This window comes from Rhinichthys klamathensis, unplaced genomic scaffold (assembly GCF_029890125.1).
Source record: "Rhinichthys klamathensis goyatoka isolate OS25496 unplaced genomic scaffold, OSU_Roscu_1.1 h1tg000339l_1, whole genome shotgun sequence".
In the NCBI taxonomy this organism is placed as follows: domain Eukaryota; kingdom Metazoa; phylum Chordata; class Actinopteri; order Cypriniformes; family Leuciscidae; genus Rhinichthys; species Rhinichthys klamathensis.
Genome location: NW_026606853.1, coordinates 159,946 through 448,303, shown reverse-complemented (window position 1 = coordinate 448,303; position 288,358 = coordinate 159,946). Strand labels below are relative to the sequence as shown.

At 38.8% G+C, this 288,358-nt stretch overlaps 13 protein-coding genes across 24 annotated transcripts; 4 read left to right on the top strand and 9 right to left on the bottom strand.

The window, feature by feature from the left end:
• The first annotated feature begins 1,070 nt into the window (after positions 1–1,070).
• yod1 (YOD1 deubiquitinase) lies at positions 1,071–3,188 on the top strand. 2 transcript variants are annotated; one of them, XM_056272515.1, is made up of 3 exons: positions 1,071–1,094; positions 1,760–1,984; positions 2,075–3,188. In XM_056272515.1, the coding sequence occupies exons 2-3, from the start codon at positions 1,777–1,779 to the stop codon at positions 2,770–2,772; spliced, it is 906 nt and encodes a 301-aa protein (XP_056128490.1). In that variant the 5' UTR covers positions 1,071–1,094; positions 1,760–1,776; the 3' UTR covers positions 2,773–3,188. The 2 variants fall into 2 exon arrangements, with proteins under 2 accessions (XP_056128490.1, XP_056128489.1); XM_056272514.1 differs by having other exon boundaries at positions 1,077–1,101.
• Positions 3,189–6,174: 2,986 nt separating this feature from the next.
• On the top strand, positions 6,175–9,801 carry zgc:158258 (uncharacterized protein LOC791186 homolog). 2 transcript variants are annotated; one of them, XM_056272502.1, is made up of 5 exons: positions 6,177–6,321; positions 7,743–7,887; positions 8,325–8,526; positions 8,609–9,496; positions 9,542–9,801. In XM_056272502.1, exons 2-5 carry the CDS (start codon positions 7,792–7,794, stop codon positions 9,799–9,801), a joined length of 1,446 nt encoding a protein of 481 aa, XP_056128477.1. In that variant the 5' UTR covers positions 6,177–6,321; positions 7,743–7,791. The 2 variants fall into 2 exon arrangements, with proteins under 2 accessions (XP_056128476.1, XP_056128477.1); XM_056272501.1 differs by having other exon boundaries at positions 6,175–6,321; positions 8,609–9,801.
• A 2,124-nt stretch (positions 9,802–11,925) lies between these two features.
• kif17 (kinesin family member 17) lies at positions 11,926–20,246 on the bottom strand. The gene is made up of 14 exons (XM_056272498.1): positions 19,962–20,246; positions 19,367–19,513; positions 19,038–19,139; positions 18,766–18,955; positions 18,228–18,680; positions 18,043–18,143; positions 16,880–17,036; positions 16,697–16,788; positions 16,292–16,410; positions 15,751–15,979; positions 14,314–14,572; positions 13,802–13,881; positions 12,344–12,470; positions 11,926–12,233 (listed from the first exon to the last, which is right to left on the bottom strand). The coding sequence occupies exons 1-14, from the start codon at positions 20,190–20,192 to the stop codon at positions 12,046–12,048; spliced, it is 2,475 nt and encodes an 824-aa protein (XP_056128473.1). The 5' UTR covers positions 20,193–20,246; the 3' UTR covers positions 11,926–12,045.
• A 3,571-nt stretch (positions 20,247–23,817) lies between these two features.
• sh2d5 (SH2 domain containing 5) lies at positions 23,818–31,069 on the bottom strand. Of its 2 annotated transcripts, none has more exons than XM_056272503.1 (10): positions 30,920–31,069; positions 30,431–30,511; positions 30,196–30,276; positions 28,937–29,011; positions 28,712–28,858; positions 28,261–28,461; positions 27,343–27,523; positions 25,279–25,384; positions 24,235–24,391; positions 23,818–24,139 (listed from the first exon to the last, which is right to left on the bottom strand). In XM_056272503.1, the coding sequence occupies exons 2-10, from the start codon at positions 30,479–30,481 to the stop codon at positions 23,948–23,950; spliced, it is 1,191 nt and encodes a 396-aa protein (XP_056128478.1). In that variant the 5' UTR covers positions 30,482–30,511; positions 30,920–31,069; the 3' UTR covers positions 23,818–23,947. The 2 variants fall into 2 exon arrangements, with proteins under 2 accessions (XP_056128478.1, XP_056128480.1); XM_056272505.1 differs by having other exon boundaries at positions 30,431–30,508.
• Positions 31,070–32,217: 1,148 nt separating this feature from the next.
• On the bottom strand, positions 32,218–39,225 carry hp1bp3 (heterochromatin protein 1, binding protein 3). Its single transcript, XM_056272500.1, has 12 exons — positions 39,098–39,225; positions 38,396–38,474; positions 37,877–38,120; positions 37,608–37,743; positions 36,701–36,847; positions 36,571–36,612; positions 36,277–36,425; positions 35,501–35,591; positions 35,267–35,426; positions 34,947–35,058; positions 33,719–33,883; positions 32,218–33,469 (listed from the first exon to the last, which is right to left on the bottom strand). The coding sequence occupies exons 2-12, from the start codon at positions 38,463–38,465 to the stop codon at positions 33,076–33,078; spliced, it is 1,710 nt and encodes a 569-aa protein (XP_056128475.1). The 5' UTR covers positions 38,466–38,474; positions 39,098–39,225; the 3' UTR covers positions 32,218–33,075.
• Positions 39,226–46,742: 7,517 nt separating this feature from the next.
• bsnb (bassoon (presynaptic cytomatrix protein) b) lies at positions 46,743–141,820 on the top strand. Of its 2 annotated transcripts, none has more exons than XM_056272487.1 (13): positions 46,743–47,173; positions 62,104–62,479; positions 80,204–80,480; positions 80,517–81,091; positions 125,618–125,818; positions 126,604–132,888; positions 133,998–136,038; positions 136,438–137,291; positions 137,475–137,610; positions 137,710–137,835; positions 139,191–139,246; positions 139,486–139,588; positions 141,445–141,820. In XM_056272487.1, exons 1-11 carry the CDS (start codon positions 46,995–46,997, stop codon positions 139,229–139,231), a joined length of 11,091 nt encoding a protein of 3,696 aa, XP_056128462.1. In that variant the 5' UTR covers positions 46,743–46,994; the 3' UTR covers positions 139,232–139,246; positions 139,486–139,588; positions 141,445–141,820. The 2 variants fall into 2 exon arrangements, with proteins under 2 accessions (XP_056128462.1, XP_056128461.1); XM_056272486.1 differs by having other exon boundaries at positions 125,618–126,034.
• Positions 141,821–146,552: 4,732 nt separating this feature from the next.
• On the top strand, positions 146,553–207,258 carry erc2 (ELKS/RAB6-interacting/CAST family member 2). Of its 7 annotated transcripts, none has more exons than XM_056272488.1 (20): positions 146,553–146,763; positions 150,602–151,335; positions 172,566–172,592; positions 176,521–176,958; positions 177,812–177,898; positions 179,704–179,859; positions 181,327–181,494; positions 181,749–181,916; positions 184,611–184,748; positions 186,120–186,260; positions 186,349–186,489; positions 188,630–188,665; positions 190,240–190,442; positions 193,593–193,715; positions 197,165–197,285; positions 197,411–197,571; positions 197,668–197,815; positions 201,007–201,726; positions 202,890–203,080; positions 203,501–207,258. In XM_056272488.1, the coding sequence occupies exons 2-19, from the start codon at positions 150,682–150,684 to the stop codon at positions 202,989–202,991; spliced, it is 3,732 nt and encodes a 1,243-aa protein (XP_056128463.1). In that variant the 5' UTR covers positions 146,553–146,763; positions 150,602–150,681; the 3' UTR covers positions 202,992–203,080; positions 203,501–207,258. The 7 variants fall into 7 exon arrangements, with proteins under 7 accessions (XP_056128463.1, XP_056128465.1, XP_056128467.1 ...); XM_056272490.1 differs by lacking the exon at positions 203,501–207,258 and adding an exon at positions 202,725–202,784 and having other exon boundaries at positions 202,890–202,970; XM_056272492.1 differs by lacking the exon at positions 193,593–193,715 and adding an exon at positions 196,067–196,078 and having other exon boundaries at positions 146,554–146,763; positions 177,824–177,898.
• A 1,123-nt stretch (positions 207,259–208,381) lies between these two features.
• Positions 208,382–214,516, bottom strand: LOC130106406 (protein disulfide isomerase CRELD1). Of its 2 annotated transcripts, none has more exons than XM_056272507.1 (6): positions 214,389–214,516; positions 212,841–213,103; positions 212,676–212,759; positions 212,474–212,569; positions 209,786–209,926; positions 208,382–208,610 (listed from the first exon to the last, which is right to left on the bottom strand). In XM_056272507.1, exons 2-6 carry the CDS (start codon positions 213,007–213,009, stop codon positions 208,390–208,392), a joined length of 711 nt encoding a protein of 236 aa, XP_056128482.1. In that variant the 5' UTR covers positions 213,010–213,103; positions 214,389–214,516; the 3' UTR covers positions 208,382–208,389. The 2 variants fall into 2 exon arrangements, with proteins under 2 accessions (XP_056128482.1, XP_056128483.1); XM_056272508.1 differs by lacking the exon at positions 214,389–214,516 and adding an exon at positions 213,829–213,895.
• Positions 214,517–215,244: 728 nt separating this feature from the next.
• il17rc (interleukin 17 receptor C) lies at positions 215,245–224,283 on the bottom strand. Its single transcript, XM_056272513.1, has 17 exons — positions 224,127–224,283; positions 222,723–223,063; positions 222,157–222,382; positions 222,015–222,070; positions 221,868–221,901; positions 221,612–221,706; positions 221,096–221,201; positions 220,636–220,677; positions 220,416–220,537; positions 220,228–220,284; positions 218,952–219,015; positions 218,153–218,370; positions 217,399–217,455; positions 217,250–217,292; positions 216,985–217,080; positions 216,195–216,230; positions 215,245–216,093 (listed from the first exon to the last, which is right to left on the bottom strand). Exons 2-17 carry the CDS (start codon positions 222,828–222,830, stop codon positions 215,411–215,413), a joined length of 2,043 nt encoding a protein of 680 aa, XP_056128488.1. The 5' UTR covers positions 222,831–223,063; positions 224,127–224,283; the 3' UTR covers positions 215,245–215,410.
• Positions 224,284–231,039: 6,756 nt separating this feature from the next.
• On the bottom strand, positions 231,040–233,029 carry LOC130106405 (galanin receptor type 1). Its single transcript, XM_056272506.1, has one exon. The coding sequence runs from the start codon at positions 232,306–232,308 to the stop codon at positions 231,313–231,315; it is 996 nt and encodes a 331-aa protein (XP_056128481.1). The 5' UTR covers positions 232,309–233,029; the 3' UTR covers positions 231,040–231,312.
• Positions 233,030–234,352: 1,323 nt separating this feature from the next.
• On the bottom strand, positions 234,353–236,086 carry LOC130106394 (uncharacterized). Its single transcript, XM_056272485.1, has 6 exons — positions 236,041–236,086; positions 235,862–235,972; positions 235,571–235,745; positions 235,322–235,470; positions 234,636–234,720; positions 234,353–234,553 (listed from the first exon to the last, which is right to left on the bottom strand). The coding sequence occupies exons 1-6, from the start codon at positions 236,084–236,086 to the stop codon at positions 234,439–234,441; spliced, it is 681 nt and encodes a 226-aa protein (XP_056128460.1). The 3' UTR covers positions 234,353–234,438.
• An 810-nt stretch (positions 236,087–236,896) lies between these two features.
• LOC130106400 (inter-alpha-trypsin inhibitor heavy chain H3-like) lies at positions 236,897–256,379 on the bottom strand. The gene is made up of 14 exons (XM_056272499.1): positions 256,287–256,379; positions 255,291–255,454; positions 240,319–240,423; positions 240,078–240,240; positions 239,889–239,999; positions 239,659–239,787; positions 239,424–239,540; positions 238,992–239,160; positions 238,805–238,915; positions 238,327–238,508; positions 238,052–238,231; positions 237,693–237,820; positions 237,452–237,624; positions 236,897–236,962 (listed from the first exon to the last, which is right to left on the bottom strand). Exons 1-14 carry the CDS (start codon positions 256,365–256,367, stop codon positions 236,910–236,912), a joined length of 1,866 nt encoding a protein of 621 aa, XP_056128474.1. The 5' UTR covers positions 256,368–256,379; the 3' UTR covers positions 236,897–236,909.
• Positions 256,380–257,808: 1,429 nt separating this feature from the next.
• Positions 257,809–270,665, bottom strand: LOC130106393 (inter-alpha-trypsin inhibitor heavy chain H3-like). The gene is made up of 20 exons (XM_056272483.1): positions 270,556–270,665; positions 269,654–269,817; positions 267,351–267,455; positions 267,109–267,271; positions 266,920–267,030; positions 266,690–266,818; positions 266,455–266,571; positions 266,053–266,221; positions 265,866–265,976; positions 265,326–265,507; positions 265,051–265,230; positions 264,694–264,821; positions 264,453–264,625; positions 262,747–262,935; positions 260,059–260,088; positions 259,716–259,817; positions 259,439–259,613; positions 259,193–259,341; positions 258,068–258,152; positions 257,809–257,985 (listed from the first exon to the last, which is right to left on the bottom strand). The coding sequence occupies exons 1-20, from the start codon at positions 270,634–270,636 to the stop codon at positions 257,871–257,873; spliced, it is 2,658 nt and encodes an 885-aa protein (XP_056128458.1). The 5' UTR covers positions 270,637–270,665; the 3' UTR covers positions 257,809–257,870.
• Between the last annotated feature and the right edge of the window lie 17,693 nt (positions 270,666–288,358).

Below are 288,358 nucleotides of genomic sequence, written 5' to 3'. Positions count from 1 at the left end.
AGAGAGAGAGAGACATTTTAAATTTTATGTTACATAGGGAAAGGTCAAATTAAATTTGAACTTACATTCTGTAGATACCTGAAAATGAGGTTCTGATGGTGCCATTAAGGAAACAAACAAATATAAACATAATGACATTATACTGTCATCCAAAAATATTAATCTAATAATTTTAAAAGCATTTTTCATTCATTTGAAACCGATCAACAGGACCAACACAACACTAATGCTAACATCTCATACATTGATCAAATATTCTGCATTCTTAAAGCCAGATACATTTATATAACACTTAATTCAATTTAAAATTATCAATATTATAAAAATCGAAATTTATCAATACAAAGGAAAGAAGCCGATGCAGTTCTGCGGTCTGAAAGGATACAATGGGCTGCACCATAACCTTCTGAACCTTCTGTCCTTGTCCTCTGTACGCCATTCTTCCCAATAATATTCAGATATAATTAGAAAAGGTGATCAATGTACAATTAAACGTAATTTTTTTTGGCGCGGCAACGAAAATCTCACGTTGGTTGATGGTGTTTCAATGGCGGCGCACTTCCGGAAACGGAATGACGCACACAAAATGAGTCGTTGATTATATGTAACGCTGCTTGTGGCCAGGAGAGACATTACAGACCGGTGGTTTCAAATCTATGATGCTTAATACATTGCAATAATAATTATTTAAAACACACACACACACACACACACACACACACACACACACACACACACACACACACACACACACACACACACACACACACAAATATATAAATATATCCGGTTGTGCAATAATACACAATTTCCACCATCTTAAATCCGCTTTTGCTTTAATTGTTTAATTTTAAATGTCGCTACGTTGTGACATATACATTTTAACATTAACTAAAATACAACTATTTCATGTAACATCTTAATATATCAAGACTCTGTTGATACTGCTTGAAATGTAATGTTAACAGTTAAAAAAAAGACATTTTGACGTATGCATTTTGTATCGTTTTCAGGACGTAGTACACAGTGACGTTATACACGTATTTCCGCTCGGTCACTGTGTCAATTGTTGTTGTTTTAAAAGGCGCTCAGTGGTGAGTGGTGAGTTTTGCATCGACCCATATGCAAACACCCGTGACTTTTTCAATATAAGACCATTTTTCTATTTATATTTAGAGTACATATTTATAGAAATAATTATTCTTTATAGTTAAATTAAAGGTGATTTCCTTAAGTTATATCAGCTAAGGTTTTGTAACGGTATCTGTAGCCTGGCTAACAATTAGCCTAGCTTAGATTGTTGTGAACATTGACATTTATATTATTAAAACTCCCTATACTTTTGCTTAGATGAAAAAAAGGTCACAAAGCTTTAAATGAGTAATTATATATATTGTTTTTGTTCAAGTAACTCAGCACAATCCATGATCTCTAGTGATATTGAAATATATTTGTAATGCCTTTAATATATTTTTCGTTCATTCATCTATGTATATATGTATTATGTATGTATTATGTATTCATGAACTGTATACATCATTAAAAAATACCATTGCTTTACAGTTGACACAGATGATTTATCTATATTTCTAGCAGTTGCTCTGTGTGAATATTTTTCAGCAATTAAACTGGAAAATAATTGTGTGCTTTTTTTCTGATAATTGTTGCATTTGGTCAGTATTATTAGGCTTCATATATTATTATTATTATTATTATTAACTTCATATATTTTTGGTTCATGAAACTGTTCTGTGTTCAGAACTGAATAGGTACAGGATGCTACGTCTGCGGTGCAAAGCCAAAAACGGGACCCATCTGATGCAGGGCCTTACACACCAATCTTGCGTTCAGGAGCTTAAAGATAAGATTGAGGAGCTAACAGGGATACCATGTGATGTACAGAAGATCATGGTAGGCTATCCACCGTCCAGTCTGGATCTACGCGATGGGGAAGCCCACCTCAAAGACTACCCTATCAAATCAGGTTTGACTTGTCCTTGTTTATAAATCCAATCATGCACATTTGTTCATGCTGAGTTTCCAATGTTGGTCATTGATATTTTTACTGTTCCAGGAGACACTTTGATTGTAGAGGAGGAGAAGAACAAACCCAAACCCCAAGTGCAAGCCACTGTGACCAAAGGGCCCAGTTTTGACCTGGCTCCTGTTCTAGAGCGCCGCGTCGTCCCTGCCGACAACTCTTGTCTGTTTACCAGTGTGCACTTCGTTATGGAAGGGGGTGTGTACGACCCAGCCTGTGCGCCTGAAATGCGTGGGCTCATCGCACAAATAGTAGCCAGTGACCCCACTGCGTACTCGGAGGCTGTATTGGGCAAGACTAACGACGACTATTGTGCCTGGATCCGTCGAGATGACACGTGGGGAGGCGCCATTGAGGTTTCAATCCTCTCTAAGTTCTTCCAGTGTGAGATTTGCGTCGTCGACACTCAGACTGTGCGCGTCGACCGCTTCGGCGAGGATGTGGGTTACACCAAACGAGTGCTGCTTATTTATGATGGTATTCATTATGACCCGCTCCAAAAGGTGATGCCCAGTTCAGATGTTCCCGCACAGACTGTGTTCTCCACCACCGATGACATCATTTTGGCCCAGGCGCTGGAGCTCGCGGACGAGGCGCGGAGGAAACGCCAGTTCACGGACGTCAACCGCTTCGCTCTGCGCTGCATGGTGTGCCAGACTGGCCTGGTGGGGCAGAAAGAAGCAAGGGAGCATGCGAAGGAGACCGGGCACACCAACTTTGGGGAGGTGTGACGCTCTCTTAGCTCCATCCTTGAAATCACCCCCACTTTTGCCGCGTCACTGCCACGCCACCTGACATGGTACCCGCTCTTTCACTGCTGCCTGTTCCAGCTTGGTTCAGTCCTCTACCTCACATTGTCTAGCGGCTTCAAGAGACTTTTATGTGACGAGTTTTGATCCTGAGAATTCAGTGTTCTTTCAACTTTGGTTTACTCTCGAGGTTGAAGTATTAAATCGTGCTCGTGCTTTTGAGTCTGTTGCCTGATATGATGACAAAGCCGTCTCTTCAAACCAAATTTTACAGGGATTCTCCACTGATTTAAAACCTCCAGTTTGTTACAATGATTATAACACTAGTATTAGTGTGAATCTCGTGAAACACATCCAGGTCATATTTCTTTCTAAAATCAAAGAAGATTTTTTTTATTGTGTATATATATACACACAAATATATCTTATGACACCAATCACCATTAATATTTTTTTTTAAATTGCATTGTGATTTTATTTTTATGACACCTAGGTACATTACCCCACTAAATTCTAATTTGATATTATTTATATTTTAAATTATCTATATATCATAGTATTGATTGTTGTACTGCTTTGCATTTACACTGATTAAATTCATTTTATTACAGTAATTTTTAAATGTAAACTTAAAATTATTGTATACCATTTAATATTACATTAAATTATTTTTTAATGGTCGTAAAATCGTTTTCTTTATGATAAATATAACTAAACGTAACTACTTCTTTTAATTTTGTTGTCAAATATGACCTAGACATGTTTTCGTGAGATTCGCCCATGACCTCATGTTAACACTTTTCTGTTGTCTGCAGCTCAAAGATGTCCTGAAGAGATGTGTGAGTAACAACCGTTTGACAATGCTAGCTAAACTCTAAGTAGTATCTAACAACTAATGAAACTTTTAATGGGTTATTATTGTATAAGGCATAATAATTGTTCTTTTTTTAACTAATGAATCATATATGTTAATATTTCCAGACATAAAGTGCTTCTGGATAGTATTTCAAAACTATGGAACACAGCTAAAGACATGCCTTTCATGATGATTTAAACATGGCATTACTGTATTTATATTATCTGTCTTTTTAAGGTCATACGCACAGCTTCTGAACAATCGATGGCACTACATTAAGTCTTATGTTCACTGGCTCCATTGTACCTGTTACTTGAAATAGTCACAGATCAACTGTGTTCCTGAATCCTCAGTATGGTTTTTACACATTTTGAGTAAGCTAGTTAGCTGGAAAGAGTGGATTTTAAATTGAAGTGGACAATAATGGTGCTGATAGTAGAATCTCACTGAACTACTTTGTGAATCTGTAGATTTTGGGCACTTGTGTAATTTCTGCAAATGACCACACATGATTGTTTTATGCAAATGTGTTTATTCTCTCTCAAGTGACTGACATATTGTTTGGAAGAGTGATTGTAGTGACTTTCGTTTTGCATTTTAAGTGGAGAAATATGTCATATTGAACTTTTTCCTTCTCACAGGGACGATATCAGAGGTTTAGAAACACGTTTAGTGTAGCAAAGCATCTTAGTATTAGAGAGTGTGGATGAACTTTAGAGAGAAGACATCTTGTAAGGCCTGATGACGATGTACCTTCTCAGTATTTTTAAGTCAGGTACTATCCACACTGTTGTTTACTTGTTTGCAGCCTTTTTTTGAAGAAGAAGAAATGGTGCCATTGCAAGGCCAAAGGACTTTTTTTATTTTGCAGTGATTTTTCTAAATGGCCGTGATCAGTGTTTTACCTACTCTAAGGTAACTTTGAGTGAGAAACTGCATGTCCAACACTCATTGCTACAAAATCACTGGTTATACTGGGTTAATGATAAATAAACTTGAATTGATCTATATAAATATTGTGTGGTTGTCAGCTGTATGTTTTTTGTGCCTAAATCTTAACTAATTAGTGGTGTTTACTAAGGAAAGCATCACTAATGGGCTACAATTGCCAACACTGATTTGTACAAACCTAACCGTAATTATTTTATTTTGCCAAGCAATTCATAATTCCTATTGAAACAGGAAACCCAATGTTGACCTCATAAGGTCTTGAATGGCCTCACAACCATAGATATCCATAATAAAGGCTAGATGTCTTACGGCGGAGTCTCTATCGTCATCACCGGCGGCCATCTTGTCACAGGCAAGCTTTCTGGCGGGCTCTGTGGTACCTGATGTAAGATGAGTGATCAGCACGAACACAATTACTCTTTATCTCGTTGAAATCTTGACGGATTTACAAACGGTTTGGTTTCTTACAAACGTTATTAACGTGGCTATAATTCTGGATGATTATTTATTTAACTTTTACACTTATTATTCATACGTATGCAGTGTCATAACTACATCTCTGACGTTTATAACAACCAAACCGTTTGAAAATCGGTAGAAAAATTGAGTAAGTTATGGTTATTTAAAAAGTACATGCACCATTAAAACACAATGTTACGAGTGAGCGAGCTGCCTGTGACAAGATGGCCGCCAGGTGACGTCGACCTCCATTGGCCAGCAGCGCGGACGAGACATCTAGCCTTTATTATGGATATCTATGCTCACAACCACCTAGCAACATGTAAATTAAACAGTCGTTTATCAACCATTGTGGTCAGCCAACCTACTGCATTATGGCGCCAAGTTTTGTGCAGGCACACCACTCGATGTTCTTTAGAAATGTAAAAATCTGGTTTGCATATGCCTTTTAACATTTATTCCTTAAACTAGTATTTTATATAACTAGAAATTATTAGATAGCTCTACAAATTGTTACTAGTAAGAATAGAATTGTAGAGCTCTTTTATTTAATTCTTACTAGTAACAATTACGAGTAACGCTGGGAACATTGTAGGCTAAAACGGCTTGCCATATAACTAACTTATAGGTGATCCTGTATCTCATTCATTAGGTAGTAACTTATTCCTTAGTGAGTAAATGGTGAGTAATTTAATATATTTTAGTCACTACTGGAATAAGTAACGTTAGGCCTATTATTAGTATCTAATAACTAGTCACGATTGGACCAGGAGCATAAAAATGGATAAATAAATAAATGTTAAAACCTCTCAATAGTCTGTATATAGATGGTGTGAAAACATAATGAATCCCAGTCAGTGACACAGGATCAAATCAGTTTCAGTTGACGGGGATTAAACTAATGTTATTTTAAGAAACCCCTAATAACGCGATTAACTAGGATTTGCAGGTGATCCTCTTGACACTTTCAGTCATCATGTGTTTGTCATTACAGACGTGATAGAAGTCGTATATGTAAATAAGTGACGCATCTTTTTTTCCCCCGCCGTCCATAAAGATTTTGATTTTGAGACGAACGTTCGTTTTATTGTCTACACTCACCGGCCTGTTCTCTAATTGGCTGCTGCAGGAGAAAACGAAAATGATTGGTTGAAGATTTCACTATTTACAGTACTGGCGTACAGTACCTCACAGTGAAGTGAAACTGACACTGTAGAAGCACGTGAACCTGCTGAGCTGCCATCTAACTCGTTTCTGCGCTAAAGGTAAGCTTTTATTAAGCCATGTTTCAGGCTTCATATATTTATTTCTGTGTATGAGTGTTCTTAAGATTTGAATTAAAGGGGTTGGAAAATAAGGAATTTTATGCAGAGAAGAATATTAAATTAATTTTGCAACTGTAAAATAATGTACTGAAATGTATCAATTAAAATAGAATTGAATTTATAGCACTTGCTCTTATCTTTTCAAGTTGTTCAGCAATATTGATTATTTATTTAAAGGGATAGTTCACAAAAAATTTTAAATATATGGAAGTTAATTTGGTTACCGACATTCTTCAAAATATCTTCTTTTGTGTTCAGTTGAAGAAAGAAACTCATACAGGTTTGGAGCAGCATAAGGGTGAGTAAAAGATGATAGAATTATTTTTTTTGTATAATGTCTTACCCAAGTGTTTTGTTTTTTTAACCAAGTGTTAAAACTGTGAATTTATTTCTAGTGTAGTCTTTTACAGTGAGAGTTTCACACACCCTTAGAGCAGATAACATTGTGTGCTGTACTGTGTAATACAGGTCATATACCCTGTATGCATAATAAAGTCACAAACTTTATTAGTGTTATGATCATAGATATGAATTCTCTAGAGCTACATAAAAGACATTATGGTGTGTCAAAGTGCATATTGGTGTTACAATTACAAAAAGAACCAAGCATCCGATTAACAACTACATCAGAAAAAGGCTAGTGGGTTTATGTCGGTAAAAATGGACCTTGCTTTTACAGCCATTGAGATATGGTTCACTGATTACAGTTAAATTATTACAGCTCTTAAATATAATGTGAATTTGTGGGATCTGAAAACAAGTATGTCCTACAATACTGGTGATAGCTTTATTCTTCAACTGCAACTGCCCCTTTCTTCTATCCACAAAGAAAACCTGTTTGCTTTTAATTTTGCATGATATCACACAATATATACCATCACTGAAAGAAAAAAATGCTTTATCATCATCCACGTCATATTTACATTTACAACAGTGAGAGTGTTTTACAGTACGTAACAAATAATAAAGCAAAGTGTATTGACATAGTTCTTACTGATCTTTTCTTATAAGCTGGAATAAATTAAACCATTTCTACTAAATGTTAAAGAATTAAACATGATGAGATGAATTTCTTTTTTATTTTTATCTTTAAACAAACCGATGATTCATTGTCTTCCATTCATGCCGGACTTGATCCAACTAAAGAAGCTCAGTGTAACATCTGCTGTAATCTCATTCAACATCATCTGATCATTTAATATACTGTACACAGAAATACAGATAATTGCTGCTGGCTCTTTTAAATTCATGACCTTTTTACTATATTGTTTTTAATTGATTGTTCTACAATTGCTCTACCAAATTTTCCAAAGGATGCATATCAAGACACAAAATTTGCATTTTTTTAATTCTATTTTTAGGTGAAATGCAGTTTCATCAACACTTTTAAAAAACTTTTCATAATTAGCAATGCCTATACGTGACATGTCGCAAGATGGGAATGTCCTTGACACAGTGGGCGAGATTGACAGCTGTGACAGCATGGTCAGCTTCAACTCATGCTTTGTAAGACATACTTTTATTTTATGAATTTGAAGACATACTGTATATATAGTTATAAGATACATTGTTTTGATGCGTATATATCTAGAAGTTGTGGATGAAACATTGCTAAAGTGATAGTTGACCCAAAAATGAAAATTTACTCTCTCTTTTTCTGGGGAACACAAAAGAATATATTTTCTACAAGCTGGGGAGGTTTTTTTCTGTCCATACAATGAAAGTCAAAGGGGTTCAATGTTATTTTGGACACCACTGACTTTCATTGTTTAGACAAAAACAGTCACATCCTTCACAGATGAAATACAGGTTTGGGATGCATGACAGTGAATAAAATGAAAATTTCCATTTTGGGTGAACTATCCTTTTACTCATCACATATTAAACTCATCACAAATATTATGACCCAGTCACAAATTTCATGTGAGCAATTTTTGTTTCAGAGTGATGAAAGTCTGGAGTATCTCTCTGCTGAGGAGAAGGCTTGTCTCATGTACCTAGAGGAGACCATTCAGTCACTGGATACGGAGGATGACAGCGGCCTGTCTAATGACGAGTCTGAGGAGCTGCCAGCTCGAGGAAACGTGGCTAACAAAGCGGCCCACATCTCTGCGTCAATAGGACTCAACAGGGTCCCTAGTCAAGGTGCATTATACAGTAGCTCTTTTAGTATTTCTAACTCCTAACTATTTCTGATAACACACTAAAATACATTTCTTGATTGTAGATGTGCCCAAAAGCCAATTTGAAGGTCCATTGTCATCTAGCAGCTTGGTGCAAAATGAAATTCTGAATTTTATGGTCCCTACTCCATTTGTCCTTGCGAACCGTAACTCGCAAATTCAAACCAGACCTGGATTAGCTGCATCCCAGAAAAAGACGGCACCTAAAGTGGCTTCTGGAAGTGCCCAGCTCCATCAAGAAGCTCCACGAGTTCCCTCAGAGGTCAGTGTGGTTGTGAAACCACCTCTGCATAAAATCAAAGGCAGCAAAGATACAGCGGAAGAACAACAGAATAATGAGCAGCCAGAGAATGTGGCACGTAGAGGACCCCTTTCGTATGAGGCTCTGGTGAAGCTGCGCAAGAGTGCATCGATGCGGAAAACCAATGGAACTGAAGCCAAAACCGAAGGACAGCAGGTTTCTACAAATAACAATCTAGTGGGAGACACCTCTGGATCCCAAACTCTTACCCAGAACTCACAGGCTGTGACAAGTAGTGGCTCCAAGCCCACTCCTCCACCTGTGGCCCCTAAACCTAAAATGAAAACCACACACAATGTCCCAATGAACCAGGAAGATGCCTCCAACACTAAGATTGACTCAACCATGCCTTGCTCTGGGCTATTGACAGTAGATAAATTAATGAACCCAGAGAAAGTAAGAGTGGAGGCTCTTAGCAAGTTAGGTCTCCTCAAGGAGGACACACAGAACCCAGTCTGTCGACAACTAAAGCATTCCCAATCCCCTGCAAACTTGGAGCAAAACCAGACCACAAGCGAACGTCTTACTCCAAGTATGCCTGCAAGATCTGGAGGACGAATAAACCAGCCAATACAAAGTTGCAATCCTCTCCACCAGAAGTCCATGAGCGATCTTGCCACAGCTTCTTCACCTCCTCAACATGCTGATATGACTTCAACCGGGAAATCTGCCACACTGGAACTCCCTGGGATGGGACTGTCAGGTTCTAACATCACAGTCATAAATCAGGTTTCTAAGAATCAAAAGTCATGTTCCTCTGAAGCAGGGACCAAGAACCACCTTAAAGACACTCAAATAGATGCTAATGAATCGACACCCAGAAAAGATGCGTTGCACGTATCATCATCTCATTCCAAAAGCCTAAACGTGCCGGTTCCCAGCATCGGAAGGGATCGGAGAGAGGCATTACGAAAGCTTGGATTGCTGAAAAACTGAGATTTGTAGACTGTATACTCTCCGGTTTTTAAAGACAGCATGAAACGGTCATGAAACAGAAGTTGCGATTGTCTTGTCTTGTCTACTGTGAGTGAAACGGCTTCTCAAACAAGAAAAAAATGTTGGCTGGGACTTGATTTTGTCAATTGGGAATTGATTTGATCATTGTGGTTTGCTATTGCTGCGATCTCATGTTTGACAGGTGCTTTTAAAACATTGATCTGTTTTTTTGAACATCCCGACCAAAATAGCAACATCAGCTCAACCAATGTCGTGAGTTTTGGCGTTTGATGGACAAATGGTCCTTATTTTTGCAATTAATTGAAACAATTAGATTTCGTCTGCGAAATTTCGCAGAGCAATGATAAATGTGATCGCACCTTAACACCCAGATGACTTTGCTTTTTTTCAGCACTGAAGATTAAGATTATACAGTATGTTTACTTTTCCAGGTGAACTTTTAAGTATATTTAATTTCGAACTGGCTGTAAGTAGATTAGCCTTAAATTACTCTTTGGTCTTGCTATTGAAAGCAAGCTTCAAATCTGTCTATATGAATAAGCCTGTTTTACAAATCAGTTTATTTTATTTTGTAATAAAATGCAGTGTCTCCTGCACCAGAGACTCTTGAACACGAGGAACCCTGTCTCCCAAAGATCAGCTATCAGTCAAACTCCTCATTTTACACGCCGGTCAGTGAGATCTGACACAGCACTTCGGTGGATTAGTGCATTAACAGACTGGTGTTCATGTTACCTGGCCTCTCAGATTCATCTGTCATTAAAGTTCTTTATCTCGGAATGTGACCTAGTTCATGACTTACACTGAGAATGGTTCCTTCTGTTTGTATCGACTCAGTTAACAGTTGCCCTTTCACGGTTGCTTGTCTAATCAAAAACACACCATAACGCACACGGAAAGCAGCAATAAATTATGACAATGTTTAACCACTGAACATACATGAATTAAGCAATAATTTCAGCATAAAATGTCTCACTTGGTTTCAGTGTCTGGTTGCTGTGCTCTATGATCAGATAGCAGATATTATGCCTAAACTGTATCCATGTCCAAACAATGTGCTTTGCATAACCAACCATTTTAACCTTTCCAGGTGATATGCTTGGGGTTGATAGCAAAACCATGGTGAAAAATATAACTAGTTCAATACCAATGCAAATAGATCAATAAAAATACATGGAAAAGGAAAATACACTACAGTTGGTTGCACTTTATTTTACAGAACGTGAAAGTACTGGGTAATATAAGGTAACTACTTGGGGTTAGGGTTAGGGTAACCCTAACCCTAACTTGGTACTAGGTTTAGTACCTAGTTATTGTAATTACTATAATAAGTACATGTAGAATATAGATGGGGAACAGGACTGTAAAATAAAGTACAACCCTACTGTTAAATACATTGTTTTGTGCAGTGTGAACTTGAAAACCTATTGGTGTATTAAATGGTCCTCCGCTTGGCTTCAGTCTGATTGATAGTGCTTTTCACTGAGTGGTTTAATTACAGTGAATACTGTCTGCTGGGCACAGGTCACTATCACTATTGTGTTTTTAATCAAGGTTGAATCTACTTAATGTCAGAAAGAATGAGCAATTTACATATATGTAAAGCAATTATGTTAATATTTGTAGGATTTATCATACCTACTTGTTTTCAGTCTGGCTACAAGAGATGAATCACCAAAAGAAAATGAAAAAAGAAGGAATTTAAACAACACAAAGCAACATTTGCAACCCATTTTATATTGCTAATGAGATACATGTTAATATTGGCCTTAAGGCTTAATTTTATCCATTAAAAAGTCACTTCTATATAAGTGGCTTAGAAAAAGTACATGAGAAATACTATCTCAGAAACATCCCTAGTTATAAGACACTTTTGTTTGTGGGATAAATCTTAAAAAGATCAGTTTTTCAGGACAAAAATACTTATTTAATAACACAGACAGCAGCATGGGTTTTCAGTGCAAAATCAAAACACTGCAGCAAAAGGCATTATTTCTACTTCAGGTAGTATTAGTTAAAATTCCTATGTTTTATACAGTGCTTACATTCCATTATGTGACATTTAGAATTAAAAGAAGTTAGGTCACAAAATTACCTGCACTAATACAATAAAAATATGTCTATTTATGTACATATGAAATAAAATCAGATAATAGCAGCTTTAAAAGATATAAAGCTCTGGACTCTCTTAAATATACAAAAGATTTGTAGAGCCGTGTCCTGTCAGTTGCCCTCAGTTGGGATGAGTGACTTGCTCTTCTTGCGTTTTACTTTGCCGTGTGCAGGTGGGACTCCAAGGGACTCCAAACGGAAGGGCCGCGGAGGGAGAGAATCCACGGTTAGAGGAGACAAACTGGACCCACTGGAGGTCTGGTGGGCTGAACCATTACCGACTGAACCCGAATAATTCACTGAGACAAAATGATTAGAATTAGCAACATTTATAAGCATACAGCAGTTACATGAGAGAAACAAATGAACATGAATCTTCTGTAAAGTTAATATTACATCAATTTCTTACTTGTGTTTTTAATAGAGTCGCCGACCAAAAGCTGACTGGTCCGTTTTGGCTTGAAGTAGTTAGTGGCGATATGTTGGCTATCACTGCGTTTCAACATTTCCTTGTAGCGATCCTCCTCCAATTCTTGCTAAAAAGAGAGTCAGTTAGACATGAGTCAAAGCTATGGATGTTTTTCATATTCATAAGTAATGTTCTAGGGATATTAAACACTTTTCACACTAAACTTAACCCAGGGTTAACATCTTTTTTAAACCCAGGCTGCTTTTTATGGAAGCTTGTTTCCGCCACATAATGAAAAATAAAAAAGGTAATTGCGACTTTTTATCTCACAATTCTGACTTTTTTTCTCACAATTGCGAGTTTACATCTCGCAATAGGCTTTATGCACAGCTGCACTACTTCCTGAACTTCAGCCAGCCCTTTGTTTCCTGTCTGTCATTATTGGACAAACTGATTAGTTCAGGTGTGCCTGATTATTGTTACTGAGGCCAGGCACACCTGAATTAATCAGTTTGTCCAATAATGACAGACAGGAAACAAAGGGCTGGCTGAAGTTCAGGAAGTAGTGAAGCTGTGGCATAAAGCCAATTCTGACTTTATTTCTCAGAATTGCGAGATATAAAGTCAGAATTGCGTGATATAAAATCACAATTGCGTGTTATAAAGTCAGAATTGCGAGATATAAAGTCAGAATTTATTGATATAAAGTCGCAATTGCAGGTCATAAAGTCAGAATTGTGAGATATAAACTATTCTGAGGGGGAAAAAGTTAGTCTTTTTTTTCCCTTAGAATTGGACTGATAACTCGCTATTGCGAGTTTATATCTCACAATTCTGAGAAAAGATGTCAGAATTTCGAGACATAAACTCGCAATTATGTGTTATAAAGTCAGAATTGCGAGATGTAAACTGTCTTTTTTTCTCGCAATTGCGACTTCTCATAATTGCGACTTTGTTTCTCGCAATTGCGACTTTATTTCTCAGAATTGCGACTTTGTATCTCGCGACTTTATTTCTCACAATTCTGACTTCATATCTTGCAATTGTGGGATAAAAAGTCGCAATTTTTTTTATATATTTTTTTTATTCAGTGGCGGAAACAAGCTTCCATAGCTTTTAACCCTGGGTTAAGATTAAAAACATTTCAAACATATTTTATCATTTTTTTATGTGGGTTAAGACCACTTTTTAACCCTAGCATACGCTTTAGGGTATTTATGAGGTGCGTGCATATATATATATATATATATATATATAAATATGCAAATAATTAAGGTAACACAGGGTTGCTTTATTCCAGGTTTAAAATTATCAGCTAGCAAGTTCAAGTGTAAAAACACAAATATTGAACGTGGTACATGAATCTAGTATTGGGATATCTGATTCATTTTTAGTGTATCTGTGTGTAAATGTCAGAAGAAGTCATCTTTGAATAGTGTTAATTCACTGTCTGAATACCACAAAAGGGTCGGCAAGGTCTGAGGCTGAATTCCTGCGTGCTGAAAGTCTGCCAGGGGCAATGGCACCTGAAGGAGGCACTGCAGAGCAAGAAGAGAGAGAATAAAAAATAAAAAATAAAAAAAATAAAAAAGAAGAGAGAGAATATACTATATAGATACCTCTAAATCACACAAGCAACTGACTGAAAGTTTACATTTGCTTTTTTTCGTGCACCTGGCTGCACATTTCCTTTTTTGGACATGCACAATTTAAAAGCCTGTTTTCCATGATTCATTATTATCGTTAAAAAAAATAGATTTAGTTTTTAGATTCTGTGTTACTGGTCACTAATGATTTGTTTTGAATCAATGTCGGTGCAGAAAGAGCTCTTTTTTTAATCTTCTACGATCCCATTAGAAACTAACTAGTATATAAAAGTATTGGACTTTAATTTTGAAAATAGATTATACAAAGATCATCAAGATTCTCCGGAATTTCACACTGCAGTCTTTTTCTTTCCAGCACTTCACCTGCAGGTAAAGTGGTTTTCTGCACCACAACCTCTGGCAGTCTCCAGGTCCCTCCCTCTTCATCCCACACCGCTTCCTTCCGCAGCCGGTCCAGGTTGCTGTAGTTACAGTCCCTTCGCACCAGGGGCGCCACACGCTCCAAGATTCCTTGAAGGAGCTGGCCTTCCCGCTCTAGACGCCGGATGGTGGCCAGATAATCATCTCTCTCCATCTCAAACTCTGCCTGAAGATCCCTGATCTCCAACTTAGCAGCTTTCAACTGTTCGTTACATAAACAAATGGTTGGACATTTGAGATTGGTTCTAAAGTTTCTTCTCAATAGCAAAACTAGAAATATAATCTAGAAGTTAAGACAAAAACAATAAGCTTTTTATATGCTTTCTTTAAATTGTAGATCATAGATCCTGTACATTTGCTATTTCAAAACACAATATTTAGTATTGTAAAAAAGAATATATATATATATATATATATATATATATATACACTACCGTTCAAAAGTTTGGGGTCGGTACGATTTTAAATACTTTTAAAAGAATTCTCTTCTGCTAACCATGGCTGCGCTTATTTGATTAAAAATACAACAAAAATCAGTTATAGTATTCAATATTATTCCAGTGTAAATCAGCTGTTTTCTGTGTGAATATATAGTAAAGTGTAATTTATTCCTGTGATCAAAGCTGAATTTTCAGCATCACCAGTGTCAGTGTCTTCAGTGTCAAATGATCCTTCACAAATCAGTATAATATGAGGATTTGATGCTCAAGAAACATTTATTATTATTATCAATGTTGAAACAGTTGTTGGTCTGTCAGTTGTACAGTTTTTTTTTTTTTTTTTTGATTCTTTGATGAATTGGAAGTTCAAAAGAACAGCATTTGTTTAAAATAGAATCTTTTGTAACATTATAAATGTCTTTACTGTCCTTGATAAATAAAAGTATTGATTTCTTTCCTCCAAAAAATAAAAATAAAATTCTCACTGACCCCAAACTTTTGAACGATAGTGTATATATATATACAGTACTCTACTTCTGTGTATATTGTACTGCATAAATACTGTGTGTATATTTGTATATTTATATAGTGTACATTCTGTATTATGTGTATATTTGTATTTTGTGTACTGTATATTTATTTGTATATTTTTGTTTATTTATGTAATGTCATGCCTTGTAAGTGTACTGTTCGGAGCATGTACCAAAGACTTTCACCTATCACTACACTTCTGTGTTTTGGTAGTGTGACAGTAAAGGTGATTTGATTTGATTTGATATATAATATAAATAATACAAATCAATATGCAATTGCTACACCAAGACCAGCAAAATTTGTTTCCACAACTTTCATGTGACATAATTTCTGAACAACGACACGTTAAGTAACAGTGGAATGTTGAGTGAATACTAAATACTATCCGAGTACTAAAAGCTCTAACCTTCTTCTGTGTGTTCTCCAGGTGTCTGCTCTTGGCATGAACTTCCTCCTGGATGGAATCGTATACGTTCAGCAGAACGCTGTCGCTGTCCTCACTGCTCTGGCTCAGAGCTTCGATTAGCTGCTTCTTCCTCTGGTCAGCCAGAGTCTTCCTCTGTCTGAGTCTCTGCTTCAGTTCCTCGTTCCTCACCTGCTCTCCACCCACAAACTCCTGCTCCAGCTGCTGCAGCCTTTAGGCCAACAAAATATAACAGAGGCAGCATTTAAGTTTATTTTGGACCAAGCAAAATGCCACGAGGCGATATGTGCCCCCTCAGTTTCCATTTGTTTCATTTCCCTTAAGAATTCCCTCAAATTCATGTGTTGGCTTTGGTGTGGACACTAATATAGTTATCTTTATCATTCCTTATGTGAACAGGCCTTAACTCTATTTGAGTGTCACTGTATTACATCCAGAAAAAAAAAAAACATGCAACCAAATTACAAATAACCACAGCATTTGCTCCAATTCTTGACCCCAAATGGCTATCTGAGTATCTCACCTTTCTAAAACATGCTTCTGGTCCAGTTGATCTGGTGTTGCAACCATAACTGTAGCTGAAACCAAACTCTCGCCACTGGGAGCTCCTTTAACACTGGCAGCAGCAGAAGACGGACTCTCCTACACAAACAAGACTCATTTAGATTTGTGAGATTCAAAAACTCACTTGGCTGAATTATTGTTACTGTCATAAAATGTAAATTGTATTTTCAAACAGCTCTATACATAAGATTACATTATCTCTAACTTTATCCGCATAAATACACACACTCACAAATAGAGATATAATTTGCGACTAGAGCAAATTGCCTGATTTTTTATTTCGTTGCAAAATTTAACTATTATCGTCCAGCTCTTTATTTAAATTTGACTTGACTTTAACTTGTTTTAGGCAGAATCAAAGCACCTCGGGTACATCGTGGTCAACATTCGCCTGTTCTTGTGTGGCCACAGGTGCAGTGATGGGCTCTTCTTTAGGATGGTCCACACAAGGGCCACCTGTTTAAGGAGAGATACCAAGACAATTCGACCAGATCAAGACTATATAGAACCTAAAGCTGTACCGAAAGAAAACTAGTTTCAACATTACCAGTGGTGTGTGTTCGACTAGCTCTGGACCTCTCCAGAGAAGAGAGTCTGGTCTCGTATGATGTTCTCAAGGCAGCAATGTCCTCCTGGAGTTTGACTTTGGACTCTTGTTCGGCATCATACTCTGCCTGCAGCCTCGCTAGTTTCTTCTCATATTCCTAAATTTACATTTACATGTGCATTTATGAATTTGGCTGACACGTATCCAAAGCAACTTGCTTTCTGTGGGAATTGAACCCATGAACTTTGCAATGCTAGCGCCATGCTATACAGGACAAAAATTGCAAAGAATGGATGAGTTAGTGCTTAAAGGATTAGTTCACTTTAAAAAAAACTTTTGCTGATAATTTACCCACCCCCATGTCATCCAAGATGTCCATGTCTTTCTTTCTTCAGTCGAAAAGAAATTAAGGTTTTTGATGAACACATTCCAGGATTTTTCCCCATATAATGGACTTCAACGGGACCCAAACGGTTCAAGGTCCAAATGACAGTTTCAGTGCAGCTTCAAAGGGCTTTAAACGATACCAGATGATGAATCTTGCGAAACGATCGGTCATTTCAAAAATAAATAAAAAAGTTTAAGTCTTATAAGCACAAATGCTCGCCTTGCTCTGTTCTGTGATGCGCGTTCGTGACGTCACTTAATACACAATTACATTGAAAAGGTCTCACAGAACAGAGTCATCACAGAACAGAGCAAGGCGAGCATTTGTGCTTATAAAACTTTAACTTTTTTATTTATTTTTTAAATGACCGATCGTTTCGCTAGATAAGACCATTATTCATCATCTGGTATCGTTTAAAGCCCTTTGAAGCTGCACTGAAACTGTCATTTGGACCTTCAACCGTTTGGACCCCATTGAAATCCATTATATGGAGAAAAATCCTGGAATGTGTTCATCAAAAACCTTAATTTCTTTTCGACTGAAAAAAGAAAGACATGGACATCTTGGATGACATGGGGGTGAGTAAATTATCAGCAACAGTTTTTTTAAAAGTGAACTAATCCTTTAAGTATTTCTATTGACAATGAGAAAACCAATAAACACATTAAAATAGAAAGTTTCCTCAAAAATTCTTCATCTTTCGAGATGAAGGCCTCATCCTAGTGCAGAAACCACAACTTTAAGACTCTTCCATTGACTTTATATCAGTACACACCTCTTTTATACGGTCTTTTTCAGCTTCGCTCTCTGATGTGTTGCTCTGGGGTCGCGACAGAACAGCTGGAGGATCTCCTAAATTCTGACCTGCCAAAAGTGCTGTTAACAGACAAAAATAAGTCGAAATTGCGCTCTTTCACTATTCAAAGAGATTCAAATTTACACAAATGTTGTGTTTCTTACAACTGAGGTTGGCAGACCCCAGCTCCCCAGAGATTAACGCCCGCAACTTCTTGATTTCCTCCTGATACTCGCGCAGGAGGGCATCTTTTGGGTCCTCGTTGATGACCGGACGGTTTTGGATGCTCTTGGCACGGTTGGCGTAGCGTAGAGTACTGATGCTCTCTTCGTAATTGTTGTCGGCAGGTGAGAGACAGGCTACCATGAGGGTACGAGTGTTTCCGCCCAGAGAGTCTTGAAGCAAACGAGTGAGCTTGGAATCACGATACGGGATGTGCTTGGAACGACCGTCCACCAACGCAGATATAACATTGCCAAGGGCTGAAAGAGACAAGTTGATCTTGGTGGCTTCCTGAAGGCGATCTCCAGTAGCACCGGTTTTCGACTGCCGTTCACTTCCTGCAAGGTCCACGAGATTGAGCTTTCCAGCACGCAGATGTTCTTCACCTGCAGCATCTAAACTCATATGAAGATTACAGAGATGTTGCATATAGATTTATTCATGCAGAACTCAGTAAAAATGTGTGATTGAGACACAAACCTGTGTTGCAGGTCTCCAGGTGAATGGTGAATATGGAGTGTGAGCGAGATGAATCTTTGTTCATGAGTGTGAAGCCCACAGAGCGATTCCTCCAGCCCTGATCCATGATCCGCTCACATTCCCCAACGCTGTGCACCGTGTGCATGGACAGATCCCGTACATACACACCACGCTCAGGATGCTCCTTCAGCTAAAACACACACGGCATTGACACATTCAGTCCATTTTAGCTAATACACAATGGGCTTTGTGTGATCAGTGGAGAGACATACTTCCATCTTCTGTTTGGTGTCTTTTGCCAAAAGATCTCTGATTTCCTCCTTGTAAATTTCCAGGTAAGAGGCCCGTACAAGGAATTTTGTGTTCTCTGCACACTTAATAGAAAAGTTCAGGTTAAATGTCACTTAAAAACTTTATCACAATGAATATATAGTATTTCGGCTCTAAACATTTTACTGACCACAAACTTTTGAATGTTAGTGTTTTTATAATATTTTACTTTGTCAATCATATTGAATATTATATGTCACAGTGAATATTAGGTTTTATACTATGATGGCATCCTATCTATATAAAATCACATGATATGCAAATTGGTTACCTGGATTGTCTCAAAGATGTGCTCAAAAGATCTAGGGATGATTCCCCTCTGGGAAGGAGGATCTAGAACACCTTGCATAGTGAACGACTTGCCACTCCCTGTTTGTCCATAAGCAAAAATTGTCCCATTGTAGCCCTCAGTTACACCCTGTTTATAAAATAACGATATATTTGACACTGATTAGTACATGATGCAAAAACACAGACAGACAGATAGACGATAGATAGATAGACAGACAGACAGACACAGACAGATAGACAGACAGAGATACAGAGATAGAGTTAGACAGACAGATGATAGATAGATAGATAGATAGATAGATAGATAGATAGATAGATAGATAGATAGATAGATAGATAGATAGATAGATAGATTTAGAGTCTAAATCGCCCAACTTACACGTGCATCTAGTAAATAATCAATTATAGGAAGGGTTGTAGTTTACTTCCGTGACTAATTTAAACTCTATGGTGTTCTGTTTCAGATAAGGGACAACAGGTTTCAGATAACCCATATGAACACTGGAAAGTAATTGGCCCTAGAAGATCTAGCTGTCACACTGACCACCAATCACACACACACAAATCAATATTACCTCCACCAGAGGATATGCGATCTCGTTGTAGATCTGCTCAGTGGAATGGTTCATATAATAAGCCCCATCAAACGTGAATTGTTTGGGCGGCTCTTCCGAGGCTCCAGGTTTCTCAATGAAACACTGACAGTGACTGCTGTCAATGGAAACCACCATCTTACAGTTCAGCGCCTTCTCTCTGTCGTTCAGTGGTCGACATCTGACCACCACCTTCACGGATTCAGATGCCATCTGGACGGATGCTTATCTGCTGAACAGAAATGGGCATTTTACTCTAAAGATCATACTACAGGGTGTTAGCCTATGGTCATCTCATGAAGACAAGCAGTTCTTCTGTTATTAGGAAAGACGCTTACGAACACTGTCATCCGGTCCAGGTTCCGTCGGTTAAGACCCGTTTGAGGTCAGGCTGCGGTTCGTGACATTAAATAAAGCAGCGTGTTTCTCTTGCTGAGGCTTTCAGCGTTGCCTAGCAACTCCAAACTTCAAAGCGCCCCCAATGACATGCGTACCGCTGAATATTGTTTTTTTTTTTATTTTCATAAAGGATAACAAATAAAGCCGGCATGTATTAATAAATATGTTCGTGTATTTTGTGATAAAATAAATGTTTTTAAACCAGTAAGACCATTATTTTAATAAATATTTATACTTTAGTAGTATACTTTAACATACCATTCCATCAGAACATTCCACCCACCCCATTAAAACTAAACTAAAACTATTAATAAACTAAAACCATAAACTACAAGATGTCGTTAGATAACTAATATTATCATACAACGTTACAAGTTATTAATAGGCTTCACAGTAATGATCATGTCAATGCAAATAACTAACTTATTTTTACTACACTGAGAGTGTTGTGTGTGTATATATATATATATATATATATAGTGTATGTGTATATATATATAAACACACAAACACACACACACACACACACACACACACACACACACACACACACACACACACACACACACACACATACATACATACATATATATAGTATATGTGTGTGTGTGTGTGTGTGTGTATACATTAAATATATATACACACACACTATCTACTCGTATTTCATTTTGTAACATATCTGGTAAAACAAGCTGTTCACAGTCCATTTCGAGAATGAATGGCGATCGCACTCGCAGCGGGCGGCGGCTCGACCGGAAGTATCGCTGCCCTACTTCCGGTCTCGGTCGTCATTTTGTGAAATAGGCCTATCGCAAAACAACTTTTAAAAACATAAATCAAGCATTCATCCATCCAAACGAATTCGTTTAAAACGTTTATATGAACATGTATACACAACGATCTATAACGTACGATAAAAAGGTTTTCATTTGAAAAGTGGTTACCGTCGTTGTGAATTACAAGCGCGTACTGCTCTATATAAATTGTGGGAACCCACAGCAGCTATGTGTTGTGTGAAAGGACAAGTATGGATAAAGGCACATACAGACACGGGCGTGTTAAGTTAGAGGCATGCCAAGCACTTCGTGGCATGATCACGAAGTGAAAGTCTTTCCTGGCAACTTAACCAACTCCTTTTTTCATTATGTTATCACCACATTTTTATTTTTCCACCACATAGTGCATGACGCAGAACTCAAACTCAAAACCACTCCGTTTTAAAATTGACACATTTATTACACTTTTCGAGAAAGTGTGCTTACGAGAAACGTAAGCATATTCACGGCCTTCGTGTTGTTGACACGAAAAATGAGCCATAATCTGCTGGAAGATTGCTGCAATCTCCTAGACAAAAAAGCCACTACGTTTCACTCACTCGGACATCGTTTTATTTAATTAGTTTATTTATTTTGTTTAGATGTATTAAGTGTGAGCTTAGTCATCAAGTTTAATGGCATTTGAATGAATAGAACTTTTTTTTATTTAGGCAAAATTTATGACCTTTGTCCAATTTCGATCTTTTCACAGCTACCTGAAAAACTAGCAACAAAACGGACAACATCTGCTATTCTTACTTTTGTCAGATATATGAATGACTGAGAGAGAAAACCATATAGAGGGGTGGGGGCTGGTTGTACGTTTGTGGTTGTACATTTTTGTTGTACCCTGCTACATTTTTTTTGTGATTTTAATATGCAAATTACAAATTTCTGAGCGTGACTTAACAAAAATCAGCATAGCCTTATCAAAAGTCTTTTTCTGCCAACCAGGAAGTTTGTTTCTTACACATGCACTGTATCATAAGTCAGGGCAGAGCACTCGGCTAACATAAGCCTAAGGTTACATGGATATTCCACCATTTGGGGAATTAAGCTCATTTTCCACCCCCCCTCGAGTAAAACAATTGTTCTTTTACCGTTTAGGAAACCATTCAGCCGATCTCCAGGTCTGGGAATACCACTTTTACCATAGCTTAACGTAATTCATAGTATGACAACAATACTAGGGGTGGAACGGTAACACAGAAGTCACAGTTCAGTTCAGACATCACGGTTCGGTACGATTTCGGTAAAATATGAAGTGAAAAGCAAAACAGAAATATAGAAGGCATTTTTATGTCTTGTATGTTTTAAATAAGTTTTATTAATAAAGACATAGAAACAGTTTATGTATAGTGCACTGATAATAGTTTTATATAATTAGTTTATTAATTAAACTAATAAAAAGATTAAAAAAAAAAAACCTTTGAGATAACTTTGGTAATTGTACCTGAATTAATTTAAAATTAATTTGCTATTTTTCAGATCAATATATTTGTTTTCCTTAATTTTAATTAACCCTAACTTTATTCTCATCAGAATTATAAATAATTGATTTAGTATAAAATAATAATACTACCAACACATTTGATTCTTTTTTAATCAATGTGTAACTTAAAAATAAACAGATTAGTGCTCTGTTTTGAGGACAAGAAATGAAAACCAATGCGATATGATGAAAGTCCAAAAGATGGCACTCTATAACGGCCACCTACTGTTAAGTAGTGTTCATGACATGTTGATATGCCTTTAAGATGACTTCTTCTATGGCGGACGTATGCGTGCTGTTCTTTTGTGAGCGCGCAAACTCCGTGAGAATGCTCGCGCAAAGAGGAAGATGACCCCTCTATCGCTGGCTGTTGTTTTATTATAATGCGTTTACTTCCACTTTGATTTGTAGCGTTTTACAGAATGTTTTCTTTAACCTGTTAACATCCGCTCGGCGCTCTTTCGACATGTATGTGAAGAGTGTGCGCACACACACACACACACACAGTTCGATCGTAAATGACCCAAATTGACCAAGAAAACGGCGATTGTCGTCGAAAAGCGACAAGTTTGCAGGTATGCGGGTTAGATGGCAGTATTCTACTAGTTTTTGAACATTAAAAGGAGACAAAATGACAGTAAAATCAGTTTATGCAAAGAGGCAAGAAATTTACATTGATGCAAAGCTGATAACAAAAGTGTGCATTTAAGAGGTGAAATGTGCAAGAGGTAAACATTATTAAAGCAGAAAAAAAAAAAAAAGCATTAACTGGGTTGTGGATATTTTCAGGGTTTGAGGTAATCACAAAAATGTTATCTAAAACTAGTGATAATATACAACCATGAGAGTGAAAAAGGCAAGCAATGTACACGCATACAACACATAATTTAAAGACATAATACAGGGTGCATGCATACTAGGTATGCATCTTTGCAAAAGTTGTTTTAAATTTGACATTTACATGAAAAACATGAGTGCTTGTTTCCCTAGAAAATAAATTTAAACCAAAAAACAACAACAAAGTGAGTGCTTTAGAAGGGTTGAGGTTATTGCCAACAGGCAAAAACAATGTGTCCATTCAAAATATATATATATATATATAAAAACAATTGTGCCAATGTCGACTTAAGATCCTGGTAAGGGAGGTTTACTCATGTCAGTAGCTCTAACTGTTAAAATTAAGTAAAATTTGTAGTATACATTTAAAAAAAAAAAAGATTATATATATAAAAAAAATAACTAAAGAGCATGAAAGACAGGATTCAAACCCAACTTTGGTTTTTAAATGTGCCTTTTTTGTTGTCCTGTTGTAAACGTGAACTCTTATTGACCATCTCTTCCCAATCGTAACTGTGGTTGACACGGGCACAGCTCAGAAAACATTCCAGCTCCTCACTGAACTCTGTGTAGTGCTCGATCAAACCAGCAAGGCTTTCAAATTCAATGTGGCACTTCTGTAAATGAAGATGAAACATTTGCTACATTTGACTTCTGACACTAGTTATAGAGTAGAGGAAGGAAAACAAAAACAGGTTTCATCTTTGCTCACCTCAAGGCGGAACTTCCCCTTGGAATTCTTAATAGAATGAGTTACCAGTCCCGATGGAAAGCGGACTGTAAGAGACCCACGGTTGGGCTTTTTGGGATGAGGACAAAGGAGGAAGGAACCCAAGACATCATCTGCCAGGAGTGAGGAACTACAGTTGCTGTAATGGAAACCAAATACTCAACACTAAACAATACATGTACCAGATTAAAACTAAAGCCATGTAAATTATTTTCTTTGGGCCTGGTTTCACAGACAGGGCTTAGATTAAGCCAGGATTAAGCCTTAGTTAAATTGGGGGGGACAATACTGGTGAGAATCTTGAGACAAAATCAATGGCACTGACATATTTTAAGATATGTCAGTGCAAGTTGCTTTCAGTTAAAACAGCTCAAACATGCATTTTAGTCTGGGTCTACGTTTAAGCATTGTCTGTGAAACCGGGCATTGATGTACTACCTTGCTTATTTTTATATGTTGTGAAAATATAAATTCCCCCAAATCAGCTCAAAAAAAAAAAAAAAAAATGCAGTGAAGCCCAGCGGATTCAATTTTAGCCTAAATCACAATCATGCAATTATTCATGTCTGGAGAAAAATGCAAAAATTGATATTAAGAGGTACTGCTTTAAAAAAAAAGAATAAATCATTAACATTTTTGTGATTGTAACTTTTATAGGGATAGTTCACCCAAAAATTTAAATTCTCATTTACTCATCCTCATGTTGTTCAAATCCTGTGTGAAATTCTTTCTTCTGCTGAACATAAAGGAAGATAGTTTGAAGAATATGGGTAATCAAACAGTTGATGGACCCCATTGACTTCCATAGTATGGAAAAACAAAATACTATGGAAGTCAATGGCTACCGTCCACTGTCTGGTTACCAACATTCTTCAAAATATCTTCTTTTGTGTTCAGCAGAAGAAAGAAACTCATACAGGTTTGGAACAACTTAAGGGTGAGTAAATGACAATTTTCATTTTTAGGTGAACTATCCCTTTAAGTTTACCAGAGCAGACAGCAGTGCCATTGTGCACCAATACTGACCTAGACACGCCAGCCCAGCACCACACTGCGTGAGCCAGAGCTTCTTCTGTCTCGGCCAAACTGGGAGCTCGAGACATGCATGCGTTTGCACTGGCCTGTTCCTTTTCTGTTTCACAAAAAGAAAAGATTCTTCAGATTCCCAGAGGAATCAAGTTCTCATTGGTTTCACAAATAATGTCAGTGTTTGTTTTCTTTGGCAAAAGAAAACATTGCAGCGTTCTTAGTATGGACTGACCACAAGTTTAAATATTCTGAGTAGCACACATTTTTTACCGACTTTATCTAAATAAACTTTTATTATTATTATTTTGAAGCTGCAGTACAGATCTTTTGCCTCTCTATGGCCATCTTGGTTTAAAACATAATTGCAAGTTACTAGTGGAGTTTTTTTTTGGGATGTGCTATCTGCGGATTCAAATTGAAAACAAATATTCTCCGATTATGTAAACCATATGAAACCAACGAGAGGTAAAGTCTTTTCTAAGCAACTACATCCTCAGCACACACCATAGAGCAGGGTCTTCCTTCAGTTTACAGACGTGGCGTAACCACGCAAAGACAAATGAACACACTGGCATTTCCCACAATAAATAAATATATACACACACACATACATATACACTCACCTAAAGGATTATTAGGAACACCTGTTCAATTTCTCATTAATGCAATTATCTAATCAACCAATCACATGGCAGTTGCTTCAATGCATTTAGGGGTGTGGTCCTGGTCAAGACAATCTCCTGAACTCCAAACTGAATGTCAGAATGGGAAAGAAAGGTGATTGAAACAATATTGAGCGTGGCATGGTTGTTGGCGCCAGACGGGCCGGTCTGAGTATTTCACAATTACTGTATTTCAGTTACTGGGATTTTCACGCACAACCATTTCTAGGGTTTACAAAGAATGGTGTGAAAAGGGAAAAACATCCAGTATGCGGCAGTCCTGTGGGCGAAAATGCCTTGTTGATGCTAGAGGTCAGAGGAGAATGGGCCGACTGATTCAAGCTGATAGAAGAGCAACTTTGACTGAAATAACCACTCGTTACAACCGAGGTATGCAGCAAAGCATTTGTGAAGCCACAACCTTGAGGCGGATGGGCTCCAACAGCAGAAGACCCCACCGGGTACCACTCATCTCCACTACAAATAGGAAAAAGAGGCTACAATTTGCAAGAGCTCACCAAAATTGGACAGTTGAAGACTGGAAAAATGTTGCCTGGTCTGATGAGTCTCGATTTCTGTTGAGACATTCAGATGGTAGAGTCAGAATTTGGCGTAAACAGAATGAGAACATGGAACCATCATGCCTTGTTACCACTGTGCAGGCTGGTGGTGGTGGTGTAATGGTGTGGTGGGGGATGTTTTCTTGGCACACTTTAGGCCCCTTAGTGCCAATTGGGCATCGTTTAAATGCCACGGCCTACCTGAACATTGTTTCTGACCATGTCCATCCCTTTACGGCCACCATGTACCCATCCTCTGATGGCTACTTCCAGCAGGATAATGCACCATGTCACAAAGCTTGAATCATTTCAAATTGGTTTCTTGAACACGACAAAGAGTTCACTGTACTAAAATGGCCCCCACAGTCACCAGATCTCAACCCAATAGAGCATCTTTGGGATGTGGTGGAACGGGAGCTTCGTGCCCTAGATGTGCATCCCACAAATCTCCATCAACTGCAAGATGCTATCCAATCAATATGGGCCAACATTTCTAAAGAATGCTTTCAGCACCTTGTTGAATCAATGCCACGTAGAATTAAGGCAGTTCTGAAGGCGAAAGGGGGTCAAACACAGTATTAGTATGGTGTTCCTAATAATCCTTTAGGTGAGTGTATATAAAAGAAAAAAAATACACTGATTATTTTGTGGTAACTGGCAGAAACAACAATGTGGAAATCCCCACCACCTTTTTTGACTCACCAACCACCAAAACCAAAGATAAACGATCAGTATAATAACCCATTGTGTTTTAATTAGGCCAGCCACTTTAACCAGATGTGTGCATTACCTAAAGAACTCTCTCACTCTCGAAAGTGTCCTATGAACACTTATCCCACCTTGTGGTGCACTCAGTTTATCCTGCAGGTGGCGCTGTTTGAGGGGAGTACATGTAAAAGAGCGATATGCTCCAGAGCGTAGCTCTTTGGTCCGGATCGCCATTTTGCGAACTATCGTGGGAGAGGAAGTGGGACCCTCTTCAGGACTGCTCACTTGCTCCATGCTCTGTTGTGAGAACACCTGTTCAGGGAAATCGACATGAACACTGCAGAACAGTACAGTATTCCAATTATTGGGAAATTAGGCAGTGTTAAAGGAATATTGAGGGTTATTGACAACTTAAGCTCCATTGACAGCATCATGCTATCAATAATTTTTTTTAAATAAAAAAATAATTAAGTTCAACAAGAGAAGTTTGCACACCTAATATTAGATTTTATTAATTATTCTAATATTATCTAATAATATTAGAACACTTTATTTAGAAGCCAAATGCAAATACAAAACATTTTCAATTCAAATCATCATCAGTGTTGTAACCGATAATAGCACACCTGATTAGATTTATATGAAATTATATACATTTAAAAAATTAGAGGTTATTGTAAATAAAATTAATCAAAGGATTAAAGAAACTTACAGTTCAAGTTTTTTTTAACCTTTTCTCAGTGTGTTAAAAAAAACCACAAGTTGCAAATTTATGATTTGATTAAAAAAAATTAAATTATAATAATAATAATAGGGGGACAATTCAAAATATTATTTCGTGGTAAAAAAACAAAAACAGTAGAGAACAGGCTGACTTTAAGAGGCCCGAAAGGAATCGCTGAATCTCAAAAAAATATTCAGCAATTTCTTTTTGGGCTTCATTCAATAATATTGAACTAGTACCGGTAATCAAATGTTTTCTATGCCACTTGCACACATTTCATTTAAAAGATTATCAAGGTTATACGCAAGATACGGTGAGAACAAACCTTTGCCCCAGGTAGCAGGCCTTGAGTCGGGGCCCTGCGGAAAGACACCAAGGCACTGACACTGAGAGGGAATCCTTGATTTAGCAGCGATGGCGTTCGAGTTGGTTTGTTCCCCGAACACTCATCCTGAGCTTCCTCTGGGTGCTTCTCCAGAAAATACAGTTGAAAACAGCGGCAAAGCAGCAGGTTCAGGAACTGGGCCTTAATTTGGGAAAAACACCCTCATCAAATTCTTGGAGTGGTTGAGCATTTATTCTAATTTCTAACTACTGTGCATTTTTACATTTTTCAACGTTCTTTAGTGTGCAAGGCTTACGTGTCTAAGCACATCATTTGTTTTGGCACTTCTAAAGATCACACTTGAGAAACCTACAACCACATTCTTGATTCTAGAACAGACGGGCAATGTAACAAACAATTAAATATGATACTTTGTCGTGTTGAGGCTTACAGCTCGGGCATGTCTGGCTCTGAAGAGGTGGCAATAGAGCTGGGCATCAGAATTGCCAGGATTATGGGAGACAAAGCCAAACTGGGCATCAGACGGACGGGCGGTGGACAGCGAGACTCGACACATGGCGTGAGCCATGAGGAGCGTCTGATGAGATACACACCAAAGAGTTAAACCATCTGACATACGCAAAGAGAAACGTCAGAGATCCCAAAATGATCTTACCTTTTCATCTTCATCATAAACTTTGACTCCTTTGACAGAGAATTTCAATGAGACTGTTCGCTTGCTCTTGCAGTTCTGCAAATACAGCGGTTCATTAGTAAACTACATAACCAGTCAAAATGCATTACTTTTTTCCACGTTGTACAATAATAGCAAAGTAAACATTTTTGTATTAATTGGGTTTGATCTTAGTAATTCCACTCGACTGAATCACTAAAAGGAACAGATTGAAAACATGACTAGATAACCCTTTAAAAATCGATGTTTCATATTTCAGGAATTGCTTTAATCACTGTATTATGAGTTTCATCAAAATCTCTGTTTTCAACAAAGGTCTGTAGAAAAATATTTACAACATAGTTAGAAATGTCATGGAACAGTTAAGTGCTAAGGCTTTTGTCTTTCAAACATAAAAATATACAAAGTCACATTATTTCATATTTACAGGCAATGCAGGGATTTCCCAACTTTTTCAAAGCTGAACATCTTTGACCTAATACATTTACTTGCAGTACCCCCTGAGATTAAAGTTAGGTCAATAATAAATTTAAGTCTATAATAATAATGATGATGATACTATTAAGTCCACTGTTCTCTGATGTTGGTTAATGGTCACATGACACGCAGGTAAACAAATAAAATGTAGTTTTAGTTTTATTATTATTTTTGTGATTTAATAATAGCTTTTCATTAAACTCACAGACCCTCTGCAGTTCAATCACAAACCCCCAGTCTGGAAAACCCTGACATAAATGTAATATTTAATGCACTTCATGTTGTTGATAAAGAACGAAATATATTTTCTTTCCCTTTGTATTTTTATATCAATATGGTACAAGCTTATCCTGTTCAACAAATCAATGAGATAAACAATGTTAAAAAAGTAAACCAAAAGTAGTCAGATTATATTACCTATTATGTAGTGTAATGGATTACGGTAATTTTGTCATGCAATTTGGAATCAGTAATAGACTACAATTTGTAATCTACCCAGCACTGTATGTAGTCTAGAAATGTTCTTAATATTGTTATGAATAATTTTCCACACTGTACATACAATAAGTCATTAAAATGATTAAATACCCAAATGGATGCATGTGCATAATATGTGTCTACAAAACTAATTATAAGCACATATGCCTAGATCAAAAGGCTTTTAAGACCATTAAAAACAAATTCAGTCAAGTGTCCAAACTTCTATAAAGAAAACACATAAAAAGTTAACATACTCTTGAGATTCACTTCACAGCACAAATTACCTTGAGAGACTTCAGCTGAGTGTGCAGCTGCTGAATCTGATCATCCAAACAACTGTCATCCACAGGAAATGAGCCAATGTACTAGACAAACAGAGCATTTACTCAGTAAAAGCAAAACTATGAGTTCATGATGCAATCATCCCAATGTATGGGAGTAAACTATACAATAAAACCACAGATGCAATTGCAAAACCAGATGTAGCCTACAGCATTAAAATATTTCAATAATTTTCACCTCAGCAGATCTTGTAACAATCCCATGTTCCCTGCCAGCTGTCTCACCCATATCCGAGCCTGTTGTTGTTGGCTTTATCTACTGTTCAAAATAATAAATAATAAAAATGACCAAACAGAGGTCAGCGTTTGCCAGTATAAGTCAGAACGGCATTACAAACTCCTTCAACGTTTCAACTTCACGAATTAAAGCACAGCACAAATAGTGAAAGTAAATCCTCGACATTCCTCAAAGATAAACAGATACATTTGTGCAAAAGGTGTTCAGACCGGTTCAGACTCTAAAAGTGCCAATAACGGTCAAAATAAAAGTATGTTTGGAGACACAGCCAAACAGTTTCCAGAAAGCGAAAGAAATTTCTATATCGGGAACCTCAAGTAGAAATCAAAACAAACGCTTTGATAGTTAACGCTTGAATAATTACATAAGGATCCATGAAGTTGTAAAGAAGCACAAAAAAAGACAGAGGAGACAAATAACGTTACTCACAAATTAGCCCAGACGACTGAACCTGGCAGGGTGGGTCGATTATCCTCCAGGGGTTTTGCAATCCATTCCTGACTCACCTTAATTCTCTAAATCCCGCCTATTCAGAGCCAGACTGGATCCATTGGGAAAGATTTGACAAGATCCGCCTACACCACACATGCATGGATGCACAGGTAATTGGTGACTGATTCATCAAACTGATTCACTTAAAAGACGGGTTTACCGAATCCTGACTCTTTTAAAGGGACAGTTCAACCAAACATTTTGTCATCATTTACTCATCCACATGTTGTTCTAAACCTGCAAGAGTTTCTGTCTTTGAACTCAAAATAAGATATTTTGAAGAATATGTTGGTAATCAAAAAGTTGACGCTGACGGTATAGCCATGACTTCCATTGTAAGAAAAAAATAATATGGAAGTCAATTAATTGGTTCTTCAAAAATATCTTCTTTTGTGTTCAACAGAAGAAAGATATTCACAAAGGTTTGGAACAACAGGATGAGTAAATTATGACAAAATATGTATTTTTGGGTGAACGATCCCTTTAAGTGGCCCAAAAGGAATCGCTGAATCTTTTCCAACGATTCAACATTTCGAAACGTTTGAAATATGCATTTCAGTGCGTTTGAAATATGCAAGAAAATATGCAGCGACGATTCCTTTTTGGGAATTACTCAAGTTACAGAAACGATGAATATAGTGTAGCAGAATTTGTTTGGTCGTCTGAACAGAACGATTTTTTTGGCTAAGCGAATCAAACATGACCAGCTTCTGAAAGTTGTTGTTTCTGTATCTGTGAAAAAATATGTATAATATAACATATAACTCTTGATTTTTAACATTTCTAAATAACACTTTTAATTTTCGAACAAACAACATGGTAAGTGTTAGGCCTATGCTATGTAGTAATGTTAGTTAATGTTTTTAATAAGTCATCATAAAGAGTTATGGAGAAAATATTTTTTTTTATACAGGGGGTACCCCGAGTTTGTTAAAAATTTAAAACCTGTGATATTTGTGAATGTTAAAATACTTTAAAACAAGTCAGGGCATATGTTTTATGTAAACATTTCAATGCTTAGTATACCTTTTCTTCCAAAATACTGTGCATGTCAGAACAAGGAGAAGAATTTGCCACTGTGAATTTCACATTAACCGAGACTCAGCTGTGATAATGACACAAACCATGTGTTTTAGAGCTTGCATCATTTGGTAACCCCTTTTAAACACCTCTAAATTAGTGGTTTAGCATTGAGTATCAAATCAAACCACCCAAACAAAACAATGGTCAAATAATGAAGTACAAATATAGTCACTTTATTAAGGACTACAGAAAAGTATATCAGTTACATGCATGCAGGGTAAGGTAAGCAATGCTCATAAAATTACATCTAACCCCCCCTGATAAACGAACACAGAAGAGTATTATGACCGGGTTAATAGTGTGTATTATGTTTTAAACATCTGCTTGGAAAATATTTTCAACGTATATTCTCCTTCATAGACTATACAGAACAAAAGAACAGTCATGGATATGGATGCCAACGTTTCTTTAATGCATCTTAATAAATCCAATTTTGCATTCAGGTAGACTGTTTAACTGAAAGTTAGGCATCAATAATCATTCTTTTCTTTGACTTACACGAAGGAATCAACATCAACAAAATTCTTTTTTTGATTACAATAGTAGCTAAAGACCTAACTTCACAAAACATGAGCAAAAACAACTGAAATAAAACTTACAAAGAGAGTTTTTTTGAACACTGATGAGAAAGGGGAGACTGAATAACTGAAATGCTTGCCTCTACAGAAAGATTGACTACAAGAACTTTAAATATTTGATTTTTTTTTTTTTGCTGAAGCACAACTGAGATGAAGCAACAGCTTCTCATAATGGTGACCTGAACGAGCGTCTTAAACAACATAAACAGTAGCATTTCTACTCTACATCTTTACCTGTAATTTAAGAATACTGAACATAATATGCCTGGCTGTACTTGAATGGCAGAATAACTTTGAAGAGGTCCTATGTTCATCAGAGGCCCCAAGACAAGGAAAACTCGGAAGATTCTACAAAAATAAGAGGAGAAAATAGCCATCACTGCAGTCTACAGAGCTACAGTTGATCTTTTCAGCTGTCTGCAAGCGTGGGATTTATTTCCGGGATCGGAGCGACTTGCGTGCGGCAGGTTTAGCCTTCACAGCAGATTCAGTTGCCTCCTTCTTAGCTGCCTTGGGCGACGGCCGTTTGGACCCCCTGCTTGTCATCTTTTTGGCTATGGGTGTTTTAGGTTTGCTGGTCGGGGCGGCTTTCTTGACTGGTGTGGCTTTCTTGACTGGTGTGGCTTTCTTGACTGGTGTGGCTTTAACGGGCGCAGGCGCCTTTTTAGATGCTGCTTTGCTCGCAGCGATGGGTTTCTTGGCTGGTGGAGGGGCTTTCTTCGCAGACGCAACCGATCTCTTTGAGGGAGGAGGTTTTCGGCTGACTGGTTTAGCCCTTTTATTTTGACGAGCTTTAGGCGCAGGAGTCCGTTTTGCACGCTGGGTCCTGTGGACAAATAAAAAGCACGTTTAGCCTTGCAAAGACACAGCCCAAGTTAAATGTCTCCATGATATTCTGGTCTATGGTTTGGGATTGTTTTTGCCCATTTTATCATCCGACAAGTGGAAGCCAGACAAAACACCATGGTTTATTACTCAGGGATAATGATTTGTTCAAATCCCTAAAACCAAGTATAAAATACCAAGTGCTTTGGCACTAATAATTGATAATTTGACATTATGTGATGTACTTCACCTCTTTCTTCGGGGAGGCTCATCCTCGTCTGATTCTTCCTCTTCAGAATCTTCCTCCGACTCCTCTTCGGATTCTTCATCAGAATCGTCACTTCTCTTGCGTTTGAGCTTCTGTTCCTCCTTCTGTTTGAGTTTTTCCATCATTTCTGGAAACAGAACCGCTGGGCTGCAAAGGAGGAGTGACAGACAATTTGTCAATTAAAGTAGTTCCATTACATTTAATCTTAATTTTGTACAATGCCTTAAGTCTCACCTTTCTCATATTTTTATGACAACAGACATGATTGCAACTAATCAATTCACCAAGTTTCATCTAAAACAATCGTAAGCGCCAAGAACTAATAGTTGCAGTTAAAGGGTTAGTTTTTCACCCAAAAATGTAAATGGTCCCATAATTTACTCACCCTCAAGCAATCCTAGGTGTATATGACTTTTTTTTTCTTTCAGTCAAACACAATCGGAGTTATAAAAAAAATAAAAAAAATTGTATTGGGAGTGAATGGTACCCTAGATTTTGAAGCCCATAAAAGTGCACCCATCCATCATAAAAGTAATCCATACGGCTCCAGGGAGTTAATAAAGGCCTTCTGAAGCCAAGCGATGTGTTTTTGTAAGAAGAATATCCATATTTATAACTTTATAAACTATAATCACTGGCTTCCAGTAACAGCCATACGCAAGTCGAGTTCTGGCGGAAGAGTGACCTTTATTAACCCCCTGGATGGAAGAGCCAGGATATTTTTTAATATAACTACATTGTGTTTGACTAAAAGAAGAAAGTCATATACTAATAGGATGGCTTGAGGGTGAACTAACTAACCCTTTAAAATGCCCATGCATGAAGGATTTCAAGTGTAAAAAGCCCAAAAGCAAATTTAAGAATATTAAAATGTGCACTATGCTTACAGCAATGTTAAAAGTATTATTTGAATATTATTATAGTATTTATTGATATTTTTAATTGGCTTCTATTTTTATATTTTTAGCATTTTTGTTTATTTCTATTCAGCTTTAATTAATTTTTACATTGGTTTTGGAATTTTTAGTACTTTTCTTTCAGTAAGTTGCCAAGAAGACATTTTAAATTTACGTGCAAGTTTAAAATTGTTCACGAAATATTTATATTTGGTTTTATTTCAATCACCATTTATTTATTTTTTATTTAAAAAAAAAAGAAAGAAGAAGTTTGTTAACAATAATAACAGTGGTTTATGGTGAGCTGAACTTACCTTGGGTAAAATGGATAGCTCAGCTGGTACGACCCACTGAGTCCGTGACCAGAAATCTGCTCCATCCATCCCATCATTTTACACTTCACCAAAGTTCTCTTCAGGTTTGGAACTGGCAATCAGAAAGAATACTTTCATAAAAATCTGAGATATATGAAGGGTGGCTGTAATATAAACTGATCAAGAAAACTATTTCTGTACCAGCGTTCTTGTGAACAACTCCTTTGAGGATAACAGTTAGAAGCATGCCAAAACAAAAGCAAACTAAATTCAGTCCTCAGAGAGCAAAATAAATACACTGAGGAGTGAGTGTACCGTACCAACTAAAGAGACGTTCTTCTGGTCCTGTTTCTCCATGAGGAATTTGCGCAGTATGGTGATGCTGCAGGTCTTGGGCTCATTCATGGCTGTGATGGCGGCCACTACAGCATCTTCCAGCAGTCCGCCACCCATGAGCACCTTATTCCCAGCTTTCTTCAACTGTCAAACACAAATGCAGATTCTCATTAAACCTGCTTGTTGTAGTTGTCAGGCGATTCAGAAGGGTAACTAACCTGGAATGTTCCAGAGGCTCCCTTGCCAGTGATCTGCTCCAAGTAGCCCTTTTCCACAGATCTCTGCAGGCAGTTCTTCAACACGTCAGGCCTTAGAGATTTACAGAAGAACCCTTCATTAATAAATCTTCTGGCAAAATGTATATACACAAATTCAATCTGTAATTAACTCTTAATGGTATGTATACTATGTACAGTTCTGCATGTATGGAAATGGAATAACACTTTTATTCAGAAGTGATGCATAAAGTTACTCAAAAGTGACAGCAAATACATTTATAATGTTACAAAACTTTTCTATTTTAAATAAATGCTGTTTTTATTCATCAAAGAATCCTGATTTTCTTTATCATGGTTTCTACAAAAAGATTAAGCAGCACAACTGTTTTCAACATTGATAATAATAGGGAAATGTTTCTTGTGCAGCAAATCAGCATATTAGAATGATTTCTGAAGGATCATGTGACACTGAAGACTGGATAAATTATGCTGAAAATTCAGCTTTGCATCACAGGAATAAATTACATTTTTAAGTAAATTAAATAGAAAACAGTTGTTTTAAATTGTAATAATATTCCACAACATAACTTTTTTACTGTATTTTAGATCAAATAAATGCTGCATCTCTTCTTGGTGAGCAGAAGAGACTCTCAAAAACATTAAAATTCCTCAAAATTCTGACTGCTATTATTCCATTCCCAATATTCCCAAATGTTAGGTAAATTCGTTCAGGTTTAAACTGTAGTCTAATTATAGGATGTTGAGTCAAAAATGACCTGTTCTCCACATTGAGTTGAGGGAAGTATTGTTCCAGGTACTTCTTGATTAGGATGTAGGAAGCCTCCTTGGGTTCACAGAGGCGGGTGATGATCAGAGGCAGAGACTCTCCCAGCGTCTCCTTCGTCACTGCAGACGCAGCTGACTTCTACACAACAACATGGCATTGACAAAATGATAATTATGACAAACCATCAATAAAATACCCAACATCATGCAACGTTCAACTAATTAACACATTTAAAACAGGCTTACATCAATGCAAAGACAATAAACAAACTGCGTTTGGTTACCTTCCCAATGGCGAAACTTCCAGAGAAGCCTTTGCCCTTCAGCTGCGGGTAAAGAAGACAAGAAAAGGATGGCTTTTGACTTACTGTATATATAAAACAAGAAATATTTGTGTGTTAAATTGCAAATCACCTGTTTGACAGTGCCCTTCTCAACCAATCGCTTCAGGGCCCTCTTGTAGAGGTTTTTGGTCTTTTTGTCCATTTCCACAGACGGATACTTCTTCATGACATATTTCATAATGGTAATGGAAGAGGCACCACTCCGTTCTTTGCAACTCTGTGGGTAGATTGTAAAGATGCACATATGAGATGACCATTTTTTTCATCTTTGTCTTAGATTTCCAAAGAATATAGTGCTGCAGGAATGAGTCCTAAACCCGAGTTAGAAACGATTCAGCATTTTTGAACCATCTTTTGGTTAAAGTCTCCATGAAATCAAAATTGATCTATTTATTTTTTAATGAATGTGCCCTCATAATCTTTAATCAAAATAACTTCCACTTCCTCTTGCAGCGACATCTCTTTTACATGTCTTGACACAGGCTAAATGTGACTAAAGAGGTTGCCGGAAACATTAAACATCATCATGGCGAAGAGGAAATATAATCTCTACTCACTGTCCGCTTTAACAGCCTGTGTTTATGTGTATTGTGCTTTTGCTAAATATTCTAAATGAAAAAAGCCTAAATACCGATTGTATTTAGGCTTCAAAATTCATAAAAGTTGTGTTAGATTATCACGATGAACAAAACGTTTGAGAATCATAAAGTTTTGTTGGTCACAGAGCTTATTTTCTGAAAAAATCCAAAAGCCAATTGAAAAATCGTATTGGCTTTTTTTGTCGAGGGAACCAGGGTGATGCGAACTTACATCACTGGAGCACCGTATACACATTTTAACAACGAAAATATTTGGTACTAGTATCCATTAATTCTAAACAGAAACTGGTAAAACATACTTAAAAGTGCCAAATGACAATCAAACAGAAGGTTTACAAGAAGGTAATTGAACAGTTCCCGTTAAATTCTGAACCAGACCTCAATTGCCTCTAAGATGATTTCTTCGACTTTGGGCTGGGAAAGAGATGATGAAGCCAGTTTGTTGGCAGAAATGGTCGCCCAAGCAGGAATCTTCTTTTTCACCTTTTTCCCTTTGTCATCTCCTTCCTTGTCACTGTAACATATGAACAAACAATGCATAAAATGCTTAATGAGCCAATTTTATTTAAATAATCTAATGCTTAAATTATAAATAGGAATTTAATGATCAGACATTTCTTTTTTTTTTGTACAACAGCCAGACTTACACTTTGGCTACAACATCCTTGACTTTTTTCTTCTTGCTCTTCCCTTGTTCAGCTGCTGCTTCTTCAGTTTTCTCTCCTTCATCAGGCGTCTCTCCTTCATCTTTGGCCTGTTTCTCACCATCAGCAGCCTCATCCTCCCCGTCACCTCCTGCTTTCTTGTCCTCCGTGGTTGCAGGTTCAGTGGTCGCCGAATCCTTCTCTTTCTCCTTCTCAGCTACAGGTGCAGACCCTTCAGCGGGAGCATCTGTGGGATAGAAAACACAATGTTCACTCAAGGATGCTTTATAAAGCCATACCACTTGTGCATTATTTTATAAACTCGTTTGAAGTCATATGCTAACTTTGCATGAAGAGGGGAGGATTTTCAGTGCCTAGTAGCTTGTTTTAGGATTATTTCAGTGTATACGAACAGAAGTTTTTATTCCTGGGTGAATTATTCCTTATGTGGTTCTGTCTATTGTGGACAGTCATTATTTCTTCTCAATATGACTGATGTACCATGCAAGGGGCAGTACGTACCTCCCTCAGGGGCATTTGCTGGGGTGGCATCCTCTTTGGGTGGGGCTGCAGCTGATCGGCGGATGGGCATGATTTAAACCTGAAAATAAATACTTCATTAATATACATGTATGTATACATGTATGTGTATATTTATAAATATATAAATAATGCATCTGAACTGGGAATTCAATAAAAACAAGTAGCATTGTTTAATATGTTGTAATGCATTTCATTGTGTAGATTGCAAAGATTTATTTACAAAATTACAGTAATTGTATGCACTGTTTTGAACACCTTAGACGTGTGTCCATGACCTCTGCTCAGCAAAGGGAAGTTCGTGTAAAGAAAAGCACCCCGACAAACGCACTGGCCATTAAGCACAGCACATTAACAAGAAAGGAGCAACAATCCCATTGTTTATTTGCTCCATTTATAGTCTTTATTGATATGTGTAGCGAATAACGTGCATGAAGTCACACCTGCACACATTTTACCACTGCACAAGAACTGAATTGCATGTAAAACACAATATAATCGAAAATGGCCATTTTGTCCATTTTGCCTAGCTAGTACAGTAATGGCGCTGCGTTGAGCTGAAAATGGTAAATGCACGAGGCTGCAGATTCAAAAGAATAAACAAAACATACGCGCCTCCAGAACGTGTAAACTAGTTTGTAAACGGAGAATGCACAATTTCAGAATGAGCTTTTTAATGCATACCTTGATGTACTGGGTTATCAGTTGAAAGAAACACTCCCTTCCTTTTTGGAATTCACTGTTTACGCGCCCCTCCCCCTCCTGCGTACGCATAGGGACGTACGTGTCGACGCATGCGTGCGCGTGCCAGTATCGGTTCGTCGGTTCGTCCATTGTGATGATTGTGAGCTACAGCAGCGAGGTGACCTTACTTTATTTTTTATTTTATTTTTTGTATTTAAACCTAAACATTATTATGTTACTATTTCATGAAAGATATTACAAAATTACTTGTTTACAATTATATTTACTTTATGGTGACTCATTTTGTGTAACATGGGCAAACATGGGTATTATTTAGGCCTATAGAAGTAATATTTATATTAATATAAAAATGTATGTGTATAAAAACAAACTAATAAATAAAATGTCTGTTTCGTGTAAGGCTTTTTTGTTATTTGCAAATTAAAACATTTATATTTTAACACAAGATGGCAGTATTTTCTGATGCACTGACTGAAGTAGAAGCCTACTTTTTATACAATAAAACAAACATATTGAAACATGAAGAATTAATAAAAAAAAATATGACATTATTTACATGTTTTTGGGAGATAATACAATGGTGTTTTCGAAATGAATAGAACTAGATATTTTAGTCAAGTCAATTCAAGCCACTTTTACTTATAATGCTTTATACAAAACAGATTGTTTCAAAGCATGCAGCTTTACAGTTACGGCAGGAAAGCAATTCAATGATGAAATATAGTTCTGTACAGGTCTAAAAAGAAAACAGTGTCACTGTTCAGTCTTGATTCAGTTCCGTTGTAAAGAGCTATCAAGATAAGGGTCATGATCCTTGTAGGGGCATGTTTGTTTTTGGTGATTTCAAATGTCAACAGCATTTTTCAGAAAGCGCTAAACTGCACCTTTAAGTTTCATGTCATGCTACATTAATATGGTTGACAACTATTTTGAATCAGCTTTTTTATTTTAATAGTTCATTTAGCCTTAACAGTGACAAATACATTTTAAAAATGTTCCAGATCTCTAAGTTATATTTTAGGTCATTTAAATTGCATATAAAAGAATAAAATTATTAATTGAAAATAATTGAAATTTGAGTTTAGCATGTCACACTGCAGGACACTGCTTGAAATGTCACGTCAGCTATTCATATGTCAAAAATGGTATTATCATCAGACACCATCACTGTCATAGTACCACCAAATTCAGTTGTTTATGAGAGAATGCAGAATAAAGACATGTTTTTTCCCCCCTAGTGCACAAAAGGACACTAAAGAGGAGACTGCAGAACACAACCTGTGGGGTTTCACACAGTATTGAACACCCACACACTCTCTGTGTTTTAAAGTCCAGCATGTGGCGTCCCACAATCATCCTGCAATACCTACTGCTGAAAAAGTGCAAGATATGAAGCTTTTCCATGTAAATGACTTTTCTATTGGGTTTCTAAACACATCTGGTCTCTCAGCATGTTATATTAATCTTTTTCTTTCAGCATTTCTGTTTGGTGCCTGGCTCCATAAAATCAGTGAGATTACTATGTGGTTACCATGCCAACCCAAACCTTTATCTTTTTTAGACAGATAGCCCACTGTTGCCTTGGAGACAAAAGTCCGCAGAAATTGCTGTACAATTTCTGTATTAGATCTAATTGCATCAGAGGTAATGCTCTTTTGGCATCATTTATATCTCGATGTGTTCTTCTTGGACGAAGTTGCATCTGTTTCAGTTGCTTTCAAGGAAGCAGGAGGATCTTGAACTAGATATTTCAACAATATTGTTTCTGGAGCAGCAATGTGAGCTTCATTAGGTTTACCACTTTTCTCTTGAAACCCTTTCAAAGTAAACCTTTTTTCTTTTTTTTTTCTTCTTCAAGAATGAACATCATTGGGTCTTGAGGAAGCTCAGATGTGCTGCGTAACAAGAGACTGAACCTCATTGGTTCTCATTCGTCAAGCGAACATGCTTGAGCTTCCGTTTACTACAGCTGATGTGTGTGTTGTTGACCAATGGTAAACAGGAAAGGAAGTTTAATATAATTCATACAAAATATTTAATACTGGTGTTCTTTGGAGAAGAAAATGGACAAGAGAAAGGATCTAAATTTGTTGTTCATGATCGTCATGATATTATAAAAGCTTTTTCATTTATATTTAATCTATGACTTGGGTTACAAGTTTGTTGTTTGAAAGGAGTATAACCTTCAAAACTATTATTTATTCTTAGGTTTTTAATAATATAAGCCATTTTATATTATTTAATTTATAGTTGTAGTTATTTTTTATTTATTTTATATTTAGGTTTGCAATTTTTAAACGTTCAAACAGATAAATAAATAAACAAATAAATAAATAGTAACAACGTTGTTGTAAATTAAGCATATATATATATATATATATATATATATATATATATTTCTATAAAATTCTAATATTAGCCTAAAGAACTTGCTAGCTTTGCACCAAATGTTGGTTTGTAGTTGAGAAACATATTTCTATAATTAAAATTTTATTTGTAGTAGATTAATTTTGCATGAAAAATCATTTTTATGTTAGATAACATAAAAAAATCTAACATTAATGTCACACTAAACAATATAAGATTTTTTAAAAACGTAATAATAGATAAAAAACCCCGCAATTTAAGACTTTTAAAACGTAATAAGAGCGTTTGACGCCAGATAAGGTCAAGAAGGCGGGGCTGAAGAAGAGGGCACAAGCGTCATTAGTTCTTGCTGGTGACGTCAACGCGCCAAATTTGAAATATGAGGCATAGCGGAAGGGCCCAATATGCTACACATGGATGGTAAACCATTTTTTTCTGTCCAGTTTGTAAGTAAATAATATGTGTTATACTGTTATACAATAAAATGCATATCAATCAAGAAGTAAACAAACAATCATGAATGTACATTTGATTGCTTATCCTATATGATTTGAATAGCAATGCATCTTTTGACCATTTGGGTAGATTAAGGGGAGACAACCCTATTTTTTTTTTTTTGTATGAATGGAACAAACTAATATGAACTAAAGCAAATGAACGTTAAACTTTCTAACAAGATTAAATTGATCATTCCTTTTATGCAGTAGATATTCATACCCATATGCCATAATAGGTTTAAGTGAACATGGGCTGAAAAACTGGCATTCCCTAGTTAAAAAAACAAAAACAAAAAAGATTATTTCTCTGATAAACACCTCAGTTGAAGGACTGCCATGTTGCTTCATAGAGAAGACCACAAGGCTGGACTGAATGAAAGTCAAAAGGAATAATGAGATGGTTTTGTTATTAGGGTAGTCCTCCGTGTGTAATTGTGAGCATGAAGAAGCCTGCCATTTGCCTGCCATTTTAAATCCAGAACTCTAATTGCACTAATTACAACAATTTTGTCATTTCAGCGCTCTTTGGTTCTTCCTGGTTCACCCCTATTTGAGGGATCCTTCCTCAGCTGGGAAATATGAGGAAACCTCCATTCAGAAGACTGATCCGGTTTAACTTGGGTTTAGGTTTGTATTTATTTTTAGGCCTAATATCATTATTCACTTTTAGAAGCTGCTATCATTACTAATTGTCTAAGCACTATGATGGATAATGCTTGAGTCAGTTATATATAATTTAATTGATTACTATAAATAATATATATATATATATATATATATATATATATATATAAATAGTACATGTTTTTATTTTAAATGTTTTGTATTTACACACACACACACACACACACACACACACACACACACACACACACACACACACACACACACACACACACACACACACACACACACACACACACACACACACACACACACACACACACACACACACACACACACACACAACACACACACACACAATACTGAACAAGCTAAAGACTGCAGTGGCAAGAAAAGATTCTTAAAGATTTTTTGCTAAGATATGGAAGACTTTACACAAACATGCATAAATGTAAATAAAAAAATGCTAACATTGACTATTTTTACTGTTTTCTAAAATGTAATTATGAATTATTGTAAGAAAAGTGTCCATGCTGACGCCATGGGTCGGCATAACCAATGTCAGACATAACCAATGTCTGCCAACTCTCACTCTTGACCACTAGATGTCGCCATTGAAGTGGTTTGCTCTCTCTCTTTATATTGACAGAACCTGTCCAGCTTGTCACCTTGTTTGGCTCTGGACAATCGACTGTTAGACTCAGCTCTGCAGTTTTGATACAGTCAGAGTCATTCATAGTGTGAACTGTCATTAGTTTGGGTGTATCTTGTCCTAGTCTGTCAATGTTGCTGTTTAGTTAATCTTTAGTTTCTTTTTTCCCCCTCATTTCCACTTCATTGATAATGAGTTATTGGTTGCTTGCCAGTACCAGAGGATGTCCAAGTCCAATCATCCATTATGAAGAACATGCCAATGGTGCTGCCCTCAATTCCACCCTAACAAATAGGCTGTTCAGATAAAAATAACCTTGTCTGATATTTGTTTGTGCTTCAATTCTTTACCATGCATCAGTGTTACAATGGTGTTTGCGTGAAACGCAACGTTGCTTTTCGTTGAGGTTCAAAAACTTAGTTTTGGTCCCATTAGAACTTAAATACCTCCTCTGAATTGTTGTAGCTGTCACAACTCTAGCTGAGATGTGATTAAAGTCTTTCTTGTTCGTTTGGCATTGCTAGTCACCTTTGTGGTTTTCTTCAATCAAATACTTCTGAGTTTTGGCTGATGGCATACCGGGCAGACTAACAGTCATTACTTTTGAAGTTATTAACTACATCAATCAACTTTAGCAGAACCAGTGACTATAGGCGATGTGCTTGACTCCGACTCCAAAGACCTTCCTCTGAAAAGGGAACGTTGTAAAAACTTTAGTTTCGTGCACTTTCATAGCAAAATGTATTTTAATACAAAACGCTATGAACTTAGGTTGCACCACAGCTGATATCTCTGCGTCCGACGTGCCTCGTATTTGCTCGTCCCGGTCCCATGCAAGCAGAGATAATAGCGGACCAGCTGTGTGATCAGGAGCCGCCTGCGAGAGGACTCAGCTGTAGTGAGTGTGCCACCATGCCAAGACTCAGTGCCAGTCTGTCAGCTCCGTTTCAATTAGGTCTCAAAATGAGTTAATCTAATACAGGCCAGGGAGGACCAACTCTGCAAATATGCACTTTCACTTTGCCTATGAACATTTTTGGCTAAAGTAAATACTTCAGTCTTTTCAGGATGATTTTACCAGCACAGATTAAACACGATTGTGGGCTGAACTACTTTGTTAGATTATCGCTTCCTTATTGGCCTTCACGATCCAAGGTCTAACTCAAGACTAAGTCCTTATAATAGTACAAAATGTGATCATTGATTTTTGGCATGATTTATACCTCATGTGGTTTGTTGAGCAGAGTTGTGCTGTTACTTCTCTTAAGACCCATTCATTCTGAGGACCTGACCTTCACATTCAGGGTTTTAGACTAGGCTTGCCTTGAAGAACTTGCATGAACCCTTAATCTCTCCTGACCAATGCCGATACCACAAGTCCCATCTATACTACCGGGTCTCTTATGATCACCAAGGCTGCATTTATTTGATTAAAAATATAACTTTCTATTTGAATATATTTTAGAATGTAATTTATTCCTGTGATCAAAGCTGAATTTTCAGCATCATTACTCCAGTCTTCAGTGTCACATGATCCTTTACAAGCAGTGTTGGGGTGATGCATTACAAGTAACGTGAGTTACATAATCAGATTACTTACTTCTTTTTCTTTCAAGTAACGAGTAAAGTAATGCATTACTTTTAAATTTACAACAAAATATCTGAGTTACTTTTTCAAATAAGTAACGCTAATTAGGTTGCTTTCCCATTTATTGACTGACACCTCACCAGTCATGTTGAGAGAAATCTGGACCAAGTGCAGAGACATTTGTGTGGGCTGTGTGAACATGATGGTTATTTTTATTCTAGACTAAATGTGAGCATGCATTTACTTGCACAAAACCAGATCAGAATCAGAAAGAGCTTTATTGCCAAGTGTGCTTGCATACACAAGGAATTCTTCTTGGTACATAAGCTTCCATATACAAATACAACAAGGATTATAGTAATAATATTTAAGTATATGTTAAATACAAGTATGTATTTAATCTCACTTTATTAACCAATGTCTTTGCTGCTGACCCTCGATGAACCAATTCAACCATACAAATAAGCAATATTATCACATTGTGTAACATAATGCATTACTTTACTTTGTTAGCGAGTAACGCAACATTGTGTAACACATTACAACTTTCTCCAAAACTGTTCACACGTCATTCTAATATGCTGATTTAGCGCTCAAGAAACATTTCTTATTGTCAATGTTGAAAACATTGTTCTGCTGCTTAATATTTTTGTGGAAACCATGATACATTTTGGTTCAGGATTCTTTGATGAATAACATTTCAGCATTTTTTGAAAATCTAAACTTATGTAACATTATTAATGTCATCTTTGATCAATTTATTGCATCCTTGATGAATACAACTATTAATTTCTTTAAAAAAAATCTTACTAACTCCAAACTTTTGACCTAGAAGAGCTTGAGAAAAAGGCATCAAGTACTGTCAGTCTGTTTGCAATGCCAGCAATTCTCTGTGTTTTTCCCTTATTCTATTTTTCATGCAGGTGAATATGAGATTTTTTGCTATAGGATATATAGCAGCCATCTATTAGAGCCACAGTAGTGTCTGTGCACAGCTTGGGATAGAGTCAAAATTAGTATTGATTGAATTTGATTGATTTGAGCAGCTCTGCTTGGGTGTGAAATTACAATTTTGCCATCTGGAAGAGAGGTCTGGGGACTTTGAAAGAGCACTTTGCCTTCCTTTATTCACTGAGCTCACACTTTCTCTTTCTTTTGCAGCAGACATCCTGTTTTGCACAGAATCACAACAAAGAATCCGTTCCCTTTTTTGCAGCATGGCTGTGGGGAAAAATGCTTAATATTTTACTTTCTCTGCTTCAAAGGTTTTCTTAACATAACACAATATTACAAGTGCTTGTGATGCACTAGTTCAGAGGTGAATGATGAAACTTTGACGAAGATGACAGTGTCTTGATCACTCCTGGAGGGTTGTGTCCCATTCAGTTTGAATTGAAAAATGGCCTTCAAATCCTATTTCAATTGCTGAATGTAAATTAAGGCAGCAAACCAGGTTTTTCCTGTGTTTTTTTCTGGGGTTTGAAACCAATATACTAAACACATTTATGCATGTGACAACTAGCCCTGGCCTATGAAGTCTGTTGATTATTTTGACATTATTGAACTTGGGGGATGTAGATTATTTATTGTATTCTGCATGTAAGGCAATAAATAAAATTAACGTTTTGTCCCAAAATTTAAATGAACCTGTATTATAATTATTATTGTTATGGTTATGTTTATTTTTTCTTGCTACTGTCACCTTTAGCTTGCTCATTTAATATTTATATATGTATATGGGTTCATTTAATTTAATGCCTGCAGGGACGGTTATTCTATAACACTTAAAATCCAAACGTTGGGATCCCCAATGAAAAATAAATAAAATGACATTAAAAGGTTATTATTTGTTTCATTATTTCATCGGTAATCTATGCATTTCTCCAAGGCTTGATCTAGGACACAAGCGCGTTCACGCCGCTCCTCCGCCCTGCCTCTGTTCTCTTGCACGCTCCCCGGCTCTGCGCGTGCTCGGTCGAGCCCTTCCGCTGGGCGCACGCGTGCGCGCTCCGCTCAGGATGCTGGGTTGTAGGTGATGATGGCGGAAGAGGAGCTGCGCTGAGTTTTCTCCCAGTTGTTTGAAATACACCCCTACCAGACGCTAGTCAGCAGATCTCGTCTTTGTCCTCCGTCTCACTCAGAGGGACTATGGGGAATGAAGCGAGCCTCGAAGGAGAGGGCCAGCCGGGGCAACCGGGAGGCGCTGTCCCCACGGCTGGAGCCCCGGCTTCCATTTCAGCACCAGCGGGCGGTGGACAGCTCCACAAGCCGAGCAACGGAGCGCCTGCCGGGGGAATGGGCACTGGACACGGCCCGGGAATGAACAGGTATCCAGAATCATTTCAAAAGCTTCTGGCACATGTATATTTTTGTGATTTCAATGCAATGCTTTGTGCTACACGATATGAGTCTGTGCGGTCTAATCTTGTGCTTTTACGTTTAAAAGAACTATAGTCACTTTTAGCCATATTCAAAATCGACAATCATGTTTTTAACAGCCTTGCACTTCACACCCGATGATTTACACCAAATGATATGCATTACCTAAACCTACCAAGCCAGTTGCCTGCTAAAAACCTCTATATGTGCTAGAGATCAGCAATCAACTAACATATGCTGCACTCATGGGGTTATTTGATCTCTGGCATACTTGATGCATAGATCTATTTACATATGAGCATGCATATGTACATAAGCAGCCATGAGAATGTTTTGGTTTTGCATGTTTTATTTAGTGTATATTTCCATTCATTACAGACAGTCTGCGCTGTTAGCCTTGCTCTGTCCAGAACCAAGCCACCTATGTTAGTTTCTGAGCTTTAATGGTCTGAATGCGTGATTGATGATATTGCCAGATGCATATTAAGCAAGCAGAGATTTTCCACATGCATTTATCTGTATTTAGTAAATAAATACTTGTGTAAATCTGGTGTCTGATGTTATAGGCTATAGAAGCGAGTCACGTTCTGAGATAATTTGAGGTGTGTCACACTCTTATTTATTAATATGAACCCCAGTTTGCTTTGGTATGATGTAGTCAGGGCTGTTAAATGAAGTGAAATTCTTTGCTTTGTCAACCACGCCTAACAGTGCTGATATCAAAATGCACTGGTACTAAAATCTCACTGTAAAAGACACTTGAGGGTTCTGAGAGTGCAAGCATGATGAAATATTATTATAGCATTAATAATTGATCAAAGTTTGACGAGGATGCATGTGATTCTGTTACACGTGCAAGCGAACATCTTTCACTACCTCTCTCTATTCTTCCCCACCCCTCTCTCATCTCCTGTTCTGTCTCCCTTTACAATCTTTAAATAATGCAATGTGTGAATTTTCCTTGCAGATTCAGAATTATTCAAACTTTGTATTGCAATTCATGCTGTTCGCATATTTACTCTCTCGGGGTCAATATTGTATTGCAGTGGTTTTCAAGTGGTTTTGCTTCAGGACACAGATTTTACATTGGATATGAAGTGGCGACCCAGCACAGTACCAGAATTGGATGTACAAAAACATCTCTTGGATTTCAATAGTTTCGTGCTCTTGGCAGCCAATAATTCATAGCACAAAACACATTATGATTGGCAAAAACTGGTTGGACCCATTTTTATTGTTGCCTGTGTTTACATTGTGAAGCTTTCTTTGTGGTTTTTGGATGAGGGCAGGTCATGCGACTTGCGTTTAACACATGAATTTGTGCCAAAACAATATAACGTATGGATACATGACCTTTAACAACCAAACATGTGTTCCCAACCGGTGGGTTGCAGGGAAACACTGCTAAAAGCTATTAATAAAATGCAACTAACTGTATAATTGAGCAAATTTAGAACAGGAAAATAAATAGGCTTATCATCTTGTACAACAGAAAAGAAAATGAGTCCCAAATGTTCTAATGTTGAAGTCAAGGGTTGTGCATCAAATCAGACTTTACAATATTTGGGCACAAAATTCATCTGTGACTGTAAACGCAAGTCAGATTATAATATTATCCAATTTATAACAGTGATTCTCAACCAGTGGGTTGCATGGAAACAATGCTAGAAGCAATTCATCAAATGCAATGAACTGTTTAATTGTGCATATTTTGGGTTTTCGTAGCGATGCAATGGAAGAACCATTTTAGGTTCCCCAAAGAACCTTGTGAACTGTTCTTAAAAGAACATTTTACAAATCTAAAAACCTTTTTCTACTATAAAGTACCTTTTGTGCAATGGAAAGGTTCGGACGTTAAAGCTTCGGAAACATAGTTGCCAGAAAAGAACCTTTTTAAAGAGAGTATTTGGACACAAATCTATCCGTTACTGTAGAGGCAAGTCAGATAATAATATTATCCAAATTATAACAGTGATTCTCAACCAGTGGGTTTCAGGGAAACATAATACTAAAAGCAATTAATAAGATGCAACTAAACATATAATTGTGCATATTTAGAATAGGAAAATACATAGGCTTATCAACTTTTAAAGTAGAAGGAAAATCATTGTTATATACTGGATTAAATGCTAGACGTCCTAAGTAAGACATGTTTTGCATCTTGCACAACTTCGTATCAAGTGTTTTGAAGTGCAGATACACCGTGTAGCCAACCTGAAACATCGATTAACAATGCAATGATGCAAATGAAATGTATTTGTTGCAGGAGGGTGACCTAGCTGTCGGTTTGTTTGTAGTCAGGCCTCTCGCAGTAAGACTATATTCTGGATGTCAGCGTTTCTCAATGGCCTGATTGGTTTGTTCATGAGCTAAAGTTGAATCTGTTTGGACGTGTGAGAAAAGTACAGAAGCATTTGTACTAGGGCATAATGTTACTGCTGCACGTACTGACTGTCTGTCTGTGTCTGACCGGCATCATTAAAACTCCTGAATGGGTGTGTAGTCGCAGTCGTAGCCTTGCGTGAGTGTTTGAGGGAGGAACAAACCCACCGAGGATATTGCCACCTGGGCGGGGGAAACATTTGTTTTCTCATGAGCCGTTCCGAGACTCTTGCATTTTTTCTTCTTCTCGCGTCCGTCTCATGCTTTTATTGATGTACTGAAATGCCCAGATTTTTCTGTACAATGTCATCCCGTCATTCACACACACATAGTGTGTGAAAGGCTGCTTCTCTGACTGATGTAATGTCTTATGTACCATATCAAGCCACTTCATCATTCACTGGTAAAGCGCGTGTGATGCCTACAGATGAGGCGAGACCTTGTGCTAATCTCCTCATGGGTTTCCTTCGCTCTGAAATCTTTTAAAACGAGTTTTAAAGTTTGCTGAAGCAGGTCTTTAAAATCATTTCACAGCATTGCGGTCGGCTTGATAAAACTGTATACTTACTATATGTCATAAATAATAATTACATTTTTCTGTAACTGAGCTTTTTTAAAGTATAATGTACATTTCTAGTAACAAGCTACCATGCTCTCGCGAATAGCCTGGGGAAGCCTGATTCATTTTAGTGAGTCATTTCATTTGGTTCATTTCAATGAACTGGATTTATTTGAATGACTCAGTTGTATTCCTGGAACATTTTCTCCCCTCCGCCCCCCTTAATTTTGTAGTGAAATAAATATCTAGTTGTGGATAAGTACTGTTCAAAGGTTTGAGGCCGTTTTTTAAATGTTTTTGAAATAAGTCTCTTCTGCTCGCTAAGGCATTTATTACATCAAAAATACAGTAAAACAGTAATATTGTGAAATATTATTTGCAATTTAAAATAGCTGTTTTCTACTTGAATATATTTTAAAATGTAATTTATTCCTGTGGTGCAAAGCTGAAGTCTTTATTGTCACATGATCCTTTAGAAATCATTCTATGCTGATTTAATTAATATTTTTGAGAAAACTATTATATATTGTTTTTAGGATTCTTTGCTGAATAAAGTTCAAAAGAACAGCATTTATTTTGAAATTAAAATCTTTTGTAACATTATAAATACATTTACTTAATCACTTTTGATCAATGTAATGCATTTCTGAATAAAAGTATTAATTTCTTTCCAAACAAATCTTACTTTTTCCAAACTTTTAAACAGTAGAGTAAACTATGGTGATATTTAGTTTTAATTTGAGTGTATTAACCAAAAATTCTGTCACCCTAATTTATTTATTGTACTTATGCCAGATAAATATTGATCCTTTTAATTAAGGTAAAAATGAAGTAAAAAGATATCGTCACCTATAGCTTCAGTATAATTCGTTATTTTTAGTTTTTTCAGCTTGTAGCGATGTTTACTACTAAAGAATAGTTTGACTGCTTGAATTACCAATCTAGTTTCAAATCTTTCCTAGCAATCTTTTCCAGTATTACTGACAGTATTATACAGTATTACTGTCTTGTGTTTTCTCATCATATGTAAGCTTTAAAATAAAACCGTTTTATTAAGGTTGCATTATGTAGCTATACAGTTTCATGAATCAAGTCACTTGGGGAAGCATGTTTGAAAATTTCCATGGCACAAACTCAGAATGTTCCCTTTTGATTGACGGCCAAAATGAGGAACCAGAAGCTATTAGTGTGTGTTTGTATGGACTTTTCAGAGGAGTGTGTAGGTGTTGTTTGTGCTATTAGTGAAACACGGACGAAGAGAAAGACAGGAGGAATGAGGGAGATGGATGGAGAGACAGAAGAGGATCCGGCGCTTTATTTCCCAGCAGATGGGATAGGAACATTGCTGTCTTAGCCGCCAAACATCACCCCCATAAAAGGGACCTGAATTGTAATGACACAGAAATCGAATAAATGTTCTCCGTGAGCCTGCGGCATTCTTTTAGCGTTCTCTTTACGCTGCCACTCAGAGTCTTTAAACCACCCCATTTATTAAGCCTTGGAAGAAAACAGATACAATATAGTGATGCACGCCGGCCCACATGTCGAAAGGCCAATTTTAAAAAGGTTAACTCCACATCCTCCCATTTCAGACCTCTTCCATCATATGACACTTAATCTTTAGTTGTTCACGGTTCCCCGGCCTTCAAACCTTACTGTACCAGCATGACATCTTCATTGTATGTCAGCATAGTAATGGTGTTCTGTATTGCAGTATAGTATAGTATAGTAGGGCAGGTGGGACAGAGCTTCCCCCACCAAAAATATTCATCCAACATAGATCTCTGTATAAACTGAATCCATTATAAATTGTAAATGTATTCAGCTTTCTGCAACAAATTTTTTTTGTTGATTTTCTAGACTATTTTAAGTCATAAAGTCATAAAATTGAGCGCATGGCTTTGGCAGCCGTGTATTGTGATACTAAGCTAGGGTGCCTGAGTCTGAATATGGATATTTTTCTTATAAAAATGTATCGCTTGGCTTTAGAAGGCCGTTATTAACCCTCTGGAGTCGTATGGATTACTTTTATGATGGATGGATGCGCTTTTTTGGGCTTCAAAATCTGTGGTACCTTTCACTCCCATTATAAAGCTGGGAAGAGCCAGGATATTATTATTTTTTAATATAACTCAGATTGTGTTTGGCTGAAAGAAGAAAGTCATACACACCTACACCTTGAGGGTGAGTAAATTATGGGATAATTTTCATATTTGGGTGAACTAACCATTTAAAGCCTGTCAATCAAAATTAGAGTGCCAACCTCAGGCTGAATAACGACATTAGATCTCTTCCAAAAGTGTGTCTGCATGTGTTCAGTGATTTACAATATAAACTTACAAAATGTTCATCATAAGCTAGCTCTAAAAACCAGAATCTGCCCTACCTAAATTATACAGTCAGGAGCCGCTCCTGCTCCACACTGAAGTATAGTGCACCACACTAGAGTAAAGTACTCTAAGAGTTTAGTTCTGTACAACCTGAATATTCTGGGTTCAGTACAAGTTCATCTCAATTGACAGCAAATGTGGCATAATGTTGATTACCACAAAAAGTCATTTCAACTTAACCCGTCATGGTTATGGGGAAGTGAAATTCAGAAATGTAAATTTTTTTTTTTTTTTAAATGAAGCACTTTCCTCTGTATTATTTGAGCTGTAAAGCTGTTTAAATCATCAATCTTAGTCGTTTTAGGCTGTTAGAATTTATGGTGTTGTGTTGTTTTTTCACATTAAATCATGTAAACACATTGTTTATATTTGTTTCTGCACTATTGAACGAGTATGAGTATTGTAACATTTATTGGCCTCGTCGACTTCCATTGTAAGTGCCTCACTGTAACCCAGATTTTTGCCTTTTTAAAAGAGTAGAGAGCATAAGTTGACATTAATTGTGTGGTAATCCACTTCATGCCACAAATGACGTTGACTTGTCTTGTCCTGCACTACAGGAGAATAGGACTCCACACAGAAGTATAGTATAGCTCTTTTCACACGAGTCCTCGTAGGACTGTATCTCGAGCGAGAGGAGACATGAATCGAGTTTGTCAGTCTTCACCCATGTCTGTTCTTCTCATGTGGAGCTGACTCCCACTGGTTCTGTACTCTCCTTCTGTCACTCTGTGACTCATCAGAGGTGTTAACACAGTAGAGAGAGGAGTGAAGGGGACTGCTCAGCACTACAGATCCAAATGAATCTGATCCAGCAGACATGGCTGTCTAAGGCTGCTGTTAGCCCCTTTATGGACTGCAGAGAGAAGAGAGAATCACAGTAAACGTTCACTCCTGCTCGGGGAAACACTTAAGCCCCTTTGTACATGCGATTGTGCCCAATTTAGGATTTTATGTAGAGTGGTAGGATTAAAGTATTGTCATGCTGCATATAGATTTGATGAATGTAAAGCTGCATTCAGAGGGAAACATGTCAAAGTGAGCTGGTCATGTGATGCATAGGTTCCACGTGAGAATATACCGTAGACTTCGGTTTTTATGTAAAGGTAATTTTAAGTCTGTCCATCCATCCACCTATCCGTTCGTCCATCAGTCCATCCATCCGTCCATTCATCCATCCATCCGTCCATTCATCCGTCCAATCGTCCATCCATCTGTCCATTCATCCGTCCAATCGTCCATCCATCCGTCCATCAGTCTGTCCATCCATCCATCCGTCCATCAGTCTGTCCATCCACCTATCCGTTCGTCCATCAGTCCATCCATCCATCCGTCCATCCATCCGTCCATTCATCCATCCATCCGTCCATTCATCCGTCCATTCATCCATCCATCCATCCGTCCATCAGTCTGTCCATCCGTCCATTCATCCATCCATCCGTCCATCAGTCTGTCCATCCGTCCGTCCATTCATCCATCCATCCGTCCATCCGTCCATCCATCCGTCCATTCATCCATCCATCCGTCCATTCATCCGTCCATTCATCCGTCCATCCGTCCATCCATCTGTCTATTCATCCATCCATCCGTCCATCAGTCTGTCCATCCATTCATCCATCCGTCCATTCATCCATCCATCCATCCGTCCATCCATCCGTCCATCAGTCTGTCCATCCGTCCATTCATCCATCCATCCGTCCATAAGTCTGTCAATCCATCCATCCGTCCATTCATCCATCCATCCGTCCATCAGTCTGTCCATCCATCCGTCCATCAGTCTGTCCATCCATCCATCCGTCCGTCCATCCATCCATCCGTCCATTCATCCATCCATCCGTCCATTCATCCGTCCGTCCATCCATCCATCCATCCGCCCATCCGTCCATCCATCCATCCATCCATCCATCCATCCATCCGTCCATTCATCCATCCATCCATCCGTCCATCAGTCTGTCCATCCATCCATTCATCCATCCGTCCATCAGTCTGTCCATCCATCCGTCCGTCCGTCCGTACGTAAGCCTACACATATAATAATGGACATGGCAAAACATGTGAATTTACTTATACACTATAATTTGGGGACAAAATTTTGCTCAGAACTAAGCCAAATCTGATAAAACCGTCCTTTGGGAACCTCTAGGTTTGTCCTCAATTGGAAAAACATAAATAACTATAAAAATAAAGAATAAATAAGAAAGAATAATAATATTTATTTCTTTATATTAATAGTAATGATAAAGGAAAATGAAAAAAAAAACATAAATATTTTTAGAAAATAAATGTACATATGTGTAACTGTGTGCATATTTTCTGCATATGCAATTTTGTTTTATTAAATCATCTTTATATTAATGCAAAAGTTTTCTTAAGCAGGTAACTTTTGAAAAAATGTATTAATGCCAAAATTGTTCGTTGTGATGGAAATTTCAACACAACTGAGGAAAAGTCTTTATTAAATGAATATTATTATTAATATTTTTATTACAATTTCGGGGAATTAGGTTTATATAAAAACAATACATGTCTATGGTATGTCCTCATTTGGACAGTCAAGCATGTACACATCCGTATTTTTTTTTTTTTTTTTTAATCTTTATTTAATAAGAAATACAATTTACAGACCCAAATCTACAGAGACACTACATGCTTATACATTCATCCTCACATTCATACCCCAAAAAGATACATGAGAAAAGGTTTCATATAATTATAATAAACATAGAATATTATTCCATTTTTTGTTATATTCATCTAATTTATTGTTGCTTTCTGCTATTATCTTTTCTAAAAGAAGATGCGACCTTATAACATTCTTAAAGTAACCTAAACACAAGCATGATGATACTTTTGTTTTAAAAAATAAACATTTTCCCTATTAATAAAATGGTATTTATCACAAGCAAACTACCTGTAAAATGACCAAGTACAATAGTTTGAGGTGTTATGGTAAATTCCATTCTAGCCGTCTTTAACCAAGCTTGGACACTTGACCAGAATTTATATACTACTGGGCAAAAGTAAAATAAGTGCCATAGGTCTTCCTCTTCCTCCTCACAAAATCTGCAATATGGGTTATTTTCAATGTGATCTAAAATAAATTGATCTAAAATATTCTTTCCATGGAATTGATACATTGATTTCATCTTCCCAGTACTGGCAGACCCTATGAGGAAAAAGTGCAAATCCTGCAGAATATAACTTCCAATTGTAAATTATTTTATTTATTTTTATATTATGTAACCATCCGTATTGTTTCTTTATATCTGTATTTCTATTCGAGCAGATAGATGGTCTCGTGAGTTGTCTGAGAGTGAAATGTCATAATATCTAAATTTGCCATGCATTTTAAATAGAATGACCACAGAAAGTACAATGATTACCTGCAGTGAGACACAGAGTAGAAATTGTTAATCAGTGATCCATTATGTTTTTTATTATTTCTGCATTCATGAATAATTACCTGAGCACTAGACAATTATAAGGAGTACATGCTTCAGTTAATGACACAATCAATCATAGCAGACACAATAAGTCCTTGATTAAACACAAGTTATGGCGTATCGAATCACCCTGTCAATAACCATGGCCCTGCTTGTTTAACTCCCTAACATTTAAATTTTAAATCTGTAAAGCACTGGTGACAGACGTGTCTCAAGGGTATGTCAGAAAGCAATGTTACACACTGCATCCCTGTCTGTCCTGGCTTTATGCACTAACATGGGGTCTAAAAAGAGAAGTCTCTTATGGTCACTAGGCTGCATGTATTTGATCAAATATACAGTAAAAACAGCAACATTGGGAATCGAAAGTAAGTGTTTTCTATTGTAATATATTCTAAAATGTCATTTATTCCTGCGATGGCAAATCTAAATTTTCAGCATCAGTCTTCAGTGTCACATGATCCTTCAGAAATCATGCTGATTTGCTGCTTAAAGGTGTAGTATGTGATTTCCGAGAATCGTTGTTGAACACTGTTGACATTTGAAATCAACCCAAACAAACACGCCCCTCCCCTCATTGCTCCGCCCCCGAAATGCACTAACACACAATGCAAGAGTGGATGTCTCTTTATCATAGCTGAAACGCAGCAAAATAATGCTTCACGACAAATAAAGTGAAGATGACAATCGAACGAACGAAAAGGAAGCACAAAAGTTTTAACACATTGGCGCCCCAAACCAGGCAGGAATTCAAATCTTTTCACAAATGACTAACCTTTTCTGAGTCTTGAACAGCCGTCCTGCTGCAGATGGTACTTTTAAAGACGGCCTATTATGCTTTTTTTTTTTTTTACTTTGCTGTTTGACTTTGACTTTGTCAACTTTGTTTGAAAAGCTAAAAAGCACAAAGTCACTCCAAAGGGAGTTCTTCTCTATATCAGTGCGCACTCTTTCTGAACTCCCTGAAATGATTCCATTCTAGTCTTGAGTTTTCTTCAGGAAACGAACGTCACAATATTCCTCATTTAAATATTCCCTGCCCAAGGCTTACACAAAAAAAGGGAAAAGGCCTGGTTGAGTTATAAGTAGTGTGTTGTTGCCATGTCCAAGTGTTAGTTTTTACACCTGAGAAGCGGAAACTCATGGCAATGGAATGGGGCGTGACATTTCCCAAACATGCTTGAAGCGGTTGGCCAATCACAACACACTGGTCCAACCAACCAATCAGAGCACATCCCGCTTTTCGCAAGGAGGGGCTTCATGGAGACAGGAATGAAACAGAGCGTTACTGACAGATTGGAAAGAGAGGTGCTGCAACAATGTCTAAAATGTGAAAAATAATGTGTTTTTTTAACATTCAAGCATGAAAACCTATTCTAGTAGAACCCAAAAACAAAATCAAGAAAAGGGCATAATACAAGCTCTTTTAATATTCAGGTTGTGAGGAATTTGACCTTTTAAAAGATTATTTAGCTGTCCTGTCATTGTTCTGACTTTTGAGCATGGACATTACAGGAAGCGTGATTTAGCATCGAGTGCGTTTACCTTCTAGCTGTTCTCTTTACTGTTAATTCACTCTCTATTGAAGCTTTCTCTCCCCGGCCCAGGCCTCAGGATTTCAGTAAGGATAAATTCAATGCATATTGATATGAGCAATATCTCAGAGTGCATTGGGTGCATAGTTCTTCTTTTTTTTAATAAAGATATTATGAAATGCCCTCAGCAGAAAACTATCAGCCATGAGATGTGATAAAGTGTAAAGAATTTTGTCAGTGAGTTTATTTCTGTATGTTATTTAAAACTACTGTCGCAGTGATTATTCTAGACATCAGTGAAATTAAATGAACTTTAATCTCAAATGAACTTTAAATAGGCTTCTCATATTTTACATCTTGAGAAAAAGCCTCACAGGTCTGTTTCAGAAAAGATCTCAAGAATGTCTCAAACTGTGCTCTGATTTGCCAAGATGCCTGCAGTATGCAGTCTGAAGAAATCTCAATATGACCACAAACATTTTTCATCAAATTATTCCTAAAACAAATAACCTGCATGCCAACAGTTGTCCCATTTGCTTGGATGTTGATACAGTGCATGCATTTGCTTCTCTCAGGGACATGCAGAGAGTTTCTCAGAGGCAATATATAGGCTATTTTGCATCACCATTTTAGCCTGCATTTCATACATCAGGCCTGTTGATGACACTTGGACTTAATTTAACCCAATATGAAACAGTAAATCAATATGCAGTCTTGAATCCTACTTACCATTAAAACGAGTGCTCTCAGGTCTATTCATGTCCGATTTTTAAGCGACACAATTCAATATTACAATTAAACATACCGCAGATCAAGATCCCTACACAAATGCAAACTCTTCTGTCCATTTGGACTGTATAGAATGATAATCATCTTTTTTTTTCTTTTAGCTATTTCTGCTTTGTTAAAAACGGTTAACAGACAGTGGCTATGTAGTTTGCATCAAGTTATGAATAAGACTGGGAAATTACTCCACTTCACATTGTCTAAGGAAATTTGAGCTTGTTGTGCTACATCATGAATGGTTGGTGTATTAAACATGAAAATGAAATTTATATATTATTTTTAACCCTCTGGTACTGTTCACGTGTCGGCCAAAAATGACAATGTTTTATTATTTCAATGAAATGATTGTATTATATTTTAGTTCGATAATGTATTTTTATTTAATATTTTGTATTTTTAGGGGATTTTATGGTTCTAAATTATATTTATGCCGTATTTATGCAAAATCTTCTATTTAAACTGTCATAAATCTTGAATGTTTTGGAGCACAGACTTCAGTTTGGTCTCTTTTTAAAGACAACACATGGCAGGTTATTGCTGAAGTGAAAAAAGTGAACTTGAAAAAAAAAAAGGAATTTGACATTTATTGTTAGGAAAAATGCACAAAAATACCATTTTCAATTTTTATATGAAATGAAATACATATTTTCTAAAACTGAGAAAATCAAAGTCTCATAAATCTAAACAAGCTGTTTTCCAAATTTGAGGTTGATATCCCAAAAAATGAGCTTTCAGTAAGAATTTGTGCGCAGTATCAAACGTTTCCAATAGATTAAATTCGTCTCTCATTCATTTCCAATGCTGTGATTTTTGACCGCGAACAACACAAGTCTGACTACTTTTTTTTAGGACGATTTAACCTTTTCAAATAATCTCCATGATTTTCACACAGCAAAACCTTTACCAAGTTTTGTACCATTCCACTGAAGTAAAATAATAAAATAAAAATTCAGTCAAAAACAAACATCCCAATTATCCTCGCATTCCAAATCAACACATTTTTGTAATCGATTACATTGATGTAACGTTCCAGCCTTAATTTATAATTTAGCTTTCTACATTTTTTAAATGGCTCAAGGCTGATCTGCAGTGACTGAAACAAAGCTAGTCAAGTGTTAGCAATAGGCACTGAGTCACACCAGTGAGAAATGTAAGGGTGGAGTTGACATTTATTTTTCACTACATTTTGACCTGGGGTTGAGAGACTTTTAAGTTAACGTAGTAAAATTGATGCCCTTTACCTTGAAATATGCTGAAAGATCATTAATGTACCAATGGATATAGTACGTGTAAGCCTTTCCACCTGAGCCGAACTGTCGCGAAGTCAATATAGTGTCTAAATTGAATGTTGGGAAGGAACTTTGGATCCCTAGTTGGACTGAGATTACATTTCTTTGCAGGATACAAAGCTGACACTGAAATAATGAGCTTTTCTTCCTCTTCGGCGCGTCTCACTTGATTCAGACCTTGGTAATAATGGCTTTAGATGAAGCAGGATGGGAAAGACGGCCTGATTTTCTGGCGTTGAAGTTTTAGGGCAGCATATAATGAGGGACCAGGTGCTGGAAATATTCCTGGACAGACAACAGAGCAAGACACACACACACACACACACACTTCTCAACCTTACTGTGAAACCTGCTATTTTAGTTCTCACGCGCTTTTCTTGTTTCTCAGAATCTGACAGAAGAAGTGTAATCTTTTGAAGTGTCTTGTGTGTACATTCGAGACTCTCTGTGTGTACCCGTGCGCTGGTGTGTTAGCCGGGCTCTCCGGAGATGTTGTTATGACCATAGAGAAAGCTTAGAATCCATTCTAATTGCTCACTAATCCCAGCACCAGCCTGTGGAAGAAAGAAGAAGAGAAAATCATTACTGCTGTTGACATGTGATAAACGACCTCAGAGTTGCAGAAAGTCTGCACAAACCCTCTCATGCCTTTATAGGCAACTTAGGGACTTATAAAAAAAACTGAAAAAGAGGCCAAGAAAGGGTTCAACAAAAGCTTAAGTGAGAGTTAGAAAGCAGTCAGCTGTAAACGTGAGAAAGCATAGGACTCGTAAATATGTAATTGAACGGAAACGTGGATGTTAAGTAAGCTCAGTAAAACAAACCACAATACCTCATTCACATGTAAATTTGATCATGAATAAAACATAAAAGTAGACAAAAACAGTTACGCAATGATCAAAAGTTTCTTTATGACACACTTCATGACTCACATTCATACTAAAGCAGTTCATCTTTAAACAGGACACACATTCAGCATCTCTTTCTTGGGGAATAATGTTGTTTTATAAAGGCTTCGGAATTATAGGTTCAGCTCTGGGATTTCCATAATGGTTATTGATCACCATTGACAGTTATTTTGAGTGAAACGACATTAAATAGCTCATTAGAGAATATTGATTAAATGGTTAAGTACGTTCACAGCTCTTATTCTTACCGGTTTCTCCAAAAGTGTCAACAGAAAATCGCTCGCAAACAAACTTACAGCATGATGTAGTACGGCGACGATGTGATGAAACGGCCAGTGGCAGATTTTTAACATTCTTGTGCTGGAATGTGTTTGTGTTTGAAGTAAACAGCAGTTCCATTAAAATGGTTCCATTGAAAGGATTTCTTTGAATGAAGCATTCAATCACCTGTGAGTTCTCCTTCATGGTCGATTTCTGCATGTGTCATCCAACTATTTTAGTGGCTTTCTCCAAATGTAGCCACAGATGTTCTTAAATGCATCTTGAACTTTCTGTGTCTGTCTGTTTTCTGATATTTCACGATAAAAACCAATTCAATACCAATACTGATTATTTTAAAGGCATAGTTCACCCAAAAATTAAAATTCTGTCATTAATTACTCAACTTCATGTCTTTACTGGAAACTTTTGTTCATCTTTGGAACACAAATGAAGATCTTGATGAAATGTAAGAGATTTCTGTCCCTCCATTGACAGCTACGCAATTACAACTTTGATGCTTAAAAAAACTAATCTATATGAATTGAGCAGTTTAGTAAAAAAAATTCTGAAGAGACTCGAGTGCTTTATATGATGAACTGATTGAATTTAGGTTTTTATTCACATATAAACATGAGTCAACTCGGACACAACATGCATTGTTATATTATATATTATATTGTTAATAATATAATAGTTGTTTTATTATATTTTGTTATTATATAATATATTATATAATATATATTGTGTTATTATATTATATATTATTATATTGTGTGATAATAATAAAAGTGCATATTGGTTTTATTGTTGTTGCTTTAAAAATCTCGAGCCATAAGTATGAGCAATAGCAGTGATGCTTGCCTTAATAGGCACCACTAATGATAATTCATAACCATAATCTGTTTTTTTTTATTAACCTCAAATCCGATTTTAATAGCCATGCTTTTGTAACTTTGCCACTAAGCGGCTTCTGTTCTATGTCAAAGTTCGAGAATGACCATTTCAGACAATATGCTAAAGAGGAAACCTTTTTGTCATCACAAATAACGTTTTCAGATTTTTTTGAAGAAGCATTGAAAGTCCTTGTCAATCCGTTTGCGTCCGTCCCCCCAGATTTTGCCCTGCTGTATTGATTTATCTTTCTATTTTCATTCAAACTACTCGGGAAGCTGCGGCACAAAGCTCTTTAAATCTCCTCCTGTGAATCCCCTGGGCAGACGGATTCAACAAAGTGTTCAGCTATCGTTGATTTCAAACATATGCCACACACCCCTGCTTTTATTCACACACTAACAATCTTTTTTCTTGTTTTTTTCGTCCCACAGTATCCAAGGCAAACCAAATCAGACAGACCCGAGCATGGGACCTAAACCTGGGGGTCCGCCAGGTACAGGACCTGGTCCTGGAGCCCAGACACAGCCTCAGGGCCCCGGTCAGGGTCAAGCTGCACGGAAGAACCTCCAGGTGGACGTGGGGAGCAGTAAAGCCGGGCACCCTGTCTCGCCCGGGGGCAGCGCTCCCTCCTCGCCCTATTCTTTGCCCCAGATCGCACCCATGCCCAGCAGCAAGCTGTGTCCGGTGTGCAAGAGTGCAGATCTGACGGGCACCACAGACGGCCAGCCAAACTGCAATAAATGCACACAGTGCCGCTCCATGGTGTGCAACCAATGCGGATTCAACCCCAACCCTCACCTCACTGAGGTAAGCAGCCCAATGCATGTTCACGCAATGTTTTATGTTGTATTTTTTTTTTCTTCTGTATGGATGCATTTCATTATGAAAGCTTGTTTCTGTCACGGAATAAAATATTCCGAAAAATTCAGAATTGTGAGATATAACCTCGGAATTGTGAGCTATAATTCGCAAGTTGCAATTACCTTTTTTAAATTCTGTGGCAGAAACAAGCTTCAATAAAATTGATCAAAAGTGACAGTAAAACATTTATAATGTTACAAAAGAGTACTATTTTAAATAAAAGTTAACTTTGTATTTATTAAAGAATCCTGAAAAAATGTATCATGGTTTCCACAAAAGTATTAAGCAGCACATCTGTTTTCAACATTGATAATAATCAGAAATGTTTCTTGAGCAGCAAGAATGATTTCTGAAGGATCATGTGACACTGAAGACTGGAGTAATGATGCTGAAAATTCAGCTTTACTCACAGGAAAAAAATAGATTTTAAAATATATTCAAATAGAAAACTGCTATTTCACAATTTTTCTTATTTTTACTGTATTTTTGACCACATTAAAGTAGCCTTGGTGAGCATAAGAGACTTCTTTTCAAAAGCATTACAAATACTGACCCCACACTTCTGAATGCTATATCATAAGTCCCCCAGGAGAACTATTACAGACTAGTCTGAGCTTGAATACTGAGCATCAGAAAGCAACTGTGTGATATAAGAAAAAAAGAGAACATTGCAGTCCAAATGATTATTTTCGATTAGAGTTTTACTGTTAACGAAAGATTTCTGGAGGAGAGAGAGAGAGATGTGTTAAACAAAAAGCTCTGGGTAATGAATCCTACGCTTGGTCTCAGCCTCCATCTGGCACGAACCCAGGACACACACTGCACTCAACCTGGAACTGCTCAGAAGAGAGTCCTCCGGGGCGTATGGGAATGTGTGCGTGTGTTTGCTGTTTCTGCGTGTAGGATGCATTGGAAAGACCGAGCCAATGTTCAGAGATGTGTGTGTGTGTGGGAGAGCGAGAGGGCGCGCGGCTGAGCGTGTGAGGGTGAGATTGTTTCAGCGTGTTTGAGGATGTTGCTCGGAGTTGCAAATGGCTGGTGGTGCTTTAAAATCCTGCGAGTGTAAATTAGGCAGTGGACAGGAGGACGGAGAGGAGGGGATGTTCACAGCTCATGGTCGCAGAAGGATCAGCGTGGACGGGGCTCTAACGTGATTTTTCAGGCATCTGCTCTCTTGGCTCTGAACTCCAGCAAAGCCATCAAGACGGGAAATGCAAGAGGGAAGTAGCCGAGGGAAATTTTAGAAGGGTTGAAGAACAGTTCAGACATAGAATTACATATAACAAAAAGCTGTGTCATGTAAAATGTTCTCTATAGAAAGCTCACATCTAACATAAAAGTTTGTGTTTATATAACACACACACATTATACAAACGCAAACTTTTTTTGTTAGATGTGATTAATTGCGATTAATCGATTTGACAGCCCTAGTTTAAAGGGAATAAACCAAAAACAGCCTGCTGTAAAAGCTGCGGTAAGCATTTATATTTTTGGAATACCACTTATTAAAATGCCTCTACTACCTGGCAGATTTCACTGAAATAGCTGTCCTGAAATCACACATTTGTTTCCATGACAGCTCTAGGCTCTTTACATGGTAAAAAAAAAAGGATGTGAATGCAGCCTATGCGCATTAGCCAATCAGAAAAGAGCCTCTCTGTTGGTCACTTTGCATGCTAGGGTTGGCTGATCTGTCTTTTGAAGGTGGGTGTTCGGAGAAAGATTGTGTGGTTGAAGGGATGGTCTTAATTCAGACCATTAAGATGGCTAACATACACTACCATTCAAAAGGTTGTGGTCTCTTATGCTCACCAGGGCTGCATTTATTTGTTTGGAAATAAAGTAATATTGTGAAATATTAATCACAATTTAAAATAACTATTATCTATTTTAAGATTTTAAAATGTAATTTGTTTCTGTGATGCAAAGCTACATTTTCAGCATCATTACTCCAGTTTTCAGTGTCACATGATCCTTCAGAAATCATTTGAATATGCTGATTTGCTGCTCAAGAAACATTTCTTATTATTATCAATGTTAAAACAGGTATGCTTTTTATTATTTTTGTGGAAAACCTGATGCTTTTTTTCAGGATCCTGTGATGAATAGAAAGTTCAAAAGCAGCATTTATTTGAATTATTTGATCAATTTGAGTCATTTCTGAATAAATGTATTCATCTCTTTAAAAAAAATTACAGTCCCTAAACTTTTAAAAGGTAGTGTAGGTCGCTGAAAGTGTGGGACATGGGAAATTGTGACTTGACCTATGCTATAAGTGGACTTCAGGGATTTAACTTAAGTGTTAAGTGTAAAATTTGGCATTTAATAAATGAAAATTGTGAAAGTTTTTCTAAAAGCTAAAATGTTTCTACTAAATGATACATAATAATAACATTCAGGCATTATAATCAGACAATTGATATATCTGTATCATGTTTCAGCTTTTGACTATCATATCGCCACATTTTTCACAGAAGGCTTCATCTTTAGAAATTCAATCGGGGAAGTTTTCGGGCCCTGCTGTGCTTCATAAAGACAGGATTGAATTAATTGGGCCCCAGTGAAACAGTGGACACTACAAAGCGGTTCTGAGACTCTCTTGATTTATATTGATGTTACAGCACATATACACCACTAACTCGGCGTTTTTAACAGCCCCGCTTTTATTTCAGCTACATGTGACGAAATGATGGGAAATATGTCATCTGGCGTGTTATTTCAGGGTTCAAGCGCTGTAAGAGCAGATGTTTTATGAGCATATCTATCTATAAATTACAGGAACGTCTGTCTGTCTGTTATTCGCATATCTCTCGAACCGTTAGTCCGTTGGATTTCAAACTTGACAGGTGTCTTGCTACGGGCACGATTAAGTGCAGTGCCAAGTTTGACGTTGTTTGGATTAGAAATGCAAAAGATATCGTTAATTATATCGATAAAAGAAGCACTTAGAAGGTAGTGGTTTAAAAATAAACATTCTAACATAAACACTCTGTCAGCTAAACATTAATTCAGTTTACTTCTGAATATTATATTTTATTCACGGCCATCATTTGTGGTAGCCTATTCACAAACTGTTTGCTCAAGCGTAGCGTTTTCTCGGAGTTCACTGTGTAGGCTGCATGCTCCCTGAATCGTGTAGTTCAATTTTCCACATTTATTGTATGTCATCATGTCAGTATCAGTATTTGCTTTCTACCATGCACAAATAAAAATGTCACTGAACCTTTGCTGTGTAATTGTAACAATGAGCACTCAAACACACCGAACCAACAATTACTAAAAAGTAAAAACACACACAAAAATTGATTTTGCACGGGCACTTTGCACTAGTGGTTTGAATTACTAGAGATCTCTGCAAAATTGAAATATAGCAATATTGGGCTGTATTCAAATTTGTTTGAATTATAATTTGTATGCATCAAGCATGAACCAAGCATTAGCATACATTTCAGTGAAACCGGATACATCGTGATACTCTAAATCAGTTGTATGTTGAGTAGGGGTGGGCGATATACTGGTTGAAGCGATAAACTGGCTTTTCCGATCACTTTGCTTTCAAAGAGAAGATGAGGAAGAACTTGTTAGGAATAAGGTGCATGTGATGTGGAATTGACACTCCTGTCAGTTTCTGGCAAAACAAACAGGCTATTAAATCAGCTGTATAGCCATATGGCAAACACCTAGACAGAAGCGTTCAGACTGAGGAAATCATCTCAGGAATTATTAAAGGATTAATAGCGCATTTATCTAGTAATCGTCACCCAAATGTCACCAGTATGTCATGGCAGGCTGCATCCAAATTGGGAAATTGGGAAAAAAAAGTGGGTGATATTAACAAGATAATTACAAAAAAGTATTTTTTGGTAAGAATTCACATTTTAAATATATATAGATAGTTGTTTTGTTTCTGTTTTTGAAAGTTATCTTATGCACACACATACTGCATTTATCTGATTAAAAAAATACAGTAAAAACAGTCATATTGTGAAATATTTTTTTTTACAATTTTTCTATTTTAATTAGGGCTGTCAAATGATTAATCGCGATTAATCGCATCCAAAATAAAAGTTTGTGTTTACATAATATATGTGAGTGCACTGTGTATAATTATTTTGTATATATATACATACACACACATGTATATTTAAGAAAAAAATATTATTTATATATAAAATATTTATATATAATAAAAATTATATATAAATTTATATACAGTATATACATGAAAATATTTCTTAAATATATACAAGCATGTGTGTGTATTTATATATATATATAAAATAATTATACACAGTGCACCCACATATATTATGTAAACACAAACTTTTATTTTGGATCCGATTAATCGCGATTAATCATTTGACAGCCCTAATTTTAATATATTTAAATATGTACTTTATTTCTGTAATGCAAAGCTGAATTTTCTCCAGTTTTTAGTGTCTTCAGAAATCCTTCTAATATGCTGATTTGGTGCTCAAGAAATATATATATATACTGTATATATATATATATATATATATATTAAAAATCCTACAAGACACCAAACTTTTCCAGGATAATGTGCATATATTGTAATAAATCGTTATTGACAAAACTGCTAAAAAGTGAGAGGAATGTTGATAAAGACAGGCAACTTCATTTAACACTGAATAATATCAATTAAAAATAGTGCAATATTGATAATTTTACCCAATACCCAAATGTATGTGAAATATTTTTATGCTTGTTCAAAATTAGCTTTCTTAGATTAGCAACATTTCAATGTTAGAAATCAATTGTACGCTGAGTTTCCTCGGCACTTCACATGCCGTTTGTATGATGCATATGTAGAGCGTTATTAATTGATGACTTCAGTCAGGATGCTGCTTAGAAGGAAGGAAGCTGCCTACTGTATAAAGAAAATATCGAGTTTTTACTATATTTTGTGTTTGTCAGAATGTTCCGGTAGTGATGTTTTGTCCCAGGCAGGGGCGTAGAATTTAGTAGGGACGCTAGGGACATGTCCCTACCAATATCCAGTGACACTGATATATCCCTAGCAATATTTTCGATCAAAACTTTAAATATATTAAATATTGATGTCCCCGTCCCCACCAATTTCAAAATCAAACCTACACCACTGGTCCCAGGTGTTGCAAAGTGTAAAGATATCATGTTAAAGTTGAACTCTAAATGTCTCTTGGTGAACAAAGCAGAGAGAACATGAGACAAGAAGCAAGAACAGCTGGTGAAGAGGAAAAAGAGGGGCGATCTGATCACTATGCAACAGACACCTGGAGAGAGAGAGAGAGAGAGAGGCATGACATGATGGTGACAACACTGAGTGGGATGCGGGAACCAGGGATATACGGACAAAGAAATAGCAGGGTGAGGAAGGGGGATGGAATGATAGAAGGAAAGAGAAAGTGGCGCTGACACACTCCAGTAGTCACCCACCAGCATACAGGAGGCGTTCCCACTCTGCCATTGGCTGATCCTCTATTTATAGCTCTTGCTGTGTCTCTACAATGATGCCAGAGAAAACGTGTGGAGGATCAGAGGCGAGAATGGGACGGAGAGAGCAATGATGGTGTGGAAATGCAGAAAACGAGAGGGTAAAAATTGATCAGGTAGCATGGAATCAATATTGAGATTTTTTTTATTGCAGTACTTATTATAAATGTTTTATCTGTGCACATCTTTTTTTAAAATTCACATTCCCTCGTAATCTTTAATTAAAATAACTTCCCCTCCCTTGCAGTGACATCTCATCTCTTCTCTGATGATGTGTTTATTAGCGCGAGGGCGGGGCAACCTGTCACTCACATGAGATCAACCAATAGCAAACCATGGACAAAATCAAGTCCCGCCCTACATTTTTTCTTGTTTGAGAAGCCGTTTCACCCGTATATACATCACAATAGGGAAGAAAAGACTATCACTGACAACTTCCATTTCATGCCGACTTTAAATAAGCTAAAAATAATTGTGCCTGTTTGGCTCATAAACACTGTTCCCCCTTAAAGCTCTGGGGTAATGATGGTAGAATATGAACATCATGAATTATTCTCACTCCACGAGTTCTTCGGAAGTACGTGAGGAAATCTGTGACTTGACGGGAACGTGAAAGTTAATAGATCGGTTTTGCATGCTGGCTCTTTATGTCTCCTGTCTTGTGGTTTTCACGCTATCTAGTGGATCCGTCATGAGACTGACAGCGGAAACTGAGTGTAGGGCCATCTGGGCAACAACACACACATCACAGCACAAACACAAAGAATACATGCACACACACACACTGCCACGACCCTAGAGATTTCATGCTATTTTTCCACCGTTACACAAATGTGCCCATGCAGGCAGCATTTGTGTGTTATTTGCTTACCATATGTAATGCTAAATATACAGACCGTATGTATTTTCAAGTGGATGAATGATGTCTTTTATAATTTTCTGACATTATAGTAGACATTTAGAGGTCAGATTTACCAACAGCTTGTGCCAGCGCAAACCCTCTTTTGGCGTTAAAACTACGGTCAGGACTTTCTAAAGAGACGCAGTGAAAAATTAGCGCTGAAAAGGCATGGACAGGGTCAATTTTACGGCTGATCTTATTGCATATGCATTTGTGGTTTACCATCAGACGCAACATTTATGGAAGGAGAGTATTTAAGTGAATAGTGTAAGGTTATTTACTAAGGTTTGCACCATTATTTACCACACAAAAAAAGCATGTCTTAAACCAGACTCTAATTTGCGCTGCTCTTGGTAGATTGCGATGGTCATTTAAGAAACTTTCCACTCCTATTGGTGGTTTTATGGAATTGCGCTTTCACGCTAATTTGCTCTGTTTAGTCAATCTGGCCCTAGGTATCCAAAAAGAAATCATGGATATATTAGTAGTGTTTGTAAAGGCTAATTGTGTTTGTGATTTGAGGTGAAGTAGCACAGTTTATGATGCTATTATTGTCAGATTCTTTTTATTGGAAATATATTATTTAAATGTAACATTAACAAACAGTTTCCGAGATCTTTATTTATTTAACTTTGCATGAGCAGTCGGGTACTTTGTTCAGTTGGGTATTTTTAATGCCGTTTGAGAAATATAGATTTTTTTTTTTTTTTTTTTTTTTTGTGCGAGCGAGATGAGTTAAAGGTGCAGTAACCAATTTCTGAAAAACACTGTTGAAAGTAGATCGGGCTGAGCACCACATCACACTTGTAGCCAATCAGAAGTAGGGGGCGTGTCCACTCATGATGGGGAAAGAGAGAGAGGGAGCAAGATGGAGATTTGAAGAAAGACTAGAAAGAGAGATGGCCAACAGACAATACAAAAGAGAAAAGGTCAGAGGAATATCCCTGGAAAAAGAAGGGTTATGATCAGGCAAGAGCTTTAGGATCCACGTAAATATTAGAAAAGCTTTCCTGCGCTGTAGAGATGCCTAGGTTGCGTTGTTTCTGAGTAACACTGGTTTTGCTGTTTCACAGCACCAAGATATGCTGTTGTTGTAATATTAGCTCTAGTAACAGGACAGTTTTGAGTGTCATTGTTTGTCTGGAGCTGGTGGGCTGCTGGTGACTAACAACCAACTCTTGCTTGTATATGCTCTTGTGTATGTTCATTTTTTGTTCTTCCTTGTCGTTTGTTCATCATCTTCGCTTTATTTTCCGCTAAGCATTATTTTGCTTCACCTCAGCTATGATAAAGAGACATCCCATCTTGCATTGCGTGATTGTGCATTTTGGGGGTGGAGCAATGAAGGGAGGAGCTGTATGTTTGGGTTGATTTCAAATGTCAGTGTTTCTCAGAAATCGCTTACTGCACCTTTAAGAGCCTTGTGCATACATTTACACTATGAGTGTCATTCACACAAATTCACTTTAAGGAACTAAATGTGTTAACGTGTTATCTGCGGACATATGATAAGATAAATCTCGGTTGAAAATTTGAATCGCCTGTGGCTATCCTTTATTTCCCCTTTTAGCACAGTCATATCAAACAGCACATGGTTCAGACGGGCTTGAGTTGATATTGAACTGATGTGTGAAATGGCTGCCGGTCTCTGAGGGCTGAGTAAGAATGCATCGCTCACCACGCAAACATGATTAATCAAACAATAGAGTACTGTGCTTTTCTTCTAAATGGCACTGTGTCTCGCTGCCTCTCCGAGACAATAGAATCTGTCATGCGTTAAAGAGACTGACGCACCACTTTTGGCGCTAATAAACTAAATATGCATTCATGTGCAAACTGTGTTGTAATAGAAATAGTTTCTGAGAAACAGGATGTTTTCTCCAATAAATGATATGATTCTGTGTGTTTTTATAATAGGAAAACACCTACTATGTTTTGCATAGCACAGATGTCTTCGCTAACGTTTTGATTACCTGAAGGTCATATTGTGGAATTATACAGTACCTTGTGGAATATTGTGGGCTATTCCGTCTATGCTGCATTCACAACATGTCGTAAATTACCATAATTACAAGTTGACAACTCGTAGAGTTTACTCAGAGCTGTTTACGTCCTTGGATTCTGAATTCATTTGTTTCTATGGCGATGGTCGTAACACTGAATAAGAGATCATTATGTGGGTGGCTAGCCAACTGTTTTGTGCTAGCTTTGCTAACAGTTAACCATGGTTTGTTTTATTATTATTAACTCTTATTAAATGACTGGAAATATCAAACAGAAATATGTGTTAGCTACCAAACCATCTGTAGCTTTTAACGCTGCAGCTTTGTTAAACTGGTGAAAATGGACAAGCAATGGACAGGCAAAATTAGAAAGTAAAGAAATAATAAATCAGTTTGGTCACGTCTAAATCTAAAACTTGAAATCTGTGAGTGAGAGTGAGCCAGTGAATAAATTAATGTCGCACCTGCCGCCATCAGTATTTGGCCTAGGACCTATGATCAAGTTTAAAAACTTGTATTATTATTATTATTATTATTATATTATTATCATCAACCTACTGAATGTATTATATGGAAGCATTGTAAAAATGAATGCATATAATTTTTCAAATAACAACAACAACAATAATAATAATAATTATTATTACTGAACTAATGATTGTATTACACTGAAGCAATGTAAACAATCCATACATTATTTTGTTTAAATAATTATCTAACATAAATGATTTAATAATAATACTTTATTATTATTATTATTATAACCAAACTACTGATTGTATTATACTGAAACAATGTAAAAATTAATAAACAATTTGTTTATGATTATTATTGATATTATTATGAAACTACTGATTTTATTACATTGAAACAATGTAAAAAAAATATGCTTTTGCTTTGACTACATAGTATATACTGTATGTTCCTAACATTGGAGCTGTCATAATATTTAATGTCTCCAACTTACAATTACGCATCCAACCAAGCTTTAAAAACCTTACAGCCACAAACTCATAATTATGGGGATTCTGACATGACGTGAGTGCAGCTATAGCTTAGCATTTTGATTTCCTCATTAATGGAGTTCAGTTTTCTCATTACTTTGTTATTGTGATCATTATTACTCACAGAAACATGTCACATTCATTACAACAAGCTGATGTAGTTTTTAATCATCTTTAAACACCTCAATTATAAGCTACCTATCAAGTGTATACTGTGGTACTCGGCAAAAAGAGTGTGCTGTACCTTCAGATCTCCTCACCGGCACATTTCCATTAATCAGCTTTATTTGTGCTTCATATGCTCTGATAAGCTGTCAGTTTGGTCTAATGCACGCAGAGAAGAATTAGTTTATGAATCTGGTGCCCGTGGAGACTGGAGTGAAGCTGTGTTGTTTTCTTCTGTGGTGTTTATAGAGATTTTCGAAGTATTTGGGGGCCCTCAGAATGCTCTTTTGATGTGTCTCGTCCCAGTTTCGGCTCGGCACTTTGCTACTGTGGATTGTTGTTAGGAAACTGCAGCATTCAGTCTGTCTCTCAACCACTTTAGTCTGGAAACAGGCAGCGGTTCGCCTCCTCGATCTGTCTCTCTGCTCTTATGTCTGTACGGCTGATGGGTCTCTATTTGTCTACAAGACTCTTTGATTGTGACTCCATCTGTTTGTCTGTTTGCCTTTCACCTGTTATCAATATCCATATCATTTTTGTCCTCTAGTTCTGTCTGTCTCACCAGCTGCGTTCTGTTCTGGGTATACATCAAGAAAACAGTCTTTTTCAAAACTAAGTGTACAACATGCGCAGATAGAAGACAGCAAGATATAGGGTGAACTCAGGTTGTTTGGGACACTTTACCCAAGTCATCTCAATGGCCAAAAGTGTCCCAATCACCCTGAATTCACCTCTATATATAATACACTCAATTATTTACTGTACTCACCTTCATTTTGTTCCAAACCTGAAGGACATTCTTTCCTCTATGGAACAAAAAATAAGATGCTTTAAGAATCTTAATACTGTTCTTTTTTTAATACAATGATATAGTTGGCAGGAATCACAGCAAACAAAAACTTTGCAGTCACGTGACTACCATGGATGCCTGGCGGGCAACAAACGGGTATTTTCAACGTAGAGTCCTGTAGTTCCAGGTCTTATGGGTCTTTTAGTAGCCATAAAGTCTGTTAGCGAGCTAGCTGCATAACTATGGACTAGGAATAGGATTAACTCCAAAGTAGCTAAATTGTGTAAAGCAGACATGGTTTTTTTAAGATAATCGAGCAGTAATAATTCCTCCGTAAATAATCTAGCTCTACTGTTGGGTCATCTCTGGTTCTCATTGAAAACCATAGATATCACAAACCTCAAAACACCAACTTTTGTATAGTAAAACTGGCGACGTCCTGGCAAGATCCTTGATTAGGGTTTCGTTGCTGGAGAACGACGTTCTCGCCCGCCAGCCAATACTTGTGACGTCACGTGCAAAGTATGAATACACTTAAAAATAAAGGTTCCAAGGTTTGGGTTCCCCAAAAAAAATTGTATTGAAAAGTTCTTAAAGGGATACTCCACCCAAAAATGAAAATTCTGTCATCATTTACTCACCCTCAAGTTGTTGCAAACCTGTATGAGTTTCTGTCTTCTGCTGAACACAAAGGAAGATATTTTGAAGAACGATTGGAACTTTGGCACCATTGACTTCCATAGTATATATATTTTTTCTACTATGGAAGTCAATGGTGCCAAACAACCGTTTGGTTCCAATCGTTCTTCAAAATTTCTTCTTTTGTGTTCAGCAGAAGAAAGAAACTCATACAGGTTTGCAACAACTTGAGGGTGAGTAAATGATGACAGAATTTTCATTTTTGGGTGGAGTATCCCTTTAAAAGAAAACCATGTTTTTCTCATTGTGAAGTACATTTTAATAATATAAAGAACCTTTTGTGGAAATGAAAGGTTCCATTGATCCATAGATGCTAATAAAGAACCTTTATTTTTAAGAGTGAAACTTGTGTGTACAAAGTCTTCTCAAGTCATACAATATATATATGTGTGTGAGGAACAGACTGAAATGTAATTTATTTTTCCGGTCAGCTGTTAATTCAATAACTGCTATGACCTGATCGTTGAGTCAGTGAGTTGAATGAATCATCCAGTTGGGTTTGTGAATCGAATTAGTCTGTTGACTTAAAAGAACAATTCATTCTCGGATCTGATACACTGTCTCAGTGATTTAGTCACATCATTTCTCAAGGTAACTTGTTGGATGGGAAGATTATCATTAAACGAGTGAAACATTATCTAACTTTCAGTCTGTTTTTTATATGTGAGAAGAGATGCGCTAAATTTATCCTGTGTTCCACAGAAAAATTAGACATATGACAAGACACGCACAGGCGAGTGACGCATGTACACAATTTCCCGTGAAAACTGTTCTGACAGATCTAAAATATAAACGCTTATAATATGCTTACCATAGTGAATCAGGGTAAGTCAAAAACACGTTTTGAAAGAAGGATTGATGATGTATTGGAAAAAGTTACATATAGTGTACCTTTTAAATATCACAGTTATTTTCTAGTTTGGAATGACACAATAGTCAGTAAACCAAAAATGTCATTTTAATGTGAACTTTTCCTTTAAATGTGACATTGAGTGTACAGTAAATATTTATTATTAACTGAGCACTGTAAGGATGCAGTATGTTCTGCGGCGTGTGTGTGAGTGTTAGTATTTAGCTCAGTGTCTTTGAGAGATTCTCCGCTTCTTGTGAATTCTCTCTCTCACACCAGCTGACTAATCAATACCTCGGGTGCTGCACCATCATTTGGGTGTAAATCAGTGTGTGTGTGTGGAAGCACTCTGAAGGATATTAGCATAAACCTGTACACATTTAGTTTCTCATAAATCAAATCTTTAAATCTTTGCACCATGCATAAGCACACATTGTTGCTTGTTTAAATGTGCACAAGTCCTGCATGTCCATACGCAATTCCCAGTTGAATGCAGTATATTGTCAGACTTGCAAGACTAACAGTGTTCATGTTAATCAGTATCTTCTTAGATGTTTGTTTGATGTTATGGAAATGGCTCTGTTTCATAATGTATGATGCATATATATTTCTTAATGGGTGTTTCTCAATTCCTGGAAGATGACTTCCTACACTGCATTCTTTCATCGTAGACACTGAATGTTTGTTTTTGAGTATTTAAATGTCATGCCTGTTGTGGTCATTCGAATCACTTTAATAGTATTTTTATGATTTTTTTTTTTTGGAGGCTGAGACATGTGATCACTAAGAGCTGCTGTTGTTCAGAAAAGGGCTCTGCAGGAAAAAATAACAGCAAACAGATTCGGAATGACATGAGGGTGAGTAAATAATGACAGAATTCAACAACCAAGGACACAGAGACAAAGATGATGATTATATAGATATACTATAGATATATTATAGCAAGACAGCATAAGAAAGTGGGAAATGACAGTTAGAATAAGAGAGAAAATATCAGCGTAGATTGGCACTGGTGACCCAATCCTGTTGTCTTTCTGTAATTACCCATCGCCCAATGGGTATAGAGGGTTTATCTGCTGTGTGTTTGAGTGACAAGTGCAGACATCACACACACACACACACACACACACACACACACACACACACACACGGTCTGGTCTGCTCTGTCTCTGCCACTCAAATTGGACTCTTGACTACTGTCCTTCAATATGATTGACAAACATTTCTAGAGACATTATCACCAACTAACACACACAGGCTCTAAGTTTGACCTGATGACCATCAAACAAACCCTTGCTGACTAAATAAAGTACATTTACACTACAAAATCTCAGCACAGAATCACCCCATACCCAAACAGCTGGTTAAATTCACAAATTGATGAGCCAGGCATCAAAAGGTCACAGATTATTTTTCAGGCCTTTTTAAATATTTACCACGATTAAATTAAAGGTTATGAATGACTGTGTTGGAGTTCAATCCCTCTAGAATGTTTGCAGTTAATAATTGTAAGAATAATGATTGCCTGTGACAGGTCTGGCTATTAGAAATCTGCTCATTATCTTTCTTCATAACCCAGAAGCTCATGCAAGCGAGAACATTTACTCACAAACGTAATTTCTGGAACAGTCATTAAGTCTTTATATTTCAGTAGTTGTTATTAGTTTTGTTAAATGGATTTATGCTGAAAAAAATGAAAAGTACTGTGATGATTTCAATTGAAAACCGTTTGTGCATATGTGTTCTTGTAGGAAGATAAATGATCTTACAGGTTCAGTTTTTAATGGCTGACCAATTGGATTTATTTCCTGATCTAGATATGTCCAAAATATAGATGTGCTGTTGCCAACATTAAGAGCTAACATTAATGTTTAAATCATTACATCATTATATTGATATAAAGCTGAATTTTCAGCATCATTCCTCTAGTTTTCAGTGTCACATGATCCTTCAGAAATCATTCTAGCTGATTTGCTGCTCAAGAAACATTTCTTATTATTATCAATGTTGAAAACAGTTGTGCTGCTTCATATTTTTGTGGTAACAGGATTTTTTGAAAAGTACAAAGTTCAAAAGAACAGCATTTATTATAAATGTCTTTAGTATCACTTGAGCTATTTTGATAGAGTCTATGCGTCTTAAAACTTACTGACCACAACCTTTCAAACAATTGTGTATATTGGTATAGCATTAGTGTTTACTGTACATGGTACAATGTCTGAAATATTTCAGTACTTGTTTGCACATGGCTGTTTTTCCCGTGGGGATGAACTGTAGATGACGGATGTTCGCCTGGTGTGAGTAGTCAATAATGAGACACACACTGTCATGATGTCAGAAGATGTTACATAAGCACTGATGTGATATTGATAGGCATCAGTTATCACACCTGAGCCAATGTGACCGCTATCTCATCTTAACCTGAGAGAGGTGTGTCTGTCACACACATTCACCTTGACCAGAGAGGGATGTTTTTTTTTTTTACAATCCAGAGAAAGAGAGATACAAAATAAATTTAGAATTTCAGAAAATTTGTTTTACAATGAGTCCTAACTATAGGGGTTTCATGGTTTGGCAACAATCGATAGAAGATCTTTATACGCACAGTATTATTTTTTTCTGTGCAAATTATGTCAATTATGTCATCTCTATTTTGTGGCATCGTGCTGGTTATCACCACCCTCATTCATCCAAAGTCACGTTCAACATAACCTTTACTAAACATAAAATATAGAACTAGACAATGTTGGACCCTTAAAGGTAGGGTAGGTCATTTTCAGAAAGGCTAACAATAGCAAGTTAGCTTTGAAAGCATAAGATCCCACCCACCTTTCAGAGCGTCTACAAAGCCACGCCTCCTTTAAAACACATGAACGCATACAGCAGGGAGCAAACAAAAGCGTCATGACTACCTCACCTCTCAAAGCTCATAACATTAATATAATAATGAACATAAACAACTTAAAGAGCACTGATCTGTCCCACCTGACTGCTGAAGATTCATTTCTGCGTTGATAGTGTTGCAATTGAAATGCAAAAAAAGTATGTCACAGGTTTTCGTCTCTTCCAGATTACCGTAGTTATGGTGTAAACTCATTGTTTTGGTTCAGGAGGAACTGTAAAAGTTGCGGTGCTCGGTGACTGACATCTGTCTGACTCATAGCATGAAACGTGCTGATAACGTGTGATGTCTGCGATGTGTGATGTGTGCAGGTGCGTGGAGATATGAAAGTGCATACGCTGTCAGGCAGGTAGGACATTGTATCATTGCATTCAGACCAAATACAATGATTGGACAAACATTTTATGCTCTTTGGCATTCCACAGACAAGATATATAAATATAAATACATTTAGACCACTTAACACTTAGCCACTTAGTGATTGCTTTTAGGATGTGAAGAGACTTTCAACCAGCATAACAGAAATGTATCTGAACAAATCACCTACCCCGTAGGTGATTTGTCATGCTAACAAATGTCTAAATGTCATTGCACAGAAATCATGCTAAACTTGTTCTTAAACAAATTTCTTTCTTTCAGCTTAAGGTGTCAACATCCTCAAGGGATGAATTTTTATTGCCCTTTTGTTTATTACTTGACTCCACCTGTGGCACAATTTTGCATAAATATGATACGCTTCTATCTGCAGCAATCACAATCATTGGCCTCTAATCTTCAGTAGAAGGCAGTTTAGCACACACTTGTCCGTTTCCTCCACCAGCTCTAAACAGAAACTCCCACAGAGTAACCAGTGTCATATCGTGTCAGTCGAGCTGTCAGATGTTACAGTTTTGTTTGATATGATTTGTCGGACAGTTATATTAAATCCGGCATGTCGTGTCTCAACATGTCAGTTCCAAATAACGCATCAGCGGACGGACACTAGACAGGCTAATATACTCAACATCAAACCCTCATATGGTTATAATCCATTCATGAAGTCAAATGTCCTAACCGGACATCAGTTGCGCCTTTTGATCCTATTACTGAATCCTATTTATCTGTGGCAGCATGTCATCTGTCGTAGATTATGAAGCAATTGTGCTAGCTGTGTCAGTTAGGTAGTTAGTGCTGCTGATGCTGTCTCATTTCCTGTTACACTGGTCAAATGAGCTGATGGTATTATAAAATCTGCTACTATTTCTAATTGCAGTATTAGCTTTATAAGTACCTATTAAGGGTGTACTCACACTAGCCAGTTTGAACCGTGCCCGAGTGCGTTTGACCACCAAAGCGCGGTTCGTTTGACTAGTGTGAGTGCTCCGAACCGTGCCCGGGCGCGGCTCGATTAGCCGGCCCTGGCCCGCTTGGAAGAGGTGGGCCAGAGCACGGTTCAGTTGGACTCGGGCGCGGTTCGCATGCAGTGTGAGCGCTAACCGTGCTGGAGCACGGAACAGGACGAGTGATGTCATGGTTTTGCGACGCTCCAAAACCAACACAGTCCGTAATCAAAGCTGCAAAGTCCTTGCTGCACTTCAGCTGGTACCTTGCAAACCTCCTCATACGAGCAGCACGATTACGTGAAAATTTTCGCGCCACTAAGGCGACGCATCTGTTTAACAACAGGCTGTGAGAGGGCTGTGGACCACCGTGGACCAAACGACACAAAATTATCCACAAAGAAAACAGAGCGATGGACTCCATTGTGTTCAGAGAGCGCCGCTCTTCTTGTTTATCCCGAAACCGTCGCACGCACCATAATGACGTAAGCGTGCTCCGGCACGAATGCTGAAAACCCTATGTGAGTGCAGGCCAGAGGGGGAGTGGGGAGGGGGGACAATCGTACTCGGGCCCGGTTCATGGCAACCGTGCCTAGTGTGAGTACACCCTAAGTATTACAAGCCGATTTTGGGGATTTTTTGCTAAACTTCTTGTTCTGAGTGTTTTGTAGCATGTTTCTATGTGGTTACTGTGGTGTTGGAAGGTGGTTGCTAACTCAAATTAGCACACCCCAAGGTCCTGGATTCTGTAGTGGTCATCTCTGTGCACTATTTCTTTCAAAGACTTTACTGAGTTCCTGAGGGTTGAAAGGCATTGTCTATCATTATTATTTTCCCTTTCCAGTGCCCATGCCTTGTGCTGTTTGGATCACAGTATCTATGATATTCTGGTCCCTAGATACAGATCTTGTCCAAGAGTGTCAAATCCTGCCCTTGGAGGTCCACCTTCCTGGAGATTTTAACTCCAACTCTCATTAAACATGCCTGAACCAGCTAGACAATATCTTTAGGGTTACTCAAAACATCCAGTAAGGTTTATTGGAGAACTTTGGATTTAGACTATGAAACGTGGCTCTCCAGAAGGCTAAACAAGCTAATTAAGGTCTTCAGGGTTACTTGAAACTTCCAGGTAGGTTTATAGGAGAAGGTTGTACTGTAGATAGACTCTGTAAGGTGGATCTCTGGGAGCAAGATTGGGCACCCCAGATCTTACTCCTTCAAAGTAAGTCTATGGGATTCCCCCCCTCTATTTTATTGGACACAAGGTGAAATCGTATGTGTGATCACTTTGAAAAGTAATAGCACACCACACCTCACTTATAAGCAGTAACACAAGTTACATGTATGTACAAAAGTGAAATACTTGGGATTAGTCATTTGTTCACATCCTTCTCAGTATTGCAAGCAACCTGCTGCTATGTCTTGTCTTCTAGTTCACTTTCTTTTCTTCATCTTTTCACCTTGACATTCTTCATTATGTAAATTAATGTCCAAATCTTCTGATATAATGACATAGTCAGTAATTGGTTCATTGTCTTTCCCAGGTGCAAGAGTGGTTGTGTCTGAACTGTCAAATGCAGAGGGCGTTGGGGATGGATATGGAGACGCCACGGTCGAAAAGCCAGCAGCAGATCCACTCACCGTCCCAGCCCAGCAAACCTCTACCCCAGCCTGTATCCCAGCCCACGGCACCCCCACAGACCCAGCCTCAGCCCCAACCTCAACCTCAACCCCAACACCAACCTCAACCTCAATCCCAGCCTCTACATCAACCTCAACCTCATCCTCATCCTCAACCTCAGTCCCAGCCTCAGTCCCAGCCTCAGTCCCACCCTCAGTCCCACCCTCAGTCCCAGCCTCCCCCAGAAGCTAAAAAGTTTACCTTTCCTCAAGCTGCCCCTCAAAGCAAACCTCCTGCTCCTGGCGCTGTTCCTCTACCAGGCATGGCCAAAGCCCCATCCCAGCCTGACCTGTCCCGGTCAGGCCCCGGATTCCAGCCTCAGGGCCCACGACAGGACCAGACTCGCAGCGCCGGAAGTTCCCCATCCCGCCAACCTCCTCCACCAGAACAGCCCTTCGGGAAACTCTTCGGTTTCGGCGCTTCGCTTTTGAACCAGGCCAGTAGTTTGATATCAGTGGATCCGGTGCAAACCACACCGCCAGCCCAACAACCTTCCTCCCCCAAGCCCCCGCAGAAGCAGCCGGGATCCCCCGGGCCTGGGCCTGGGCCTGCAGCAGGTATTAAACCTGCAGCCCAGCCAGTTCCATCACGGCAGGAAGTTTCTCCAAAGCCCAAAGTGTCCTGTCCACTGTGTAAGACTGAACTAAACATGGGAGATCCAGCCAAGACCCCGAACTACAACCTCTGCACCCAGTGCCACACCCAAGTCTGCAACATGTGCGGCTTCAACCCCACGCCTCACCTGACTGAGGTAAGATGAGCTTTATTTTTTTTTTATCTGGGCGATTGTGTACTTTTGTAAGGTTTTAAATTGTAGGTCCTTGGTATTAACTTGCATCATCCAAGTATTTGATGACATTGTTGCATCAGCTCAGTTTAATTTGTTTTCTCAATAATTGTTGTTTGACAGGTGGCCAGAGTTGTTCTTTGGCAGATTTTTGTCTGACCGGTTATAGTATTATTTAAGTCCACAATGAATAACCAAGATAAGTATTTGCCTTAGGCTAAATTTCATCACATAGTTTTATCTTGGTCAGACTAGTCTTTAGTTCATGCTGCTGTAATAGGTTTTTCTTTTTTGAGACTACTCGATTTACAGATATTGTGTGGCCAAGGGTTAGTTTAGAAAATGACATGGAGGCGTATTATGATACGGTTTTCAGATTTCAAAGATCATTCATTGCATAATATGATATTGTACATACCGGTTGTATCATATTAATATGGTAATATGTTATTTAAAGTGGTAGCGTTTATCTGTAACGTTGCATATTGATTTTACAAAAAAAGGTCTATATTTTATATATAGTTTTCAGATACGTTACTTTAAGAACTATTTCTTAATAAAGACATTACATTCAAACTTATATTCTCAACAGTGTATACCAAAATGTTGCTATTATGGCACTGCTATATTTTATGGCTAATATGGCACTGCCGTATTAATGAGAACATCTCAGACACTTTGACATTTTCACTTGAGGTCAATTCAGAGCAGTAATCTGTTCTTAGGAAAATGAGCCTTAGTGGCAGTTTCAAAATATATTTGAAAAGTAGCCAGATTTAGAAACATTTCTTGACCTTTAAGCTACCAAAGAACTGTTGAAGTGAGTCGATAGACAAAAACGTTTTCTTTTTTATGCAAGCCTTCTTGATTGAATGGGAATCAATAGATTATCACAAATGGCATTTTGCATTTGAATGCAGAGATTCTGGTCAGAGTATATGATGTATTCACATTTGAAGGATTTCAGATATATGCAATGTATTTTTTAATTAAATAATGAAATTATAAGTTTATATTTTTTGAGCTGTACCTCCACTGAGGTTTACTGATATAATTTCCTCAGTCAGATGCTGATTGCTGCAAAGGTTGTTCGCAACAACGGCGATGCAGCTTTGAAAATTGAAGGCAGATATTTTTCAATACATTATTGATATCTGTATGATGAGATACATCATATTGAGAGAGTCTTTCCAGACCTTCATCTGTTTTCTTTTCTCTTTCAGTCTGTGAGGAGCGGGCTTAGTCAGAGTATTTCTGAAAACTCTTTCACATTTGTATCACCTGTCCTGATATCTTTGAAGTCGTGCATTACTGTCGAGCTAAAAGCCATCAAATGGCTCACTGCCCCTCAGGTCAACAGACCGTGAGCGCACAGACGGTTTCATTTCCTTCCAATAAAGTAACGATCCTCATGCAAATTGTTCTCATTGATCGCTTTTAGGCTACTTAATTCAGAGGCCAGCTAAGTTGACCCTGCCCTGTTAGCTGTGCTGGAAAGTTCTGTCATGACAGAAAGAAAAGCTGGGAGAGTTTTTCACCTAGACAGCATAAGGATAAATATGCAAATCAGGCCTGCCTGATTGAATGATGGCAGTAATAAGCTTTCAGGGAAGTGTTGCATTGTTTTATGAGCTCACTCAGTCTTTACACACAGCTGTGAAGTCATTAATGCTGGATAATCTTAAGAGAATACCATCGGTTGTCTTTCTCATGATTTTAAGAGGAAATAAATGGTTACATTTAACATGAAACTGAAAGGGCATGTGCAACCTATTTTACTTTACAGTTTGGATTTACTGTTGACTTTAAAGGATGTTGGCAGCAGTTCTCTTTCATAGGTTCACTCAACGCTGCGGAAAGCGCAGTGGGATATCCTCTGGATGTGCCGATTGTCTGAAGCCCTATAGAATCACGCCAATCCATTGGCTGATGGCGCTCGCGCAAAGCTGGCTCCGCCCCGACGCTCTTACGTCGTAGCATGATGTACGCGCGCGCGCCATCTTCTCCTCAGATTTCTCTGCCTTCACGAAGCGGTCACATCTCGCCCTTCGTGCGGTTTTTCTGAGCCCGAATTCTTCAATTCAACTTCAGCTTTCGTCTCGACACTTCAGCGACTGGTATAAGTGGAACTCTGTTCTCCTTACAGTGAAGTGTCATGGATTATCGACGCTGCTCTCCGCCATGCGTTCGTTTCATCTCGAACGACGACCCTCACAGTAAGTGTGTTAAATGTATGGGTTTTTCGCATGCGCGTGAGGCTGTATTAGGATTGTCGAAATGTAAATTTTGTGACAATCTCCTTCTCAAAACCCTCCGCTCTAGACTCGCGGTTTTTGAGAAGGAGACATTCGTTTCCCCCCGTCGCGCTCCCGAGACTGCTGAGGCCTCTCGTGGATCCGCGGCCTGGGGTTCGGATGTTGAGCTCGAGGATATTGAGTATGAGCAGACGGGCCTCGCCCTTTCTCTCCCTCCCTCTCCCGAGCACGCACGCGGCGCGGTTGAATTCGCGCATGATTATTTATGTCCCAGCCCGGGAGCCCGCGAATCGGTTTCTTTCGGTCTGGATGACGTTATTTACACTGCAGCCTCCGACTCCGAGGATTTCGGGCCTGCTCTGGCTGATGACGTTATCCCGCCTAGCGGCCAGGACGCGCGGCCTACTCCGGCCTACACTGAGCTTATTGAGGTGCTGTCGCGCGCTACAGAGAAGCTCTCTATTGACTGGCCTGATGAGCCCCGCGAGTCTCAATCGTCCAAACTCGACGAGAGGTTCCTACGTGGCCCTAATTCTAGGCCAGAACGAAGAAAGCTGCCCTTTTTCAGCGATCTGCATCACGAGATCTCCAGATCCTGGAAGCAGCCATTCTCCGCACGCCTAACTAATGCGGCAGCCGCTGACTTCACCAACCTTGTTGGTTTTGTGGAGCAGGGTTATTCCGCTATTCCAGCGGTCGAGGACACGCTGGCTAACCACCTCGCCCCGTCGTCTGCACCGTCTTGGAAGGCGCGTCCCCTTCTTCCTTCCAAGGCTTGTAGGACTACTTCCTCCCTTATTGGGAAGTCTTACATGGCGGCTGGTCAGGCAGGCATGGCCCTGCATACCATGGCCATCCTTCAAGCCTACCAAGCGGACGTCTTGAAGGACATGGATGAAGGAGAGGGACTGACGCCCGAAGCTGTCAAAGAGCTTCGCAAAGCCACAGATCTGGCCCTAAGAGCCACCAAGCACACTGCTCGGGCTGTAGGTCGCTCTATGGCGGGCTCGGTTGCTGCAGAGCGCCACCTCTGGTTGAATCTCACGGAGATCCGAGACAAGGATAAGAGTTTCCTCCTGGATGCCCCTATCTCCCACTCAGGTCTTTTCGGGGAGGCGGTCAACACGGTGGTTGACAAGTTCCGCGCCGCTAAGTCTCAGTCGGCCGCGTTCAGGCAGTTTATGCCCAGGAGGGTCAGAGGGCCCAGTGACTCCAACCCTCCCCCTTCTCAAACCCGAGAACGCTCTGCTCATAGGGCTGAGTTCCCTACTAGCAGGAGTGACCCGGCTCGCCACCCACCAACTACTGTCTGGGGAGCCCGAGGTCGTCCATTTCCTCGCCAGCGCCCTCACAAGCGCCTTCAGCTGAAGCGGTCCAACAAATCGGCCGCTCCAGCCTCCTCGAGCCGTTCCTGACCCGCAGGGCAGGAAGAGGAGAGCCTCATCAGATCTACGAGGTTGGGACAGACCGCGCAAGCGTTTCTGCCCTCCTCCAGCCGGCTCTCCTCATCCAACCCTGTCACCTTCGCCACCCAGCGTGTTTCGAAGTGCAGGTCCTGTTTCACTCTCTTCACCCAGTCCGGCGCAGGAGGAAGGAGACGCATCTTGCTTTCTCCCCTCGCTCCCGGTGCACGTTACACCCGCCAATCGCTTCCTCAGAGGCACAGTTCTTTTTCCTCTGGAGCAGGCGGACCCAGTTACTTCTATCCAGGTGGTGGTACCCCCCAATACGTGTCAGGACGCCAAGCGCTCTCCTCCACGGTCAACCGCGCCTCCCCATGGAAACCAGCGCGACACCCTACCTCAGGTATGTCCCTTGCACTGCAACACTCCTCTGCCTCTATCACATTTCGTTCAAGAATGGGAGCGTTTACCAGGGGTATCGCCTTGGATCCTTCGCACAGTTCGGCTCGGCTACACGCTTCAGTTTTGTCGCAACCCCCCCTGCTTCAACGGGGTCTTTCCTACTGTAGTCGACAGCGCCGCTCAGGCTTCTGTACTACAGCAGGAGATTTCATCCCTTCTGCTGAAGGGGGCGATAGAAGAGATTCCTTCGGGGGAAGTCGAACAGGGCTTCTACAGCCGTTACTTCCTGGTCCCGAAGAAGGGGGGCGGCCTGCGGCCGATACTAGATCTTCGCCGGTTGAATTTCTCTCTTTACAAAGGAAAATTCAAAATGTTGACGCTGAAGGCCATCATATCTCATATCCGGCGGGGGGACTGGTTCGTGACGGTAGACCTCAAGGATGCTTATTTCCACATCCAGGTCGTACGGCGACACAGGAAGTTCCTCAGGTTCGCCTTTGGAGGGAAAGCGTACCAGTACAGGGTCCTCCCCTTTGGCCTCGCTCTAGCGCCAAGGACGTTCACAAAGTGTATGGATGCTGCTCTGGCCCCGCTGCGGCTCCAGGGCATCCATATACTCAACTACCTGGACGATTGGCTCCTTTTAGCCCACTCCAGAGAGTTGGTGACTCACCACAGGGACATTGTCCTCCGTCATATTCAGTCTCTCGGTTTGAGGCTGAATACGGAGAAGAGCGTTCTTACTCCAGCTCAGAACACGGTTTTGTTGGGGGTATGCATGGACTCCGTTCTTATGCAGGCCCGTTTGGCTCCTGCACGGATTTCCAGTCTGGTGACATGTCTGTCCCGTTTCGCACTAGGCCAGCATGTTTCCGTGAGCACCTGCCGCAGACTTCTGGGCCTTATGGCCGCGGCCTCCCCTGTGCTACCTCTGGGGCTGCTCCACATGAGACCTTTTCTGTGGTGGATGAAGCTCTCAGGGGCTCGGCCCACGGGGCCAGCCTTTCGCCTATTGAAGGTGTCGCGCAGTTGCTTTCGCGCCCTGTCAATCTGGCGGGACCCCCTCTTCCTTCAGAAAGGAGTCGGTATGGGTGCGGTATTCCGTCGCCAGATGGTTACGACGGATGCCTCTCTGACCGGCTGGGGAGCGGTTTTCGAGGGCAGGCCAGCGTGTGGGGTTTGGACTGGCGAGACCCTCTCGTGGCACATAAACAGCTTGGAGCTGAGGGCTGTCTTCCTGGCTCTTTGCCACTTTCTCCCTTTCCTCGAAGGACACCATGTCATTGTCAGAACGGACAATATGGCAGTAGTGTCCCATGTAAACAGACAGGGGGGTTCACGATCGCGTACCCTAGACAGGCATGCGCGTCACCTTCTCCTGTGGTCCCAGGACAAGTTCCTCTCTCTGAGAGCAGTTCATGTCCCAGGGATTCTGAACCTCGCAGCAGATTTTCTGTCGAGGCAGAAGCTCAGGTCTGGGGAATGGATGTTGAACCGCCAGTCGGTGGCCCTGATCTGGGAGGTGTTCGGAAAAGCGGAAGTGGACCTCTTTGCATCTCAGGAGTCGTCCCAATGCCCGCTTTGGTTCTCTCTGAGCCCTCCAGCTCCATTGGGGATAGATGCGTTCGCCCACCCTTGGCCGATGCAGAAACTCTATGCCTTCCCGCCCATCAAGCTGATCCAGGCGGTTCTGTCCAGAGTGAGGGAGAGCGGAGTCCGCCTCCTTCTGGTAGCCCCATTCTGGCCGTCCCAGCCATGGTTTTCGGAGCTGATCCCTCTGTTGGAATCCTCCCCCTGGGAGATACCGGTCAGGGAGGACCTGCTTTCCCAGCTTCAGGGCAGGATATGGCATCCTCGCCCCGACATTTGGAAGCTGTACGTTTGGCCTATCAGAGGCCGTTAGCTTTAAGCTTTGATCTCCCAACCGACGTTCAGGAGACTATTGCGAATGCTAGAGCCCCTTCGACGAGGAGGCTATATTCCTCCAAGTGGAGGGTGTTCGAGGCGTGGTGCTTAGCACATGATAGGAACCCAGTTAGCTGCCCAGTAGGCTCAGTGCTGGAATTCCTGCAGGAAAAGTTTGCTTCCGGAGCGGCCGCTACCACTCTCAGAGTGTATGTCGCAGCTATTGCTGCTCATAGAGAATCGGATGAGATTCCCTTGGGGAAACTGAGGTTAGTTTCGGCCTTCATGCGTGGGGTTAGGCGCCTGAAACCGGCTCGCCCCCCTAGTGTTCCCTCGTGGGACCTGTCAGTCGTCCTGGAGGGTTTGACAGAGGCTCCCTTCGAGCCCTTGGAGTCAGCTCCTGAGCGGATTCTGACTCTTAAGGTTGCTCTTTTGTTAGCTTTATCTTCACTGAAGCGGATAGGGGATTTGCAGGCTCTCTCTATTAGTGAGTCATGCTTGGACTTCGCTCCTGGCCTGGTTAGGGTTACCTTGAGGCCGAGGTCGGGGTATGTACCCAAGGTTCTTTCCACGGCGTTCCGCTCTCAGGTTGTTAACCTTAATGCTTTCCACCCTCCTCCTTTTGCCTCTGAGGAAGAAAGGAAACTTAACTTGCTCTGCCCGGTCCGTTCTTTGAAGTTGTATGTAGATCGCTCAAGCGGTTGGAGGAAATCAAACCAGCTCTTGGTATGTTTTGGTGCTGGCCGCCGCGGGCTTGCAGCATCAAAGCAGAGGATTTCCCACTGGGTAACGGACGCTATTTCGCTGGCTTATGAGGTGCGTGGTTTGCCTTCACCTCTTAGCATCAGAGCGCATTCCACCAGAAGTGTGGCTTCCTCTCAAGCTCTCTTTAGAGGGGCCCTCTTGGAAGACATTTGTGTGGCGGCAGGTTGGTCCTCTCCGCACACCTTTGTGAGGTTCTATAATTTGGATCTTGACATGACTCCAGGTTCCCAGGTTCTATCTGCTTGAACCTATCATGGTTGTTCTTATTTGGTCTGGTACCGGTTATGGCAGCGCTTAGCTTGGCGAGTTTGGTATTTCGTTCCCACTGCGCTTTCCGCAGCGTTGAGTGAACCTATGAAAGAGAACGTCTCTGGTTACTTACGTAACCTATGTTCTCTGAATAGGGAACGAGACGCTGCGTTCGCTGCCAAGCTCCTCGCGCTGCCGACAGTTTTTCTTTTCGGCAGAGAAATCTGAGGAGAAGATGGCGCGCGCGCGTACATCATGCTACGACGTAAGAGCGTCGGGGCGGAGCCAGCTTTGCGCGAGCGCCATCAGCCAATGGATTGGCGTGATTCTATAGGGCTTCAGACAATCGGCACATCCAGAGGATATCCCACTGCGCTTTCCGCAGCGTCTCGTTCCCTATTCAGAGAACATAGGTTACGTAAGTAACCAGAGACGTTTCTTGTTGTTTGTCTTAGTTTGTGTCTCATCTGACCTTTTCTGCTTACTAGTTTGACCCCTTGTGGCATTGATGCTCATGTTAAGGCTAATATTAGAGGTGTACCTGATGTTACTCTGTCCTTTTATGTTCTACGTTCTTGTATTCATGGATCGTGGAGCTATATCTTTGTACATATTCCTGCCATGCTGAAAAACACTGCTTAAACCAGCTTTTTCCAGGTCTCTTAGCCTGGCCAAGCTTGTATTTGGTCTAGTTGGTCAACCAACTTATTTTCCAGCTTAAACATGCCTTAAACTTCTCAAAACCCATCAAAACAGACAGCAAAAAAATAAAAATAAGTGTTTGTCTTGTTTAACATTACAAATATCTTCTTTTTTTTTCTCAATCAAAATGCATTTAATTAAAGGAATATGAACCTTCAACCAGGAAAATAAAAAGTATTTAAATTAAATTAACAAGAAAAAATATCTGCCAATGGGTAAGAAAAATAATCATCTTTTTTCTTCGAATCTAAATTTTTCTTACACCACCACTGTTTTTTTCTTGTTTGAAGCATTTTTCAGAAAACAAGACTTCATCTTTGTAATTTTATTCAAGTTTATCTTGAATACCCCCCCCCCCCCCCCCCCCCCCCCACACACACACACACACACACACACATGGAATCTAGACTGATGCTCTAACATTTATAAAGTGCACTTGAATACCTCTAGTCTGAAACATAGTGAGCTGCCTACACAGACAACATTTTAAGGCATAGATCTATTCTGATGTGAAGGCTGTGCCAAATAGTTGGCACACAGAATAAATCATTGTTTAAATCAATATTTCCGTCTACTTCTTTAGCAAAAACATCTAAACATCCCTAAAACAAGATCAATTGACTTGAGAAACAAAACTGCATTAGATAAGACTTGTTTAGTACTTGGAAAAGGGACAAAAATACTGAAATCTAAGGCATTTAAATCTTGGATGGCAGATGTAGATAAAAAGCTAATTTTAAGTTAGAATACACAAATATTAGGTGAAACAGTCCATTTTAAGTATTTTAGTTAATGAGCTAAAAATGTTGCTGAGTAAGACTGCATACATTTGTTTATAATACAACCTTTTTCTGCTGGATATTGTTGTACTGAGAGTAACAAATAAACAGCGATTTTTGAAATATCTCTTCAAATGCGTGTGATGAAGCCTCTAGAGGCCCCTCGCAAAACCCTCGTCATATTTGCCACATATTTATTTATATCAGCCAGCGAAAACTAGGTCTGAATAATATAGGAACAGCATGTGGCCTACATGGCAGAAACACAATTAGGGTGACAGACACTTACTGCAACTGCAACACAACAAATATACCCTAAATAAAACACCATAATTGGCATATAATTTATTTTAAAGCGTAATAAACTGACATAAAATCTGCTACACTTTTATTATCTTTGTCATGATTCAGATTTTTGTAGTACTGCCAAAAATACATTTTTATATCTGAGATGATGTCACCTCGCTGAATTAAACATGAATGATGAGCTCATGTGGCAACATTGTAGCCGGCTACTGTTTAAAAGATTTATTGTTCTGTGTTGCATACTTTCACATACTTAAAAAAACAATTGCATGCAGTGTAAACTTTGCAGTATGAAGTAAGAACATGGAACACGGCAATGATTACTCAAATGAGTCATTGAATCATCTTTTGAAATTTGAACGAATTTACAGTATTTGGTAAAATTACTATTATGGGCTCTCCATGCCAGATAAATATTATGATCCTCTTTTATCCATAAGTGGCAATTGGCAGATTTTTTTTTTTTTTTTTTGGTGGATTGAGTTTGCAGTTTCGCAGGCATCTTCAGAGCAAAACAACTGCATGGGGAAAAGGGGGTGTGTATTTTTAAATCACAGACCTAGATATTCATAATGCATAATTTATCCTCACTAGCACGTAGACCCTGCTTCATATATTCATTTGGTTGAGATGCCGTTTTAAGATGTGTGACTGTGCACGTATGCGTGTTTGTTTGGATGTGCTATCCTGTGAAGACAAGAGAAAGAAAGCAGACATACTTGTTCCATGAATCGTGAAATTCCACTGCAGTTTGGACGGCATTCTGTATTATGTCAGAAATAAAAGGTTGAATCAATGTTACAAAGCCTTCCAAGAACATGTCATATTTCACTTCCAAAAGGTGATTTACCAAAAATACCAAAAGGACAGAAATAAAATGTAATACTTTAGAAATGTAATACTGTAAGCCTTTTTTTTCCTGAACCATTATTTTCATGACAATTAAGTATATTATTCCCCCAATTGCAATTATTGTAATGTGGAAAATATATGATTAATATATGTAAATATATGATAAACATATGATAAACAATATTAGATATACAAATAATTGTATTAGAGTATTTTTTTGAAAGATGTTCATTAATATTTCACATTGCAAAAAAAATCTTTAAATGGATCATGGCATGAAGAAATCTAATTTGTCTTGACATATAAGAGGTCTTTGTACAATTAAAACATCCTGCAAATTTTCATAGCCAAAATGTTCTCATTACAAACAATGCATTTATTTAAACAAGCTCTAAAAACGGCTAGTTTTGATATTGTGGAGTATGTGACGTCACACTGGCAAATATATTTGCATATGACTGCCTCCAGAGCAAGACATCGACGAATAGTTTTACATCATCACACCATAGGCCCCGCCCACTGGCATTCAGTCGTTTAACGGCTGACATTTGCTGCACTGGATGTAAGCGTAGCGTTGCATCAAAAGCAAACAGAACCCATTATAATCAGTGACGCTGTCTACACTGGATACAGTGTACAGATGTGTGTTCGGTTTCTGACGTACTCCACACACTTGAGTCTGCCGACAACAGGACAAATGGAAGAGTGAGGGACTGTCAGAAACAAGTGGATGGTTTATTTTAATGGCGTCCGGTATCGCGTCGGAGGATTGTATGTTTGTTTGGAGCATTTTCTTTTGTAAAAGTCATGACCTCCATGTAGAGAATGAAGCTTATTTTATGCAAAATATTATTTATTTTCCTCTTTATTTTGAAGTGAAATGTGACATGTTTTTGTGACCCAAAAGCTCAATTTTCATATTTTCCCCTCTCTGTATATCATAGAATAAGACTGGTACCCTTAGCCTGTCTCTTATTGATTTGATAGCCTGTTGTCAGTGTCCTTTATTTCTTCTAGAGCTGAATGTGTGTGTGTGTGTGTGTGTGTGTGTGTGAGAGAGAGAGATCGTTTCTCATCAGTGTTTGATTGTGATAGCCATGTTTCGCTTCACTTCACTTGTGTTCTGAAATTCTCATTCCAGACCTTTCCTTCAAACATGACGCTAACATCTCTCCATTATTACCAATTCCAGCCTGTAGTGCTTTACTTCAGGAATTTTGTGGTCCGAAACATCAAGTGGCTTTTCAATGTACTCTGCGGATACCGTCTGTGCCGGCAGTATGAGATCACTCGATTATTCTGAGAAACCATGAGTCAGTCTGAGCTTTTAGCTGCTCATAAATTCATACGACACTGATCTAAACAGCTGCATATAAGCGCTCCCGATGCTGCACTGCAACAATGATGGTTATAGTAGCTCTCAAAGACAATGCAGTGAAGGATTGTGTCTACTTCCAGTTTAAATAAGATGTGCTGGTGGGTGTTGTAGTAGTAGTAGTGATAAAAATGAATCCAGGCATCTCGCATCATGGCTATGTTGTGATTCATCAGCTTGCTGTGAGCTTGAGTTCTTACTCATGATGAAGGAGGGAGGAAAGTGAAGCTTATGTCTTTTTGGGAGGATGTTATCAATTATTTAACACTGGGCTCAGTGCTGTGGCGTAGGTTTGATTTTGAAATTGGTGGGGACGGGGACACCAATATATAAATATATTTTAAGTTTTGATCGAAATTATTGCTAGGGATATATCAGTGTCACTGGATATTGGTAGGGACACGTCCCTAGCGTCCCTACTAAATTCTACGCCCCTGGCTCAGTGTTTGAAGTCGGGGAAAAATGGTGTCTGAACTTATTGTGTTTGCATATATGATGTACACTATAATATATATATATATATATATATATATATATATATTGGCATAAAAACTGTTTTGGTTATATACATTAAAATTGAAATCATAGCACATCAAATTTAAGATGAATAACATTTGTGACTATCTGTATTTTCATTTCTATAGACCTATAGTTCAGCATTAGCTTTCTGCATATCCTCATGCTCATATGAATACCAAAAGGAATGTGATCTTTATCCACACAAAGTTAAAGCTCTTTCTCTTAGTAAATCTTCAAGAAGGTTATGAAAGGTTTGGATTGAGATCTTTGTATTACATTGAGTGGCTGGACTTGTACATGCTGTGTATATTAAACAGGTTTTGTTTGAAGCCTTTATTGAGAGAGTTGTCATTCAGAAGTGTTTCATATTAATAAACATATCTGAGTCTAATTTCATCTTCCAAATCTGAAGACAAAATGAAGAAATCGTATTTAGCAATTTATTTCTAAATGAAATAAATGCATAATGACAATTAACATTATATATATATATACATGTGTGTGTATAAACTATATATATATATATATATCATGAAAATGTAGGTGCGAAATGTTTAATAGTTATGTAAATAATGACACGCAATTGCAAAAATTCTTAATGCACCAAAAATAGATTTTGTTTTTTCTTATGCAAAATATTATTTCTATATTTTTCTTTGACATGCAGAGAAATATGGTCCAGGCATGCTTTTATAAAAAAAAATGTGTAAGAAAACATTGAGCTGTTGCATTGTATGACTGTGTATACTCATATATCTGATTACACCATCCTAAAGACCTTCATCCTCTATATGTATGTGTGTGTGTATGTCAAATTGTGAGTGAACTACTGAGTAAAAAAAAAGAGAAAAGGTATGGCCTATCAATAATTCAGAAAGGGAGAGCACATTATAAATAGTGCATGATATGAGAGGCAGAGAGAAAGTTTGAATCCATGTGTCAAACAAGGTCTGTGAGAGAGTCAGTGTGTGTGTGTGTGTGTGTGTGTGTGTGTGTGTGTGTGTGTGTGTGTGTGTGTGTATGTGTGTGTGTGTGTGTGTGCTTGCATCAAGGGGATATGATGTTTCACCCATGTCAGGGATTTTCATTTAAAACACATGGCCAGTGTCATCAGATTAGATGTGTTTCTTTTTTTAAGCATGTCCCATTAGTGGAATGTATATGATATATGGCCCAGTAAGAATCAATGTGACATTGTTTGCAGAAAATAATGGCTGCTGTTTAGAAAACAAATAACATATATTTAAAAAATCCAGATCAAGAAGCCATTCAGCAAAATAGATTTATTTGTTTTCCCAGTGGCTTTAAGTGAGATGTCAGTGTGCAAATATGAGCTGAGAGTGTTTTACAGATACAGTGTAGACTTCGTCCGACATTGAACAAACCAACTAAGAATTGCACCAGAAAAATATGATATGTTCAGAGCAAAATTCATAGGTTGAAACAGTCAGAAAGATAGATTTCAGATATTATAATAGTTTAAGTAGTAATTTAGCAGATGCATTTAAATCATTTAAAGCTTCTTACGTTAGCTTATTAAGTTGACAATCCCCTGGTTTAGTTGCTCGAGTGCATATACGCCCGATAGCGTATGGATCAACATTTGTGGGTTCAAACCTGCAGCAACCTTTTGATCACCAGCCCAAATTTTTACCATTAAGTTAAAGATGTGAACCTTCTGTCTTCCATTATTCACAGAACAGCTGCAACAGCAGTCCTGGCCCCCATTGGTTTAGCCAGAATTTGACATGTCGGACTGCTAGTAAGTACAATAAACGTGGCTGAACAGACTGAGAAAGTATTTTAACATCAAAAAGTGACATGCTTGACCTTTAAATAAAGTGTAGATCAATAAAATATCCCCAAACACCTTCCTCTCCTCTCATCTGCTGTGTTTCCGCAGTAAATCTCCCTCAGAAGAGCTTAGCTGGTGTGTGAAACTCTGACAGACGGCTCGTCATGTGCAGCGCATATTAATGAGTCTGGTTGACTGTTAATCCTAATCCAAAACAACTGGACTTGTTGTACTTGAGTGGCGGAATCCCCATCATTTAAACCCCGCGATGCTGTGACATCATGAGATGTGCAGTCATAATCTCTCGTATGATAACCGCCGGAGATTTCAAACCAATTTGCACCTCATGGAGTCGACTCCCTCAGGGGATCGTGACTCTCATGACGCCCCGGATATTTTGAGCGTAACATTCTCAAGACGGAGGACGCCTGGTTGCTGTGCTTCTCTCGTTTCGCAGTATCGTAGCTAAGCACACAAAATGGCAGGTCTTTTAATCTAAAATGATTCTGTTCACTCCAGTGCAGTGGCGTAACTATCGGTAAGCAGGGTACGCGGTTGCTTACGGGCCCGGACCAATCAGGGGCCCGCTTGACTGGAAGATATTGATTGACAGCCGGGGCCCCCTATCGCATATTACTACTTTTAGTTTGATCGCATTTTACTTTATCACGATTTTGTTTTAAATAAATAATGACAACAACATATTTTACAGATCATTAAATACATGTGTGAAACGAACAATCATGGATTTTGGTGTAATTTGTTTTGAGCTGGGACTGGGGAATCCCCGGGTCGGCTGTTTAACGTTACACGCGCGCGCCACTTCATGCGTTTTCTCAGATCGGATACTGATTTATCAAAACGATTCCATTTACAGCTGGTCACATATGTGTTTTTGCAAAACAGATATAAATCCGATCTTCAATTTCCGCGCTATATGCAGATTTAATAGAGTTCACGTCACCGAAAGCAACAGATAAGCTGCATTTTATTGATCATCAGCTAAAATTTCTAAAACGAAGACCGCAATTAGAGAGAGCGGCAACAGTACTGGTAAGATCATTTCGTTTCTTTACTTTTAATGAAGATGATTGTGTGTTAAGCGAGCGTCTGCGACTTACTTTCACTTTGATTTGCGATAGTTTGTGCGTTGGCTTGATGAATAGATGCTCATCTGCGGTGATGCGTGTTGTTGCAGAAGCATCGTCATATCATATTTTTAGCATTTTTAGAGGAGTAAAATTGACATATGTGGTTTCAACAACCAGATGTATAAACACTTTTCCAGTTTCGTCTGGAATGCGGCCCAGACGTCCTCCTGAAGTGGTTTGAGCGACCAGATTCAAATCCGTCTCGAATGCGTTTCGAAGGGAATTTACACCTGGTCTTTTCACGATCGGATAGCTATACGATCACAGAAAAAGCATGAAGTGGCCAGGTGTAAACAGTTCCTTGCGTATTCCATGCAAAAGCCTACTCGTGGACATTGCGTCATCACGTGTTGTAGTAGGGGGCCCGCCTTGATAATCCTGCATAAGGGCCCGGTGTTGGCTCGTTACGCCACTGCTCCAGTGTATATAAAGATGAATGGTATCTAACAGCTGGTGATAACAAAACCAGTGTTTTTAAGTGCTCAAGTCAGCAAAATACACTTGAACTGGATCATTTGCTTAAAAATAAAATGTTTTCTAGATGTCTGAGGGAAACTCTTTTGTGCTTTAAAAGTGCCATTTAATGGAATTCCCTAGCTCTTTTCACTGGCTCTTTTCTCATTACAATTGTAATTTTGTTTTACATTATTATTTTTTCCACTCTCTCACCCTTATTAAACAGGCTCTTTTTGTTGCTTTACCTTAAATAATTTTTTATGTAAATGACATCTTTGGAAAATAATCATGAAAAACTCCATTTTAACCACTTTGGTGCAAAAAGCTTTGACTAACATGTTGTCTAAGGTTGGCCCTTTAAGTTAATTGCTGCAATATTATAAGGCTCTTTGTGAACAAACATGAGTCTGCTGCAACACCGGAGGCCAAATCTACCACTCAGCATGCATGTAGAGAGGTGTAGAGATGAAGTCTCTCTCACCCTCGCTGTTTTACATATACAGGCCTCTTTACGTCATTTCTGCCCCTTAACCAGTTTTCAAAAAATGTTTTCTTCATTTACCCTGCAGGGTTGGGCCTGTGTTAACATCTATATGGAAAATTAGGGAGAGTTTTGTGTGTGCGCATTGGCTTGTTTCTGTTCTCTTCCGGTCATAGATTCAAGCATACAAACATGCATTAATAAAGCCATGTGCAAACATCAGCATCACTTTCATAGTGTCATGAAAATATTGCTGTGTAGTTTGAGCAAAGGTTGTACAAGTGGTGTTTTAGCATGATGTAAGCATGATAGCCTTTAGCTTCATGACAGTTTGTAGCTTCTAATTTGTTGCCTTTGGTCCCTCAAAGCTGTCCTTTGGCATGATAGCAGACTCTGGGACAATGCATGCATGTAGTATGTGTATGTTTCAGCATACTGTGCCATACTGGTCTATGGCATCCTTACAAGCCATGACGCTCTCATTTGGCACGGATCAGTTGTTGCATTGCAGGAGAGCCAACTCGGACCAGATGGCTCCTGTGGGAGCGTAAGCCAGGCAAAATATCACAGGGTGCAACACCAGACATACGTAATACATAATACAAATATACTCACAGACCTGCACATATTTATACACACCTGTTTGTAGCCGGAGAGATTTGTGTCCGTTTTCTGATTCCCTTTTGTAAGCAAAAGGATGAAAGCATGCAGCGTGATTGGATCTGCCCTCTGGGCCTGAAAACTTGATAAGTGACCTCAGGGGATCCAATAGGATTAGCTGAGTACAACACAATAGAATGGTGATTTGTAGTGTCACTGCTCACATTGATTTGGCTTGTTGACTGGATGGCAGCTTGATAACTTCCTGCGTTCTATTTATTTTTGTCAGTAGGAGCACTTTATAATAAGTTTTATGATTAAACAACAGTGGTTGGAAGGCAGCATAAATTCAGGAATTGAATTAAATTCATTTTATTTTTCTTCTTCAGAATTTTCTGCAGTGAATTTCTCTGTTTTCTTACGCAACCATATGAGCGCTGCAGTGATGATGTATTTTTGTAGGCCAACCAACATGCAAGTTCGCAACACCCTGGTTCCCTCAACAAAAACCCAATAGGATTTTTCCATTGGCTTCGGATTATTGCAGAAAATAAGCTCTGTGACCAACAAAAGTTCATGATTCTGATGAGTTTCCCCCGTTCGGCTGATGAGGTTTATGTCCCTGACAACCTCTGTAGTCCCATTTAGCCAATTGTTAGCGACTGCCTTTTTCAAGACAAGTAAAAGCTTTAATAACATCACATTACTGATGTATTTTATATTGTAGAATAAAATGTGAAAATATCTTGAGCTTGTGTTCACCACAGACTTTATTTCAGGCATTTAACCAAAAACCCCTTTAAAAAAAACCATTGACTTCGAGACGATGGAACCAGAAGTGCTAAAATGCTAACTCGTTTCCAGGTTTTTGCCTTTATAAGCGTAGACTTAGAAATCTTCCTTTGACTTACATGGTTAGAATGCTTGATGGTCAAAGCTAACAATATGTACAATTGGTCCTTTTTTTTTTGCATATATTTGCATATTTAATTATGATTGATGATCTTTTGTATCCCTTTTTCTGCAGAACTCATCAGAAAGCTGGGCAGATTTCCTCAGAATTGGAGCACTTTTTAAATATTTTGGCTAGTTTCATATTATTTCAGCCAGACTATGATGAATATACTGTAGTACTCTCAGCCAAGCTTACTCAAAAGAAAAGTGCAGAAAATTCAAAGAAAGTCTGCAGATTATCTGGACCTCTCTATCACTTTCTATCCATTTTTCCTCTCCATTTATACATTTTCTAACTATCATTTTACATCAACATTTAAAACTATTATTTTTCTACCTTGCAAGCAATATAATTGTCACATTATATTAGTTAGGTGATGTGTGTAATTATTTTCAACATTCAAATTTTTCCTGTCCCTATGCAGAGATAACTAAAAGTCACGATTTCACAAGAACTGCTGGTCAGTTAAGCATTATATAATATATAAGAGTTATGAAGTGTTACCCAATCTATGATTAATATGTCAAGTGTGGCTGTTGGATTTGACATTGAACCATTTGCTAAGTTTAATTAAATGTAATCATAATCAACATTTATACAGGCATATGTTCTAATAGTGAGCAAATCTGTTAAATAAGTGCAACGGATTAGATGTATTAATCAAAATAATAAACAGATGACTGTTAAAGGCCAAAACATGGAAATGCTTAAACCCATACTGAGTAATCAGAATTTTCATTGACACTAACAAGATGTTGCATCTGACAGGTGGGCGATTGCATAATGAGAACGAGGTGTGAGCGGAAGCCATGGAAGCCTTACAATAAAATTGGGTTGATTGTGTGTTGAGGTTTCAGAATAGCTGGAAAATAATACAAAAAAAGTGGCATTTGCATACTTTTTGACTTTTTGGCATCTTGTGATTATTTCAGCTGATTAACCTACAGATTCTCTTCGCCTTCTCTGTCAAAATGTTTTTCCATTTTCCATTTTGTGTGCTGCACTCTTCCTACTTGTAGAGACTATATCCTTCTGCCCCAGTGTCTGTCTCTCTCTCTCTGTCATTCTCTTTCTGGGAGGCTACTTGTTTGTTGACATGTTGATTGAATTGGTAACAACTCTTGGCAGAGCGGGTCGAGATGATGTTTCGGCACTGGCCCCGCACCTGTGTGGCTGCTCTTTCAGTGCTTCTCATGGCCGGCTGGTGGTGTGTGTGTGTGTGTGTGTGTTTGCCTTGTGTTTAACTTTTTGCCAGAGCTTCCAACAGCAGATGAGTCAACAAAACTGTCAGGCCATTACACACTGGATTTTTATCTAAAATTGGAACCATTTTCGTTCTCCACTTTCTTTTAGGCACTTAATTTTTTTATTGTTTTGAGCATGCCTTTTATTTTTAAATTAAGAAATTACATTAGTTCAAAAGTTTTAGGTCAGTGAGTTTCTTTTTTTTTTTCTTTTTTTTATGTTTGAAAGACATCTCTTATTTGATCAAAAATACAGTAAAAACAGTAATAGTGTGAAATATTATTACAATAACCATTTTGTATTTAATTAAAATTTATCAAAGCATCATAACTCCAGGCTTCAGTCACACATGGTCCTTCAGAAATCATTCTAATATGCTGATTTGCTGCTCAAGAAACAATCTTTGATGAATAGACAGTTCAGCATTTATTTAAAATAGAAATATTTTGTAACATTGTATGTACTGTTACTTTAATGCATCCTTTCTATTATAAAAGTATGAAGAAGTAAAATGATTTTTTTTTTTAAACATTGTTAGAACCAACAGGACTATTGCCTAAATTCATGAAGATTTTCTGTGTTTGGCTATAAACTTGAGACTTTATTTATTACTTTGCGTTTTTTAAATATTTTGTATGTTTACTATATTTATACATTGACTTACATCCTACTGGACCACCACTTAAATATCATGAAGTCTGTAAACAAGACGTTAACACAGTCCAGTTACTCTTAACATAAAGAGAAGAGCAGAGCACAGACGTGCCTGCAGAGCAAATATTGTACCAATAGGGCAAATAAACAACAAATAAATTTGCTTAAAGAAAAAAAAATCGCCAACTGGTATCGGAATCGGCCCATTAGCTTGTAAAAAATGGACAAACGGAATCGGCCATGAAAAATCATGATCATGCATCCTTAGATAAAATTAATCTCCACCCTACATTTTTTTCCGTCTAGTTGAATAATATCCTACCCGATCTCACGACAATTCATACGTATTTTATGAGGTGGCTATTTTGTACAAATTTATATGACCTACCCATACAATTTTGGATGATTTTTGCTAAATCGTACATATTTCACGAGTTGGCCTATTTGTATGTATGCACGGACACCACTCGCACAGACAGTCATACATGACGGCATCCTTACTGACCATCGGGTTTTTGCTTTGTTATCTCATTTGCAGTTACATTTCTCTATATCCGCCTGTTCAGTCACTGTGGCGACTCAATTATTTGAAGCATTTCAGGCCTCCTGTCAGAAGCGCTGTGATTTCGTGGGCTGGTAGAGTAACAGCCTGTCTAAAAGGTTGTTTATTGGAGTAGCACTGCTTCACAAAATGTGATTAAGTGAGGCCAACTGAAAGGCAGAAGGCAATGAAGTAAATATACACTGGACATAAAGGGGAAAAATAACTTTGTACAGTGAAAAATAGATGTTGAGGTCACTGTAAAATCAAGTCTGGAATTTAATCGCTGCAAAACCAGGGGTTCTCGAAACTGATGGTAGTTGGAGCTCAAGCCGAGTGATTGTGTGTGCTGGAGTCTTGCTGCGGACTGCAAATTTGTGAATGCGCTTTTGGCAAGAAAGAACCCCACCTCCGCTTTGTGATTAAAGAGCTTGATTCTGCAAGGCAGGCCGATAAAATATTGATAGGGAGGTTCAGCGGCGCTCGTCCCTAAATCGTTAACATTTAACGAGTTTATCACTGCTTTCGATATGAGATCCTTGATCAAGTCACCCAATTTCTCCCGAATGGAGGCGGGATATGTCACTTCAGATTACCGTCTTCCCTTTTGTTCTTTCTGCTGTGTTATTCTGGGAATTATGTGGCACTGGTGTAGCGGTAAGCAGTCCTGGAAGCTTAGAAATCCAAGTTTTAGGCCTGGTTTCACATACAGGGATTACTTAGATTAAGCCATGATTAGACCTTAGTTAAAATAGGACATTTTAGTAGCTTTTATAGACGTGTCTTAGAAAAAAAACATTACTGGTGTGAATCTTGAGACAAAACAATATGTCAGTGCAAATTTCTTTTAAGTTAAAACAGCTCAAACATGCATTTTAGTCTGGGACTAGTCTTAAGCCTTGTCTGTGAAACCAGGGGCCTGTGTTTTAATTAAAGCCGGATGTGCACTGTGTGAATTATTTTTATTTTATTTTCCCTGTCCTTTACGATTTTTGCTTGTCTGATGAGTCATAATGGGCAACATCTATGTTGCATATCATATGGACAAACTCAGTATCTTACTTGTTGTATATATACACAAGGTTTTTAAAATAAATGAATACTTTTATTTAGAAAAGACACATTCAATTGACCAGAAGTGACAAAATTTGTTACAAAATCGATTGCAAATAAATGCTGTTCTTAACTTTCCATTCATCAAAGAATTCAGATTTTTTTTTTATCATTAAGCAACACAAGGGTTTTCATCATTTCGTCATTATTTTGATAATATTGTTTATTGAGCAGAAAATCAGCATATTAGAATTATTTCTGAAGGATCATGTGACACTGAAGACTGGAGTAATGATGCTGAAAATTCAGCGTGGATCACAGGAATAAATTACATTTTAAATACTGTATATATTATTGTAATAATATTTCACAGTATTACTGTTTTTACTGTATTTTTGATTGAATAAAAATCCAGCTTTGGTACATATATGCGTGTATAAATAGGAACTGCATATATATATATATATATATATATATATATATATATATATATATATATATATATACAAGAATCATTTAACAATTTTGAATGGACCATTGATGCTTACTCATTATTGATTATTAAAAAAATATATGTCTGTGAGAATTTTTTCCCCAGTGTGAGTTAAAAGACATTATACATTTATGTTAATAAATTAATTAATGAAAAAATATTCGTTATATATGTAAATTAAAGTTGCAGTCGGCAAGATTTTTTTTATCATGTTCACTGAAACCGACGCTATGCTCCGACAGAACAACATAAATCAGACGGTTTTAGAAAAAAACCCACGCTTCTACCTCCACCTAGAGCCTGTTATTTGTTTTGCAAAAATCCACCGCTCCCGGTTCTTCTGGTCCAATCAGCGCAGGGCTGTGTGAGATCTGACTGTCAATCACAGATATACAATTTCGAATGCACACGCCTGAAATTCGCAGGTGTGTTGGATTGTACGAACCGTGATGGCGGAGAGAAAATCTACTAACAAGCTTCCAATTCTTCGGTTAACAACCAGAGCTAGGAGGTCCAAGACAACCAAGGAAAAGAAAACACCTGTAGAAATGAAGGTGAAAGATCGATGCTGACAGAAAATCTGGCGCACACACTGATAAGCACGAACTCGATGGGAGGGTGCTCTGTGGTAGTGGGGGAGGGGCATGAGAGTTGTAAACAGTCAAAATTTTGGCTAAGTCCCCTCAATCTGCCAGACTTGCCGACTGCAGCTTTAACATTAACCTTGTTGTAAAGTATAACCAAAATCTTGACGATTCCCAAATTGTCTCTCGCACAGTAAAAGTCACACCGTTCACCTGGTTTTAGTTTCGAGCTAAAATGACACAGGAATTATTTAAATTCCCTTTATTTTGAATGCCGTTAGCATGTTATGCTAAACTTAGCAAACATGGCCTCTGAGGCTTTTGTGAGTTCTGAATCCGTGAGTGTTGGCAGAGGTCAAAAACCATTTGTCTCCGGACTAGATTGCTGTTATGTTATGCAGACGGCTCTATTCATCAGACTAATGCTTCTGAAGGGGTCGATGCCTGTCTCAGACTGGATACGTTTTACACAGATGAATCTGACCGCAGAATTTCCTGCTCGTCCGGACTCCTTCCTGTGTGCGATAGATAGCCCTGATTGGCTGGCCTGCATTGATTGATTGATTTGATTGGTCTCCTCTCACAGGTGCTAGAAAAGATGTGACTCAGTGGACAGGAAGGTTCATAATTAAATTATGGCATTGTTCTTCTTTTATAGCCTTAATCATGTAGGCCCAGGGCACTTCAGTCTTTAAAAGTCAGCTAATGTTGGAGAATTTATGATCTAGCCAAGTTAATTTTTCTTTTTTTGTATCTAGAATTGTCTATCTGTCTTTACACTGTGAACGAGCCACAAAAGGCCTTATTTTTTGCCCATTAACTATTACTATATATTAAAGGGGCAGTAAGCAATTTCTGAGAAACATTGTTGATATTTGAAATCACCAAAACAAACACGCCCCTACCCAAAAGGATCACACCCTTATCTTGAGAGCCCCGCCCCCACATTCACAAACACGCTATGCAACACAAGCGTCTCCCCCCTAATGAGTGTATACCCTTACTGCCGATTGGCCACAAGTGCGTTTGGGTGCTCGGTCTGATCCACTTTCAACAGCGTTTCTCAGAAATCACTTACTGCACATTTAACTTACAGTTCTATTTATATTTAATAATAATACAGTAATTTTTGTGGCAAAAAAATCGTGGAAATAATTTGTCGTTTTTATCCTATTGTTTACTATATTTATTTGCTTCGTAAGTGTCATTGAGGGTTTTGGTTCTTTTGCTGTTATAGGCTGTAAGGACCTTTTGAAATAATTGAAATCATTTGGTGAAGTGATATGGAACTGTAATCCGGTCAAGACCTGCCTGGAACTACTTTAGCCGTGCGTTTCCCTGAAAATAATTGCACAACTAGAATGTTCTTCAACCAATCAGATTCAAGCATTCAACAGCCCCTTGGTATAAGTTCAAATATGGATCTCACTTTAGGCACAGGGACATTGTCATCATGGGGGAAAAATCCAAACTCTTCTCTTGAATGTCTTTGTACGGTGTTGCAAAAAGATTTGTCTTCACTTGATTAAGGAGTCGAGCCAAACCCATTCATTATAAAGGGTTCTCCACTTTTAGTTCAGAGACACACATAGACGCTGCGTCAATATATAGATGAACAGTCAAATGAATGCTCTTCTGACTCATAATGTCTTCCTGAATGTATTAAGTCTTGCCTGAGCTGATTGGCTGATATAAATCTACTCAAATGTGATTGGCCATTTTAAAATAGCCCCCAGTTACATTGGCTCCCATCTCCCAGCCAGCCCTGCATATCTCTTCATCAGGCCTGGAGAGCAGTGAAGGAAGAAATGAGAGATGGATGCTGAGACATGATGAGATGATAGTGAGGGATGAAGAAATGGGAGGAGAGGAAAATGAGATGTGCCAAATGAGGAAACGGGATATCTGCAGAAATCTAGACTCATGACTCTGCACTCTTCAGGTTTGGCCAGAATAGATGAGGGAAATCTGTATTTTAGAGTATCTCTCATAGTTATTAGTTACTACTATTTGCCTCATTTAATCTATTTGCTGTATTAATCCAGAGATCAGATCTATAGCAGAGTATTTGCTAATTTTTTAAGTCAAAACTGACATGTACAAATTAACGTTGCATTAGAAGTCTTTTAAATAACTATTTCACCAGCACATTGATTTGCTTCGTCCTTGTTATACAGTAAACGGAGGATGCAATCATTCTTGCAGAACAATTTAAGTGCTTAAATGAACTTGTGACATTTAATTTGAAAACTTCATTCCATCTGCCGCCATCAGTCCCAGGATTGTGTAGGTCAGCTTTGCAGTAGTGAATACATTGCTGTTGTCACTTGCCACGACTGATAACAACACCAATGACCAATCCAATCGGCATTAAAAATAACAAATTCCAGCACCGAATTGTCACTCTTTATAACTCCTATATGAATATAAGTATAAAATAATAGTTATTGAAGAATAGTTCTGTTACTGTTAATTACTGTTACAGAGGATGTTTCATTAGGCTTCTTAATTTGATTCTTTATTTACATCACAGAGAACTGGAATTAGACACACTCAATATCTGTAGTTACTATGGTATTTTGGTGGAAATTATGGTTACTATGGTGAATTGTTGGTGAAGAGATGTACTCTCAAGAGTCATTTGTATCTCACACCAAGACAAAAAATCCAGTGGATCAGTCTTTTGCCTGTTATACCTTAACAAAAGCAGTTAAATTGACAGTGAATAACTGTTCCTATCTTCCCCTTAGACACTTATACACACAGGCCCTGATCTTACACTTCTCACACCTGTCCTTGTCCTCGACGGGAAGCCTCGGGAGATTTCCCACTGCCTTTTTGGGCAGGGAACATGCTCTATGGAAGCAGACGTAATTGCTTCACCAAAGCGCGTTGTACGTTCTGTACTTGTGTACTGTGTTTATGCAGTGTTGTGAATGTGATGGTAAGAAATCTTAAGTATCCTAGTGAGTTAGATTAGATATACCAAGACGGTGCACTCATATTACTATGAATGGGAGAAAGTGAAATATGGCAGAATAAGTCCCGCCTTCCTAATAAAAGGGCCAATCGTCAATTGACCCTTCGCTAAGCCACGCCCGAAAACCGCCACTGGCCAATCGTGGCTTAGCAACCGTAACTAGGTGCGGGAGGTCTGTCAAGCTTTTGAGCGAGGGAAACATGCCGACGCGTTGTGTACGTATGGATTGTGCAAATCTAATACCCGGTATCCTAAAAGTTTGGACGGTGGGGTGGCATTTTTTCCCTTCCCGAAACCTAAAAGCCAAGGGGAGAAATGCCAGGCGTGGATTAAGCAGTGTGGGAGACCCACTCACAACTAAATGTCGACAGGATTAAAAAAAACAAGTACCTATTGCTTGGAAATAATAGCGGTTCTTTGTTCATAATGCATATATTTGAACGTAAAATAAGACTATTAAAGGCAAGACGGAGGCTCACTGACATACTTTAAAATATATTTCAGCATTTTGTTAATCGACGGCCTACTAACGTTACCCCTGAGTAACTTTACCCCAATCCGATCGCGGCTCTCCCGGTGTTAGATTGATGGATAAGCTGTTTGATTTGTAATTATTAGATTATTTTCATATTTCACTTACTCTGCTGTGCATGAACATAGCTGTTCAATTTGTGTGTTTCCCATTTGAATGATCTGCTAAGGAGGCGGGTGCTGCTTGTGCTGGGACCTAATGTTATAGGCTTTAGCTTAAATTTTGATGAAATTATTCTCTAATCGGTTGCATATTATGTCGTGGATATATCCCTCGAATGCATACTGCAGTCCCTTTTGTTTTGATCTCTCAGATATTTCACCTGTTCGCCAAAAATGACTAATTATCTCCTTGGGAATGCCTGACACCGGTGCATTCACACTGTAATAGACGTGGCAGCCGCGAAAGCTTGACAGGCGTAGCAACAGTAACTAAGGAGGGCGGGGCTTAGCGAAGGGTCAATTGGTAAAGTCAGGGTTCTGAGACGCGGCCTTGGGACTGCAAATGTGCATCGACTGTTCCAGCCTGAACACTATTTGAGCCAGGGAACTACACTAACATTTTCCACTGGTGGCACTTGCGCTACTAACTTTTTCAGTTACTAGCGCAAAACATGATTTGGTCGCACAAATTATTTATATAGTAAGCCGCTCTGGATAATAATGACCAATAGTGAAACTGTATTGCACACAGATGTGCTTTTTATTTTACTCTCCATCTTTTAAAACACATGCCTTCTTGTTTTCTTTAAAAATGGTTGGGATAGATATACTGCAATAGAAAATACAGTAGCCTACACAATAAAGTGCTAAATTAATTTCTTTTGGATTTCACCATGCTATGGTTGGCACAGATGGGCAGACTTCTGAACTCTTAAGGAAAAGTAAAATAAATATAATATGTCATTGTGAAGCTTCAATGATTCGTGTTTGAATTGTTTTGACGCAGTTACAAATTTGGACAGTCCTGCAATTGAAGGCCCACAGAATTTACAGTAGGGCTGCACGATATTGGTAAAAAAATTACATTGCGATATTTGATTTTTCTGCGATATATATTGCGATATAAAAACAATTTCACCAGATGACTTGAATAGCTCTACTTGGAAAGAATGAATCATTCTAGAATGACTCTTGAGTTCAGTGTTGGACAGATCAGTTGTTATTTTAACCATTCATTAAAGTGAATCGGTTCAAAGGAGTCAGTTCGCGAATCGGACGTGTCATTAACGGACCATGGCACACGTTGTGTGATTATCCAGGCAGTTTAGGACATCGCACAAGATTTGTCTCAACACAGAAAACATTTCATCACCAGATAGATTTTTTGTTTTGTTTATTGAAAGAGTGGTTTATGCCATCTGAATGTGTGGAAAGCTTTTCAGAGAAGATGAGGCAACGTTATTTTAGCACAATTCACAACCAGTGGTAGTTCAGAAAAAAAAAAACTTCGGTCTTCCGACCTTTTACCATCGTGTATTCTCAAAGATATTCAGTCAACTCAATTCATTATTATGAGCGAGGGAGGGAGAGAGAGCGCGCGCGCGACTGGGGCTTTCACTCTCTCTGCTCGTTCTCTCAGTTAAACAAGCGCGAATCCGCGAAGCCAACTTGATGTGTTGAATGCTCAGAGCGCGTTATAAAACGTATTCTTAAAATACACATTTCTGTTTTAATAAATGCTCATAGTAAATCATAGCATATTGCCTAAAACATTAGGTAGGTACAAAAATAATCAAACGGTGATACATTTGCGACCCATTAAAAATTAGGGTCGCAATGGCATTTCAAAAGGTCGCATATGCGACCATTTTGGTCGCAGTGTAGTTCCCTGATTTGAGCATAAGAAAGAACATTTATGGGACAGTTCATGTCAGATGTTGTTGCTGATTAAAAATGTTATTTAAATGCGAGTATGTCAAGCAGTTTTTGAGCTTTTAGGATTTCCCCATTCAAGTATATAGGACTTAAATGCCTAGCTGTCCGAAGGCGTTGCAAACATGGCTGCTGAGTGAACAATCTCTCCTGGAAAGGGACTTTGATTTATTCATTTATTTTTGCTAATGCCAACTTTAGTGCCTCGTGGCATAATGATGAGAATGCAACATTTAGGCTATTTAATATAAAGCAACTTACATTGCATTTCATATACAGTATATATACATGCATTTTACTTTATTTTATTTTGCACAGTATTGACATGGCTAGATATCGAAACTCAGTTGATGAGTTAATCAGTTAGTTGTGGACACTCATTTATATGTTTAATGAAATCAAAATTGACCCTATTAACTTTGTTAGCGCACATTACCAATCTTATAGCGACCAATTAATCTGTGCAGGTTAAAAAATTTGGCGTGGTAATCTTTAATCAAAATATAAAAATTTGCTTCTGCTCTGGAATGGCGTTCCTTCTCTGATGACACTTGGGTTGAATATCCTTAACCCTCCAACCGTCAGTCTGCTATGAGCGAGGGATGGGGAAGAGGTGCGCTAAAGCAAAACCCGCCCTCTATTCAAAATTCTGTTTCACTTGGAAATACGTCACAACACAGCAGTAAAGTCGGTTGCAACTTCCGGTTCACAGGGACTTTAATAGTATGACATTGAGAGACCATCCTGTAGTGGTGGTGGTGTAGTGGTTAAGCATCTGGGATGTAATCTAAATGTTTTAGCTTCACCGTTGTGTGCCCTGATACTTACCCACAGGTGGCTGTAGAAAATGTACTTTAATTTGCTTTGGATAGAAGTGTCTGCTACTGTAAATGACAAATAGCCCAATGAGAATAGGCTAACCATTCAGCGTCAGTGCCTGGATATTAGACTTTCTCTGGCTGTCTGGAGTAAAATATGTTTGGGTTGAGAGTCGAATGCTCCAAGATGTAGTCAAGAGATAGCCTTCCACTCAGGTAATCAGAGAGCATCATGGGCCGCAGGAAGATGATGTACAGAGCAACAGTCTTCACACGGCACGCACTTCATTACAGATGATATGCTCTACGATGTGTGTGTGTGTGTGTTGTTATTGCCATTACACTCTGTCTGTCACCGAGCGTCTGTGTGATTTCATTTTCAAGCGACTGATGCACAGCGACACAAGCCGTAAATAAAGAGCGTGAAAACATGACCCTGCCCTGCTCCGGCCCTGAGAGGGACTAACAGCGCGTCCTCGCACAGGCTTAATCGCCAATGACAGCCTGTTATCCTGCAGCGACACACGAGTGTGGTATTCTGGCCCACTCACGTCTGTGATATGGCTTCATTGTTACTTTGTTACTTTACTTTGTACGTTGTTACTAAAGTAGAGGTGCCAGTATGAACGAATATCACGGTATAAGTCATTTTACACCACCATTCAAGAGTTTGGGGCCTTGAAAAAAAATATTTTTTTGAAAGAAAGAAATTACTACTTTTGTTCAGCAATGACACATTAAATGGAAAGTGAAAGTAAAGACATTTATAATGTTACAAAATATTCCTATTTCAAATAAATAGGCTACTGTTCTGATCAAATAATCCTGAAAAAAATATTTGTGGGTAGGCATCATGACCTTTTTGCAGAGTATCATCATGGGTAAAATGTATGGAATGCCAAAGCTGACTTAATTAAAAATAAATAAATACATAAATAAATATACAAAGAAATGTAAAAAAGCAAAAATACATAAAAAAATACATAAAGAAATATACAAAGAAATGTAAAAAAGTACAAATAAATGAGTATTTATACTTTTATTTCCTTATTTATGTATAATTGTAATTTTTCACACATTTATTTATTTTTTTATTTATACATTTATTCATTTATTTATTTCCACATTCATTTATGTATTTATGTTTTTATTTCTACATTTATTTATTTTCACATTTATTTATTTCTACATTTATTTATTTCCACATTTATTTAGTTCTACATTTATTTATTTCCACATTTATTTAGTTCAACATTTCTTTCTCCGTTTGCTAAGGAGGGGGGCGTTTTAACTCAGACATCAGCAATCGAGCTCAGAGTGGCAGTGCTGAAGCTTTGAGGCCACAGGGACACCTTGTGGTGTGTGACCAAACGAAACGCAAGAGGTGTGCGGACAATATCACATTTTAAGTCATGTATATCACCCTAACTGTATGTAGGGTAGGCTATATAGGGTTAACACACATAGCACACATGAACAGTAACTGCACTTCAACGGGTCTGATAGCAGACACTTGGACATGAAAGCGCATGAAAGTACCCACTAGTACTCGCACACCAGCGCAGGACGCAGAGAGAAACCAGCGCACATTTCACTGACTCCTACGCAGGCATATTGATCGATGTTCAGTTAGCCCAGCCAAATGTCTCAACTGTCTAGTTATCTCTTGTCTGTACACCGCCATAATCCACTGCTGCTGCGAACTACTACAAGTTGCTAAGAAACAGCCAACCTTCGCCGACGTCGTCACTTAAAGGACGTCCTCCCCGAATTTAGATAGGCCTAACGTTAATTTCTTCCGCCACCTCGCAAACATACCACCAACATTAATAAAAAAAATTCTGCATTTAAAAATGCTGTTAAAAAAAGCCCATGTATGAGATAATTTTATTAAGATAGGCTGTTTTAGTTTAATATTTAAACATACAATTTAATTGATTCCATCATTTCATATTACTATATTCATTTATTTTTAACATTAATCTCATAACGACTTTTATGCAATTGTAATTGCAGTGTAAAAGCATTCTCCTCTGTATTAACTGAGTAGTTTATCGATTAATATTAAGAGCCAGGGAGGTGTTGCTTTACAGAGACTCAGCTGACACCAGAGTCTCTTCTGCCGGCATCACGGTCAGAACTGGGAGGAAATGGCGAGCGCAAGAGGCAGTCGACCAAGCAGAAGCAAGACTGAGACATAGGGTCTTAGTGGGCTCTGTGGCAGTGGGAAGAGCTGGTCTAGGTAGCCACACAAAGCCACGCTACGACAAAGCACAAGGACGTGAGAGACGCCAGATGGTGCAGGGTGAGATTCGTGCTGAGGTGGAGGAGGAACGTCTAAGTAGGACCGTGGCAATGCGCCAACAAGGAGCCTGGGCCAATTGGAATCATGCAGCTGCCAGGAAGATCACCTGGTCGGAACTATGGAAGTCCGAACCCGCAAGACTTAAGTTCTTGATCCAGTCGGTGTATGATGTCCTCCCAAGTCCATCTAACCTTCATATCTGGGGCCTAGCAGAAACACCAACATGCCCTCTGTGCCCGGCTCGAGGTTCCCTGGAGCACGTCCTAAGTTGCTGCCCTAAAGCACTAGGAGAGGGGAGGTACACGTGGCGCCATAACCAGGTGTTGAAGGTAGTAGCGGACACCATCTGCACCGCAATCCGGGAGTCTAAACATCAAGTCCCAGTTAGGCACAACATCTCCTTTGTTAGGGAAGAGGAGAAACCTCAGGGAGAACGTAAGGCCTCAACTGGACTTCTAGCCATGGCCCGAGACTGGCAGTCGCATGCGGACCTTGGGAGGCAGTTAAAGTTCCCAGAGCACATAGCAAGGACGTCACTGAGGCCAGATCTGGTCTTAACATCTGACTCAACAAAGCAAGTTGTGCTAGTGGAGCTTACTGTCCCCTGGGAGGACAGGATGGAGGAGGCTTTCGAAAGGAAGAAGGCCAAATATCTTGAGCTGGTTGAGGTATGCAGAGGGAGTGGATGGAGGGCCCGCTGTGAGCCAATAGAAGTGGGCTGCAGGGGATTTCTAAGTCAATCTGTGCATCGGGCATTCGGGCTCCTTGGCATCAGAGGGTTGCGTGAAAGAAGAGCCACTAAAAACATCAGTGAGGCCGCCGAAAAAGCCTCAAGGTGGTTATGGATCAAAAGGGGAGAAGTATGGAGTAGCGCGCTGCTTGGACACAAACCGGGGACTGATCAACCCCGGTTGGGTCGCCCAGGTGAGGGTGTCTGAAGATCAAAGACCCGAAACACCCTGTGACCCTGGGTCCTTCACTGAAGATGTGTCCAAGCTGCACCTTTAAGGTGTTTCAAAATCTAAGAACTTGACATATATGATGAAGTATAGCCTACCTATTTAATAAGGTTTGGGTAGGTATAAAATCAATTTATAGGGGGAAATATCACCACGACCATGGGCACGACCGGTGCTTCATTTGCAGAACACAAATGAAGATCTTTTTGATGAAATCTGAGAGCTTTCTGTCCCTCCATTGACAGCTACGCAACTACCACTTTGATGCTTCAAAAAGTTCATAAAGAGATCGTCAAACGTGCTGCGTAACCCGAGAATGAAGCTCATTGGTTCTCGCACATCAAGCAAACATGATTGAGCTTCCGTTTAACACAACTGATGTGTGAGTTGATGAATGTTTAAATGTGAATAAAAGCCTAAATTATACAGGCATTCTATAAAAATGTCTGGTAAGCAATATAGTAAGAAAACTGACACAAGTCATGAGATATTAACGAGAAAACCAATACAACACCCTTCAGTCTTCAGCCTTCAGATAGTTTGCAACTTAAATTTTTGCTGCATCATGAAATAAGGATTCTGGGTTTGAGTAAAACAAGTGAATTAATACATTTATTAAGCATTAATTAAAAAGAGTTAAAAATGGCTCACTATTTGGCAGGCATTGCGTTAAAGTCGCCCTTTTTATTCATGCAGTTATAACTGCTTATTAAAGGTTCTCTAAGCGATCCTGGGTGACGTCACTTCTTGTTGACGTTCGAACTATTGTCAAACAAAACGGAGGCTAGCTAGACCCTCCCTCCTCCTCATCCGCACACTAACCCCCCAAACCACACCCCCAAACCCTTCTTGTCGGTCATTGGCTGGAACAGTTTGTTATGTTTTGGGGAGCGGGTCGCTGCAGTTTGTTTTTGGTGCTGTTTGTGAAGCATGGGCTGTCTACAGAGATCGCGTTTCTTTACAGTGTGTTCAGGGGACAGGCAGCCAGCGGATAGTGAGGAGATGTTTGCTGTATGTGACAAAAAATGTTTTGGCCTAAAAAACACATGACATCGCTTAGAGCACCTTTAACGATTTGTAATGCATTTGTAAATTACTTGTTAGTCATTAACAAACACCTTTATAAACCCGTTATAAAGGGAAACTTAATGTAAAGTGTTACCAATTAGGTAAATGTTAAAATACATTAAACTATGAAATATCTTACATTTTAATAATAGTTTACAATATTATGTTTTACTGTATTTGTGATAAAATAAATGGAGCCTTGTTGACCATAAGAGACATGAAAAAAATGTGTACATGACAGTTATGAAATAAACATGTGGTAATGGTACGCCATCCCATTTGCTCTTATTTTCACATTATTATTTTAACATTACTCCATGTTTCTTTGTCACTCTCATTTTGTATAATGTAAATGTTCTGGCCACTCAAATATATTTACATTGGTATATTGTAAATAGCAGCATCTTTACTGCTTAACACATTTCAGTGTTTGTACTCTCACAACCCTAGGTTATTCCTTTAGCCGTTAAAACTAAGCAAATGCACGGCTTAGACTGTGTAGCCTCTAGCACACACAAGACAAGACAAAGATAGATAGCATTCATTACAAAGCTGTCCAGACAGACATCTTACAGTGTCCTTGTGTTTATTTTTCAGCACCTCTCTGACCACAAAGGAAGTTTAAGAACTCATTCGAAGTTTGATTAATGTCGATAGTCTCTCTGATTCCTTGTGCGGGATCAGCTTCATTGAATGGATTTGGAATCTGAATGCATCTTAACTGGGTTGACTGGACTTGAGCCTGTAAACAACCAACTAGAAACACCCTGTCAATCACATGGACAAGCACCACTCAAATTTTCTTCAGAAGTTTGAAAGTATAACCATTAAATGTATTAAAGGGATAGTTCACCCCAAAAAATGAAAATGATGTCATTAATTACTCATCCTCATGTCGTTCCAAACCCGTAAGACTTTCGTTCATCTTCAGAACACAAATGAAGATCTTTTTGATGAAATCTGAGAGCTTTCTGTCCCTCCATTGACAGCACAACTACCACTTTGATGCTACAAAAAGTTCATAAAGAGATCGTCAAACGTGCTGCGTAACACGAGAATGAACCTCATTGGTTCTCGCACATCAAGCAAACATGATTGAGCTTCCGTTTAACACAACTGATGTGTGAGTTGATGAATGTTTAAATGTGAATAAAAGCCTAAATTAAATCTGTTGTTCATCATATAAAGTGATCGAGCCTCCTCAGAAAATGTGGCTAAACCGCTCAATTCATACGGATTAGTTTTATTATCTCTTTACAAACTTTTTGAAGCATCAAAATGGTAGTTGTGCTGTCAATGGAGGGACAGAAAGTTCTCAGATTTAATCAAAAAGATCTTCATTTGTGTTCTGAAGATGAACGAAAGTCTTACGGGTTTGGAACGACGAGGATGTGTAATTTCATTTTTCATAATTTTCATTTTTTGGGTGAACTTTCCCTTTAAATACACGCTCATTAACCATTTAATGTTATTTTTCCTCGGACTTGTTATGTTGGTTAAATCAGATAAAAAGAAATGTGTCATATGCAGAGAAAGTTCTTGTATTTTGATGACAGCTTAAGAAAACAAACTTTGTTCTTTAAATTAATGTGCAGCATTGAGCAAAATATGACCAGGGACATTTATTCAGAATGCAAATACTAGTGTCAATTTTAATTTTTATGTTGTCTTGTTTCTAATATAAGACATTTTCTCTCTTTCACAGTTTTGTCTGGCCCGGAAAGTTACAGAATAATTTGAATAATAGGGCAATTATAATGTAATGCAAAACATCAATCAGGCAGAATGCACTGCTTTGAGGGATAGTTCACCCAAAATGGCATTTCTGTCATCATTTATTCTCCTACATATTGCTCCAACCCAAGGAACACAAAAAGGCAGAATATTTCAGACAGAGCCTTCGTCACCATTCACTTTTATTGCATCTTTTTTCCCTATACTCAATGAAAGTGAATGACGACTTGAGCCCGGGCCATCATTCTGTCGTTCAACTCTTTTTGGCCTCCACAGAAGAAAGAAAAGTTGACATTATGTAAATTGACTGAATTTTCATTTTTAGGTAAACTATTCCTTTAATGTAAAATCAAATATTTATTATATTGATTGTAATTGGGAGAATATCTAAAGCAGACAAAATCTCTTCACCTTATTGTGGAAAACAAAGACTGCTCTCTCAGTTCACTCAAATCACTGGTGCTGCCTCTCTACTGCTAATAATACACAGCAAAATCAATTACCCACACGATTCCAAATCTTTTCTTAGCCTCAGGTGCTGCAGGAGCTTCAGTTAAGACATACTGCGTGCAACAAGCAAAGAATGCCATTCCATTCTCACACTTTAATGTGCAAATGAATCCTGGTGCTATTAATGGATTGTAAGGCTGTACAGTAGCAAATTACTGTAACATATGTGTTGCAGTGCTTTAGTCAGGTGGATGCGAGTGCACATGCAGATGGTCCCCTCTTTTTCCATCTCTTTCTCTCTTCCCCCCCCCCCCCCCCCCCCCCCCCCCCCCTTCTTTTCTCTGATGGAGTTTGAATGGGTGCTCTTTGAGTGCCTTTATGCTGGATGATCTTTCATTTCCTACTCTCAGTAATCCGGTGCAGGCTCAGACTCAGGGCAGCAGGCCCGGAGGATCTCTCTCTCTCTCTCTCTCTCTCTCTCTCTCTCTCTCTGTGTGTGTGCAGTCCCACGTGGCCCATTGAAGGAGTTCCACAGGATTAACCCACATATCTCTTGACTTGTCCTGTAAAACTGCCCTGACACACACATGCACACGCATGCGCACATAATCACTAAGCATGACAGATGAATGCACATGCATGTGAGAAACATTCATAAATCACTGCTGGAGTTGCTGAGAAAGCCTGTTTTATACAGCGCAGATGTGTGAGACCACAGGTTCTGTCTATTGTTCTGTCATTCTATCTTTCGTTCTATGTCTCAGTCTGTCATTCTATCTTCTATCATTCTGTCTGTATGCCTGTCAGTCGATCACTCTGTCGTGCTATCTCTTGCTTTTCTCTATCACTCTATCAATCTGTCCGTCTTTATGTCCGTTGATCATTCTATCATTCTGTCTATCATTCTATCTATTTATTTATTTATTTGACATGGACCATATGCATTTGTTTAAGTGTTTTAGCACAAATGCTAATTTTCAACACCTGTCCACGGGAGGCTTTTGGAAATAAAATACAATAACAAAACTAGTAAGCAAAATAATACTAAAAATACTAACAGAAAAGGATAGCTAAAATATACCATATAATTACAGAGAAAAGAAAAAACAAATTGCATACATAAATTATAAAGCAGAAGCATCAGATATAGATAGATAGAATCGTTCTGTCATTCTATTGATCTAGTGTTCTCTCTTTCTAATGATCATTCTATCTATCGGTCTGTCTGACGATATAGCGTTGTATCTGTCTGTCTGTCTATAGATCATTATATCTATCGTTCTGTCTCATTCTGCCTGCCTCGTTCTATCTCTCATTCTGTTATCTATCTATCTATCTATCTATCTATCTATCTATCTATCTATCTATCTATCTATCTATCTATCTATCTATCTATCTATCTATCTATCTATCTATCTATCTATCTATCTATCTATCTATCTATCTATCTATCTATCTATCTATCTATCTATCGATTGTTCAGTCTTGTTCTATCCATCTATCCATCCATCTATTGATTGTTCAGTCTTGTTCTATCCATCTATCCATCTATCTATCGTTCAGTCTCCATCCATCTATACATCCATACATACATACGCTTGAGACAGATGCCACATAAGACAATACCTTTATTCAAATGTCAGAGCTGATTGATAAAGAAAGAAAGTTTGCTGGTATCCAGCACACAGGCTGAAGGGAATCCAGTGGTCAGGGTCAGACATGTGATGTGGAGTGAGGATGAGTGGGTGTGTCTTGGCTGTTAATGAGCACTGACATTTCCTGTCCCAGCATGAGTACCTGTGCCCAGTGTGCTGTCAGCAGGGATGAAGCGTCCTGCCGAGACATGAGTGGCACGCATGTGGCTGTTTGTCAACAGGCGAATGGGAATTCTGACAGAGCAGAGAGAGTGTGTGGACGGCGAGTACGAGCATGTGGTTGCACCTGTGCCCCAATGTGGAGGTGATTAAACGTGTTGGTGTGTGCTCTCTCTGGTGCCCTCCTCAGGGGGAACGGGGGAATCACAGCTTGTCAGAGGTTGGATTTCCTTTTATAAAGTTGTTTAAGTTCACTTTCCAAGACTAAAGACTGCTTTTTAATTTAATGTCCTCTCCTACATAGTGGCAGGTCTCCTAAAAGTGATGAGAGGTTCAAATATTTTTATATTTTAGTATATTATATATCATATTATATTACATTATATTATAAAATACAATATTATGTCAACTTTAACTAAAGCATAGACACCGACATGTATCGAGTTTAAGTTCAAGACCGGCTGATATGACCATACTATTCATATCGGCCAGAAAACATAATGCTCACATGGTTAGACACGGTCAGAGATATAACATGTCACATGGTACCGCTATTGTTCCTGTGAATGTCCATGCGAACCCACAAACATACACCTGCTCTGTCATGCAACCGCAGCTCAGGCTGAACTGCAGGTGTCACAGCTTCACTGTGTGGATCAATCCAGCTGACCCTTTTCTTTCCTGTAGCCTGTGGAGAGACGTCTCTGATTGTTCTGCTTATGAAAGCACTGTTCCATATTCCAGAGATGAATTCTGATTGGTTCATGTCTTCTAACTTGTTTATATGTGCTTTATGGAAACCACATGTTCAACTTTTAGAAAGGTTTTGAGAGCCATCATACTGACCCCTAATGTTATGGTTGCTAGATTATTATGCAGTTGCTATGGTGTTCTGTGTGATGATTGGCATGTTTCTATGCAGTTGCTAGGGTGTTGTGGGTGGTTGCTTGGTGGTTTCGTACAGGCCTAATTCAAAAGGACCCATTTGAGGTATCATTCATGTCCACAAACAATGTCAGATGAGTTATGCACCTAAGTTTACTACTCAAGGGTAAATATTGGGTTTGAATAAAACAGTAACCTTATAAGCAATAATAATAGTGACCACTAATGAAATTTATTGTGATTCTTTCAAGCAATCTGGCATGTTTCATAGGAATTTAATCAGATGACTCTTATGTAAAAAAAAAAGTTTGTAAACTTATTTGAATGTACTGTACTAAAGAAATCCCAGATACTATATCAAATTCTGTTTCAATCTTTAAGAGACTCTGGAGCCTTCTCATAATTTTGAGGATTCTGGTCATAATCACTGTCTATATCTCTGATATAGAAAGCATGCGCAATGCAGCCATCATGATATTATGTAAGTGATTGTCTTATGTAAATCTTATATCCACAGAGATGGGCTAATTTAATTAGCTGGACTGTAGATGGCTCTGTTTGTCTAAAATAAATGTATGAATCACATTTGACTGAAAAGCTCAGACATGAAAGGTTAAACCTCTGGGATTCTAATATTTAAATGTCAAACCTCAAAATTTGAATCTCTAAATCTCTAAATTTAGCTTCTCTTTAGTAGTTTGATCTGTGCAGTCCCTTAACAAGATTGAGATGAGAACATTCACTGATGCATTACTTTTTTTCCATTTAGAAGTGTCCATTAAAGGGGAATTGTGTAAAAACATTTTTTCATTCAAATACTTTCTTGTAACCTAGAGGAAAATGCAGAAAGTCTATAAGAATGAAAGATCGATGGTCCCCTAAAGTGTAAACACTGTTGCTTATTAGCAGTTTCAACATTGCTTTTTGGTCAGTAGTTCATATTTCAAATGCATCATCACTCACACTGCTCTCTGCTGGATTCGAACCAGCGTCTCCAGCATGGGAGACAGGCTAGCAAGGACGCTAAAGACAGCAGCCTATAGCATCAGTCGCTAATGCACCTCTTGAGATCAGGGAACTGAGGTTTACCACAGCTATTACTAGCTGGCCAATGTGAAATGTGTCATTTTTGCAACACTAGTGGCACTAAACAGAATTGCAAATCCAGATATGGAATTGACTCGGATAGGGAAGCTTAAGAAGTTTACTTGTTTATCCAAATAATTGCAAATGTGAGACGTTCTGCTTTAAATTCCTTTTAAACTCCTAGTGGTGCAGAAATTACACACTTTACCATTTAATTCTGTTTTCTTTTTCAAAATTTTATTTAATTTCCCTCCCTCCTATTTAATAATCCCTCCCTGTTCTATCCTGTATATCATTGACAATGTTTGAAACTTCCTTGAGTTATTTCCTAATTCAAACGAATGTTGTATTCATTATTTGTAAAGCAACTTTGGACAAAAACATTTTATCCTTATGGATGTAAGATTATCTTCTTCAAGAACAGCACCGTTATTACCTCGCTAGTGAGAAATGCCATGTTGCTTTTAAGTTGCTAAACTATTTTATTGATAAAATCATCAGAGTAGCGCTGACAACACGTTTCTGTGCGAGTGTGTGTCCGTACTGTATGTGTGTGCGTTTGAGTGGGAGAGTGAGCGGGAGAAAGAGAGTATTTCCATACGTGATGAAACTTAATATTGTGGCAAAAAACTTGGAAAGAATTTGACGTTTTTATCATATTGTTTACTATATTTATTTTCTTTGTAAGTATCGTTGTGGATTTTGGTTCTTTTGCTGTTGGCTGTAAGAACCTTTGAAATAACTGAAATACTTTGGTGAAGTGATGTGGAGATATAATGCCATCAAGACCCACCTGGAATTATTTTAGCTGTGCATTTCCCTGAAAATAATTGCACACCTTAGAACATTCGTCAACCAATCAGATTCAAGCATTTAACAGCCTCGTAGTATACATGTAAATGCCTAAATTTTCTCCTATCTGCAGCTACTATCAGATATGTAGCTACTTAGACTATTGAAGAGTTTTTTTCCCCTGCATGGCCAAGTGCATTGATTTGTAGTATGTGCCTTTTATTCCCCGATTTAGCATTGCATGTGGTTATAGAAAATGAAAAACACGATAGAAAGAGAGGGCATCCATTTCAAATTGTTAAAATTATGCAAAAAAAAAAGTATAATACAAATGCATGTTGCTTGAACAGAGTATGTAAAATACATCAACTCTTGCTTTCAAAATCCTATATACAAATCCTTCACAGCATTAGACTGACATGTTTTCTCGCAGAGTGTGGAGGAAAAGGGTGAGTTTTTCTTGGATGTCGATATGAAACAGAGAGACAAGCAACACCATCTGTGGAGATTTTTCTCATTTGATTGTTGTTAATATTTGTAGTGAATCATAATACATTCCTAAAATGTTCCTCCATATAAATCAATATGCAGTCAATTTAAAACCTTCAATGTGTTACTTGCTTCATAATCCGTACGATCAATTCTAATAAACCTGCTTAATTGTGATAAATCCTGCTTGCACACATTAAACATACAAGCCCTCATTCTCCTTTCTCTCTCTTCCTGCCCCCTCGATCTCAGGGTGATTGATTTCGTGGCCTGAGTGTTTATCCCATTGGGCGTTCAGCTGCATGAGTTTCATGTAAAGCGCTACGAAGGCTAAGTCCTCACACCCACAATCTCTTAGTCAATTTTATAAGAGCTCTGCACCTCTGCCCTTCACTACAGAGTTTAAATGACTATAAACTGATCTGCTAACACTCTGACATCTCTCTTGTTTTCAATTTTCCACCTTTTTATTTGCTTAGCTGCATGGAATGGTTTGTGAATGGGGACCAGGGAAAGCAAGGTTATCTTACCGTCAAACATACCCTGAACTCTCGGTTTATTTAACTCAAACCTTGCCTATGCTGGTTCCAAAAATGCGTCCGGTAGTATGTTTAGCCAACCAATTATGTTTAGTCGTTTTTTGCTTCCACGTTGCTTGACAGGTAAGATATATCATGTTTTTTTATTACAGAAATACATTAATAGCATAGAAAAAAAATTTATTATCTGAATGCTGATCAACGAGATTTGAATTTTTTTATTAAACATTACCTTGTTTTAATAGTGCTTTATATCGATATAGCTATATAAATAATATTGTGCACAATCTGTCAGGCCCAGAGCCTCATAAATAGGGCACGCATGCGCTGAACACCTTTGAAGTAAACTAACCCTGGAACAGAACGTGCTCCAGAGCAGGTTATATTATGAGAGGAAATTGCTATGGCATGAAAGTTACCTCCGTTTTTGGAACCGAAAGTTGAGGTTATCCGCTTACTTACGGTGCATTCACACAGGGCATCGGCTTTAACGCTTCTCTTTTACTTTAAATGGCTGACGTCATGCATTGTCAAACTGAATTGTGGGTTCTGCTGCGTCGAGTCACTGGTGTTGCTTGTGGCAGAAGTTGAAAAATTTTCAACTTTTTTGAAGTGCCAACGCAGGAGTCAGCCAATCAGATTGCCTTTATGCAAATACACTAGCGCGTTTCAGTCCAAGCTGGAAGTTATGTGATTGGCTGTTGTCACTTTAGACACACACACCCTCCATCAAGCGTTGACGCAGACGCCCTGTGTGAATGCATGGGTATTTCACATTACTTGCTTTTTGAAATAGCCTATACCCCTTAGAGTTTGGCATGCTTTTGTAACAGATGGAAAGATGCTTTAGAAAACAACTTATCTATTAAAGGTGATCATATGCATTTACATGAAGATATTTTTATAGAGAAGCAGAGAAATTTACATCTGAGAGGTATATAATGTGTCAACACCGAACACAAGTGGGGTGTGAAATTTCAAGCCGTTACCATTATAGTCAATGATGCTGTTTACACTGGAAGTGTCCATTGTGGTCTTGCAGAGCTTTATTTTCCCCATCGGTTTTAAAATGAGTTACTTAGAAATTCCATATGTGTGCTATAACTTGAATGCTATAACTTTCACCATTGTGAAATGACTTGCAGCTTCGATGCTTCCAGTGTAGACAGACTGAAGCCGTTGTGGTGTGATGCAAAGCATTATCAGTCGTGTATACATGCAGGCTTTTGATTTGACTTGGCAAACTGTGGAGACTTCTGCTACTCTATCAGATGCATGCAGCTATTTGTTCGAGAAGTGGTTTATGTAACGCATTTGAAATCTGTTGAATTCAAAGGTTATCCCAACATGCAAAACAGTCATGTCTGCACCTGTTTGATGGCAACATCAAAAGACACCACGAAATGGGAGCAAAAATCACAGACACACAGAGAGCAACTAGCTAATTCAGGTCCTGTGGATTAGCTAAATAATGTTAGCAAACATTTAATGTTGTTCACAGTAGTGTAGTTAGCTAGCTGTATTGAATATTATTTTACAATTTACCTGTTATGGCTTTGGGTCCAATTAATCCAGTAATTTTCTTTTATTTCTAAATATTTGGATGGTGTATTGGTGTGGTATATTCAAAGTTTAACTATGCTAATGTTCTTTGGCAACCAATATGCCAGTAGGAGTTTGTCTGATTGTCCCATGTCCAGTAACAGCTAACACTGCATCTGTGGTTTCCATGCTTTCCAAAAACTCACATGAACACAAAATACTACATTGTTAATAGTATTTATTTATTTATTTTTAATTTTGTTCTACTTTGTTTGTGGACTTTTCCAATTATTATTATTGGACCACTTGCTATAACCTCATACTCGTTTAAGCTAAGGAGACATGTGCCCCATTCAGATTTTTTAGCCAATTGGCTTTGAATGCAAAAAAAAAAAAAAAAAAAAAAAAATTTGTTTTAGATTTGGCAGAAATCAAGCATTCATGTAAATTTGGCTTGTCCAACTGAGTTGCAGCTTTCACAGATCATTTTCTTTAAAATGAGAACTAATAAAAAAAAAAATCTTGGGCTTTCTTCACAGACACACTGCATTACCTCTGCTTCGTTCATTATGCTAAAAGCACACCTCACAAATGACTACACTCACACAACGTCCATCTCGCTTCAACGCAGAATATAAAAAGCAGAAAGGCACAGATGGCAGAGCATTTTGTGAGCTTTGCACAAGCATTGAGTGAACGCTGCACCTGTTTATATTTAGCTTCAGTGTGGAGCACTTGGGGGGAGTAGAATCAAAAAGAAAAGGCATCTGTCTCGCATGGCAAAACCTTTCCTTTCCTCAGCCTCTCCCCAGAATTCATCCTGACCCGCTCTAGCAGTCAAGCAAAGCTGTGCACATACATTTTGTCTGAATTTTGTTACTGGAATAGCTGTTTACTTACTGCAGAAAGCTTCTTTCGCTTCTCAACAGCCTGGTTTTGGATATTTTCATGGGACCATTTGTGAAGTCACAGGTTTAGTTACATTTTTAGGATGTATTAAAATTGCTTTTACTTTGTAAAATCTTTAAACCTTTGTATTAAACTTCAGCATATGACTCAGTAAAATTCCATAGATTTTCATTTATCCAAGTCATATTTAGGGACCAGAACATCATAGAAAATGGTGGTGGGTTCTTTGTATTTTGCCAGTAAGCAACCACCCAAGCTAAACATGCAACATGTTAAAACCCGGTCAGAACACCATCACAACTGCATAGCAAAATCTTTGGATGATAACTTCTATTTAACCAATTTTACATTAGTGAGCAATATCTGATGCAGGTTATGGTAGTTTGTGTATGCTTGTGTGCACCAGAGATGTACGAGCAGTTGCACCAGTGTAGATCAGAACAGAAGTCTATGCAGTGTACTGCTTATTTATCAACCTGAATCAACAAACCTCAGTCATCAAACCCAGTAAGCAAACATTCCAACACTACCATATTGGCAAGCCCTTTGCCAGGTACTGTGAAAGTATATGAGTCTGACAAGAAAATCGAGAAAAGACAGAGGGGCACAGGAATTTGAAAATGCACTCTCTTTTATACTTGGGACAAGGAGTAATTTTGCTGTTTATTGCTATACCCATGCGACTCATTAAACTTGGCGAGGACTTTTGCAATGTCCTATCTACAGTATATAATGTATGGTTTTAGTGTTCTTTAAGACTGTGGACATAAAACATTTTATGATTTTATAATTATCTGTAGACCCATGGCTGTTAAAGACAATAACATTCAGTACAGATGTTTTTTGTGTGTGTGTGTGTGCTGGTGTACTATTTTCTGCTATATTATGCTGAATATTTTCTATGGTTTTGCTGAAGAAGGAATAATTGCCTCACTGCTGTAGTGAGTTTTACTATAAAAACTGCAAATGTTTTTTAACTGTTTGATGAGATCTATAATCTTTTTGCATATCACTCTCTGGGTTTTTGAAGTCAGGTCTCCTAGATGTCAGTTTATATATTCCGTTTGTCTTTTTTTTGGGTGTTTCATGTGTATAGCAATTATAGGTATAGTATAGTATACTAATGTGCACCCTACAGAACGCATCACTGTCAACTGTATTCCCTTTTAAATTGGACGTCATTACATAGTAGACGGTAAATACACTGGTGGATTTTTATTTATAAAGTCCTGTTAGGTCTATTACCCAAATATTTGCAAGAGCTGCTGCAACCACATGTTAATACATATTCATCCCGATCATCTAATCATATTCGTTTGATTATTTAAAAAAAAACTGTCTATGGTCGCTCTGCTTTTAGTTTCGTGCACCAAATGATTGGAATGTGCGACAAAAGTCATTGGAGTAATTTATTTCAACCTCTGCATTTAAAAAACTATCAGGGAGTGTTTTTATCACAGCTTGTGAATGTTTTAAATGAATGTACAGATATGTGTGTGTATTGTTATATGTTAGTATGTCCTTCAGGAGATCTTAATTCTCCTGCCAGGCTGTCATTGAAAATAAGAACTTGATCTTATTCTTAAGTGACTTGCCTGGTTAAATAAAGGTTAATAAAATAGGGTTGGGCATGTACTGCACAGTCAGTGTTTGCAACATGTATTTCTGAGCATTGTGCTAGAAATGAGAATCTGGTATGCAGTTTTGTGAGCTCTTGATCCACATTCTAAAGCAAAATGCTTTTATGATGATCATACGTTTATAGTAGTCTTACAATCCTAAATTGTTTAATGAAATGCTTTGTGATTTTCAACGCACAGGAGCCTCCTGCTGTGGGTGGAATCAGCCATCATTCTGAGCTTGTGTGTCTTATACTGGACTTACCAGAGGCTACATAATTGTGTGTGTTAAACATAGTGGCTTTGAAAAGAGTCAGCAAGGCCTTTGAGAAAAGGTCGCAGTCTTGGCCAGAACCCAATTATACTTGCTTGCTCGACTTGACCAAATCCCTTTTGAATTACAATAGTTGTGTGACAAAGGCAGAGAGAGAAGAGAGAATGCCAGTGAAGGCAAGTGATGCGATAAATCACATGTATTCGGTCTATTGACACTTTCACCTTGTCTACAGTTTTTTTTCTCCTTTATATCTTAATTGTTTCATGATACTAATTTCATGTTTGCCTTTCAATTTCAGAAAAAAGAATGGCTGTGTTTGACATGCCAGACCCAGAGAGCAATGTCAGGGAGCTTAGGGGATATTCCTCCTCCTGTGCCACCAACCGTTGGATCTCCCAGGCTACTAGGTCCAGCCAATCAACAACAGCAGCGAGGGCCCAGTCAGCAAGCTGCGCTGAGACCTATGGGCCCTCAGCAGCAAAAGCCACCTGGTGCCCAAGTAAGTGGTCCTTTCTCTCCGGTAAAACAAGGGGTGCCACAGTGCAAGGGCCCCTCTCAACAATTACCTGCAACTAAGGCTGAGACAAAAAAACAAGATCAAGGCATTAACAAGAAACAAGCTATGTCCAAAACAGAAACGTCGTCTAAAAAGGGAACATCGGATAAAAAAGATGAGAAGAAAAGTAGTGGCATGCAGAAATCTAAACAAGATGACGTGAGTGGCCCTCTGTGTCCTCATCACCACTGTATTTGTCTTTCATAACAGATCACTTCAACATTCTATGATGGGAATGTTCCATGTACTCAAAACCAGTTTAAAGTTAACAATCTCTGGGGCTAATTACTATTTCCAGTGCCTGATGGTTACCCAGTGATGAGTCAACATCATTTGTAAACTCTTTTTTAATTACCCATTAAGAACTGATGTCACAAATAGCCCCATTTAATGTGACATACACTAAGTTATCATTTAGTTATCATTTGTTAATATAAGCATGCCATTTTTATCAACATAATTATTATTATTATTATTAGTATTATTATTTACAACTTAGTTTTACATTTGCTAACATTTTCATCACTATTTAGATTCACTTTTGATAATCATCCACTCCGTTTTGCATGCTTGTCTAATATGTGCCATTTGCATGTTTTGTTAATTGTATTTGATAAACTGTGTTATGAATGTTTTAAATGTTGATATTGTAAATTTTTCAGTTTAATTTAAATGATATATGACATATATCTAATGCATATCTAATGCATTATCCTCTGTATTTACAGGATTCCAACAAGTCTAGCACACAGAGCCTGAGTGATACAGGCTACTCCTCAGATGGTATATCCAGCTCCCAGAGTGAGATTACAGGCTTGATCCAAGAGGACTCTATGAAGCTCAATGAGAGGGGGATCTCTGAACAACGCAGCCCCCCAAGTCCGTCTGAACTAACAAAACTGGAAAGCTCAATGCGACCTCTGTTGGAGTCACACACAGTCACTGACCAAGGACAGCATCGTAATGAAAGGGACACCGCAGAACAGCAGAGACCACGATCTCTGTCTATATCACAAGATCAGGAATTTGAGTCTGATGAAGAAGCATCGGATGATCTAAGCTGTAAATTAAGACATGATTATGTGGAAGACAGCAGTGAAAGTGGCCTTTCTCCATTACCACCCCGACAGAAGAAGTCCCAGAAAGATCTAACAGATGAGGAGTTCATGAGGAGACAGATTCTGGAGATGAGTGCAGATGAGGAAGATACAGCAGATGTTGAGGGCCACGTAAAGACAAAAAGGAGCCATAAACACAGTGGAGATCTTGGTAAAGAGAGGCGTCGTCTAACACAGCAATCTAGCAGTTTTGAAGAAGACTCTAAAAGCACTGACAACTTCAAATCAGGTGAAGCAGATGACATGATGGCCTCACAAGGTGGTCTGAGACGATTTAAAACTATAGAATTGAATAATACAAATAGCTACAATCGTGACATGGAACTCAGCACAGATCATGACCTCAGGGAGCCTGAGCTTGAGATGGAAAGCCTTACTGGGTCTCCTGAAGAAAGGTCAAGGGGAGAATACTCTTCAACCCTTCCTGCAACCACACCAAGTTATACCTCTGGAACTTCTCCAACCTCTGTGTCATCAATGGAAGATGACAGTGATAGCAGTCCTAGCAGACGACAAAGGCTTGAGGAAGCAAAGCAACAAAGGAAAGCAAGGCATCGATCCCATGGTCCACTGCTGCCCACCATTGAGGACTCCTCAGAAGAAGATGAATTGCGAGAAGAAGAAGAACTTCTGAGAGAGCAGGAGAAGATGAGAGACTTGGAGCAGCAGAGGATTCGCAGTACAGCCAGAAAAACTAAAAGGGACAAAGAGGAACTGAGGGCGCAGAGACGCAGAGAGAGGTCAAAGACACCTCCTAGTAACCTTTCACCTATTGAAGATGCATCCCCAACAGAGGAGCTCAGACAAGCTGCAGAAATGGAAGAACTCCACAGATCGTCCTGCTCAGAATACTCTCCCTCCATGGATTCAGAAGCTGAAGGATTTGAAATGGGTTCAAAGCTGTACAAGTCTGGCAGTGAATATAATTTACCTACATTTATGTCTTTGTACTCTCCAACAGAGAAAAGCTCTGCTGTCTCTCCCTCCACAGCAGATAAATCATTAAAAAGCGCCGAAGAGGTTTATGAGGAAATGATGCGAAAAGCAGAGATGATGCAAAAGCAGCAGCAACGGGCACCAGGAAGACAAGGACAACAAAACCAGGAAAGAGTCCTTCAAACAGACAGAAAACACCATTTAGATTCTGGAACAACTAATCTGAGTCCAGGTACAAGTCCTACCCAGATCTCAGCTCCAGTCTCATTCTCTGGAAATGATCCTTCAGGAAGAGGGACACAAAGGGTACATTCTACACAGAGTAATTCACAACAAAGTCAAGTTAGAATGAGCAGCCAAACCTCTAAAGGAGGCCATTCTACTGGTTCTCCACAGTCTCAAGTTAGGCAGCCTGCTCCCACACAGTCTCAAGGAAGACTACAAGGGACAGTACAGGGCCAAGTGCCTGATCCTGGATCATCTTCCTTATCATCAAAGATGTTCTCATATTTCAAAGGCTCAAGTCCTTCCACATCCCCTTCTACTTCCCCCTCACACAGTCCAACGCGTGCCCCTGCACCTTGTACTACTTCTACAGTGGTACCTACTCAAACCTCTCAGATCCCTCATAGAGCAGGGGCACCACGTCTTGCAAGACAACAGTCCTCCCAAGATTCCCCAGTTATGGTGATTACATTGGGATCAGGAACAAGCAGTCAAACCAAACCAGTGACTGTAAATTCCTCGACCTCACCTTTATCATCACCAACAAAAGAAAGCCAACAGACAATTTATCAAACTCAATATACAACAATGAAGTCACCCACATCACCACAGAAATATCCAGCTCACCCATCACCTCAACATAGCTTGCAAAGGACACAGATATCAGAGCGAGTTGGTGTGGCTGTGAGCACTTCCACCTCTGCTGGTTCCCAAAGTAGTGGATCTCTTCCTGTAGGAAACATATCCTTGTGTAGAATCTCCACAGTACCTGGTACCTCAAGAGTTGTAGAGCAAGGCACAATTGCCCCTTGTAATAATATAGTGGATCTTAGATCACCAATGAAGCCTGCCCCAATCATTATGACAGACCAGGGTATGGACCTAACATCTCTAGCTTCTGATACACGACGATACTCTCTTGAAGCAGAAACACCCCCAAGTCGTCATACTGCTGTACAACCTCTTATTATGAATCTAAATGCACAGGCACAACCTCAGGTGACAACAACTATACCAACAACAGTAAGTGTGACTGTGGCAGCATCCATGTTCATATCACAGCCAAAGCAACCAGTCGTGTATGGAGATCCTTTGCAAAATAGAGTCGACTTCGGTCAAGGAGTTGGATCTGCAGTCTGTCTGACCCAGACCAGGCCACTAATCGCAGATCCATCCATTCCAAAAATTGACGCATGTCTGGAAAATCTAGGCATTCAACAGCAGCAACTTCAGAAACAGCAACAGAAACTTCAGCAACAACAAGAACTCCTTGAGCAACAGCTTCAGCAACATCAACATAATGCATCTTTTGCACGGTACAACTTAGCTAATCAAGTGCAACCGATATTGTTAAAGAAGGACTTGGTGGTAAGCCAAAACACTGGTGGAGGCACACAAACAGCAGTTACTTCCATTCCCAAGATATCTCCGCTACTTCCACCAGCATTATCATGCTCTACATCTACCACACCTACACTTGGTCATGACATATATGGTGGGGTGGCTTTGGAGCTAAAAAACAAGCCTGCTGTGATGAATCTCTCCTCAGTGAAGCCCCAGGTAATGATGGTGCAGTTGGATGAGAATAGCACTCAGGGGGCTACTGTGACCCAGGTTGTTAAAAGAGAGGAGCCACCTCCTCCAGTAGAGGTTCTAGATCTCACAGGACAGATTAAACCGGAGAATCAGTTAGCTTGCTGTGATGTTGTCTACAAATTGCCATTTGCAGGTAGTTGCTCAGGCCCTTTTGCTCAGAGAGGTACGACAACACAATCAGAGCCATCTGCAGAGCCATCTCAAGCTCCCGGACAGCAAAACCAACCTGGAAAAGATGGCTACCAAACAGCAAATATCCAAATGGCTGCAGATGAACGCAAATCTTTTACCTTGCCTCCTCCAGGACGACTTCAGCCATCTATGTCAGACAATAATCTAGCTGGTTCAAGTCTTCAATATTATCAGAGGACTGACCCTGGGGACCTAGCAGTGGATTTAAGCACCATGAAGCAGGCCTATGAAGCAGGATATCTTGGAATGGGTGCCCAATATGGATCTTACACCGATCTACGCCATCAAGGAGGTGATACAGCTCCACCGTTACCTTTGCGAAGGTATGGCTCATTGTCCAATATAAATGCAGAGTATAGTTATCCTTCACGTGACCTAGGTGGTTTTCAAGAATCCAATCTTGCACAGTACAGTGCCACTACTGCTAGAGAGATTAGCAGAATGTGTGCTGCTCTTAACTCCATGGAGCAGTTTGGTAGTCATTACACCAGTAATCCTGAGCTTCTGCAGTATGGTGCTGGGAGAGGAGGCCCAGCTGGCAGACTTAACCTTCAACAAGGCCTAGCATCTATTAGAGCCAACCTGTTGTATGGTCCAGATGGCAGACCAACAGTACATGGTCAAACACTTACGAATTTAATCAATGCTAGACAAGCTAGCCTACGGTCTTTATATCCCCCTGCTGTGAGGACAGCTGATGGCATGATATATTCTACTATCAACACCCCAATTGCCTCCACCCTGCCAATCACCACCCAGCCTGGCCCTGTTCTTAATCCCATGTTAAAAGGAGTATATGGACCTTGCCCTTCAGGCAATGTAACAGCTGTACCTCTTGCTAACCTCACCAGGTTGCCTCAAGTCACCCCAAGAATGCCTCTTAATGCACAGGGACCTTACAGATATCCTCCTCCAAATCGATTTTCAGTAACCGCTCCAGATACTTCATCAGGGCGTGTCCCACCTTCTAGTACTTCCCAGGAAGCTCCAGTTTACCTTGGAAAGCCTACAGCACCTGGCAGTATGTCAACACCTGCAGCACCTAAAACTGGTCAACCTGTTTCTAATTTGGGTATGCAAAGTGGACAACCAGCACATACTAGCACAGTGCCAGTTCAATCAGTTGTAAATGAACAGGCTCCCTTGGCTCATATTTCAGTAGAAGGTACTACAACACAACTCCAAACACAGCCCCAAACCCAACCACAGTCTTTGGTCAAAGGTCAGGAACAATCTCAAGCTCAGAGCCAGCCTCAGACACAACCTCAAATATTAACAGTGCCACAAAAGCAGACCCAGGCATTTACCCGAGTCTTTCCAGATACATCTTCCAGTACCACTATAACCACATCTGCTAATATTGAGAAGGAAAAAGAGGAGGAACGATTGCGACAACAACAGGAGCAAATCTTGCAGCTGGAACGAGAACGTGTTGAGTTGGAGAAACTGCGTCAACTACGTCTACAAGAGGAGTTGGAGAGGGACCGTTTAGAGCTCCAGAGGCACAGAGAGAAAGAACATCTTATCATGCAGCGGGAGATTCAAGAACTACAGACCATCAAGCAGCAGGTTATTCACCAGCAACAGGCTGAAAGGGAAACCCAGCTAGTGATGCAAAGAGAACAGCTGGCACAACAAAGGATGCAGCTAGACCACATTCAGTCTCTGCAACAGCAGCTCCAGCAGCAACTTGAAGAACAAAAGCGGCAGAAAACAGCAGCCATTGAAGCAGCTGCAGTAGCAGCTACAGCAGAGGCGGCGGCTGCTTCAGCAGCTGCTGCAGCAGCAGCTACAACAGCTCAAGGTGCCGTTCAAGGTGTGATGGTTGGTGGAACTACACCTCAAACCATCTCAATTATCTATGATCAGAGTGGTAGAATTATTCCACAAGAAGGCCAGAGTGTGCAGATCTTGCCATGTGCTGATGGGCAGGTGGTCCAGGCAGTAGTATCCACTAGGCCTTTGCCTAGCTCTTCTTCTGAGATGTCCCTTAAGAATAGCGAAGATCATGGAGATGGTCGGATTATGAAGAAACAAAACTCTATGCCTCGTTTGAGGAATGGATCAGAGGATGAGTCTGTAAAGAGAATTGCAGATTGCAGTGTCCAAACTGATGATGAAGACACGGAGGACAAACTCATGTCTCGTCGTCGTAGAACTAGACGTATAGCTGACTGCAGCGTTCAGACTGATGAAGAAGACCAGGGTGAGTGGGAGACTCAGCCAATACGCCGCAGACGTTCAAGATACTCCAAACATTCTGAACCAACTTCAGAGACTAAGAGTGATGCATCTAAATCCAGCATTGCCATTCAGACCACCAATGACTCCTCATGTCAGACTGAGTCAGACCAGTTGGGTAGAATATCTCCAGCCATACACATTACCATGGCTGAAACATCAAAGGTTGAACTCCTTCACTACATATCTGCTCCAGAAAGGACCCAAAAGGGAGAGAGTTTAGCCTGTCAAACTGATCCAGAGGCACAATTCCACGGAGTGGTTTCTCCTCAGCTCAGTGTTCCCACTACTGTTGGCCCCTATTCTACTAGTCTGCAATTAGTTGGTGCCATGCCAACCAAGTTTGAAAGGAGAAAGCCAGACCCATTAGATATTGGATACCAACAAGCTCAGCAGCAAAATGAATCTCCTTCCCGTCAGCCACCCAAATCTCCACAAGTGCTGTACTCTCCAGTGTCTCCGTTGTCCCCCCATCGTATGTTGGAGACTACCTTTCCTTCCAGTGAGAAACTTAATAAGGCACATGTGACGCCCCAACAAAAAGCCTTCACTGCAGAATCACCACAGAGACATCAGACTATTCCGAGACCCATAAAGAGTGTTCAACGGTCCATGTCAGATCCTAAGCCTCTCAGTCCAACATCAGAGGACCCAACCAAGACCAAATTCTCTTTATACCAAAGTCAAACCAGCTCAGCGAGCCAGGTATGGAACCATTTCATTGCCATTATTTGTTTACTATACAGTTTTCTGTTGTTGACTACAAAACCACAGCTTGTAGAAAGTAATTTGAGACAATTCAATCCCTATTTGTACCATTTACACACTGTATACACTGTAGGGCCCGATTATAGTATAGGCTAATACTCCTGGTAAAAAAAAAAAAAAAACTTTAATAAGGTGGGGTTGGACAACTTATTTATTTTATCTTATTTTTTTTCAATTACTGTAGTTCTCTATTTTTTTTCTATATACCATTCATTCCCCGCTCTCTTTACCTCATACACACACAGAGAGAAAAACTGCTATATCTGGCAAAGTCTCTGAAATGCTAGGGGGTGGCTCAACGTGTACAGTAGGCATACTGGGTCTGCCCTGCTGTCTTCCGGCTTGTCAGCAGCTGGTCAGAGAGGTCTGAGTCTTTCATTCTCAGTTTAATTCCTGTCAAAGGAATGTTCTGGCTTGTGCATTCAAAGAACTGCACACCAGCTAAAAGGAGGCTATTTTTTCTGTCACTTCATCCAATATGTGGTTTAATGGAATTTCTTTAATGGATTCTCTAACTCCACATTACTGTAGGTATGCAGATGTTTTTATTTATTATATTATGTTTTACTATTTCTTGTAAACTAAAAACTATTTCTTGTTAACACTAAACTATTAAGTACACAAAGTCATTACAATTAAATAGGATTGTAGCCATTTTTATATATGTATAATGTATTGCCTGATTGATTCTAAAAGCTCTAACCATTGATAGAATATAGTGTCATGGCTATATATTTATAATTGCTTGACTTAAAATAACTGTTATTCCCTGAGTGTGCTTGCAATACATTGTAATGTGTTTGGATTTGAATTTTTGGTTTGGATGGTTTTATTTATGTAATAGTTAAATACTGTAATACAAAATGATACACTGTGATACAACTGTGTCTGTATACAGTATATGCAATATTTAACATATTTACGTAATTTTGCATGTTAACTTTTTAATCTGTGTGCTTTATAAAGTATTAAAGGAAAAGTGGTTCTATCAGAATTGTTTCTGGCTGCTGTGATTTTAATCAGTCTCTAAAATCTCTGCTCTCCAGATGTCTGCCTTGCAGCAGCAGCAGAATGCAATGATGAGAAAGGTGAAGAGAACTCTGCCCAGTCCCCCACCAGATGAGACCCCTGTACCGATTGTAACACCAGCAATTCCCCATATATACAGTTCCCCTGGAGCATCCCAGAGGGTGTTGCCACGTCCTTCACAGGGTGCAATGAAGGCAGGCTTGCTGAGTGAACTGAAAGCTGTAGAGCAAGAATCCACTAAATTACGTAAACAGCAGGCTGAGTTAGAGGAAGAGGAGAAGGAGATTGATGCTAAGCTACGATACTTGGAAATGGGCATCACCCAGCGCAAGGAAACCAGGGTTAAAGAGAGAGAGAGGAGAGAGTTGGCATACCTGCGATGCATTGGGGATGCACGTGACTACATGTCAGATAGTGAGCTGAATAATTTGCGATTAGCTGGGGTAGCACAAGGCACCTATGAAGAAAATGGAATGTTGTCACGCCCAAGTACAGCTCCTCTCAATCAGTTTACTTCTGATTTGAATGCATCTCAGTACCCTCCTACCTCCTCATATGTTCCATATCAATATCCACAGGCTCAGCCCACACCCACACAACCACCCACTGCCACCTATCAGCAGATTGGGTTTCAGCCAACACCGTACCCAACCTCCTCACATCCCCAACCTGGAACCTTCCAACCTCATCCTCCTCAACCTTCATCCTATCAGACCCCAGTGCCATACCAGACTCATAGCTACGGTCAGCCTACTTATGAGTCCGATCTTGGTTTGCAGCAGCCCAGTCGCCAGGGATTTCAACCAACTGCACCTTTACTAGGGCAGACCCTACCTTATCCTTCACAGAGCATGTCCTTCCAACCCCAAGCAGACATGCTTTCTGCCCATCAAAGGCCAAGGCAAACCTCGCTTGCTGATCTAGAACAGAAGCTACCCACAAACTATGAAGTTATCAGTAATCCTTCCATTCCAATAGCAACATCAGCTCAAGAGACTGGATTCAGCGGTGTCTATTCCTCACCACTAAACAATGCTTATGGTCAGTATCGTCCCTCTGACCAACCTTTGGCTGAACGTATTCCAAGTCCATCATCAGGATATGTAACAGATGGTGTCTATGCCACAAATCTAGAACAAAACATACCAAGAAATTATGTAATGATTGATGATATCAGTGAACTCACAAAAGAAAATATGGGGTCCTCTGACATGTCACGGGTAGGTTATGGAAGTGAGAATGGCCCACGTGGACCAACTTATGGCGATGGCTCTGAGAATTTATATGGAAGAACTTCAAACACCTATCAAAGTGGAGTAGACAGCCATGGACATCCAAGTACCACTGTAAGTGGTTCTGGTTATTATTATGATGACTATAAGCACCCTTCACGCAGCAGTGGGGGAATGGGCAGCCAGAAGCACTCATCCAAAAATTTGGCACCTGCTGTTTCATCCAAACGTAGCAAACATAGGAAGCAAGGTATGGAGCAAAAAATCTCCAAGTTTTCTCCAATTGAAGAAGCACGAGATGTAGAGTCTGATCTAGCCTCCTACACCATGACAACATCAACAGGTGGTAGCTGCACTGTAGTGTCCCGGACTGGCGTGAAAAAGAGCTATGATCAACAGAAGTACTATGGATCAAGAGAGGCATTAGAAGAGGATGATCGTCTTTATGGCTCTGGACGATCAAGGTCCACAGGTTATGGCATGGATAAAATTTCTTCCAGAGACTCAAGTGGCTACCGAAGTAAATCTTACGAGAGGGACGCCATGGAGCGATCACAGAGGGGCACTCATGGTCGCAGTGGCCGTCCTTCTATGCGTACACAGAACTCTGAGGAAGAGAGTCCTTTGAGTCCCGTTGGAAAGCCCATGGGAATTGGTCGTGGCTCTGTGCCAGATCCTCATGATGTACGAAATCAGTATGGCTCCAGCCATTCCTTACCAGATGTACAGGACCACCATATAAGGGATATACCTAAGAGTCATGTATATAAGCCAGATGACCCTTACCTTGCAGATGACATGCACTGTGCTGTTTCAGACAGTGAAGGTAACTGGTGCTGAATTAAAAAAAAAACTGCCTGTTAAAATGCATCCAACAATTAAAAACTTGCATGCCAATGATCTTGCCTTGAAGGCAGAGAGAACAAAAGTTTGGACTAATATTGTGAATGCTTGAATAAATGCATGAAACCATATATGCCTTTTTTGCATGAACTGCATGGTGTGATCTTTTATCTTTTTGAGATTGTGATTCAAATGTCTGTACAATCTGTCTTTTGGTTTTTCTCGTTGATGGCTGTTTTTGTTGGCTTCCTTTTCTTTTTCTTTGGCTGTTATCTTTGGGATTTGAGCGTTGCATGGCTTCAGTGTGTTCAGATACTGTTCTTTGCCATTGGCACTTCCTATAGCACAAAGTATTGACTTTCTCCCTTCATTTCCCGAAAAGCCTATCATTTGGGTCAGGAGGAGACAGACTGGTTTGAAAAACCACGTGAAGCTCGGTCAGATCGCTCTAGACACCATGGGAGTGGAGGTCACTCATCCTCTAGCAGGAGGGGCAATGTTAAGCACACTTACCATGATTATGATGAGCCCCCTGAGGAAGACCTGTGGCCTCAAGACGAGTATGGACATCAACGGCATTCCTCTTCCACCTCATCTCGGGAACACCGTCACCATGGCAGCAGCTCAGGAAGACACTCTTCTTCCCGTCATTCTTCAGATGATCCCAGGTCGTCTCGTTCTTCAAGATCACATCCAAAAGATCCTTCGACCCGCTCAGACGGCCGTGCCACAACATCCTCCACACAGAAAAGATCCTCAGATCCACGATCTGCTGGCCACAGAGACTCAGGAGACTACTCCCGTGATCCATCAGGCCAACACCATGGCTCAAGTGGACAACGGGGGCAGAGGCAACCAGGCTCATCCAGGAGGCAGGAGCCCCCTTCAGGTTCTAGGCCGCAGCAGGGTCTTGGAGAGCAGCAACCACAACCACAGCAAGGACAGCAGCGATCCACGTCTGGCCAGCAAGCATCTGCCAAGCAGACAGGGTCTCAGCCACCTGAGACAGGGCAGCAGGGACAACACCAATTGGGACAAACAACACGTACACAGCAGCAGCCACCACAACAACCTGGGCAACAGCCAGCAAACACAATGGGAGCAACTCAGCCCACAACCACAGCTGCTGGCATGGGAACAGGTATAACTCAGCAGCAATCTAAGCCAGGTCAGGCTCCAGCACAGGCAAGACAACAGCCAGGAGGACCCCCCACCGCCCAGCCAGCTGCTGCTGTGGTGAGTTTCCATAAATCTTGCTTAAGATACATTTACTGTAAAACCACATTTCACATTTGGTTATATGAGGTATGTTTTAAGTTTTATACATAAGTTTGCCCTTGAAAGTGTGATTGACAAATATTTAATTTCTTTTAAATTAGTTAATAGTTTCTTTAACGTTGCCCCTCATTGGTTGTGCAGGTAAAATCTGAGCCTGCTGCACCTGCACCTGCTCCCGCACCTGCACCAACTCCTGCACCAACTCCTGCAGTTGCTATTGGATCAAAAGCTGTACCTCAGGCTGCAAAACCCCCCCAGATTCCTGTTACAGGAATCGGTAAGTGGAAATAATTTTGATTTTCAGCAAGATAGGGAAACATATTTCATTACTGGTGTATGATCTAAGCAAAAGTTTTTGTGCCTTTTGTCTTTTCAGGTTCAAAGGCAGCACCCCGGCCAGGAGGTATAGGCAGCGCTGCACAACCGCCTGCAGAAGGAGAAACTGTTCTTACAAAGATCCTGCAGGGAGGAGCAGCGGAGCAAGCTGGAAAATTAGGAGATGGTATGGAACTGTGAAACATAAGCAATCAAAATTTTGGCAACAGGGATAGAGACAGATGTTATGGAGAATATGTGGCATGTCTTGACTTAGGATCGTAATTAGTTGCCATTTAGCAGATGCTTTTCTTCCAGAACAGCTTTCACTACAGTAATTTCAGGTATAGCACCCAAGGGTATCCTGGGTTTAAGTGAAAAATGACTGAGGCCTGAGCAGTACTGTGATCTCAGTAATTCTCAATTCCTGAGTTACTCCTACTTGGGATTGAATCTACAGCCTTTGTTTGCAGCCCTGGGGCCGTATTCACAAAAAATCTTAAGGCTAAAAGTTGCTCCTAATCAGGGCTTAAAAAAAAAAAAAAAAAAAAATCGGTTCACTCCGAGCAGAATCAGTATTTTTACTTTTCTGTTCATGCGTTCCTTCTGTAACATTACCGTTCTGAAAACAGTGTGATTAGAAAAAATACCAGTTAATAACTTTATTTTTTTAAAAGTCTTTATTTTTGCCCTATACTTTATACAAGAACTTGAATAGAACTGTATACTAAGACTAAACCTTGTAACTCCAGAGGATCCTCAAATTTTCAGCAATACCTCATACAGTAGCTCGACCCGCCACAATCGTGAAGTGCTGCACACATTTTGGAGACCGTCTTTGCTTATTTTCAATGCAAGGGTAAATTAACTGCTTCTATGAATAAGTACTGCATTTTCTTTACTCAAAAAATATGATGTTTGAAAAGGCAAATTTTTTAATGTTTAGGAGCAGAGAAGCGTGTCTTAGTCTGGTATTTGCTGTCTAGCCATAGCCAATACAGCCTGTCCATAGCACTTCATCTTTTATAACACAAGATTTTCGCCAAATGTATTAAACGACAGGAAAAACTGAGCGTCCACATAGCTACAATAAACTTTGTAACCTGTAAGTTATTAAAAATGTAATGCAATGCAGTTACTGCCTCATGTGCGGCTGTTCTAATCAGAGCCGGCGCCAGGGCACATAAATCGAGTGGGCCAGCGGCTGCCAAAATCACGTTCACATTATATATTTCTCCTTCCTGCTGTCTGCCTGCTAAACTTCTCTACCAACCACTGTGTGTGATTTAAAAGAGCGCGCTCATAAAAAAAGTGACATCATCCATAGCAATGAGTTCAACCCAGCCTTGCTCTTATATTAAGAGTTCCTTAGTAAAACTTGCTCTTATGAGTTTTGTGAATAGGTTTTAAGCTAAAACTCCTAGCTAGGAACCCTTAGGGAGGACTCCTAGTGGTAAGATACAATTCATTGTTAATATGGCCAAAGCTGTTTTAAGATATGGCACCTAAATTGTGTTTTTGTTTTGCTTATCTTTTATACAGCTGTATCTGCTCTCGGGAAGAAGTTTACTTCATTTTGGTGATCTGCTGATAAGAAGGTGAGAAAACACTATGCATTAACCTTCTGAAAAGATCAGCATGAAATTGGTTGAATGTGGTTAGCGCTAGATTGGTAGCCATGCTGGTTAAGCTAGTTAAAAAGTAGTGTTGACACATTTCTTGCATTACCCTTTTAAATAATTAGTGTTTGTAACTGTTACTGTTACTCGTATGAACTACATATGAGCTTTTTAAACCCATTGGAATTTATTTATTTTTTTGCTCAATTGTTCCTCAGGCATAAGTTGGGGTGACTTGGAGTTAGAACTGGAAAAACCTATGAATTTATTGCTGCCATTTAACATCTTTAGCCTGAGGGCGGGGTACACCTGAGGAAACTGGTGAGTATTTTATTCTGCAACTCAGAACAAGCTGAATAATTCTACTCCAGGCACTTTAAATACCAAATTGAATTCTGTCTAATATATGTCATTATGCCGAATTACCTTTTTAACTTTGTTGTCAGTGTACAGTCTCATTGATAGACCAACGTGTGTGAAAATCAGAATGCAAATACATTGACTATAGATGTATGCAGCTAGGGCTGTGAAAAAGGTAATGACTAGCTGTTTAATGCTGACGGACAGAGCATTTCTTCTCAGAGTGATTTTGTTTCTTGATCTTTACTTCAGGCAGGGCAATTGTGCATCTATGTCCTCTCTGCCACTTGCTCTGTCGAAGGTTAGAGTTCAGATTAGCTGACCCTGATCCGAGGCCACTGAAATCTAACCTTTCACTATTCAGCGTGGGTGAATTGGGTCAGTCAAAGTGAGCTATAATAAGCAAGCAGATCAGTGGGCTTGGATTAGCATTAGCATCCGTGCAAAGCTCAGTCATCTTTGTGCTGACAATATTCTGATGAGTCACATTAATCAAGACGCAATCAAAATTGCACAGTGCACCATGTCAAAGAGTTGTACCAGAAATTAAACTGAAACGGTAAGGGAAAAGTTTTGTTTTAAAAAGTTCTGTACGTGGATTAGCTTTGTATTCACCAACTGTACAGTGAAATGTGGCCATAAAATCTCATGTCCTATTGAACCTCTTATTATCTGCTGAACATTTCTGCCTTTCCTGCAGTAGTCATATTTCTTCCATTCCTTTATCAACCTGTGGTCTCTTCCTCTCATACTGTCGCTGGTATTGTATCATGGTGACTGTTGTGGTATTTTACTGTCAGCGTGTGTTGCATGTGTAGATCCAAAGAAAGGATCTGGGATAAAACAGGTTTAGGGGCTCCTTAAACCACGGCTAATCCGATTCAACTCCCGGCTATCCAATCCAAATCCTGCTCCATACATCAGCGTGGTTTTCTTATGCAATCACAGTGGAAGGTGTGAGTGTCATTCTAGTCACTATACTCCCATTAAAAGGAATATACTGTACTCCTCATGCAACCTCAAAAACGTAGTTTTTTTTTTTTTTTATTAAGAATTGTTAAGGCTAGTAGTGCATGTAAATGCATTAGTATTGCTGAACATCATGCCATACATTTTAAGTCAAGCTTTCCATCTTTTCTGACTGTAATTTGTGCCATTTATTCAACTTTGTTTACAACTTTGTTTAGCTTGTTTACACATGGTGCACACATTTGTTTAATACTGTTAAAAAGATGTTGGTGTGAGAAATTCAGCCTCTTCTGTCCTCTAGTGTTTAAGAAGAGTACTACATTTTATAACCCTCAAAAAAAAGTAAACTGGGCCACTGTTTTTAAAACTGAAATATGAAGCTTGTGTTTTTGTTAAATCACTTACATTAATTATTCTGTTAAATCTTATTTGAGTTGTAATGAGTCTAAATGGTCATTTCTTAGGTGGAAATGTGTGTTTTTTTTGTGTTTTTTTTAAATGGATTAACTTTTGGTTTTCTACAGACAATGTCACTAAGTGATTCTATCTCCTGCCAACATGTATAAAAGCATGTACTTTAGAAACAGTTTGGGTTATTTTAATATTTCTTGCCTGGACCCTTGAACTTCCACTGTAATTGCATTTTAACCTGAGAGTTGAGGCAATTTTATTTTTTTCTGTGGTAATGGACATTGTCATAAATTCTGTCAGTAGAGCTTAATTTGCATCGAACCCAAAACATTCCTCTAATAACTTTTATTCCATTAGCATTTTACCAACTCTGCACTCTGACTATGCTGGGAAAATACCAAATATTGTAATATTTCTTTCTTTTATCTCTTCTCCAGATGTTTCCAATGAAAACATTAGGATGAAATTCACAGGCCCGGTCTATCCAATGATATCTACATAGCAACCAAAACCGGAGGCTAAATCTTTCTTCCAAAGTGTTTCCATTGCTATTGAAGCAATTACAGTTCCCAAAATGCCAAACTGCCTGTTCTTTTTAAAGTTTTTCCAATTATGTCTTCCCTTATATGACATAATCTGTGCTCAGGTGACCCTCCCTATTCCAAAAACAGCATGAAGATGTCAAGCAGCTGCAGTTCTTAGCTTTTTGCAGTCCTAATGAAGACTTCTCTGCCGAGACTCAAAGAGACCATAGCAGTGAAGGAGAATAACTACCTTACAAAGGCTTAAAACAAACTGTTAAAAAAAAATGTACGCTCCATTTCTAAGATCTTGACATTCCAATATGGCGATGATTGACCCTCTCTATGAATGTTTTTGTTCCTCCCTAACCTTTTTGTCACGTGTGTACTGAATGCAAATGTGTAAACCGTGGACATGGAATGCACGCACAAAAAAAAAAAAAATGTATACATACATGAGAAATATATATATATATATATATATATGAATCCATATCTAGACAACTTTTCAGAGTCTCTAAGGGTGAAGCCATGTGCACCTTGTATAAAAAGCTGGTTATTTAACGTAAAACTATCAGTCAAGTGCAGAGGTCCGTAATATCAGAATGTTAGCATAGTCGTGTCCCTCTTTTATCAACCATTAAGCCATCACTACCCTATCCCAGAATTCCCTAAATTTCCTTATGTTTTTTGCCAGTTAGCTTCTTATCAGTTTCGCCTAATTTTCTTTTAAATTAAGAGCCTTACTAATATTTTTTACTTGTATACCTCATATTTTTTTAAAGTTCCATATCATCCTTACTTGATTTATTTTGCACAAGTGTATACTGCTGAACATGTACATATCTCTCGTTAACACACTGCTATTGTAAGATATTGATTTGTGTATTTATGGATTTATATTTCGGGTATTTCTTTGTTTAATGTTTGGTATTATTATTATTATTTATACCTTTACATCATTTTTTTTCATATGCTTCCCCTCCCCCTGAAGCAATAGCATGCTAATCCGTACAGAGCACAATAATTTTGCATTCAAGTTCCTCGTCACAGATGTTATTGTCATACATAGACAGGTAAAATAAGTTGCTACAAACCCCAATAAACTACACCATCACCATCTCGCCCATCCAGATGTTCCAAAAAAACACATTTACTGATATGTAGATCCACCTAGCAAAAGGGTTTGAACTAATTTCAAATGTTCTATGCAATAATCCATGTAAAACCTTTTCCCACTGCGACATCCCTCACCGATACTGCATTACGATATGTTCTAATATGACTAGGGACATGTTTGTATTTACCTTGTATGTATGAAAATATCGAACTACTAGATTTCTTTCTTATTATTTTAGTGGCATGTTTATGAAAGCCCTCGTCTTCCCTAGTTTTCAGGGAATCTGTTGCCAAAGGGTTAACTGTGTGGACTGTTGGTCTTGGACATCCACCATCTCTGTTGCTTGCAGCATGATTCTGCTCAGCTCTCTTTGGCTCTTTGTAATGCTGTCATTCGCTCTTCGTGTCTGCAGTTTGATCAGGTGACAAGTCGGGCACACAGCTTATGCACTCGTTATTTCATCTCCTCCAACAGGGAAACAGGTTTGGTTTGCGAATGTTGTCGTGTCCACACAGGACACACAGGTCTTCGTGCGATAGATATCTGCTTACCACCGAGAGATGGAAAATAAAGACCATTATTACGATAGCAGAACATGACGTGATCTTAAAGGCACGTGGATGTGTAAAATTGATAATGTCATCACAGTCTAAACTATGCTTTGGAGAAGATTCAAAGGCGACTTGCTGTAAACGTGATCACTGTACAGTATGTAGCATGAATTCACCTCCATGCCATTCATATGAAAATCAGGGCATGCACATTGAAAGCACAAACATCACCATTTGAGTTTGCGAGGTGCGTTGATTAGAGGTGAATCTTTTCCTTTTTGATACTGGAATGTTGTTTAGGCAATCAAGACGCTATGATGAAGAATAATAACTCTTCTACATCACTGTTACCATGGAGATATTCAATAACAAGTGCATGAGCCAAAGTTGCCACCACAAAAGCCGGCCACAGTGATAGATAGAAATACGCAAACACGGACATATCTTCACAAACAGGCATGTAAACACACAAACACATACACACACATATAGACTAACTGTCGCTGTAAATACTGACTTTGGTTATTTTGTACAGTGTTTAAATATCATGAGTAAAATGATGGCCGTCTTGTGCAACTTCACGCCGGCCTTGCTGCCAACCTTTTGTGCTTTTGTGTATAAAAGAATAATGATGATTATTGTTATTATTATGAGAAAAAAAAATATCATAGTATATATGTTGCTGGCTCTCAATGACTGTTGACTACAGTGGGGAAAAAAAAATCCGAAAACATTTGGTCTGTGTAGGGTTTCTATACTATTGTGTTTGTTAAATCTAAATACAATGGAAAAATATGTAAGTGGCTTCCATCATGACCGTGCCAGAAAAGAGGGTTCAGAGTGAATAAACAGATGTATTATAAATTCAAAAGGGAATTGGGTAAAACAACACGGGGGGAAAAAAGTGAAAAATTCTCTCACGGATGAAGATTCACTCACTGTTGTAAGTGCAATGGGCTAAATGTGAGTCCAGTATTCATTGTGAAATATTGTGTTCTTTTCAATGTATTCCTGTTAAAAGATAAATTTTTGGTGCATCATGTCATGTAATGTGATTATGAAAATAATGAACCTGCAATTTGTTTCCAGACTGGAGAAGAATAAAGACAAAAAACTAAAATTGACATGGTCTCTTGTATTGGTGTCTGTCACTCACTGCAGGAAAATGACATTTTGGAGAAAAGGTACGTCAACCTCTCTTTCTTATCCTAAGATCTTATCCCATACTTCAATTTAAAATGCCTAAACTTAAGTAACAAAGTTTGGTTGTGTAATTCATCTTGCACCATTTGTGCTAACACACATGAATTATAGGCCTACACCAAATCATGCGGCATGTTGAGGAGTAGAGCTGGTCCACATTGCAACGTATGTAATTTAGGAACTGCATATGCATTGATAAAATCCACACAAATTCACTATTTGAAGATGCAATTTTTGACATGACCTCTAGGTGTCATCAGAGGACCATTCGTCTCAATGTGAGCTATGCAATGTAACATATGAAATGTGGAATAATTTTGCATTTTGAAATGAACTTTGCGGCTCTGGAATCAAAAATAGCAAACGCCCACTCACTGAATAATCAATATTTTGTGCTCTGATAATTCAATTCTTTCCCCAAAGGCCACAAACAAGGGCGACAATTGATTTTGTTTGGCAATCAGCGTTCCCATGTGAAAGAAAGGATGAGAACAATAATGATGTTGTGGAAAGACAACATGCCTGCTATGCAGAGATTTTGCAAACATTTTCCTCTCTTAGTTTTCCTGTGCAATTAAATACTGTACTTTATCACAGTTGTGCCTTTATGTAAAGATCAATGGAACATTTGTTCAACATTGAGATAAAGTGATAAACTAAAACAGGTCTCGGCCTTCTGTTAATGGAACTTGATGCAGATGATGTGTGTTTGTGTAACTGTGTAAGTGTTGTCTTGTCCACCCACTGTCACACACGCTCAACGTCAACATTTGCTCAAATCCCTCAGCACCGGGACGGCTTGTAGCGTGTAAAAGCGCTGTGATCAGACATTATTCACACCACCTAGGGACTGGTTGGGAAGGTTGAGTCATGCACAGGCTAATTAAGTCATTTGCTGTAAACTTACATATCACATTGAAATCAACATTTCATTTTAAGCAGAAACCAAGTTAAAGCTGCTAAAAAAGACAAGCGACCCTAAAGAGATTTATTCATACCTTACAATTTATTCATTATGAACATTAAATGGATTTAATCTCTTATTATTATAATATTTCCCACAGGCTAAATTTAACAGCCCCAAATTATCTTGCACTCCTTAAAGAACAGCAATACATCTGTGGTCACAATCTTCTTATAATGTATCTGTTCTCTTCTACTTCAATAGTCAAAGTCCAGGGCATTTTAAAGACAGACCTCTGACGGTCTCCAACCTTAAGCATCACGTCTGGAGTCAGAGCTGGAGGGGAAGTGTGTGACAGGCAGCCAATCACAGAGCACCGGAGGCATCAAAGCCAATTACAGCAGTGGTCACATGACCACACTTGGCTGCATATGATTGGCATGGCCGCAGACAGTGGCTCACCCATCAACTTCATGCAAACTTCTGTGTGACCTTCACAGAATTCGTAATGAGAAAAGCAGTTAGTAGTACTAACTTAGCTTTTCACCTTCCATTGGTTTAAAAAAAAAAACACACACACACAAACACATAAATAATATATATATATTGTTTTCATATATATGAACATGTATATGATATTTTTCTTTATGACATATACACACACACACTATATATATATTGTGTGTGTGTGTGTGTGTGTGTGTGTGTGTCATATATATATAGAAAAATATCATATACATGTTCACATAAAGAAAAAAATATACATCTGCACACATATATCTGCACATATGTGTGTGGTTGATACATATATACATTATTTATGTGTATGTATATATACACACAAATAAATATAGCCTACTGTATATATATGATATATTTATATAGATTATGATATATATATTTTTATATATATATAGTGAATATATATATATACAGCATATTTATTTGTGTATACAGTAAAATAATTTGTGTGTGTGTGTGTGTGTATATATATATATATATATATATATATATATATATATATATTCTTTATATATATATAAAATTATATATTATTATAACTGTATATTTGCTTGTGATTTTCCTCATTTTTAAGTTAATTTGAAGGATTGTCCTATGTGCTTTTGGTCATCATAGCTTAACCTCATTTTAACCTTTGTGTTAACAGTATTTATAGACGACACTGACTTCAAATTGAGCTTATCAATTGATAATACAGTGCCATACAAGATAGGCTACACGCATGACAACGCCTCGTGGTCGACGCTTCTCCTCTCTCACTTTTATGCGCTGGCCCTTTAAATCTGAAGCTCATTAATGCGTTCGGGGGCCGAGCTTGTGTACGTGTGTCCAATCAGAGCGCGGGATGTTGATGCTGGAGTGGATGCAGGACACGGGACGCTGATGCTGATGCTGGGGGACCCGCACAGTGATGGAGCGGCGACGACGCTGAAGAGGTAACGAAACGGGATCTAACGACACACTGGCTTTCATTCACTCCGTTTAGGGAGAGTCTATATTAAAGATTGGAAATTAGAATGGATTTATCGATTTGAGCTAATTATATTCATTTTGAATGATGGAAAATGAGCTGAAATCCGCTGTAGTATGAACGAGATGAAGCGTCGATCGATGCTGTTTCAAATGCATTTGCTTGATGATTCATACATACTCGAAATTAAAATTTATATTAGTGCGAGTCTATCTTCATAATAAACGGTTGATATTTTCTCTATGGATGTTTCTGTGTGCGGTCTAAATGAGAATAATTCGATGTTAGAGATGACATTTATTAAGCTTAATAATGTTGATTACACCTATCATTTCTAAGTGCCAATATAGGTGTATTAGGCTACATCTTCAAATATATATTGCACTCTGTGGTTTTCTCAAAGATATCTTCTCATTTAGGAAAAAACATGGGCTTGTATGACTTGTCAGCCTCTAGGAGTGATTTTTGGGGGATGATTGACATTGCTGAAAGCCAATCAGAAAGCAGATGTTATCCGCGCAGCCAGTGGCTGAAGGATGAGGGAGGGCTTTCACATGCGGCTTCTGTCTGATCTTCAAAAGATACAATAATTTATTGTTTTTTGAATAGTGTCTCTGGCGACCCTTGATTACAAGGGACTTTATGGGATATTTTTTCCACAATGTGACCTACAGCCATCTGTAAGCGACGGTTTTGTATAGTGTGTGAACAGTCAGCATTGCTTCAAAATTATTTTATTAAGATATAATTGAGAAGAGAAACATACCACCATGTTTTATACCTGGAAATCTCTGGAAATGTTATGGGAATTTCTATAGTGAATACATCTTTAGATATGCATGGCTTTAAAATGTGCATGTGTGCAATGTTTAATTATTTTTTTTAAATCCAGTAAATATAAGATAAAGATTGATATTCACTAGTAAAAGGTGAGGGAAATGTTTATTAGGTTTTTTAAGGTAAAATTAATTAACTTTTGAGGAATAGTTTCAGCATTTGCTTTTCTTTTATTACATATGCCAACAAGTGATCTGCTCCAATTTGTGGTGATACACTTTTAGTGAATAAGATAGGCCTATTTTACCAGGGTAAAAAAATCTTCTTTTTTTGACTTGAGTTGAATTAAATTGTGGGTTCGAGCCATACACTGAACATTAATGTCTTGGTTAAACCATATTCCACACAACAAATATCGCTTGGCCAGTTCGTCTTTTAACATGTCGAGTTATTGAAGTCTGGGTAATTTGCCCTTTGTGCCTCTATGAACACACTGTTTCAAGTGTCAGTGAGTGTCAGAGAGAGAGTGGCTCATTATATGTACCCTACCACCTTGATTAAGCCATTTATGCTGGAGAGCAGCTGGCTTCTATATATTACTGACCAAAAAAAAGCTCTTTCTGTCATTCAATTCTCAGGAGAGTTTAAGGTTCTCTGCTGTTATTAACCAGCTCAGTCTCTGTTACCTATGTCCGTTGACACCAAAACGCGACGTTTGCTTGTTTAAATGATGCTGTTGGCAGATACTTTTATTTAAAATGACTTAGGGTGTGTTCACACTTGGCATGTTTGGTTTTTTTAATTGAAACGGGACGTGATGTCACAAGATACAACCCTAAAAACGACGGAATGCTCAAGCGTACCTGTTTTTTCTCGTCATAGGAGTTACGTTGCCCATTACAGTCCGGTATAGGCCTCGGAAATACCCTCTCTTTGCAGCAGATCTTTGTTTGTGTGTAACACAGAAATTCCTGGTACTGTTTTGACTCTGTTTTATAAGCTCTTCACAAGTTCCTAAGCTGGTAAAAATACCATCATATGGACAGACCTACAATGAGCGCGTTTAGCCCAGAAAACAGCATTGTTTTGAATGTTGGGTAAGTTACGTTGCAAAATATACGTCATAATTTTAATTCTTTAGGTTTTAATTCTTTAAATCTTTAGGTTCGGTCTTAAAAATGACAGTGTGAACACCTAAGCAAACCGGGATTAAATATATCATTTTCTTTTTTGGTCCGGACCAAAAGAACTAAGAGAACAGAACTACAAGTGTGAACACACAACTTAACATCGCATTATCTGGCATTTTACATTGAAATACTGTCAAACTGATGGGTTTTGCAAGGAAAGACAATTAAAAACTGTATATTTTACTGTAAAAACCAACAACATATTATTATATTTGATGGAATATAAATAGTTTTGTTTTTCTTCTCATATTTGTTATCAGGAAATGAACATTGGGATGTTTTGTGTTTCGTTTTCTGTTATTTAGTTCATGTTTATTGCATTATGTTAGTGTCATGTTGGTGTTGTTTTATGGACAGGAGACTTACAATAGATCTGATTCCTCGTGTGGCTTTCTCTTTTACCACCTGTATTATGGTTATCAGTACAGTTTAAGGTAAAAAGCCGATTTTGGTAGTTCAAGTATATGAAATACAGTTGTAAGTTGTAAAAAATGCAGGCACCAATATATAATCCAATAATACTGGAAACATTGTCATCGTATTTTTACAGTGAATTTCTAGCAATCGCAGTTGCCTTTTTACCGAAAATTTAACTGGATATTTTTGGAGTGACTTGTTGGAGGGTTCTTTTGACTCGTGGTAAGCAACCACCCAGAAAACAGGCAGGCAAGCCAAGTGGCAGATTATTTTTTTTTTTTTAAATCTTGGCATTTGGGTGCAGTCTTTTCCTTTTTTGTTTGTTTGTCCAGTATGGCATGCTATATATGGTCTCTGGCTGGAAAGATGAGGGCCGGACATGTCCTTTCTCTGGCATGGAAGTGCACAGATGACCAGGCCATCTGCATTCCGGCTTCGATTCGTTTCAGCATAAATGTACATTTCTCACTCTCTCTCCCTCACACGCCCATGAATGCCCACACATCCTCACTTTTCATACGAGTGAAAACAGGTGCTCTCTCCTTCATCATCTCAGTCACTGTTGCCATAGCAACCCTCTCCACATCATCAGCGTCATCCCAGCGAGCAGCAAGTGGTCCCCACCTCTGAGAAAAACTGCAGGGCACTTTTCATTTTGACTCATCTTTCCTGAAAGAAATTGAAGGAAGTTATGTTTTCTTCAAAATGAGAAGGAACAAAATGTCTCTCAGGAACTTACATCTTTGCATTTAGCTTAACTCTAGGCTGTTATGAAAGAGAGATATGCACAACTCTAAAATATTAATTGGCTAGAAATCTAGATTTGTCTGTGCAATATTTTTATCCAGTAGTACTGAAAAAGGGTTTAAGGTTAAATGAATGAACTGTACTTTCAGCATTTGTCAAGTCAAGTCACCTTATACAATACAGATTGTTTCAAAGAAGCTTCACAGTGATAAACAGGAAAGTAACAGAAACAATGATGCAAACCACTTCAAATATGAGACAAATTCAAATTCTGCTGTAAAGCAGCTCTTAAAAAAACAATAGTGTCATTATTCAGCTCAAGTCAGTTCAGCGTTGATTTAGTTTATCCATTATGAAATGATTTTGAATCAGCTATAAACAGCTCTACAGAAGACAATAGTGTTGTTATTCAGCTCCAGTCAGTTTAGAGTAGATTAAATGCATTACATATGCCAATAATCTGCTTCAGTTTGTTGTGATAGACTTGAATTAGATATCAGCATGAGTTCTGTGGGGGAAGACGTGTGTTATATATCCATGTAGAAACGATTGACTTGTGTTGAACTGATTTCTCAGTTTAAACTATGCACTGACCACAAATGTCTTGTTCCAGACAATAGTTGGCGATTTTGAAGTCTTCGACTGCATTTTAAAGTATGTTCTCTTTTCTAGGATGCACTAAACACCCTTGTCAATCAGCGAGGGGCTTTTCTCACGGACGCCTGGCTCTCCGTGTTACAGAAGCTTGTGAGATGTATGGCAGTGCGCGGGCCGTCGGCCACATGGAGGGCAGCCCCGCTCGCTCCCCGCGGCTGCCCCGCTCTCCTCGGTTGGGACACCGTCGGGCTAACAGCGGCAGCTCGGGTGGCAAGACCTTATCCATGGAGAACATCCAGTCCCTCAATGCTGCCTACGCCACGTCTGGCCCAATGTACCTGAGCGACCACGAAGCCGTTGGATCCACGGCTACCTACCCCAAAGGCACCATGACGCTGGGTCGGGCCACGAGTCGAGCGATGTACGGCGCTCGGGTCACGGCTATGGGCAGCACCCCTAACATCCACACGGCAGGAATCCCTCACGCCGACCTGCTGTCTTACGGTGACCTGGGCTCGCTGTCGATGCTCCACCACCAGGGGACGCCGTCTGCTCTGCTGCGGCAGGCGGTCAGGGGAGGTGGCGGGGAACTTTTGGAGCTCCAGGCACAGCTACGGGACATGCAGAGAGAAAACGATCTCCTTCGGAGGGAGCTGGACCTGAAGGACAGCAAGCTGGGCTCCTCCGCCAACAGCATCAAGAGCTTCTGGAGCCCCGAGTTGAAGAAAGAACGTATAATGAGGAAAGAGGAGGCAGCGCGCACTTCTATCCTCAAAGAACAGATGCGGGTGACCCATGAGGAGAATCAGGTAAGGATGGTTACCTTACCTTACATGAATAGACTCTAAAAATACCCTTGCACATTTTAAAATAAAGGTTCTTCAGAGGTTGTTTGCAGGACTTCTTCCTATTAAGGCCCATTTTCTGGGGTTCTTGAGATGTATGTATAGTTCTTTGGTGAAAAAAATATTGATGTTATATACATTATATGTTTTTCAAATTAGTATATTGGTTCTAGATATCATCCTTTGACAGAGGAAAAGCCCTTCTGTTTTTTTTTTCTTTGTACCACCAATATGTAGAACTTTCCAAAGAACCATAGAACTGAAAAAGGTTCTCAAATTATGTCAGCTTGTACTACAAAACCCTTTTTGGAACCTTTATTTTTAACAATGAATTTTGCTAAGATGTAAAAACAATAGATTATGGCATTTATAGATCATTTATTGTCTTCTCAATACTTTTGATAAGCTTAGCAAGTAGAGTTTGATGTACACTACCGTTCAAACTTTTGGGGTCAGTAGTTTTTTTTAAACACTCTTAGGGCTTGTTTACACAGAACATGCGTTTTTTTAAATTTGAACCTCATGGACGTACCGACGAATTGGGATCGCGGCAATTCGTCTGTTAGTCAACGTACGTCGAGCGTGACGACTGAAAGGGAACGTCTTGGTTACATATGTAACCATAGATATCCATAATAAAGGCTAGATGTCTCGTCCGCGCTGCTGGCCAATGGAGGTCGACGTCTGCACCTGGCGGCCATCTTGTCACAGGCAGCTCGCTTACTTGTAACATTGTGTTTTAATGGTGCATGTACTTTTTAAATAACCATAACTTGCTCAATTTTCAACCGATTTTCAAACGGTTTGGTTTGTTATTAACGTCAGAGATGTAGTTATGACACTGCATACTTATGAATAATAAGTAAATAATCATCCAGAATTATTGCCACGTTAATAACATTTGTAAGAAACCAAACCGTTTGTAAATCCGTCAAGATTTCAACGAGGTAAGAGTATTTGTGTTCGTGCTGATCACTCATCTTACATCAGGTACCACAGAGTCCGCCAGAAAGCTTGCCTGTGACAAGATGGCCGCCGTTGATGACGATAGAGACTCCGCCGTAAGACATCTAGCCTTTATTATGAATATCTATGTATGTAACCCTCATTCTCTGAAGGAGGGAACGGAGACGTCTACGAACGTTGAACGTAACCGACTGAAAACGCTGTGTCATGCGCGAGACGCTGCAAAAGACGCAAGACGCGAGTGCAACGGTTATACACGTCCGTCTAGTGAGTGTTTAAATAGAAAAAAAAATGGAAAAACATGTTCTTTGTGAACGGCCCCTTATTCAGCAAGGACTCATTCAATTGATCAAAAAACGACAATAAAGACATTTATGTGGTTATAAAATATTTCTATTTCAAATTTTGTTCTTTTGAACTTTTTATTCATGAGAGAATCCTGAAAAAAATACAAAAATATTTAGCAGCACAACTGTTTTCAACATTGATAATAATAAGAAATGTTTCTTGAACAGCAAGTCAGCATGTTAGAATGATTTCTGAAAAGTCAGCTTTGCCATTACAGAAATAAATACATCTTAAAATACATTAAAATAGAAAACGTTTATTTAAAATTGTAATGAAATTATACTGTTTTTACTGTATTTTTTATTAAATAAATGAGCAGCCTTGGTGAGCAGAAGAGTCTTCTTTCAAAAACATTTAAAAAATCAATCCAACCCCAAACTTTTGAACGGCAATTACAATTGTTAACCCAAAAATGAAAACTGGCATTGGTTTTTACTTACCCTCATGTTGGTCAAATCCGTGTTACTTTCATCTGTGGAACACAAAATGCTCAAAATGTAGAATGGAAAATGTGTATTCTTAAAATTTACAAGCAGTGTGAACACTGGAAGATCCTTTTCCACGGCACACAGAAAGTCATACAGGTTTGAAACGACATGGTGATTCCCTTTAAGACTAGTCTATTAGCTGGCTATCAGTAAAAGTTCCCTTCTTGAGGGAAACGCCTAGTCCATGAATTCTTGTGTTGCCAAGGTTGCTCTTTCTGCCTCCAGTTTTGGTGTCATCTGTGGGCTGTGCTCCTTTCTTCTCCTCCGTTCTGTGTCTCATTCAACTGTGTAATCACACTCTCACTCTTTTTTTTTCACCACCCACTCTCATGCTCTTTAAGTCTCTTCACAGCTGATTTCTTTTTTGGGTTGTCTGTCTTTTATGTGGCACTTCTGGAAAGAGGCTCTTATAATCATTAATATTTCATAATTTAATCGGATGTGGCAGTCTGTCAATGGACAGGCCAAAGCCACAAATACTGGAACACATTTTAGACAGGTCTGGCTCTAAAATTTAAGTAGATGAGCCACATTCAAAGCCATTGTAGAATATCTTATATTCAGATATGTGTGACCGCAAATCAGTTGAATTCTATTTTTATTCTGCCAAGTTGCTATATTACAAAATATTTACTCTTTTAAGACCCTCTACAAAGAATCGGTTACTGGTAAACCCTTTTAAAAAATAATTAAATGTTTATATTTACACTACTGTTCTAAAGCTTGGGGGTCGGTCAGATTTTTTAATATTTTTGAAAGAAGTCTTTTCTGTTTACCAAGGCTGTATTTCTTTAATCAAAAGTACAGTAAAAATTATTACAATTTAAAATAACTGTTTTCTATTTGAATAAATTGTAAAATGTAATTCATTCCTGTGATGCAAAGCTGAATTTTCAGCATCATTACTCCAGTCTTCAGTGTCACATGATCCTTCAGAAATCATTCTAATATGCTGATTTGCTGGTCTAGAAACATTTCTGATTATTATCAATGAAAACAGTTGTGTTGCTTCATATTTTTGTGGAAACCGTGATGCCGTTTTTTCAGGATTCTTTGATGAGTAGAAAGTTCAAAACAGCATTTATTTAAAACAGAAATCTTTTGTAACATCGTAAATGTCTTTACTGTCATGTTTGTTCAAATAGATGCATTCTTTCTGAATAAAAATATATATATATATATTTTTTAATAAAGCTGCAAAATATTTATAGTTAATTTTAAATGTCTGTCAATAGAGAAAATGATTTTTACTGCCAGATAATTCTTGAATATGACGGCTGTAGAAATGGAAGCTTCTCCTTACGAGCGAATCATGTGTCTGATAGTGGCATCACCGGCTTTTTGCTCTCTTTTGTATTTGCATTAGCTAAACTGGCTTTAAAATGTAGAAAGAAACACAGATTCTGATATAGTTGATATCAGATTTTATTCCTGGTTTATTGGAACATGATCTTGAAAACCAGTTTTGGAGATTTCGGTCTTTTCAGTAAACATACACTTTACATGCATGAGTGTTACCAATATGGCCGCCAAGTGAGCTGACTTTCCTGAAAGGGACTTGTGCTTAATACTGTACAGCTCTTTAGTGTTTAGTTTGACTGTATACACTGTGTAGCACAACCTCTCGTTCCTTTTTGATTACCGCTTTCAAAAAAAGAGTGATGGTTCAAGATGAGTTTCATGTATTCAACAGTTGAGGACTGGAGGCATTTGTTTTCTCACAGTCTCACCTCTGTCTATCTGTGTTTCTGTCTGCGAGTGGAGCATTGGCCTAGTTAAATCACACTCCGTCAGCACGCTGCACGAGGCCAGAAGAAGAAAAAATGTCAAGGACAAATGCTTGTCTGAGAGACTTTGTTTCCCTCCATCTGATTCCTTGTCTTCTCTGCCACCATTTCACTCTACCTCTGTCCATTATTCTCGCTCTCTCTGTCAACCAGCTCTCTCTTTGGCTCCTTTCCTGTCACACATCCTCACTCTGTGCTTCTTCCTCTCTCTTCCTCGTCCTGTGTCCTTCCCATCCATCTTGTTCTCCGTTACTCTATCCACCCATCCTCTAAGGCACCATATGGCATTTTCTCACATATTTTGGATGACAAATGGATCCTGTATATTGGAAACACCATGTCTCGCAAAGCATTCAGGCCTTTTAACCAGTTCACTAATTTGACTGAATTGCATTTCACATTGGAATTTAGTGACATTTTATTACTATGCGCTGGTGGGCAAATCCACAATTGTATGGAATTTCGGCTTTGTTTTATTCACCATCCTTAGTTGAGTTTAATCTGGTGTCATGTGTATTTAAATTAAGTCAATGCCATTCATTTAAACACAAATATGTCTCTTTTTATAGGCTTGTTATAGATTGCACTGCATTCACAAAAGTAAATTTGCCTACTGCAATTAAAAGTGTGTTTATAGAGACATTTTGGCATCTCCTGATTTACCATGCAACCAATTGTGACCCTGGACCACAAAACCAGTCTTATGGGTCATTTTCTTTAACTACGCATATTACTAACGAAGGGAAATAAATGAAATTTACACCATTGATTTACCACAACTAAACCTTTATACACACAACATTTCATTAAAATATTTCACCAGGAACATATAAAATTGAAGAGATCCACACATTGATCGAATTCGTCGTCTTCCAGTGCATGCTCCTTTGCCAAGCCGGTCTCATGGACATTCTGTATCATCTTCCCAATCATTTGCGAAAAAATCATTTACTATGTTCGTTAAATTATTGCTGTCATTAAAGTTTAAATTGAGCAAACGCACCATCTCAGAATCAATGGCTTGCACCGTAACCATTGCGGATTGTGTACACTGTGCACGCGAAGAAGTCGCCAGCCAATGAGAGGCGCTGTAGCAGGCCGTTACACAAGAAGGGTTTGTTTTTAACGCTCTCTATTGGCTTTGGAGAGTTATGAACCCGAAAGCGGGAAATCTAAGCTTGACATAGATACCAAACTTGAGTGGGTAATTCCCAAAGAGCGAGCAGCAGCGAGCGAAGTTTGGAGGCGTGTTTTCTGACCTTTTTTTTTTTGCGCGATTTTGCTGCATCCACTCACAATTTTTTTTTTTATATATATATATTTACGTTAGGAGATTTACAAAATATCTTCATGGAACATTATCTTTACTAAATATACTAATGATTTTGGCATAAAAGAACATTTTTATAATTTTGTAATAATGATAATTATTGTGCAAATTGCATTATGCACAATTGTTTTGTACATTTACCAGATTTGCATAATTCCTTTAGTGATTTGTGCACTAAAACAACACAGATAATGCATGCAAATAAAATAAATTGCATTAAGTGGGCACAGTACTTTCCTTCCTATATCTCATAATGTATCATTGCAATGTGACTGTTTTGTAAAAGGGATTTTTAACAAAAATGAAATGCTGAAATATGCCATTTGCTTAAATATTCAGTTTCTGGCCTGCAGAAGTTTATTTGAATAAATAACAATGACCCTAGCGGGGAGATAATTTCCTTGCAAATGACTTGAGAATAATTTAAATTACTATCACATTTTCTGGATAAAAACCCTCCAGTTCAAGTATTCTGGTTGTAAGTGAAGGGCATTTGTGGAGATGTATACTAAAGAAGGTATAACTCCAAAGATCTAAAGGAAAACAAATGCATAAATTAGCAGCCGTGGGGTGGAATTGGGTTCGTATTAAAACTGAGGAAAGAAGGGATGATGCAAAATACAGTATTGCAGGAGGTGGCTAACTGAAGCTTGTGACTGGTAGTTCATTATCAACAGGTCAGTTCCTACACACAGGGCCAAATTAATATCGGAGTGGTATAATAAAAGTCCTGTCAGATAGATTATTTAAAAATTGCAGTGAACAAGTGGTCTCCAAATAACCTGAATGACCTGGAGCAAATATATCTGGTTGCTCTCGTTGCTCGGGAGATTTAATGGAGTTCTCACGTTCGATTGAAGACTCTTAAAAACAGAAACTAATTAGACTGGTGTCCAGACTGGTATCTTTTTAAAATCTGAACAGAGTGTGAGAGACACTGCGATCTCTTCTGAAACAGAGGAGTCAAATGTGAGATTAGGGTGTTTTTCTCAGGAGAAAAATCTAATAAGCAAGAGTAAGTACATTGAGAGGTTCTGATTAGTTCATAGCTCTGTATTATGCTTTTGTTCACATTTTCAACTGTCTTTAGTGTTGCTGTTTAAACATGAAAAAATGTACGCAAAGTTAAAAAGCAAAAAGTCGCAGAACCCGATTTCGCAAGTGCAACATGTTCAACATCTTTGTTGAACCTGGAACAACATTCCAATCAACCAATCAGATTTGAGGGACAAGGTTACAGTTTATGTCAAGTTTAGGTTTACAACCTTCTAGTGTTATTCACCTATCATTTCCCTCTGATTTTAGGGATAACATGGTTTTAGATTTAGGGGTAAGGATATGGTTATGATTACATTTTCAGACAGGAATGTTGTTCCAGGATCAACAAAATCTATTTGGCAAAATCAGAACGTGCAGGGAGTTATTCTCTATATCAGTAAGAGCTGTTTCTGAACTCCCTGCAAATGCATTAATCCTGCAAATGCATTAATTGTAGTCTTCGGTTTTCTTCCAGGAACAAACATGTCACAATATCCCTCATTTAAATAATTTCAAACCCATGGCATGCACAAAATAAAGGGGAAAGATCTGGTTGAGTAAAACTCGCGGTTATGGTAATGCCGAGTTCAGACTGCACGATTTTCAAAATAATCGGGTCACTGTTGTTTTCACACTGCATGACTATCTGGGGTAACATTCAGTTGCTGCTGTGTTCACAACTTCACACTTTACAAAAGAAAGAATCGCCGACAACTTCTGCCTGGTCCGCAAACTACGTTTCACAACCAAACAAACGCGAGAAGTGATAGGAAATAACGGAAGATCACGCGTGCGTGAGACCGGAGTTCTCGCGCGACACTGAATTTGTTATTAAAAATGATAGCCTACAAGAAGATTGCGATCCAAATTGTCTGTGCACTGATTAGCAAAAAAAAAAAAAAAAAAAAAAAAAAACAGTTTATGCAGGAAATGGTTGGGAAGACGAGGGGAGCAAGGACTGTGTTTTGCAAAGAGAGTTGGGGGTAAATAAATAATTTTGCAAATGACGTCCTGCTGTTGCTGCTGGTCACGCAAATGTTGTGCTTTGTTTCTGTTTGATATAATTGTAAATATAGGCCTATTCTATTAAAATACTGATATTCTGGTCTCTAACTCCTCCTCCTCCTCCCTGTATCTTGCTCTCTCATTGGCTGTCGGTCATCGCCGATGTAGTTTTCAGTCAGAACACATTCACACAGCAGGATTGTGAATCGCCGACAGGTCCAGATATTTAGCATGCCAAATATCTCACGGGCGTCGGCGACTCGTCGGCGATTCTCTCAGATCGCGTCTTTGCTCATTCACACTGCGTGATTGTCACTCGCGTGAACGAGCACCGATTTGCCTGTGATTTCGGGCATTTGTCGGCGATTTCTCAAAACCTGTCGGCGAGCCAAAATCGGGGCTAAAATCGTGCAGTCTGAACCCGGCATTAGGAGCCTGATATTTCCAAAACACTCAAGAAGGGGTTGACCAATCACAACACACAGGACCAGCCGACCAATCAGAGCACATCCCAACTTTCGGAAGGAGGGGTTTCAACTAAACAGAGCATTATACAGCCATAAAGCCCAATTTATACTTCTGCGTCGAACTCATGCCGTAGCTACATCGTAGGCTGTGTGTAGCGCGCGTACCCTTCGGCGCACCCTGACGTGCACCTCTCCAAAAATGTAACAACGCGTCAATTCTGCACGTACCGCAAGCGCTGTGATTGGTCTGCTAGAACCGCTCCCCGGCTTTTACATGCTCCCTCTGCATGTGTAATTGCGCGTCAACGCGGACAACGACGCAGAAGTAAATTAAAACCAACGCGTAGTCTATAGCGTAGAGGCTCCGGCGTAGGTCCGACGCAGAAGTATAAATCAGCCTTAAGCCCTTTCAGTCTTCCTTTGAGTCCACACTTTCATGATGCAATTCTGCTTTGACAGTTAGGTAGAAGTCTGCTGTAGAGCTCGTCTCAGTGAAGCTCAGCAAAAGTACTCAACAAGGGCGCAAATCGGCCGCAAAGGGGGGCACTAACGAGTACCCTTCTAAGACCCCTACGCCCTACGCCATGTGTCAAAATCCACTCCAGGAGGGCCACTGTCCTGCAGAGTGTAGCTCCAAAACCTCTTCCTGGAAGTCTCTAGTAAACCTGAAAACCTTGATTATCTAGTTCAGGTGTGCTAAATTAGGGTTGGAGCCAAACTTTGCTGGACAGTGACCTTCCAGGAACTGAGTTTGACAGCCCTGCCCTGGGGCCTCATTTATAAACGTTGCGTACGCACAAAAGAAGGCGTACGCCGCTCTCTACGAAATAATTGGTATTTATAAAAAGCAAACTTGACGGTAAAATGTGCGGTCCTTCACGCAAGCTCTGACCCAGGCGTACCCACAAAAACGGGTGAAATGAGAAATGGTGACACCGTCGGCAGATGGAAGAAACACGTGAAAGTGTGTGAAACTGTAGTAGACCGTTGTGTAAAATAAATGACAATACTGCCTCTCATAAATAACATGAAGACTTCACAAAGCAAGTAGCCTATTACAATTAACAGCCTACACGAACACCCGTTTGATCGATCTGCAACAGAAATGCAAATTAACACATATTTGCAAAAAGAAAAGTGAAATATTTTCTGCAATAATATTGGCATGTTATACAATTCATCGATAGATAGATAGATAGATAGATAGATAGATAGATAGATAGATAGATAGATAGATAGATAGATAGATAGATAGATAGATAGATAGATAGATAGATAGATAGATAGATAGATAGATAGATAGATAGATAGATAGATGTATTATTTGTCCACTGGGGAAAGTTGTTTTCATAGTAAAAATGTCTTCATCAGCTACGGAATCATGGTATTCATGCATAGTCTTTAGTTTGTTTTATTTTTGATAAAATAACGTATGACGTAGACCTATGTCTCAATCATTCAGAAAGCTGCAAGAAATTACATTTGCGCTGAATTATTTCCCATTTCCAAGTAGATTATAACCGACATCTGTAGCTTGTCGTTTCTTTTTTATTTCGACCAAAGTCCGAGGTTGTGAGGCTACAGCATTTACGGCGTCTGCAACCTTTTGCCACTCAAGTGCCTTTTTGGTATTAGTAATGCCCACACTGTGCCCTCCAAACAACAGTTTTTCTCCTCTTTTCCACCTCGCCAACGATAACTTCTACTTCACATTGAGTGAAGTTCCGTTTTTTTTTATTTCCTCTCTATGTTTGCCATGATTTCGCAATCGATGAATATTAACTTATGGGCGTTTCACGGACTATTTATGGGCAACTATGGGCGTGACATGAAGCCGCAAAAGCTGCGCTACATTTAGAATTGATTGTGATTTATTAAGGGAAAAATGCGTAGGATGTGCGTGCGCACGGTTTTATAAATCCGAATATTTCTGTGCGTACGCACGTCCTATGTTTCATCTGTACGCCACTTCTGACGCAAATCCTACGCAAAGTTTTCTAAATGAGGCCCCTGGTCTTTAACGGACACACACACGATTGTAAGTCCACAAGTGCGCATGAAGTGTGCCATCTGGGACAGGGCCCTAGGAAGAGAGGTGCTGTAAAAATGTAAAATATTATATCAAAATGTGTTTTTGAACATTCTAGCATGAAACCCTATTCTAGTAGCCCTAAAACACTTAATAGGGCATAATAGGTCCCCTTTAAATAAGAAAATGAACTTGCATTTAGTTTGGATAAATATAGAATTACTGCAAGCTCGCTATTGAGGAGCAGATGTTACAGGAGATACTGGAACAGGGATACTGAAAAACACAAATGAGATTAGATATGCAAGTTAGGCAGGCTTATGCTGTGAAAGAGTGTGTGTCTCATTTCTCCTTTCCGTGATGCTGTCCCTTCATCTGAGTCTTCAAGGTTAAATCAGGATGGTGTCACCACAGCTCCCAGCAACACCTGTGCGTGCGTGTGTGTGTGTGTGTGTGTCCGTGCAGCGCCCTGAAAATGGGAAAGGACATTAGCAGAGCTGCAGGTACTTATCCAGTGACAGTGCTACCGTGACACGGTTAGTGGCCTGTGGTAGAAAGTAACAAGATTAGACATGCAAGGGGTTTCTTATGAAGCCCTTGGAGTTTAGGTTACACCACCAGACATTGGATTCATATTATTATGCATTTGTTTGTTTTAATTGAAATAGTGAAAATCAGTAATAAAATGTGCATTTTAAATGTAATGTAAGTCGTTTTAGATAAATAAATAAAAAAACCTCTTCCAAGTGCATACATGTAAATGTAAAATGACTTATGGTGACATTTTTCATAGAGGCTTTTATGAACAAAATATGCAAACAAAAAGGTGTTGTGCTTGGAAAGTTCCATAGGTTCGCATCAGCTTAACCGTAAGAATAAAATGTCCCATATGACAGATATCCCTAAAATAAGTTTATTTTTTTTATTTAAAAAAATATTATTATTTTATATTATGAAATAAATGTTAAAATATTTTTAAACGTAATATTTCTTCATAAATGTTTTGGTTCGAAATATATTTTTAAAATACATTTTGCATTTACCAAAGGTATTTTAAGACTGAAAATGCATTTTCTTGCCCATTAAAGTATGTATAATATATTATGGCATTTGACGGTTTAAACAAAACATATTTTCAATTTGAAAGGTATATTTCCTTATCCAACACTGTTTTTTCACCATATATATTTAGCATAAAATTGAAATGATTTTTGCCCCTTGAAGTACATATTTTAGAATATTTTGGCATTTGAAGGTTTAAACAAAACACTTTTTACATCACATACTATTTAGCATAAATTTGAAAAATATGCTAAATGCTGTATGTGTATTGTGTGCACTTGTGAGATATGCTTTGCCCATTCTGGATGCTGCAATAAATATTAAACTTGTTTGAAATCCATCTATTTCTGACAAGCAAGAGAGCAGTGAGCAATAGCCAATGATATTACAAGGTGAAAGATCTTAAGAAAGTGCAATTGCAATGGGAAGTGTGATCCAAAAAACATCAAATATATTTATTGATTCTGTGCAAATCAGTGCAAACAATTGCAATCCTTCCCTTAGTAGTATTTGCTGACCATATACTGTCTTATAGTGAGCACTAGGCTTTAGTTGCAGCCCATTAACGTCCTCCACCACGTCTGGACCTCAAGGACACTTGTTGTACTGTGCATGTGCTGAAGAGACTGACTCCACGAAGGAGACACATCATGCTGGGTTTAGACCAGACTCCATTAGTATAAGAAGCACGTCATCACATGCTGTTAGCAGTTCTCTATGTTCACACCCCTCCTCGTGGCCACATGTTCCTGCTGTGAGTCTGGAGGTGGCCCGGCGATAGGTGGGCTGCAGTGATGGTGATCAGAGATCCTTCGTCACATCACTCGGGATGTTCAGAATCCCATACGACCTGCCATGTTTGAATATGTATCGGTACACTATGCCCAGTACTTGACTTTCTATTTCCAATGTAAAATATACATTATTTAAGCAGAATTGGATATAAATTGTAAATATTTCAGAGATTATAGCTGGATGCATCTTGTTCAATTAAGCATGCATCAAAGTGAGGTCATGAGATAACAATGTAGCATGCAGATGATTGGAACTTTTATTTTGCATACTGCGTACTGTTTCACATAGTTACACAAAAGTTTAGGCAGTAAATCTGCTGTATACCCTGCTGAAAAAACAGCTTAACCCTCTGGGGTCCTTCATTTAACAGTCACAGTCGGGGCCTTCGGGTCCAAATGGTCCCGAAGGGCGGGATTAATATTTATGAAAAAAATCATAATGTTTTTTTTTTACTTGTTTTTTATAATATTTTTTCTTTTCTTTTTTGGTGTTTTGAGATCATTTTATGATTTATAATTAATATTTATGCAATGATTATGACCTCTTTTTTCTCCTATTGAATATAATAGATTTTTAGTTTTTATTAAAGCTGTATTTCATTTTAGAGTCAAGCCTAGGCCTCATGAAAGCAATTTTTGAAATGAGATGGATGCCATCTGGTGGACACACTGAGCATTTTAAAATTTCAAAACAGATATATGTAATCTGAATTTATTAGTGTGTATGTGAATAAAAGTGTGTTTGTGTGTGTGTGTGTGTGTGTGTGTGTGGATGTGTCTGTTTTGCACTCTTGATGTTTTATAGATTCACCCCTTCACTGTTGTGTGCTTTTTTTCTGGATCGTGGCTGATTTGTAGATTGTACGCACAAAAAAACTCTGTATTTTCACATTTTTGCCAATTTCCTATTCATTTCCCATGGGGGTCCATTTGGACCCGAAGGTCCTGAGTGTTACTATTTTTTTTACAACCACTTAGACTATTCAAATCCTGTCCCCAATTGTTTTGGGTGTTCATATACCAAGTACCAACAAAGTCACCAAATTTCAGACCATTCCGATGAAGCTATGATTTTTTATTTATTTAAATGCTTCGGGTCCATTTGGGCCGAAGGACCCCACAGGTTAAAGCAGCCTAAATAAAACGTATCGTTTTTTTCAGGATTCTTTAACGAATAGAAAGTTAGAAAGAACAGAATTTATTTGAAAAAAATATTTGTAACGTTATATATGCCTTTACTGTTACTTAAAGCTGCAGTCCGGCATTTTTCCTCTTTGTCGCCATCTCTGTTCGAAATCTGCAATTGCAGTCATTCGCGGAATTATCAACTTTACGTGGGTTGTAGTTCAACACCCTCGACACGGCACAGCGCGGAGGAACACAGTGTTTGAGGAGAGTGTCTGTGCAGCTGTCAGTCACCGCGCCGATGTGGATATTGTCATTCAGAATCACAGATTATTCTTTTTGGAAGTATGACCAACATAAGAATTTTCACCGGGAAATGTCATCTGAACTAGTAAGAAACATTCACTTTTGTTCTGGTTCTGACATTGCAGTAAATCGCGCTGATTAAATCTAACAATTGCTTATAAGTTATCATTTCACGCAAAACCGTGAAAGTAGCTATACTATGTTCTCTAATTGTTAATGTTAACAACGTCAGCAAGCATTGCGTGACTACATCATGTAATGTCCTTCCGATATTATCCTTGTTTTCGCATGGGTCCGGTTGCAGTCTCTTTTTTTCTGTAGCCACTCCGAAGTCCGAACGAAGTCTTTTGCATTTTACAGCGGGTGAGTCTCTAGTTGTCACTGATGATGATCGTCGTTTGAACCTTTCTGGATCCGCCATCAAATTGATAAGTTTAATTATATCAAGTGCTGTGAGAAAAGGCTCTAAATCTCTACCTCCAACATCCTCACACGCAATATAGCTTATACTAGCCGAGACTCCTTCTTTATGTGTACAGATGTGACGTAATGACGCAAAGACATGCTCGAATCTCCCGCGGAAATCCACCAGTACCACTAAAATTAAAAACATTATTACAAGCTTACCGTTTTGCATCGAGCTAAGGCAAGCAGATAGTTTTGAACACTGGCTGGTTATGTATTTTATCAAATATGTATTTTGGATAATTTTTAACCCAAAAAAAGCTACGGACAGCAGCTTTAATATAAAAAATATTGATTTCTTACCAACCCCATACTTTTAAATGGCAGTATAAATACAGGAAATGTTAGTGCAGGAAATGCTATCACATTACACTTGATGCTTTTTTAAAGAGTCTATTCCCTTTAGGAATAAATTGTACTTTGCATGAATAAAATACATCTGAAAAGGGTTGTAATAATGTAACTTGTGACCTTCCTGTTAAGTCTGGTAAATCCTCTCGGTCACAGGGTCGAGAAAAAGTGGTATTGGATCTAAATAGCCTGTGAAATCTCTTGATCTTAGTCTAGTTCTTCTAAAACGATCCTCTCCCCTTGGATTGATGGTTCCCCTTGATGTTAGCAGTCCGGCTTTGATGAATGATGATCGGGGTGCATCTGTTGGGTGGGTTGTGCTTGGTGCTAATGGCTCTTTTGTAGCTCAAGACTCAGAGGTGAGGTGAACGGATGAGTGAGAATGTCCTCAGGCGCTGTGGGCTAGTTTGGCTCAAGTGTGGTTGGTTGTTTTTGAGGTCTTTTTTATTTTCCCTCCCTCTCTCTCTCTCTCTCTCTCTCTCTCTCTCTCTCTCTCTCTCTCTCTCTCTCTCTCTCTCTGTCGCCTCCTCAGTTTCTCTGACTCCTTTTTTTCCTGCTCTCTCAATTGCTCAGCCCCTCGGGTGCCGGAAAGAAAGCCAATACAAAAAGGATTAGTGGGGGCTGACTTGTTTTTGAGTACAGTACGGTAACAAGATTTGATGGTCTGTGTTTAAATGTGATGGTATCAAGGAGAATAATGATCCACACAGCACGTTTCAGCATGACTGAGAAAGACCAGATTTCGATTGTGCATTTAATGGCTAAAATTAATAAGCTGTTTTGACTTTTCAGTCACCACTTTTCTGTTACCGCTAGCATCACAAACAAAATGGCTTAAAGGGATAGTTCTTCCAAAAATTAAAATGATGTCATTAATTACTCACTCTCATGTCGCCCAAGTTAAAATGAAGCTAAGAAAAAATATGTTCGTCATATAAAGCGATCGAGTCTCTTCAGAAAGTTTAGACTAAACCACTCAATTCATATGGATTCGTTTTACAATGTCTTTATGAACTTTTTGAAGACTCAAAGTGGTAGTTGCGTAGCTGTCAATGGAGGCACAGAAATCTCTCAGATTTCATCAAAAAAATTCTTCATTTGTGTTCTGAAGATGAACAAAAGTCTTACAGGTTTGGATTGGAAAGACATGAGGGTGAGTAATTAATGACAGAATTTACATTTTTGGGTGAACTATCCCTTTAAATGATGTTTTTCCATCACTGTGCAACAAGAGTACCATGGTAAGAAGTGTATCTTGTTCAATCTAGTCTGTTCTGTAGTAATTATAATCTAATATGGCGTTTCATGGTAATATAAATCATCTAGGGCGTAATCTAATGGCATACAACCAGAATATTAGCATTTAAATGAGCATGCTCATTTCATCCAGTGCTAGCGTGGGCATGTGCTGTAATTGAGACATGACTCTTTGCCGAGGCTGTTTGGCATCTGATCCAGAGGTCTGTGGAAGCTTGTGGGTCTCTACGCCAGCTTAACATGCAACAGCTTTCCAAACTCAGCCATCCAGACGACACATAAGCTAAATCAGAGCAAAGTGGCTCAGTCCGTCACACTACTTGATCTTGTGAGGGAGTCTCAACAAAACATGTGACATCTGTTTTTTTTTTATATATGTTCCTCTGATAAGGATACAGACACTGATGTCAGTTAGTGTACAATCCCGAAAATCATAGTGTTTTAGGTTTTAATTTCAGATTTTTAAAGTTTTAATCACTGTTGGTACAGTGTTACTTTTATGCAGGAAAACATCCAGACGACATGTACAGTAAATTGTAGAGTTAAGCTGTTTCTTCTGGCATAAACAGGTGAATATATGGGTCAATCTCTGTCTACATTCGCAGAGGAACATCATCACAATCTTCAGTTCTGCTTGTGAATGACAAAAGTCGTTTGAAGAAAAGTGGCCATCTTAGCAGTGCTTCTGGTGATGCTAATACAGCTCCTATCTTTAATGGGGAAAGACGAAATTGATGATCAAAATTACGTTTCATTAACATATTTCAAACTAGCAATAAAACAATGATGTCATAATTGTATCTCAAATTATGCAAAAAGATGCCTCTATTAACAAGGCGATTAGCTCTTTTACCTGAAAGGCACGTCTTCCATTCCTAAAGCAGCATAATTTGTATTTTCTCCCTTTTTTCAATGAAGGATCCGTCTCCTTGCACTGTTTCTTGCATGACTAAGCCAAAAGAAGGGAATTATGGGTAGTAACAACGCCTCCATTTCCTGTTGCCACGGCTAACAAAGTAATGATCTTCGATCGCATTCTTTCCCTGTTCGAACAAATTGCCGAAAACTAAATGCGAGGCACAGACACTGATTCTTTAATCAGAGATTTTTCTCATGCATTCATCGTGATTACCAGTCTAGAGCGGTGGAGGAGACTAAACAGGAATGGATGGATGGGTGAAAAGCACATTTGCAAGGGGAAATAGTGGCCGGAGGGAATTAGTAGACAGATTAGAAAAACAATGCTCTGTGATAGACAAGTGAAGAATTGAAAGAGAGATGAAATGCCGTTTTCTAGCCACTGTTTTTGTGAATAACGAGACTATAAATAAATATATGTGTGTGTGCGGTGGGTGATTGTGGAGAAGAACATTAACTACAGTTGCTCAGCACAGATTGTGGTTATTGATCTTGTGTGTGTGTGTGTGTGTGTGTGTGTGTGTGCTGGCGTGTGTGTGTGAGTGTTTGTTGTGTCCTAGCATGCAGCGATGATAATCCCTGAGATGTTTAGTGGCTTTGGCTATCCACATATGAAATATTTCTTTCTCTCATGCACCCTCATAATGAGATTAAAAGGAGATTTAGCCAATGTTGCTATTAAACTTTACCTCATGTAAACACAATGCTTTGATCAAATTGATGAGATTAAGCTCATAAAAACTTAAAACTTGGCATATGCTGATTTTAATCACAATAAGCAGTCATTTAAACACCTAATCACATATTCAACTCTGACCTAAATGCACGTGTGTTTATGTGGACAGCGTTGCGCGACATGAACATAGTGCAATATACTGAATGGTCGAAAATATCGAAATGGAGGCATTTTAGGTTTGTCTCCGGAAAAAGGACAGAGGCCAGATACCAAAGAACCTGCAAGCATATATGTGGAAGAGCTTGGCGAATAACATTTGTACTGTGCATGGGTTATATGAATAAAGACAGTGAAAATAATTCTTAGAGTATAATCAGAACAACAAAAACTCTTACTCTGATTATTAGAAAGAATCACATTATTAATGCACATGTAAACTTAGTCATTGTTGTCCAGTCACAAAAATGAAATAAATCCATCTAGATCAGAGGGTTTCAATCATTTAAATACCAAGGACCTCCAAATATGATCATCCTCTTTTTTTCTTTTTAAACTTTACACTAAACATTTCCACGGACCCCACTTCGAAAACCCCTGATCTAGATAATTAAGGTTTAGAATGAACATGCAATTTAAAATGGATCATTTTAATTTCTTTAAACACAACACTGGTGTTATTTAGTGCATTTCAAAATTAAAAAATGTTGTTTAATTGTCACAATATAGTTGCGATAACAATGAACATATTAACAACAGCCACATTTTCATAGTATTCAGTATTATAGCCAGTATTCAGCAACTCATCCCATTATGTTGAATGATGGGGTTGGAGTGCTACAAAAATTGATCACTTTAATGCTATTTTTTATGTTCCGGTTGTTGTTTTTGCTTTCTGTGTAATCATTCAGTTAGAGGTTGACAGCCAGAAGATTTTTTTTTTACACATTTGGAATGAGCTGATGGATGTTGTGCAGAAAGATGAAGCGTCTGTCATGCGTGTGTGTGTGTGTGTGTGTGTGTGTGCGTGTGCGTGTATGTATGTGTGTATGCGTGATCCTGGTAAACCCTACATTATCGTTATACCCCCCAAAGATGGCAATATCTGAAATTCTTGTCCTTGTGGGGACATTTTTTGGTCCCCATGAGGAAAACAGCTTATAAATCATACTAAGTTATGTTTTTTGAAAATGTAAAAATGCAGAAAGTTTTCTGTGATGGGTAGGTTTAGGGGTTAGGGTTAGTGTAAGGTGATGTATAGAATATAGAGTTTGTACAATATAAAAAAATGGAAAGTCCCTATAAAACATGAAAACACAACACGTGTTTATGATAGTTTTATTTACACTAATACTGTGAAATATTATTAGAATTTAATAATGTGATTTTCAGCATCATTACTCCAGTCTTCATGATCCGCAACATTTTTAAAAACATTTTCCTCTCGTTTTAAACACAGAGCATATAGAGATACAATATGTGATAATAGTGGGGGGTAATGAGTAATGAGAAAGAGAGGAAGTGATGTGGGCTGCCTCGGGATGCTGTGGAATATTCCTGCCGGCTGCCAGCTCTCCCTTTATCACTCGCTGCCGTATGGGATACATATTCATGCCTGCTTATGCTTCAGTGCATCTGAGAGATCCTCACACACACACACAACATGAAAGTTGAACACTTCTGAATGACTCAGCTATCTCTACTCAAACCTCATGCTCTTAAAGGGACAGTTCACCCAAAAATAAAAAGTCTTTTACTTTTCCAAAGGTGAACATGGTCCCTTTAAATGCATGGGACCATATATCTCCTATATGGGCATAAGGAATGGAGTTTATTCTGGCCAGCATTTTGCAACCCATGGGATTGTGGTTCCTAGCAAACTGTTGTAATTATGCAAATGGAATAATTGGACCGTTTCCTCAAATTCTTTGCCAGCCAAGACAGATTATTGATTGGAGACGGAAAGAGGAGGAGGGGAGGATAAGGAATTGGGAAGGAGACGGGTAGACAGAAGGGCCTCGTGTCCTCAATAAACGTCCTGACCTGAAGGAAACACAATCTGGGAAGAGTGAAAACAACAGAAATAGAGAGTTTGTTCGGTCGACAAATTTAATTAGCCAAACTCTCATCTCCTCTGTCTTTGTGTGTGTCGTGCATATCTAAGCTGTATCCGTAACGTTTATCTGTGATAAATTGAGAGCATGTTTGAATTTGTGTGCGTTTGCAGTCGTGCGTGAACGTGTGTGTCTGTTTAAGGAGTCTGAATTAATTTGCTAATGTGCCTGCGGTAAACACAAAAGACTCCTTACAGCTGCATTGGATTCTTTAAGAGGGAACGAGCGCAGACTATCAGCAGCGAGTCAAATAGACCAATTAGTCATTTATATTGGTAGTTACATTATAAGGATGAGTGAATCTCACAAAACCTGGCAAGAACATGTCATAGCTCACCCTTGAATTAAAATAAAGGAATAAGAAATTATATTTTGCATAAATGCAGCCGGGCTACTTTTAAAGTGCCCCATTATGCTATTTTAAAGTTTCCTAATGTTGTTTTTGAGTCTCCAACAGGTTTACATGCATCAACGTTTCATTTTCTCATAATATACATTTGCACATCACCATATTTTCATTGATTATCAAACGACTCGTCAGATGAATCAATCTCTCTAAATCCCTCCTTTCCGCGAGCTACTCTGCTCTGATTGGCCAGACGGCTCAGTCTGTTGTGATTGGTCTACCACGTACAGCATGCGTGTCGAAAACAAAAACGCCCGTTGCCATAACAACGTCAGCTCTGCTTGTCCTGAGGCTTCCTACATCGTAAACTAGTAACGAACAATGATGTTGATTACCATATCAATCCGAGCGCGAGTCCGATGATGAAACACTGGAAGAACTAGTCATTCAACCCGAACCTCCATCGCAAGGACGACTCGAGCAGGACGTTTCTCATCATACACTACTCGATTTGAGGCACATTATGAGATGTTGCAACTGTAATTCCTCACCATCAGCATTAACAAGTGCATGTCCACCATTAAACCGATTATTTTACTTGTACTTATTTATTTATTGAGTATTTTTCTAATTTATTGCAGTGAACATGAGGAAACTGTATCAGTAACAGTGCATACGTTAGCCGAGCTCTAGCTTGATTGACTAAACGTTGGTAAAACAAATCTTGCTCCATGCGTAATCTTTCCTCAAAGTAGTGAGAACGACAGACAATCTGCATTAATAGACACAGTTGTAGGTAATAGTGTCCCACAACTGATTAGCAGAAGTATTTCAGTAAGACAGTAATAATGTGAGTTAACCAGTTAGCAGGAGACCTACACAATATAAAACTCAAAACGAAGTATTTTGAACACCATGCTCAAAAGCAAGCGATTTGCGAATCCTGCGTTGAACTCCGAGATTTGAGAAGAAATCGTCAGTAAAAGGGAACACAGCAAAAGTTTAGGATTATACTGCTGTGATATCATGATAAAGATGAATTTAAACCACTGATTCTTCACATGCTCGTCCTTGGGCAGTGTATAAAAACTGTCTTTACCTTCACATTGTAGAGCACAGCGCCGTCTTCTCGACATGATGCTGTCCAGTGTCCACAGGAATCAGCTGCAGGTTTGAGGGGGTTCAAGTTTTCCCAGGTGTCTGCGCAGGCAATAAGTGGGCGGGCAAAATGCTAATGTTTCGTCTTGACGTCACAACGAAACGGCTTATGACTCATTTAATTTCATTGACTCAGAATCGACTCTTCCTTTTGAAAGGCAATAACTTTATATACGGTACACTAACTTTCAGATTTAAAACTTATATATATATATATATGTAAGTGTGTGTGTGTGTGTGTGTGTGTGTGTGTGTGTTACGTGTGAGTGTATTTATTTTGACTTGAGTTGTTGGAAATTCGTAACTGTGTGTGTGTGTGTGTGTGTGTGTGTGTGCGTAACAGTGTATATATATATAAGAAAGAGAGAGTATATTATGGTATTATACATTATGCTGATTGCTTAATACATATGTTTAAATCCTTTGAGAACAATGAGGGAAAAAATCAAAACTATGTGCCATATGTTTGAGTGTGTGTGTGTGTATATATAATATATATATATATATATTTTTTTTTTCTCATTATTTTCATTTTGATTTTAGGGTGAAATGTGACTTGGATATTATGCATCCTCATTGTGGCTGTTGAATATCAAATATGTGGTTTTGTGTAGTTTGCATGCATTTGCCTGCATGCGTCCTCTATGTGTTTATAGTGTGTGTCTGTCTCTATATGAGGAGAATGTATAATGGCAGAAGTGTACCAGCCCAAAACGGCATTTCTTACATAAGACTGAGTGCCCGTTGATCTGGAACTAAGACAGGCTGGCACAAGCCAGCTCACAGTTCACTCGTGCGTCTCAGAAACAGCTCTTCCCTTCCCTCTGCTGGTCAAAGGCAGGCATTACACTGCCATAACTCAAATATATAAATCATACTGCATTTATCCCATTAAAATCTAATCTCTTTCCAGAATGATCATTCACATTAACTTTATGACTTCCTATATGGTCTTTAATTGTATTTTCCATTCTGTTATGTTTCCATTAACAATGTGTTTGTATACAGTGTCCTGAATGTAAAATGCCTCATTATTCTTTGTAATTGAATCCTTTGAATAATGTTATCAGTTTTTTTTTCTTGTATCATTGCTTAGTCCATCTCCTTCTGCACTCACTCTGCTGTGTTTCATTTTTTTCTGTTTTGTTGCACTCCACAATCATGCAGCACCTGATGGACGCCAGGAGGACAAAGGTTTGTTGTCATGTTCGCCACCGCTAGCGTGCGCAGAACATGGGACCTGATCCTGTCCCTGATCTTTAATCAAAACCAGACTGTACCCTGAACCTGATCCCTGGATTCAGATCTCACAGGTTTCTTTGAGTGTTGTTCTTATCTACTAGGGATGCACAATAATGGTGACAATCAGTATAAACCATATTTGGATTGTTAATTATTGCTTTGGTCTGATTAGGCCGGTATTGGAAGCTATGGAAGCTTGTTTCCGCCACAGAATAAAAAAAGGTAATTGTAATTTTTTTTATCTCACAATTCTGACTTTATAACTCACAATTCTTGATTTTTTTTTCTCTTGCAGTTGTGAGTTTATATCTCACAATCGGGAGAAAAAAAAGTCAGGATTGCGAGATAAAAAGTCGTAATTACCTATTTTATTTTATTTTTCAAATTAAAGGGCAAAAACAAGCTTTCATATAGGAAGCAGATTTATTTTATTTTATTTATTTTTGCCAAATTTCAATTACCATTTTCTATGGTATGTTTTGATGTGATAAAATCATGTACATGTATTAAAAAAAATCAAGAGTAACTTAACTAGAAAAAAGAAAAAATGCAAAACATTATAGATTGGCAAGCATACTTTCAGCATAACAACAGCAACAACAAAAAATTATATCAGTGCATCCCTACTAGCTGCTGATCTGAGACCACAATTGCTATTTTAATTATCTTGGATCAGATTTATATAAGGACAACCTCAAAAAGGAACGTTTTCCCTTATCTGCTCCTCCCATGTTCCTCCAAGATAAGCTAAGACGGGGTACTCGGGCCTTAAATAGCTGTTGTTTTTATCCCTAAAATCCTGACCAAAAGCCTGTGACTCTCGATTGGACCGGTTCTTCTGACGGAATTATGTGTTCTGTTTGTGATAGTGCAAGGATGTGTGTTGATCTAAATTTCTGGAGACGATTGTGGGTTATCTGATCCAGTTCTGGGCCCATATACTCTCTCATTCTGCCGAAGGCACCACATGTGCCACATAGACTAGAAAACCCCATTATCTTGTGACTATTTCTAGCACAGTTTTTTGTCATTAACCTTATTTAACGTGTTATTAGTTAGTCTTTTCTCAGGAGAAACCTAATCTTTTCCTGTTTCCTCTCCTAGAATAGACCACACTGTGGTTTTCCTGCCATATCATTCATTTGGATTCCTTTACTAAGACATATAGGCTACTGTGTATTGATATTGATAAATTTGGCAGTTTGGCTATTCAGAAATCAGCATTTTACTGCATTCATGATTGGCAATAAAAAAAGGACAAAGTCATTATGAATTAAAAAATTAACCAGTTAAGTAATCTGTACACTAAACCACAAACGATGCTAGCCCCGCCCATAGAGAAATCTCATTGGTCCAAAGGGCTTATTTTACACTGTAAAAAGTGATCAGTTGACTTAACTTAAAAAAAGTGAGTAAACCCATTGCCTTAAAATTGTTCATAAACTTAATGCGTAATTGAAATAATTAAGTTATGTGGAATTGTCAAGTTACGCATGAAATTTATTTACTTAATAATTTTAAGGCAACAGGTTTCCTCACTTTTTTTTAAGTCAACTTTCTTTTGTAAGTCAACAATCTTTTTAAAGTGATTTATATACTATTTTCATGTTTAAAACTAAATATCTTTAAGGCAAGACACCCCAGATGAATATAAAAACAATAACGAATAAATATCACCATACTTCACCAGTTGATTGATTACATTAATAATAGCAAACATTTTTTGTATTACAAGTTTTCTGAAATTTTACGTTTAAAAGTATGGAAGCTTGTTTCCGCCACTGAAAAATAAAAAATAAAAAAATAATTGCGACTTTTTATCTCACAATTTCAAGATATAAGTCAGAATTGTGAGAAATAAAGTCGCAATTCTGAGAAATAAAGTCGCAATTGCGAGATATAAAGTCGCAATTATGAGAAATAAAGTCGCAATTGCGAGAAAAAAAGACAGAATTGCGACTTTTTATCTCACAATTCTGACTTTTTTTCTCACAATTGCGAGTTTACATCTCGCAATTCTGACTTTATAACACATAATTGCGAGTTTATATCTCGAAATTCTGACATCTTTTCTCAGAATTGTGAGATATAAACTCGCAATTGCGAGTTATCAGGCCAATTCTAAGGGGGAAAAAAGACTAACTTTTTTCCCCTCAGAATAGTTTATATCTCACAATTCTGACTTTACAACACGCAATTTCGACTTTATATCACGCAATTCTGACTTTATAACACGCAATTGCGACTTTATTTCACGCAATTCTGACTTTATGACCTGCAATTGCGACTTTATATCAATAAATTCTGAATTTATATCTCGCAATTCTGACTTTATAACATGCAATTGTGATTTTATATCACGCAATTCTGAGAAATAAAGTCAGAATTGCGAGATGTAAACTCGCAATTGTGAGAAAAAAAGTCTGAATTGTGAGATAAAAAGTCGCAATTACCTTTAATATTTTTCATTCTGTGGCGGAAACAAGCTTCCATATAAAAGAGCAAATGAGGTGTTGTCTAATTAAATATGCACTAATTTGCATACATTTCTAGAACAAAAATCTGAACACTGGATTAATTCAGTTTAAAAAATATTGTTTCATTTATTTGATATATTAGAGCCAAAGGTTTTTACAGAGGGAATTTTGTATCTCTATTTATCATCAGAAAATACTGTCAACAGCCAAAAATAATTAAATTTTCGCCATTTTTTAAAGAATAAAATGTATAAAATCAGGAAAATGATATATGAACAAACCCCTTTGTAAGAACCTTCATAATATAGAAAAGAATAAAACTGTAAAGTTTGGTGTAAGTGTTACTGAAGTGGAGATTTCTGGCTCAATGTAGGAGGAAAAACTCATTTTGAAATCTACAGATGCAAATAGATAAAGTGCTCTAAAAGATACAGTTCAAAGTGTATTGTGGATGTTTTCTGCCCACTAGTCTGAAAAAACGCTTTATGGAAAGCCAAAAAGCCCAAAATCTCAAAATTGACAGATGCAGGAAAAAACACTGTTTTTGCCTGTAGTGTCTCCCCGTAATTCATTTTTATTTCAGTTTTAGTACTTTTTAACCTAAACATTTATTTCACTTGTCAAGGCAACGTTTTTCATTTTTATTTGTTAATTAATTGTTAACATTTATATTTCATATAGCTTCATTTCAATTACAGAATTTTTTTTAAATAGTTTTCAGTTTTAGGTTTAGTTAAGAATAGCTACCCTGGTCCAAAGTCCCTACTCCTTTCTTCCAACATCAAATCTGTTTTGATTGGCTGTGATTTTGTCACTTTTCAGGTTTTAACTTTTGTTGAGGACAGAAAAATAGCTTGATGCTGAAAACTTCAGCCCGTTCCCATCACGGACAATAACTATAATGATAACGGCAAAGATTTAGTTTAAATTTAAAGATCATTATAAATTTAGAAGAATAGCAGTCCACACCACAACTATAACGATAATAGCAAAGAGGGATGATATGATTGGAATCACTTTCAGAATTTTTTTTTGAATCGATGAACAATAAAATCATTGACAGCCAATCAGAATTCATCCTGCTTTAAAAAGATCAAGCATTTAAGGCGGCAGATGACAAAACGGCAGCGCGCGATTATAATAAACAGAACGATTTCGTGCATTGGTGTGGACGCCAATATAGTTATCTTTATAGTTATCGTTCTTGATGTGAACGGGCCTTAAAACACAGTGTGATATGTTTATACACACAGTGAGATCTTCATAACCTTTATTTCAAAATCTAACCTGATGTTTTCGATCTCAAAACATGGGTCTGGTTGAGGATACCCTCTGATTATTGTCTAAATCCCAAAGATCCCAAAGCATGTCGAGTTCATTCCTGCTTTCGTTTTCTTCTCCAGCACCTCCAGTTGACCATTCAGGCCTTGCAGGACGAGCTGAGGACTCAACGCGACCTCAACCATCTTCTCCAGCAGGAGAGCGGCTCACGGGGCGGCGGGGGCGATCACTTCACCACCATCGAGCTGACCGAAGAGAACTTCCGTCGACTCCAAGCCGAACACGACCGTCAGGCCAAAGAGCTCTTCCTCCTGAGGAAGACGCTGGAAGAGATGGAGCTGAGGATCGAGACGCAGAAGCAGACGCTGGGAGCCAGAGACGAGTCCATAAAGAAGCTTTTGGAGATGTTGCAGAGTAAAGGGCTTCCCTCAGCCTCAGGAAGAGCATCAGATGAGGAGGAACAAGAGCGAGCCAGGCGTATAGCAGAAGCAGAAGCTCAGCTGGGACACCTAGAGGTGATATTAGACCAGAAAGAGAAGGAAAACATCCATCTGAGAGAGGTATCAGGTTCTACCCAAACTTTTGAAAACTTTTGAAAGTGGATTTTAGTGGATGTAACCGTTTCAAAGAAGAGACTATATTTCAATAGAGACAGTCTCCATGGAACAATCTGAGGTTAAGTGGTTTGCAATCGTAATAAGCAGAGAGATAGTCAGATGCAACTTAGACATTAACAGCATATGGTCACTGAGTCATCTGGACCCGAGAGAAAAACGTGAGGAGATCCATGCCAGCACTGTTGCAAGCACACAGATAATGCACATCATTCACTATGTGCTCAAAGAGTTTTCACATGACATCACACCTTTATAGAAATGCCCACCTGGAGGGCAAAACAAGGCTTTCCCCCATTGCCCACCTGTCATTTTAATCATGTTTGTACTATAATAATATAGTAAGACATTGATATTAAACGACCAAATTCAGTATCCACCTTCTTGATGATGCATAGTACCTGTATGTGTGTTTTTAGTGATTGAAATACCACAGCAGGGGCTGTTTATGGATCACAAGGGCATATTTTGTTCTTTTTTTGAGATGGAAAAGAGAGACCTTTGATGCAGGTCTATGGATGCTTTGCCCTCCAGGTCTTTGCGCCACTCACGTGACTGAAAAGTGTGAATAAGATGAAACTATACAAATGTGAAAAAGTGAATAAGATCAGAATGCACAATGTGATCATCAGATGTTCCTGGATTGACTTTGGGTTGGGTCAGAGTTAGGGATAGAGTTAGGGCTACAGTAAATAATAGATTTTAACCTCACACTATATTTATTTTTATAAAGGGTGATAGCTTTGGTATTTCTATTTTTGTGTTTTGTGTTTGCAATTATATTTAATTTAATGTTCAGGTTTTTTCTCAGGAGCTTCATCGCAGAAACCAGCATCACCCAGACCCTGGGAAAACTAAAGCTCTTCAGACTATCATAGAGATGAAGGTATGCTTTCATACACTGCTTTTCAGAAGTTTGGGTCCAGTATGATTTTTTTAAGACTTTTATTCATCAAGGGTGCATAAGAAAGGGTGTTAAATTGATCAAAAGTGACAGGAAAGACATTTCTAGTGTTACAAAAGAATTTTATTTCAAATAAATGCTGGTCTTTTAAACTTTCTATTCACTGAAGAATCCTGAAAATTATGAATCATCATTTAGAATATTAAGCAGCACAACTTTATAAATTAGAAAATTACATTTAAATATATATATATATATATATATATATATATATATATATATATATATATATATATATATATTTTATAATAATAATAAGTATTTCAATAATGCTGTTTTAATATATTTTTGATCAAATACATGCATCCTTGGTGAGTATAAAAGACTTGTGTACTGTCATTATATGAAGTTCATTATGGCATGTTCTGACTGCTTTGGAAGAACAATAGACTGAAAAAGCAAGCAGAATATGAACAGAATAAACCAGAAAGACAAGAGACATGTCTGATAGCAGATCCACTGCAGCATGCTGGTTAATGGCTGAGTGAAACAGTAAGTGGGTTTGTGCGCTCACAGACAGAGCAACTCCTGCCAACAGAAGCATTACACACCGCTCTAAAAATAAAGCATGACCTCATGCAAGGCACGCACACACACCCCTCGGGTCCACTCTGATTGGAGCTAAATATTACCCAGAGTTCACCCCTGCATCCATGTGACATGTAAGCATCGATGATATACTCCTATTCAAAGTGCAACTTCGCTAATTCGATTTATGTATTTTCCCTCAACCAAAAACTGCAAAAGCTGCTCCACCTGTACTGGTTTCCATAGCTCTTTTAACCTTTAGCATCACCGGTAGTGTTCCCTCGCCCTATTGGCTGAGCCGGGATGCTGATTCTGGTGTCATGGGAACAGGTGGAGTTGTTTACAACACAGAGAGCATGAATGCAGGCGTGGGAGAGGATGACAGAAAAGAGAGCAATGTGATCTGTTTGCTTATGGATATTATCTTTCATAAAGCCACAAGGTATCGCGTTACATCCATATGCTAAAAACAAATAGAACTATTGCACATTTAAATAGGCTATGCCTTAAAAACATTGACGAGAAGCCTAGCTGTGATTTATCTAGGGAATCGACTCTCTGTGTACAGTATATGGGAAATGGGATATTGGTTTTCAAAGGCCTCGTGTGAAAATGGTGCCTATTGATGTCTGTGAAAATAAAAAGACAAGAGAGTGAGTGGTAAGTGAGAGAGAGAGAGAGAGAGAGGGAGAGGGAGAGAGAGAAGGAAGGGCGGGTTACCGGAGAGAGCTTGTGAGAAGGAACGGCAAACGTTCTCTTATGTCTGAATGGGAGATGGACCATAGCTAATGCCAAAGACGTTGTATTATTTATTTAAAAAGCAGAAGGAGCTGCAACGCTGCAACTCTCGGTCTCACAGTCCAAAGAGGCACACGCACGCCTCTCTCTTTCCCAGAGCGTCTCTCCGCCCGGGCTGGATGTGCGCTCAGTACTACCAAATGGTGATTACATGCTGATCCATTAGCATGAGAAAGACCGATTCTGCTTGGGCTTTGCAGCAGTACTGCAGATGCTCACTGGCGATGCTGCAAGACGTTAGAGTTTCGCAGATCCCTGTCTTCCTGGTGTTGTGATCCCGCCTGTCTGTTGGGAATTGGGTTTGGCATGCTTCGATCCGTAGAATCGCACCAAAGTTGTCATACTAGCTTAAGATGATGGAGCACAACGTCGCTAATTTTTCCACTAAATTGTTTATCCAGGACACCAAAATCGCATCCTTGGAGCGCAACATTCGGGACCTGGAGGATGAGATCCAGATGTTGAAGGCGAATGGATTGCTGAACACGGAGGATCGAGAAGAGGAGATCAAACAGATGGAGGTGTACAAAAACCACACCAAGTTCATGAAGTCCAAGGTAAACAACTTCTTTAGGGAGCTTTAAACTATAAACAGCCATAGACTGATAAAAATGGATCAGTTTATGTAACTGATAAAGTGAAACGCACACTATTTCTGTGCTCAAAAAATGAAAATTCTTTCATTATTTACTCTCCTGTTGTTGTAAACCCATATGTTGTTATTTAGTTTGTTGAACACAAAAGTAGGACAGAAAAGTATACACTGATCACAAGCTCCAAATCATTAAAATAGCATCATTAAAATAGTCCACACAACTTCCACACACAATCTTCTGGAAGCACACTGCAATTTAGATTCATTAGTGAATGTTTCCAAAAGATTTTTTGTTAAGAAAGTTTTGTCTTTGTAATCTTGTGAAATGTGAAAACTTGCTTTGTCACTGAAACCACTGTCCTATTCAGGTTGACATCACCAACCCCTCCCCTCCAATCGCTCATCATACAAACAGACACGATCCAATCAATTCTCAATGGATAAATGTCCCGCCATAGATTTTTGTCTTTATTTGTTTCATATTACTTTAAGTGAGATGGATTGTGAACACTGTTTTATGTTCACTTTAAAAGCAGATAAAACAGTAAAGATTTACAATATCCGTGCAAATATGTCAAAATTTATAATATCGGTTAACATTAAAAATATTTTTAATTATTATACTGTTGTTAGCGAAAATTCTAACAGTGCATCCTCAGATGAAATATATCTTTGAGGGTTTTTTTTTTTTTATAAAGAAATGTGTATTTTTCACAAATTGTAGTGATGGGTTTCAAGTGTCACGGGAAGTGGCAGAGAACATCCTCACAGATGTCTGGTGGAATTGTAATGATAGGTTTGCTGAGTAATGCTAGAAGCAGCAGTATTCAAATAGGATCTGTAGGATCTGTGTAAATATTTCTCACGACTGTCCTGACAGTGTTTCTTGTCAAAACACTCCCGTCTGTCGGTGCAGTGTGAATTGTGCCTTTAATGCAACGATGTAATGATATTCTGATACCGAGTTCTGATTGGTTTGTTTGATTTACACCGCCCACTTTTACAATTTGGCTTGCATCTTGACAGAAAAGTTGATTTTCTCTATCTGTCATTGGTTAGAAGAGGTGGATTTTTGTGCACATGTGCGTGGGTATTGTCACTGGTGATGTCTTTGCTGTATCTAACATGCTCGTGAATCAGCTGGGGGTTTTGTTGTGATATTTATAGAACTCATTTCATCAATAATTGATATGGCTGATGTATATTAAATGGGGATTGCGTTCTGAAATCTATCTTTCATGGGAGGAGGGTACAGAATAGAGAAGAAAACTCCCATACTCATTTCAGCTTTTCTATTAAAACATGTCTCATTAAAAATAATTTGTCTAGATGTTTTGTAACATTTTATATGCTAAATCTTTTCCCTGTGTCACAAATAACAGAAAATGATCTTTCTCCGTGCCTTCTTTTGTTTCTCAATGTCTTTTAGATTGACCAGCTCAAGCAGGAGCTCTCGAAAAAAGAATCCGAGCTTTTAGGTCTGCAAACAAAACTGGAAACTCTGAATAATCAGAATTCAGACTGCAAACAGCATATTGAAGTGCTCAAAGAGTCCCTCACTGCCAAAGAGCAACGCGCTGCCATCCTACAAACAGAGGTTGCAAAAATTATTTTATTTAATTTGATTTATTTTTCAAATTTACTTTTGTGCAAAGCCCTGCTCCATAGACTCCCATTGTTTGTGCATTACTTTAAATAGTTTTTTTTTTTTTATCTTGTCTTATTTCATTTTAACGAAATGATGTTCTCACTTGTTAACAAACATAATATTTGACTTATTGCCATATTAGCACTTGAAGGCATATCTCATCAGCTATGCATGAACTCTGATGCTCATGGTGTGTTGGTTAGGTGGACGCTCTCCGATTGCGTCTGGAGGAGAAGGAATCGTTCCTTAATAAGAAGACGAAGCAATTGCAAGACTTGACTGAGGAGAAGGGAACACTGGCTGGGGAGATCAGAGACATTAAAGACATGCTGGAAGTCAAAGAACGCAAGATCAACGTCCTGCAGAAGAAGGTAAATCACTCAGGAATTAAAGGTCCGAGATTAGGTCAGACTGTTTTCATGGCCATTTAGTAATGTTTGGGGTCGATGTTGGCAAGCAGTACCTAGTTCCTCAGGAAGAGTGTGATATAAGCAACTGGGTTTGAAAATGAAAATATGTAATGTTGAAAATATGTAGAGCCTCTTTTACTGTAGATGTAACAGATTTATATAGCATTTAATATTGCCTATTTTTTGAAAACGGTTTGTACTGAGCCCTGCTAATTATATGTTTTAAGAACGTTTTGCTAATGTTCTTATTGTCCAGTTTTTTAAATGTTTTAAAAAACTTTTTTTTTCTTGGTTATGATAACATTAAGGAAACATTCCATTTTATAATTTTTAAAAGATTATGGAAACGTTACTTTTGAATGTTCACTAAACATTCTAAAACAAGTTATAACATTTATAAAATGTGGTCGAACCTCCAACTAAAACATTTCAGAAAACACCTTCCAAGAACAATGTACTATCAATGTTTTTGTTTTAATGCTTTTAGAACATTATTATAGACCAAGGGATAGCGAGATGTTTGTTGAAGTAATGCCAATGCCATGTTTTTTTGTTTTACTTGATGGTGCGACACCTCAGATTCTGTAGTAAGTCAAAGGACGTTTGCTTATATTTTGTCATTACATTACACCGTCATAACTATGTTCAAAATTGACCACTGATGGACACACAAACTTTAAAACGGACATTCTATTAACGTTACTGGAAGAACGTTTGTTCATAACTTTGAGAGATCGTTCTGAAAATGTTCCCTTCTAGATGTGAAAAAGCAGAATTTATTTTTCATTAGTTATAGTCAGCATTAGAAATGCACTTAAAGCTCTTCTAATACCCAGTGAGCTGAATTTTGACTGAAAATGGAAGCAGAATTGCTTGCACTCTTCACAGATAAGGCAATCCTCGAATGCATTTAACAATCTCCAAGGAACAGAGCCACAGAGCATTGCCACATTTCTCCACTGTATCTTCTTTCAACTCCTTTTTCATCTTTGCCCTCTCTTTACCATCTCACCGCATGCTTTGCTGGGTTCTTCAACCTTTTTCGTGTTATTCAGCCACACAGGAAACATCTCCGGTGTCAAAAAAGGCTTCAAACCATATTTAACTTCTGATCTTTTGCTCTCTGTGCTGGTTTGATCTCCTTTTATCGGATATTTTAAGTCACATCACCAACAACCTGCATTGCTTACATATCCACACAAAGAAACACCCAGTAGTTCCTTTTGCACTTAAAACAGCTTCATTTGCTCTTGAATCCCATTCATACAGCTCCATAATTGTGGTTAATGGGATATTGCACCATTCATCAAAAAGAAAAGCATCCAGTTCTTGGGAAGGATGAAGGGATGAAGTGAAATCTAGCCCATTATCTGACCATTCAGAACATCATCAGGCATAAATATTCCCTTGAGATGCTGCCTGTACCATTAGAAACCAACCACCATGTTTCACAGTCAGCAATAGACATTGTGGGTTGAACTATCCTCGGGCTTCCTTTAACACAAACCCGTTCAAATGGAAAACAAGGTGAAAGATGACCCAACAGACCATATGACTTGCTCAGATGTCCAGGTACTTTTCCCGTTACATCAGACCAGGTTATCCATCTTTGTAAGATGGCCTTGAGTACATGCGGTTTCTGAATGGCAGCACAGTTTATATGACTCGCCACACACAGCAATATGAAGTATACATCCATCCATGTCAGTGAATGCTGGCTTATAAATGTTCCTCTTTGTCAGTGCAATTTGTTGTTATTTGACATTTTCCGTTGTTGTTTTGACAATGTTTGTTGACCCCTTGTCACATTGAAATGTTTTTTTTTGTGACAAATGCTCCAACAATTTCTGCACAAAAAGGTTTATTTGTAACTTTATAGTGAATTTACAACTAATGCATTCATTTTAGAGCAAACAAGCAGCGCTCTTGTATAAGTGATTGTTAATCAGCAATCAAGATAATAAGTCAAATTAAAAACACTTTTTTTTTTAAAGGTGAAGTGTGTGATTGTATCACCCCTACATTTCCATCGTCCCAAAGTCAATGGGTTTATTGAATGGGCTTTTAGTTAAATGCCTGAAATAAGGTTTGTGGTTAAAACAAGCTCAAGTCAAGATATTTTCACATTTTATTCTACAACATTACAATATATCAGTAATACCCTACATGTGATTTTTTTTGTTGTTGTTTTTTTTGTTGTTGAAGATTAATGGTTGTAATATTGGAGTCATGTGACCGTGGTTCAAATATAGCCCATTCTTAGCTTTTGACTTTTTGCAATTTTATTTATGCTTCAAAAAAATGTGTGTTCAGTTGCGAAGAGGAACAAAATGTTGGTCACAGAGCTTATTTTCTGCAATAATCAAAAAGCTAATTGAAAAATCCTATTTTTTTCCGAGGGAACCAGGGTGATGCGAACTTATGGGTTGGCCTACAAAAATGCATCATCGCTGAAGCAATACCAGACAAAATGATCTAAAAGTGCCACTGCTGCTACATATAACTACATATGATGTTTTATTTGTGAATAACTGATCGCCAGAACACACTACATGAGATGGTTCAGATCAATCATGAGTTTTCAAAGAGAACTCTGGATAAACAGTTAGATGTTTGCTATATCCACACCCGTTTTATTTTCTTCCTCTCTCTTAGATTGAAAACCTTCAGGAGCAGCTGAGGGATAAAGATAAACAGCTCGGGAATCTAAAGGACAGAGTGAAGTCTCTCCAGACGGACTCCAGCAACACTGACACTGCCCTCGCCACGCTAGAGGAAGCTCTGTCTGAGAAGGTACCAAAAACACGGCTGGAAATTAAAATGTAGACTAGAACCACATAAAATCAGAGCTGCCTCAAATATGCTGATTTTAGTTTTTTAAAGAGGCCTTTTGGAAATCTCTCCAAAATCATGCAAATTATGCAAATCAGGTAAAAAATAAAAACATAGCCAAAAAGTCTATTAAGTATAGCACAATTCCCCCGCACTCAGGCCAGATTTGAGTGCTCGGTTGTGAAGGATGCCACAAGTATACTTTTCTGGGACTGTGCAGCATTGCTTCAACTTTACAGTAGGGGTTGAACAACTTCAGATTTTTTTTAAAGTCGACATTTATCTGATTAAAGTCGAGTCGACAAGTGAATTAATTCTACCAGCATCTCTCTACTAATAGTGAAGCTGTGGGTTTTAGTTACTAAGAAATATATGCAAACAATTTAATTTTCTAAGCTATTTTATTAATAAATTACAGAACAGTGTTGTCTATACATTTCTGTGCTTCTGAATGTTTCTGTGTGCGCGTGATCTGCATTCAAGCTACTGTGTGTATGTTACAATGCAGCAGCGCATTAGTTTAGAGACGGCGAGCAACATGCATATACAAAAAGCTATTTAAATCGTGCATTCACTCGATCAATTTTGACCATCCAGACGGTATAGTCAAACATATCTTGTGGAGTGCTCTCGGATTATGTATTTATTTGTAATTTTAACTGTTGGAAACTGTAAAAGTGGACTTAAAGGGATAGTTCACTTTGAAATTAATTGCCGGAAAAGACCGAAGCGCCGGCGCCATCAGATCACTTGGACGTGGCTGTGTTTACAAGAGTTAAAAACGATATAAATACTGTTCGTTTTCTCACACAAACCGCTCGTTTCGTGTCTTAGGCCATCAATGTGTACTTACATTTACGAGTCATTAAATCATGTTTAATTTGGACTTCTCTGTGCATGCTCTTTGAGGAAGTTACCATAGACCTGCATTATATGACTGACAGACAAGAACGGTTTGACCTAAAAATATCAAAATTGAAACTACTGCGGAAACAAAGACACCTACATCTTGGATGCCCTTGAGGTAAGCTAAAACATACCAAAAATTAATTCCAAAGTGAACTATCCCTTTAAAAGATTTCTTATCCTGTTGCGCCCTCTATAGGCCATGATCAGCGACTGGTCGACGTCAAGCTTAAAGCGTCATGGCAGAGCATTAAAGTCGACTAGTCTGTGCAACCCCTACTTTACAGCAAGTGTTAGTGAATTTGTCCCTTATGAATGAAGACATACACAGACATGTATTGATAAACCATGTGTATTAGGGAAGTGTAAATAGTTTTAGCATGCTCAATTATCCGTGAGTGCAGGTGCAATGTGTTTTTGTCACAGGAGCGAATTATTGAGCGCCTGAAAGAGCAAAGAGAGAGGGAAGACCGAGAGAGACTAGACGAGGTGGACTCATATAAAAAAGAGAATAAAGACCTGAAAGAGAAGGTGAACAATTTACAGCTGGAGTTAACGGAGAAAGAGGTACGTCAGAGATTTGCATGCATGACTGTTAGAGTTGTGTTTCCTTGAGATTTTGGTCAGCTCTGGTCTCGTCTTCCTCTTCCTCCAGTCAAGTCTCATAGATTTAAAAGAACACGCCTCCTCGCTGGCCTCATCAGGGCTCAAGAAAGACTCCAAACTCAAGTCTCTTGAGATCGCAATCGAGCAGAAGAAAGAGGAATGCAATAAACTGGAGACACAGTTACAAAAGGTATGATTTTCCTTCTGACACCTTGATAATTCGATATTTGCCGATTTTAAGATTATCTATCAGCATCGGCCGTTAACTGGCCACGTTGGCACTTAATAAAAGTGGTTGCTCCCCCTTGTGTCGACTCCAGAATCAACCGACAACTTTGTCAATAGATAATGCACATTTTTGTTTTCAAATATTTGAAGTGAATAAATATTATGTAAAATAAGAAAAAAATCCATTTTTTGTGTTTAATTTTAGCAATATATATTTTACTACCTTTCGAAAGTTTGGGGTCTGTAAGATTTTTTTTAAAGAAAGTATTTTTTTTTATTCAGCAAGGATACATTAAATTGATCCAACTGACTTTTACATTGTTAAATTGCTGTTTTGAACTTTCTGTTTATTAACCCTTAAAGACCTAGACCATTTTTGGAGCACATGACTCGCCTGCCCTTTTCTTTGTTTTTCTAACCCATTATGGCAGTCAGCATCAAGTACCATATATCATTTTAAACAAGAGAACTTGATGTTTCAATCTAGCTCATTTAAATAACCAATTTTACATTTATTTTGTCTTAGAATGGATAAATTTACCAGATTTAAGAAAAACGGCAGCAGATTTCTTGTGTTTTTTTTTTACTCAGCTCAAACAAATCCTCCTGAAGTTTGGATTTTTTCCTTTAGAAAGTTGTACTTGGAAATTCTAGATTTCCAGATGAAATTTTTACTACATGTAACAATCCCTAAGCAAGTTATAGCCATTTATTATAACATTATTATAGGCGATTTTCAGTAAAAATCTAGTGTTATTTACAATGTAGATGTGTCCAAAAAAGTTCAGGAAGAAAAATAAATAGAAACATTGTAATAGAGCACTGAAGGAAATGTGACTTTATATATATTTATGTAGTTTCAACCGATCTGGGCTTGGGGGTGGGACTAAGCATCAACAAACTGCTCGTTTGGCTCAGAGGAACAAATCACATGGGTTTCTTTGACGAATCAATGCTGATCAAAACTTGATGATGCAATCACATTCACTACATAGCATCTGAATGTCCAATCGCGATGAACACGATACCAAAATAAAGCCGCGAATCTCCTCTTTATGGGACTTTTTAAAGCATACAAATTGGATTAGTGGTTCAAAAGTTATTAAACATTTAAGAACAACAGTTATTTTTATGCCGCCGGCGGCCGTTTAGGTCTTTAAGGGTTAAAAGAACCCTGAAAAAATGCATCATATTTCAATAAAATATTAAGCAGCACAACTGTTTTCAAGATTGATAATAATAAGAAATGTTTATTTTATTTTCATTTTTAATAATATATTAAAATAGAAAAATGTATTTCAGATTGTAATAATATTCCACAATATTACTATTTTTCTGTATTTTTGATCAAATGGTGAGCATAAGAGACTTCTTTCAAAAACGTTTGAAATTCTTTCCGATCCCACACGTTTGAACGGTAGTGCATATTTAATCAGTATAACAATCTTAGTGAAAAGTACATTTTCATCAGTTCACATGACGAATGTCAAAAATTCCAGTTGATTATTGAAAGTCCAGAATTGAACATAATGTTTGACATGATAACATGTTTTTTTTTTTTTTAATCCTAAAAGTTTATTCTAAGTTGTATTTTAAATGAATGCTATAGATTTTAAATGTGGCCTCTCTCTATTCTGGCATTATATTATCCATCCTGCTCTAGGAGCATCTACTTTTTTAAAGACCCATATCAGTCAACCACTAATCGCTATACCACTGGAATTACGTTCAATGAATTAGCCAGTTGTTTCATTGAATGTGTTTTCTGCATCAGCTTAATGGTCACTCATTTTAGAGGGCATCATGGGAACTTTATTGAAGTATTGATAAGATGTTGCTGTCTTTGTCTAATTTCTCCTGTCTGACAGCAGCTGTGTCTCAAAACCTCAAAAAATCAGAACCGCTCGGCAGTTCACTCCGATTTGAGACTCGGCTGGCTTCTTTTTGTTCTTATGTTGCTCTCTGGTTACTTATATTCTCCTGTGTAGAACATTATCATTAACCTGAAAGAAGAGCTAATGATAAAGCTTGTGCTGTTTTACTGGGTCCCTTCATACTCCTCCTCCTCCTCATTTCCCATGATTCCCTCCTTTGCAATGTAGCAAGCAGAGCAGCTGTTCAGTCAAATGAACAATCCCGTAAGTGTCTCTCCGGATCTGTACTAGCACATGTTGAAAGCATGAGGACACTACACACTTAGTTTCTTTAACTTCAAATTTAACTTATAAAGGTCTAGAAGGAATTCAACCCCGCTGGCTTAGAGAGCAGGAGTTGTGATTTATGATCTGGTGAACTTTAAGGTTCATCCTGTGATACAGGAACAAATATGTATATTATGAACAGCTATTTTTGGAGGTTTTTGTTGTTGTAGTATCAATAGAGGCCTGCAGGATATTTATATATATTTATATTCTTCCATAGTTCTCATGCAGTATAGGTCTTAATATTTAATTTATGTTCATTTAGTGGTTTTTATCATATGGAGACCAAACCAACGGGATAAAACAGAATTTAGTGTGATTAAGGCATTCTGTGAAACATGTTCAGAATGTTCAGAAACTGTATTGTTTCCTCATGCTTCCAGTGATTACTAATCTGTTTCCTTGTAGTTAATACTCAGATACTTGAACACGCATAAACACATTGCAAAGAATCTTACCCACTGAACCATGGAGCTAAAATCCACATTTGCATGTTGCTTTGCATGTTCCTCTGTGTTGTGTGTTTAATTCCTCTCATGTCATGTGATCATTTTGAGAATCTGGAGTGTCAGCTTTGATTAACTGCCTTTGTGACAACTTTTGGTTTTATGACCACATTATCTTGGATTATACTGTATATGTCGTCGCTTTCTTTAATTTTGTTTTGTATGCGATCAGTGTTGGGTGTAATTAATTACTAATCTAATTACTGTCATTTAATTAAGTAAGGTGTTACTCTTCATTTTTCTGTAATTTAATAACAGTTACGTCTGATGTAATTGCATTAAATGCTGTATAGACTAACAATTCTCTGTAAAACAATAGTGGATTTAACATCAACATTAATGTATGCTTTTAATGTAATCTTCTTCCACACAATTTGGTTAGTTCAAAAATAATTTATGCAATTGTAGCTATATTGTTTATTTGAAAGAATCAAAAGTGCAGTTCCGTGTCTGTCCCTGTATTGTTCAAATCGAGGTTGATATGGGATTTAGAAAGTGATTAGTAATAAGTAATCCAATACTTTTTAGAGAGAGTAATGAGTACAGTAATCGAATTACTCTGTTGAAGATGTAATTAGTAGCTAGTAATTAATTACTTTTTTTAGAGTAACTTACCCAACACTCTATGTGATCCATTGTGCCTTCATTTTAAACATGCTGATGTAAACTGTGTTTTAGAATGCTTGTAGTGTTTTACAAACTAAGCAAGGCTGCGGTTAAATATTGCAAAGGAAATTATGCATAATTGCAACATCGTTGGTTCTACAGTTTTTAACTACAGTTTCGACTGCAACAAGCCAAATAAGTACATTTAATCTTTGGAGTTTTTGCATTTAAAGCTTGGCTGATTATCTGCTTTGTGAAGCCCAAAGACGCCTCTACTCTGGCATACGTGTTGGCATTCAGAATTGGGAATGTTTCTTCATTCGTTGATTTTGATTGGCTAAGGCTGTGTTTTTTTAACTGTGGTTTCTATGGCGATGCCTTCCCGGGATCCTCATACAGAAGGCCCACGAGGTGGAGGTGCAGCAAAGCTCACGTGGGAACCCCGAGTATGTGGACCGGGTCAAACTTCTGGAGAAGGAGGTGTCCTACTACAAAGAGGAGTCCGGCAAAGCCCAGAATGAGGTCGAGAGGTTACTGGAGATTCTGAGAGAGGTGGAGACGGAGAAAAATGACAAGGATAAGAAGATTGCAGAACTGGAGAGGTGAGGACCCTTTTTTACTTTTGGAAGGGTGAGGTTGAACATTTACACATCAAACATTTGGACACACTTGACTGAATTTGTTTTTGCTTTCTTGTGCAGACTGCATTCTTATGATCTTAAAAACATTTTGATCTAAGTACTTATACATCAATAATTGAAATAAGCTTTGTGGAAAATATAATTTGTGACTATGGATGCATTTATTGTATTGTTAGCATATATTATGTATGCATTACAAATTAATTGATATTAACAAATTAATAATTAATAAATAAAAAGGTTTAATTATTTAAAATAAATGAGTTGGCCGGATAGTAACAAATATGCATGCATTTCTTTACTAAACTAACATTTTAATTAAAGTTTTTATTTTTCACAAAATTGTCTTCCAATACGGTTTAAACTGCATCCCAAGATGCACCACCCGTGAAGAGCTGGAAATCAGAGAAAAGAGGAAATTTGAGATATAAAATGAAATATAAGATATTTGCTTTGTTTAAAGTTGCGACAATCTTTTATTCCCTCTTGTGATGTATATCCGATTGAATGAAAAAATGTAGGGCGGGACTTGATTTTGTCCTTTGGGAATTAATTAGATGGTTGTGGTTTGCTATTGGTGGATCTCATGTGAGTGACAGGTTGCCCCGCCCTCACGCCAGGGAACACATCATCAGAGAAGAGATGTCGCTGCAAGAGGGAGGAGGCGTTATTTTGATTAAAGATTACGAGAACACATGATTTTAAAAAATGATGTGCATGGATAAATCAATTTATAATAAATACTACAAAATTCCATAAAAACGAATAAGAATCTGCAATTTTGATTTCATGGTCACTTTAATGGTCACTACATAACTCATACTTCAATTTGTGTTTTTTAATAGTTTCAGACTCTTAAAGGTATGGTAGGCAATTTTCGGAGCGGCTAGCAATAGCAAGCTAGCTTTGAAAGCAAAAGATCCCACCCTCATTTCAGAGCGTCTACAAAGCCACACCTCCTCCAAAACACATGAACGCATGCAGAAGAGTTTGCAAAGCATCACGTGATGAGAGATGGTTTTAAACTTCCTCATTTTCTCAAAGCACATAACATTACAATAATAATGAACAAAAACAACCTAAAGAGCACTGACCTGTACCACCTGACTGCTGCAGTCCCACCTGACTGTCATTGCATTCGGACTAAATGCAATGATTGGAAGAACATTTTATGGTCCTACACCTTCCACAGACAATATATAAATACATTTAGACCACTTAACTTAGTGATTGCTAGCAGGATGTGAAAAGATTTTCAACCAGCACAATAGAAAAAAATTCTGCAACAAATCGCCTACCCCGCCTTTAATGATTTTTACTCTTATTCTAAAATATTGAAAGTATAGTAAAAAAATAAACAATGAATAAATGTGTTTTAACGTTTCCCTGGTAGTGTAAATATAAGATTTAACACGCTGAAACATATTTATGAAGTCTGCACAAGTTTCATAAAGCAGCATCAGGACTGATCTCTCGTTTTGCCGTTATCTCGGGCCTTGACAGCATTAGTTGACAGTTGTACTGCTAAATATACAATTCTGCAGGGATATAACATCAAAATGCTGATGTCAAGGGCTGTTTTGTTATCGATGCGGTACAAACCGCGCTGTACTCTCAGAGCTGCCGTCAATAATGCATCTCCTACAGGGGAAATATGATGATGATTGCAAATATTTATGCTGTTTCCTGGATTCATGCATTCATGAGGTCATCAGCATTCTGTGCGTTTCTGACATGTTCTGAATATTGATATCAAGCTTGTGTTTAGTGGTTGTGAATTGCCTCTCTTCATACGCTGTGATGACTACTATTCCCGACAAATCTATGTGTGTTTTGGCATGTTCGTACAACTGCCTCCGGATCTCTTCTTTTAAATGATTCTATTTATAAGTTCGGTCCTAGAGAGCCGCTGTCCTGCAGAATTTAGTTCCAACCCTAATCAAACACACCTGAACAAGCTAATCAATGTCTTCAGGATTACTAAGGCTATAGGCAGGAGAGGTTTTTTTTCAGTGTTGGAGCCAAACTCTGCAGGACAGTGGCTCTCTAGGACCGAACATGCCTACCCCTGATTTAAGACATCAGGTCCATGCTACTCCTGTGTGTTCAGGTTGTACATCATCCTAAATGGCCGTTCACACTAACAGCAATTTGAAAGTGATCATAAATCATTGACACAACAAAGTTGTGAAAGGTTACATTTCATGCAAATAAGCAGTAATACAATGTGCTGACTACCAGTGAAAGTGATATTTTATGCATAAATATATAACAATAAATTAAATATGTATTTAAAAATAAAATAAAAATGATAAAATAATATTAAAAATTATAATACAATCTTTATTTAATGTTTTAATATATATATATATATATATATATATATATATATTGATGCACCTTTAATTATCTTGTTTACAATAGCCTATAAATTATGCAGTGCTGCAATTGACATACCTTTTTTCTTTCCATTATAAAAAAGCAATAAAAATCCCTGTCAGTGTGAACAGCCTTCATAATAGTTTTGGCCATCAGACAGTAAGTTCAGTTCCTCATAGGTTCTTCAGCTCTGGCTCAAAGTCGTGTTTGCTTTTTCTCAGTTGACGCTCATGCTTCAGTGTTAATGTGGTTTAATTAACCATGTGTGTTTCTGTTTTTTGTTTTGTTTTTGTTTTTTTACCGTCTCGCCAACTCTTTCTCTTTCTCTGTTCTGTCTTTCGGCCTTTCTCTTTTTCCGACCTCTTTCTCTTCCTCCTGTTCTTCCATGATCCTTCATCTTCTGTCATAAAACACTCATTTCTTGTTCATAATTTCTTGTCAATCTTCATGTTCTTCCTGTCCTGCAACTCTTCTGCATTTCTGTCATTGGCTACTGAATTCCTGTCTTTAACGAATTGAAATTAAACATTGTCTATCTATCTATCTATCTATCTATCTATCTATCTATCTATCTATCTATCTATCTATCTATCTATCTATCTATCTATCTATCTATCTATCTATCTATCTATCTATCTATCTATCTATCTGTCGTGCTATCATTCTTCCTTCTTCATTCATGTTACCTCCATCCATAACCTCATAACTCATACATCCTTGACTTTGGCCCAGCCCCCCTCCCCCCGCTGCCCGCCCCTCGCCCCGCCCTGGTGGCAGAGCCCCCTCTGAGCCTCCCCCCTCTGTGTCCGCTGCCCCCCAGCAGATTGGGGGCATGATGTGGGACTTCCTGGGAAAGTGAGTGCTCTGTCCTGGCACCACGGCTCGGCTGCATTTATCTGTGTGGCTGTTTGATGCCTTGATGTCCCTGTTGCACGGCTGTCTCTCATTCACTGGTTTTTCTAGCAAAGGAAAGGATGGTTTTATTCCTTATAATGTTGTAAATATTTGCCAGATTGCATTGATGTAAAAATCAGTGGACTGAGACAGCTCAGAAAATAAGATGTGTGTATAATGTGTTTTGTGGTTGTGTATGCCGTTTCTTGTGCATGTATTGGGCTCTCTTCTAAACTCTTGTGAGATGCCTCACTGTATACGTAGGCAGCATCCTAAGTAAGTAAGTTAACAAATGCCATCTTGATCTCGTCACAGTGCATTCTGGCACTGTTCAAAAGTTTGTGGGTTTTTTTTCAAATAAATGAATAATTCTATTCAGCAAGGACACATTACATTGATCAAAAATGACAGAAAAGACATTTGTTTGTGTAACAAAAGATTTATTTTTCAAATCAATTATGTTCTTTTAAACTTTATTCATCATAGAATCCTGAAAAAAAAAAAAAAAAAAAAATCTCCACAAAAATGTTAAGCAGCACAACTGTTTTCAGCAGTGAAAATAAGAAATGTTTCTTGAGCAGCAAATCAGCATATTTCTGAAGGATCATGTGACACTGAAGCCTAAAGTAATGATGCTGAAAATTCAGCTTTGCATCACAGGAATAAATTATATTTTCAAAAATATTAACATAGAAAACAGTTATTTTAAATAGTACTTTAAATGAGCACACCTATAGTGACTAAAATATGTTGCCTAGGTAGACATCTCACTCGGCTTTGGAACAGAGCTTACATCAACCAGATTGCACGTTTTCCTTTTTATCATTATATCTGTTCTATAATGTGTTTTTGTGCAGTGGATATAGAATTTGCAATATCTCACAGTTTTAATCAAAATGGTTCCTCTGTTTCAGCAGCACAAAACTTTTCTTTCACATTGTGTCAGATGTGTGATAACTGCACACTTGATATATCTGTGGTGTTGATGTTGGCATGGCAACATGTTACATGTTAATGTGTAGTCATACTTTGAAAGTGCACCAAGATTAAAGGGATGGTTCACCTAATTTTTTTTTTTTTTTACATTTTTTACTCTCCCTCATGCTGTTGAGCTCCAAAAATGACAAAAATGCACTAAAATATCAAGATACATTTACTTGAGAAGCCAAATGACATAAGATTTCAAGGACAAGAAGTTGAAAAATTTTACAAAATTAAGTAACTTTATGCTTAAAACAAGAAAATAATTTCTGCAGAAGTTCATATGACTCATCAAGTAGTTCATATGACTCATGCATTATATTCCAAGTCTTTTGAAGTGGATTTGTGTAAGAATTTGAGTCATTATTTACTGAAAATGAATGATGAAGCTATATTGTACATGAAAATTACATGGAATTGTACATGAAAGAGAGTAAATGACAGTAATTAAAATTTTTAGGTGAACTATTCTTGAAATTAGACTTCAAAACTGTTTTTTTTTCTCTCTCATGCATTTGTTAACTATAATGCTGTTATCTTGGTGTATTTTATTCCACCCTGCTTATGTGACATGTTAACATGTTCTGAATTTGTTACTCTATTTTGCACACACACGCTTCTGTGATCTCTGTGCTTGCCGCTTGGTGTTGCTGGCATTCGAGGGCTTTGGCAAGGAGCGGAGCCCCGTTTCCTGACCCTTGAACCCCCATTTCACACGCTGATCTGCATCCCCTCTCCTCTTTCTGCTTCCTAACATCATCTCTCCTCCCTTCGCTCTCACTCTTCTGAATGATCCACCCACCTCAGCCTGCCAAATCCCCCCCCCCAAAACGGCCGTCTCACTGTCCTGCATGAGACGTTGGCCGGCATTGCAGGCCCCGTTGTGCTCTGTGAATGAGCTGGGTACTTTAGGTAGGGTCTGGTGTTCCTCAAGTAGGTCTGCACCCTCATGCCTGAGCGCTCCTGCCCCGTTTGCCCCCCCCCCCCCCCCCCCCCCCCCCCCCCCGCGATCCCTCACTGCGGCTCGGCTGGTTGAGCTGCTGCATGTTGGCACTCTCACGGGCCCCTGCAGATCTGGACCCAGAGGTTAACCACTGACAGTGATGGTTTGAGATGATAGCGTCTTGCATCCTGTCTTGTTGATCTTATAGGAGCCATTTTAAACCACCCTTAGTTTCTCTCTTGACTCTTTCCAGCTGTTTTCTGCTTTGTTTCTGATAATTCTAAAGTTTTATTTCTCCTTTCCTTCCTGTTCGCTGTGTTGTGGCTTCTCTTCCTTCCCGGTCCTGCCCTTCCTGCATCCTTCCTCCCTCTTCTTCCTCCACCGCCAGTCTTGCTCCCAGGTAAGTTGGGTGTTCCTCAGGTGTCCACCCTCCCTTCTGAGCAATAACCAAGCGTGTTTCGTTCATGTGATAATAACTGTATCGTGTTTCTCGCAGTTGCATATAGTGTGTTGTTGTCATGATTATGAGTCTCAGTTCATGGTGTTATATTGTTATTTGCACTTACTAATCACACATACACTGATGCCAAAATGTGTTTAGACACTTAAGACGCACTTTAAAAAGTCTGAATGTTACATAATGAAGTATCAAACCAAATGGCATTTGTAAAAAAAATAATTACTGTTAAGTGGATGCGTCGAAATCTCTTAAGTATGGCTTAAGTAGAGCTCTTTTTTTTCCAATATAAATATCTGAACATTCTTAAATCAAGATTAATTACTTGAGAAGCAAAATGTAATATAAGTAACATAAGTAATAAAGTAGCAAAACTAACTTTATGCTTAAAAGAAGAAAATATATATGCCAAAATATAACATATATGATATCTTATAACATATATACATATATCTAATTTTTTTTTTTTTTTTACAAAACAACACCTAAAGGGATAGTCCACCCAAAAAGTATAATTCTGTCATCTACTCACCTTCATGTCATTCCAAACATGTAAGACTTGCTTCTGTGGAATACATAAGAAGATTTTGAAGAATGTTGGTAACCAAACAGTTTCAGTAAAAAAAAAAAAAAATAGTGGAAGTCAGTGCGAACTAAAACTGTTTGGTTACCAACATTCTTCAAAATATCGTTCTTTTTTTTGTATTCCGCCAAAGAAATACAAGTTTGGAAGGACCTGAGGTTGAGCAAATATTGACAGAATTTTTTTTTTTGGGTGAACTATCCCTTTAATTTCCCTTTAAAGTCATTTTGCTTCTCAAGTAAATGTATCTTGATTTTTACTGGAAAACAAGACAAAAATACTGAGTAAGAAAATAGTTTTTTTTTCTTTTTCGGGCCAACGTGACAAAATTGTTGACATCTTCTCAATATGATAATTAATTGAGATCATATTTTGATTGGTTAAATGGTGATTTGTGATTGCTATAAAATTAAACTATTCAGGTGACACACTGTATGCTTTTTAAGGCAAACCAAGGATCCAATTAAAAAAGGCCCAGGCATCAAGCTTGGCCCTCAGATGGACAAGAAAGGCCCTGGTAACATCTTGCAAGACCAGCGCAAGGATAATCCAATGGACAACCCAAAGGTGTGTAGGTGTGTGTGTGAGAGAGAGATTTATACCTGTGTGAATGGATGATGCCTTTATTTTTCCTTAGAAAAACAAAAGGTTTTCTCATCATTTTCCTGCACACGTTTTTCTTCATTTCACAGATGGAGGAGTTGATGAATGTTTTGGAGAAGACGAGGCAGGAGTTGGATTCCACCAAGCAGCGTCTGTCCTCCACCCAACAGTCTCTTTCTGAGAGAGACGGCCATCTGACCAACCTCCGACAGGAGCGCAGAAAGCAGCTCGAGGAGATCTTAGAGATGAAGTAAGAATCCTTGCGATCAGACAACAGGATCTAAAATTTTTGATGCCTAAAATGTCCTTTAGTGTACATGCATTGCAGACTGTCTGTTCCTCTCAGACAACAGGCTCTGCTCGCTGCTATCAGTGAGAAGGATGCTAACATTGCTTTGCTGGAGCTGTCATCCTCCAATAAGAAGAAGACACAAGAGGAAGTGCTGGCCCTGAAAAGAGAGAAGGACAGACTGATGCATCAGCTCAAACAACATGTCAGTAAATTTATGCCCTTTTAATAACACATAGTATTAAGACAGTTTAGGTATCATCAATTTATCATAGAGCTGCACGGATATTGAAATCATGTCTGATGCTGACAAGTGGATAATTATTTTCATTTTATGGCCAATAAATGTTAAATGGGTGGTATTATAGAACTGTAATGTACTGTATTTTTTTTTTTTTTTTTTAAGTTAAAACCCAATAAAAATTAATATTGTGCATCTTACAAGTGAATTTAGGCATCACACCATTAAATTGTGTTGTGTGAGAAATTAATATTCATTTTGAAATCTTCTACAATATATTGAGATATCAAGATTAATGCAAATCGCAAAGATTGTGATTTAATTAAATGGTAACACTTTACAATAAGGTTAAATTTTTTAATATTAGTTAACTAACATGAACTAGGAATGAACAATACTTTACTCTATTTATTGTTAATTTCAACAGTTAATACAAAAGTTGTATTTGGCAACATAGATTAATGCACTGTGAACTAACATGAACAAACAGTGAACATCTGTATTTTTATTAACTAACATAAACATACATTAATAAATAATGTAACAAATGTATTGCTCATTGTTAGTTCATAGTTAATACTTTAATGTTAACAAATGAGACCTTATTGTAAAGTGTTACCAATGAAATAAATAATTGACGTTCCTGTATTTTTTTTATATCACAATATATATTGCAAAAAAAAAAAAAAAGATATCACAATGTCAGGTTTTTTAACCCAATATTATGCAGCTTTAGTTTAGAATATAATATACAGTGCATCCATAAAGCATTCACAGCGCTTCACTTTTTCCACATTTTGTTATGTTACAGCACTTATTCCAAAATGGATTAAATTCATTATTTTCCTCATAATTCTACAAACAATACCCCATAATGACAATGTGAAAGAAGTTTGTTCAAAATCTTTGCAAATTTATTAAAAAATAAAAAAACAAAAATATCACATGTACATACGTATTCACAGCCTTTGCTCAATACTTTGTTGAAGCACCTTTGGCACCAATTACAGCCTCAAGTCTTTTTGAGTATGATTCTACAAGCTTGGCACATCTATTTCTGGGCAGATTCTCCCATTCTTCTTTGCAGAACCTCTCAAGCTCTATCAGGTTGGATGGGGAGCGTTGGTGCACAGTCATTTTCAGATTTCTCCAGAGATGTTCAATCGGGTTCAAGTCTGGCCACTCAAGGACATTCACAGAGTTGTCCTGTAGCTTCTCCTTTGTTATCTTGTCTATGTGCTTAGGGTCGCTGTCCTGTTGGAAGATGAACCGTCGCCCCAGTCTGAGGTCCAGAGTGCTCTGGATCAGGTTTTCATCAAGGATGTCTCTGTACATTGCTGCATTCATCTTTCCCTCGATCCTGACTAGTCTCCCAGTTCCTGCCGCTGAAAAACATCCCCACGGCATGATGCTGCCACCACCATGCTTCACTGTAGGGATGTTATTGGCCAGGTGATGAGCAGTGCCTTGTTTCCTCCAGATATGACGCTTGCCATTCAGGCCAAATAGTTCAATCTTTGTTTCATCAGACCAGAGAATTTTGTTTCTCATGGTCTGAGAGTCCTTCAGGTGCCTTTTGGCAAACTCCAGGCAGGCTGTCATGTGCCTCTTATTGAGGGGTGGTTTCCGTCTGGCCACTCTACCATACAGGCCTGATTGGTGGAGCGCTGCAGAGATGGTTGTTCTTCTGGAAGGTTCTCCTCTCTCCACAGAGAAACGCCGGAGCTCTGTCAGAGTGACTATTCCATGTCACATCCCTGACTAAGGCCCTTCTCCCCCGATCGCTCAGTTTGGTCGGGCGGCCAGCTCTAGGAAGAGTCCTGGTGGTTCCAAACTTCTTCCATTTACGGAGGATGGAGGCCACTGTAGGGATGTTACATTTGACACTGAAGCTTCAAAGTGCGTATTGAGAAGGCTACGCAACGCAATTTCTCATGAAGCGCGTATTGTTTTCAGAGAAACACGTGATTAACGAAAAACGAAGCCTCACTTTCTTTCCAGTCACGTGAATGCTTCACTTTGCATGTCGGAATGTTTGAACTCTGCAGGTTTTTGGAAGTTTAAGTCCATTTACTAATATTCTTTTTTTTTTTTTTATAAATAAGCCTATAGCTTATGTTAAATGATAATATATTCTGACACATAAACAGCTTAGAAACCATAAAATAATTAGACCAACATCTACTTGCATCAAGCAACTCTGTTGGTATTTTTTATAATTAGTATTAATATAATTGTTACATTTAATTTATTGCCACACTTTAATATGTGAATTATATTATCAGAAAACTAAACATATTAGTGTTAACATGCACTGTTAACTGTGGAACCTTATATAGACAGGTGTGTGCCTTTCCAAATCATGTCCAATCAACTGAATTTACCACAGGTGGACTCCAATCAAGTTGTAGAAACATCTCAAGGATGATCAGTGGAAACAAGATGCACCTGAGCTCAATTTTGAGTGTCATGGCAAAGGCTGTGAATACTTATGTAGGCTACATGTGATCTTTTCGTTTTTTATTTGTAATAAATTTACAAAGATTTCAAAAAACTTAGTCATTATTGGGTATTGTTTGTAGAATTTTGAGGAAAATAATTGAATCCATTTTGGAATAAGGCTGTAACATAACAAAATGTGAAAAAAATGAAGCGTTGTGAATACTTTCCGAATGCCCTGTAACCAATGGATTTAATTGATTTATGTATTTTGCTGTACAGGGTTAAATATTTGCTGTAATCTATCTCTATCCCTTTATATATGATTGCATAAGTTATCTAACTCTTAAAATAGCCAACAAAATTAAATATATAATATCAGGCAATGAATTGAAGGGAAAAAAGGCAGATTTGGTGCTGATATACAGTATTGTTCATTCCAACTTTTCAATTTTAGTGGGATGTTTTGCCAACATAAATTGTGGCCATACCAACTTTGCTGGTTGGGAATGAGTGAAAGAAATGATTAGAAAATCTTCTGTTCTTCCTTAGGAGGCATTGTAACCTAATACTTCGTTTTCTGGGAGTCTGTACTTCATTGTCAAAGCAAACCGATTACATTTGGACAAGCTGTTTAGAGATGTTTTTTCCATTCCGTGATCAGTCTATGGGTATATGTTGCTTGTGTCTTACTCTATTTTTTCTATCCATTTTAGACACAGAGCAGGATGAAACTGATTACCGACAACTACGAGGATGATCATTACCACCCTCACGCTCCACCTCCCCACATGCAGCCTCAACCCCTTCATCCTCAACCCCAACCCCAGCCTCCATACCCACAGGCCCAACACCCACAGGCCCAGCACCCGCACCCACAGGCCCAGCACCCGCACCCTCAGGCCCAGCACCCTCAGGCCCAGCACCCACAGGCTCAGCACCCGCACCCACAGGCTCAGCACCCACACCCACAGGCCCAGCACCCACACCCACAGGCCCAGCATCCGCACCCACAGACCCAGCACCCGCACCAGCCTCCTTACCCACATGCGCCCCATCCCCAACACCCGCAGCCTCCTCCCCACCACCAACAACACCCGCAGCAGCCCCCCCAGCCTCAATACCCTCACCCGCAACACCCCCAGCACCCACAACCACCTGGCCCACACCCGCACCAGCCCAGACCTCAACCGCCCCACCCTCAACACCCTCATCCCGGGGTCCCTCCGCAGCAGCAGCATCCACACCCCCAGCACCCTCACGGACCACCGCCTCAGCAGGGCCCCCACCCTCAACCCATCCCACACCCGCAGCAGCACCCCCATCACCCCCCACACCCCGGCCAACAGGGCCCACACCCTCGACACCCTCCGCCACACCATCGGGGTCCAGGCCGTGGACCGCCTCATCCCGGACACCGACCCGCCCCAGACCAGGTCGGTAACTCATCTATCTTTATATTCAAATGATTTTGTTTCTATTTTAATATTAGTGTATGTGGTATGTTTTGGTAATCTTGTTATGCGGTATTGTCTTCGATAGTTCACTTTAGACATTGTTCTATAAGTAACTACAACTACCATGCCAACTCAGTCATTAGAGTATTAGCAGACTGTCTGCTTAATATCTGCTAACACTTTATTTTGACATTCTACTGACTGTAAGTAACTTTGTTAGGTGTTAGGGTTAATAGAATAAGTTGACACGTACTTGCAGTCTACTAAGGCCACGTTCACACAGCAGCAGAATACAGTTGTTAGTCCTGAATTTGAGTCTGGCTACGTTCACACACAGTTCAGTTATTTACTGGAGTGACAACCACATTCTATATCCGAACTCACACCTGTACACCTGCTCAGGTCAGTTTTGTGTTCTACACACAACTCAAATGCTCCGCTCTCCACCCAGATATAAAAGCTGCTGTAGGTTAGTGAAGATTTGACAGATGAACTCGTGGCTCGATTGGACTCTTGTCGTGACAAAAGTGATCAAACTTTTTTTAGTTTTATGGATGTCCCGATCTTGGATATTACTTTTGTCATTGTCGCTTTGTTTACTAATAAGAGAATACGGGCTTGACTCCCATTGCACGTTCATACATGTACAGACAGTATTCGAGACGCAACTGTAAGTTGCAGTTTGAACGGGACATTTTCGAGACTCACACCTGTGAGTAAAATGAGGTTGACAATCCCCAAAACTGACTGTGTGAACGTAGCCTACACTAATGAGAGAATTAAAAAAAAAATCAAATCACAATATCTGATAGTATCATCACAGCTCTAGATTAATTTGGTCTTTTCAGTAGGCGATGGATCTGTATATAATCTACTGTACAAGTCACTCACTGTAAAATATTCACTGCTCTTTCACCTTTAACTCATCTAATTCTCCTCATTTCATGCTGACCTCTGGATATATGTTGGGCTCAAAGGATGATGAAGAAGGAATTTGGGCATAACCATACCAAAGCTATGATGATGTTTTTTTGGGGGTGAGATATTGATGATCGATGTCAGTTTTCTGGTTTAAAGTGAGTTTTTGTGGATAAAGTGATTTGTGATTGTTTTTCTTATTATGTTCCTCCTTATGTTCTCAGACAATTCAGTCACTAATGGAGGAGCACAGCCATGCCATACAGATGAAATTCTACATTGTTCACTTGGCCAGTCTTTACCTACACTCAGATTCACTCTTTTGAATGGGGCCATTTATTTCCATGCATTAAGGAAAGAGGCGGAGCATTAGTGTGAGTGGGAGGGCCAAAGCTGGAGAAGACCACCTGAGCAGGTAAATACTATCAACAGAACTACTAACTGTGTCAGTCTGAAATAAAATCATTTCATTTACAAATTTAATATACACTATCATATAAAAAATATAAAAAAAACTTCCATTCAGCCAAGGGCGCATTCAGTTGATTAAAAAAGACAGCACGAATGTTTTAAACATTGATAATAAGAAATGTTTCTTGAGCAGAAAATCAGCATATTAGAATGATTTCTGAAGGATCATGTGACACTGAAGACTGGAGTAATGATGCTGAAAATTCAGTTTTTAAAATATATTAATTCATAAATTAGAATATTTCGCAATGTTACTGTTTTGTTAGCTTTTACAGTATTTTATGATCAAATAAATGCATCCCTTGGTGAGCATAAGAGACATTGTCTTAAAGATAATTATTCCATTTTGTTGTTTTTATTTCAGATGATTAAAAAAAGTATAAATGGAAGTCTGGACTGAACAAACACAGTCACTTCCTGGTGCAGCCCTTTTTCTAAAGACATTTGCCTTGAAGACTATCAATGCTCAAATCAAAATGAGACACTGCAGCTGCTCCTTGTTGTCTGGTTTTCACATACGACCAGTGCATGAATCCAGCTGGCCCCTCCCCTTCTCCACATTGCCCCGCCCACTCGGATCTAGCTCCACCTCTTCAATGAGGCAACAAGTCAGCTTGCACTCACTCAAGCCTTGACTCTTGTCAGTCATTTCTCTGCTTTTTGTGTGAAAATCCAATGTAAAATAATACCATCTTATTAACTTAATTTTTAACTTTTTTTTTACTATCACATCTGCATTTGCAGTTGAAATCTTAAAAGGGCAACTGTTGCCTGCCTTCAATTGTTTAGGTTTTATTATATGTGCTATACATATATGTACTTAGATTTGAATATTCATGTAATTTCTCTGTGCCACGTTCAGCCTCCATTGTTGGTTCTTTAGTGAATATTGGACCTTATAGAGGTGGTATCTGTCACGTCTTTAGAGTTACCTCAGTTGACCCTTAGAGGTAGTCTACTCTATGCAGAGTTCATTTCGTCTCACCAATTATAACGCACATAACATACACCATGCTAACCAGAATTTGCCCTTTCTTTTTGCTTGTGCTCCACCCCAAACCCCAAGCCCGGTTTGCGTGTTAGCTCTCATGCACCTATGCACCTCCACCCCTTACAACAGGGAACGTTTCTTATGGTGCTTCAACTGGTGCTCAGGCCCAAAAGAGATGGAGACAGCCATGGCTACAATCATTTTCGGACATCAACTGATCTGTAACTACATCCATGGCGCCATCATACGAGTTCTTCGGAAGATAATTGAGATGGTTTCCCAAGAAACTGCTATAGGTTGTAGTTGTATGTCCCACAAAATGAATTTTGTCAAGATGTCTGTTGACAAGGCCAGTCCAACCTGAGTGTCCCGTAAAGGGAATGTCCTTTCTCCTTTAACGAACCGTCCCACCAGGTACTGGCGGAGCTACCGCAGATTTGTTGTAACGTCTCAACATGGTGGCGAGTGCCTATTTATAAATAGATAGTAGATATATAGATAGAGATATATAGCTAAATAAAGTGGGTCTACTGTGGTCAGACTATTGTGTCAGAAATCAAAGGAAACTTCTTTTCCGGTGTGTTTGAGTTGTGTGTGTTGTCGTTGTCTGTTTGGCCCTCGCACTGCTCTCATTACAAGATCTTGGCATTGGAGTCTGTGCAACAAAAAGGTCTTTTGCTGAACGTTTGCGGAATCTAGTTTCTTGACCTTCAGCTAGACAGTGTTGTATAGAATATGTTGCACCTCACAAAAAGAACAAAAAAATTAAAACGGCAATGAGTTCTTAAAAAAAAAAACTCAGCTCAAGCGCACTTGAGGGTAAAGCTGCATTCATGCTGAAAGCAAACAGCAGTCTTTTATTTGGTGAATTTTATCGCCGTCAGTGTGAAGGCACCTTAAAGGGATAGTTCACCCAAAAATACAAATTCTGTCATCATTTACTCACCCTCATGTTGTTCCAAACCTATATGACTTTCTTCAGTGGAACACAACACCGAACAATTCCGGTTCCCATTGACTTCCATTGTACAGTATGATCAAAAAATATAATGGAAGTCAATGGGAACCAAAATGTTTGGTTACCAACAGTCTTCAAGTTCAAAATGTCTTTGTGTTCCAGATAAGAGAGAAAGTCATACAGGTTTGGAATGACATGAGGGTGAGTAAATAATGACACAATTTTTATTTTGGGGTGAACTTTTTCTTTAAGAAACTTCAAAATATTCAAGTGGAAGATTGTTTTAAGATGGCTGAGATATGTGAACAGTTGTTTTGCATTGTCTTATGTGTCATTTCACTGCTGTTGTCTGTAGTTGTGGAGTTTACATTAGGACTTTGGCGAAGCCCAAAATATAGCCAAGATCTGACTGTTAAAATGACCTGTTTGTGTTTCCATGTTGCGTTTAACATACTCAATTTTCAGACGCCTTCACGTTAGTTCCAGATCGTTACGCGTCTCTGTTCTGGAACGTTCCGGAAACACCATCCTTAATCTGCGTTCACATTCTGCCGGAATTACCGCAATTAAAATATTCTGAGATTCTTTAGGCTCAGAAATTCATTTTTATGGCAATGCTCAAACCTTGAGGAACAAAGAAAGTGCATTGTGCAACTTAAAATGACATGAAACTATATGTAGTTTAATGGTAAGCTAAAGGTAATTGTTGAGGTCGCTCATTTTGGTCGTTATGAACACGTCACAATGAGCTAGTCAGAAACTTCCCGGTAATTCTGTCATGATGTGAACGCATCATTGTCGCTCGGCTCTAGAATATTCCTACGTTGCTCTCTTGAACATTTAACTATTGTGGTTGAAGAACACAGATCCAGAATATGTCCACCATGTGAATACTGCTCCGTCTTGGATGTTTCTGAGTCCAGTTTCAAACACCAGAAAAGTGTTTGATCTGATATTCTAATATTTATGTGCGTCTGTCTGTCTGTTGTGCAAGTCTATAATTGTACTATTAGGCAAAGCAAGAGGACAAAAAATAAAAAGACATCAGACTTTACCTTCTTGGAGACATATTGCAGTCCTCCACCTTCAGGACCTTTTACTACTGAATACTTGAAGTAGGGGGGTGATCTCCTGCCTTGGGAAGAGATACGTATATTATACAGAACAAAGAAAAAAAGAGAAATGTTGACTCATGTGGTGATGATGCATGATTATGTACATTATGTGCCAACTCTGGGCTGTGGTGAAGACAGGTCTAATAGATCTCTATACGCAGAAATAAATATCGAAAGAAAGAAGTTTCAGCCCTGTAGGCTCAAGACGTATATATATCAAACAAAGGGCCTCTGGTTAGAGAAAAGGTCCAAAATAAAGAGAACAAAAATGATTATATTTATATTTGTTGTGTGCCAGTTGCATTGTTTCTTTTATTTCATGATGTCAAAAAAATGCAAACCTCTGGATAATACAAACCACTGTGACAAATGCCAGAAAAGAAATAGTAAATCTAAGAAACATTGTTTTTACTTTTTTAAGATGTTTATTTATGTTATGTTTTTTTATGGTTCATGCTTTTTTTTTTTTTTTTTTTTTTTTTTGAATATGTCAGTTTGGAACTGTAAGATTTGTACATGAAATTAGTTTACTTTTCTTTTTCTGTACAGCAGTCCAATGTGAGTGTCAGCATGCTGAATGATACCGTGTGAACGTGGGGTTCATTTGTCCATGTTGCATCAGTCGTCGCGGATGAGACGCATTGGCATCATGATGGTGTAATGTGTTTGAGAATGGTGTGTCCTCACCCACATCTTCCCGCCCACTGCCAGTGGATTGCCCGTGCAACAAAATAAAAGCGTTCGCATGTTTTCGGGGAGCAGATCTGAGACGCTAAAAGAGTGTGGGATATGCTTGCATGATTGTCTGTGTATGCAAATAAGATTGTTACAGGGTGTGAGTGGCTGAGTGCGTGTTGCAGAAAGTTAGCGGTGCAAGAGCCTCGGAGGCGTTCGGTGTGAAATCTGTGTCATGTTCGATGTTTTTAAACCCTGTTGGGCTTTACTCAGAGTCCTTAACCTCCCTGATATTTGCTATTGTATGTGTTGTATCCCCCAACTATTCTTGAGTGTCAGTCGGCTTGTTTATATCCATTAAATAAAAGTGACTTTCTTTCTGATATGCTCTGTTTCCTTTAAAACCACAAATAAAAGTTTATTAGTTGAAGTCCACAGAGTGTTTTACAGTGTCCTCGTAAAAGTTCATTTTATATCAAACACACTATTGTTCAAAAGTTTGTTGACAGTGAGGTTTTTATTTTATTTGGGAAGGCCATTACATTGAATTTGTTTTTTAAAAATTGACAAAAAGTCATTTTACAAAACAAAATCACAGTTTCCACATAAATATTAAGCAGTACAGCTATATTTAACTTATTATCAATGTTACTTCAGCAGTAAATCAGCATATTTTAATGCTTTCTACAGGATCATGTGACTGAAGAAGACAGGAGAAACAATGCTGAAAATTCAGCTTTGCATCACAAGAATAAATTACGTTTTAATATATATCCAAATAACTATTTTAAATTGTAATAGTATTTTACAGTATTGCTGTTTTTACTGTATTTATTATCAAATTAAAGCAGCCTTGGTGAGCATCTTCTTTCGAAAACATAACCTTACCAACCCCAAACTTTTGAAAGGTAGTGCACATTTATTACGTTTAGAAAATAAGCTATTATAGCATATGTGACATCTGTAGTCTCTCCTATAACATCCTTTTATTTAAAGCTGCTAAAAGCAATTCACCTAAAAATGATCACAGTGCACCATAAAATAGTTTTATTTAGAGTTGATAAACTTGTGGACTCGATTCTTTCTCAGGTTTGTTCTCAAATTACCTAAAAAATACAAATTGAACTTTCTTTTCTCTGAAGCCTGCAGCGTTTTAGACTCCTTCCAGAAGTAGATATCAAAAATAATCATGTTCCACCTAATCGAAAGAACTTTTCTTAACCAGTTAGTGCAATGCTGTTAGGCTAAACTGTTAGTTTGCTACCTAAAAACACAAAAAATACAATAAAAAAATGACATCATATCTGGTTCAAAGCTCTTGCTAGTGCTCCAATTCCTATTAATCAAAAAAGTTATTCCCGATACAGGGCAACTAGTGAGTGGAATGAGATTTTTCTTTCTTTCTTGTTGCTTGGGCCATTTGATCTCAACATACATTCATCTCATTGTGTAAGAAATGGCCTAACTCAAAAAAGTTGCAGACTTTGCAGAAAACATAACTGCCCCTTTTGTATTTATCTCCCCTTTAAGATGGAATCTATCAGTCGGTCGCTCTTATCAGAGAGCCAGTATCCAGCCATGGCCCCCACGGCCCCCATAAAGATGGAGGTGAACACCAAGTCCCCTTTAGCCGCCAACGTGGCCAATGCGCACAACACCACCCCGAAGAACATCTGCTGCAGAACCTCCATTTCATCCTCCTGAATGTCATCAAAAAAACCCTTTTCTGCAGAATCTGAGAAAAGATACAGAAAAATACAGAAACATACAAGACCATATTTAAAAAAAAAAAAAACATGCATTTCAATTATTCAGTTTAAATGCAGTGTCGTTAAAATTACATAAAACCAGTTGGTGAAAAAATATGATATAGATATCAATGAAACACTTATTTTTGTTTTTTAAGAATAATGTCCATTGATGAATTATGCACTGTAAGTGGAAAGTACACAGGAACATTTATTACTAAAGTAACTAAAGTTATATTTTATAAATATATTTTCAGTAACACTTTAACATTAGTTCACTTTAACAATGAACAATATTTGTACAGCATTTATTAATCCAGCATTTATGTTCATTTCAACATTTACTACATTATTAAAATCAAGTCGCAGCATTTAACATTAGTTAATGCACGGTGAACTAACATGAACAAACAATGAGCGACTATTTTTATTAACTAACTTAAACAACGGTTAATAAATGCTGTAAAAACAATATTGCTCGAAGATAGTTCATGTTAACTAATGCATTAACTAATGTTAATGAATGAAACTTTCACTTTCGTTTAACAGCATGTTGGCTCCCAAGAGAATAAAGTTGCATGTAGTACAGGCACAGGCAACTCAAGAACACAAACTGAATGAATATGAAATGAATACTTTCTCTCATATTATGTAACAAGCACAATACACTGAGTTACATGAAACTGCAAAGGTCTTTTGGGCCAGATCTAATTCAGCGTTTGAAGTTCACAGCAGGCTTTTATAGTTAACTAAAACTAAAACCACAATAAATATTTTGGTTACACTTTATTTTAAGGTGACAGTTACATTGTACTTACTCAAATAAGTACTCAGTAATATCAATTAACTACATGTAGAGTTACGGTTAATCTAGAGTAGACGTACTACACTCGCCATGTTGTCATTATCATGTGATCTACCAGCGTGAGTTACGTCACTTCACTGCCATTCATTAATCCTCTCCCGTGGCCTCATGGGACAGTAAAGTGTCCAATGTATGCACACTTCAGAATCTCACAGGAAGAAGTAGGTCAGTACTTTTTGCCCACTGTTTTATGAGCACAGTGAATTCGGACATACTTCTTTTGTAACATACTGTTTTTCGCCTACTGTATAGTAGGGAAGTGTGCGATTTGGGATGCAGCCAATGCTTCCAGCTCACCTGTGGTCTGGCTCCTCTCACAGGTTTTGCCGGTGCGTGTGTATCCGCCTGCGCACTGACAGTGAAAAGACCCTTCTGTATTCACACAGAAGACATTGACACCAGGACAGGCCAACACCTCTTCACCACACTCGTCTATATCTGCAGGAGAAACACAATACAGCTGTCTTTTCTCAAACACACACAACCAGTAGAATGCTAACTGAAAAATTAGGAGGAGAAAAGATAAACATCTTGACAATTATAAAACAGAGACATTTATATTATTCCAATATACTAATGATAAAAAATATATATTTTTAAATTGTTAACTTTCTTGCTGGAAACACGTATTATAGCCACAAGATGGTAGCATTTCATGCTGAAGAACTAATTTGTGTCATTAACTAAGAGATTAATTCTCTGTTCATAGATTTTTCTTGAACAGCAGCAAATGCATTCACATGTATTCATCTGATTAATACATTTTATTTATTTATTTTATTAAGTATTCCTTTTTATTAATCTTATCAATCTCTCTTTTTTTGTAAATTTTAGTCATTGATAACTATTCATTTAATCATTATTAATTGTTATATTCCTTATGTTGCATTTTTATCATTTTACATGTTATTCATTCATTTATATATTTTCTACTATATGCTTTAATATGTTTGATTATTTCCACATGTAAGATCTTTGATGTCTCTTCTGTGGTGTAAGATCGAGTGGGTGTATTTTCCATCAGAATGTAATATGCGATGTACCTTTGTATCAAAATATCTGTTTCCATCTCTGCAGACACGAGATAATGCAAGATCTGCAATATTCTCTTGAACGACACCTGTCTATTTTCATCTATATTTGACATTTGACCTAGCCTTTACACCAACTTTGACATAATGGATAAATCGGTTTGACCTTTTCTTATAGACCAAAACATAAGTTAAGGAGGATGCAAGTTTCCTGCATTTATATTCGTTGCTCTTATTTTGCTCTTCACTTCTGCCTCTCCTTTCATTCTTCAAATATCTTACTACTTTTGGGTCCTTCTTCCTCTATACTCATCTGTTAGATTCAGTACTCTGGATTTTATTTTAAACTATTGAATAAGATAGATCTTATTTTTGTTTAAACCTATTTGCTAGTACAATTTTCATATTTACTTAAATAATTTTTACTTAATACATGTGTTATTCCTTTTTCAATTTTGATCTTTGACATAATCATTGCTTGTCTGGATCTCATTGCATCAGAAACTATAATATATTTTAAATGATTTACTCCTGCTATTAATATTACTGTATGTCAATCAAGATAAAGGAACATCTTTACATTATTCAGCCAAACAAAGCAGATCTACCATTGGACTCCTAAAAAAAAAGACATAGAAAGTACTTAGAATTTCAACTTTATTTAAAATTCTATTCTTTGTATTCTTACATTTACAACACTGATGTTTGTCCAAATTGTTGGCAGAATTCAGCCGGCAAGAATCTCAAATGTGAATCTTTTGTGGACCTGATTCTTTCTCAGGTTTGCTTTCAAATTACTTTAAAAAATACAACTTGAACTTTCTTTTCTCTACAGCCTTCAGCGTTTTAGACTCACTCAATCATGAAGTGAATGAGAATATCATGCATTCTCTGGCTGTACAACAAAGATTCTGTTCTTCTGTTTAAAGCTTCTGTGAACTTTAAAAAAAGTTAAAAGCTTCTGTTCAAAGCTTCACAGTCAGAGAATGCATGATATTTACTTCTGGAAGGAGTCTAAAACGCTGCAGGCTTCAGAGAAAAGATTTGTATTTTTTAGGTAATTTGAGATCAAACCTGAGAAAGATTCGAGTCCACAAAAGTTTATCAACTCTAAATGCACCATGATATCAAAATGGACAATTCCGATTCAATTTGTTTATGGAATATTGCAGTATTTATTATAAATGGTTCATCCATAATTGTTTTTAAATTCATGTGCCCTTGTACTCTTTAATCAAAATAACTTCCCCTCCCTCCACCAACAACATCTCGGCTGGTCCGAAATCGCACACTTCCCTAACAGCATGTGACAAAAGAAGTACAGTATGTCCGATTTCACAGTACTCATAAAAGAGCAAAAAGAACCCGGATGACCTACTACGTCCTGTGAGATTCTGAAGTGTGCATACGATGGACACTTTACTGACCCATGAGGCCACGGGAGAGGATTGGTGAATGGAAATTTGTGAACTGACACTGGTACTGTAAGTCACATGATAATGACAACATGACGAATGTAGTACGTCCGGATTACTTAATTAATAGAACATATAATATTTTTAGCACTCGCAAAGTTCTTATTAAAAAAAAAGTACCTACTCAAGAGAGTATGCGATTTCAGACAGCCATTTTCTCTTCTCTGATGATGTGTTTACTGGCGCGAGGGCGAGACTATATAAGCAGCAGTTACCATGTCATCTCATTGACAAATTCTTCCGGCAGCTCAGTCCAGTAAATGATCTCTATCCACTAATGCGCAATTCCATCATAGGGAGGTTTTAACTCAGAGCTCAAGCCAAGCCTCGGGTTCCAGCCTCCTCCAAGGACAGCAAGCCAAGTTAGTTTACTATTAACCTTTAAGGCTGAATGGGCAGGTGAAATAGTGGATTCATTTTATACTCCTAGTTATATTTTATACTGATAAACGACACTAGTTATATGGACTACAACTCACCGATGCATCTTATGCCTGATGACCTGAAACCAGGAGCACATTTCTTACAGCGGGCAGCTCCTCCACCCATACAGCCAACACAGGCCTTGTCACATCCTGGAGAAATCATAAAACAATATAAACAAAATAAAAGGAAAACAGTGTTATCAAGAGTGTTACTCTGGTTAATCCGTTAATACCTCTGAGAGGAAATCCCACTGACCTTTGCATGCATAAGAGCCATGGGTGTTCAAGCTGTACGTGTTGTCGGGACACCGATCCAGATCAGTACCACATTCATCAATATCTGTCGACGTAAAAGAAGTGAACCTCTGAATGAAAATGGAGCATGAGGTGAATCAAACGCACACTCTGTTGATCATCTTACCCACACACAGGTTGTCATGCAGGATGAATCCGCTGTGGCACTGAAGACATTGGTCTTTCTCTGGCCCTCCACATGCCTTGCAGTGCTCTGAGCAGTTCTGACCCAAAATGAAATGAAAAAGGGCCACGACGAGCACAGTAGAAAGGAGGAACATCCGTGAGCGGGACATCACTCTCCACGCATTAGTGCAACCCTTCAGACTCCCACTTTCCTCAAAGTATAAGCTGATACGGAGACGTTCAAATTAAAACTCCTTGTGACGTCTGATGATTTTAAAAACAGGAATTTGTTTGAGGATAAAAAAGTTAAATTCATTTACAAAAACTTTTAACAATTTTAAGGTGTGATCTTTTATCCAAAGCAGCAAATAATTATATTATTTAAAGTGTTTGAGGTGTAAGAACTCTATATGTTAAATAAATTAGGCCACTGCTTTTTATCAATTATGATTTTAGACATTATAGCTTAACTGTTATTTCAGATGTTTCTAATCATTTATTAGAATTTGTCAAAACATACAATTCAATATTGGTGCTTGACTTATATTTTACCCAAATACTTTCTATAGGCCTATTACTTTTTTGGAGTGTGAGACGTGAGTATAAAGTTATATAGAGTTTTGGTAACACTTTATTTTACGGTGATGTTAGTTAGGTTACTACTATTAATAACAGTAAATTATGCATAATTACAAGTAAACCCTAAATCAAATCCTAATCGTAAATAGTAAGTAAGTAGGCTACATGTTAATTAATACAGTAGCCTAATTATTTAAGTAGCCTACAATGTAACTACGTCACCTTAAAATAAAGTGTAATATAAGTTTTTAATTACGATATTTGTTTAGATTCGTAAAAACTGTTAACAGGAAAATTATATAGGCCTAGGCTATATTTTAACGTTATTTTGATGCGTTAAAACGAAATCGATAAGCAGAACGCTAAAGTTTAGACAAGTTCAGCATGGAATTCATATTTGAAATACTCACAAACATGCGACATGAGAACCGAGAGTGGTCGTTGGGATGTCCGTAAAACCAGTTTGTCCAGTTTCCGCTCTCTCTCTCTCTCTCTCTCTCTCTCTCTCTCTCTCTCTCTCTCTCTCTCTCTCTCTCTCTCTCTCTCTATCTCTCTCTCTCTCTCTCTCTCTCTCTCTCTCTCTCGTGCGCCGTTTGATGGATAATTACAAATTCTATTATATGAATATTGCATAGGATATTCAAGCATCGACTGATAAACGAAAAAGCTTGCTCATTAAAAAATACGGGGTGCCGTGACAAATTGACAATCCTTTAGTGGTGATGCGTTGGCTCATGAATATTAAGAGAACGTCTTCGCTAAATGAACAACTGCTTCCTATGGGAATCACAAATTGTTGACCAGCGCGGAGAAAAATAACACACACCACGTGACATGACTACATCGAATAGGCTAAACGTTGCTTCATGGTCATTCTGGATTTTTTTACCTAGGCTACTAAAGAAAAAGTCTCTGGTTTTTAAAATACACAATAAAGATACACAACAATTATTGTTTAGATCAATTATACCTGACTTTCGATTCACCAAGTCTTTTTCTCTGTTTCTAAAGAACTTCTCTTCAGTCATGAACGCGCATAACCAGTGCAGCCGGACGTCGCGCGCGACACACTCGGAAGTGACAGCGTGTATTTTTAGCAGTGGGTCTGGTGCTGTACACTATTTGTATGCTGTTCCCCTCCTTATCTCCTTTTTATAGACTTGCCTGATGGTCTGGTCTAAGTTGGTGTTCGACTGTGGTTGGCCAGTCTGACCAGCTGAAGCATGGCCCAAATCTTTTTAAAACCAGCAAACAGACTGTGAAACCAGAGAAGTCTAGCTAGTTTTTCATTTATTCAATTCCACTCAAGTCAACCCATGACAGAACACTAAAAGCTCCAATAAACTGTATAATTGAGTACAACTAGAGCATTTAAAATGCATGACATTACAAACGTTCAGTTAACAGAATAAGCCATGTTTAGCCTACAAAATTTATGTAGCCTAATTAAATATATTAGCAAAAATCCAGTGAATTATTTACAAACACCATGTTAGAGCTGAGATGAAAAAGATCAATTAGAGGTAACATCTTTCCAAATATAAAAATATATGAGTAGGCAATAGGCATTATAGGCTACATATTCTAGAATAGCCTATGTAAGCATAGTGATCTCTTTTAATTTGCAGTGCATTTATCCATTTCATTCTTCATTTACTTCATGTAGCGTCTGTACTTTGAAATTTCCTCATGTGCTCATGGACATGCAGACTTCCTTCTTAATCAATCCTCTGAGGTTATATGCAGGTATTGTAGGCTTAAATACAATATCTATACCATATCATATAGCACTTCATGATGTGATGGTGCACATGTCTAAAAATCTTTAGTATTTCCATACGCAAAGAGAAACGTGACAATACCATGTTTTAAAGGACGTGCTATTACCATGCTATTCTGGTACATGTATGTAGTCTGTCCATAGTCCATAGTGACAGACATTTTAAAAACAATGTTCTGCTGTGATGAGAGAGAGTACATGACCATGACATGTCAGTGCTGTTCATTTTTGAGAAAAACTCTTTCCTCAGTGTCTTCTGTGTCTAGGCTGAGTGAGTCACTTTGAGTGAGCATGGTATCAGTCCTCGCCCTCGTCGTATTAGAAATGTTCTGCACTCCTTTGGCCAGCTTCCTCCGTGCCCTTTTTATCCACCACATCTTCTTCAACTTCCCACAAACATTATTTGGGCTCTCCAAACATAGCTCCATAAGTAATCCCTGAGACTGTGAGGGCAGTTTATAGAGCGGCAGGCCCCTGAACAACACTGGCAGCTCCTCTTTAATGAGAAGTTCCTGACACTCTAACTGCACATGGACGAACCGCTGAGCAGCGCCGCCCTTCTGGCGGTCAGCTAAAATGCAGGCCAGGGCCGAAGCCAGCGTATCTGAGGAGTATGTTGCAGGATTGCTTTGTTTTTCCACTGCAATGTTCCAGTAGCACTCGGCTCTTTGTAGTGTTGATGGACAAAGCAAAAGAAGGGCTTTGCCTCCGTATTTCTGGATGTGATCGAGCTTGGAGTGGAGCCACGCTGCCGGGCCGAGAGAACCAAGCTCTGTTTGGTTCCACAGGTCGAGAAATACTTCGAAACCCAGCTCAGAAAGCAACTGGCCCAGCCTACACACCAACTGTGGGTCTGTGGCTGAGGAATGGAGCAACAACACCTGTCCCTTCATATCTAGAGAGAGAGAGAAGAGGTAAATTAAGTAAGATTAAGACAAAAAAAAATTGGAGAACTTTCCCTCTTCTTACAGACAAATGCATAAACAGCTTGTGTACCTTGAGAATGGCATCTGTCCCATTCGCTAGGGGACCCTGTGAGAGAGACATACAAGAATGTATAATCGCATCAGAAAAAATCATGTTGAAACCATTGAACTAAACTTAGTGTTAGACACAGAAAAGGCCAAGATGGATGAAAGAACAGAAAATGAGACATGAAGGAGGAGAAGAGACAGACAAAGAGCATGCTGAGATGGAATAAATGTGTTCTACACAGATCAGCACTAAAATATGTGCCCTTGACAGACACATGAATAGAGCCATTGAGAGCAGAGAGACAAATGCAAAATGGACACAGAGTCTGTCCGGTCAACATCTCCAAAACCTCAACAAAAAACACAACTTTCTCTTCAAATCTTCTGGGCTCAGTAATATAAAGTTTCTGATCAGTTGTACTCTGGCAGAACAGTAGTTATTTAGCATAAAAATGCTGAATTTACTTTATAATCGTTGACACAACGATATATAATAAAGTAACTGAGTTTATATATTGGCTTATGGATTTTTTAATAGCCAATGGCAATATAGAAAGCAGGGTGACAAGTCGTTAAAATAGCAGCGATCTATTAATATAAAAAAAGTGATATATATAATATATAAAATGAATATATATATCATGGTGAATGACAGATTTTTGTAAAAAAAAAAACACAAATACATTATTCATATACATAATTAAATAAAAATATATACAAAAAGTCATTCTATACATTGTGTTGTTTCTTTGTTGCTGAGAGGAAAACGTCTTATTATATAAATAGAGATGCTTTAGACTGTAAAGACTTACATTTCAGTTTGTTCACCAGAAGAAGTACTCCAAAAATAGTCAGACAAACAAGGATCAGCGGTAGAAGAACAAGAAGGCTCCAGTACTGCCGATCCACTAAAACAACAATACACCATGAAACAACTGATAACATCTGTCATATATTCAGTACAGCAAATGTTGGTTTTAACACATTGACCACACAAGCATCACCATGATCAAATGACAATGAATGGAAGCTTTAATTAAACAGGATATACATGTTTTTTTCTTTTCATAAACTTACAGCGATGTTGACAGTACTGCACAATCTTTCCATCCACTTTAACCTGCAGACAAACACACAAACAATGAATAATGTTTGCCATGTTCATGATCTGTTTGCACTAAAATGAATTCAAACTAAGGAAATTAAAAAGGGAGATGATACCATACCTTCACACAGAGCTGCAGGTGATTCCGAGACGTGATGTTCACAAATTTCCCGGATGCCTGCAGAGCAAATAGCATTATAGCAAACCACTTTTTAACCAGATGGAAAAACAATTATTGGCTTTGACCTCAGTCTGAGAGTAGATGTGATATTCAATTTCACATAAATGAAAATGAAACCAAACAAGATAGCATCATTCAGCTTCAAAAGTCTGAGATCACTAGTGAAAATGCTTCTATTTTGCCTTCTTTCAGATTTAGATAATACAAAATTGTTCATTACTAATTATTACAACAACAACGAAAAAATAGGTAACACTTTATTTTATTATTATTATTATTATAAAAGATCGACTCGATTACGTCATTTGCGGTGCTTCATGGGAATAGGCAGAGCTAGCTCTTTTTTTTCTCTCACTAATTGGTGGAATTTTCTGTACAGCATCATGGGTAATGTAGTTTTACACCATGGATTCTGCTGTTCAATTTTATACGAAAAATTGATATGGGCTGACAGGTTCAACAGAAGCAAATATCATCCATTAACAACCTTGTAGCTCACAACAATGCTGTCTTTAGAGGTTTTTAAGTTATTGTTAAAAATGTATTTCCCAATGGAGAAAATGAATGGAGGTAACCGACTGTTGCACTCTGTAGACAAGAACACTTGGTTTGTGATTTATTGAACGGACAGTATTTCTACTGTCTCAAGCTTCATTCCATTCATGTCAAATTTGACATATTCCCATATATTTACCCATAGCATTGTGCTGTTTTCCTCCCAATCCTTCAAGTGCTGCTGCCTGAATCCTTTCATTTCTCTGCATTGTCCATCTGCCTCGAGCTGACACGGCCACAGTTCAGCACTTAACCTACAGGGTACCGTTAAGTTCCAGCTCATCACCGGCTCATCATCGTTTGTCTTGATGTGGGCCACAGACACTGACATGTTTCTCAGGACATTAGCTCTAAATTCTGCAGGAGAAAAACATTGTAGGTAGACAGAATATATGAATATGGCATTGAACATCCTCCAGATCTAAGACACTAATGTTAGCTTTTATTTTCAAGAAAACCGCAGATCTTAGATCAGTATGGGGTTTTTCTTGCAAGATGGCCTCAAGATGACTTAAATTGATTTACAATATAAGATATAACAAACATTAAAATAAGCCAAAGCAACTTCTTGTTTTAATTCAGACCCACAACAACTGTTTGTCTTTTTAAAGAACCAGGGTTCCCACTGTCTTGAGAACCCTGGGTGTACAGTATGAGGTCTAATTTTAAAATTGTGGTTTCTAGAAATGGAAAAGTCATTTATTTTGATGATTTATTTAATGCCCAGCTAAAAAAAACTTCTATCAGGTAGAAAAAGAAACATACAAAATATATAATTTTACAAACTATTTTTTTTATTAATCCTTAACATATAAAAATATTATATTTTTATTTTAAATATATACTTTTATTAATCCTTATCCTTAATCCTTATCCAGAAAATCCCGAACAACTAGAAAAGTCATGGGGCCATTAGTGGAATTTTGTTGTGGTTTTACCTGTTTTGTTGTTTTCAAAGGGACAGTATTCTGAACGAGCTTTATTCTGATCTTCATTCCAAGCCTAAAGTGTATGCACAGACAAAGGGCATGTTAAAATAATGTACAAATGTGTTTTAGCTAGTGTAGTACTCAAGATCGGTCTTTCTGAGGGTCTTGGTCTTGTCTCGGTCTCGTCCACATTTGTACTCTTTCTTGTTTCGGTCTCAGACACACCAGGAAAGTCCGATAGTTCACTTGCTGTGGTCCGGACCAAATAATTTTTTTATTTTTTTTTTGGTACGGTTCGCTTTCACACTGCTCTTTTTGCAAGTGAACCAAAATTTGTAAACAAAACCACACATGTGCTAAGGTCGTCCATTCATTGGACAAGGATTCTCAAGTAGGGAAATCAGGAAGTGCAAAAAAGGCTCAGCATGGAGATATTTCGTACAGCAATATATTTGTTATTTTACTAATTTTGTGTAATTCTGTACAAACGCAATATGAAGAAACTGCGCAGAAGACGGGTAAGGTATAAAGTTTTCATTCATAGAGAGGGGCTATGTTCACACATTCAAATAATGAGATTCTTATTGTATATACTGCTAACAAGTGCTGTCAATGTTAACGCTTGCGATTAAGTTGGTCCAGTTTAACGCAACATCATCCTTGTATTGTAACTATCGTTACATTATATGAACTGCAAAAGCATCTATGCGCGATTAGACTAAAGAGAACGCTCTGTATGTGAATGTCCTGATGCACACACTCATTCATTCATTCCATTCCAATGACGCACACACGACGCGCAGAAAGACGCGCAACAGTATCGTGTGGCCAGACAGCGTGCTGGAATGGAATTCTCTTTCGCACTTGAACAACAATAACACAAACCATTATGCCAAAATCTCCGACTACGGAAGCCTGTTAACTCAAAGGCGCAGTGCTTTCTTGCAATTGGGTCGGTTCATGTTCACACCGTAAACGAACCGTACCAGAGTTCGTTTGGAACCGTACCGAGACCACCTCTTCAGCTGGGTCTCGGTTCGGTTGTTTGGTCCGCACCCGAGTTCGATTGCTGTATTCACACCTGCCCAAAAGGTCCGCACCAAGGGGGTAAACGAACTAGAGTTCGATTCAATCGAACCAAACAAGGCAGGTGTGATGGTCTTTTCTTGGTCTCAACACACATTGGTTTTGGTTTTTGTCTCTTTGTCGGTTTAAATGGCCTTGACTACAACACTAGTTTTAGCAGGCATTGTTGTGAGTGTGTGCAAGGATGTTTGAAAAGTACCTGGAAACACATGCAGTCAGTGATTGACACCAGTGGAATGCTGTTATTTGCCAAGAGCTGAGAGAAAAAAAAGGTATGATAAGTTACATAGAAAAGGCAGCTGATGAATAGAACAAACTGGTTTGCATAGTAAGCGCAATGAGCCTTCAGACATTATTCGCACAGAAGTAACGTGAAAGTTAACTGACCCAGCATTTGCCTTCTCTTCCACGTTTCATACACATAAATGGGGGTTTAGACGATTCTTTATCCTCATTGGCTACCAGGACCTTAACCACACCATCATGTCTCTCAATGATGATCCTGGGACCTAAAAATTATGGAAATCCATCCAAACATGGAGTATTAAATGTGCACATCCATAAGCAATAAGCAATAAGATAAGCAATTCAATGAATCCAAACATACCTTTACACTGCTTTATGTCTTTGAGCTCTGGTGAGGAACATACTGCCAAGAGAAAAAAACATATTACTGTAACTACACATGCTGACATGTTACTGATTGGTCAATGAAAACATCATCGATGCTTGCATGTGCCCTTCAGCATAAATAAATAGTTTAAATAACAAGGCTGCATATTGTGAAATGATATTATGATCTAAAATACAATGTTTTATATATATATATATATATATATAGGCCTATATATATATTATTATATTTTATATATATATATATATTTCACAATTTTATTGTGATTTATTCCTGTGATTCATAATATTACTGTTTTTACTGTGTGTTTGTAAAAACAAATATTACTGTGTTCAACATGCAGCCTTGGTGAACGTGAAAAAACAAATTATTATTCCAAGTTTGGACCCGTAGTCGTGTATGTGTATATAGAGTGAGTAAAAGCAACTGCTACCTATTTTTAATGCAGGGATATCAACTTCTCGTGACTGACGGGGCGACACAACTGTGATCTCCATGCTTCTGCCAAAGTCAACATCTTCATACTCCACCAGAATCAGCTGCGTGACACAAAATTAAACGCTGAGATTAAAATCAAATCACCATTTTATGCAAAGATTTTCTTCACCACTGCTTAAATCTGGATTTTCCGGTAATTCTGCATTTTTTCACTGTTTACTTTTGCAATGTACAATAAACCTGACAATTTGAACTTGCCTGGCGTGCTAGAAATATTTATATAAATATAAAATAAAGTATTCATTTAAAAGTTTCAAATACTACACTGTCATCATTACTAGTACAAATAAATAATTCGGTCAAGTTACTCATGCTTATTTATTTAATGAGAATTTGTAATACTTTTGCTTTTTGAAAAATGTAGTGTACAAGCAATCCAGCCTCACAGATCAGGCCACAGAGGAGAGCGATATGTGAAGATGAAATGAACACGGAGGTGACAGACACTCACATTGAGAAGTTTGTGAGTTGCAGCAGAAGTCATTGTGAAGTCTAATCTCTTGCAGCGCTCTTGCTGCCTTTCTGCTGATATGTAGCATATCGTAACTACATGAAGAGAAGACAAAGAGTCAAGCTTTATCAATGCACTACATGGCAAACCATAGTCTTTCATCAAAAGCATACTGTGTGAGAAAATGTAAGCTTGCTTAAATCCATTAGCAATGATAAAAAAATGGGGGGGATATTTTGAGGTTCACTTGGCCTACCTTGATATGGGTCTTCACGGAGAGAGTGTTCCTTCTGTTAAAGTGAGTGAGGCGTTAAAGGTTTTAATTAAAGATGAAATCGAGTCCGGACACATTATTTTTTCAAAATAAAATTGAAAATGTTGTTATGAATGAACAAAAGCTTACTCTTCGACCTTCTGGTGTGTTGTTTGGCGTGGAAACGCATCTTGAATCCAATTCTCCTGAAATTAGAAAAGTTTGTGATTATGTAAACCATATGTTTGTGTACTACGTTAGACCAACAACTGCTGCTAATATGAGGACTTACCACTGTTTTCATCTTCATATTCTGATCCCTCAATATCGCTGTCCTCTTCATCCTCAGGATCTGGAGAAATGCTCAAAGAGATGTAGCTCCACAAGCATGGTGTACAATCCTTCCCATGACAGCACAATTTTGGCGTCACGTCCAGAGAACACACAAACGCACGACCATAGTCCACATCGTGAACTCCGAGAGGTTCTGTATGTCTCACACTGCAGTTTGAAAGAGCCTAAAAACAAAAACTTGGGTTATAATCTGATCAATATCTTGCTTGCCTGTATTTTCTAATAATATTTGTATTACCATTTGCATTAATGCTGTTTGACATGTATTATTGGTTGGCCAAGGGTCAAGGTCAGGTCAAGTTGCTCATACTTATTTATTTACTTACAATTTTACATTTTTACTTATATGTACTGTTTTAAATGATATAATATAATATAATATAATGTATGGTGTTTTGTGAACTGGCCACCGTGATGTTGATATTTTATATTTATAGTATTTAATATTTAAATGAATACAAGCAATTAATAAAAGCAAATTTGTTCAGTAAATGAATAATCAACCTGAGGACAGATGACGTTGTTTTCTGGTGTGTGTGCGACTCGTTCCAGTGAACACACACAGGCGCTGGCCAATAGGAGCAGTTGAACTCTCCACCACGTCAACTCCATTGCGCAACAGTTTCACTCTCGTATCCAACAGACGATTAACCGAAACTGGTTAAGAACAAAATCCCAAAGATTATATCCTTCGCGATGTAGTCTCTGTGAGGCTTTAAGGGACCCCAGAGGACCATAGTTCTGACCGGTTCGGTTATACAGTCCGAATCATCCGTCCAGTACTCGAGTCTCCTCGTGCAGGAAGCGCGAGAGCGCGCAGTAACGCAGCATACTGTCCCGGTTTTCTGAAAGACGACAGAAAACGATCAGATACGTATTATTCCGTCATTTAATGTCTTCAGCTCCTGTTATCTGATTTAAGCTTCTGATTCAGGCCCTAAAAAATCAGTAAAAGTGTGTTCGCTAAGAGGTCACCTGGTTTCCAGTATGCCCAGGTGTGTCTCTTTGAATGACAGAGAACGTGGGCGTTCGTGAATCATGTTTGCTGCTTGGAATGTCTGGATTCACGATACATTTTAAAGGGCAATGCATATTCTTCTCATTATTGTAACTCCATTAAGTTGCCCATAAACGACACTTATGTCATATTTAGAACTTCGAAATAGTGACATTATGTTAAAGATAGCACATACACACCTTTCAAGCTAAACATTTTATGTAAATGAGTATGTTAGGTTTCAAATAATTTCAATAAAATTGGAAATAGCGACAATTCAACTTGGACAACTTGGAACAACTTAGTTAATAGCCTATAATGAACTAAATCTAAATCACCGAAAACATCAGCTCATTAAACATCATTAAGCAAAAATGACAACAAAAAAAAAAAACATTGAGCAGAACATTTTAGTTCTGAAAAAAAAAGCCCCTGCAACATTTTATTTGTTGATGACATTTTCAAACTTTTTATGAAAAGGCATGTTTTGTCAAAATTGACATTTGTTACCTTTTAATGTGTATTTAAAGTGCAAGGAAAGTATTTTAGTATCACTTGATATCAAACATTAAATCTATTTTCTTTGTCTGAGTATACAAATAATCTAGTTTTAAACTGGATTTTAAAATGATTTCCATTTTTGATCATCTCCGACATCCTTATTTTTCATTCTGATGTATTTTTAAGTGAGACAATTTTTTTTTGATTGTTTACGTGCTATTAATGCCACCACTGGTATAATTATATCACACAACCGAATTTTAAAATACATAATATTTTTTGATTATGGTATGTTGATACTATGATATTGATTGCTTATGGTAATTTAAATGACAAAAAAAGATCAAATGTTACATCAGGAAAAAAAATGCTCACAAAATAAATAAAAAACAATGCAAAATGTTACTTACTGCTCAGAAGTCTTAATTTTAATTCATGTTTTTGAAGCTCTTTGATGTATTATAATGCCTCTTCGCTGACACACATTCATTAAATGAGAATGTGTGAGTGAACTTTGAGTGTACATGAGAGACTCACCACTCCCAGCTAAAAATCAAAACACACACACACACACACACACACACACACACACACACACACACACACACACACACACACACACACACACACACACACACACACACACACACACACACACACACACACACACACACACACACACACACACACACAACAAATTGGCTTTGTGGAAGAAAACTTCAGTATAACAAGATGTTTGTGTGCTCATAATTAACAGGGCCGCTGTACTAGATGTGAAATATGATCTTGTTTATTTGCAGCTTTGTAAAACTATAACCAGGAAATTGTCAGGTGCAAAGTTCCATCTGGCGCATTCTCTGTAACCAAGTGAATTTGTTTAGCAGCTCTGTTTCACGTATCTTGGCAACTGGTTAATAACCCTCCTGGATTTAAGAGTCACTGTTAATAACTGACAGCAAACACCCAAAACAGGGAGCAACATATAGTGAGTTCATCCAGATGCTTTAATACAGGGATAAGGCTCATGTTTATAAAGCAAGGATTGTTATGCAACACCCCAAAAACACCCATCCCTGAAGCTGAATTCCTTTAGGGGAGACTGGGGCTAGTTGTTACCTCAATACAAGAGCAACTGTCAGGTTGGGGCAAGTTGTCACATGTTTCATGTGTTGACCTGTAGGTAAAAGTCTACATAGAAGTAGCTTTTTGCACATCTAAAGCTGTTTTATTGAAATCAAATTACATGATTTAATGTGACTGAATCAACCTGACTGCATTTACTGTTGAACATTTGCTGGACATTAAATAATATTCTGTGTACTGTTGTAGAAATGTTTTAAGGCTAGATCTTTAAGCTTAAAAAAAAAAAAACATCTGAATAAACAAGTTAGTTAGCATTCTCACCCTATTTTTATCTCTACCTTGAAAAAGCTGGCATTTCTCAGACCCTGCCCCGTCACATTCATTAAATGTCTCTGTCAAAGAACCGAGGTAATTTGATGCTTATAACGCAACGATTGTGCCTCAGAGATTATGATGCAGAGTTTATGTGGTTTTGTGTGAAATCATGAAAGTGTGAAAGAATGTGCCCTTTTCATCGCCTCTCGTGTAAGAAGTAGGCCTAAATATCGAGTGATATTTACATTTATTTGTCATTGTATAGGGAGGGTATTATTTATTTTTTTATTTTTTTGCAAATAAATCAACATTATTCCATAACACTGCATCTTAACATTTAGATAATAAAAATGGTAATAGATGGATTACTCTGTGGCTGAAATATAATTAAACTCAAACTTGTGTGCAGTCAGGAGGCGTTTCACCTTTACTACAGTGAAGTCACAAAGCGCCACCTGCAGGCACTTTTATAGCATATGAGCCTGACATTTGAAATTAAGTCTGGAAAAATCTCGCATGTAGAGAGTAAACAACACTATCTAGCAATAACTTCATATATCATGTCTAGAACATGGTTAACTTACACATGGTCACACAATTCCTCCTAGGGTAGATATAATAATGTGGCAGTTTCTGTGCTCAAACTGTGTCCTTTTTGTCTCAACAACCTCTCAGATTTCATTTACAGATTACAAAAAAAAAAAGGAAGTTCTCTTGCGGAACTCTTGAAAGTTGCGAAACAATGTTGAACACATAATAAAAATAGTCTTTGTATTCACAATAACTGAGAACCTGTTATTGTGGAAAAATTCTAAATACTATACTTAACACTGAAACTCAAATGCTGATAGAAGAAAAAAGATCAACAGTATCTATAGGCTACTCATAAAAGTTTTAAAACAAGTGCAATGATTTATATCCTTATTCTATATCTTACCTTCTCAATGAGGGTAAAACTGTGACAAGTACCCAGAAAGCCACAGAGAATCAGGACGGTTTTGTCCATTGCTACTTCACATTAATGGGACTTTTAAGTGCACACAAATGTCGAACCCACGTCCAAGTTTTGCCCTTATGATGGGTTCAAGAGACTCCGATTACATATAGTGGGGGAGGTCAATAATAGCCAATCGCATGATGTGGACAGGAGTTTAAAGGCAGTGTGTGTTTCGAGGTCTGCTTTCTGAGCAGGTCATGATGGATCGAGCAGCTCTCAGACTGATTCTCTTGGGCGTCTTTCTCATCTCAGCCAGTTCACAACAACCTGTAAAGAAGGTGAGGGTCAACACTCAAGATGTGAGAAATTAACATCTAAGGCAATGTATGTCTTTGGGGTACAAAATCAGATAACCCTATAAAGCCTATAAATTATCAACGTGATAAAAAATTTGCTAGAAAATCGGCATAATCTACTTACATGCCTTCTGCCATGCGAGTGATAGTTATACCCTTTTTAACAAGTACAAGGCCTTTTAGTTTAATTATACAATTGTGGTACTCGTGTCTTTTAGCTGTGAACTCTTTAAAGAGAGTAAGCTTAAGCATAACTTTTATATTGATATTAATCTTTTAAGACAAACATTTATTGGACGGAAGAAACAGGTTTTCTTGATTATCAGTATATTATTTATTAGAAAAATTATGTTAAAATGTATAAAATACAGCAGGCTTTTGAGTAGGCCTATGGTTTATTTGTACATCTCTCAATCATCATTGTATTGCACTGCATTATATTTTTATGCCCCACAATTAAAACTACAAACATTTGATCATAAAACTAAGACATATTATTGGGAGATTTGATCAGTGACAACTGATATTTATATGCAGTACACTAGGTAGTGTACACTAGATGAAGGTGAAGTACACTAGATGAAGTAAAGTAGGTGAAGTACACTAGGTAGTGTACACTAGATGAAGTACACTAGGTGAAGTACACTAGATGAAGTACACTAGGTGAAGTACACTAGGTAGTGTACACTAAATGAAGTAAACTAGGTGAAGTACACTGGGTGAAGTACACTGGGTAGTGTACACTAGATGAAGTACACTATACATAAATAGGGAAATAAAAGTATAAATAGTCTAATTTATTTTTGTTTTTTTACATTTATTCGTGTATTTATTTATTTAAAATTTTTATAGGTTTGGTCCTCCATACTTTTACCGATATATTTACCAATATCTTTGGCATTTCTAATCCAAACTCGGCACTGCACTTACTCGTGCCCGTAGCAAGACACCAGTCAAGTTTGAAATCCATCGGACTAAAAGTTTGAGAGATATGTGATTAACAGACAGACAGACACACAGACGTTCCTTTAATGCAGGGGTTCTCAAAGTTTTGATAGGTGAGGGCCAATTTAGGAACCCAAAATTGAACTGAGGGCCGCCAAAGTGGCGGGGGAGAAAACGAAGAAAAAAAAAACTGAAAAGAAAATCCCATTTGAAATTATTTTAATGACCAGGTTGCATCTCTACAGTTTACATTAGTTGCAATAAACACATTTTAATTCATAACTGAGGCTAAACCTGGCAAAACTTGTGAAAATTTTGGGGGGGAGAGAAAGAAACTTTTAAAATAGAAGCTTACCAAACAAGTCATCATCATCATTCATTTCTATCATTGCTTGTCAGTCGCGTTTCCATTATTGCAGATTTGCATATTATTATCTATCTTTTTTAACCCGTAACTGAAAAACGAAAAATGAACGGTTGTTGTCTTTTTAAAACGCAAAGTTGAACAAAATTTTAATTTGAACTGGCTTCACCAACTGCTGCGCAAAAAAGTAAATATCGACAGACTTTTTCAGATTTTTGTTTAAATGACTTTTTGCCCCTTTATTAAACATTTTAAATATTCACAAATTAATATGGAAAACATGTCGATTTTACTGGTTTTCTAAGGCCAAATTAGAATTTATATTTTTCCCGCAGTGATGAATGAGAAGAGCCATATAGCCTGTACATGTCTGATCTAGCCTGATTTATAGGTGAGTTATAGGCTAATGATAATAAATGCGTCTGAAAAAACAGCGAGGCATTTTAATTGTTTATTAATAAACTATTGTTTTCTAAGTGTCGGCTAAAAACATATCTCCATCTCCGCTGTTAAGCAGATGCGCTTTTAGAGAGAAATCCACCTTTCATACGGATTAGCCTACATAATCAGGTATTTGCTTTCGATTCGAGTTTGTTTGTTTAAAAGTGCACATTTTAAGCTTTAGCCTACATAGGCTATATTTTGTTTCAGTTCTCGCGCTCCAGTTCACGGAGATCACGAAAGCGCGTAGTAGCCTAGGCTACTGATTGTTTTATTTTATTTTACAAAAGCACGTTTTCTTGTTATGAGTTTACACAAATAAAAGTAGTTGCGAATAATGCATTATTATTTTCTGTATGACCAGAAATGATAGACTAGTTTAAGTTGTTTCCACTGTTGATAGGAAAATGCAAGTGTTCGCGCCCGTGAACATTTTGAAAGGTAATGGAAACGCGGCTATTAATAAGCTTGACATTGGTAAGATTATTATTAAGTCACATTGAATATTGATTACTTGGTCAACATACCCTTTTAAATTGCAATGGGATTTGTGGTGCTGGTTTCGGTTGGCCACGATTCCTATTCCTGTGTAGACAACCACTGTTCCTGGTGGCCTTAGGAGTGAGGTCAAGTGCGATCGGTCGGTCGGACCATGTAATTACCGCTTATGCCTATGGATGCCGCTAAACACCACTAAACGGAGATATTCATTTTTTCAAAGCAATAGTTTTAACAGTTTTACAGATGTTATCGCGGGCCGCCAGAAATGTTTCGGCGGGCCGCCATTGGCTCGCGGGCCGCACTTTGAGAACCTATGCTTTAATGTATAGATAGATATAAATGCACAATGCTGCAAGATCCTTTAAAAATGTCCTTCAATGGTTTTGCCATAAAAAAATGCATTGTGCAATCATTGTCTACCTAGTGTACTTCACCTAGTGTACACTACCTAGTGTACTTCACCTAGTCTACACTACCTAGTGTACTTCACCTAGTGTACACTACTTAGTGTACTTCACCTAGTGTACACTACCTAGTGTACTTCATCTAGTGTACACTATCTAGTGTACTTCACCTAGTGTACACTACCTTGTGTACTTCACCTTAGGGTACTTAATCTAGTGTACACTACCTAGTGTACTTCACCTAGTGTACACTACCTGTGTACACTACCTAGTGTACTTAATCTAGTGTGCACTACCTTGTGTACACTACCTAGTGTACTTCGTGAGTGTGGTACTCATATGTGCACTCCAGGCAGATTCATAGAACACACTGCAACATGATTGTGACATCACAGCAGATCACTCTTAATTCATTCCCACCCCACACAACTCTAGTATATGATATTGGAGTTATTTTGAGATTTAACCGCATTGTAGCTACCTTAAGCTGACTGTTTTTACACAGTTATAGTTAACTGTGTAATTTTTTTTATATTTTCACCAACAGCCCATAGTGTACACTATCTAGTGTACACTAGATAGTAAGTACACTAGATAGTAAGTACACTAGATAGCAATGGTGCATAAAACTCGTGCAACTCAAGCAATGACACACTGTATATCCAAGTGAATGAGATGAAGGGAAGATAGTGAGGGAAGGGCATACAATTTTTTAAGTTAAACGCAGCCCAAGACGACAACTGGACACCACTTGCATTAAATTAAACAAGGGTTTAAGGTTATATAACAAAAATGTAGTACACCATTGTTTGAAACCATGAAAAAAAAGCTAATGTTAGTAATGACTACAGAGCATGTGATAAGCCATGTACAAAAAATGTGATTAATACGAAAATAGCCAGAATGCCAGTGATGTTAATGTGTTTATTATGTACAGTGGTTAGCTAACAACTATTTATTGTTATTAAATGGATTGTTTTGGATAAATTGTTTTAATTAAACCAACACTGGCGACAAGTAACAATATGTGTGGATTATCTTTAAGGAAAACCCCAAATTTCATACGAGGAGATCGAAAGGATCGCAAACACCAAGTCTAAAGATAATTGACAAGGAGGTGAAGACGTCTTTGTAAGTGATTAAATTAAGAAATACGTACAGACTTCCATAAATCTATGTACATCATTTCAAAGATGTACTGTGTTGCCCTTTATGGTTATATATTTAATTTATGAATGTACAGTAGAGTTGATAAACAATGTTTTCCCATATATTTTAATGGTCTGTTTTATGCACAGTAAATATTTCAATGGTTCAATCCTATCTGGTCTAGTAATTGTTAAAACTGACCAAAGGGAGTATGGCATTGTCTGTGGCACTGCTTTCTCAAGATATATGTGAACAAATAAAAAGCAGTCAAAGGTTTTCATTCAAGACTTACTTATAATTGTCTAGTACATTTTTAGCTTGATTTGCTTCTTTTTAAAATCCACTTCAGCTTTTCCTTGGGTTAATCCAGTTCTTAATCACAGTACAACATTAAAAATAAAGGTTCAAAATGGAGATTTTGCATAGAAGGACCAATTTGTGTACAGTTCTTAAAATAAAAAAACATCTTCCTCATAGCCTTTGTCCGAAAGCTTTAAAATGATGCCTTCGTATGATAAATTCCAAGGTAGGAAGGCATAAAGGCACATATGAATGCAATTTTAGATTCAGCATAGATGAATCCTTTACTGCCTTTGATAACTAAACACAGTTAAACTAAAAAATGAAAGATGGTATCTGAAAATTGGGTGGTCAGTTTTGTGTAAATGTAAGTTTTTGACCAACGGTTTCCACTTTTTATATTTTAGGATTGTCGTTGTAGTTACTTTGTTATCACCAAACTTCTAACTACACCATCTTTTGATGAACAAATCTTTTGAGAAGTCTCAAAATTAATTCTCAAAACATTAAAAGAATGTACAATGTGGTTCTTTAACATTTTCTGAGGCTCTGCAGAAAAGATTGTTCCATTGAAATACCAGAAAACCATTGCTAACTCAAAAGGTAGTGCGAAATTCCTTAGTGTCCATTTGTCATTGTGGCATCACTCATGGAAATGTTCTACATATTTGTTTAAAAATCAAAACACTTATTGTTAATGCCACTGCACAGTCATTCAAGTATGTAAACAACATATTTTATGGAATAAATCATGTTATTTGGTAACTCTTAAAAGGTCATTGCGGCATCCCATATATGGCTTTAGGAGGGTCTGTTTACACAGCCTCCTCGAACCAGATCCATTAGTTCCTTCCTGAATTTCTCAGACATGAAAACGTAAAGAATGGGGTTGGCCACTGTAGAAGACGTTGCCATGATGCGAGCAAATGTAGCAAAAGGTCCAAAGTGAGGTAAAGGACCAACCGCATTGTCACCCTCAACTATTTGAGCGAACATCAAGCCATAGGAAGGCAGCCAGCACAAGGCAAACGCCAGCACTAACAGAGCAGACGTCTTGGTGACATGCACATGGTAGTGCTCCAAACGGTCAGTCTGAGTTGTGCGATCCCGCCTAGTGATTTTGAGGAAATGGTATATCTTGACATAGGCTATTACAATGATCAAAAGCGGAAATGCAAAAGCCAGAAGGAAGTGGCACACTCCATATGCCAACTGGCTCTTGTCCGAAAGGAAATTAAAACATGCCAGGTCTTCACGAGCTTCACGGTTGTCCGAAATCAGCGTCCTCCAAGCGAACTGAGGTGATGCCAAGACAACAGCTGGTATCCACAGTACACCTGCAATCACTGTTAAACGCCCCTCTCTGCGCCATCGATACGCTTTTGACTTATGAACCACGATGATGTACCGAGCAAAAGCCAAAGCGGCCAGCGTAAAGGCGCTCGCGGCTGTACACATCGCACTCAGGAAGCTGACTGACTTGCACATAAAGCTTCCAAATGGCCAGTGATGGGTTGCAATGGCAACTGTGTGATATGGAAGACAGGAAAGTAGGAGAAGGTCCGCCACACTCAATGACAGAAGAAGAACATCTGTGCCGTTTGCATTTGTTTGCTGGAGTCCTCCTGTCCTTCCTTCACGTCCTCGCCGCATCGTACGACTGATGATGATGAGAACCAGGATGTGTCCCACCATCCCGGTCGCCAGGATAAAGCTGTCAAATATGGGTACCAACACTCGCTCAACATCACTCGGTCCAAGACTGGAACTGTTTGACTCGGTAGTCACGTCAACCATATTGGAGTGTCCAAGAGTTGACAACAATCTAACTTTGAGTGTAATTGGTTCTTAAATTGGTTCTATTTTTTTATGCATCTTCAAAAATACTTTTACTCACTTGAAAGTTTCAGTCTTCCTGCAAATACTAAAAGCATCTGGACGTTTAATGAACATTTCCCCTTTCAAAGCTTCTCAGACCAGTGTTCAAACATTTCAAAACCATGTTCGGTTATACAATGTACATCATTGTGCATTCTTGTAGTTTTGCCTGAGAACGCAGTGATGTCCAGACCTGATTGTACCGTACAGTAGTCTAGATAAAACGCTCTGGAATGCATCAATAGTTAATGATTGCAGCATGACTGAAAGAGCAGAAATACTGCTATTGGTTTAGTTCTCTCCAAGGAAATCAAAATGTTGCTTGAAATCATTGTTTAATTGTCTTTTCATAGATATATTTCCTCTTTTCCTTTTAAATATATGGCAGATCCAAAGCCAAAATGATGGCAGTTTTACTTGCCTGCAGATGAATTCAAAGAATTGCTGTAGCCTACTCTTCTTCTAACTTGAAGATCAGTGTAACAAATGTAATGTCTATAAGCTCAGAGAATCAATCTTCCGGAACTCCAAAGGTAATATTCAAAAGATCTGGACAGACAATCCCTGCTTCAACGGAGACTTCAACAGCCGGAGAGGCAAGTCAAATGGCCTTTGACCTGACAGCAGTGACGCAACTCCTATAAACACGGAGCTTTGTTTAACCACTCATTTAGTGAATTGTCAAGTTTAGTCAATAGAGAAAACCTTCAACTTCTCTCTGTAGTTTCTTTCTCTCACATGATTCTATGTTTTAGCCTGCGAAAATGTCCATATAGCCTTGCAAGCAATGTTAAAATATTATAATTGAATACATTTTTTTCCATCCAAAAATTAATAAAACTGTCATAGTTTGACATGAAAGTCAAAACACAATTGGAGCCTATTGACTTACATTGTATGGACAAAAAACAGACATTTAAAAAAAAAAAAAAAAACACTATATTTTACAGTGTCCTTGCTACATATGTGACATAATAAAAGTAAACGATGCATAATTGGATGAAACTAACCCTCAACCAAATCCTAACCCTATAGTAATGTAGTTAATTAATATTACTCAGTGCTTAAATATATACTTACACTGTAACAATGACACCTTAAAATAAAGTGTAACCATATCTTCTTATGTGTTATGTAGATTAAAAACAAATACAGGTTTGGAACAACATGATGGTGTGTAAATTATGACAGAATTTTCATGTTGCGGTTAACCAGCCCTTTAATTAATACTGAGAAACACGGGTTGTGTAATTTTGAATTTCCTTCAAGTTCCTTTGAAGCAAATGTTACAGCAAGTCATAAACTCAAGTTTACATGTTCAGATAAGTTTTAACCACAAGGGCAAAGGTTAAAGCATACAGATAAAGTGTCCCGCACATAACTTAGATTGTCTGTGTCTGCTGACTCATAAATACCCTTATTAGTATATCATCTTAGTTTAATCTAATGAATCACCATGACTTGATTTATGATATAAACTTTGGACAGTCTGTGTTAAAGCATGCTTCCATTTGCCTTCTCAACTTCTCAGCCTGAGAAATTAAAGTTTTAAATAAAAATAGAGCAGAATAAACCATCATTTTGTTTCTATTTCTGCATTTAGTTCAATTTATTGTAGTTCAAAATTTCTAAAAACTTCTAAAAATTGCATTATATAATTGACATTAATTAGTGTAATTTGCTAATGCAAACAAGAATGCAGACGATGGATGGATGGAATTTAGTCAAGAATACATGCTGGTGTAACTATTGCCTAATTTTTTTTATCAAATGTTTGTTTAATCACAAGAGGGAGCAGTTTAACTTGAGACAGTGTTTAATGGAAAGACATGCTTATTCCAAAAACAGCATATTATGGTTACAATCACATAGATTTTGAAGAGGGGTCATTTTAAATACATTTTAAATTCATGAATTCATGAAAAGGCTGAGGTGGGTGTCAAATCGATTTCTTGCTTGCCAATGACTGAAAAATATTCTTAATACAAACATAAGCAAGTGTTTTACAAATATGTTCTGTCCCAGTTTATAAATTGCCCATATTGAACTCTACAGCTGAGTGACGGTTAAATCAGAAATGTCTCCCTGCATCACAGCCTGGAACGGGACAAGCCAACATCTGATAACCGGAGTTGAAGGAAGTGTGTAGTCTGTGACATCCTCCCTACAGATACATTCATAGATTAAAACAGATATATAATAAAGGAAAAAATCAGCTGTGTATATGATCACTTTTAATCACTTACAAGCTCGCCTTCACTTCCTGGTCCATTATCTTTAGAGTTGGTGTTTGTGATCCTCGAACCTCCTCATATGAAGCCTCAGATTTTTCTTCAATATTATCCACAGTTATTAAGATTTTATCCCATGTTGGTTTAATAAAGCAAGTTACAAATCAAAATGTACCATTTAATCGCTCATCCAGTTAACAAAAAATATGTTCTAAGATGCTTTAATAAGCTGCATAAATAGACACATAAATCCTGTAGCAGATGTAGGCAGGTGGAGCAGAGGGAGGTAGGAGGTAACGCTGATAGTGCGCTGCAGGACTAACTTACAGCAAACAATGAACCAGACTATTTTAATGTTGAGCAAGCAATCTCATTGGCTGCAGGATCAGCAGAGGCCAATCAGCTTGTGCTATGTGGAAATTACGTAATTGCTTGCAGATTGCATGTAAACCTATCAGCCTATGAGAGTTTCATGTCTGAACTAGATCTATATATATAACATTTCATGCTAATGTTTTGAGAACATTATTAAAGACCAGATAACTTTGAACAAACATTTCATGAATGTTACTGGAAGAACATTTGTTCATAACTTTGAGAAAACCTTGCCAAAACGTTAGCTTAAGTTCTGAGAACGTTCCCTGTTAGCTGGGTCAAGTGTTAATACATGATTAAATGTTTAACCAGTGATGTACTCTTACCTAAAATGCCCCTCAAACTGACATCTTTTGGCTGTTGCCGAACAGCAGGCCACAGAAACACTTCACCATTTTCCTTGTGAAGAAGAATAACAACACGTATGTTTCCCATGGTAACGTCCATTTCATTTCTTCGTAATATCAGTGACACGCTGTTGAAACAGAGAAACTGATGAATGAATTCTACTTCACAGAAAGAAGCTATAACATACACAAATGTAGTAAAACACTTATAGTTTGAGTAGTATATACCCCTCTGTATTGTGTTGAGTAGGTTCCTGGTCCCACAAAAACTCAAAATGATTCTGGCCATCTTGGTATCTGATAGATCTTGTGTTTATTGTCAGGTGATGGTTTGTTTTGTAATGAAAGGCAATTTGAATGAATCCCTGTCGTCTAGTCATGAATTGTCCATTCATAGAGAACTCTAAGACACACAGAAAGTCACACAGTATGAGTACATACAAACCATTCAATTAAAAAAAAGATGACTTTCAAAAGGATGTGCATGAAGAGTAAATGTGGATTCTGCTTCAGAGTTACCTGAAGCAGAATCCTGTAGCAGTCTGAGTTTCTGAGGAGCAGGAACGTCAAAACACAGTGGCTTAGACTGACCAGCAGCAGGCAGCAGGAACCGGTTACCAACTGTTGGAACTAAGAGAAAACATTAGCAAATGCTGTATCATAATTATTTTATGTATGTTTGAGGGATCTTTATGTACCTGACATAGTAAGGAGAACACTCTCTTCCTCTTCACTCTCCTGCATTGTGGGCATTTGAGCTAAGAAGGTGCAATTGATCAAATTAGACTTTCTTGACACAAGGCAGAATCAAAGTTACAGCATTTTAATACATACCAGAATAAACTTTGGCGGAATAATCAGGTGAATCTAAAAAAAAAAAGTTCAATAAAATGTCAGAGACATTATAATACAGCTTTTCATACTAAGTTAGTTTATCAACTTTTAGAAGAAAAGAAGCATACCATAGATCCCTGGAATAGGAACATGTGGATATAGTCCGGGGAAATCAACACGCGGTCTCTGCAGATAGGGCTGACTAATAAAACCGTGACCAGGCTGACCAGGCTGACCGCGACTGTGAACGTACTGACTAAATCCGGCTAAAAAATATATTTAAAGGCAGATTCAGTATATTGAATTCGGCATAAAATGAAAATTCACCCTATTTTCTAAACGCATATTATAAATCTTATTGTGAATTATCTTATGTGTATGTTTTTGTTTTTTTACTTTGACCTCATCATTTTTAATAAAAATATCATAACTGGATAACTATCATAACTATCATAATCTTCATTTTTAAGCGACAGACTTCTCTCTGGTGACGTATGCACGACTTCAACACTTTGTTCAAAGAAAATTTGAGTAGATGGAAAAGAGATGTGTATCATCTCAAAATCTAATAGACAACTGATGTACAAAACTTAATACACGCTTTACATTATTAATTTTTGGATAAGCTGTTTCACTCAGATGTGCATCAGTACAGAAGAATATATCTATCGGTACTTCCCTTTCATTGCAACTTTAAATTCACTGCAATAGTTTGAGTACATTAACTGTTAGATCACCATTTTATACCTGCAATTGGATTCCCGGATGAAGGAAGCAAACTCATTACTGATTAAAAAAGAAAGAGAAAGGTGTTATTCACTGTACACAGTGGGCAGCAAGTCCAAGACCACAACAGTGAAAATCTGTGATTTTCTTTTATTTAAACCTTGAAACAAAGCAATGTTAAAATGAAGGAATATTTAAGATTTTGCATTAATTGTGGACAAAAGGAAACATACTGAAGTTCATGTCAATTCAAGTTTTTACTCAAAATGTTTGCTGATAATATATTTTGTAATGAAATATACTGTACAGTAATTAATTAAAACTATTTCACAAGTGATCAATTTTATTGGATGTTTGGGTTAACCTATATGATGCAGTTGATGCAAAGCTTCATTAATACATTAGTGCATAACTTTTCATATTGCTGCTGTCATTGTCACTTTGTTTATTTTGCTGCAAAAAATTTACCTTGCTCTTTTATTAAAGGTCAGATGTTTGCACACTTTCATTTCCTACGTTTGTAAGATACTAAAACTTCTCAGTTCTCACCTGGAGGTCTGGGTTTCTCTCCTCCCTCTTTGGGTTTGTCGGCAACTTCTACTTCATCTTCCTGTGGCTTCGTGACGACCATAGAGGTGAGGGAGGTGACAAACTGGTATTTCAGGGATAGTTCGAGAGCTTCTTGCCTTTCATCCTCTTTCTCCTGTCCTTTAAGAAGCACTCTGAGACAGAAAGATGTCCTCAATGTCCAACAAAAAAAGCAGAATGTCATATCACTCAATAAACTTACTGCCTTTCCAGAATTTGCTTCACTGTAAGGTAGGCCCACAGTCTCGGCATGAAATCCTCATTCTCAGGTGTGACATCACTGGGGTCTTTTGCCATTACAGTTTCCTGATACGTCACGTTATTGCCTTTCTGCTCAGAAATAAAAACACTAGTGGGCATTTTCATCAGGAATCCTGTCATCACCCCTTTCATCAATAACTTTCTCAGAAAACAAAGTGACCATTATACCAAACTCTTAAACAATTGATCATCAATGATCCTAATACACAATATAATGACCTTGGTTGAGACTGCCGAGATAAAACAGCCCACTCAATCCCTACCAATTCAAGATATTGTAAAGCACCATGATGCTCTTACTGATACTGCAATGACTTCAGTGGTGAAACTCTCCACACTGTTGTCTGTGATTTGTCCTGATACCACAATCTCAGAGCCATTGAAGTACAGGCTAAAGCTGGTCTTGGTAAGGTTTGTCCCTCCTGTGTATTTAAGTTGAATATCAGTGAGGAGAGGGACGGCAACTTCTTCATAGAAGCCCTACAATACACACAGAAATAAAGGGTTTAAATGCATTGAAACACAGAACAGATAAGCACTGAGGATGAATTCACAGCTGATTCTCTGTCGTTCACCCGCAGCTGTAGATCAGCGTCCGAATCTTCATAAATCCTGCGAGCAACTCCACCATTTTCCAATGACATCTTTGTCAGGAAGTCAAAGTTGACATCATATCCAAAACCAAGACAATATAGGGGAAACTTTAGACCAATTGCCTCTTTCACATTGGCCATTATCCTCTCTATGTTAGTTTCACCTGTTTTAGAAGAAAATAAGTCGAAAAATAAGACTACCTACAATACATACTTGAAAATCATGACATTTTTTGAGTGATCAGAAAGCAATGAAATCATCGGACAATTTCATATTTCTTATTCTTTTCTCTTAATACAGACAAAGAAAATAACCAAATTTGGTCATGATAATAATCTACTGTTCCTAACTGCACTTTTAATTAGGTCTTAAACCTTTTATTAACAGGTCTTCTAATTACACTGAGTGAACTATGCTAGGATAAAACACATTAGCTTGTGTTTGTCAGTGAATCTGTGCCTGAAGTGGGATCTCCATCAGTCAGCAGGATCAGGATGGAGGCGGTTCCTTCTCGTGGATGTCGATTGATCAAGTCCACTCCTGCTAGAACTGCAGAGTTAATGTCTGTGGCTAAAGGAAGAACAAACATATTTGTGTCATATTGAGGTACAGCTTTCTTACTCCCCATTTAGAGTTAGGAACTCACCTCCTCTATCGCTGATCTTCTTCACAAAAGATTTTGCAGTCTCCAGGTTTTCCTCGGTAGCTTTCAGGAGTTCATTCTTCCATGTTTTAACTTCACTGTCAAAAGTGATCAATCCAAAGTGGTCGTCCTCATCAAGATCACCTAAAATCTTTAGCAGTGCCAAACGAGTCTAAAGAAAAACACTTCTGTCAGAACATCTGAAAGTAATTTTTTCTCCATTACAACTCCATTCTCATTTACCAGATATGGGCGGTTTTTTGTTTTTACTCATTTAAAGTAAGCAAATCCACAGTGTTTTCAATACATAAATCCCTGTTATTTTAACATATAAATGCACAATGCTGTAAGATCCTTCAAAAAAATATTATTCAGTGGTTTTACCATCAACTATTTCATAGCTTGTTATCTTTTAGGTTAAACATTGACATTTACCTGTTGTATTTTTCTACCGTACATAGAACCGCTCCGGTCAATGATAAAAACCACATTTTTGGGAATGCGTGGAACATCAGAGGGTGCAAAGTAGTGGACAAAATAGCCATTTGACACCTGAGGGAAAACAAAAGTACATTCTGAATATCATTCATGTCTTTGTACACAGTCAGTGTTTTAAAATCCTTTGGCAAATTTCTTTTGCTCTTGTAAAGTATGTTATTGAAAAATGTACCATGACTTCTCCTGTATGATTTGATCTTTCTACATCGTATGTTATAAGCAGGTCACCATTCAGTCCATTTTCTCCACAGCTTTTACACTTGGTCTGTTGATCTCGAGTGGGGTAGAAGGTCACCCATGCCTGAAATGATCAGTTTGCTCATCTGGTAACTTAGTTTGAAGTGTAATAGCATAATGAGAACATTTAAGCGAAGTGTTTTACCACTCATTTTAAGCTCTTACGTCTTTGTCTGCTCTGGTGGTTTTGATGGCATTGGCCAGATCATCTGTGCTCAAATCTCCTTTCACCTCCAAGAAGGAAATTCCTGGTTTCTCTTGTATGTGAACATCAATCTAAAGTGAGTAAAAGAAATATGATCTTTCTATCCAGCTTAATTGATGATCTATTTTCCTCTTTGTTTCTTCTCCTACCTTGAAGTCTGCCACCGGCTGCATCGGTTGGGCATTGATGAGTAGCTCATATTTGCCAAGGCGGCGCTTCAGCAGTTCTTCGTAGGTCAACTCAAAAGTCACTTTACTAAAAGCAGCCACCGTCACTGAAGTTTTAAAGTCTTCTAAAGTCCTTCCAACAGATCTGAAATAGAAATGAATCCCAGCATAAACATGCTATAAAAACACATTTAATTGATCTATTATTTTTTATGTCCAGTACTTGATCAGTCCAGCACTTTCTCCTCTAGATACTGCTCGACTGTACTGTTGCTGAGCTTCCTGCTTTTCCTTCACAACACCATCATATATCTTCCCCTCTATGGTCCTATGGAGAAAATGACAATTACATCCTCTTAATATGTGTATCTCAGACATATTGCATAAAAGAATTTATAAATCTTCAGTTAAGACTTTATTTCGATAGTCCACTTTAGACATTCTATAAGCAGGGCCGGCCCGAGGCATAAGCGAACTAAGCGGCTGCTTGGGGCCCCTTGGCCACCAGGGGGCCCCCCAATCGAGTCGGAAAATCGAAAAAATCTTTTTTTAGATGACTTAAACAAGTGACATAAATGAATGAATTAATATGAATGAATGAATGAATAATTAAAGACAAGAAAATTCAGATTTCATGATCAATATACCTCCCTACAACTGCTGCTGTGTCTGCCAGCGTTTAAAGGAGAACTCCGGCGCAAAATGAACCTTTGGTCTAATTACACATTGTTACCTAGTCAACCGTTATCTGAGATTTGTTTTCATGATTATCGAATGTAAATAGTTTTATCTCTAAAAACAGTTTAGCCTATAAAGCTAGTATAACGCTAGTATATTGGGCATAGATCAATGACAAATAAAAATCGCTTGTTAATACCACTAAAAAGGCTCAAAATAGCCCCACACTAACACGGTAGCATAATGAGGGTCCCTACCTTCAAACCGAAGCATTGAGAACTTTGTCAGTGTCCAGACAGTTTAATAAGAAGATATTTAATACATACAGTCAACTTCGCGTATACAGGCAGGAGCCATCTTTGAAATACAGTCTCTACCAGTCAATCTACGAACGCCGATCCAAGCCTGCTGTTCGCGCTCACCTTATCACAACTTATAGCTCGTTCACATCTCACCAGCGCACTTGGATCGGCGTTCGTAGATCGACTGGTAAAGGCTGTATTTCAAAGATGGCTCCTGCCTGTATACGCGAAGTTGACTGTATGTTTAAAATATCTTCTTATTAAACTGTCTGGACACTGACAAAGTTCTCAATGTTTCGGTTTGAAGGTAGGGACCCTCATTATGCTACCGTGTTAGTGTGGGGCTATTTTGAGCCTTGTTAGTGGTATTAACAAGCGATTTTTATTTGTCATTGATCTATGCCCAATATACTAGCGTTATACTAGCTTTATAGGCTAAACTGTTTTTAGAGATAAAACTATTTACATTCGATAATCATGAAAACAAATCTCAGATAACGGTTGACTAGGTAACAATGTGTAATTAGACAAAAGGTTTATTTTGCGCCGGAGTTCTCCTTTAAGTCAGGCGCATAATCTAGACACCTCGCGCGTGCATAGACAATTCGTGCGCAACTGCGCATAGTCGCGGTAATGTTAAAGGAGAACTCCGGTCAATTTTAACATTGAGCTCATTTTTTGTACATTTGGAGTGCTGTCAGTACAGACAAAAACGACCAAAATCGGTGTTGCCTACACCGTGTTATCCTCTTTTTAAAATTCGCACCCTGTTGACTTCAATGGGGCAAGTTCTAAACCTGCTTTTAGCCTCTTAACAACCTTAATGTGTCATTACAAGTGCACAGCCATGTGAGTGGTGTTATTAAGAGTGGCCGTGTATTTACTTCCTGTTTTCATTCGAAGTCCACAGTAGTCAATTGTCGAGTTCGCGCGCGCGATCATTGGTAACTATTATAACGTCTCTGGTTACTCGCGTAACCGTAGTTCCCTGAGAGGAGGGAACGAGACATTACGTATGGGGAAATCCATTTTCCTCGAATCATGAAGTCTGATAGAATAACTCTTTTGCTTGCAAATAGCCAATGGCAGTCCCGCCATCACCTGATTGGCTGACACTGCTCAATATAGGTGACGGCGGGCGCCAAAAACCTCAGAATCTTAGCTGAACGAGAGTAAGGAACTATGAGCCCTTCCCACACGGCAGGTTACGTAATGTCTCGTTCCCTCCTCTCAGGGAACTACGGTTACGCGAGTAACCAGAGACGTTCCCTTATCGAGTCGGTCTCTCGACATTACGTATGGGGAGCAATAAAACCCCCGCCGCGTGGGAAAAACCCCGCCCAGCTAGAACGAGCTGAAGATAGCACAAGCGCTAATCCCTATACAGCTCAGGAACCGCCACCGGACCTGGTCGAAACCACCTCTTGGCACCGAGCCAAGTCGGCAACAGCACCAACGTGGCCCCTCCCACACAGTTAAGCAACACTGAACTGAATGAGTGGGGAATTGCAGCAATGTGATTGGTGCTTAGGAATACACTGCCGGCTTATGAATGCGGGCATAATAATAAGGACACAACATTGAGAACAGATAGCTTATATTGCTATAACTCACGCTTAGTCGGAACCGCGGCTAGAGTGTGCGCCATTAGGGGCATGTCTAGCCTAGTCCAATGACAGCTCAGCTTTCTCTCCATGTACTGACAGTACGTGCGGTGTGAATGAAGGAATATTCAAGTTATAGAATCTCGCAAACGTATTACGCGACGACCAGCCTGCCGCGAAGCAAATGTCCTGGATAGACATACCTCTCGCCCACGCCCATGATGACGCCAAACTCCTAGTAGAGTGGGCGTGCACTCCTATAGGGCAAACAGCTCCCCGAGAAGTATAAGCCAGTCGCACAGCCTCCACTATCCAGTGTGATAGCCTCTGTTTCGACAGCGCGCCGCCTTTCTTGGCACCCGCGAAGCAGACGAAGAGCTGCTCTGAAGTTCGAAAATGGCTAGTTCTGTTCACATAAGCACGCAGGGCACGCACGGGGCACAAAGCGTCCTTCTGAGACTCTGAAATACTGACCCCATCGGGGCAAAATGCTGGAATTGTAATCACCTGGGCTCTGAATGGAGTTGAGAGCACTTTAGGCGAGTATCCGCGCTTGGGTAAAAGTCTGACCATGCAATCTTCCGGTCCAAACTGCATACATGCACTGTTCACTGACAGAGCCTGTAAGTCCCCCACCCGCTTACCGCAGGCTAGCGCGAGCAAAAGCGCCGTCTTGAATGAGAGAACTTTGATGTCACTTGACTCAGCTGGTTCGAAAGGCGGGTCAGACAGCGCACTAAGCACTAACGACAGGTCCCACACCGGCATCTGATGAAGGCGGGGGGGGAAAAGCCGCCCCGCTCCCCGGAGGAAACCTGTTATCAAAGGGTGTTTCCCCACTGAATGGCCATCCACATTACGACAAGCAGCAATAGCGGCCACGTAAACTTTCAGCGTAGATGGCGAACTGCCAGCATCCAGACGTTCCTGTAGGAAGGTCAAAATAATGGCGATATCGCAATTCCTGGGGTCCTCCTCTTTGTCAACACACCAGTTAGCAAACACCCTCCACTTTAGAGCGTATAAGCGTCTCGTTGAAGGGGCTATAGCCTCTGCTATTGTCTGTAGCACCCGCTGTGATACTCCGTGCTGATCTGCCACACGTGCAGGTCCCACAGCTCCGGGTTGGGGTGCCATATGGTCCCCCTCGCCTGAGATAGGAGGTCTCTTCTCGGCGGTATCCGCCACGGGGGAAAAAGCGCCATGTTCACTAGCTCCGGGAACCACGGCTGGTTGGGCCATTTCGGCGCTACCAGAACCAACGCACATCTCTCCTCCCTGATCTTTTGCAGCACCAGCGGCATTAACTTGATCGGAGGAAAAGCATACTTCCGCCCCTTCGGCCAGCGGCTCGACAGTGCGTCTCCCTTTAGAGGGGCCGTCGTCAATGCAAAGAACAGCGGGCAGTGGGTGTTCTCCTGCGATGCGAAGAGATCGATTTCCGCTTTGCCAAACAGATTCCAGATCATGTTTACTGTCTGCGGATGAAGCCTCCACTCTCCGTGCACAATGCCGTCCCTGGACAGCATGTCCGCGCCGCAATTCAAACTGCCCGGCACATGTACTGCTCGAATCGACAGTAGTACTTTGTCCGTCCATAATAATAGCCGCCTCGCTAGCCCCTGCAGGGATCGCGAACGTAAACCTCCCTGGCGATTTATGTACGCCACCACTGCCGTGTTGTCCGTTCTGATGAGAACATGACGGTCTTTCACAAATGGGAGGAACCCACGCAGCGCTAGATGAACCGCTTCCATCTCCAAGCAGTTTATATGCCAGCGCGTCCGATCTCCTGTCCACGTACCGAATGCCGGTCTGCCATCGCAGAGGGCTCCCCAGCCTGACAGCGACGCATCCGTAGTGACCACTACGCGTCTGACCACTCTGCCCAAAGCAGCTCCCTGCTCGAACATGGTCGTGCCGAACCACGGTGCTAGAGTCTCCAGACATGAACGCGTTATAACAAGGCGTTCCGTTCCCGCTCTCCATGCCCGCGGCTGTACGCGCCCCTGTAACCAGTGCTGAAGCGGTCTCATGTGTAATAAGCCCAGTCTGCAGACGGAGGCTGCAGCTGCCATTAGACCGAGTAGCCTCTGAAACGTCTTTAAGGGGATGGCTCTGCCTTGAACGAATAGGGCTAACACTCTCTGAATCGACTGAATTCTCGCCTCTGATAGCTTCGCGATCATAGTGCGCGAGTCCAGCACCATACCGAGGAATGTGATGGACTGGCACGGTTGAAGCGCGCTCTTCTGCATGTTCACAGACAGTCCCAAATCCATCAGGTGAGCGAGGAGTCTGTGTCTGTGTTCCACAAGGACACTCCTCGAACGCGCGATGACTAACCAGTCGTCGAGATAGTTCAGAATGCGCATTCCACTGAGCTTCAGGGGAGCAAGCGCTGCATTCATGCACATTGTAAACACACGGGGTGCCAGGGCCAGCCCGAAAGGCAGCACTTTGAACTGGTATGCCACGCCCTCGAAAGCAAACCGAAGGAAGCGCCTGTGATGTGGGGCTATCTGAATATGGAAGTATGCATCCTTTAGATCCACTGCAAGGAAGTAATCGTCGGGCTGAATGTGCGCGAGGATCTGCTTCACTTTTAACATTTTGAACGCGCGTTTCGCGAGCGCTTTGTTCAGTAATCTCAGATCCAAAATAGGGCGCATACCTCCGTCCTTCTTCGGTACAAGAAAATAACGGCTGTAGAAACCGGAGTTTTTCCGCTCTTCGGGAACTATCTCTACTGCTTGTTTGGCCAGGAGAGAGGAGATTTCTTCCCGAAGTAACGGGGCGCTCTGTTCTGACACCTCTGTCACAATCACACCGCCGAAGCGGGGTGGTCTGCGAGCGAATTGGAGCGTATAGCCGCGTTTTATCGTGTTTAACACCCACATTGAAGCCGTCGGTAGTGTTGACCACGTACTCAGGTGACTCGATAGGGGGGGCTTTAATGAATGCTGCGGCGGGGGCTGGGCGCCAGCCACCGGGGAAGCATTGGCCGCTATATTGAGGGCAGATGGCTCGTCCGCGGCTCTTTGCACGGGGACATAAATAACCACCTTCTCGGGTTTCCCCGAGCTTCCGCTCTGCGAAACGTCTCCCGGGGGAGAGGTTTCGCTTATGGAACGGGTAATAGTGTTGGGAGGAAGAAAGCTCTTTTGCCGAGATATGTAATGCATTTTGTTTATTGAAACAGAACACAGCGGTTTCAAAATCAACACATTCTCATCGAACTCTGGGCGGGAACACGCCCTCTTTGCAGCGGGTCCGACGAACACGTCCCGCGCTCTCTCCTCCCCGACACACGCATCAGGAATGCCGCTCCTTTTTGCCCGCCGGGCGTCCTTGGCTACTAGAGGCCGGCTTCGCACCGAAGCGGGGCTGCTTCCTGAACTGCCTCTGGCGGAAGGGGGGCTCTGGCTCGCGACGTTCTGCCGCGCTCGGGGGCGCCAGATGAGCCGCGATAGCATCCTCGACGGGAGGCAACCGAGCGTACCCCAATTTCTCAGCTCCTTCCACTGTAGTCAGCAGCTGGGTACCTTGTGCATGGGCTCGGGCTGAGTAAGGGGAGCGCCATGATCTGGTGAGCTCCTCGTGGACCTCAGAGAAAAAGGGGGCGGGTCTCCGCGGAGCTTCAGCTTGACGGCCCGCGCCGAGGAAGGAACCGTCCATCCATCTTTTCGACGGCAGCTCCTTGGGCGCCGTCCACTCCAGCTCCATATCTGCCACAGCCTCTGAGAGAATGGCCATGAGCTCCGCATCCAAGGAGGCGGGGGCGCCTTCAGACGGAGACTCGGACCACGCTCCTGGGTCGGAAGCATTGGTGGACATGGCGTCGTCATCGTCGTATCCAAACGAGACCATTTCCCGCGCTTCCTGAGGAGGGCGGTAAGAGGCCTCAGAGTAGGTCACGGGCTCTGCCACGTGAGGATGGCGTGGGCCTTGGGCCGACGACAGCGCCTCAACAGGACCCGCGGACGGAAATCTCTGCTGTCTCCCGGTCCGCGGCTCGACGGCGGCAGACTGGGGAGAGGCAGGAGAAGCAAGGTCGTCGTTTCGTGTAACGGCCAGCCTTGCACGAAGGATCTTGATGGGAAGCTCCTCACAGGCGGGACATCCCGATCCCTCAAGTGCCGCCTCCGCGTGGTCCCGACCCAGGCACAGCACACAAAGTTTGTGTGCATCCGGGAATTCGATGGGTCCACCACACATGCGACACAGAGACATTGTAGAATCCACCGGAACGCGAGAGGGGATAAAAACGTCTCTGGTTACTCACGTAACCGTAGTTCCCTGAGAGGAGGGAACGAGACATTACGTATGGGGAAATCCATTTTCCTCGAATCATGAAGTCTGATAGAATAACTCTTTTGCTTGCAAATAGCCAATGGCGGTCCCGCTATCACCTGATTGGCTGACACTGCTCAATCTAGGTGACGGCGGGCGCCAAAAACCTCAGAATCTTAGCTGAACGAGAGTAAGGAGACTGAGAGTCCCTCCCACACGGCAGGTTACGTAATGTCTCGTTCCCTCCTCTCAGGGAACTACGGTTACGTGAGTAACCAGAGACGTTCCCTTATCGAGTTGGTCTCTCGACATTACGTATGGGGAACAATAAAACCCCCGCCGCGTGGGAGAAACCCCGCCCAGCTCTCAGGAACAGACACCGGACCTGGTTGAAACATCTATTGGCACAGAGCCAACTCGGCATCTGCACCAACGAAGGCCCCTCCCATCAAGCTAAGCACGCTGAACTGAATGGAGGGAGATTGCAGCAAGTGATTGGTGCTTAGGAAAATACTGCCGGCTATGAATGCGGACATAACAAAGGGCACAATATAGTGAACATGATAGCTATGCTAATAATAACTCGCACTGTGTGACGACTAGTCGAACCGTGGCTAGAGCGCGCGCCATCGGGGCAGTCTAGCCTAGTCCAACGACAGCTCAGCTTTCTCTCCCTGCACTGACAGACATGTGGTGCGAATGAAGGGATATTCAAGTTATAGAATCTCGCGAAGGTATTACGAGACGACCAACCTGCCGCGAAACAAATGTCTTGAATAGACATGCCTTTCGCCCACGCCCATGATGACGCCAAACTCCTAGTGGAGTGGGCGTGCACCCCTATAGGGAAACGGCTTCCCGGGAAGCATAAGCCAGCCAGTGCACAGCCTCCACTTTCCAGTGAGATAGCCTCCGTTTCGACAGCGCGCCGCCTCTTAGCACCCGCGTAGCAGACGAAGAGCTGCTCTGAAGTTCGAAAATGGCTTGTTCTGTTCACATAAGCACGCAGGGCACGCATGGGGCACAAGCGTACTTCTGAGACTCTGAAACACTGACCTCATCCGAGCAAAATGCTGGAATTGCAACCACCTGGGCTCTGATGAATATACGCAGTAGATAATAGCCCCATAATAGCATAGCACCTCAGTTAACAACAAACACATAGCCGTAGCTACAACTGTGAGTAGACGAGTTAGCACAGAATAGCCAGTTGTACTGAAGGAAACGGGGCAACATAACAGCATAGCACATGTACGTAACAGCATCGGTCACTGTAGCGCATCCATGCATGTACATAACGCAGCATAAGTCGCCGTAGCGACAGAACTGCGTAGAGACAGAAACTGAGATGTACAGTTCGATCAGGATGGCTAGCTGCACGGAAACGGGGCAGCATTACAGCATAACACATGGTAAATTGCACATCCGTGTACGTACATACATTCAGAAACTGTGAGTATGCACAGTAGATTAAGATAGCTAGTTTTGCACTGAAAGAAACAGAGCAACAAAATAGCAACACGCGTCCTTATACGTACATAAGTGCAGTGTAGTCGCTGTAGCGACAAACTGAATATGCAGTTAGATAGGATAGCTGGTTGTTGCACTGAATGATAGAGGGCAACATAACAGCATAACACATCAGTGTGCACATTTTAAACATCTGTGTGTATAATGCAGCTCAAGTTGCTGAAGCGACCGAAACTGCATGAATATGCGTACACAATGGTCCATTACATTGAAGGGCAGCATAACGCTTCAATATCTACACAGATGCAATGCAAGTCGCCGTAGCGACGACTGAGACTATGCACAAGCATAGTTACATTTTTGTGTACAAAAAACACAGCGTCAGTGGCATAGCGACATCGACTGTGAATGCGTAGTTAATCGGAATAGCCGGTTGCACTGAGGATACAGGGCAACATATAACGGCATAAATCATAGACACATATCAATGTACAAAACACAGCGTCCGTGGCATCGCGCAACAACTGTGACTACACAGTAAAAGAGTAGCCAGTTGCACTGAAGGGTACAGGGCAATATATAGCGGCGTAATAGTTACACATATCAGTGCGTTGTGTGTACACAGCGTCAGTTGCATCGTACAACAATTGTGAATACGTAGTGATCAGAATAGCCATTTGCACTGAAGGATAGGGCAAAATATGACGGCATAGATCATAACACATATCAGTGTGTAGTGTGCACAAACACAGCGTTAGTTGCATCGCACGACAACTATGAATACGCACTGCGTAGTAATCAGGATAGCCATTTGCACTGAATGACACAGGGCAATATATAATGGCATAAATCCTTACACATAACAGAGTGCGGTGTGCACAAACACAGCGTTAGTTGCATCGCACGACAACTATGAATACGCACTGCGTAGTAATCAGGATAGCCATTTGCACTGAATGACACAGGGCAATATATAATGGCATAAAACATTACACATAACAGAGTGCGGTGTGTACGTAACACAGCGTCAGATGCATCGCGCACGAACTGTGAATACGTAGTAATCAGAATAGCCATTTGCACTGAATGACACAGGGCAATATATAAGGCATAAATCATTACACATATCAGTGTGCAGTGTGTACAGCGTCAGTTGCATCGCACGACAACTATGAATACGTAGTAATCAGAATAGCCATTTGCACTGAATGACACAGGGCAATATATAAGGCATAAATCATAACACATGTCAGTGTGTAGTGTGCACAAACACAGCGTTAGTTGCATCGCACGACAACTATGAATACGCACTGCGTAGTAATCAGGATAGCCATTTGCACTGAATGACACAGGGCAATATATAATGGCATAAAACATTACACATAACAGAGTGCGGTGTGTACGTAACACAGCGTCAGATGCATCGCGCACGAACTGTGAATACGTAGTAATCAGAATAGCCATTTGCACTGAATGACACAGGGCAATATATAAGGCATAAATCATTACACATATCAGTGTGCAGTGTGTACAGCGTCAGTTGCATCGCACGACAACTGTGAATACGTACTGCGTAGTAATCAGAATAGCCATTCCACTGAAGGATACAGGGCAATATACAACGGCAAATTCATATAGTGTGCAGTGTGTACATAAACACAGTGTCAGTTGCATCGCGCAACAACTGTGAATACGTACTGCGTAGTAACCAGAATAGCCATTGCACTGAAGGACACAGGGCAATATATGGCATAAATCATTACACACAACAGTGTGTAGTGAGTACGTAACGCAGCGTCAGTTACATCGCGCAACAACTGTGAATACTTACGGTGTAGTAATCAGAATAGCCATTGCACTGAAGGACACAGGGCAATATATAATGGCATAAATCCTTACACATAACAGTGTGTAGTGAGTACGTAACACAGCGTCAGTTGCATCGCACAACAACTGTGAACACGTACTTGCAGTAATCAGAATATCCATTGCACTGAAGGACACAGGGCAATATATGGCATAAATCCTTACACATAACAGTGTGTAGTGAGTACGTAACACAGCGTCAGTTGCATCGCGCAACAACTGTGAACACGTACTTGCAGTAATCAGAATAGCCATTGCACTAAAGGACACAGGGCAATATATAATGGCATAAATCCTTACACATAACAGTGTGTAGTGAGTACGTAACACAGCGTCAGTTGCATCGCGCAACAACTGTGAACACGTACTTGCAGTAATCAGAATAGCCATTGCACTGAAGGACACAGGGCAATATATAATGGCATAAATCCTTACACATAACAGTGTGGTGTGTACGTAACACAGCATCAGTTGCATCGCGCAACAACTGTGAACACGTACTTGCAGTAATCAGAATAGCCATTGCACTGAAGGACACAGGGCAATATATAATGGCATAAATCCTTACACATAACAGTGTGGTGTGTACGTAACACAGCGTCAGTTGCATCGCGCAACAACTGTGAACACGTACTTGCAGTAATCAGAATAGCCATTGCACTGAAGGACACAGGGCAATATATAATGGCATAAATCCTTACACATAACAGTGTGGTGTGTACGTAACACAGCGTCAGTTGCATCGCGCAACAACTGTGAATACACACTGTGTAGTAATCAGAATCGCCATACAGGGCAACGAATGCTGCGGCGGGGGCTGGGCGCCAGCCACCGGGAAAGCATTGACTGCTATATGAAATGGTATAGCTCGTCCGCGGCATCATGCACGGGGACATAGATAGCCATCTCCTGCGATGCGTCTCCCGTCTATGAGGCGGGTAATAATGTTGGGGAGAGAAGCTCTTTTGCTGAGACATGTAATGTACCTTGTTATTGAAACAGAACACAGCGGTTTCAGAAACAACACATTCTCGTCGAACTCTGGGCGGGAACACGCCCTCTTCGCACCGGTCCGACGAACACGTCCCGCGCTCTTTCCTCCCTGACACGCACATCAGGAGCGCTGTTTTTTTTTTTTTTTTTGCGACTTCCTGAACTGCCTCTCGCTTCAGCTTTACGGCCCGCGCCGAGGCCACCTTTCCGACGGCAGCTCCTTGGGCGCTGTCCACTCCAGCACCATATCTGCCACCGCCTCAGTGAGAATGGCCATAAGCTCCGCATCCAAAGAGGCGAGGGCGCCTTCAGACGGAGACTCGGACCATTGGCGTCGTCATCGTCGTAACCGAACGAGATAATTCCCGTGCTTCCTCAAGAGGGCGGTAAATGGCCTCAAGAGTAACTCACGGGCTTTGCCACGTGAGGATGGCGTGGACCTTGGGCCGACGTCAGCGCCTCAACAGAACCCGCGAATGGAGATCTCTGCCGTCTCCCGGTCCGCGGCTCGAAGGCGGCAGACTGGGGAGAGGCAGGAGACACAAGGTCGTCGCTACGTGTAACGGCCAGCCTTGCACGAAGGATCTGATGGGAAGCTCCTCACAGGCGGGACATCCCGATCCCTCGAGTGCCGCCTCTGCGTGGTCCCGACCCAGGCACAGCACACAAGTTGTGTGCGTCCGGGGATTCAATGGGTCCACCACACGGGCGACAAAGAGACATAATATAATCCACCGGAACGCGAGAGGGGAATTAAAACTCCTTAATATACTCCGCTCTGAATGCGTACATCAACGGTGAAAACAGACTCGAGTGAAGAAAAAAGATTCTGAGGTTTTTGGCGCCCGCCGTCACCTATATTGAGCAGTGTCAGCCAATCAGGTGATAGCGGGACCGCCATTGGCTATTTGCAAGCAAAAGAGTTATTCTATCAGACTTCATGATTCGAGGAAAATGGATTTCCCCATACGTAATGTCGAGAGACCAACTCGATAAGGGAACTCCTAATTTTACTCCGCTCTGAATGCGTAAATCAAACGGTGAAACAGACTCGAGTGAAGAAAAAAGATTCTGAGGTTTTTGGCGCCCGCCGTCACCTATATTGAGCAGTGTCAGCCAATCAGGTGATGGCGGGACTGCCATTGGCTATTTGCAAGCAAAAGAGTTATTCTATCAGACTTCATGATTCGAGGAAAATGGATTTCCCCATACGTAATGTCGAGAGACCGACTCGATAAGGGAACTAATGATCGCGCGCGCGAACTCGACAATTGACTACTGTGGACTTCGAACGAAAACAGGAAGTAAATACAGGTATGTGAGCTGGCTGAATTAACATCATTTTTATTAATATCTTGCACATCTACTGCAGTCAGATTGACCGTGGTCACTCTTAATACCACCACTCACATGGCTGTGCACTTGTAATGACATATTAAGGTTGTTAAGAGGCTAAAAGCAGGTGTAGAACTTGCCCCATTGAAGTCAACAGGGTGCGAATTTTAAAAAGAGGATAACACAGTGTAGGCAACACCGATTTTTGTCGTTTTTGCCTGTACTGACAGCACTCCAAATGTACAAAAAAATGAGCTCAATGTTAAAGCTCCAGTCCGTAACTTTTTTAAGTTAAAAATAATCCAAAATAATTATATTTAAAAAAACTTATTCTGCCAGTGGTCAAAACTATCTGCTTGCCATAGCTAGATTCAAACCGGTTAGCTTGTAATAATGATTTTAATTCCAGTGGTACTGGTGGGTTTCCGCGGGAAATTCGAGCATGTCTTTGCGTCATGACGTCACACCCGTACACATAAAGAAGGAGTTTCGGCTATAGCCGGCTATACTGCGCTTGATGAGATGTTTAGATGTATAGGCTTTTCTCGCAGCACTTTACATAATTAAACTTATGGCATCCAGAAAGATCCAAACAACAATCATCAGTGTAAACTGGAGATTCAGCAGTTATAAAACCCAAAAGACTTCGTACTTCGGATTTAAGGTGGCTAGAGAAAGAGAAAGAAACCGTCTCATGCGAACACAAGGATTTAAACATCGGCGGGGCTTTTGAAAAGTGCGTGAACTCCGTGTTTTGAAGGGGTTCAAAACGGAAGAAGAGACGGCTTTTTTCTGCTGAACAAGTAAGACATTTCAATAGTTCAATCGTGTAACAGTACGTTTTCTTAATTCACACAGTTATGGAGTTTCCTTTGTTGTGCCTTTCTCGTTTTGCTATTATGGAGAATATGAATTCTGAACTACACAGGTAACCATAAAACACATTAAATTTAACATTAGTCACGCAATGCTGATGTTGTTAACATGAATTTGAGAACAAAGTAGGCTATAATTTGCACGGTTGCTGTAAATCGCGTTGATTAAATCTAACGAAGCTTATCATGTCGAATGCTTTTTCCCCCTTAGTTGGTCAGAACAAAAATGGATTTTACTTACTTGTTCAGAAGACATTTTCTTATGAAAATTCTTATGTTGGTCAAACTTTCAAAAAGTGAATCTGTGATTCTGTATGACAGTAGGCTATCCACACAGCGCGGTGACTGACAGCAGCACTCGCCTCAAAGCACTGTGTTCATCCGCGCTGTTTCATGCCGATTTACAACCCACGTAAAGATAATAATTCCGCGAATCACTGCAGTTACAGATTTCGAACAGACAGATGGCGACAAAGAGGAAAAGTTACGGACTGGAGCTTTAAAATTGACCGGAGTTCTCCTTTAAGGCATGTCACAAAAAAGTTTCCCTCTGGTGCCGACAATAGAACGAAGAAAATGACAGAGGAGGAGAAAAAAGAGCAAGATAAAAGTATGTTTGCATGATTATTTACGGTATGTTTTGAGCAGCATTGGACCATTCGTATCTACGGCAAGCCCCGAGGGGAAAAATACATTGCATACACAGATATACAACGAGCGCCAGTACATCATCATTACCGGTGTTATAGTAACAGACTTTGTTGGATTCTGTCATGTACAATCCAACAAAGTCTGTTACAATAATAATAATAAAAAGATTTTGTGGACAGTTACACTGTATTGAGACAGTTGAGAAATAATAATATTTTTTACAGTTTTCAACAATAACTGTCATTGTTCAACCCTGGCTCTTATTATGTTTTTAATTTCTCAGTTGTAATTTTTTTAGCAAATAATTTATTTGATATGTTTTGAGACAGTTTGTTTTAAGAAGTTTCAAAGAGTTAGTAAAAGAGTAAAGTAAAAGTAAAAAAAATATTTAAGTAGGCTATCTATTTTTTATTAAGTATTTATTTTGTATTTATACATAACCTCATTGTATTAATTTATAATGTATCATTATTGCGTGATATTTTGTCAATAATCGTCAAGCACAGGTGACTCCGTGTAGTGGGAGGGGCCCCCAAATCAAATTCTGCTTAGGGCCCCCAAAAGGCTCGGGCCGGCTCTGTCTATAAGTAACTTTGCAACTACATGTCAACTAACTGTCATTAGAGGATTAATAGACTCTCTGCTTAATATCTGCTAACACTTTATTTTGTTGGTCCCTCAACTGACATTCTACTGACTATAAGTAACTTGGCAACTACAAGTCGACTTATAAATTTTTTGTCTTCTTTTTTCTCTCGTTTGGATTATGTGGTCATGATCATTTTGTCCTAGTTGTTAAATTACAGGATATATTAGTAGTTGACATATGACGTGTATGCACATTTTTTATCAACATTAAGATTAAAAGTTGTTTAATGAATCAATGTTTAATGAAAACCCGACCCCTAACACCTAAACATAACCAGTCTACTGACAGTCTATAACTCTAATGAGAGTTAGTTGACAGAAAAGTTACTTAGCTACAATGTCTAAAGTGGACTATCGAAATAAAGTGTAACCAATCATTATTTTGTTGTTGTTCAGCTGCATTAGCAGATATGACCTGAGACCAACATGCTATAAATGGCTTCTTTACCACTTCATCTAACACAACTTATGTTTCCCTACATTCTGAATTTGCTGATGAAGGCATTCTTGGGTATCTTGACCTCAAACTGGATCTCTTGAGATTCATTCACTGTGTTCGCCACACGGCTTGTGATGACGGTTGTGGCGTAGCGACTGGTGACCGTGGAGTTAATGTAGAAGCTGTATATATCCACATTTTGTTTCTGTTGAGACATCAAACAGTACAGTCATATTAAATGATATGTTTATTAACAGTGTTTTTGGATGGTGCCCATTTACTCCTCCTTTTTGCGTGGGATTGTTCAAATATTTACTGCTCGAAAATGGCATGGAGAAAAGGCCTTTGGACTAAAAAACAAATACATTTTGATGACTACATCATTGATCAATAGTTACTCGTTTTAAATGATACACTGCTTTTCATATCTCAGTAAGAATTCTACCAATTTTTTGATCTTTTATGCTCACCAAGGCTGGATTTATTTGATCTAAAATCAGTAATTGTGTGAAAGATTTTTTTCAATTTGAAATAAGTTTTCTATCATATTACATTTTAAAATGTAATTTATTCCTGTGATGCAAAGCTGAATTTTCAGCATCATTACTCCAGTCTTCAGTGTCACATGATCCTTCAGAAATCATTCTAATATGCTGATTCTCTGCTTAAGAAACAATTGTTATTAATTAGCGTTAAAATAGTTGTGCCATTTTTTTTTTTTTTTTTGTGGAAACTGTGATACTTTTTTTTAAAGATTTTGTAAAATTAACAGCTTTAATTTTGAAATAGAAATCTTTTGTAACATTATAAATGTCTATGTTACGTTTGACCAATTTAATAAATAAAAGTATTCCTTTCTTTAAAAAAATCTTACTGACCTCAAATGTTTTAACATTGTAGAACATGTAGAACATATATGAATTAAATCTAATTGGTCTTATTGGTCTTAAATCTAATTCTCAAATACCAAAAATGAATCTCTTTTTTAGAATTTTGACTCGCATCATCTTTATCTTAAACTGAGCGTTGACCCTCACCTTCTTTACAGGCTGTTGTGAACGGGCTGAGATGAGAAAGACGCCCAAGAGAATCAGTCTGAGAGCTGCTCGATCCATCATGACCTGCTCAGAAAGCAGACCTCGAAACACACACTGCCTTTAAACTCCTGTCCACATCATGCGATTGGCTATTATTGACCGGATGAAGAAACCTCCCCCACTATTAGTATCAGTTTAGCGACTGAGACAGATCAGTCGCTACACTGATCTAAATTATATTTAACTTATATTTAAATTATATTTATAGTTAACTGCAACTAATACTGGTTACAGGACACATGAAGACTGATAAGACTGTTTATGACCCAAAGGAATTTAGAGAGAGGTTTGACTCTCACTTAATTCTAATGGAAAATGACAAATAAACCCTTTAAACCTATATATCCTATTTATAACCACTTGAGAAATGTATCAACATGTATTCCATTTTTCCTTCTCATGATTTTCCTAAAGCGCTTTTAGTGCTGCAAGCACTAGCCTATATAAATGTAATGAATTGTCATTATTATTATTATTATTTTATAGGGTTTGGCTAATGTATTAATTCAACCTCTTTAATTAATGCATGGTAAACTAAAATGTGCAGCATGCTTTGTATCTTCACATCATTTTTGTGTATCAAAAAAGCAGTTTCTCATTTCTATGAACAAGTTGCAAATGCTTTGGTACATCCATACAAATGATTATGTACAATTCTCTGCTGTTTCATTATCAATTGCTTATGTCCTGTTGATCAAAATGTATTATAATGGGTCTCTGTTGAATAGTCTCACCCCTCACAACATTTAGGCATTTGTTATAGCATAAGTCTTTACATGCAAAATGGTTGGACAAGCTGTCATATGTACAGTTTTCCCTAAGAAGATTGTCCAATGTTTACATTTCTACTTTTCTTTTTTCTTTTTTCAAGAGATTGGCTTTTGCAGGTAATCCACAGTGTTTTGCTATTTGTACAAATTGTTTTAAGAAATGCACTTACTGTTTTGCAAATGCCGAGGATGATTCGAGAAATGTACCAAAGCGACTGAGAAAAACTGTAATAAATTAATAAATACTGGGCGTTCGCTGGACGAACAGGTTGATTGTGGTATTCTGTGGTATTCCACAGTTAATTCTATTAACTGATCCAAATATTTATAATAAATTATAATGAGTTATGATTAATTATTTATACTTCCCTTGAGCTAATGTACATCAGAGACTCTTGAACCCCTCATGCTTTTTAGAAAATATATTATCTATATAACTTGTAAATACTTTACATTCTGCAGAAGTTTGTTGCTGTTTTTTTTTATTTTACTATCAGACATGACCTCATAAAATACATACTTTACAGAAATAATCACAATCAATACTTTGATTGAAAAGGCACCAATCAAAGGGTTGCAACAATTTTGATTAGATAGATAGATAGATAGATAGATAGATAGATAGATAGATAGATAGATAGATAGATAGATAGATAGATAGATAGATAGATAGATAGATAGATAGATAGACAGACATCAGCAAGTGTTTTACAAATATGTTCTGTCCCAGTTTATAAATTGCCCATATTGAACTCTACAGCTGAGTGACGGTTAAATCAGAAATGTCTCCCTGCATCACAGCCTGGAACGGGACAAACCAACATCTGATAACCGTAGCTGAAGGAAGTGTGTAGTCTGTGACATCCTCCCTACAGATACATTCATAGATTAAAACAGATATATAATAAAGGAAAAAATCAGCTGTGTATATGATCACTTTTCATCACTTACAAGCTCGCCTTCACTTCCTGGTCCATTATCTTTAGAGTTGGTGTTTGTGATCCTTGAACCTCCTCATATAAAGCCTCAGCTTTTCCTTTAATATTATCCACAGTTATTGAGATTTTATGCCGTTCAATAAAACAAGTTACAAATCAAAATGTAATATTTAATTGCTCACCCAGCAAACAAAACAAAAATATGTCTAAAGATAGTTTTGCTAATGTTCCCGTTAAGCTATACAAATATTATTTCTGAATGTTCTCTAAACATTCAAAACGTCCAGTTTTTGAAAAAGTGTACTGAAAAAGTTTATTTTTATTTTTCTTGGTTATGTGAATGTTAAGAGAACATTCTATGATTCTTCAAAAATTAGGTGAACGTTACTTTTGAATGTTCTCTGAACATTCTGAATCAAGTAGTAAAATCGCAATGGAATGTCCATCTAAAATGTAAAAAAAAAAAAAAAATTCATAAACAATATTTCAATCAAGACAACTCTCTGAACAGTTTTAGCATGTCATTGAATATGGTAATGTTGATGTTTTTGGTCTTGGTGGACTAGATCTGCTACACTGCTGCTGCTGCAGAACAAGTACTGTATATGGACACAGACACGCTGCTGTGAGCGAGTAAGATATACTCCAGCTGCAAAAATAGACACATAAATCCAGTAGCAGAGGCAGGTGGAGCTGGGGGAGGTGGAGGATTTCAGAGGAACTCTGACAGTGCGCTGCACGACTAGCTTACAGCAAACAACAAACCAGACTATTTAAATGTTGAGCAAGCAATCTCATTGGCTGCAGGATCAGCAGAGTCCAATCAGCTTGTGCTATGTGGAAATGATGTAATTGCTTGCAGATTGCATGTAAACCTATCAGCCTACGACCTCTAGAGTTTCATGACTGAAGTAAATAAATAAATGTTAATGTTTTGAGAACATTAAAGACCAGACAACTTTGAACAAACATTCCTATTAATGTTACTGGAAGAACTTTTGTTCATAACTTTGAGAAAACCTTGCCAAAACATTAGCTGAAGTTATTTTTTACTTTATTTTTACATTCCCTGTTAGCTGGGTCAATTGTGTAAAGTGTTAATACATGTTTAAATGTTTAACCAGTGAAGTACTCTTACCTAAAATGCCCCTCAAACTGACATCTTTTGGCTGTTGCCGAACAGCAGGCCACAGAAACACTTCACCATTTTCCTTGTGAAGAAGAATAACAACACGTATGTTTCCCATGGTAACGTCCATTTCATTTCTTCGTAATATCAGTGACACGCTGTTGAAACAGAGAAACTGATGAATGAATTCTACTTCACAGAAAGAAGCCATAACATACACAAATGTAGTAAAACACTTATAGTTTGAGTATATACCCCTCTGTATTGTGTTGAGTAGGTTCCTGGTCCCACAAAAACTCAAAATGATTCTGGCCATCTTGGTATCTGATAGATCTTGTGTTTATTGTCAGGTGATGGTTTGTTTTGTAATGAAAGGTAATTTTCCTGAATCCCTGTCGTCTGGTCATGAATTGTCCATTCATAGAGAACTCTAAGACACACAGAAAGTCACACAGTAAGTGTATCAAAACATTCAATTAAAAAAGATGACTTCCAAAAGGATGTGCATGAAGAGTAAATGTGTAATAGTTACCGGAAGCAGAATCCTGTAGCAGTCTGAGTTTCTGAGGAGCAGGAACGTCAAAACACAGTGGCTTAGACTGACCAGCAGCAGGCAGCAGGAACCGGTTACCAACTGTTGGAACTAAGAGAAAACATTAGCAAATGCTGTATCATAATTATTTTAGAAAATAGTCTTACATAATAAGTATGTTTGAGGGATCTTTATGTACCTGACGACATAGTAGAGAGAACAGCGTCTGGACTCTCCCGTAAAAAGGGCATTTGAGCTGATAAGTCTAAGAGAAGGTGCAATTGATCAAATTAGACTTTCTTGATCAAAGGCAGAATCAAAGTTACAGCGTATTCATACGTACCATAACCGGAGATCAGCATGTCACTTAAATCTAAAAAAAGGAGGTTTAGTCATTAAAAAGTCATATTTATAATACAGCTTTCATTCTAAGTCAGTTTATCAATAATTTACTGACAAAAGCACTCAATAAATAATGAAAAACATTCAATGTACCAAAGCATTTTGAAAGAATTAAATAGATAAATAATTAAATTAGTTATTAATGTAATTAAGTATTATTAAAGTAATTAAAATGTACCAAATAATTATTTCTCAAATATTTAACAAATAATTTTGGTAACACTTTACTTGAAGGGGTGTGCATAAGACTGACACGACACCTTCATAATCATGACATGGCAGATGTCATGAATATGAAGGAGGTCTTATGCATGTTTATGACAACTGTCATTAAGTGTCATTCGCTCAATTATGACATTTTTAATGCAAATATGACATTGTTTGAGATGTCTTTGTCATGACAACTTGACATAAACCAATACATCATAACCTGTCAGTGTCTTTGTCATGACAACTTGACATTACCAAGACAACATAAATTGTCATAAACATGTCATAAACATGACATAGCAGATTCATTATCAAACTTAAGAAACCACTTAGCTTTATGGGTTAACATTACATTAAACTGTCATGTGATTGGTTTTGACATTGGTTGTCATGAGTCCATTATAACTGTGTCATTAATTTGTCATTAAAATGTTATAATGGCTTCATTGGCTACAGCCAATGTCAAAACCAACAACATGACAGTTTAATGAAATGTAAAGCTAAGTGGTTTCTTAAGTTTGATAATTAATCTGCTATGTCATGTTTATGACATATTTATGACAGGTTGTGTTGTCTTGGTAATGTCAAGTTGTCATGACAAAGACATCTCACACAATGTCATATTTGCATTAAAAATGTCATAATTGAGCGAATGGCACTTAATGACAGTTGTCATAAACATGCATAAAACCTCCTTCATATTCATGACATGTGTCATGTCATGATTATGACGGTGTCATGTCAGTCTTATGCACACCCCTTCAAGTAAAGTGTTACCATAATTTTTTTATTTTTTTATATTACACATTTCAAAATAATTACTTTCACAAAAACATATGCTACATTTAAATCATTTTCATTTCATGATTAAAATGTATTTCCAAATGTTGCTTTTAATATTGAAGGGATAGTGAAAATGAAAATGAAGACATCATTTACTCACCCTGGTGTTGTTCTGATGCATGTGCTGTTCTTTCTTTTATGGACTACAAAAGGAGTGTTTTTTATAAAAAATGTCCTGCTTGTGCTCGTCCATATTGTAACGGTCAACAGCTGGAGTGCCCTTGAGAGCCACCAGAGGGCACTCCACATCAGACCATTGTCATTCCCTCACAAACTAAATTTTCCATAACTCACTACCTCATTACCTTGTCAGTCTCAGCCTCCTGGTTTTCTTCATGCTCTGCCTCAGATATCTCTCTTTGCCTCAGCCCTTATCTGTTGTTTGGATTGTTTTTTTGTGTATGACCCTTGCCTGGATTTGGATAACGATTATGGACAACCCTTTAAATAAATACTGCATTTGGATCCTCAACCTTTGTGTCTCAGAGCAGTTCGTGACACATATATTGGCACTGAATAGCAACTAGAATTCTAGAAATCTTTCTAAATAAGATGCAAAAGTATGACAGAATGATCCCATGCTACACGTGTTGTATATTACAAGTGTTCTGGGAGTATTCGATAAGGTTTGGTGAAAACAAAACAGTATTATATAAGGGAAATCCTGACTGCTCGACTGCGTGTTTGTGAGACCATATAAGCCCCGCAGTTCACTCCGACTCGCCCAGGAAAAGCATACAAGTTGTGAGAAATCAAGATTCATAAAAAATGCAACATGAAATATAATGAAATATAGAAATCACAAAAAGGTATCCATATACTTTCTCTATGACAGAACTGACAGTTAACTGATGTGAACTTGATAACTTCTTGTTGTGATGATGAACAACAGATATATTCACCTCAAAGAAGAAGGTACATTCATTGTATTTCATGTTGCGTTTTTTATTAACCTAGATATCTCACAACTTTTTGTTTTTCTGGGCGAGTCAGTGTCAACTGGGGCGCTAGTAGAGTCTCACGAATGCCCAGTCAAGCACAGAAGACCAACGGCCAAGGTCAGGATTTCCGTTAAATTATACATTACATTTCATTTTTGTTATTTATTCAAACCTATCGCCCCCAGAATACTTGAAATATACAACAAATAGGATGGGATCATTCTATGAAGCTTTTGCATCTTTTTAAAAAAGCTTGATGCTGGCTGCTATTCATTGCCATTATATGGATGAGTGCAAGGAGGACTTTTTTAAAATACTTTAAATACTCCTTTTGTGGTCCATTAAAAGAAAGAAAGGCATACAGCATTAGAACAACATTAGGGTGAGAAAATTATTACTTAATTCTTATTTTAGGGTGAACTGTCCTTTTAAGAGGCTTAATTTCTGAATCGCACCTAATGCCTTATTTTACTTATTTTAATTTCATTCTCTGCACTTTTTTATGTGGATTTTGCTTTTAATAAAGCAAATTTGCAGGGTTTTTTTTGTAAAAGCAAAAACAAAGTAACCAATGATAAACACATTCTCAAGAAAGTATAAGTCTTTATCAACTTTTAGAAGGAAAAAAGGCATACCGTCGATCCCTGGATGAGCAAGAGGTGGAGCAGGTCTACTGACCCGCATGGGTAGACCGTGGTGATCGTAGCCATACGCCAGACGACGCTGACTGGGCCGACCGGGCCGACCAGGTAGACCACGCAGACCAGGTAGACCATGCAGACCAGGCTGACTGGGCCTGAAATGGTACTGACTATATCCTGGAACTGGGATATAAAAAAAATGGGGAAAATATACATTTAAAGGCAGATGCAGTATATTGAATTTTGCATAAAATGAAAATTCACCCCATCTCTTTTCTAAATGCATGTTAACTTATTGTGAATGATCTTTTCATCTATACATTTTTGTGTGTGTGTGTTTCATCTCAAAATCGTATTAATTTTTTGATAAGCCGTTTGATTAATTTACTCAGATGTGCATCACAATACAAAAGTTTCATCGCAGAAAGATGATGTCACCCATCTTAGTCGCCACTAAATCCTCCAGGCGATCAGTGAAACACCACCCCTGAGACGGGCAACCCGGAGATGGACGGAGCTGCTCTTCCCACGGAGGAGAGCCAGGTGGAGAAACTTTTTGAGCCGATTTCTGTTCCGCCACTGGCTGTGATACCCAAATTCTCAGTAAAAGAGCAGCTTTCTCTATCTCTGGGTCCCAGGAAGGTGCGGGTGGAGTGTGCGACGCTTTACCTTGCCACTCTCATCCCCATCTCTTATCACCAGCAGGCAGTGGTGTGCAGTTAGAGGATGCAATGCCTTCTCACGCACCCCTGTCGGGACCCTGTGCTCCACCACGCTGCCCCACTGCGATACGTTGGTAGTCCCTCTGACCCCGCTTGCACGGTGTCTGGAAGCCTGGATAGCACTTCCCAGCCCGTGTCGCTGGCTCATTGGTCTATTCGATGCAATTCAGTTCGCTCGGCGGTCAGCAGCGTCTGTCCTGTCCTGCATGTGGAGATTGCAGTCCTACTGGCGAAGGATACAATAGAGCCGGTCCCTCCAGACAATCTTGGACCTGCATGTCTTGAATCGGGCCCTTCACAAGCTCCCATTCAAGATGCTAACGCAGAGTCGCATTTTCGAATGCATTCGTCCCCAAGATTGGTTTGCAGAGATCGACCTGAAGGACGCATACTTTCGTGTCTCGATTCTCCCACGACACAGACCGTTTATACTCTTTAAATTAAAGGGACAGGCATGTCAGTACAAAGTCCCCCCCTTTGGGCTGTCCCTGTCGTCTTGTGTCTTCATGAAGGTCACAGAGGCAGCCCTTGCTCCTCTGAGGGAGCACTGTGTTCGCATTCTCTCGAGTTGCTAACAGTGTGTCTTTTCCTGCGCTGCATCGGATTGCGGCTAGAGGCAAGCATGTGCTGGTCCAGACGGACAACACCATGGCCATTGTGTACATCGACCATCAGGGTGATCAAAGCTCCCGTCGCATATCGCAACTCGTCCGCCATCTCCTCCTATGGAGTCAGAAGCATCTAAGGTCGCTTCAAGCCATTCACATCTCAGGCAAGCTCAACCGTGCAGCCGACCAGCTATTATGACAGCCCACGCTACCGGGATAATTAAGACGCCACCCCCAGATGGTCCAACTGATTTGAAGACACTTCAGAGCCACACAGGTAGACCCTAGGTAGACTCTTTTGTTGAAGGTCAAATGTTTGCACACCTTTATTTACAAGGTTTGTAAGATTCTAAAACTTCTCAGTTCTCACCTGGAGGTCTGGGTTCCTCTCCTCCCTCTTTAGGTTTGTCGGCAACTTCTACTTCATCTTCCTGTGGCTTCGTGACGACCATAGAGGTGAGGGAGGTGACAAACTGGTATTTCAGGGACAGTTTGAGAGCTTCTTGCCTTTCATCCTCTTTCTCCTGTCCTTTAAGAAGCACTCTGAGACAGAAAGATGTCCTTAATGTCCAACAAAAAAAGCAGAATGTCATATCACTCAATAAACTTACTGCCTTTCCAGAATTTGCTTCACTGTAAGGTAGGCCCACAGTCTCGGCATGAAATCCTCATTCTCAGGTGGGACATCACTGGGGTCTCTTGCCATTACAGTTTCCTGATACGTCACGTTATTGCCTTTCTGCTCAGAAATAATAATACTATTGAACATTTTCATCAGGAATGCTGTCATCACCCCTTTCATCAATAACTTTCTCAGAAAACAAAGTGACCATTATACCAAACTCTTAAACAATTGATCATCAATGATCCTAATACAATATAATGACCTTGGTTGAGACTGCCGAGATAAAACAGCCCACTCAATCCCTACCAATTCAAGATATTGTAAAGCACCATGATGCTCTTACTGATACTGCAATGACTTCAGTGGTGAAACTCTCCACACTGTTGTCTGTGATTTGTCCTGATACCACAATCTCAGAGCCATTGAAGTACAGGCTAAAGCTGGTCTTGGTAAGGTTTGTCCCTCCTGTGTATTTAAGTTGAATATCAGTGAGGAGAGGGACGGCAACTTCGTCATAGAAGCCCTACAATACACACAGAAATAAAGGGTTTAAATGCATTGAAACACAGAACAGATAAGCACTGAGGATGAATTCACAGCTGATTCTCTGTCGTTCACCCGCAGCTGTAGATCAGCGTCCGAATCTTCATAAATCCTGCGAGCAACTCCACCATTTTCCAATGACATCTTTGTCAGGAAGTCAAAGTTAACATCATATCCAAAACCAAGACAATATAGGGGAAACTTTAGACCAATTGCCTCTTTCACATTGGCCATTATCCTCTCTATGTTAGTTTCACCTGTTTGAGAAGAAAATAAGTTGGAAAATAAGACTACCTACAATACATACTTGAAAATTATGACATTTTTTGAGTGATCAGAAAGCAATGAAATCATTGGACAATTTCATATTTCTTATTCTTTTCTCTTACTGACAAAGAAAAGAACCAAATTTGGTTATGATAACAATCGTCTCGGTTACGTATGTACAGGGAACGGAGACGTGTCGTCGGAGTTCCCAGGACGAAAGGGAACTACTGTTCCTAACTGCACTTTTAATTAGGTCTTAAACCTTTTATTAACAGGTCTTCTAATTACACTGAGTGAACTAGTGCTAGGATAAAACACATTAGCTTGTGTTTGTCAGTGAATCTGTGCCTGAAGTGGGATCTCCATCAGTCAGCAGGATCAGGATGGAGGCGGTTCCTTCTCGTGGATGTCGATTGATCATGTCCACTCCTGCTAGAACTGCAGCGTTAATGTCTGTGGCTAAAGGAAGAACAAACATAGTTGTGTCATATTGAGGTACAGCTTTCTTACTCCCCATTTAGAGTTAGGAACTCACCTCCTCTATCGCTGATCTCCTTCACAAAAATTTTTGCAGTCTCCAGGTTTTCCTCGGTAGCTTTCAGGAGTTCATTCTTCCATGTTTTAACTTCACTGTCAAAAGTGATCAATCCAAAGTGGTCGTCCTCATCAAGATCACCTAAAATCTTTAGCAGTGCCAAACGAGTCTAAAGAAAAACACTTTCTTTAAGTTTCTTTAAGTTATTCTTCCTTTATTACCAGTATTGTTAAACAAAGTAACTCCACAATTTTTTTATACATAAATCCCTGTTATTTTGACATATAAGTGCACAATGCTGCAAGATCCTTCAAAAATGTCCTTCAAGGGTTTTGCCATAAAAAATGCATAGCTTGTCATTTCCTTTTAACTGATTTGGCTGAACTTGACGTTGACATTTACCTGATGTATTTTTCTGCCGTTCATAGAACCGCTCCGGTCAATGATAAAAACCACATTTTTGGGAATACGTGATATATCAGAGGGTGCAAAGTAGTGGACAAAATATCCATTTGATACCTGAGGGAAAACAAAAGTAAATTCTGAATATCTTTCAAGTCTTTTTACACAGTCAGTCTTTTAAAGTCATTTGGCAAATTTATTTTACTCTCATAAAGTATGTTATTAAAAAATGTACCATGACTTCTCCTTTATGATTTGATCTTTCTACATCGTATGTTATAAGCAGGTCACCATTCAGTCCATTTTCTCCACAGCTTTTACACTTGGTCTGTTGATCTCGAGTGGGGTAGAAGGTCACCCATGCCTGAAATGATCAGTTTGCTCATCTGGTAACTTAGTTTGAAGTGTAATAGCATAATGAGAACATTTAAGCTAAGTGTTTTACCCCTCATGTTAAGCTCTTACGTCTTTGTCTGCTCTGGTGGTTTTGATGGCATTGGCCAGATCATCTGTGCTCAAATCTCCTTTCACCTCCAAGAAGGAAATTCCTGGTTTCTCTTGTATGTGAACATCAATCTAATGTGAGTAAAATAAATATGATCTTTCTATCCAGCTTAATTGACGATCTATTTTCCTCTTTGTTTCTTCTCCTACCTTGAAGTCTGCCACCGGCTGCATCGGTTGGGCATTGATGAGTAGCTCATATTTGCCAAGGCGGCGCTTTAGCAGTTCTTCGTAGGTCAACTCAAAAGTCACTTTACTAAAAGCAGCCACGGTCACTGAAGTTTTAAAGTCTTCTAAAGTCCTTCCAACAGATCTGAAATAGAAATTAATCCCAGCATAAACATTCTATAAAAACACATTTTATGGAATGGAATTTTTTTTATGTCCAGTACTTGATCAGTCCAGCACTTTCTCCTCTAGATACTGCTCGACTGTACTGTTGCTGAGCTTCCTGCTTTTCCTTCACAACACCATCATATATCTTCTCCTCTATGGTCCTATGGAGAAAATGACAATGACATCCTCTTAATATGTGTATCTCAGACATATTGCATGAAAGAATATGTAAATCTTCAGGTAAGACTTTATTTCGATGGTCCACTTTAGACATTCTACTAACAATAAGTAACTTTGCAACTACATGTCAACTAACTGTCATTAGAGGATTAGTAGACTGTCTGCATAATATCTGCTAACACTTTATTTTGTTGTTCCCCCAACAGTCATTCTACTGACTAAGTATCTTGGCAACTACAAGTCCACTTATTCTCCTAACCCGACCCCTAACACCTGTAAACATAACCAGTCTACTGACAGACTACTAATACTCTATTGAGAGTTAGTTGACAGAAAAGTTACTTATAGTTAGTACAATGTCTAAAGTGGACTATCGAAATAAAGTGTAACCAATCATTATTTTGTTGTTGTTCAGCTGCATTAGCAGATATGACCTGAGACCAACATGCTATAAATGGCTTCTTTACCACTTTATCTCTACTTATATAACACAACCAGAGGCGGACAGAGTACAGAGCTTTGTTACTTGAGTAAAAGTACAGATACCCCTTGCTAAATTTTACTCAAGTACAAGTAAAAGTACTACATTCAGATGTCTACTTACTACATTCAGATGTCTACTTAAGTAAAAGTACTAAAGTACTTGTTTTTAAAAGTACTTGAGTATCAAGAGTACAAGAGTAGATTTTCTAAATATTGCATTACTAATCTACTGCCTCAGTGCTTACATTTATGCACAGAAACGTCCTACATGGAGTTATGAAAAATGTTAATGTTAATACCTTGGAGAATGTAAAAGGAATTGAAAGTAAAATCAAGTCATTTTCATCTTTTTACCATGTTGCTTTATTTCATTTAATTACATTTTTGGGGGGTCCCATCTTTAAATGCCGGGACAACACACACACACACACACACACACACCACATGTAAGGGTGGCGCTGCCAATAAAGCACCTAAAAGCTGCCACAAAGAACCGGCAAAAGGAATGATTATGAATATGTAAAATATAGCAAGGAGATATTTTAATTGTTTATTAATAAACACTTGTTAATAAACAAGTGTTTTCTTTGTCAGTGTCGGCTAGATGAAGTTGACGATGCTGACTCGCGATCTTCAGTAGTGAACGCGCCAGAGAGAAATGCACATTTCATACGGATTACATAAGCAGAGAACAGTCTGTAGTCGGTTTTCTTTCGTTTTGATTTTTTCTGTTTAAAAGTAGACATGTCTGTGAGAGGCAAGTAGGCTACCTTATACACTCAGTTTCGGTTCATTTATGAGACGAGATCCAGTTCACAGGCCGGCGCCTCCGTTTCTTATCTATCGTCTGCTATTTACTTCTTATTTATTAAACCCATGCAATTGGTTGATGAAACATTGATTAAAATTAAGATACAATTAATGCAAAACGAAATTCAGGTTAAAGAAAGGTTTTGTGTTTTCTGTTTGAGGTCTCTGTGAAAGTTTTAAAGCATTTTTTATGCCGCTTTCAGAGCGCTCACGTCCGTAACGGAGAACACGTCCATAACATTGTTTTTTCCTCATAAATGCAAACCGGAAAAATAAAATAAAACAAAATGAATATTTTATGTACTCTGGAGACTGAGCGCCAACCCTTCTTCATTCGCTGGGTAGTAGCCTACTTTGGTTTGCGCAGTGTAATTCACATAATCAGTAAAAATATATTTTGCCTCCTAAAGTTTTTTTTTTAAGAAATCAGAAATCCCTCGTGGCTACGCCACTGCCACATTTGAACCTGACTGTGTTAAACGCACCACATACTCAAGAACATCAAACCAAATGTTTGGCTTACATTAATGTGTAATATAAAATCTGACCATGGAGTTGACTTTGGCGGAAAGCTGAAAGTGATTGCTGATAGGCTGTCCCAATCAGTGGCGGCTGCACAATCCAATCACATTTGAGAGGGAAACAACAAATTGAGGGTTTCCGAGATTTTTTTTTTTTACTCGTGTACTCACGGTTATGGATAGAAATGTATTGGAGTAAAGAGTACAATATTTGCCTCTCAAATGTACTTGAGTAAAGTCATGAGTACTCCCCAAAAATGATACTCGAGTAAAGTACAGATCCCTCAAAATTGTACTTAAGTACTGTACTCAAGTAAATGTACTCCGTTACTGTCCGGCTCTGAACACAACTCATGTTTGCCTACATTCTGAATTTGCTGATGAAGGCATTCTTGGGTATCTTGACCTCGAACTGGATCTCTTGAGATTCATTCACTGTGTTCGCCACACGGCTTGTGATGACGGTTGTGGCGTAGCGACTGGTGACCGTGGAGTTAATGTAGAAGCTGTATATATCCACATTTTGTTTCTGTTGAGACATCAAACAGTACAGTCATATTAAATTATATGTTCATATAACAGAGTGTTTTTGGATGGTGCCCATTTACTCCTCCTTTTTGCGTGGGATTGTTCAAATATTTACGGCTCGAAAATGGAAAGGGCCTTTGGACTAAAAAACAAATACATTTTGATGACTACATCTCAATGTAAACTATTGAGTAATAGATAGTTCTCTTTACTCAAACTGCATTTTAAATGATACACTGCGGTTCAAACGTCAGTATGAATTTGTACAGTTTTTGAAAGAAGTCTATTATGCTCCATTTATTTGATCCAAAATACACTAAAATTTGTAATTTTGTGAAAGATTTTTTAAATTTGAAATAAGTTTTCTATCATATTACATTTTAAAATGTAATTTATTCCTGTGATGCAAAACTGAACTTTCAGCATCTTTACTCCAGTCTTCAGTGTCACATGATCCTTCAGAAATCATTCTAATATGCTGATTTTCTGCTTAAGAAACATTTGCTATCAATTAATTTTTAGGCTTTTTTGAAGAATAAAGTTTAAAATAACAGCTTTTATTTTAAATAGAAATATTCTATAACATTATAAATCTCTAGAATGTCACATTTCATCAATTTAATGATTAAAAGTTTTTTTTTTTTTTTTTTTTAAGTAAATCTAATTGGTCTGGACCTCCATCTCAAATACAAATAATGAGTCTCTTTTTTAGAATCTTAAACTGAGCGTTGACCCTCACCTTCTTTACAGGCTGTTGTGAACTGGCTGAGATGAGAAAGACACCCAAGAGAATCAGTCTGAGAGCTGCTCGATCCATCATGACCTGCTCAGAAAGCAGACCTCGAAACACACACTGCCTTTAAACTCCTGTCCACATCATGCGATTGGCTATTATTGACCGGATGAAGAAACCTCCCCCACTATTTGTAATCAGTGTAGCGACTGAGACAGATCAGACAATATTTGCTATATTTAACATATAATCCATAATATCTCTCACCCAACAAGCAAACCATGGGCTAGAGTTAACTGCAACTAACACTGGTTACAGTGTTTGGTTACAGGACACATGAAGACTTACGTATAAGACTGTTTAAAATCTAAAGAAATTTAGAGAGAGGTTTGACTCCCACTTAATTCGAATGGAAAAGGACAAAATAAAACCTTTAAACCTATCCTATATATAACCACTTGAGAAATGAATCAACATGTATTCCATTTTTCCATCTCATGATTTTCATTCCTTTTATGGGGGTTGATCACCTGGTTCCCTTTCGTAAGGGAACTCCCGTAATGCCTTCTGCATGTAGCGTCTGAAGTCAACTATGGAATCATTCCGATCTCGATTGGTGTAGCATCATTACGTCACTCGTGACGTCGCATGTGACGGTGATCCGGAAGCTGTAAAAGGTCACAGGAAACAGGAAGTGTTAGCTTCTGGTCTTCAGCAAGCGTTCTGTGTCAAACTGTTTGTCTTATCTGGTGTTGTCTGTCACTTATATTATGGCGTATATAAACAAGGAGAAACTATTCAGGCAGTGTGCGTCCCCTTGCCCGCGTTATTTGAGCGAGGGTGACACACACGCGCTTTGTGTAGTTTGTCTGGGAGTGGAGCATGCACAGGCAGCGCTCGAGAGCCCCTGAGAACGCTCCGCTCCTGCCTGGCCATGTTCAATGAGACTGGCCAGGCTCGCGCTCCCCGTGGATCAGGTCCCGCGTCTGTCGAGGCAGCGCAGCGCCTGCATTCATGGGGATCGCAAAGGGAGCTAGTGGATAGTGCTGAGACGGCTTCGGCCCTTTCTCAGCACTCTGAAACTAGCTCTCACGGTCCTGTGCAGGGCGCGGAAGCCCGCGTAGCGACTTTTTCCGCCCGTGTAGCGGCTTCTTCCGCCCATCACGGACCCGATGCTCGAACTATCTGGCTCCGAGGAGATGGATATTTTGGGTATCGAGGCAGGAGAATGTGTGGATTCGTCACCCCATTCCCCTGCCTCAGAGGAGCTGCTAGAGGTTGTGACTAGAGCCGTGCCCAAGTTAAAGATCGACTGGCCACAAGAAATGCAGGACGCGACACAAAAAAGTAAACTAAATGAGCGCTTCCTGCAGGCTCAGCCACAGCCTCTACGCCGGAGTCTGCCATTTTTTTCCCGATCTCCACACCAAGGTGTCGAGATGGTGGAATAAGCCCTTCTCCTCACGTGTATCTGGCCCCAATGTGCATATATATTCAAATATATTGGGTGCCAGGGAGGAGGGCAATAGGATGATGCCCAGGGTTGAAGAGACATTTGTATCAAATCTCTCCCCTGACGTGGCATCATCCCTGCGGGCTCCGGCGCTTCCCACCAAGTCCTGCCGTACAACATCAGCCTTGGTTGGGAAGACATAAATGACAATGGGGCTGTTGCAGGTGTAAGTCTGACTAATTTGATCCAAGGGCGGCATTCAAATTAGCGGTGAAGGTCTCAACGCGCGTTCCGTCTCTTCCAATGGCAAAGGGATTTTTAATTAAATGCAATACTTTTTATCTTATGTATTAACTCGTTTCATCTGACTCCATAAATGAAAGTGTTTTTCAATGATATCTGTGCATCATTAAGTATACGTTAATGTTTGACTGTTTCTTTTATCTCCAATGAAAATAATATCAAAGCCTGTTAGAATAATCAAATATAACAATTTATTATGTCAGGTAAAAGTATTATGCCAATTTCATAATCAGTTCAAATATCATCAATACAAAACATCAAATGCTCTAGGATAAGAGAAAACAGATGCAAACCCAACATTTTAAGAACTACATGAGCTAACTCATGGGCTATCTGAAATACAGAAAAAGCCCCGAGCTCTCGCTGCATTTTCCTTATATAGCCAGATGTAAAGCTTGAATTTAGTGGAAATTTACTGTGTTCACCCCCCCCCCCCCCCCCCCCCGCCCCCCCCAGACTCACTGGGGGTAGAAGAACCATTTTGCTAAGAACAGTGGAAATTAGCATTCATGAATTTACACCTTTGGGAGTGCCTAGACCACATTCCTTTGTGTGCCAGTTATTCCTAAACTCTTAAAACCCTTATTTCCTTTTGTTTTACTTATTTGGAAATGAGACATATGTACCAGCCACCCTGAGACCTTTAAAATGATACTAAACACAATACTCAATGATAATCATTCACATTAAACCATACATTCTTATGTGAGTTTTTATGTGTCACTGCGAGAGTGGGGGATGTGGGGAAGAAGTGTGTGTGTGTGTGTGTGTGTGTTTGTGTGTGTGTGTGTGTGTGTGTGTGTGTGTGTGTGTGTGTGTGTGTGTGTGTGTGTGTGTGTGTGTGTGTGTGTGTGTGTGTGTGTGTGTGTGTGTGTGTGTGTGAGAGAGTTCAAATGTTAATTTGCAAGCAAGGTCCTTTGTCTTCGGAGACCAGTGGTCAGATAATTTCTCTTTAACCAGTTTTCCAGTCTTACAGATTCCCTCCTTGATCCCGTGGGTCACATTCAGACACTTAAGGGGTCATAGTAAGACGTTTGTCGTGATTGAGATGTAACTCAACAATTGTCTTTGCAATGTCAGCATCTGTAGAAGCTCAGAGGGCTGTGTTCCCCTGCAGAACACCTGTTCTCACCAGGTGTATGTAGCTTGAGTCCAGCAGGTGGAAGAAGGCGTTCAGGCTTTCTTCCGGTGATCCAGTGATGTGAGCAAAGTTCATATAGTCAATCTGGACCTTTTGACTTGTTCAGTTGACGTGTCATTCCTTCATGGAGAAACTTCCGTTTCCCTGGCACCTTCCCCATGATGATAATCTGTCCCTTCTTGACCAATCCTGTCACCTCCCAATGGTGCGGCTGTCTGGGCAGACCTCAGTGGATGAAGGTGTTCTCCTTGGCTTCACACTGCTTTGTGTGAGACACCTGAAAAGCATCTTAAATGTCCGCTTCACGATTGAACACATATGAACCTGAACTCGCGAAGAAATCCTTAGAAACGCATAATGCAACAAAACAACATCATGTCATTCAATGTAAAATACCATGTTCTTGTCAGCAGGTGTGAATGGTACATCTGTCTCATATGTTTCTCAAGGTCCTGAATGGTACGGGTGTCTCATATTAAATGTCCAATTCTCAGAGGTGGAAGTAACGAATTACAACTACTCACGTTACTGTAATTAAGTCGTTTTTTCGTGTACTTGTACTTTTATGAGTATATTTTTAAGTCTGTAATTTTCCTTGTACTTAAGTACAAATTAAGTTAAGTAATGTACTTCGCTACTTTAAAAATCACATTCGTTACTAAGTACTTGTACAATTTGAATTAAATTAATTTTCAAATCTTTGACCAGCATTTCGGTATCCAATAGAAATAACTGATCGTGGGCGGGCCAATAAAAACCCTTGTATTTGGACCGGGAAAAAAGCCCGGTTTCTGGAGAGCTATTCGTCCTCGCACGTCCTTGACTGTGAAGGTGTATTTTAGTGTTATCAAAGAACTTTGGCGTTATGGACATGGAGATTCGAGACGCTGAATTCATTGAAAATTCCGAAGAAATACCGGATGACGAGTGCCCTTGGGCGCACAAATGCAATGCAAACTTTGTTTGCCATCTGCAGTGATTTCGGGTTACAAGACTTCAGCCTCTAATCTCAAAAAACACATTATGGTACGAAGACTTATAACTATATTTATGTGATAGTTGTTTTCGTTTTTAATGTTGGGTAGATCTCACGATAATTTGACTAAAAACATCACTTGAAACATGAGCTTCAGCGTTACCAGGTGACGAGCACATAGAGCGTAAAAAAATATTTAGCATTGTAAAGTGGCTTTATGTCATTGTCAACAAATTGTTTTATTCATATTGAATCTGTGTTTTAAGCTTATAATAAACGGTAGGCTATAATAATGACTCTTTCATAAAAACAGTCTCTTGCCGCGACCCACTGGCGTAACAGTGTAACTGCACTGTTTGACAGCCTGTCTAGATTGCGCATGTGTCAGTGCTAAATGCTGATAACTTTTGAAATATTAGTAGGGTACTTTTGGAAAGCTTTCTTGTCCAGTCAGATTTTTTTAAATGTAAAAAAACAAAAAAGAAAATTTTATAAATAAAATAACCCAACAAGCTCATTTATGTTGCATTATAATTCATTAATAATAATATTAGACCATTTTTATAACTTGATTCCCATAAAAATTATATGAAGAAATAATATGAAATAATATATAATTTCCTTTATATACTTCCTCTGTTATATTTTCAGTTGTTGGTTTGCAGTGAAAAGTTTATACTGTTTATACATGTTTAAAATTAATTTAACATTCTTTAAACAGACAAAATTCCTGTACTACATGTTTATTCGTATAAAACACAAATTGCCTGTGTTTAAACCATTCATATTTCTGATTTGATTTAATGGATTTGATGTTTATTCAATAAATATCACAGGCTAAAAAGTAATTAGTACTTGAGTAGTTTTTGAGAGGGGTACTTTGTACTTTTACTTAAGTACATTTTTAACACCAGTACTTTTACTTGTAATTGAGTATTTTTTTAGCAACTACTTGTACTTGTACTCGAGTACAAATTTTCAGTACTCTTTCCACCTCTGCCAATTCTTAAATATATATTTTTTTTTTGGTCTGAATTATTCAAAGGAAATGCAGCAAGAGGTCAGTGTAATCAAAGCAATCAAATAAATGGTATGCATCAATACGTCTTGTAATAACAATAATATTCAAAAATAAAAAAAATATGAAGAATCACTGTTTGTTCAGGAATCTTCCAATGTAAGCCACTTATGCAAATCTAAGAAGTGACTTGGAACATGAATGGAGATTGTTCATTCCTTGTAACAGGTGTGAGATTGTGTTTTTGTGAGTGCGTGTGTGTGTGCGTCTGTGTGTGAGTGTGAGAGTTTGTGTGAGAGAAAGAGAGAGAGAGAGTGTGTGTGTGTGTGTGTGTTGTTGTTGGCTAAGTCACAGTCAATGACAGGGTTGAATTGTAAATTCTGTAATTGTTTGAAGCGCTCACACGAAGCGATCTATTTTGTTATGATGTTTCTGTTATTAGTGGTTGTTGAGAAATCAGGGGCCCTCTGACCTTCCAACCACCCTAATAACAATCAGAAAGTTTAAACATTTTTAAATTTAATAGCAGGTCTGCCTCTGCTTTAATTTTGTTTTTGCATCATTGATTTGTGACTGTAGCCATTCATATGTATATTACAGTGTTTTCCCATGAGTTGGCAGAGTGTTGTGAATAGCGTATGCTATGTGTGCCTCGGTCATCATGGGATCAGCTTTACCATCCTATGTGTGTGAAGCTATCTGGATCTGTTAGTGTGAAGATGCACAATAGATCTTTAGTGAAGTGACACTTTTGGACTCTATGTCATCTTTATCTTCTCATGATGTGTAGGGTTCAGTCTGAATAGACTTGATCTATTCCAGGTGATGATGCTGTGAGGGTGTAGTGATGGAGGAGTGTGTTCAGTGTTCATGTCTAGGAGATGGATGGAATCTACTGGATAACAATTGTGTTGCAAATTTTAGTTCCAGTTCTAAACTGGGAGGCCATGCTAGTGATGTGCTATTGTGAGATGTAAATGGCCTTTGAAGTGTCTTTTCACCCATCTCCCGAATCTCAGGTTATGTTCTAACAATCGTGAGGTCCGGCCGTCCTGGCATCCGTCCTCCGAGGAATTGCAGAAGTAAACCTGACAGAAACAAGTGCAGAGAGAACCACAGTTAATTCTGATGTTTTCAACAGTTTCAAATTCAGACATGTGGGATTCTTTTGCTTGCTCCATTATCATGTCCATTGCAATTTTAATTCCAGCTGTCACATGAAACCGAGTTTCATTGACCAGGTCTGAATTATTGCTGTTGTTTCAGTGCAGTGTGCGACACCTAAAAGCTGCTCTTGTAGTCGAGCCTTCACAGTCTGCTGTGTCACAGCATTAAAGATCCCAGTTTTTGGGTTTTACGTCAAGTTGCTTTCATTACAGCCAGATCTGTGGGCATGAATTATTTCATGGTGTCGTTCACACATTTGGTTAGTGCAGATCTCTAGTTGCCTGCAAAAGGCTGTGGTCTGTCTGATGTTTAGTTCACACCCTCCTTCTAAATTTGGTTCCTTGATCAGTTGGCTATTACCTGTGCCACACTTCTGGGAGTGTTTTTTAAAGGCAAAAATTAATAAAACACACCTCCGCCCTTTTGGCACTGGATAGCAGGTCAACGAAATCGAACTGTAAGGATTAATGTCACACTTCTCCAATTAATGCCTGCTTGGCGATTACAATATAATGTATATTATAATTTGAGTTATAATACAGTTACATTATATTTAAGAATATAAATTAAATTATATTATTTCTGGTCTTCTGAAGAGTCTCTGCTCGTTCGCATGTGTTTACATTTGAATATGAAAAGGCTTTCTGGCTCAAGGCTCATAAGCTGTACATTCGCTGTTTCTCCTTTCTGTTTGCTAGGTTTCAAATACCTTTTCTTCTCATTTAGTCTTTTTAAATGGCCATTTTAACGTTTGATTATTCTTTTGAACTCTTAATTTTAGTTTTATCTGTTTAGATCAGGGAATCTATATCGCTCAGCGTTCCTTCTCCCAAGGCCGCACGGCACACTCCCGTCAGTTCCAATAACCAATTCAGAGGTAATTTGGCTAAATATCTGGGATCTGCCGTAATTCACACGTACACAATCGAAGACATATCCATAGCCCCCTTGAATGCCACCTCAGGAACTTAATTCAATAATTTACTTTAGCACTTATCTAAAGTAACATTAAATTAGGACAGAGGTATTTAGACGTACCCAAATCTAGGTTGCAGCATTAGCTGATTCTAGACGGAAACTACCCGTCTCCTCATTCAAGTACACTTAAAATGGTATCGGATTTTAGCCGTCGCTAATCTGACGCGAAAGATGTGGAAATATACGAATCCAATAATCTATGGAAAAAACAGTCTTTCAGAGTCATTTTAGAATTAATTCAAACGTAACCACTTACAAATTTGGTATGCGAAACAGCTCCCATAGAGTGGAGAGGTAAAGTCTACGTTCTCTAAAGCTTTGAATATGAAAAGGTTTTTTGTTTCAGGATTAATGAGATGCGCGTTCGTGGTTTCTGACTTTCAAATTCATTGTGAATCACATTATAACCACATTCAGCATAGAGACACACGCGTTTAATTCAGTTCACACAGGATACATAGCCTAGAATACAACATCAACAGCCTTTACCTAAGTGTTCCAAATACACAAACAGTAAAGCAATCCTGTGTTTAAAGAATAAACTTACAATTAGCCTATGTGCACATATTGCACAAACAACTATAAAGTGTGTTCTATGAGTGCATTACAATGTTTAAAGCACAACTCCAAATTTGAAAATACAAATTATTGCATTATTGCTTTTTAATCCCATCTGTGTTAAAGTGGAAGCTTTCAAATGCAATATAGAGTTTGTCATGATTAGTCCATGTTTAGTTTAGAATATTATTCAATGTGGCCTTTGTGCCCACCGTTGGGCCGGTCACACAAAGGCTGAAGCATTCCCGAATGCAGCATGGCCCTAGCACTTAGCATTAGCCTTGTTTTTTAAGTAGCATGGGCAATACCGTACTAGCATTTAGCTTAGTCTCCTTTTGGAAGCAGCATGGACAATAACATTTAGCTTAGCCTTGAGATCCGATTTTAGCCTGTAAATCATATCATCGTGTGTTCCCAAATTTGGCTTTTTATAAACAATGCATCGATCTGCCTTTTTATTTATAAAATCACGTTCTCCGATTTCTCCGTTTACAAACTTAGATTTTTCTTTCTGTTGTTTGCCGATTCTCTTATTGTTGCTAGTTCGTTTCAACAAAGCCAACACCACAATGGCGACAAACATGCGGCTGATTTGAAAACTTTTAGGCTGTTTTACAGCTCCTCATCAAGTAACGTTACACGAAAAACATTTGGAAGATGTTATTCCGATTTTAGGTTTCGTTTTTTGTTGCTTAGGCAAACAAGGATATCTTTAATCTATTAACAAGGGTTTTCATTCTTCATCTGCGCTGCCGCTTATCACGTCCTCACGTATTTCAGTTCCGGACTAAACAAAGGGCTTTTCGACCCGTAACAAAGCAAACAACATTTTCTCAACACTTCTCAAAAGGGAAGAAAAAAATGACTTACCAGAGCGGCAGAAGAAAGTGAAGATGTTCAAACCTCATGTTGATTTAAAAATCCCCATACTTTGCTGGAAAAGACGTTGCTCGCGAATTCATCTGTTGCGATCACGTCCCGGGGGTCACCAATTTGTAAGTCTGACTAATTTGATCCAAGGGCGGCATTCAAATTAGCGGTGAAGGTCTCAACGCGCGTTCCGTCTCTTCCAATAGCAAAGGGATTTTTAATTAAATGCAATACTTTTTATCTTATGTATTAACTCGTTTCATCTGACTCCATAAATGAAAGTGTTTTTCAATGATATCTGTGCATCATTAAGTATACGTTAATGTTTGACTGTTTCTTTTATCTCCAATGAAAATAATATCAAAGCCTGTTAGAATAATCAAATATAACAATTTATTATGTCAGGTAAAAGTATTATGCCAATTTCATAATCAGTTCAAATATCATCAATACAAAACATCAAATGCTCTAGGATAAGAGAAAACAGATGCAAACCCAACATTTTAAGAACTACATGAGCTAACTCATGGGCTATCTGAAATACAGAAAAAGCCCCGAGCTCTCGCTGCATTTTCCTTATATAGCCAGATGTAAAGCTTGAATTTAGTGGAAATTTACTGTGTTCACCCCCCCCCCCAGACTCACTGGGGGTAGAAGAACCATTTTGCTAAGAACAGTGGAAATTAGCATTCATGAATTTACACCTTTGGGAGTGCCTAGACCACATTCCTTTGTGTGCCAGTTATTCCTAAACTCTTAAAACCCTTATTTCCTTTTGTTTTACTTATTTGGAAATGAGACATATGTACCAGCCACCCTGAGACCTTTAAAATGATACTAAACACAATACTCAATGATAATCATTCACATTAAACCATACATTCTTATGTGAGTTTTTATGTGTCACTGCGAGAGTGGGGGATGTGGGGAAGAAGTGTGTGTGTGTGTGTGTGTGTGAGAGAGAGTTCAAATGTTAATTTGCAAGCAAGGTCCTTTGTCTTCGGAGACCAGTGGTCAGATAATTTCTCTTTAACCAGTTTTCCAGTCTTACACAGGCATACCAGGCCGACCTCCTCAAAGAGGTGGACGACAGCGGGGAGGTCACCTTCGACAACATCAAGGAGATGCGTGGCTGAGTGGCTGACTTGTCTCTCCGTGCTACCAAGGAGACGGCCCGTGCCATCGGCCGCTCCATGGCAGCACTGGTAGCCACGGAGAGACACTTGTGGCTGAATCTGTCGGGCATCGGGGACAAGGACAGGGCTGGTCTCCTCGATGCCCCGGTTTCGTCTTCTGGCCTTTTCGGCGACGGTGTCAACAACGTCATTGATAGGTTTCAGGAGGCGAAACGACAGTCAGCCGCATTTAAAGAGCTTATCCCCCGCCATCGTTCCAGGTCTCGTGGGTCTGCTGCCAGGGGGCAGTCCCAGGAGAACGCCGCCAGCTCCTCTCACCTGCTTAGGCAGAAGGAGAGTGTTGGCTCTCGTGCTCCCCCGAAAAAGGCTTGGAGCCAGAGACAGCACTCTCATCCGAAGCTTTCTAAACCGAAAGCAGATCTGTGGACTGTTATTCAGGGGAGGAAGGCTTAGGCTAAGAGGCCCTGACGTGATGCTCAGGCCTCTGAGGGCTTTCCCCCCGGCGTGGGCTTTTTAAAACTTCGCTCCGCGGAGCCCTCAGGAAATCGATGTTGCTTCCCGCCGTCAAGGGTGCCATGGGATGCATCAACTTCCATCGAATGTATCGCACAGAGTGTTCCTTCAACATCTAGAGCCCTGAAACATTCGCTACCTCTCATGAGGCCTGTAGAAAAAGTTATTCGGTTAGTTCCTGCCAGAAACTGCTTCAGGTTACCGAAAAATAAATAAAATACCTGAGGTCAGTCCTGAGAGACTGATCCCCAAGTAGATTATTTAGACACCTGGAAAGGTCTTCAAAATACATCTGAATGGGTCCTGAATACAGTTGAGAAAGGATATAGAATCCAGTTCCGGTATAGACCACCTAGATTTAGTGGTATTACTCAGTGGTATTAACCCCTTTCGCATGATCAGAGTTACGCGCAGATGCCTTCGTGCTCTTGTCATGTGGAAGAAACCATGGTTCCTGTCTCAAGGCCCGGTGTTGGGAGTACCAGTTGGATGTGTCCCGAACGGGCTGGGGTGCGGTTATGGAGGGCCGTTACACCCGAGGTACTTTGAAGAACCATCATCTCTCATGGCATATTAATCGCTTGGAGATGTTGGCCGTATTCTTTGCCCTGAGGCACTTCTTTGTAGACCTCAGAGGCCATAATGTTCTCGTTAGGACAGATAATATGTCGGTGGTCTCATATATCAACCGCCAAGGAGGTCTGAAATCACGCCCTCTTTCTAGACTGGCGCATCAGATTCTTCTATGGTCCCAGGATAAATTTCTCTCCGTTAGATCTATTTATATTCCTGGGGTTGATAATGTGGGAGCAGATATCCTGTCGAGGCAGGGGCTGAGGCCCGGGGAATGGCGGCTCCACCCTGAAGTAGTTGAGCTTATATGGAGAGAGTTTGGCAGAGGGGAGGTTGACCTGTTCGCTTCTCATGAGAACACTCATTGCCCGCTCTGGTACTCTCTCTCACATCCAGCTCCTTTGGGCCTGGATGCCATTGTACAGATGTGGCCGAGGTCACGTCTGTACACTTTTCCCCCGATCGCTCTGCTCCCTGGGGTTCTGGAAAGGGTCAGGAGGTACGGCGTGACTCCAGGAGGTACTCCTTGTAGCTCCGTAGTGGCCGGCCCGAATTTGGTGCTCGGACCTTATTAGTCTCTTGGAGAGTCCTCCCTGGCAAGTCCCTATTAGGAGAGATCTTCTTTCCCAGTCCGATGGTGCAATATTTCATCCACGGCCGGAGATTTGGAGACTATGGGTCTGGCCCCTGAGGGGGTCCAAACCATAAATAGGTTGCCCTTTCCACCGAGGTGGTTAGGTCGTCCATTCTAGAACCCCACTCTACTAGGAACTAAATATTTTTAAGAGGTTAGGTACGGCATTGAACCCAGTTAACCCTCTGGGGTCTGAGGTGTTTTCGGGGTCCTTGAGATGTTTTGGCATGCTCTGACATTTGTGCTTTTTTCAGTTGCTTATAAACATATTAATGGCACAGGTGAAATTACACTCTATATAGCACACACAGGGCTACCATAATATGTGAGCAACATGTATGTACATGTTTGTATTTTTGAGAGAATATTGTTTATGCGTGGTTATTGAAAAAACTAAAAAATAAAGTTTCTAATATAAGGCCACAAATAACATACTTAATATCTGTCCACAAGACTTTTGACTAGTGGATGTTGTCGCCTAGAGTTTTTGCTTCAAATTGATCTGAAAATCATTCTGCCTAATCATTCACATAAAACAATAAATTGTTTTAAATTGTGAAAAACATTTTTTTTGTTTGCAAAGGCAATATGCGGATGGGCGGAACGGCCCAACCCCCTCATGAATAATTAGGCAGTTCTCACCTGAGCAGACTGCATACTAATGAGCCTTTCATTCAGGGGTGTCACACAAGAAAGAATGCAAGGATGCAATATATATATAAATAAATAAATATTTATACACACACACACACACACACACACACATATATATATATATTTATATATATACATATATATATATATATATACAAACAATCAAAATATAAATGAAAGCCAAAAGCACATTTTTAGTCACACCTTTTAGCCATCCACCGCGGTAAAAATAAACCAGTCGCATTTCATAGTCGTACGCGATATGACCGCCAGGTGGCGCAAAGGGACATTTAGCAAAACGTAAGTGGGGCTAATGTCTATTAACAGTAGCCTAAGGATGAAATACAACAAGTTATGGTAATTTCCAAATAAGCCTACAACAAATTGTTGGTATAATATACACTCACCGGCCACTTTATTAGGTACCCCATGCTAGTAACGGGTTGGACCCCCTTTTGCCTTCAGAACTGCCTCAATTCTTCGTGGCATAGATTCAACAAGGTGCTGGAAGCATTCCTCAGGGAGTTTGGTCCATATTGACATGATGGCATCACACAGTTGCCGCAGATTTGTCGGCTGCACATCCATGATGCGAATCTCCCGTTCCACCACATCCCAAAGATGCTCTATTGGGTTGAGATCTGGTGACTGTGGAGGCCATTTTAGTACAGTGAACTCATTGTCATGTTCAAGAAACCAATTTGAAATGATTAGAGCTTTGTGACATGGTGGAAGTAGCCATCAGAGGATGGGTACATGGTGGCCATAAAGGGATGGACATGGTCAGAAACAATGCTCAGGTAGGCCGTGGCATTTAAACGATGCCCAATTGGCACTAAGGGGCCTAAAGTGTGCCAGGAAAACATCCCCCACACCATTACACCACCACCACCAGCCTGCACAGTGGTAACAAGGCATGATGGTTCCATGTTCTCATTCTGTTTACGCCAAATTCTGACTCTAACATCTGAATGTCTCAACAGAAATCGAGACTCATCAGACCAGGCAACATTTTTCCAGTCTTCAACTGTTCAATTTTGGTGAGCTCTTGCAAATTGTAGCCTCTTTTTCCTATTTGTAGTGGAGATGAGTGGTACCCGGTGGAGTCTTCTGCTGTTGTAGCCCATCCGCCTCAAGGTTGTGCGTGTTGTGGCTTCACAAATGCTTTGCTGCATACCTCGGTTGTAACGAGTGGTTATTTCAGTCACTGTTGCCCTTCTATCAGCTCGAACCAGTCTGGCCATTCTCCTCTGACCTCTGGCATCAACAAGGCATTTCCCCCCACAGAACTGCCGCTCACTGGATGTTTTTTCTTTTTCGGACCATTCTCTGTAAACCCTAGAGATGGTTGTGCGTGAAAATCCCAGTAGATTAGCAGTTTCTGAAATACTCAGACCAGCCCTTCTGGCACCAACAATCATGCCACGTTCAAAGTCACTCAAATCAACTTTCTTCCCCATACTGATGCTCGGTTTGAACTGCAGGAGATTGTCTTGACCATGTCTACATGCCTAAATGCACTGAGTTGCCGCCATGTGATTGGCTGCTTAGAAATTAAGTGTTAACGAGCAGTTGGACAGGTGTACCTAATAAAGTAGCCGGTGAGTGTATATAAGATATAATCTTTTAAAACTGTAAAAGGCTAAAGTATAGGCCTACACTCACAAGACAAAACGTTTTCTCGCTCATGTGAGAAACAAACGTTTGGGTATTTCTCAGTGAGAAAATTCATAGCCGAGCGTATAGAACTTACGGTTCATCATCAAGATGACACGGGTTCAAATCCCGCACAAACATGGTCTGCTGTAAATTGTATATTTATTTAGATTTGTCTAGCTCTAAAACTCTGTTACACCATACAGTTTTTTTGCTTATATTTATAAAATACAATTATCATGCACTTCCATTTTACACTAAGGAACAAAATAGTATCCAACAGAACGACTTTGCATCTGTTTAATAATAGGCTACCAATCGTAATTTCAAAAGCAGTTCTGTAAAAAAATAAATTATATATAGGCTATATATATTTTTTTTTTTTGATTCCAGGCTCTCACGCCACACCCCCGATTTCTCACGCTGAAGTGTCAACCCGGTCGGTCAAATTCCTGAAAGATATAGTTTATCTATAGATCTACCTGTTGAGCCACTCGTGATCGACTAGTTATACTGCAAATTAGTTAAAATATCCCGTAATCTATCTAGAGCGAGCGTGCATGCGAGACAGATATTGTGCTCCAAACAGTGCGCGCGCATGGCAGAGAGGTCTGTTCCCTACAACCTAGAGTTTTTAAAAACATGGTTTTAAGTAAAGTGTGATTTGCCAGGGGGGACTGGGATTTCCTTCTGGTCTAAACATCCCTGCTTCTGCTGAATTATTTTAATCCCCACACCCCTCCCTCCACAGCTAATCAATGCTATAGGCTACTTTACCAATATCAAATATATAAAATAGAGATATGCAACAGGCACGTTTAAACGACAAACAATAAAATCAAAACCAGCGTTTCAGTTGTTCATTAGTTCCAGTGGCCCTAATGCATGCACGGCTTTTCAAAATTTCACAAAGCGTGTTGAGATTATTTTGAATGAAATATTGAAGTTTATAATTAAGTGTTTTGGCACACCACGCCGAGTGGCCCTATGCATTTTTCTAAAGTCGGGTTTTATTCTGGCATCGTGAGTTAGTGTTCGACAAACGCGGCGGAGCGTTCATTTAGATTAATTTATTTTTCTCATTATTACAGCTAAAATAACTTAATAGGCGACTCCGTAATTTTTTGGTCATACAGATAAGAGTAGAGTAGCTTACATCATTCAAAACTGTAAACTTGTATTCATATTAGGCTAACGACAAAAACAGTATATCTGTGTCTCTGTCTCCGGGAAAATGAACCGAAAGTCTCTTCAGCTCAGTCACGATAAGAAATCGGCTAGGTCTAAAGCCTTTAAATGTCTAAATATTTAGGCTAATAAATGTTATCTGATTGTGTAGGCTAATCCATATGAAAACGAGAGGTAGGCCTACAGAGGATCAACTCAAACATGCAATGTAAGCGCTTCCCAATGAGAAAATGACAAGACAAGGGTGAAAATCTCGCTCTAATTAAATGTAGGCTAAATCGCCCTGAATTAAAATGTAAAAACAGATCAAATAATGTATTTGTCGAAATGTTGCGATATTGTTTCATTTAAGTTCATAATTATTATATAAATGTTATTTAATTTAGCAGCATTACCACGAAGCACCGTGTTTCGATATTTATTTGAATAATACAAAATAAAATAAAAACTTAATTCACAAATTGCATGCCTGGTTGTAAGGATCCAAAGATCCCTGTAGACTTTAATATTGAGTTGAACATTTTGTTCATGACAACAAATTAACAAGCGTTTTTTTCAGATTATATTTAGTTTTGCTTGGAAAAAGCTGTCCCAAACCAGTTTTATTTCATCAATTATTGAAATAATGAAATATTTAGTAATAAACTTGACAGAAATATCACTAGGCTACATGTAACTTAAATAATTTAATTCCTTCATTATCAACACTGTCTAGAATAGCGATTTAAGTGTGAATTGCGACTTCTCTTTGTGTTAAGTCAGCCTCAGACTCCGATAGCTGTGGGGGGGTTGGAGGGTCAGTTGCTGGACAAAGGTGTTAATGTTCCTCTTTCAAATGGAGAGTGTCGGATAGCCAGCCTGATGAGCAGGCAAAATTATTGTAAGGATAAATCTGTGTCCAAATGTAGGCCCCATATCTTATTAAATTATAAATATTGTAGTTTATTTATTGTAGCCTATTTAAAGTTTTTTTCAAACAAAATTTCAATTGAAGTTATTGTAAGGTGAATTCAACAAGGCATGCTGTGTCTTTGAAGCAACAATTAAAGGCTAAATAATTTTTTCGTGATTTGTATGGCTGACACGCAGCGACATATAGGCCTACAGTATTATCAGCTGTATGATGTGTTTTTACCCTGAAATGTTTAATTTCGAGAGAGACCCGGTGCGCGCAGCGAGGGAGACTAAATAAACTTGTTAAAAAGAGATCCAGCGTGAGAGAGACAAAGAAAAACGCATGTTTTTAATTTAATTATGTTTCTTTGGACAATTTTCGTTTTGTATTGTTTTAATTGTTTAATTTAGCTGTAATTTCTTTGGCAATACAAATTTAAAATGTCGCAAGAATAAGATTAGCCTAGTGTTTCTTATTTTGCATCGCAAAAGAAATAAACTCTAAACCCGATGCAACCCTGTTTTAAATTTAAAAAAACTGTCCCGACCCTTTATTTAAACCTTGAAATGTTCGAACTTGGTTTCAAACTTAAGTAATTTTAGTGTTCTTTTACATTACACAATAATTTAGCAGACTAAAGACGAGCTTTTTCATTTTCTGACGCAATCGGCTGACAATCTTCCTTCATCAGTTTTTGTCGTTTGTGCAGCGGCTGCGGTTCTACAGGAATGTAGCAAATTTATGTTGTAATGATAATTAAACAAAACTCTTGACTTTAAATAAGTAAACAGTTATAAACAGTTACTATTTAAGCATCAAGGTGGTAAAATATAAACGCTGTAGGACAACATCGGTTAACAACATATAGGCCTATGCTACTTTGAGATTCGATCTCGGGTCGATTGAAGCTCCTCGAAGCTCGTGTTGTTGCGTTGATCACTGAGCTACCGTCTGTACGCTGTTAAAGTTGTAAAGCCTCATTGATGTAGCCTAAATGTTTTTATTGCAATGTTTTATGTTGAAATGTTTTCATTATTTATTCAATTACATTTCAGTAGCCTAATTTCAGTATTGTGATTATGAATTATTTTAGCTACGTTTCACTTGTTGAATTCATCTGCTACCAGCTTTCAATCGCTCTGAATGAGCCGCGGTGCGGTAGCAGATTACGCATTAGGGAGAATAAACCGGAATAAACTAACACTTTTATGATTGTAGCGCCTCTTAGCGGTAAAAGGCAGCAAATACACCACACATTTTACCGCCGCGGTGGAACGGCTGATGTGGGCATTGTCATGGCTTGCCTCGACATTTGCGTTTGAATAGCGCGCGTCCTCCGTGGGCGTGTCAGATTAACGCGTAATGAAGTGTAATGAGCTGGGGAAAAAAATACTGACAGCACTCTCTTTTCATACAGATTGCATAAACTGAGAATATTTGTTTTTTATATAAATTACTTCATTTAAAAGAAGAGAATTCAAGCTTCATAAAGAAAAATCTCTCGTGCCTGTGTGACAAGTAATCGCGGAGTTACAGTTAATCTTAGGACGCGTTTCAGAATGGACTTCACTGACAGAGAGAACGCAGAACTCGCATCATGTTTGTTTTTCTTTATTTGGTGAAAAGCACAACACTTTGTTTTTATTGTGAGTATCCACAAAAAAAATAGAAACTTAACAGGATCTAATGATGTATAACACTTAAATGTAAGATCAAAATCAACCGAGTATTTTGAGTCTCTTTTGCACTGATAAGAAAAAAAGCGAGCAAATCACGCCGGCGTGATTGCCGACCCCAGAGGGTTAAATACTGCCCACTGGTTTCAGCACTGGCGTTCCATCCTGTTCTCTAACAGGACCTCCCGTTCATGCTTAGGGCCTCTGTGGCGGCCTTAGTGCCCTCCGCAAGCTTCTAAGGGTGAGCTTGTAGGGACATTCCCTCTAAAAAACTCCATGTTCCTGTAGATTGGAGGATGAATCCTGTCATCTAGCCTATTGGCATCAGGCTGAAGGGTTATCCCTGGCACCCGTCATGTCCTGTGGATGAGTTATATGAGAATATATAAGAATTTTGAGTCTGCTTCCTGTTCGTCCTAC

Coding starts and splice junctions, on each gene's coding strand:
- yod1 (XM_056272515.1), top strand. CDS start 1,777: ATGCTACGTCTGCGGTGCAAAGCCAAAAACGGGACCCATCTGATGCAG. Junction 1,985..2,074: donor AGACTACCCTATCAAATCAG/GTTTGACTTGTC, acceptor TTACTGTTCCAG/GAGACACTTTGATTGTAGAG.
- zgc:158258 (XM_056272501.1), top strand. CDS start 7,792: ATGCCTATACGTGACATGTCGCAAGATGGGAATGTCCTTGACACAGTG. Junction 7,888..8,324: donor TCAGCTTCAACTCATGCTTT/GTAAGACATACT, acceptor TTTTTGTTTCAG/AGTGATGAAAGTCTGGAGTA. Junction 8,527..8,608: donor CAACAGGGTCCCTAGTCAAG/GTGCATTATACA, acceptor TCTTGATTGTAG/ATGTGCCCAAAAGCCAATTT.
- kif17 (XM_056272498.1), bottom strand. CDS start 20,192: ATGGCATCTGAATCCGTGAAGGTGGTGGTCAGATGTCGACCACTGAAC. Junction 19,140..19,366: donor ACATCTTTGAGACAATCCAG/GTAACCAATTTG, acceptor TTTTCTATTAAG/TGTGCAGAGAACACAAAATT. Junction 12,471..13,801: donor ACCTTGCCGACCCTTTTGTG/GTATTCAGACAG, acceptor CTCTCTTTTTAG/CAAGAATTGGAGGAGGATCG.
- sh2d5 (XM_056272503.1), bottom strand. CDS start 30,481: ATGGGTGAGACAGCTGGCAGGGAACATGGGATTGTTACAAGATCTGCT. Junction 29,012..30,195: donor CTCAGCTGAAGTCTCTCAAG/GTAATTTGTGCT, acceptor CTGTATTTGCAG/AACTGCAAGAGCAAGCGAAC. Junction 27,524..28,260: donor GCCTGCTACCTGGGGCAAAG/GTTTGTTCTCAC, acceptor TTCCCTGAACAG/GTGTTCTCACAACAGAGCAT.
- hp1bp3 (XM_056272500.1), bottom strand. CDS start 38,465: ATGCCCATCCGCCGATCAGCTGCAGCCCCACCCAAAGAGGATGCCACC. Junction 33,884..34,946: donor AGCTATCCATTTTACCCAAG/GTAAGTTCAGCT, acceptor CCTCCTTTGCAG/CCCAGCGGTTCTGTTTCCAG. Junction 33,470..33,718: donor GAGCCTCCCCGAAGAAAGAG/GTGAAGTACATC, acceptor ATTTGTCCACAG/GACCCAGCGTGCAAAACGGA.
- bsnb (XM_056272486.1), top strand. CDS start 46,995: ATGGGGAATGAAGCGAGCCTCGAAGGAGAGGGCCAGCCGGGGCAACCG. Junction 80,481..80,516: donor GTCCCAGCCTCAGTCCCAGC/CTCAGTCCCACC, acceptor CTCAGTCCCAGC/CTCCCCCAGAAGCTAAAAAG. Junction 126,035..126,603: donor AGAAATCTAAACAAGATGAC/GTGAGTGGCCCT, acceptor CTGTATTTACAG/GATTCCAACAAGTCTAGCAC.
- erc2 (XM_056272488.1), top strand. CDS start 150,682: ATGTATGGCAGTGCGCGGGCCGTCGGCCACATGGAGGGCAGCCCCGCT. Junction 179,860..181,326: donor CCAAGTTCATGAAGTCCAAG/GTAAACAACTTC, acceptor AATGTCTTTTAG/ATTGACCAGCTCAAGCAGGA. Junction 193,716..197,164: donor ATGTGGGACTTCCTGGGAAA/GTGAGTGCTCTG, acceptor ATGCTTTTTAAG/GCAAACCAAGGATCCAATTA.
- LOC130106406 (XM_056272507.1), bottom strand. CDS start 213,009: ATGTCCCGCTCACGGATGTTCCTCCTTTCTACTGTGCTCGTCGTGGCC. Junction 212,570..212,675: donor TGGCTCTTATGCATGCAAAG/GTCAGTGGGATT, acceptor TGATTTCTCCAG/GATGTGACAAGGCCTGTGTT. Junction 208,611..209,785: donor TGAGAGGAGCCAGACCACAG/GTGAGCTGGAAG, acceptor ATCTTTTCTCAG/ATTCTGCAGAAAAGGGTTTT.
- il17rc (XM_056272513.1), bottom strand. CDS start 222,830: ATGGAGTTGACGTGGTGGAGAGTTCAACTGCTCCTATTGGCCAGCGCC. Junction 221,202..221,611: donor CAACTCACAAACTTCTCAAT/GTGAGTGTCTGT, acceptor TGTGTCACGCAG/CTGATTCTGGTGGAGTATGA. Junction 220,285..220,415: donor GAAGAGAAGGCAAATGCTGG/GTCAGTTAACTT, acceptor TTTTTCTCTCAG/CTCTTGGCAAATAACAGCAT.
- LOC130106405 (XM_056272506.1), bottom strand. CDS start 232,308: ATGGTTGACGTGACTACCGAGTCAAACAGTTCCAGTCTTGGACCGAGT.
- LOC130106394 (XM_056272485.1), bottom strand. CDS start 236,086: ATGCAGGAGAGTGAAGAGGAAGAGAGTGTTCTCCTTACTATGTCAG. Junction 235,471..235,570: donor ACTCAACACAATACAGAGGG/GTATATACTACT, acceptor CTGTTTCAACAG/CGTGTCACTGATATTACGAA. Junction 234,721..235,321: donor CAGTTTGAGGGGCATTTTAG/GTAAGAGTACAT, acceptor ATAATATTGAAG/AAAAATCTGAGGCTTCATAT.
- LOC130106400 (XM_056272499.1), bottom strand. CDS start 256,367: ATGATGGATCGAGCAGCTCTCAGACTGATTCTCTTGGGCGTCTTTCTC. Junction 240,000..240,077: donor AGCCGGTGGCAGACTTCAAG/GTAGGAGAAGAA, acceptor TACTCACTTTAG/ATTGATGTTCACATACAAGA. Junction 239,541..239,658: donor ATCATACAGGAGAAGTCATG/GTACATTTTTCA, acceptor GTTTTCCCTCAG/GTGTCAAATGGCTATTTTGT.
- LOC130106393 (XM_056272483.1), bottom strand. CDS start 270,636: ATGATGGATCGAGCAGCTCTCAGACTGATTCTCTTGGGTGTCTTTCTC. Junction 267,272..267,350: donor GAAAGTGCTGGACTGATCAA/GTACTGGACATA, acceptor TTTCTATTTCAG/ATCTGTTGGAAGGACTTTAG. Junction 259,342..259,438: donor ACTCAACACAATACAGAGGG/GTATATACTCAA, acceptor CTGTTTCAACAG/CGTGTCACTGATATTACGAA.